The following is a 288,358-nucleotide window of genomic DNA, read 5'->3' on the forward strand; positions in this document are numbered from 1 at the left end:
TTTCATCACAGCGACATAGAAACCTCCAGGACAGAGAGGTACAGGTGGTTCAAATCCAATCATGGGCTTAACACTACAGTATACATATTATTAATAAAATAACCACAATAATACTGTGCTAGGAATAAATAAAAAACAAGAATAAGAGTCTATAGTTCAGCTAACAGCTCTGAGCCTGGCATTGCATTGAGCTTCAAGCTAAAATAAACGTGCAAATATTTCCATAATGATATTACTAACTGGCTGACTAGCAGGTATGTTTACAATATTCATCATCTTAGTTTAGGCTGGGTTTTAGCATGCTTACATTTTATATTTAGCACTAAACAGAGAACATCTGAGTTCAGTCTTCAAGATACTTGGTGATAAACCAAACTCATGGACAAATGCCATTTACAGATTTTTTTTTTTTAATCACGGCAACTCTATATGAAAAGTTAGTTGATCAGTAGGATTCAAACTCAGTGAAGATCTAAAGACAACTTATTTTGAATGCAGTCCAGACGTTATTGAGATATTTCCACCTGGACTAAAGTGATGGACCATCTGAAAGAGTCATGCTGCTAAAAATCTATTTAAGAGTTAACTGTTGTTTGATAGCGTTCAGCATACATTACATATTCTAGCCCCTAACCTGATCAGAAGTTAGTATTGGTTTACAATTGATTCATTAACCTCTCTGTGGTGAGACTGTGATTGCTTTACTCTTTCAGGGTGTTGCGTGGTACCACAGTTTCCCACTCACCATTTTCAGTTCCATAGGTGTGATCCACATGATGCTTTGTTCCCCTTTCGCGGTGCCATTTACCCTTATGACTGACCGAGTTCGCAAAGCCACACAAGTCAGACTCAAACCCGCACATCTCTAAAATGTGGTTAAAACAGGAAAAGCTGTTGTCATCAGTGGTTTATTTTGAATTTCTGTTGACATCAGGTAGTGCTGGGTCTGAGTTCGCTTACGCCGATCGCTGCAGGCCCCCTCCCTAACTGCAATGTCATCAATGGCGATGAATCCTCGGCTGTTGGTGTTTCTATGGCCGGTGAACACAATCTGTGGAAGAAGGAATAAAATCATGTAAGACAAAGAAAAAAAAGGAATCTAGGTATAATCTAAATTAAAGTTAGAAATGCTAATAAAGAAGATTAAATAAATACATGTGCATATTTGAGCCCATTTGATACACTCGACAGTAATAGCTAACTTAATATATAGGGAAATATGCAATAGCTGTCAGCATATACTGTAAAAATCAATAAGTTACAAGAGGTTTGAGCTAAAATAACTGTGCCACCAATATATGGTATGTCCACATGAGAGATTTGGAAAGTACAATTTGTGATAGTTCTGCTGGATACCAATACTAGTGTCGTTGTGCATACATGAAGAAGTTCTTTTGTCAATATTTACCCGTGCTACATCATTCATGCTGATGGTAACTTGTGCATTGATCCACTCAGGATTCTGAGTCCCCCTCCGAGTCCAGACCGACACCTCAGAGGATTTCTAGAACAAAGCAAGGCATTGTCTGTTTAGCTTTGAGGTAAAGTCGCTAAAAGCAACATCAGCAACAGAAGATTTGTAGTAGTATAAATTGGGCTACACACTGTCTGAACCAACAGATCCAGAGTGGACACAGAAGGCCCGAGCATGTAATACCAGAATCCAACACAAAAGTTTGATGCAAGATTGACAACAGGAACAGAGATGACGGCTCGCTCTTTGTCCTTGGAACTGGATCCATTTACCAGCAAAAATGCACCTTGGTAGACAAAGACAACACAGACGGGCTTTTATAACTCAGTGTAACTGAGTGTGGCACTGGATCATTGTTCTTCTGTCAGTGTACCAGCCAATACAAACAAACATTGTTTTTTTTTTTCTAAAACCAAAATAGGATTATTTAGCATTCATGATTTTTAACATTCAATAGTCAGTACCTTTATTATTTCCGTGAGTATGATCATACTGAGGTCCATCCCATGGTTGGCCCACTTGAAGGCCACTACCAAGTGTCCAATTGAAATCATCACTTTCTTCTTGTGCCCAGTTACAAAGACCTGTTGTACAAGATATAATTGTATATCTTAAAATACTTCATCTAAAACATTGCTAATAGGAAGCACTGGCTGCAGAAATATGTATTAAAACATGAAATGCTCCATCTCAAGGGGCTATTCTCTAAATAAAGTCAACAGCTGATAAAAAAGAAAATACATTTTTTTTCACATGTATACTGTAACTCCAATTTGACTGAGCTCTACTGAAACTCAGTGTCACCTTCTTCAAAGGTGCAATCCATGTTGGAGGCAGGAGCAGCAGTGGTCGTGGTGGCAGGGGCTGGGGTGGTCGTTGGGACGAGGTCATCACAAGATTTGTCCCTGATGATGTGGACGTCGTCGAGAGAAAAGCTTCCGGATCCTGTGCCGGTATAATTGGCTTGCAAAATAATCTGCAATGAATGACAGTTCATTGGAAGTTTATTTCTATAGCTCCTGTGCAGTATTTTCTCGCCATTCTCATGTTATTCTACCTGGTGAGGCCCTGGTGCGTTGTAATCCACCCTGTCTTTGATCCATGTCCTATTCATATGTCCATTCGTATTCCACAGAGGCCGCAGTCCTGCAGTCTCATTCACAAACACTGTGAGCATAATGGGTGAGGGCCCTGAAAGTACCACAATTAATCATCATCAAAGGACTGAAGTTTGCAGGCTTTAAGAAATTGCCACACACATGGAATTCACATAAATAATTCACTTTTTCTTTTTGACCAGGCACTTTTTATGAAAGTAGCTAAGACTTCTTTTCTGAAGAACCATTCCAACTTTACCTCGTCATCAACCCAAAACAACTCACGTTTCACATTTTGCATTTTCTGAAACAAAAACTGCCTGGCTTCGTCATATAACGGACAATGAAACACAAAATGCAGTTCATCCTCAATTACATTTAAATTACATAATGTGCATAGTCTTTCATCCTCAGGTACTGAGTTAAACCTACCAACGTCTACTGCTGGTATTTTGTTGTGTTATGAGCCTGTACTGTCTGCACTGTATGTGCTGTACTCTCACATGCATTTACAGCAAATGTCTCACTATGATCTACAGCCTTTGTTAACACAAGAGTTACAATCTGTGTAACATTAATGACGTCAAGAACATGTTTGCGTTTCAATGAAATATACGTTTTTACCAACAAATCAGGCATAGTGGGAGAGCAGTGACAATAATGTACTCACTATCTAATAGCCACCCTTCAACGTAGTGCCACAGCTCAAGACAGGCTCGGTCCACAGCTGCCATCGACTCACTCTCCAGTCGGGCAGATTCTGTTTTCTTGATGGGCCTGAAAAAAACAAAGTGGCCTAAAGACAGAAAAATTTCCACCTGAATCATTTTCCAGCTGTTTCAGCGTTCAATGCTGTACTTACAGGTACAGGAGACTTTACTGATCCCCGAAGGGCAATTCAGTTTCTACAATCCACTGTGACCATACACATACAATCAATCACACACAGCCTAACACACATAGCAGGGGTAGCTTGATGGAACGTAGGAATGTACAAATATAGCTCATCTATGTATATATATATATATATATATATATATATATATATATATATATATATATATATATATATATATATATATATATATATATATATATATATATACTGTATATAAAACTCTTAACACACGAGGTAATTAGTGTGAATGCTGAAAGGAAATGCTTTTTCTAGTTGTCAATAAAGTGCAATACTAGAAGAATGCGGAGAGCAGAGTAAATAATTGTGTTCTTTACCAACATAGATTTCGTGAAGTGTATAATGTCAGGATGAATACATTGCTGGGAAGTGGTGTGTAAAGTGTTTGGTGCCTCACCTAAACTAGAATCTGTGGAGTGGTCACCCACTGGCTTATAAGATCCCTGACTGGCGCCTGAAAGCCAGTCCCAGTCCACTCCGTCCTCTGTCGGAGGACTGTTGACCCAGCCACACATGTCCATCTCAAAGTCACAGAAACCTGCAAGGAGCAACACAGATGCCCACTGTACTCCCAATAACAAACATTCATTTTCATCTTTCATGACTTTTATTTTATTTTCCAAGTTGACGGGGGTCACTAACCTGTCGGGGGACAGGCACCGTTCAGGACAAAGAGGTCATCGATAGCTATATCCCTCCTCGGTCCGTCCCCAACTGTTGCTTCAAAAATCACCTGTCAGTCAGAATGACAAATTGATTTGATATCCTAAGCTATTTCCACACAACTTTCCATGTCTTATGAGGAAGCTTGGGCAAGAATTTCTTAAAATTTGAAGTATCTACTAAAAACCTTTATGTGTATACCACTAGTCGAGAATGTTATAACACCTCTCATCCCAAACCAGTTTGTCTGGAGAGTCTGCAGACTTAAGTGATCACCTGAAGTCACAATATTTTCTACTGGTGTAGCTCTGATAAAGTCTGGGGGTTTGTTTTGCAATTCTTAAATTATTCATTCAAAAAGCATTTTCTGATTACATCCCACTATGTAGGTATTAGTCCTACCTGATACGGGGTATCAGGGCTTAGAAGTGTCACTCTTCCGTGTCTCCAGTGCTTCCCCTGATCTCCACTTCTGTTCCAGAGCTTCTGGGTGTTTCTGTGGCTGCCACGACTGTGCAGGTGAACAGTCAGTTCACCCACTCCGCTTCCCTCCATGTAGTACCAGAACATCAGACATTCCCCATCAGCAGGGGTCGGGTCCATCGTCGCAGTCATCATTGCACCTCTGGACCCAACAGGATGTCTCCACAACTGCGCACTCAAGTAATAACCTACACATAAGGCGTACAGTAGTTACGCACATGCTGACTTATATGTGATTGTATTTAACTTTTATTTAGTCCTGACATAGCAGCGGTACATTAGCCAGATGAGATCTCATGGAGTTGCAAACCTTGCTCTGTCCCCAGAGTGTGATCTGAGATGGGACCGGAGGAGTTGGCCGGTTGGGACGTCCCCGTGATCCGGCTCCAGCTGAAGTTTGAAGAAGGCTGGTGCTGCAGACCGCAGAGCGAGCCCTGGAAGGTGCACTCTCTCTCAGGAGGGCAAGAACCATTTCCCTTGGCGGACACGACTATGTCATCAATGGCTATGGTCCCCTGTGTGCCACCCACGACAGCTTCTATGATAAACTAGAGAATAGCTTGAATTAATTGAAAAGGCAGTGGTTTCAAGATAGGAAAGAGTTTGACTGTGACATGAACTTGGAAGTTAATTGGACATAATATCACAACTAAAAAACACATTTAAGCCACAGGGATGAGGTAACTATAATAGTGAGAAAGAGAAATAACGAGATAAATTTGTGATTTGGGGGGAAACATGACTTGATGTGTTTATAGTCTTTTCCATTTTCATATAAAACTGATCTCCATGGTCCTCTAAATACAATGCACAAGGTGATGTTGTCATACGCACAAAAAAGAACAATAAGAATACCTGTATTGGTTTTTCACTGTTGAAGGTAAGATCAGCAAATCGCCATTTGTTTCCCTGGGTGCCACTCCTCATCCACACAACTGTTTCTCCTTCACCTGGATGCTTTACCATAAATTTCAATGAACCTGGTGATAAGACACATAAACAGAACTTGATGAACATTATAAGCTCAGAAGGTGCTGAGGATTCAGAATGACTGTAGTGATCTAAGGACAATGCCAGAAATAATATCTTCCTTTAACATCCATATTGATTTAGTTTTGTCTGAGAGTGCAACTTTGTAGATTTAGGCACGTACCAATGCTGTTGCCAAATATGTGGTACCAGAAGCTCACACATGTGACTTGACCTGCAGGTTGAGGGATGCTCATGAGTCTTGCTGTTGATGAAATGTTCCGGTTGTTGCGAGTGTCTATTAACATGAAGTAACCTGTAGAGAGAGAGAGAAAAAAAACTTTCAAACCGTGCAACTTTTAAACTCATGTAGTAAGGGATGAGTATGCAGCACTGGCTGCATTATTACATAACCTATGACTTTTCTTACAGCAGCCCTGAGTGTTTTATCATTAATTAATACAGTTCATGTTGTACACACATGGTTTAAAAATATCAAGTCGCCACAAAGTAGTTGCTGAAAACATTTTTTTGTTATCTGTCCATAAGATATTTACCTTTGCCAACCAGGCCTTCATATGACTCACGAATCCGTTTCCAAAAGGTGCTGGCAGTGTAATCATGATACCATGAACAGGTGTCGCTCTCAAAATCACATGAGAGTTGGTCTGATCCTGAGGGGACATCTCCCTCCCTGCAGCTATCGAAGCTGATATCATCCAACATCATGTATTTGGGTCCATAGTATGGAGGGTCAAATGAAAACAGCAGCTGTATAAAGAGAAGTGCTTTACTCCACATTTGCTCTGACAAAATAAATCATTGTTTTATCATTTATTACTTTAATCCCTGAAGGAGCAGGTTACTGTGACAAGATGAAAACATTTTCTTGAGAAGTACAGGTGCAGCGATTGCATGTTACTGAAGTTAAAGGACACACTGGGCTCCCGAAGAAATGTGGTGTGATCTTCTGATAATACCAAGTAGAGATATAAAACCTAAATTATTTTATTGAACACCCAGGCGGAAATTAGGTGTCATAGAAGCTCATGAAACCAGATACAGATACAATAAAATTTTTAGGTACAATAAGTGAAACCTTGAAAGTGAGTCCAGTATCAAGCCATTATATGTTTATTAAATTGTAGCATGCATGACTTCTTAAACATTTTAGATTGCTCTGTCTGCATATGGCCTAAAGGCATACAGGATATCTTACTGACCTTGTATCCTCCTGGCTGATTACCAATGCGGACCTTGGCTTTCTCCCATGCATCACTGCTGCTTTCAGAAATCACCAGCAAATTTGTTGTATCCCAGCCTCTGAGAATCTGTACTTTAAGACTCTGGCGATCATATTTATGGTACCAGAAGCTGAAACACATTAAGAGTCCAATCACAGAAACAGCAGACAGCTAGCAAAGCATATTTGTCATGTCAGGTTCCAGTAAAATCACTGATATGCTCCATTAATCGAGCACATGCACCATCTAACTGTAAAATACATAAGTTACAAAGACTCATTCTTCTGAATACCTCATCTGGCAACCCAGAGCAGTTGCCTTCTCAACAGGATACTCCAACACAGCCTCAATCACAGTACTGCTATTTCCTGCGCACATGAAATGACCTGTATCCAGCAGACAAACATCCAACATTATCAATGAACACTAGAATTTAAAATGCCACTGCATGTGTTTAAAGTGAATAATGAACAAGGAAATGGCATGAACTGATCAGGACCGGTTAACGATTACCCTCAGGGGTTCCTGTGGTATGGTCATGTCCAGGAACTAAGGTTATGTTTGCCATCTCCCAACTCCAGTGGATGGAGCCGTCACTGTTGTCTTTCCAACCACAGGTGTGATGCTCAAAGTTACACGAGCCTGAAGGAGAGAAACAGGAAAAAAAAAATTGAAAACAGAAAATTCAACCAAAAAAAGATATATAATACACTGTGAGAACATAAAAGCATACCTCCTGTTCATGGACATGGGCTGTCTTTCATTGACAGCCTATGTCCAGATAGAAAGACTGTCAATAAGAGAACTTAAATAAAATCACCTGTAGACAGAATTCCAGTTTTATTTTTCATTTTTCAGTTTATTATAAACAAAATAATATCTAATATTTTGAATGATTTGTTCACAAGTGCATGTGTCATTTTGCATGCACTTTGGGTTCCTTGCAGCTTCATAATTTGTTTAATTGAAAAAATGATGACCCTAACCCCAGAAAAAAGGATGAATTTCAGATAAGGATAGATTCTAAAAGTGGAAAACTTTTGCACACTGGTTGTCAGGAAGGTGTGTTGTGAAGCAGCATCAGACTAGTAGAGAAACTCCCACACACTTTCTCACTTGAAACATTTATTAAGCCAACGTCAATGACCTTTCTCAAGTCTTCAATGATGCCTTGACAAAGGTCTGTGACCGAAATGATGGCTTAATAAATGTTTCAAGTGAGAAGAAAGTGTGGGAGTTTCTCTACTAGATAAGGATAGATTAAAAGGTGCTGAGCAAAGTCAAGAATGAATGCATAGAACGTTGATAAAGGATGAACCAACATATATCTACTCTAAACAAGAGGACCTACAGAAAAGTTGAAATTAGGAATTAGTTTGACAATGTTTTACCACAAAACTCCTCATCAGAGCCATCTTCACAATCCTCCTTAAAATCACAGACAAGTCGCGCAGGAAGACACCCTCCAGATGTGCAGTTGAACTCCCCATCAGGACAAGAGGAAACGATGACCAACAATACTATAAAGACATTACAGAGATTAAAAGAAGAGAACTTAAGAAAGAAATGTGCCCATCTGTTTGAGTTGCACTACAGTTTTTCTGTTTTCTGTTTTTATTCATCTCAGAGCTGCCACACATTGTAAATCCAACAGTTAAATACACATTTTCATGCAATATAGACATTGCAAAACGTTTCACTGTGGAGTTTATGAGTGACAAGTCTGGTGACTTCTCTTTACTGGACCAGTATGCATATAAAAAAAATGTACATGACCTGAAGATATAAATGACACAGAGATGTGCAAGATATTCAGCTCTGGTGACCCTTACCTGACAAAACAAATAATTGCTTCATGTCTGGAGAATCATGACATGAAATCCAGAGAGAGGGTAAAATCCTTAAAGCATGACTGATTAACAGTATGTGCCTGAATTATTGAAGAGCAACTTCTATTACAACAATTCAGCTAAGGCTGTGAATTCTTATCACTCAACCCCAGCTTAAAGTCCAGGGTGTACTCAGTAAACTGCATTACATTTCCGTTGCTTGTCTTTATGGCTCTGACTCTGAGTGCGTGCAGCACTTGTTTTAAGCAGAGCTTTAGATTACAAGAATGACCTAATGTCATAAAGGTGATACAGTAGATCCTGATTTTTATAGTCTCCTGTTGTACAGACAATCATTTCTTCAAACTGTGAGGTGATGGAAAATGTTAATGTGGGTCAACTTTGACATCTGCAAAGATTTGAGGATAGCGTCCAGTGAAGTTAAACATGAACCTTTTACCTTGATGGATCCAGTGAATTTGGCAGAAACGTGTGAATGTGAACAACAGTACATGTTGCGAAGGCCAAACTGGCTCTTATCTGACCTTCCAGCTGGGTGGCAAAAATACAATATAACTTAGAAAAGTCCATGTTTCAACTTCACTAGTGATGTCAGCAATAATAATTTGAATACTGATAATGATAATGTTGATAATGATATTGGTGTGACTCTGAGATTTACCTTGACCCAAAAAACATCAAACCAGTATGACTGTGCTTTAAGAGCTTGGGAAGACAAATACAGTAACTGTACATTATTACTTTAGACTTTATTCTTCTTTTATTCCAATTATTTATTGTTTAATTGTACAATGAAACGTATAACAGTCTAACTGATATAACTCCATCCTACAGTACGACCATTCCTTTCCTCGAATTCAGTCGTCTGGAGCGGCTGTAAACTGTTGACGGTGTCAGGTCTTTCAGGTGTGCGGCCTATAAAATTAGTGATGGTAGTATTCTGACAGTAAAGGACAAAACGCCTGAGCAAAGGTTTGTGTCTCTGGGAGTGATGGGGGTGGGGTTGGGGGGGTCACAAAGAGTGCATGTGTGCACATGCACACACACATACAGACTTTTGAGCTGTTGTTACTGCAGGAGGGGGGGGGGGGGGGGGGGGGGGCAGCAACACTGACACTGACTGTTGTAAATTTTAATCTTCTCACAGCTTTCCAGTATCGACAGAGATGAAAAGGTGCTATGCTGATTATATCCTCACCATTATGTTTTATGTTTTTATCCTCCACCAAAACGTACCTTGATATCGACCAGAAGACAACTCATTGGCGATTCAAGCTAGTCTCAATCTCAATCTAATCTGGCCTTTTCTTCTTTTTTTGGGGGGGTATTTGTGATTCTAGTATGCAGTTGATTGCAAAGTTTGTTTTACAATATGTAGTTGGTCTCCTCCTCCTTCTCCCAGTTGTAGTCTACTTGTTCAGAGGGAAAGGGGCAATGTTACTCGTGTTTTTTCACCTTTGTGTTGGTGCATTTTTATTTGATATCTTTGTGCATTAGGCTTTGGCGTAGAGGTGTGGTAGTGAGGTTTAATTATAACATCTTACATGTATTTCATCATTTATTATCACTGTGCCAAATTGTCTGAAGAACATTTCCATTAGTGACACTAGCAGTGAAGTATAAGAGCAGTATAACAAAAGTGTACCAATCCCACTTGTCCTACTTAAAAGTTGCAATGTTAATATTTCAGCACAGTCACACCAAAAAGGAGAATAACCAAAGAGGAAGTGAGAATACAAAATGCTATGATACATGTTAAGGAAGAGTTGGAGAACAAACCTCAACATCTGAATGCCTCTCCCCCAAAACAGGATATTGTGTTGCTACACTCAGGATGCACACAATGTTCTCTTCATCAGCAACAATGCAATATCACTCTGGTCTATTAAAATCACAAGTAATTTAAACTTATCACAAAATGTTTCTAGTACACAGACAATGTGAATTCATCACTTAATCAGCCTATGTCTGAGATTTTAGGTTATTATTGCCACTGTTCTATTATAGTTTTTCATCTATGTGTAGGTCATTTTGAAATATACTTAAGTGCTCTACAAGAATCACAGAGGTTAAGTGTAAAATAAAAATATAAAAAGGGGCAATTATTGAGAAATAAATACATATAAACTTGAAAAAGGAGAACATTTCTGAAGAAAATCAGTCCATGCATGCTGACAAGGCAACACTCATCAACTTATTGCTGACTTCTTCCTTGGAAGTTGCTTAATTTGAGGCCACCAACTCCATTTTGCGTTGAATCATTTTTTATTTTGATTTTCAGTCAGTGGAAGAAATCATGGATGTGTCTTTGGGGATGGATGCTGGTCTGCACCACCACCCAGAATCTGATGAGTCATGTTTAAGACAAGTCTCTTGTAAATCTCTTTTCCCTTTTCCCCAGGACAGGAAGTAAATGGGGCCACACTTTCTGGAGTGTGACATCCGTGCGAGCAAAAGAGTGAGTGTATGTTGACCATACTTCCCTCCAAACCCCCACCCCTTTTTTTTTTTTTACCAGTAGCAAAATGCTGAAATCTGCCAATCTGAAACATGACACTCAATGAAAAGGAAAAAAAAAGTGATAGTGTCAGTACTATTAAGATTCCCTCCTTTTCATGGTCACGCTCATAAGTCCTCTGCTTGCAATGCATGGACAATGCCTGCTGCTGTGAGACTTATCAGAAGAATGCTGACCCCAAGGATAACGCTTGTAGCCTTTGTGCTCTTCATCCTTACATTTCAATGTTCTGCAGCAAATGGTAAAGTATGAACTCCAGGTTTCTTATGTTGCATATTCTATATCTTAAACCTTTGTTCTTTAGGATTAATAATCTGTATTTGCTTTAGTGCACATTTGTTATATTGGAATACATGCAAATTCAAACTGTGACATTCATAACTACTACTGCAAATAATACTGATGGCCTTATATATTGTTCTTATGCACTTATGCAATTTATTCTAAAGAAAAAAAGAAGTACAAATCTGGGCTACACAATAGACTGACACAACTGCAGTGGTAGACTGTATCAATTGCTATTTCAAGGATGCTGTGAGTGCAGCTCTAGTCTGCCAAAGTTGAACAGGAACTGTTTTTGGAACAGAGAAGCTCAAGTAGAAAACAACAAAGACAAATGAAACAACTGTGTCTCTCAAAAGTAGACATGCTCAATAGAAATAAACAACACATTTAATTTTTTTTTGTCATCAATCAAGTAGTAAAAGTAGTGATAAAAGGATTCATAGACAGAACATGAGGCTACCTGTGTTTCAAGGTAAATTTGCAATATGTTTCAAATTCACCTATGCATGTGATGGGCTGTTCATAATATAATGTGTGGAACATGAGTTATTTATTTTTTTCATTTATCTGCAGATGGCGCATTCTCACTCACTAACAAGGCCACTGGCTTTTGTTTGCTGAAAAAACTGACCCGCTGCCTTGACGTGCGCTGGACGACTGGTAACCGGCTTTATACTGTTACAACCAAAAAATGCCTGGGAGCACAGGGCAAAAGTGTCGGGAGTGAAGTGAGCCTCTACGACTGTGACGACAGGAGCGATCTCCAAAAGTGGGAATGCAGGAATGGGACCTTGCTCGCCCTGAAAGGCCAAGAGCTTTACATTGAAGTCAGATCCGATGAAACGATCGCTCTCTCCAGAACCACTGGGCCAAATAACCAGCTCACAATCACTGGGACATCCAGCGGTGCTTGCTCAAGAACATATAGAGGTACGGTATGAAACCTTTGGAGGCACCAGATATGTAGCAAACAGGACCCAGGAGCACTCTCCTTCTAAACTAGCATGTATGATTTTGGCAACTAAGATGTAGAGATTTTAAAATGTCAGGCAACAACATCCTCCATCCCAGGTTTTGACTGTGCAACGTTTAGTGTGTCAATTGGCAATTTTGGGGAAAAAATATTCATTTGTGTCATTTTGGTTTAATAAAATGAATTTTGATCAACTCTTTTCCCTTTTTAGAACTTTATACCATCGAGGGAAATGCGTTTGGCAAGCCGTGCATGTTTCCCTTCATGTACAAAGACCGGTGGTTTGGAGACTGCACTGCGTTTGACTCCTCACAAAAGCGTCTTTGGTGTGCAATCGAAACAAAATATGAACGTGAACAGTGGGGATACTGCCCAACTACAAGTGAGTACTGCATCTAGGGTTGAAATATCACTACAGTGAATAGGCAGTGATTGAATCTTGTTATTGTTATTAGTTAAATTTGATCTCAGAGCACACTTTAGTTTAGATTAAAAGTTGAATGAATAGAAGCCTAGCCCTAGTTTAGTCAAGATGTTATATGTATGCAAAGCACAGCACAATTTTTAAGTCACAGTAATGAGTTAAACTGATTGAACGAACAACTCATTTCCCATATTTCTATATTCATGAACAGCAAGAGACAACTGGCCGAAAAACCTGGTAACAGGAGCATATTACCAACTCAACACACAGTCCCTTCTGACTTGGCCTCAGGCGGAGACCAGCTGCAAACAGCAGGGCGCCTCGCTGGTCAGCATCTCCGATCCCAATGAGCGGGCTTACATCTCAGGTAAGGTGCCACCACCCAGTGGATTCTTGTTTTACCTTTCATAATACATGGGCTCATATAAATGTATATGCATCGCTTTGGTGCATATACGCTTTGATAAAAAGAAAAAAAAATGTTGTGTAAGTGTTGTTAATTGAATCCACTCTGACAAAGATAATTATGCCAAAGATGTACTCTAAAGGCTGGGGCATTTTCATGAAAATATTTTGTAAAAAAAAAAAATTTAAATGTGGGGAAATGAATGCCAGTTAATTTTTGCTCCCATCAAGTCATTTGATCAGGCGAGAATATAGTGCAAGAGCTTTTAAAGACCTCATGCAAACCTTTGAGACTGCAGCTATTTCATGCAGAAGAGCTCCACAACTTCACAGCAAACACACACACTGGTGTTTCCTTAAATAGTCCAAGGATCATTGAGACACAGGACAGATTGTGCAATCCACTTTGTTCACGAGTGATATGAGGCCTCTGTACTTTGGCTCCAAATCTGAAGGTCTCATTGAACAGATCACCCTGAATTCATTTAATATCACTTTCCCAGGAGTTACTATATAAAGCAACTCCTGGGAAAGTTTGCCAATGCATATATGCATTGATAAATGCTTGTTTTGTTTTGATAAATTCAAGGGACATGATTAAATTTGTTGCCATTTGTTCTCTGTACAATACATTGCTTCCTCTGTGTTTTGATTAACTTCATTCAAATGTCTCTGTGACTGTTGGACTGTGATTTCTGTTTTTTTTGTGTGGATATTTTTATTAAGCAAGGAAAAAAGGAACAGTGTGAAAGAGGAACAAGTTCTTTACTCTTTCCTTTTCTCTTTTTATGTCCCTCTCAACCACTCAAACACACATAAACACGCAGCACTACTAGGACCAGGGAAGCAAAAACTTTGGATTGGGCTGGTTCTGGACCCAGAACATGGCTGGCAGTGGTCTAACGGCAAGCCTTTCCGTTATCTGAGATGGGGCACTGGTAAGTCGCCACTCCCGTAAAAGGAAGCCAAATGCACTGCTATGGTTCCCCTCAGCTCTGACCCCCCAAAAATAATCTATCAATCCATGCTCAGATATGAGTAGTGTGAAACTCTCCCTCTGGAACTTGAAACCTTCAAACCTGGTAATTTATACCAGAAGACCTCATTTTAGCTTTGGCAAGTGAAAGAGTCATTGCTACACTGCCAAACAGGAACAGTAGAAATGTATTTTTCAACAACAAAGGCACATTTTATTACATTAAAACTGTTGTGATATGATGTATCCACAAGTCAAGAATGAATCTGAAGTTAATGTTGACATTTTTCTTTGCATTTTTTTGTTTTGAAGGAAACCCACTTCCTAATCCAGGACACAACTGTGCATTTCTTGACTCTGTTGGGCAGCACACATGGCAAAGTTCATCCTGCGTGAAGAAAATGGGCTACATCTGCTTCAAGGAGGGGGCCCCGCCAGCTCCCCCACAGAGTACAGAGATATATTCTATTCTCCTTTTTGTTTATCTGACTCACTCACTGTTTCATTCTGTCATCCAGTCACTTATACTGTATATTTGTTCATTTCATCATCAGTTGAGCAAGGATTTTGTCCAAGCCCGTGGATTCCCTACAATGGTCACTGCTTCCACCTTCAGCGTGTCCCTCAGACATGGGCAAATGCTCAGAAAGAGTGTCGCAAAGAACATGGGGACCTGGCGACCATCCACAATGTGGAAGACCAAAGTTTTGTCATCTCGCAACTTGGATACGGTACGTGATGCATGAAGGCATTCAACCCTCACCAACACTTGAAACACAAGTGGTTTTCATTTTGCTCTAGACTGACTACTTTTTTCCAATATCATGTACTCTTCACTGTCTATGCTGCAGCACCCACTGATGAGCTTTGGATTGGACTGAATGACAGAAAGACAGAGGGGCTGTTCGACTGGAGTGACCACTCTACTGTCAGCTTCACCAGTTGGGAGTATGGGAAACCTACTCTGACCACTGATGAAGAAGACTGTGTCCTCATCAAGGGGGAGGTAAGGAGCTTTATGTCGGTATAATGGTGCATAGAAATCCTTCTTTGAGACATAAATGTGTATATCTGGACAAGAGGTGTCACAAAAACCCTCATGCAGCTAATTCTGAAATGAAGTACTGACCAATAAAAGACAGAGAGCAACGCAAAAAATCATTTGTACACAATCAGTGGTATAAGCATGCTTTTTCCATGCAGATTCTCAGTTTCAGTAAGCTTTCGCCACAATATAAAATGTTTTTTTTTAAATAATACATCCACAAAATTCAATGGCTTTTATGGTGCTTTTTTCTTTCAGAATGGGAACTGGGCAGATCGCTTGTGTGATGAGAAACACGGCTTCATCTGTATGAAGCAGGGTGAAACTGATCGTCCTGCAGAAGAGGTAGAACTGGACCCAGGCTGCAAAGCGGTGAGTGAAGATTACATTTCATCCTTTTTGAACAACTGGCTAATTAAGGTGTGGGGTTAAAACTCACTAAATAAAATTGGAAAAGTAACTGGTTCATTCACGTTAGAGTCATCTCATGTGGATCCAAGAAACCAAATCATTTCGTTTTTTTCTTCTTTGTTTAAAATAGGATGGATGGTCAACATTTTCACGCATTCACTGGGTTTTTCATAATTTCTTACAGGGTTGGAGAAGACATGGCTCCTACTGCTACTTTGTAGGAACTGAGACAAAGACTTTTGATGAAGCAAAAGATCACTGCAAGAGCTCAGAATCCTACTTAGCTGACGTTTCAAATGGGTACAAAAATAATATGTTTTTACAAATCACGTTTTGTTAACTCTAACACTGCTTTTCTGAGAAAGAAATATAATCAAATGCATATATATAATTTCAGGGTGGATAATGCATTTCTTGTCAGCTTGGTGGGCTTGAGACCGGAAAAGTATTTCTGGATAGGCCTCTCTAACATGAAAAACATCGATCAGTTTATGTGGACCAACTCAGACTCAGTGAGGTTTACTCACTGGAACGCTGAAATGCCAGGTACATACAGATATAAAGTTCAATCTTTAGATAGTTGGGACAAACAACGGTGTGTCACAATGTACATTTAACGTATTTTCCCTTCTTCAACTCAAGGCTACCAACAAGGCTGTGTTGCCATAACAACTGGGATATTGGCCGGACTCTGGGATCTGCTGCCCTGCACCAATCAGGAGAAATACATCTGCAAACACCTGGCAGAGGGGGCAGTTATAACTGTCCCACCGCCGACTCAAACTCCCCCTGCATGTGCGGATGGGTGGACTCGTGTGGGAACGAGAAACGTCTGCACGAAGGTACAACAAGAGGTCAACCTCGGTTACGGGCAATTAAAACATGTTACATGCTAATAACTAAAGGAGGTATTTGAGCTGCAATCACCCTAACCCTGACACTAACTCTAACCTATTTAAGTAACGCATTCATACTAAATGTGTAAAATTTCAGGAGCAGATAAATGGTGCTGGTGATGGAGGGGTGGCTTCTTGAACACTATTTCAAAATAATATATTCCTTTTATTTTTCCTTCTTGTCACGTTATTTCTTGGGGTGTGTATGCCTTTATCAGGATAGGATAGTAGATATTGCCAGGAAATGAGAGACAGACATGCAGTACAGGATCAACACAGATACAGGAAAAGTGCATTTGCAACCTAGAACCTGAACAATAAGATTTAAAATGGTGCACATATCACCTCACATAAAGTTGTATAAAATAGTAATTATGAGATAGAGAGATAGTGTTTTCATATGAAAACATCTTACCAATGTGCTTTGATTACAAATGACTTTGATTGATAAGCTGTCAGAGCCACAGTTATGGTTTTGGTTCACTCTTTACTCTGCAGGTCTTGTTCAGCCAGAGCAGGTCGCTGAAAAAAAAAAAGTAACAGTAATAAAAGAACAGTAGCACACTACCTGACAGACACAGTGACTAGTTCATAAACAGATAGGGATAGAGTAGAAAGTAAGTTATTATTGGACCATTGAGTTTTAATTATAATGCTGCTCCATAACTGTTGGATAAACATATTTGCCTTAAACTTTAAACATTATAAGAGATCAGGACTATATTCTCAAGTCAGGTTAATTTTTGTTTTAAATGAAACTAATTCAAATTATTTGCAAATCTTCTCATGTCCAGTGAACTAAAGTCCAGCACACAACTCTTCTCTGTCAAGTTTTTTACAGGTCCCCGTGCAGATGAGAAAACCTGGTATGAGGCCCGGGATTACTGTAGAGCCATTGGAGGAGATCTGCTCAGCATCCACGGCTCTGCTGAACTACACTACGTGGGACGGTATGAGACTGCTAAATACAATTTCAACTTAAAATAGAACACAACAGCACTGATATCTATAACATTAATCCAGCAATTAAATGTCACACACATCAGCTCCAACATCTCCGCTTGAACCTTCCCTCAAGAGCGCTGAAAATTACGTATCCTGCTTTACACAGAAGCCACAAGAGAGACGACCACACAAAAAATGAGTTAAAGTTTTGTCTTTAAGAATACTGCCTGATCAAATGGCCTATGTCTATATACATATTTGCACTGCAGGCATGGAAAAGGCTGGATTGGGCTTCATGTTCCTGATCCAAGCACGGGTTATGCATGGAGTGATGGCTCCCCGGTTAGTTGTTCTACTTTGTACAACTCATTTGATTTGAACCAAAAATGTATCTATCTCTTTTTAATATGCATGCTTTCACTATAAAATGATGTATATCTTTTCACAGTTTAACTTTCAACACTGGGAGGAAGGCGAGCCAAACAATTTTAATAACGCAGAATCTTGTGTGGAATACAAAATGTATCACTGGGGTGAGAGCGGGTCCTGGAACGACGTGAACTGTGAGAGTTACAATGACTGGCTGTGCCAGATCCGTGCAGGTACAGTGGAGAAAATGTGCTGATTATTTATCTTGATTCTCCTCTGAAACAAAGTATGAAGATAAATTACTGAGGAGAGGTTATTTTTAACCATTATGCAGGAAAACGTGATAGGCTCTAGTTTAGTTCCACCATCAGTGTTAGGGGAGTGCCTCACATGTTGCAACACTTCTCACAAGTGCATCCCAAACAAAAGGTCACAGGATCTCATTATTCCTTCTATAGGGAGAAGAAAGGGAATCCTAATCCCAACAACACATGACAACTGATATTTTTCTCAACATTCAAACTGTTTAGTGCAGTAAAAAAAAGAGAGAGCACAATCCAGAAACATCGACCCACAGACATAAATACAGAGAGGAAAGTGTTTTCTGTGTTACCATTGTTTCAACTCAAACTGAAGTTTTGTTTGTGACCTTACAGGAGTGACTCCACACCCACCTCCAAATACCACCACAGTGGGTAAGTTGACATTGTTTACCTACACCCACCCACGGTGTAGTGGTGGCTGTACGTCTTTGCTAATCTGCTGGAAATATGATCCCAATCCCCCCATCCTGAGTGACAGCATTACAGCCAAGTATTGTTCAAGAAAATTATTATATGAGAGTGAAGATGTTCTTTATCCATTTGGAAAATTATCATCTTATTGCGTAAGACATTTGTGTTAAATTGTAGCACAATTAGTGCATGTAACTTCTAGAGTTGACATTTGTGCCAAATTTGAATGGATAACATGAAGAGTTCCTGAAAAATGAATTTCACAAGACAAATGTGTTTTGTGAGTTTACAGTCACCTTTGCTTTGACCTTTGTGCAATCAGCACATCTTTAAGAATATGTATATTTATGCCAAATCTAAAGAAACCCCCTCAAGACCTCGTAAGAGATCCGGTCCCAGGTGGACAGACAACCCAAAATCATAATGCCTCCCTTGGGTGTCACTGGCATGATGGCATAACATTTCTATGTAGTCTAACATGTCATTATACAGACTCTATGTGAACTGTAAAAAAAGAATAATTGTCAAAGAAAGAAATATATAATGTGTCTTAAACTTTTGCAGATTATAATACCACTGCAGATGGCTGGCTTGTGTGGAGAGGAAATCAGTATTACATTAACAGAGTGTCACAACCCATGGAAGAAGCTCGTGACATCTGTAAGAGGATGCATGGAGACTTGGTATCGGTCAATAGTAAAGATGAAAATGTGTTCATATGGAAACAGGTAGGTATTTCTTGGTGTGGAAAAAAACTATTAACACGTTCAAATTGGCACAAATTCAATTTACTAGGTAATGAAAGTCTTTAACTTGTGTGTATTCATCCATATGTGTGCTCTGACAGATTTCCAGAAGCTATGGGCAGTTTTATATAGGTTTGTCAGTGGATCTTGATGGATCATTTTGGTGAGTATTATTGGATATATAGAAATACAAAAAAAAAAAAAGTTTCTTAAACTGAGATATATTTAGCATGTGAATATTTTCCACATATAAAATATATAATGTGGTAAACAGACTGCATATTCTCAGGTGTTAAGGTTTGAGGTGAAGTATACAGCTTATTTTATTTTTAGTAGTGTTGTGACGTTCACGAACGAACCGATTCTATTGAACGGCTCATTAACATGAATGATGGGAACCGAGTCACAGCTGGGAACCGTTCTTTTTTTTTTCTTCTTTTACATCACTGTGTGTTCATAACAGTCAATTGAAGCTGCTCCACCGGCCACGTAAGTGGCGTGCATCTGCGCGGGCATCGTTGTTTTGCATAGCTGGTCTATTTTATTTCCTCAATGCGTCCTCCTCCGCCCCGTTTACGTATCACGTCGCGGCTGTTCCCAGTGTACTTCCCCTGGTACATGGGGAGGAGTGCAGACCAGCTGCAGGACACAGTGCTTATTAGATGATGCCACCTGAGTTGTGCACCCTGCCTTCACATGAGTGCTCCAGTAAAAAAAACAAAAAAAACATCTGAGGACCCTGGAGAGCAGATCAGCTGCAGCGGTCTTAATATTTACAATGAATCCATTTCAGACTTTAAAATCTAGTCCATACATATCAAATGAGGTTATTAATATTTTTGAAATAATTTAAACTCACGATATTGGTGGGATATCTAATTTTGTATTATTTTGTTCCAAGTCTCACCCCATCATACCTTTCAGTGATTAACTTAATAACTATAAAAAATCAGTCAAATGAGACAGTTTTTTAAACGGCTCTTTGAAAGGAACGGCTCACCAAGATCCGGCTCCCCTCAAAGAGCCATAAATCCCATCTCTAATTTTTAGGAAGGTAGATAGATATAATTGCAGGTGTCTGTCTTCTCATTAAATCAATTGATGACTCACTCAATGATCAACCAACTCACTCATTTGACTAACAGACTTCATTAAGCCTTTATGAACTGTTTTCCTTAATTTAAGAAGACTTGTTGTCATTGGCATCAGTTTATTTACAATATGCAAAACACACAACAAGGCAACAACGAGACAAAAAACAGGTCCATTGTCACATGATAGTTGTTATATGATTACATAATTAATCTTAACTGTGTGTGTTTTAAGGTGGATGGATGGCACTTCATTATCACTGCAAAGATGGGATGAAAATCAACCTAAAACTGATGCTTATGATGAGAACTGCGTTACTATGGGTTATTATATGGGTGAGTAATCTAAAAATATACATGTTAAAAGAATGAACGTGGAGTGTAAAATTGTAAAATAAGTTTCCTTTGCTACGGGGGAAATGTTACTCATTGCATCTCTGCTGTTTTCATAGGTTTCTGGCAGACTTGTAACTGTGGCCAAGAACATTCCTTCATTTGTAAGCGAGGACCCTCAACACCTGCCAACACAACTGCAGCACCCACACCTGCACCTAAAGGTGGCTGCCCACCCATGTGGACCAAATTCGACTCAAAGGTTAGATATCACAAGTAGCTTGTAAGAATTTTCAAGCATTGTATCCCATTGTATATGTCCTCTTTCAAATATCTGAGGGTTGATGGCAACGATTTTAGGGATACAACGTAGACTTAAGCGTTAAGTAAAAAAATAAAAAGAGTCAAGAACAAATGTCATTTAAGCTAACGAAACAAAGATAATCTTTTATTGTGAATTGAAAAATCATTATTCTATTTCTTATCAACAGTGTTATAGCATCAATACTGCCCGCAAGACAACATGGGAAGAAGCACGCAGACAATGCATGACCATAGGAGGAAATTTAGTTTCTATTCCTTCAAGACGTGTGCAAGGTTTGTCCATTGTCCAGGTTTTTTTAAATGTATTTTTAAATGATAGCCATGAGAGGGAGCAGTCATTCTTAACCTGCCAAGAGTTGCAAAAATATTATTTGGGGAAAAAATTGTCAGGGAAAAAAAAATAGAAAGTGGATCCCCAATTACATGTATTGTATTGTCTGTCAAACTGACTAAAATCTGTGGTGGTGTTTAGGATTTCAGGATTTCATTGTCTTATTTGTCTTGTTAGAAATGATCATGTTATCATTCTATTATGTATTGGAAATTATTTCAAAATAATGCACAAAAATTTGAATTACTTAATTTCTAAATCTGAAATTTTCAGCATTTTTGATCACCAAAATGGGTGAAGCAGCAACTACAGACCTGTGGATAGGTTTAAATGGTATAAAACAAGACGGATATTACTGGACTGATGGAAAACCAAGGCGATATACCAACTGGGGCTATTCTGTAAGTACACTGATTTGTTTAGGTCCCTACTAGAAATAACATCTGAAATATAATTTATGCTAATATATGATTTTAAAAATTTGTTTTGGCCTTTAGAAAAGTCAACATCGTCCTGGGACATTTTATCAAAGATGGAATGAGGTAACACTTCCAAGATTTAGTTGAGAGTGAAATTAAATTTTACTCTGATTCATCAGTTTTTAATTGAATGTCTTGGTGATATCCTAACCACTCCTCTGTCCTTAACCAGGAAGACTGTGTTGTGATGAACAGCAATCCTAGTCTTGGCATTGGTAAATGGTTGATTAAGAATTGCAATGACACCAATGGATTCGTCTGTCTTCAAAATCTTGGTGAGTTCATCAATCTTATGTTTAAGAAATGATCTGATGAATCATGTAATATCATGTTTAAGTCCAGTATGTCTTAGTTCCAAGGTGCAATTTAAGTACAGCACTATTCTTCCAAAATAATTGAAGAAATTAGAGTGGGGACTGCATGACATGGTTTGGAAAATTGTTAGAATAACACAGAAATTGTAAATAAGGCTAAATTGTACATACAGTACAATAATTATGTACTGCAATGATTAGAAAAATCATTCTCACCTTTGATTTTTGTCTTGTTCTCAACAGACCCTAATAGACAGAGTCAACCAGAACCAACAGTTCCTAATGTCTATGTAGCTCTGGGAAATGACAGCATCAAGGCTGTGACTCAAAATCTAACTTGGGCTGATGCCAAGAGACACTGTGAAGGTGATAAAGCCAATCTTGCCAGTCTGCGAAATGAATGGACACAGGCCTACATTGAGCTGCTGGCTATGAATCTTAAAGCTCCTGTGTGGATTGGACTGAATAAACAGCAGGTACAAGGCTACAAACAACTGAAATTGCTGTACTTTAGAAAGAAAGTATGAGTAATTTAACTTATTCAATTGACAATTTACCAGACTTAATAGCTTCATGACATACAATGTGGAACCCCCACAAGGCAACTGATTTTAATACAACAATGTAATTCTGTACATTTGTTTAACCAATCAGTTACATTTTAACAAGGCTGCATAAATGTCGATGAATTATAATAATTTGACCTATCCTCACTTTCAGACTGGGGGTTATTTTAGATACATTGATGGCTGGCACCTGAACTTTGCCAGCTGGGGTACAGACGAACCTAGCAGGGACAGACCTTGTGTCTATCTGGATGTGGATGGAAAATGGAAGACTGCTCTCTGCAATCAGACCATGAACAGTGTTTGCATGCAGTCCACAGGTACGAATGTTGGTAGGCAATGTGAATGAATACAGTCCATCTGTCTTAAAGTGTCAAACTTGAAAAGCTCCATTGAATATTTAGCAGTAATGCTGAACTATAACTGTATGTTGAGATTATATGCTAAGTGTATCATCCATGATATTGAACAGAGCTAGGCAGGATGATGATTAGGAGTAAATAAAATTCACTGCATTGAATGTCAGACGGTAATCTTTTTAATGGCCATTCTCATCTTCACATTCTCCGTCACTCATAGATGTGGCACCAACAGAGTCATCCACCTACCCAGGAGTTTGCCCTGGAGAGTCAAGTGGCGAGTATGGGCAGACCTATACCTGGATGCCATATAAGGGCTATTGCTATATGTTTGTCACAGATGAAGTTGAATGGCCAAATGCAGCCAGCAGCTGTGCAATGCATGGTAAGAGACACACACATTCACACATTATATGTGTAGACTGAGTGTATAATATGTAGTTTAATGTCAGCACATGGACAACACCTAGCAATATGTGCTTGGTAACTGTTAGAACTAAAATACTGTTTTTTTTTGTCATTAAGGTGGATCCCTGGCTACCATTGTAGATCCTGACGAACAACAATTCCTCCAAAGCAATATGGAAATGTTTAAAGACAGCCATAGCTCATTCTGGATCGGCCTGTATAAAACTCATAAAGGTATGACATTATTGAAACTATTTAATTTATTTTTTTGTGAAACTGTATTTACCAGTTTTAACAAAACATTTAAACAACTCAATTGTAGTATCAATTCCATGTTGATAGGATAAAGGGAAGCATTGATTGTGACTCAGATTTATTGTTTTTGTACTGTTTCCCTCTTCTATTTTTACCTTGACAGGACTACCATAGCAAACCAAGGCTACACAATGATTATAAAAGTATTATTTAACAAAGTATCAAAGTGAAAATAGTAACACCTTGAATTTCTGTTGGGCTTTAGGCACATGGATGTGGCTGGACAAAACAGTCATTGACTACACAAACTGGGCTGAAGAAGAGCCTCGTTCTGACTTCGGAGCCATCTCAACTGAAGATGGGTTTTGGAAGTCAGGACGAAGATGGCACGATAGACCATACATCTGTAAAACAGCTAAAGGTAAGATTGTTATACCCATATATTTTAAATATAATCTTTTTATAAGCATTTCTCAAGACATGTAGATTGATCAATAGTTTTCTGTTAAGTTATGTTTTTGTTGAGATATAAATAACAGCATGTGCAAGAGGAGATGCATAAAAATGAAGAAGATCAGTTCAAAGTCAATTATATAGCTTGATCCACCATAACAATAACACCCAGCTATTGATTATGTTCTGGGTTATTCTACAGGTTACTTGATATGTTGACCATGTAGAGTAGATTTATTTTCATGGGTAGACCATAGACTGTAAAAAGAATGGACGTAGCGTCCGTGACGTCACCCATTGGTTTTGGGGAGTCGTTTTTGTGACTCAAATATGGCGGCCTGGACAGCGCCATGTTGGATTGGCCGGCCGAGAACCGCCGAGAACCCGCCCACTGGCCTCGAAGCAGCTGTCCACGGAGCTGCTCGGGCCTGTCACTCAACATTTCCGCGCCCTAATTGGCCAGAGTTTTAACCTAATAACAGTAAAACGGTAGAGTTTAAAAAAAATTCACCCCCCTCAGAGTGTGTGCGGGGGTAGAAACTATCGATTGAGAAAAAAAAACGTTCTGACACCAGGCTTTTAACATGTTTACTGAGGATGTAAAATCGGCGATTTTAACATGGGGGTCTATGGGGAATGCTCCCTTCTGACACCAGCCCCCAGAGGAAGCCGGGGGGATTGCAGTTTTTTGAACGCGGAAGTGAGCTTCACTTCTCAGATCCACAACTGCCCCCTTGGGGTAGACCTGGGAATGACAGGGCAACCTTTGATGCAGGGATGATCGTGGGGAAAATGCAAGTTTATGCAATTTATTTTATTAATAATTCTTCCCTTCTTCACCAGTGATAGTCAAAGATGCAGATTCAAAGTCTGGTAAGTTACACCTATTTAATATGTGTTATATTAGAATGTTTAAATGGTTTAAAAGGTACTTTCATCTTTATGATAATTTAACCTAGACTAAATTTGTGTATTGAATTGTTTGTACTCATCACTACTTGGTTAATCTGTGCAGAACCACAAGAAGGTCAGGATCCTCGGAGCCGTGTCCACACGAGTTTGGTCGTGGTGCTGATCATTGCCATCATTTCTTCGCTGACAGTTTTGGCATTCTACCTGTACAAAAAGTCCCCCATTCCCTTACCCACATTTGACAATCCACTCTACTTTGACAGTGAACGGTCTAAGCCTGATGTGGTTGACACCAATAAACTGATAGAGAATGCAGAGGTAGAAAATCCTGAGCCCATTATAACTCTGTGATTTATTAAGTGTCAGAAACAAGTGGGATGTACATGATACTGTATCTAAGACTGATGTATGTATGACCTTTTATTCATGTTTCTGCTTTTTTTTGTACTACAGACAGTTTATATTCAGTTATTTAACAGTATGTCACTAAGTGTGAGTTTCAATGGAGTTGGCAATGTCTGACCTCATGGAACAGAACAATTTAGGCTCTAGGATGTCTCAATGGGAATGATTGGTTTATGTGTTGTTTTTTTTCTTTTTAATCTATGATTGAATGTATAGTATTGTTAATTGTTATGCTTACACCCACTAGATCTGTTACTTGCTTATACCCTTGAAACTGCCTGTTACTGTTAAATGAATATTAAACCTAGCACAACACAAGAAATATTAATTTAGTGGATTATTCTTTAATAAATGAGAATTTGCTCATCTAGTACAAAATGTACTTAAAAGGGTTAGGCCTTACTGTGCGTTCACACCAAAAGCTTCCAAAGCGTCAAAACGCCGAAGTCAATTCATTTTCAATGAGAGCCAGGCGACACTGAGCGTCCAAAGCGTCAACAGGCGTCGCCGCGCTTCCAAAGCGTCCAAAGCGTCACCAGACAAGAAGTTGAGCCATGGTTAACTTTAGGGTAATTAGCTATGACCTGGTTCGGCGGCAACCTGTCAGAATAGAGATGTCCGTCGGCTGCCTTTTTTTCCCTTTTTTTTGTATTTCGACTCCCCAATGACCAGCGCGATCAAACTTTGACGCCAGTCACGTGACGAGCGGCCAAAGCGGCTGAAAATATTTGCCGTTTTGGGGGCTGTCTTGTCTGACGCCCACCCTCGAACGTTTTTGACGCTTTGGAAGCTTTTGGTGTGAACGCACAGTAACCCCAATTTGAATCTGGCTCATGGTCCTTGGCTCCATCTTCTCCCTTCCCCTGTTGATGACTCTCCTGACTTTTTACCTGTGGCTCTTATAATAAAGGCAAAAAGCCTCAAATATCTTAAAACATATTAACTGCTTTATGGTTGCATGCTTTTGCCAAACAGTCATGTTGCAGTTAACATCAGTGTCTATCCAGACTCATATGAAAGCCTGCAGCTACATGACATCACCAGTTTTTCCACTGTGGAAAAAAATGTCAATGATTGCTAGTTATTAACTACAGTGGGTACAGAAAGTATTCAGACCACCTTTAATTTTCACCATTTGTTATGCTGCAGCTTTATATTAAAGTGGAAATTAATTAAAAAAAGAAAAACTGAAATATCACCTGAAGTTTTCAGACTCTTTGTTGTGACACTCATGTAGGTCATTCAGGTGCTGTCAATTTCTTTTATACATCTTTGAGATGGTTCTACACCTTCATTTGAGTCCAGCTGTGTTGAATTCCAGTAGTTTGGACATGATTTGGAAGGTACACACCTGCCTAAATAAGGCCTTTCAGCTCATTTGCATATCAGATCAAAATGAGATCCATGAGTTCGAAGGAACTGCCTGAAGAGCTTAGTGACAGAATTGTAGCCAAGCAAAGATCTAGACAAGTGGAGTCTGAAGGGGAAGGAAGAGCAGAGCTGCCTGAACAACTGCCAAATATCCGTGATTGGATTGGGGTGGAGGTTGCTGTTGGGGAGGAGGTTACTGACAGAGGTGAAGAACAGGCATTTGTTCCCCCTCCAGTTGTTGCCATAGGAGTAGTGATTTTTACCACGCTACTTCCAATTCCAAAGAGAAAGAGGGGCCAGACAAGAAATAGGTCCAAACCTCCCTCTTATCACCTAACCAGTGATGAACATTTTTCATACATTGCTTCAAAAAACACACCAAAGATGGCCAAAAGCACAAAAAAACAACGTGCTGCTACACGCTGCACTGTGACTCTCCCACTCCTCACGAGCTCCACACTGACAAGCTACCGGCAACACAGAGCCTCTGTCGGCCCTTTCAAAGTAAAAAGCTGCTGTCTGACGTTTAATAGCAGCGGGACGGGTTGTGAAAATAGATGCGGTGGTGCGGGGCGGGATCAAAATACCACGAGTTGAAAAAAAAACCCGACCCGCGCGTCATGCATGCCCGCTTGTCTGATGTGTGTGGACGACAATATCAGAGAGTGAGCACTATGCGGAGATGAATGAACAGAACTATATAGCAAGTTTTTTTTTTTTTTTAAGCTGACGTAATTGCAGTGGGAGTTCCCCAGGGGTGTGTGCTTTCTCCTGTCCTCTTCACACTCTACACTTCGGACTGTACAACAATCCATGACACAAACAGAACAATAACATTTGCTGATGATACAACAGTGGTGGGGCTAATTCAAAATGGTGACGAGACAGCATACAGGGACGAGGTCCACAATCTGATAGTTTGGTGCACCAACAACAACTTGGCACTAAACCCCAACAAAACAAAAGAAATGATTGTGGACTTCAGGAGGAGGAGGGCAGAACCAGCACCTCTGTACCTCAAGGGTGTGGAGGTCGAGAGGGTCGGTGAATACAGGTTCCTGGGCACACACATGTCACAGGACCTCTCATGGGCTACCAACACCACTGCCCTCGTGAAGAAGGCTCAGCAGCGGCTCTATTTCCTGAGGAAAGTCCACCTCTCGAAAGAGCTGCTGCTGTCCTTCTACCGCTGCTCTGTGAGCATCCTCTGCCATGGCATCCTTGTGTGGTTCTGGAGCTGCACGAAAGCCGAGAGAAGGGCGCTACAGAGGGTAATAAAGACGGAACAGTCCATCACCAACACACAACTCCCCGCCCTCGAAGACATCTACAGGTCTCGTTGCCTACAACGGGCAAATAACATAATAAAAGACTCATCACATCCAGGAAACCACCACTTCACACTTTTGCCGTCTGGAAAGCGCTACAGATGCCTGAAGAGTCGCACATCAAGACTCCAGAACAGTTTTTATTCTTGTGCCATTAAAGAACTAAATAGCAGCCTCAAGAACAGATAGGCAACAATGGGTTGTGCAATGCGGGCAATATGCAATATCTCTTTTTTTTGTGGACTAATGTTCCCATATGCTTTTATATTAATATTTCATGATGTTTTTATAGGTTTTATATTTTGTATTTATTCTGTCTTGTGTGTGTTGTGTGGTATCACAGCGGGGAAGCAATGTGAATTTCGTTGGAATTCTTTTTTCAAATGACAATAAAGGCAATCTAATCTAATCTATTCACCACTGCTGCAGCATAGGACTTGCACTTCCTGTTCCCCACCATGTGATTACGCAAATCCTCTTAGGAAATGTAGTCAATTGTTCGTACTGTGCAAGTTCGGAAAGTTGGCATTAATGAAACTGCTGGGAGTGCAAGCATCAGCATTCCAAAAAGGTGTGACAATATGATGTGTAAGACGTGTCTGTACTACTTAAATCCTCTTCTTTCTGCAAGCATTCACACAAGGCTCGAATTCTCTGCAAACAACACATGGATAAGGTCTGGCTAAAGAATGGCTTTTAGGAATTCCAGAAATTTGCTAAAAAGCAAGATCCCTTTTGCAACCTTGTTCCTCCTCATCCAAACATTACAATGTGTGACGTTAGATGGTACAGTATTCTATCTTTTCGTTTTCACCTTTTTGTAATATTTTACATGTAGATCTTATATGTTCTGTGCATTATGTATATTACATAGTACACCTTGACTATGTAATTTACCATGTGTCAGTGTGTTACATGAGTTACAATGTTTTTGTAAATTTATTACAATATTGGTTGTGTAATAAAAGAACCTTTTTTGCTGATTAATATTATGTTTATTCTAGAGCTGCAACAATTAATCGATTAATCGAACAATAATCGATGATTAAATTAAATGTCAACTAATCGAATAATTGTTTTGAGTAGTTAGTCCAAATTCTCTAATTTCACCTTCTTAAATATGAATATTTCTGGTTTCTTTGTTCCTTTTTGCTAATGAGTAATGAATAATATTATCACAATAACACTGTATCTCTTTGGTTTGTGGACAAAACAAGACATTTGAGGACATTATCTTGTGGTTTGGGAAACACTGATTGACAGATTAATCGATAATGAAAATAATCGTTAGTTGCATCCCTAGTTTATTCTGCGAATAACTGTGATTGTCAATATAATATAAAATGAAGTCAACCTATTAAGAGTCTTTTGCTTCTCTTACAATCAGAACTGTTTACTGATCACAACAACAAACTTTCTTTGCAGATTCATCATTTTCTCTACAGGCCACAGGTTATTGTTTGGTTAAAGTACATAATTTTTGCCTTGATATTCGCTGGACAAGTGGTGACCGACTTATGGTTCCCTGGAAGGGCAATAAGTGCCTGGGAGTCCAGGGGAAGAGCGTTGGGAGTGAAATCAGCCTCTACGATTGTGACGAAAACAGTGAACTGCAAAAGTGGGAATGCAAGAATGAGACGGCGCTCGCTCTCAAAGGCCAAGAGCTTTACATTGAGCTCACAGCAGACAACACAGCAGTTCTCTCCAAAACAGTGGGACCTAATAACCACCTAACAATCTCAGGGTCATCTAGTGGTGCTTGCACAAGAACAAACAGAGGTATAGTAACTAACTCATAGTAATCTCTACAGAACTTTAAGTACAAAGCTATAACAGTGAAGACGAGAAATATACAGAAAAATAACAAAGATTTACAGTACATGACAGCGTCAGCTAGCAGGAAGTTACTAGTGTTTATGCATGAAATGTATTATACAATCTTCAGGTAAATCATTTGAGAAAAAGGTAACAGATTTATTTGAAATGTTTCCTTCCATATTTTCACACTTTGATCATAAGTTGTGAGGTGATGATGACGCACTCATTCCTCTAAAATGTTTAATGTTCAAAAATGTTGTATTACTAAAAAGTTAACTTAATATGCTAATAATAAAGATTATCCATTTTAATGTGTTGTCCTTGTTTGGGTCTTTCAGAACTTTATACCATTGGAGGAAATGCAAATGGTAGGATCTGCATGTTTCCCTACATGTACAAAGACAAGTGGTACAAAGACTGCACTACATTTGACACCCCAGACAAGCGTCTTTGGTGTGCCGTTGAAACTAAATTTGAACATGGTCTCTGGGGCTACTGCCCAGTTAACAGTGAGTATTGCCTGTGAACAATAAAGTTGTATTATACAACAGTGATAGTTTTCATTTTACACTTCTGTGAAGGTTTTCAGGATACTGAGCCCCCATACTGTGTAGCAGGGCAGGCATACATTTGCCACCTGAAGTTAGATAAGTGACATTCCTGAAATGCATTTCCCTGTACTTCACAGCCAAAGAAGGCTGGAACAGAGACATCACAACGGCAGCATATTACCAGTTCAACCTCCAGTCAGCTCTGACATGGCACCAGGCAGAGGCCAGCTGCAAACAGCAGAGTGCCTCCCTGCTCAGTATCACAGACCTCCACCAGAAGTCGTATGTCTCAGGTAAGGGAGCAGTGACTGTATTTTAAATGAATGTAATAGGGAAAGCATGAAGAATAGCTATGGGAGTGATCTATCCTGTAATATCTGAGGTCTACTTAAAAACAAACAAACATCAATTTCATTAAAATGACAGGTGTCATGTCATGATTATGACAGTGTCTTATAAACACATATTCAAGTAAAGTGTTGCCAAAAAGAGTTTTCTGTGTAATTTAATATATTTGTACTTTTAATGACAAAATTAAGGAATTAACACATTTCTGGTATAACAGTAAGGAAATAAGCCCTATTCATTACAGTAGATATCAACTTTTATTTTCCCTATTTTTTTTAATACACACTCGTAGCACTACTGGGACATCAGGGTAAACTTTGGATTGGAATGACCCTGGATCCAGAACATGGCTGGCAGTGGTCTAATGGGAAGCCGTACCGTTATTTGGATTGGGACTCAGGTAGGTTTTTCCTTCCACTTAAGCCCTTTTTATTTTTACTTTGATAATGCTGTAACTCACATCTTTATTCTGTTCCATCTGTTTTTCTACCTTATGCACACCACGTTGTTTTCTAGTTAACAAATTTATATTGAATTGAATAAAATGATGACTCCTTGACAGTTTCAAGGAAAGGATTTTTTCAACAAGACAACGACAACACACAAAGGGCCCTAGTCTCGTAGACCGAGCGAAGTCTAAGTGCAGCGCAGCTTCGCCACGCCAACGGGCCGTGGACCAGGTCCTTTTCGCAAGATTGGTGGGCCGCGCAGTCAGACTTAGACCAGCGTAAACCCTCCCCTCGTCCCTCCCACCGGCGCAAACGGCAAAGAGGGAGGAGAGAGGGCGGGAGGGAGACAGGAGGAGGAGAGAAAGGCGTGGAGTGGGTTTGACACAGCCGAGTCAGATCTTCACCAATCAAATGAGCTCCTCTCCTCACCTTTAACTGCGCGGCGGGTGATGCGCGCTGCAAGTTTGTCATTTTATACTTGGACATTGTCGGAGGAAACAGCGACGCCAGAGGCCGAACCTCTCCCCGGAGGAAACAGCTGTGCGGTCCGGAGGTCCGAGCTCAGAGTGACCAATAATGAGTTTACTAATATACTTAACCAGGATTGATCTGATACACTGAGAACCGGTGCTCAGTGTAAGAAACAACAACTAATAAACTAATAAAGAAACTCACAGTTATTCAAACCCTGTGTAAGCAAGATGAAGGTGTAGCCTACACTAATCACAACATAAACAAACACCATGCGGAATGAAATCAGCGTAAAGGACGCGCTCTCTCTCTCTCTCTCTCTCTGTCCGTCTCTTTTTTTCTGTGATAGAGAGTACTGTAGTAGGCTATATACTGACTATCTGATACCGAGGCTGTGGTGGACTAAGAGAGATGATGATTTCTGTTTTGTTTTTCATTACGGCTGCGTGATGCGGTCGCTCGCTCTAATGAATTAATAAGTAAATAAATAAATAAAGCGATCATCACAAGGGCAGAGTGGTATCTCAACACGGCAGCGACATGCAGTCATCCACCCTCAGTCCTGCTTGGGACATCCACAGCTGCTTTTCAGTGCCAGTTCGTCCCTGCTGTGTTAATTCAGGTGGAGTTTCCTTTACGCGCCGACAGCCTTTGATCTCTGCTTTGATCTGACGTCAGATGTGACGGGACAATCTATATAGATATAAATTCACTGTTGATTCCATTAGTTGCATTAAATAGTGGTTATTGTGGATATTTATTGCATTGAAATGTGTCTGGAACTGTGGAGATCTGCCTGTGAGGTCTTGGTGACGTGTGTGCACTGCAGGTCAGTCAGTCAAACTTCCACTGCACCTGCTGCGCTCCGCCCTGCGCTGAGAGTAGACCTGGTTGGAGGTGGCGAGCTTTCAGCGCAACCTCGGCGAGACATTTTCGCACAAAACTTCCACTGCACCAAGCTGAATCTGTGACGCCTCCCCCTGCTGCGCGGCCACGCCTATCTCAGCGCAGCGCGATCTGCCAATCTTCCAATCTGACTTTGCGCTAGGCTGCGCTGGTCGAAACTTGCATTAGACCAGCTGCGCTACCTTGCGCCACCTGCGCTGCGCCAGCAAACTAGGGCCCAAAGTGTCAATAAAGAAGAAAAATGTTGGGCTTGCCCTCTGACTTGAGCCTGAATATATCTTCTGCTTTTTAAGTATTTTAAAACAGCAGATATAGCAGTAAAAGCCCTAGAATCATCTGTAAAGGTTGGAAAAACATTTCTCAACAGATTCCAGCAAGACTAGTCTCATCCATGGCCAGGATGGAGGAGGATCATACTGTCATCAAAGTGAAAGGCCTCCATTAAAATATAATCAATATAAAAGAGCAGAATCTCACAAATATGACTGAATGAAATGAATTACCAAAAACTAAATTGTATCAAAATATACCGTAAAATTACTTACAGTTTTAGTTGCAGTGACTCAGTTTTTTTCATTCTTTTGTTTCTATTTTTCCTTTCTCTAATTCTTTTTGTGGTTTTGCCTGTTGCCTATGTTGATATACCAGTAACTTTGCTTTGTATCTTGCAATTCTTATTAATGCCTGCAAGTTCATTATTTAATGTCATTATATGAGTCATAATATACAATTCTTTGTCCAATTTGTTGAAATAGTACAGATGAAGTAGTGGAATCTGTGCCGTCAAGTCAAGCTCAACCATCTCCATGTCTTGTTTTAGGACACCCACATCCAAATCCAGGACAAAACTGTGCAATTCTGGATAGTGCTGTACAGTACTCCTGGCAAAGTTCAGTGTGCACAAAGAAACTGGGCTACATCTGCTACAGTGCTGGAGCTGTGGCTCCTCCTGTTCAAAGTAAATACCTGTTCTGCTCTGTATATCACTATTGTGTCCTCAGTTGATTTTAATGTCATCTGTCACTCACGCCTTGAATTCACATCTACTTTTTCCTGAGCAGCTGAGGAAGGATTTTGTGCAAGCCCTTGGATTCCCTACAATGGTCACTGCTTCCACCTTAATCGCACCCAGAAAACATGGTCTGATGCTCAGAAAATGTGCCGCAAGGAAGGAGGGGACTTAGTCAGCATCCGCAATGTGGAGGACCAGAGTTTTGTTATCTCTCAACTTGGATATGGTATGTGAAGACAATAGAAAATAATGCAGTTTGAAACAAGTCTTTACAACAAACAACACACCTCTGATCTCTGGTGCCACCCTGAGGCAAAACATTATATAACCTAATTGTTATTTACACATTTACTAGTGACTGGTTCAGCTACTGGACTGCTGTATGTTGGGCTGACACAGATCCTGATGGTTTTTGTATATCAAAATGACAACATATATCAACATGCATGACCTTTGCTGTATGCATGTACCTCTGCTCTTTCTATTTTAGTCCTCCAGCATCATATGGTTCATATTTTTGCACTACAACATACCGGTAGTCAACCATGATTTTTTTCTTTTGTAGAGTAGTGAAACTTACAAAAGTACTTGTGAATGTTACACACAGACCTATGGCCAAGCAGTGGTGACCTACAACAGACACACAGTCAGTGAGCAAATACCTCACACCAAATGAACACAGATGATTGACTGAGATTAATGTTTTTCTGTCCTCGTCTGCAGCGTCCACTGATGAGCTTTGGATTGGGCTGAATGACAAGAGGACAGAAGGGCTGTTTGACTGGAGTGACCACTCTACTGTCAGCTTCACCAGCTGGGTGTTTGGAAGACCGAGTGTGTTCACATATCAAGAAGACTGTGTTCTCATCAAGGGAGAGGTAAAGTGCATCATGTGGGTAATACCCACTGGGTATATGGTGCATAAACTTGAGAAGTTGAGACGTTTGTATCTATGAGTAATCCCTTACTTCCCTGCATTCTGTGCCCAACTATGTGGCAACTTTGTGGGCCAGGCCCTTTCCTCTTTCAACACGATTAAAAGGCCATGGAATCAGCTGAATGTGCCAAACATAAGTCAAGTGTGAGGACCTCACCCAGTGTTGTGGACGAATAGGAATCAACTCTAGCAGCCAGGCCGCAAAATCGAGAATCTTGCTTCAAGAAAACCATACAACATTATTTTACCAATGCTTTGGGAACAAGATACTTAACACAAAAATCACAAAAATGTGTGACAGTTGGGTCTGCACATTTCTGGCCAAATAACCTACTGTTCACGTTTATTTCCTGGATAATACATTGGAACAAATTGCACACTATAAGCTTTCTGTTTGATGCAATTCAGTACACTGTGGTTTGCCTGAGTATCAGTGTTCAGTTTCCACACAGATTAACATTTTATGATATGTTTCCACTTGCAGAATGGGAACTGGGCTGACCATGCGTGTGAGGAGAAACATGGCTTCATTTGTATGAAGGCAGGTGACTCTGAACGTTCTGGAGATGAAGTGGAGCAGAATGCAGGCTGCAAACCTGTGCGTGAGCTTTCCTTCTCCTAATGTATGAAAATATGTCTGTCTCTGGTTTAAGTGCTTGAATACATGTGCTTCTTGGCTTTGTTAAAGTTTTGAGTGGTACTGCACTAATGAATGATGCAATACACTGGGCTGAAGTTTTTATTCAATTTCAAAATGTATATTGACAAACAGTAAAGTTTTTTTTTGCAATATATCTATTGATATCAATAAGCAACCATCTCTAATCCCTTAAGATACAGCACAATATGCTGTTTAACTTGCTACACCATAATGATGAAATGTACTAACATATGACAACAAACTAATTACATTTTCCCAAATTATTTTCCAAAAATCCAGGGTTGGAAAAGGTACGGCTCCTATTGCTACTTTGTGGGGACAGCAACAAAGACGTTTGATGAAGCAAAAGACGACTGCAAGAGTTCAAATTCCTACTTGGCAGATGTTTCAACTGGGTAAGAACTTTTGTTTCGACTGCACGAGGATACTAGATTTTGGCGGTTCAGATGTAACTGCACATCATTCACCAATATGAGAAATTTGCCATCTTATTTGTGTTCCAGGGTGGACAATGCATTTCTAGTCAGCTTGGTAGGGATGAGACCGGAGAAATACTTCTGGTTAGGGCTCTCAAACCAGAAAAACATTGATGAATTTGTGTGGACCAACACAGACACGGTGAGGTTTACTCACTGGAATGCTCTGATGCCAGGTACAGGGAAAAAAGTATTTCCACTACAAGACATGTTCAGAAGTGGCTTCACCAATGACAATTTGTTTCTTCCCTTGACAACATAAGGTCACCAGCAGGGCTGTGTTGCCATGACAACAGGTTTTTTTGCTGGTCTCTGGGATGTGCTGTCTTGCACCAATAAGGAGAAGTACATTTGCAAACACCTGGCAGAGGGGGCAGTCATAACCCCCGTCCCACCAACGGTTCCTCAACTAAACTGTGCAGAGGGCTGGACTCCAAAAGCATCAGGAAGCATCTGCTTTAAGGTAGGATCCAATGCAGCTTAACATTCACCTGATTTACTTCATCCTAACAAACGACAAACATAACACAAAATTTCAACATTGTCACTGATCATTATCACTATGGTGGTACTAATGCTGCTAAATTGGGAGAGTACCAAATAGGGATGCAAATTATCGATTCATTCATTAACTGTTAGGTGATGGACGTTATCGATCAATTAACGACTAACTGATAAGCAGCGATTTTCCTGAGAACCCTAACTTAAGCTGAACATTCCTTATAAAGGGCTCTACACTGTTAGTTTACTTTAGGAGCACAGCACAATGAAAAAGGTTAAGTAACACGTTATTTAACCTTTAAATAATGTTGAGGGTCCAATGTGACCCATTTTTACATTTGAGAACAGTAAAAACACCCTTGAAACATTTTTCCTCTGACTTTAAATTGACTTCCAATCTGACCAATCATGGGCCATACATTTAAATATTTAAACTTTTTTGTTTTGTTTTTTAAATCAACAGACACAAGCCGTAACTATACATACAGATGAAATGGTCTTTCCTGCCACTACACTATGATGATATTACTACAGTACTTAAATCACAGTAGCATAAACTGATTTGTTGAACTCCGCCTGATGTAAACATTAATAAAACTCAGTAACCAATCACACAGGCAGTTCCATATTGTCCCTGTGTGATGTTCAGGGGCAGGTCAAGAAAGTCTGAGGCCAGAGAGCTTTGAGGTTGAGGTTTATAATAATGAAATGCACCGTGAGACTGTGACAGGTCTGTACGTCTCTTGACCACATGTCTGTTGTGGCTGTTCAGCTGCTTTTTTTTTATTTTAATTTAGCTCCGGTAGCGACCCGGTTGAAATACAGGAGGACACGTTGTACCGGCGCGGATGCTGTGTATTTATCAAAGCTTGGTCACCGTGCTGAGGCACCGGGTCGGTTTGAGCTGCGTTCATGAAGTTATAGGCTATATTAAAACTCTGCGTTTTAGCAATCGTACATGCTTGAGGCCTGTAAACAACAGGTAACAGTGTTGTTGTCTCTTTTCACCTCCCATCTCCCTTGTGTGATCAGTGCATTGTGCACACGTTTAAACAGAGATCCCGCTACATTATGTCGGCTTTGCTATTTTACATTTCACAGAAAAACTCCAATTGAAAAGGATCGAATAACTGCAATTCATTTAATTTAATCGATTAATTGTTTACATCCCTAGTACCAAACCTTCAGTCACAGATGGATTTCTTGCCTTGTGTTTCAGATTTTTAGATACAAATCTTCGAACAAGAGAACCTGGTATGAGGCCAGAGATTACTGCAGGGCCATTGGAGGGGACCTGCTCAGCATCCACAGTGCTGCTGAGCTTAAACTACCAGGATGGAGGTACCTGATGACCTGCTCTCTTAAAAGAGACTGTTCTCATTCTTCCCAGATAGCCTACTCTAAATTCATTCAGGTTGTCAAAATAAATATAAGGTCACAAGTATGGTCATGTTCATGAATGGAATGGAAAATTAAATTCAAAGGGTTAAAAATAATTATAAAACTGGCTGCAGCAAAATGTCAAAGGTCGGTTATTGTACAGGAAAGCACTTAAACTGAACTTCAACTGACAATTATGAATTGTATTTCTTACACTGGTTTCATATTAAATCATTATGTTTGTCAATATTAGCCATGGGACAGTCTGGATTGGACTCCGTGCTCCTGATCCAGGCACTGGTTACGTATGGAGCGATGGATCCCCTGTGAGTCTCCTCTTGTTACTGTGGTTGAATTACGCAGGTACAGTTTATGTGTCTTCCATACATTGTCATGACATTTATCATTTTCTTTTGTTTACAGGTAAATTTTCAACACTGGGAAGATGGAGAACCAAACAATAAAAATAATGTTGAATCATGCGTTGAATTCGATACGTATGGGTGGCGTGGTTCTGGGTCTTGGAATGATGTGCAGTGTGAGAAGTGCCTTGGATGGATTTGTCAGATCCGTGCAGGTAAAGTCTGGTTCTGGTCATTAAGTTACATAAGGTATACACAATCACCCCAAATGCTCAAAATCTTATCTCCTGTTTGTGTCCTTACAGGAGAGACTCTAAAGCCACCTCCAGACCCTGTTGCTCCTGGTGCGTGAGCTACTGTATAGATGTATGAAACCTGACTGAGGAATCCTGTATTGTTACATTTTAAGCATTTTTGATATCTAAAACATAACTGCTCTGTGCTCCTTTTTTGGCCCATCCATAGGGATGGGAATCGAGAACTGGTTCCAGTTGAGAACCGGCTCAAATTAGTTCAATCCATCGATATCATTTGCCTTTATGTTTAACGATTCCTTTATCTATGCCGTGCTCATCAAAACAATGACGTCACGCTCGTGCGAGAGGCGATCGGCGCAAGCGACACTATCACCGTTTCCCATTAATAACAAAACACACCCGGCACTCTCACGATGCATGTCGTCATACGGGATTGACTGGCCCACCCGCCTTTGACTTTTTGCATTGCACATTAGCTGCATGCCTTTAAATTTAACCTGCTATGAGACTCCAAGCTGAAAACTGAAAAAATTAAAAAATAACACGTACTGTATACTGAAGTTTTATAATGTATTTCTAACATGTTTACAGTCTACAACAGGACCTCAGACGGATGGCTAGAATGGCATGGGAATCAGTATTATGTTAATACTCCTTCCTCATCCATGGAAAACGCTCGTTCCTTCTGCAAACAAAGGCATGGGGACTTGGTGACTATCAACAGTGAAGCCGAAAGTCTCTTTTTATGGCAACAGGTGAGCAGTGACACATTTACCGCTAGGAGTGGGGGAAATTTCCGATTCTTAGATGCATCACGATTCGACGTGGATGAATCTGAATCAATACACAAACGTCCAAATTTCGATTATTTAAATCTGTTAAAGCGGAAGTAAGCAGGATTTCTCCCGTGGCTCTGCTACATTTTTATTATTAATTAAAAAGCTCCGGAATAATTGTGATCGTTAACTACATGACTTGTAACTTGTTACAAGTGAGAACGGAGGCTCTCTGCCTTCCACCTGGCGTCTCACAGCTGAAAACCAACCTTGCAACATCAGTGTAGTACCTGGCCGCCACCCCGGTGTCCCAGCTCTCGTCTCTGCGCATCGCAACACAAACATGCTCCGTAACCCGTAATCTTTTGTTCATGACGGTTGAGACGACACACGCGCCGTAACATCGTATGTGTTATATAACGTTTTCCACTGCTCCATTTATTGATTTTTCGCCGGCTTCGTTGTAAACAGATGCACATGGGAGAGAGGAGCGTAACCAAAACAGCGGAAAAGCAGGCAGGCGCATGGACAGGTCGCGCATAAACGGTAAATGGGCTATATTGCGTTAATTGTAGAATGCGGAAAATCACGTATAATAAGCGGACTTGGCAACTCGCTCCCTCAGTATTTTGGCGGCTATGTTGTTCTGCTGGGTATTCGCGAATACCCGGAAGATGTCGTAGTATGGTCCCGCCCACAACTCAGTGGAATATGATTGGCTAAGACACCTGTCAATCTCAAATTCATGCCCACATTGACTTGCATTACACGGGCCTTCGGTCACAGCCACCGAAGGTCCTGCAGGGGGAGTTGATGATTTACTGCCCAGATACCGTTGGAAGAAAAATTGTGATTGGTCCATTTCCCGTTCCATTATATTAAAGCAGATATCAGCTTCACGGCCGTTTCGGCTAATGCTGCGTTCAAGGCAGGCTTTTGAAACCGTAAGTTACAGCTTCAAGTCACAACTACGACTTGGTAGCGTTCCAGGTAACCCGTAGCTCGTGTTTTTACCATCCTGTTGTCTGTGAAAGTTCCCTATAACGGCCACTCGTAACTTCCGACCCGTGAACTCGTACCAGATCGAACTGGTATGACTTCACAGGAAGGAAAAACACAAAGTACGAGTTTCTTTGAACGCACCATGAGTTAGCAGCCCCCGCCCTTGTCAGGCATCAATTGGTCCTCGTGCTACGTCACCACATTCACGCGCATCCCTTGGCTGCACACACAGCCCTTCATGCCGTTCTCTCTCCTCATTGGATAACACTTGTATCCCACAAGGAAAATTTTCTCCTCGGGTTACAGCAGAGCAGAGTGACGGAGAGACTCGTGTTTAGGCTGAAATACTTCATGTAAGTGATTGCTGACGGAAAATAGGACTATTTAGGACTTATATTAACAAAAACATTCCACTGATATCTGCTTTAACCCATTGTTTCCCAAGAAATATTAGTCCAACTTTATAACAATGATCTAGAAAATATTACTTGTGTGTTACTCACTGTATAAAATTAATAAATAAAATAAAATAAAATAAAATAAAATAAAATAAAATAAAATAAAATAAATAAATATATAGTAGTACAAAAATTATTTCAATATTTTTTCTTGGGCCTTCACTGAATACCTTGAAGGCCCAGAGGGTTCCCCTCTGCCGTATACCGTGGTAAAATGTGGAGGAAGTTTGACGGTATCAAAATTTGGATACCGCCCAAGCCTACTCTACGATTATTAGGCTGCGACTCGTCTGGGACGACAAAATCGTGCAGTGTAAGTCCGCCTTTACACACTTTTACACATGTATTGTTTCCTGCTTCATGATGTTTTATCACCTGTATTGCACTATGGATATGAATAAAAAAAAAATAAAAAAAACTACATAAACAACAGAAACTATGACTTACTCTCTGTTTGCAGATGTACGGTGTCGGTGACAGTGGGTCTTACTGGATAGGCCTGACTTTAGATCTCGATGGAACATATCAGTGAGTACCAAACACAGTCAAATTTATTACATGCATCTCAATTTATCGTTGAATTATTGTTATTGTTGAACTTCTGTTTTCTGGATCTGAGAAAAGTATGTTCTCAATCTGCTCCACATTTAAAGAATCAGTGGCTCAAAGGTAAAACTGCAAGTTGCACTATTTCCACAATCACCCTTTACTCCCTTTACTGAATTGAATCAGTATGTCATTATGCTATAATATTTTTGTAGTTGTTTCTTACAAAATTACAGTTTTGCTTGTTACTTAAAGGTGGGTGGATGGTTCTCAAGTGGTATTTCAAAAGTGGGAAGTAGGTCAGCCTGATTTCAGAAACTTCGATGAGAACTGTGCTGCCATGCAAGAATTGAATGGTGAGTGAATTACAATATAATCTACTTTACATCCAAATGATATATTTAACATAATTTCAGATTTCAGTACCGAGTTACTTAGTGACAATTATAATTGCTCAGCCTCTCATTTGTCAAAAACACAAGAAGATAAAAAAAAAATTACATGCAGATGCTATTCCTATTAATTCCCTACACTTACTGTACAGTAAGCATCCTGATTCAAACAATTAAAGAAATATTCTAGAAAGAGAAAAGAAAATCAAAAAATGGGTTTGATTCTGTGAATGTTGATCATGTACGTTGATTTTTATATCTTGCGTTGGTTCACAGGCTTCTGGCATGATTATAATTGTGGGTATAGTCACCGGTTTATTTGCAAACGTAGTGGATCCCCTCCAGCTAACACCACTGTAGCACCCACAGTGCCTCCTAAAGGTGGCTGCCCAGCTAACTGGAAAACATTTAACTCCAAGGTCAGAGGTGATTTTTTAACCATACAAATTACTTTTTAGGATACAAGAATAACACCAACGCAAATACAGTATTTTAATCTTTTAAAAAGGGTACAACTTGTAATGCTCTTTAGAGATATCACATTAGTTGTTTCGTCATGTTGAATTTAGATATATAGGCTGTGTTTAAAAATACAATGTTTGAGTAGATGTATTTGGTAGATTTGCAACACCTTAAATATACAAATTTCCATTTTTAGTGTTACCTCATTGTTAAAGAACAGAAATTAACATGGGATGGAGCGAGGAATCAATGCAAAGAAATGGGTGGAAACTTGGCCTCTATTTTCTCAAGACATGAGCAAGGTTTGTTTCACATAATTTTTTTTCTTAGACTCACAAATTTCTTCAAGCCCTCAACTTTTACTCAGATTTTTTGGTAAATTGACCATATTCACAGCGTTAACATCTTTCATTATGTCACCACTTGGGGTGGGTACGTTAGCTGGCACCTTCATAATATAAATATTTTTTTAACCGGCTTTAGCTGCAACTGTTAACGGTAACGTGAATGTTGATATGACACCCTTGCTAATGTAATGTAAGATAGAAAAGCAGTAAAACTAGATAGTCAACGCACACCAGAGATACAAGCTTGTATTTTTAGCCGATATCAGATGTTGTGATGAACACTGGAACGTTAAATAGCTCAACAGTTGTTATGTGACGGCGTTGAGTCTTCCCACCCCAAGTGATGATGTTTAGCAAAGATGGTGACGCTGTGAATATGGCTAATTGAGCATCTGCATTGTGACTGAGACACAATGGTAGATAGTTAAGAGGCTCATGTTTCAATAATTAGTTTATCACTGAACTGTTTTATTGGGAAGAATGTAAAACATTCCAATGACTAATGATTATACTACTGTATATAAATCTCAATCTACAAATCTAAAGCTCTGCTACAAACTCTACAAGTGCTGTTCACTAAACAAGATTAACCTGGTTTGAATAAGCCAAACCCAACATCGCTATTGACTGCCAGATCTCTGTTCTTTCTTGTGAGGCCAACTGTGTCTGTTACTAGTTTCTGTTATCTAGTTTATAATAGACAGAGATGTTATGAAGACAGATCCACCTCACTGAGATACCATAGTGTGTTTAATTGGAGGGAAATAAACCCTCATGCGAAAAAATCTTTGTTCAAATTTTCAGTATTTTTGGTGAATCAGATGGCTGATGCACCTACTCCTGATCTGTGGATTGGTCTTCATGACTTATATGACGATGGAATTTACTGGACTGATGGGCGACAGGCGTCATATTCCAACTTGGATCTTAGTGTAAGTGGACACAGTCTGAAATGTGTTTGAAAATGTGAAGAAGTAGATTGTGCAGCACTCCTGATAATTCATGTTTGCGTGTGTGTGTGCGTGTAGAAATGTAACCAATGTTTGTTATCTGAATTTTAGACACGCTGCTTTAATGTACTATTTAAAGGTTGGGTCTGGAGTTTTGTGCCCAAAAATAAACGCTCAACTTATACAAATAAAATCCTTCTTAATCATCACCTATGGGCTTCTAGTCCTGTGTGGTGGTGACTGTGTCTGCAGTGCCCCCTCCCCCTGCCTGTATTTTGGTCTTTTGCTTTGTTTTGTTGTGCACAGGAATGTTTCTGGGTGGAGAGTGGGACAGTTGGTGTTTGGATTAGCTCATCAGAAGATATTAAAGACAGCAAAAATGTTGCCCATTTAAAATCAATGTTTAAAAAGAACATACTTGAAAAGTACAAACTTGAAAATGCTGAGAACAACAGAGGTTTGGGGAAATACCTTGGTGTCTGTAGATGAGGATGGATATTGGTTGTGTAATGTAGGAAACTAAAAATGTATTTCTGGCAACGAAAATTGAGATTTCAACCTGTTTTGTTTTTGAGTTTTGTAGGTTTATGGATAGTTATAGGATTGTCGGTGGGGGACATATTGTGTACGATGTACAGTATATGTATGTATGTATGTATGTATGTATGTATGTATGTATGCATGTATGCATGTATGTATGCATGTATGTGGCTTTCTCATTAGACTGTTTATGGTTTTGTAATGAAATGGGAAACAAGGGTTCGGCAGCTATAAGCTTTGCTTCAGCCGAAACCCTTTTCAACCAGCTATATTTTGTTATTACCTTGAATTTTGTAAAAAAAAAAAAAAAAAAAAACATGCTGTGATCAAAATAAACAAACTTAAAGGAAAAGTTCACCAAAAAATGAAATTCAGTCATTAGTGACTCACCCTCATTCTGATGAATACTCGGGAGTACGAACCGCCCTCCCAGGTCTCCAGATGCACAACTACTATTCGTCAGCATGAGGGTGAGTCACTAATGACTTTAATTTTTTTGGAGAACTATTCCTTGAAGAGATTTGGGTAAAGTTCAAATTAATTTATGTACACATTTGTGCACTATGCTTGAAGTGCAAAATCAACTGATTACTATGACAACTTAAGTGCATTAGTTTTTAATCTCTGTGTTTACATTGCAGAATAGATATCATAAACCAGTGGTAAGAAACTGCTTATTTTTTCATTACTTGCAAAATTACACTAAACCTTTTGCATTTTAGTTATTTGTTTTCTCTGGGTTTACTTAACAGGATATATATGATGATGATTTGAGACTAACGGTAAGAAGTTAAACGGCTGAAGGCAACTCTGCTTCTTTTTACACTTTTTACACTCTTTCTACACTCGTTTCCCCTTCCCTGCCCCCCAGACTCTGTATCTGCACTCGCTAACCAATGCTCTGCTCACTCACACAGTCTCAAAGTAAAGATGATCATGCCTCTCAACCATGTTAAACTGCATTAGTTAGCTACTACCTGCATTCAGCGGGATGAAGCAGCAGTACATCTAATATCTGCCTACAGTACCATCTCCTATGTGTTCGCGTTTCTGCAGTTTGAGCAGAGTAAAAAGCTAAATATTCATCAACAACCTCACTCTTTTATTGCTCTGACTAACAGTAACTACGGCCGGAGTTCACGTCAGTCGGGTGATCTGCAAGTTACTGTTACTCAGTGGTAGCTTAACTGGCAACCCGGAGGCTGAAATGCCACTGACGCTGTGATTTGGAGAGAGTGCTGGGTGGCGCCACATGCCAAAATATAAATTCAAAACATAAACATGATTTGTAATTTTTTAATGCGAATATTCTTGCTGTACTACTGTTGTCATTCAGATCAGTATGTTACATTAAAGCAGAAGTACTGTAAGCGATCCGGTCATTTTGGCTAACTTCGTTAGTTAGCAGCCCCCGCCCTCGTCATGGATCTATTGGTCCTTGTCCCTACGTCACCACATTCAGGCGCATCCCATGGCTGCACACACAGCCCTTCATGCCGTTCTCTCTCCTCATTGGATAAAGGTTGTAGGATACAAGGAAGTATACACAACGTTTTCTCCTCGGCTTACAGCAGAGCAGAGTGACTGACAGACCCGTGTTTCGGACCAAACACTCTATGTAAGTGATTGCCGTCGGAAGATAACTATTTAACTCATTGAGTGCCAACCACGTAATTTCTCGTTTTTCGTTCCCATGCGTTGAGTGCCAACAACGTAATTTTACGTTTTTTGCTTTTTTTTTAAATTATGAAAATAGACACTTTAATACACATTATATGTAAATTTGGGGACTCTACGACGAGGAGAACTGAAATAGATGACGATCAAAGTCACATGACAGCTCATGATGTGGAAGTTTTTATCATAACTCGGCTTCTGCAAACGAGTTCTGCATGCAGATGCAGCGCAGATGCAGCGCAGCTGCTCTGCTTTCACCCGCGCTGCTGCTCCAGCTGCTCGAGCTGCTCGGAGCAGAAACAGGAAGCTCTCAGCCGACAGTCCACCCGGTCTTCAGCTGGAGCAACACCGTGTCCTCCCCAAAGTCCTCCCGCGGTAAAATCTGATGGTCTCTGGGCCAAAGCAGACCGGCATCACCGACCCGTACCACAGAAGGACCGCGACCACCGGCGGGACCGGTCTTCCCGAGCCGCGGTGGCCGACAGACCCTCACGTTCCGCGGGGAGAAGCTGTGACACGGCACGGTGCGTCTGTGTTATTGTTGTTTAGTGGCGCCCCCCCCCGCCCCCGCTGGTGGTTTTGTGAATAGAACAACCATTGTTGTATATATTTATCTTATACGAGCCCTTTGATCCAGAAATGCGAGTGTGAGAAGAGCGACAGACACAAACAGCGCACCTTTCATAAAAGACGCTCTATCTCCTTTTCTAGAAAAAAAGGAGGGATTTTGGTGAAACCCAGCCATGTTTAGCTTGACTTTTCTCAGGAACGGAGGCACGTAGAAACAAACGGTTTGTGGCCACTTGAAGCATTAATTTAAACCTTTCAATTGAGCCACAGTATGTGTTGGTGGCAATAATATAGAATACACTGTGGCTCTACATAAAAAGTCAAAAATGGTCTAAATTGCCGGTACACTTGACTAAAACTTTGGAAAGGAGCGCGGCACTCAATGAGTTAAGACGTATATTAACACAAATATTCCGCTTACTTCTGCTTAAACATTATTCATGAGTCTCTGCGACATATTAGGATATTTTACGACTGTTTGCTTTAAATTTCTTACATATAGTCCTTTCAACTTCTGCGATCAGACTTTTTTTTTTCTTTAGACAAAATAATACTAATAATAATTACAGAAGTTGTGACTGAGGACCCTACAGCGTGGCAATACAATTGCATGAATGATACAAGTACAGCACATGCATTGCAGTGTTTCCCACATATTCATTCATTCGTGGCGGCCCGCCACAAAAGAATTACGTCCGCCATGAATAGATTTTTCTTTTTCTTTTCTTTTTTCTGGCAATGCAATCTCGTTCCGTTCATTCATCTCTGCATAGCGCTGTTCCTTATTTGGCATTCTCACACACACACACAGAAGCGCGCATGCATGACAGCAGTGCGCAGGAAACTTGTACGGCCCGATCGAACCCCCCCCCCCCCTTCATAGGACATACCTGAGCAGTATTATGATGCTGTTTTATCTCCTGGACCCAAACAATCTCTTTACCCACTGTTTTCTCTCCACTCCCCAGGACAACAAATGCGTTGTAATCAGTACCAACCTTGACCTTGATATTGGAAAATGGACATTTCAACACTGCAATGACACCAATGGTTTTGTCTGTCTTCGAAATCTCAGTGAGTTCATCTATGATGTGCCTCTGTATCTGCAACCAACAAAATGCACTTATGGTTACAGTCTGTGCCGTTACTGCTAGTTTCTCTCTTCCTCCCCCTAAATATATGTACCTATAATCTATCTAAGACGATGTATACAAATGATTGACAATCATCATGTACAATACATGTAGCTTCAGGGTAACATTTTCTAATTGTATACAGCAGCAGTTGTTAATTTGCAGAGAGATTTTTCAGTGTTCAATTCAATATTTTGCAGTGATTGTTTTAATTTCCCCCCGAAACAGATCCATCTCTCCCAGACTCCCCTCAACCAACAGTTACTACTGACTATGTCACACGACTGAATGACTCTATCAAGGTTGTTACTCAACCAATGACCTGGAATGAAGCCAATAAGCACTGTGAAGATGATGGTGCCAAACTGGCTAGTCTGCGAAATGAGTGGGCACAGGTCTATGTTGAACTGATGGCTCGGAATCTGAACACTTCTTTCTGGATTGGACTGAACAGAAATATGGTAAAGTCATGACAATGACAAATAACACAGCTAAAGCAGGTTTTTTGAACCACTGTTCACTTACTGAGGGGTATCATGAAAAGACATTTGTCAGGGTTTTCCATTGCTTTGCATGTCATCATTGGTCTGATTGGTTTGAGGACAATCCAATTGCGTACAGAGGCATTTTGATCTATGTCCATTGGTCATGCCTCTTGGAAGTTGGAGGTGAATACACCTTATCCAGACCCTTACTCAATCTCAAATGAGAATGAGATGTGGCCTGGCGTTAGCCGGGCTAGACAGCTATTGCAGTAGTGAAAAAATCTTGCCCTCACTGGTGATAAATAGTTTTCAAATACTGATCTTCTGATAGCACTGAACAAATTGGTTATAACAAGGAGCAGGAATGTCATGTGAGATGTGGTATGCACCCTCACCATTCAAGATTAATAGCAAGCCATTCATACCTTTTCAGTAAAACCTGATAATATCAACCTGATAGTTTCCCTACAGGAAAACCATAGAAAACAGGGTCATCTTAATCACCTCAGAAGAAAGGATTCCTATAATTAAGCTAACTTCACTGTGATCAATCCCTCACTTTCAGACCGGTGGTTATTTCATATATACTGATGGCTGGCGAATGAGACTTTCTTTCTGGGGTCCAAATGAACCAAGCACGGACAGACCTTGTGTCTATGTGGACGTGGATGCAAAATGGAAGACTGCTAACTGCGATCAGACCATCAGCAGTGTTTGTATGAAGTCAACAGGTATGGCCAATAACTATCTTTAAAGGTTGAATATGGAGAATTACCAGAATACCGCCATCTATTGATCAAGATAGGCAACAACAGTAACAGAAAAATAACCCTAACCCTAATTCCTGCAGTTGTAGTCAGACCGTTGCTAAGTAAAACACACTTGCTAGGTACGCCAAGGAGAACTATGCAGGATATTTACCTTATGTTTCATTTTTACCTTCATTAGCTTCAGACTAATTGTGATGTTAGATAAATGACTTGTAGCTTGTTACAGGGAGAGTGGAGGCTCCTTCCACACTGTGGCTGGAAACCAAACCTGCATGATCAGAGCCTCGGACCAGGTGTCACAGCTCTCGTCTCGGTGGGGGAAAAGAAGCTAAGCTTGTCTCAGTGGCACCACGAGTCCATGACACAAACGCCCTGTAAACCATAATCTCTTGTTTATGACAGCTATACAAATACACGCATCGTAACATGTGATAATCCATCGATCGATTAAAAAGGCTTTGTTGAAAACAACGACCGTGAGGAGGCTCAGGAAAACAGCAGAAAAGTGAGCCACAATGTCGGCTACTGGCAGGTACGATGTAAACAGAAATAATAATAATAATAATAATAATGATAATAATAATAAATTGTATTTATAGAGCGCTTTTCACCTGAAGAACAAGTCTCAAAGCGCTTACAATAAAAATTTGAAATAAAATAGAAAATAAAAATAAAATTAAATCATTGTCGAATCTGTCAAAAAAATTTAAATAATTAATTCAGACTAAATATAATTTCATATACTTTCATTCTGCACCCCTCTAAACACCCCGTGGGTGTATTATTTTTGAAAAAATATAGCTTTTAATAAAGATTCTCCATATTCAACCTTTAATGAGCATGTTTAAACTTGAATCATATTAGTCTTTAAATATTAGGATACATCCTCTTATGTCTGGAACACCTTTTTAACATCAGATCATTTTAAAGGTAGAGTCTGGAGTTTTGTCCGTTGCAGTTTGTAAACAAATTATTCACACTGGGCTCCTCCTCTCGGGCTCAACTGTGTAGCCTCCTGCACCTGACAGCAGCAGTTGACACAGAGACAGAGAGAGAGAGAAAGAAGGGCGAGTGCACAGCGCAGTAAAAGCTAAACTATATACGGCCTGATCAGTGCGTCAACTTCAACAGATCTCTGACTCAAATGACGTTAAATCTTAATAAACAACATGGAATTATGGGGATTTGTTCTGTAAATGAATATATACATATTATTATTTTATTTTAAACATTTTTAAAACGTTTTTTTTTTATGAGAGGTACCGGATCTGCCCAAATAAGTACCGGAACACAGAGAGGCCAAAATTAAGAGGTGCTGGATCTTGTTCTGGCAGGATCCGGCTCAAATTAACCCCTGGTTATGCCGTTGTGGTGAGCTGGGAAGCGGGTGTTAGCGGTCGATGCTAACCGCTACCGCTAGCCGAAGTTAGCATCGAGCTAGCTCACCTTGTAACCACAGACTGTATGTCACCAGTCGAGGCTTTAGTTGTCAGTGACGGTCGGGAATCGGTCCGCGGCTCCAGCGCTTCACTCAGACGGCATTTCTTTTTCTTCGCGGTCCTGACTGCTGCTGCTGAGAGAGAGAGAGAGAGAGAAAGAGAGAGAGAGCAGCATCAGAGACAGCAAGGCTGGAGAGAAAACAGACTCTCTCGCTCTCCACCGAGAAACTTCCACGTGCACAACAAAACAAAGCAGAAGACCAAAATGCAGGCAGGGGGAGGGGGCGCTGCTGCTGACAGCCACCACCACACAGGACTATGAAGACAGATTTCATTTGTATAAGTCTGATGTTTATTTTTGGGCACAAAACTCCAGACTCAACCTTTAAAAACACTTAAAAGTACAGAATTTTAATCAATTATTCCCTCTCTAATTCACAGATGTGCCACCAACTGAATCAAGTGATTATCCAGGAGTTTGCCCTAATGACCCAGATAAATTACACTTTACAGCCAGTCAATTTTTCTGGCTACCATTTAAGGGCAACTGTTACATATTTATCACAGACAGCACAGGGTGGCCAGGTGCAGCGGCTAACTGTGCAAGATATGGTAAGTGTTTTCTTGTGAAAGATATTTTTAGGTAATAAAATGTCTATACTGTAGCTTTCACTAAAGAGTACCATTTTGTTTTCTGAAGGTGGATCCCTACTCAGCATTGAGGATCCCTCAGAGCAAGAATTCATCCAAAACAATGCAATGACATATCAAGACAGCCAGTCCTCTTTCTGGATCGGCATGTATAAAACTCGCAAAGGTACTCTTTCTATTGACTGCTTAATATTCAGCTACAGGATAATACTATACACATGGCAAACCAATAGATTGAGATTGATTGAGATTGAGATTCAATAGGTTACAGTACAAACATCAGGATACTTCTGCGCAGTCAATAGGAATATTCAATAAGATAAATGAAAAAAACAAACAAAAATAATATACTAAATATAATCTGTTAACAAAAGAAACAGCACAAGAAAAAAACATCTATGTGTCTCCAGGGGTGTGGTTGTGGTTGGACAACACTGTTGTGGACTACACTAATTGGGGTCAAGGACAAGATGAACCTACTTCCAACGACTATGGAGCGATTAGTGCTTCAGATGGGACATGGATGGTGGGAGATCAGTGGTTCAGCAAACCATACATCTGCAAAACACCAAAAGGTATTAGCCTTTCATGGACTTATGATGTTGTCTATTCACAAAGCCATTTTTGTCTTAATGTTGTAGGTTCCCTGAAGTTAAATGAAACGTCACAATTCACCTTTGCAGTTGCACAATTAACATCACTATTTTAGAGGTTGTCACATTCAATGTGGATGCTGTGCTGACTCTACAAGGACATTGACAAACAAGCAGTTCTCACACCGAACATTTCCACCTTTTGCTCCCATCTGTAAAGTTGGAATACTGTGTACTTCATTCAATGACATTTTTTTTATTATTATTTTTTTTTAATTTGATCACATTTTCCTTCCTTTTATATAGTTTTACCAGAGCCATTACCATCAAAGAGTAAGTAACTAATTTAATTCTCTCAATATTGTGAATACAGTATATATTTTTCAACTGACTCTCACCTACTTTTTAAAACAGTCACAGTGGTTGGACCCAATCCTGATGGCAGAAGCCACAAAATGTTGATAGTTGTGCTGGTCTTTGCTGGGATTGCCATGGTGGCAGTGATTGCCTTTTTCCTCTCCAAGAAGTCTCGTCGTCACCTAACCATCCCTGGCAGAATAACCACCTTAGACAACCCACTGTTCTTCAGCAATGACCAGTCCCCACCTGATGTGGTTGACATTAGTGAAGAGGAAGAGGATGCAAAGAATGAGCCTGTTCCAACTCTGTGATTTAATTAAATCAGGCTGTTTCCTAATGGAAGCAGCCATTGGTCGGAAATTACAACCTGAGGCCGTTTGTGGTATGTCATCCTCTCTCTCCCCCTGACTTTCCTTTCTCACTCTCCACTGTCTATTAATAATTAACAGTAAAATATTCCAATTTTTAGTACAAAAATATAATCATTCAGAACAAGGGGCATTCATGATGTGTTCAAGCCACAAAAAAGATTAGAAAATTTAGACATTCTTGATCGCAAACAGAAACAAAACAGCTTCCTTTCTGTGAATATTGCACTATACTGTACTTTCCTCAGTCAAGTTCAAATAAAAGTAAAAGTAAAAATAAGAATTTCAAACAGCCAACTATGTCCTCTCCCTAGAAGCAGTGAAATTAAATATAGCCTACTTATCTTCTGTCTTTACACAGTATAATGAGTCACTGAAGTCACATTACGGTAACTTTAAATTCATAAACATAAGATACAAGGAGGAACACTACTTGAAATGATTAGCTATAGTATGGGATAACTGGTTGTTACACTGATGAGACCAATGTGGGTGTTAATAAAGAACAGAGAGACAAGCTACCACTAACAAAACATTAAAAATCTGTCTGGTTTATGTTCTGTATCTAATAAAGGCAACTACTTGAAAGGGTTCACTTCCTGTTTCACATCCACAGAGCTACAGTAGGAATGCAGTGTGTTTTAAGACGAAAAAGCCAAATGAACAAATATCAGCATTTACGCCAAGTTCTTGAATTAAAAAAAAGCCCTAAGTTCACATACACTACTCACAAAAAGTTAGGGATATTTGTCAAGAATATCCCTATAAAAAGTTCATGCTACAGTGATATTCTATCATGAAAGCAGGACTTTTAAGTAGAAGGATGCAATGGTCAAAATTTGAACATGGTGGAGAGGAGAGGGAGAGAGAAGAGGACTGTATACAAATTGTCATTGAACCAGAACATTAACCACTAAATCAGACGGTGCTTGTGATTTTTGTGGTTAATCACCTTGTTAGAAAACAGCATGTTATTCAAGTACTAAAACATTGAACAATTGGACATGTTCAAAAGTTTAGAGACGGTTAAATTCACCTGTAAATGTTGTAGTGGATTTTAGGTGCATTCTGAAACATCCCTAACTTTTTGTGAGTAGTGTATGTCAAACTCAAGGCCCGCCAGCCAAATCCAGCTGGCGATGTAATTATCTTTGGCCCGCAGGATAATATCTACAGTAGAGACAATTAGAGCTGGCCCGCCGGTATGTTGCACGTACCACTAATACACTACAAATCCCACAATGCACTTCCAGTGCGTTGGCACGTCTATTGCGGGGCCGTGAGCGCAAGTCCTTGCCCCAGCAGCCCCACTTGTTCATTAGCACCACAACCTGATCCTCTATTGTTGTTTGAGAGAACGATCAACAATGGGGTTTTTTCTTGCTGTTAAGAAACACACTCGCTACAGCTGTTTAGTGCAGCCAAACACGAGACTGAAGAGAGGAACAGCAGAGGCTCCTCTGACAGCCCCTCTGTGGAGCTGTTAGGTGAGCTACAGGTGAACCGGCTGGAGAGAGTAGCCGTCCTTTTTTTTTTCTTTTTTAAGCAGCGCTGTTGTTACAGATGAAGCACATGCAGATGTCCCTGTACGTTTGTCGTCTAAATGTCTGTCACTGGACTGCTGCAGAAGTGGCACAAACTGAAAGTCCTCCTGTGTAACTTATTGCTGCAAAATGACTGATATGACTGAAGGCACGTGAAAGTCTGCACGTGTGGGCAAGAACTAATAAAATAAAATATGATAGAACCAATTGGTCTGGTCAGTTCTTGCTATTGGTTAACAGTTAATCATGTGCATTCATAATTAGAAATTACTATGGAAAGCTGCAGAAAGAGCCATAAGAAATGAATGTAACTGATTTTTTTTTTAAATTTAATGATTAATATTGTTTTATATGCAATAACGTGCAGGCTTTGTTAGTATTGGGATCAATAAGTGCAATAAGGTCATTTAAATAAGTTCGGATAAACATTGAACCAGTCTGGCCCTCGACCAATTTTTTAAATTTTGGCCCACGGTGTATTTGGGTTTGACATCCCTGCCCTAGCTGTTTGTGTAAGTAAAAAGTTTTAAAAAGATGAAAAAACTCTGAGACTGACTTTCAACAACAACTCACACCACTCTTAAATCCTTTGTGAGTAATGCAGGAATAAAGTGTTCTGCTATAAAGACAGATCAATGAAACGGGATAACTTGTACAGCTTTTGTGTTCTTCATGCAAATGCTCCAATGCTTGGCTTTCAATCAGTTTCCCAACTATTCATTTTGCAGCTTTTCATGATATTTTTTTATAGTTAATGTTTACTGTTACTCTGTGATAACAAAGAAAAGAGAAAGTTTGTTTTACTATATGCAGTTCACATTTTGCAGACGAGATGCTTTTTTATTCTGTAAAAAACTAGTTTTCCAACTAATATGAAATCAATTTAAACAACAGAAACTAACACCAGATTGTGAACAAATGACTTCCTGTATTCTTCAGCAATAAAGACTCAAAAACCCCAAATTTTGTCTGCCAGTTATTTCTTTAAACTGTTGACAAAAAAGTAATGAGTGCCTCGGGGCCAAGGGGAAGAATGTTGGGAGAGAAATAAGCCTCAGCAATAGCTTCACTGCTATACTACAGAGACTCCAAAATGACTACACACATCAAGGGTCTCAGCTGTTTTGAATAAATATGCTTTTGCATAATTTTGGTGTTTTTCTTTATTGGTATTAATCATTAATATCTTCCAATATTAATCAACAGCTCCACTTATATACAGTACAGAGACACCAAAATCACTACACACACCAAGGGTCTCCTCATGGTCATACTCAGTGGCAGCCTTAGACATCTGGGGGCCCGTTTCAATATTTCATATGAGGCCCTACCCTGTTAAACATAAAATTATTTGCCAGCTATGTGCCCATGTGTCGCTGATGCTTTAAACCCTGAAAGGACGCAGTAAACGCACTATCCATGCATCCCAGGTACGCACAACACATTAAGTGTTAAAATCACTATCAGGGCAATAAAAGAGGGCATAGCAGAAAAAACGAGGACTGAATTTTCATCAAAAAGCAAAATCATTATTTTTTCGAACATGAACAGGAATCTTAACACAATCAAAACTACAGGCTTTAACAATATTCTTAATTTAAATTGGCAACAAAAGTAATGAGAGCAAAGTGCTCCGCGTTATTTCAGCACCACGACCACGGACAAGGAAAGGACGAGATATGCGGACAGACAGACGTCTACAGGCGCTGATGCTGTCGGTGCTGCGGTGCTGGAGCAGCAGACAGACAGCTGTCTCCTCCATTATTCAAATCTGTAAATAAGCTGCCAATAATATCACATTTTAGTTGTGCTCTCGCTGTGTTTTATTTCTCTGTTAAGTTAGGACGTACTCATAGATCGCCTGTTTGGAGGCGTTTTAACCCGAGGAAAGAGGAGGAAAGTGATTGACAGACGTCAATCATCAGGTTGCGCAACTGGGCGCACGTCAGGAGGAAAGCAGGAAAAACAAAAGGACATTAGAAACGCTAAGAGAAAATGAATAATACTGGGAGATGGAAAACGAGCCTCTATTGATAGTTTGCGGGCCGTTTTCAAAGGTAAGCCTACGTTGTTATTGATATTTCCTGCCGTATTATTAATTAGGAGCGATTGCTGTCGCGGTGTGGCATGATACGCGCATCAGTGGTTGTAGAGCAGATCAGGGGTCGAGTGTGTGACCTAGGGTTGGGCATCGTTTAGATTTTAGCGATTCCGATTCTCTATTTCGATTCCGGTTCTAAACGATTCTCGATTCCGATTCTTTGAGGTGCAGGTCAACAGGTCACAACTTATTTCACACAGGATATTTTTTTATTTGACAAACTCTTCACACAGGCCATTTTTGCATGCATGCTTGGACTTCAAACATACATCTTACACAGCTTGTAAGACCTCCAAAAAGCCTCCAAAAATAGATTTTGCCAACTATGGTATTCAATTAAAAGGGAGGGAACTTGGCAAGCAGTCTAACACACAAAGAGCTGCAGAACAGGTGACTGTATATGCAACAAAATAAAACAAACACTGGAGCAGTCATGATGACAAATCAAAAACAGTTTTTGTTTAAAGCAGATATCAGTGGAATGTTTTTGTTAATATAAGTCCTAAATAGTCCTATTTTCCGTCAGCAATCACTTACATGAAGTATTTCAGCCTAAACACGAGTCTCTCCGTCACTCTGCTCTGCTGTAACCCGAGGAGAAAATTTTCCTTGTGGGATACAAGTGTTATCCAATGAGGAGAGAGAACGGCATGAAGGGCTGTGTGTGCAGCCAAGGGATGCGCGTGAATGTGGTGACGTAGCACGAGGACCAATTGATGCCTGACAAGGGCGGGGGCTGCTAACTCATGGTGCGTTCAAAGAAACTCGTACTTTGTGTTTTTCCTTCCTGTGAAGTCATACCAGTTCGATCTGGTACGAGTTCACGGGTCGGAAGTTACGAGTGGCCGTTATAGGGAACTTTCACAGACAACAGGATGGTAAAAACACGAGCTACGGGTTACCTGGAACGCTACCAAGTCGTAGTTGTGACTTGAAGCTGTAACTTACGGTTTCAAAAGCCTGCCTTGAACGCAGCATTAGCCGAAACGGCCGTGAAGCTGATATCTGCTTTAAGAAGATAATCATGTCTGCCTTCTCAGGCTGAGGAGGTCTGTACACTAGTGACGCGCGGTGCCGGTCAAGAAATGTTTACTTTATTTGCGGTGCGGGGCGCGGTGGGGCGGGTTATTAAAAAAAAGTGATGATGAAGTCCAGAGTGTGTTATCAGGGGCGCGCTGATGTTGACGGGAAAGCCGGCGGAGGTGTGAGGTAACCGGGTGAGACGGCGGCTGGGCGCATCAGCAGAGCGGGGTTGGTGAGAGCAGAGAGCAGACTGGGGAGAGAGAGAGAGGCGGCGGCCGCGGCTGCTGCACTCGCGCTGCACTGTGACTCTCCCACTCCTCACGAGCTCCACACTGACAAGCTAGCGGCAACACAGCGCCTCTGTCTGCCCTTTCAAAGTAAAAAGCCGCTGTCTGACGTTTAATAGCGGCGGGGATTCTTTGTGAAAATAGATGCGGTGGTGCGGGGCGGGTCAAATTACTTCAAACTAGTGCGAGCGGAGTAAAACAAACAAACTAGTGCGGACATTTAGGAACCGATAAAAAGGATCGAAATTCAAACGGCTTCTTAACGATTCCGGAACCGGACGTTAGGAACCGGTTCCTATTTGGAACCGTTTTTCGGTGCCCAACCCTAGTGTGACCGCACGGTGGACAGAGCTGTTTGTGTGTGTGGTGGATGTAGGCCTGTTTGTGTGCGTATAATAAGGTGAAACTTTAGGATAAGGAGTAACTTTTTTATTTGATGGCTGGCAGCTGGGGGTCCCCCCCGGTGGCGGGGGCCCGTTTCAATTGAAACGGTTGAAACATAGGTAAGGCCGCTTATGGTCATACTACAACAGCTGTTTTGGAAAAACCTCTGGTTAGCCGTTCATGGAATTTAAAGCAGAAGTAAGCGATATATTTGTGTTAGTATAAGTCTTAAATAGTTATATCTTCCGACAGCAATCACTTACATAGAGTGTTTGGACCGAAACACGGGTCTGTCAGTCACTCTGCTCTGCTCTGAGCCGAGGAGAAAACTTTTCTCGTATCCTACAGTTTTTATCCAATGAGGAGAGAGAACGGCATGCAGGGCTGTGTGTGCAGCCAAGGGATGCGCGTGAATGTGGTGACGTAGCAGGGACGAGGACTGTTATGGTGCGTTCAAGGCAGCCCGTAACTCGTGTTTTTCCAACCTGTGAAGTCATACCAGTTCGATCTGGTACGAGTTCACGGGTCGGAAGTTACGAGTGGCCGTTATAGTGCACTTTCACAGGTAAAACAGGTTGGAAAAAAACGAGTGGGTTGCCTGGAACGCTACAAAATCGTAAGTTGTGACATGAAGCTGTAATTTACGGTTTAAAAAGCCTGCCTGGAACGCAGCTTTAGCCAAAACGACCGGATCGCTTACTTCTGCTTTAATGCAGGACCCAGAGTTTATACCAGCTAACAATATTTTCAGAGCAGTCGTTAAAGAAAGAAGGGCAGGGAAGGACAAAAACAACACACCACCCCCCGATCTCACCTGAAGACCAGCGCATCTTAAAATATTCTGCAGCGCTGAGTCCAGACAATCCGAAAGGCTTACTGAACATGGTCTGGTATGATATTCAGTTGCACTTTGGACGCAGGGGCAAGAGGGGAATCGAGATCTCAAACCTGACTCATTCATCCTTAAATGTGACGACAATGGAGCAAAATATTTCACCATGACGTTCAACGAAGAAACAAAAAAATCATATAGACCTAATGGAGAGAGACAGAGAAAACCAGAGGGCGCTATGGAGCAAGGAAATGTACTCTGCCTGGTAGCGTCGCTCGAAAAATACCTAAAGAAAATTCTGGCTGATGCAAAGGCCCTGTACTATCTGCAGCCAAGGAGGGTAACAGTGGCAACAAACAGCTTCTGGTATACCGCCGTTCCCCTGGGAGTAAACCAGCTGTCACAGATGTTAGCCAGGATGTGCAAGGTGGCAGAGACACACACGTTGGTTGCACAATAAATTGCATCATTCAGATAAATGTAAATGATACAAAGTAGCAGACAGAAGTTGTGACATGTTGATCACTTGAGATACTCAGCCACAGTTTTATGTTGGTTCTTGAAGGAATATGTTGTGTAAGTTTTGAAGTTAAATATGTGGCAAAGCTGTTAAAAACACAGACACAGAAAGTGACAATTTTGCACTTCTTCTATAATGTGTGTGGCAGGTGCCATGTTTAAAGCACTTTTGTTAAAGGTCAGTACTCAGTATATGACAAAGTTTCCTGAAATCTTACAGTATGTTTGGCTGTGACATGTTTATAAAAGCACTATGTTGAATGTCAGCATGACAATTTTGTTAAATTTGTGTTTGTACTGCATTGAAACTTGTGACAGTCACTCATGTACCCATGAGGAATGTTGTTCAAGTAACAGATGATATCTGTGGGAAAAAAAAAAAAAAATTCAAAGTAACTTTATGTGTAATGGCGTAATAACTCGGTATCGGTTCGTACTCAAATGCAAGTACTCATGGGGCACCAAGTGGTGCAGGAGGTTAAGCAGGCACCCCATGTGTTGAGGCTACAGTCCTCACTACAGGCGGCCCCGGTTCGAATCTCGCATCAGGTGGCCCTTTCCTGCATGTCATTCCCCCTCTCTCTACCTCCCATCAACTGTACTATCTAATAAAAGTAGGGCTGCCCCCAAATAGTCGACCAAGCACTGGTCGACCAAAAAATCATTAGCCGACCAAAATTTCATTGGTCGATTGGTCGCAAGAAAAAAACAACAACATTTGGAGCCGTGTCTTGTCAAAATTAAGTCAAAATCAATGACTGAACTGTATATGAAAGGCTATGGGGCTTTTATTTTGAAGGGCCAGATACAGGAAGTCATGACGTGACACTTTTTGTTGTTGTTGTTGTTTTTTTTACACGGCACAGCAGTCTCTCTCGTATCACTGCTGTTTTCAACCTTAGCGGGTGCTGTCTGAGCCCCGGCCCCGTGACTCCCGTCCCACAGCGCTCACCGGCGGTCAGTCTCGTAGTGTCACGGAGCGGATCCATGGTAGTCCCCGCTGCAGTTAGAGACCCCCCCCCACCAGTCACACAGCCTGAGCTCAGTAACCTTTTACCCTCCTCATATACTGTGTTTATTGGTGATAAACGGGCATAGCTACACCCGACCGGCTTGTTGATTCTCGGACCCAACACGGCCGGAGTAGAGCATTAATTAATTAATTCTCAACCTGACCGCGGGCAAAAAAAAAGGAAAAAGAAAGCCAGGGGCAACACTGGTATTGAGACAGTTAACTGTTAATCAACTTAATCAACTTCATAAGCTGGGTGATGTGTGTGTTTGTATGCGTGCGCTACTGTGGCGGAACATGACCAACGCGGCGTTGGGGGGGGGGGTATGAAAAGGCCAAAAAATATACTTTAAAAAAAATGCAAGCACTCGTACACTACTGATTTTTGGGAAAAAAAGTGGTATCGGTGCACTCTTAATATAAATACTGTTGGTGGGTTGGTCATTATATGACTCATGCAAAATCAGCAAAAAAAAGAAAAAGAAAAAGTCTTACTAGACTTACTGTAAATGACTAAGTGCATTTGTGCATTTCATAGAATTTCTCCTCGTTTCTATTCTCTGTCCTTCATTTACCCATGCAAAATGCTATTCACCCATGCAAAACACAATAAAGTGAGATTTAATAGTTCCAAAAGAACACACATTGCTGGGCTGGTTGGTTCCTACGAGGCAGGCCCAAGAGGTATCTGCACATCTGTACAATATTGCAACTTGTAACACCTCTAGCAACTTCTAGCATCATTCTTCTAGCGTACTCTGTGATGTCAAGCAATGCTATCAGTTAATATATCAACAGATATTGGTTTGGAGAGTCAGGACCAGTGGCGTGCACAGACTTTTTGAAGGGCAGGGGCGAAAAGGAAAAAAAGGGGCACCTAATAGCGCGTCCTCGCCACTGAAGAGGGCACTTTAGCACGCGTTTTGGCTTCCCTGAAGACACTTTAACACGTGTTTTAGCTCCCAAGAGGCCACTTTAGCACATGTTTTGGCTCCTAAACGTGGCTCCTAGAGGGCACTTTCAGGGCTGCCAAGTTTCAGAAAATGACAAGAGTGAGACTGTAGCGACATGGTGCGTTTGGCCGGCGACCACAGGTCGGCGGCGAAAAAAATTTGGCCTTTTTAAACGTTGATTTGGCCTGTTTTATAATATCAATACCTTAAGACTAAAAAACATCGATGTGGCCTGTTTTAACACGTGTTTTGGCTCCCAAGAGGGCACTTTAGCACACGTTTTGGCTTCCAAGGGCACTTTAACATGTGTTTTGGCTTCCAAGAGGGCACTTTAACATGTGTTTTGGCTCCTAGAGGGCACTTTAGCACACGTTTTGGCTACCATGAGGGCACTTTAGCACACGTTTTGGCTCCTAGAGGGCACTTAAGCACGCGTTTTGGCTCCCAAGAGGGCACTTAAGCACGCGTTTCAGCTCCTAGAGGGCACTTTAGCACGCATTGTGGCTCCTAGAGGGCTCTTTAGCACACGTTTTGGCTCCTAGAGGGCACTTTAGCACACGTTTTGGCTCATAGAGGGCACTTAAGCACACGTTTTGGCCCCCATGAGGGCACTTGAGCACACATTTTAGCTCCTAGAGGGCACTTTAACACACGTTTTACCCCCCATGAGGACACTTTAGCACGTGTTTTGGCTTCCAAGAGGGCACTTTAACGCGCGTTTTGGCTCCCAGGGGGCACTTTAGCACGCGTTTTGCAACAATTGGGCCACGAGGGGGGGCGAACGCCCCCCCTGCCCCCCCCCCTGTGCACGCCACTGGTCAGGACCCTGCACCTTCTGGATTTGTTTGCATGATTTGATTGCCTCTGTGTTGTTGACTGTTTTTCCTCTAGTAGCAGTAAAGACTATAGCAAATGTGTATTGGGTTCTGAAGTGTTGCCATTGAATTATGAGTTTAAAATTGTACAGAAAATGGCAATAGTCCATAGAAACCTTAATCCAACAATTAAGCACAAAGCATACAAAAACGGAGACTTCATTGACAGTTATTCTTAAGTCTGTGTCAATCCTCAGACAAATCACAGGACCAGATTGTCAGCATAAGGATGACTTCCTTTTTGCAAATATTGCACAAGCCTTTATCTAACTAACTACAATTCTCAACAGCAAAAGCTTTTTTTCTTGAAACCATCTCAAAAATACTTTGCAGAGCCAACTGAAACTTAAATCACTTCTCTTTTTGTCATTTCATATGGTGGGAAAGTCATGCCCCGGATTTAACTGTCTGAACCTCTATATAAGCACTGCTTTCTCTTTGAGTTTCACTTGTATGATATTTTGATAACCTTTATTGAACGTTAAGAATATTGTCGTGGAAATTTTTAGCGGTTTGCTGTTGGTGAATAATGAAATAGAGACTTCTGCCAGCCGACAAGTTTTGATTTCCTTGCAAGGAAAGGTCAGTCCTCACCCAAGTGGTGATGGTAAAGGAAAGACCCCGAGAATGGGGAGACCTAAACATTTATACCTGAGTAACGCCCCCTAAGGTATGTTCCACATCCCTTTGTCTGCTGCAGGTATCGGCACTGACCCCCAATGGTGTGTTTCACACCTGGGGCATCCTGCAGGGTTTTGTGTCTAGGTGGGAAGTTAAGAAGTCTAGACATTAAAATACACAAATGGTTAAGAACAAAAGGAGACCTGATACCTTGGGGGAAAAGCAGGGTGTAGGGACATCTCAAGTGATTGAAACATAGAAATATTGAAATGTTCCATTACACTAGCTGGAATCACTACTTGCTATGCTATGCATTTGATTTAGTAAGTGCCATTTTATGTGCAAGTCCCTATTCTGGGTGTGGAAATTCATCATCTCAGTGCCCTCAAGTAGTCCAAAATGAAATAAATGATCAAGACAAGTAAGTGTCTGAAACCTAGATTCACTTGTCACCATTGAGTTAACTCTTTGGGTAGAATTACATAGAGTCACTTGGTAAAATGGCTTTACTGAGAATCCAGATTAAAAGTGAGACATTAAAGTATTGACCACTGCTGCAGCATAGTACTTGCACTTCCTGTTTCCCAGCATGTGATGACGCAAATCTTATTAAGAAATGTAGTCAAGTGTTTGTACTGTGCAAGTTCTTTGGTAAGGAAAGTTGGCATTAATGAAACTGCTGGAGTGCAAACATCAGCATTCCAAATTATTCAGAAAAAGGTGTGACAATATGATGTGTAAGACGTGTCTGTACTACTTAAATCCTCTTCTTTCTGCAAGCATTCACACAAAGCTCGAATTCTCTGCAAACAACACATGGATAAGGTCTGGCTAAAGAATGGCTTTTAGGAATTACAGAAAAATGCTAAAAAGCAAGATCACTTTTGCAACCCTGTTGCTCCTCATCCAAACATTACAATGTTTGACATTAGATGGTACAGTATTCTATCTTTTCATTTTCATCTTTTTGTAATATTTTACATGTAGATCGTATGTACATTATGTATATTACATAGTACATTTTATTACCATGTGTCAGTGTGTTACATGTGCTACAATGTTTTTGTAAATGTATTACAATTTATTTTTAATTACAATATTGGTTGTGTAATATAAGAACCCTATTTTGCTAATTAATATTATGTTTATTCTAGAGCTGCAGCAATTAACTGATTAATCTGCAACTATTTTGATAATCGAATAATCGGTTTGAGTAGTTTGTTTGTTTTTTAAGAAAAAAAAGTCCAAATTCTCATCAGAACTGTTTACTGATCACAACAACAAACTTTCTTTGCAGAGTCATCATTTTCTCTAGTTAACAAGGCCACAGGTTATTGTTTGGTTAAAGTACATAATTTTTGCCTTGATATTCGCTGGACAAGTGGTGACCGACTTATGGTTCCCTGGAAGGGCAATAAGTGCCTGGGAGTCCAGGGGAAGAGCGTTGGGAGTGAAATCAGCCTCTACGATTGTGACGAAAACAGTGAACTGCAAAAGTGGGAATGCAAGAATGAGACGGCGCTCGCTCTCAAAGGCCAAGAGCTTTACATTGAGCTCACAGCAGACAACACAGCAGTTCTCTCCAAAACAGTGGGACCTAATAACCACCTGACAATCTCAGGGTCATCTAGTGGTGCTTGCACAAGAACAAACAGAGGTATAGTAACTAACTCATAGTAATCTCTACAGAACTTTAAGTACAAAGCTATAACAGTGAAGACGAGAAATATACAGAAAAATAACAGAGAATTACAGTACATGACAGCGTCAGCTAGCAGGAAGTTACTAGTGTTTATGCATGAAATGTATTATACAATCTTCAGGTAAATCATTTGAGAAAAAGGTAACAGATTTATTTGAAATGTTTCCTTCCATATTTTCACGCTTCGATCATAAGTTGTGTGGTGATGATTTTAATGTGTTGTCCTTGTTTGGGTCTTTCAGAACTTTATACCATTGGAGGAAATGCAAATGGTAGGATCTGCATGTTTCCCTTCATGTACAAAGACACTTGGTACGGAGAGTGCACTACATTTGACACCCCAGACAAGCGTCTTTGGTGTGCCGTTGAAACTAAATTTGAACATGGTCTCTGGGGCTACTGCCCAGTTAACAGTGAGTATTGCCTGTGAACAATAAAGTTGTATTATACAACAGTGATAGTTTTCATTTTACACTTGTGTGAAGGTTTTCATGATACTGAGCCCCCAGGGCAGGCATACATTTGCAACCTGAAGTTACATAAGTGACATTCCTGAAATGCATTTCCCTGTACTTCACAGCCAAAGAAGGCTGGAACAGAGACATCACAACGGGAGCATATTACCAGTTCAACCTCCAGTCAGCTCTGACATGGCACCAGGCAGAGGCCAGCTGCAAACAGCAGAGTGCCTCCCTGCTCAGTATCACAGACCTCCACCAGAAGTCTTATGTCTCAGGTAAGGGAGCAGTGACTCTATTTTAAATGAATGTAATAGGGAAAGCATGAAGAATAGCTATGGGAGTGCAGTGTTTCCCATACATAGACCAGTGTGTGGCGCAGCGCCACACAATCAAGACCAAGCGCCACAAATTGATTCCGTTCTCTTTCTCTCAACGCAATATCATTCCATTCCGTTTATCACACACAGCCACAAACACGGGCATGATAGTGCGATCAACAAACCGTCGTCGTCGCCACCATCACCCCCCCCCCCCCCTCCACCCTCCCCTCTCCCCTCTATAATGAGCTAAAAAAAACATTAAAAATTTGAATATTATTTGAATATTTAACATAGGATGGGTTAGAAATTTGAATCTGATTTGGGGGTAAGATTGACAGCCCTATTAGATATCAACTTTAATTTTCCATGCTTTTTTAATACAAACTCGTAGCACTACTGGGACATCAGGGTAAACTTTGGATTGGAATGACCCTGGATCCAGAACATGGCTGGCAGTGGTCTAATGGGAAGCCGTACCGTTATTTGGATTGGGACTCAGGTAGGTTTTTCCTTCCACTTAAGCCCTTTTTATTTTTACTTTGATAATGCTGCAACTCACATCTTTATTCTGTTCCATCTGTTTTTCTACCTTATGCACACCACGTTGTTTTCCAGTTAACAAATGTATATTGAATTGAATAAAATGATGACTCCTTGACAGTTTCAAGGAAAGGATTTCTCCAACTAGACAATGACAATGCATGAAATGTCAATAAAGAAGAAGAAAAAAAGTTGAGCTTGCCCTCTGACTTGAGCCTGACCATATCTACCGCTTTTAAAGTATTTTATTGCCTGTTGATCAATATTGATGTACCAGTAACTTATATTGCAATTCTTATTAATGCCCACAAGTTCAATATTTAATGTCATTATATAAGTCATAATATACAATTTTTTGTACAATTTGTTGAAATAGTACAGATGAAGTAGTGGAATCTGTGCCGTCATGCCAAGCTTAACCATTGTCTTGTTTTAGGACACCCACTTCCAAATCCAGGACAAAACTGTGCAATTCTGGATAGTGCTGTACAGTACTCCTGGCAAAGTTCAGTGTGCACAAAGAAACTGGGCTACATCTGCTACAGTGCTGGAGCTGTGGCTCCTCCTGTTCAAAGTAAGTATATCACTATTGTGTCTTCAGTTGATTTTAATGTCATCTGTCACTCACGCCTTGAATTCACATCTACTTTTTCCTGAGCAGCTGAGGAAGGATTTTGTGCAAGCCCTTGGATTCCCTACAATGGTCACTGCTTCCACCTTAATCGCACCCAGAAAACATGGTCTGATGCTCAGAAAATGTGCCGCAAGGAAGGAGGGGACTTAGTCAGCATCCGCAATGTGGAGGACCAGAGTTTTGTTATCTCTCAACTTGGATATGGTATGTGAAGACAATAGAAAATAGTGCAGTTTGAAACAAGTCTTTACAACAAAAAACACACCTCTGATCTCTGGTGCCACCCTGAGGCAAAACATTATATAACCTAATTGTTATTTACACATCAAGTGACTGGTTCAGCTACTGGACTGCTGGATGTTGGGCTGACACAGATCCTGATGGTTTTTGAAAATGACAACATATATCAACATGCATGACCTTTGCTGTATGCATGTACCTCTGCTCTTTCTATTTTAGTCCTCCAGCATCATATGGTTCATATTTTTGCACTACAACATACTGGTAGTCAACCATGATTTTTTTCTTTTGTAGAGTAGTGAAACTTACAAAAGTACTTGTGAATGTTACACACAGACCTATGGCCAAGCAGTGGTGACCTACAACAGACACACAGTCAGTGAGCAAATACCTCACACCAAATGAACACAGATGATTGACTGAGATTAATGTTTTTCTGTCCTCGTCTGCAGCGTCCACTGATGAGCTTTGGATTGGGCTGAATGACAAAAAGACAGAAGGGCTGTTTGACTGGAGTGACCACTCTACTGTCAGCTTCACCAGCTGGGTGTTTGGAAGACCGAGTGTGTTCACATATCAAGAAGACTGTGTTCTCATCAAGGGAGAGGTAAAGTGCATCATGTGGGTATATGGTGCAAGTTAAGAAGTTTGTATCCAGGGTTCAAAATTAGCGGTCGCCAATCGCCATTGGCAACTAACTTTGATGCTTTGGCGAGTAAAGGAAGCCGGCTGACTGGCCACTCTGGCGAGTGAAAAAAATCCAACTACTTCGTTGTTGTTACTGTTCCTCCCGACCCGGCTGTGACGCTTGGGTTGTGAGCCGTGTCGTGCAGATCTTAAAGCTCACAACATGCCGTATAGCAATGATTTGTGACCGATTACAACGCTCGCGGCGCACGTGTGTATTCCTCTCTCTTCAGTCTGGTGTTTGGCTGCACTTTCAATAAGAAAAGTTCCATATGAGTGCGATCAGCAGAGACAGAGCACAATGGATGTGGCATTGATCAGATATCGCAGCGCACATGTTTATTTAACGGCAAAAAAAAACATCGCTCCAATTTTTAAAAATTTTTTTTGCCGTTAAATAAACATGTGCGCTGCAATATCTGATCAATGCCACATCCATTGTGCTCTGTCTCTGCTGATCGCGCTCATATGGAACTTTTCTTATTGAAAGTGCAGCCAAACACCAGACTGAAGAGAGAGGAACAACAGAGCTCCTCTGACAGCTCCTCTATGGAGCTGCAGGAGGGCTGCAACGTCTTTTTTTTCTTTTCTTTTTTTTTTATTGCAGCGCCGTTATTACAGGTGATGCACATCTATGTCCGTGTAGGCTACATTTATTGTCTGATCTTCCTTCATGGTGCACAGTGTCAGTCCTCCTGTGAACTTTTAGCTACTAAATAATATGACTGAAGGCAGTGGAAGTCTGCACATGTCGACACGCCCCCATGAGTTGACGACATAAGGAGCGAATAGCTATATATAAATAACTGATAGTATTATTCGGTCAAGTTCTTGTTATAGGTTAATGGTTAAACGGTTAACCATGTGCATCCCTAAAATAAACCTTTTAGGGAAAAAAGGCAAACTTGACTCCTTTATTCCACACAAAAATATGCTAATAGCTATGATATGTGTTAAAAAGTGTGTATTATAACAGTTCAACACAATGAAAAATATACAAAACAGCTATACATAATTTTTGGCCAGTAAAAAATCTTTCTGGCCAGTAGATTTTTAAAGCTTACTAGCCAGTTGGCCAGTGAGCAAAAATGTTAAGTTTGAACCCTGTTTGTATCTATGAGTAATCCCTTACTTCCCTGCATTCTGTGCCCAACTATGTGGCAACTTTGTGGGCCAGGCCCTTTCCTCTTTCAACACGATTAAAAGGCCATGGAATTAGCTGCCAAACATGAGTCAAGTGTGAGGACCTCACCCGGTGTTGTGGACGAATAGGAATCAACTCTAGCAGCCAGGCCGCAAAATCGAGAATCTTGCTTCAAGAAAACCATACAACATTATTTTACCAGTGCTTTGGGAACAAGATACTCAACAATCACAAAAATGTGCAGGGTTTCCTTTTAACAACAAAGAGCTGCCGCCTTAAAAACTAATGTCTTAAAAAATATAAGCCGCCGCCGATTCCATTCGCTCGCACCCCCCCCCCGACAGGACAGACACCACCTTAACTAACACATTTTCTGGGGGAAACACTGATGTGTGACTGTTGGGTCTGCACATTTCTGGCCAAATAACCTACTGTTCACGTTTATTTCCTGGATAATACATTGGAACAAATTGCACACTATAAGCTTTCTGTTTGATGCAATTCAGTACACTGTGGTTTGCCTGAGTATCAGTGTTCAGTTTCCACACAGATTAACATTTTATGTTATGTTTCTACTTGCAGAATGGGAACTGGGCTGACCATGCGTGTGAGGAGAAACATGGCTTCATTTGTATGAAGGCAGGTGACTCTGAACGTTCTGGAGATGAAGTGGAGCAGAATGCAGGCTGCAAACCTGTGCGTGAGCTTTCCTAAAAATATGTCTGTCTTGAATACATTCTGATTCTTGGCTTTGTTAAAGTTTTGAGTGGTACTGCACCAATATAATATTGAATGATGCAATACGCTGGGCTGAAGTTTTTATTCAATTCCAAAATTTATATTGACAAACAGTAAGGTTTTTTTTTGCAATATATCTATTGATATCAATAAGCAACCATCTCTAATCCCTTAAAATACAGCACATTATGCTGTTTAACTTGCTACTCCATAATCATAAAACGTACTATGACAACAAACTAATTACATTTTCCCAAATTATTTTCCAAAAATCCAGGGTTGGAAAAGGTACGGCTCCTATTGCTACTTTGTGGGGACAGCAACAAAGACGTTTGATGAAGCAAAAGACGACTGCAAGAGTTCAAATTCCTACTTGGCAGATGTTTCAACTGGGTAAGAACTTTTGTTTCGACTGCACGAGGATACTAGATTTTGGCGGTTCAGATGTAACTGCACATCATTCACCAATATGAGAAATTTGCCATCTTATTTGTGTTCCAGGGTGGACAATGCATTTCTAGTCAGCTTGGTAGGGATGAGACCGGAGAAATACTTCTGGTTAGGGCTCTCAAACCAGAAAAACATTGATGAATTTGTGTGGACCAACACAGACACAGTGAGGTTTACTCACTGGAATGCTCTGATGCCAGGTACAGGAAAAAAAAGTCTTTCCACTACAAGACATGTTCAGAAGTGGCTTCACCAATGACAATTTAAGTTTCTTCCCTTGACAACATAAGGTCACCAACAGGGCTGTGTTGCTATGACAACGGGTTTTTTTGCTGGTCTCTGGGATGTGCTGCCTTGCACCAATAAGGAGAAGTACATTTGCAAACACCTGGCAGAGGGGGCAGTCATAACCCCCGTCCCACCAACGGTTCCTCAACTAAACTGTGCAGAGGGCTGGACTCCAAAAGCATCAGGAAGCATCTGCTTTAAGGTAGGATCCAATGCAGCTTAACACAAGCGATACACACATTCACCTGATTTACCTCATATCCCAACAAATGACAAACATAACACAAAATGTCAACATTGTCACACTGATCATTGTCACTATGGTGGTACTAATGCTGCTAAAGTGTGCATTAAGGAAGAGTACCACCAAACCTTCAGTTTCAGATGGATTTCTTGCCTTGTGTTTCAGATTTTTCGATACACACCTTCGAACAAGAGAACCTGGTATGAGGCCAGAGATTACTGCAGGGCCATTGGAGGGGACCTGCTCAGCATCCACAGTGCTGCTGAGCTTAAACTATCAAGATGGAGGTACCTGATGACCTGCTCTCTTAAAAGAGACTGTTCTCATTCTTCCCAGATAGCCTACTCTAAATTCATTCAGGTTGTCAAAATAAATATAAGGTCATATGGTCATGTTCATGAATGGAATGGAAAATTAAATTCAAAGGGTTAAAAATATTTATAAAACTGGCTGCAGCAAAATGTCAAAGGTCGGTTATTGTACAGGAAAGCACTTAAACTGAACTTCAACGGACAACTATGAATTGTATTTCTTACACCGGTTTCATATTAAATCATTAATACATGTTTGTCAATATTAGCTATGGAACAGTCTGGATTGGACTCAGTGCTCCTGATCCAGGCACTGGTTACGTATGGAGCGATGGATCCCCTGTGAGTCTCCTCTTGTTACTGTGGTTGAATTACGCAGGTACAGTTTGTGTCTTCAATACATTGTCATGACATTTATCATTTTCTTTTGTTTACAGGTAAATTTTCAACACTGGGAAGATGGAGAACCAAACAATAAAAATAATGTTGAATCTTGTGTTGAATTCAATACGTATGGGTGGGATCATTCTGGGTCTTGGAATGATGTGCAGTGTGATAAGTACATTGGATGGATTTGTCAGATCCGTGCAGGTAAAGTCTGGTCATTAAGTTACATAAGGTACACACAATCACCCCAAATGCTCAAAATCTTATCTCCTGTTTGTGTCCTTACAGGAAAGACTCTAAAGCCACCTCCAGACCCTGTCGTTCCTGGTGCGTGAGCTACTGCATAGATATATGAAACCTAACTGAGGAATCCTGCATTGCTACATGATATTTTAAGCATTTTGAATTTTGCTGTATAAGTGATATACAATTTATCTATTTATTTAACAGGGACAGTCATACCAGAGTTAGCTAATTTTCATTTGTAGTACAATCTAAAACATAAATGCTCTGTGCTCCTTTTGGCCCATTCCAAAAGATGTTCTGTAGTGTCTGATCTACAGTATGCAAGATTTATAATACAGCCATTCATCTGTATAAAGCAGGGGTGTAACGGTACACACAAGTCACGGTTTGGTACGCACCTCGTTTCCGCCGTCACGCTTCGATACAACAGATACTAATTGATGTAAAACTAAAAACCATCTTCTGTTATAAAAGAAAAAAAAAGAATAAAAGATAAAACAAGTGAATTAGGAGTGTTATAATACCATTTATTAATTCTAGAGGAAAAAAACTTGCACTTGACAACTGGCAACTATTATAAAAAAACAAACAAGAAACTAATAGCAATGTTGGTTTACAGAGCTAATTTAGGCTAGATGCCAGTGGCTTTGGTGATGTTTCTGGTCATGTCTGTGTTCATATCAAGAGGCAGTTTAAAAGCAGCGGGGATAAGTTGTTACACACAATTTGTCTTTTTCCTTGGACCAGTGATTGACATATCGGGGTGATGCCGTCTTATATGCATTTGATGCGTTTCAAGTGACGCACCACACATCTGCGAAATATCGCAGACGGCCTTTGTCCGGTCGACCAGTTGTGAACCGTCACCGATGAAGCCACACGGGTGATATAAATGAGGCTTCTCCAACTTCACACTCTCATCACTTCTCTTCTTCATCTGTTATAACAGTTGCTGGCAGCTTTTAGACTCGTTACCGCCACCTGGATTGGAGTGAGGGCTCAACTGTAAATATTCACTCAGACGTATTCGTCGTGTGACTGTGTGCACCGACCGTGACCCCCGCACCATGACAGCATGGAACGAATACAAATACCGTTACACCCCTAGTATAAAATGATACCACAACACTATCCTGTCAAATGAATGAAAACTGCTGTCACAGTTTGTATTCTATAATACAATACAATGAAATACAACATGCAATTTACTGGAAATCAAGTATGATGGCTTGGCAACATTGTCATGCTGAAGCTGCAGCTGTTACAGTACATCTTTGTTGGGTGGGTGGGCCTTTGACTTTTAGCATTGTACATTAGCTGCATGCCTTTAAATTTAACCTGCTGAGACCCCAAGCTGAAAACAACTGAAAAAATTAAAAAATAACATATACTGTATTTCTAACATATTTACAGCCCACAACAGGACCTCAGACGGATGGCTAGAATGGAATGGGAATCAGTATTTTATTAATACTGATAGGATGGCCATGGAAAGCGCTCGTTCCTTCTGCAAACAAAGGCATGGGGACTTGGTGACTATCAACAGTGAAGCCGAAAGAGTCTTTTTATGGCAACAGGTGAGCAGTGACACATACTGCATAGTTTGCATGGTATTTCACTGCATAAACAACAAAAACATATGACTTACTTAAGCATAATCTGCCCTCTATGTTTGCAGACATCCAGGCATGGGTCTTACTGGATAGGCCTGACTGTAGATCTCGATGGAACATATCAGTGAGTACCAAACACAGTCACATTTATTACATTTATCTAAATTTATTGTTGAATTATTGTTATTGTTGAACTTCTGTTTTCTGGATCTGAGAAAAGTATGTTCTCAATCTACTCCACATTTTAAGAATCAGTGACTCAAAAGGTAAAACTGCAGGTTGCACTATTCCCATAATGACCCTTTACTCCCTTTACTGAATTGAATCAGTATGTCATTATGTGAATTATCTTTTTGTAGTTGTTTGTTACAAAATTTCAGTTTTGCTTGTTACTTTAAAGGTGGGTGGATGGTTCTCAAGTGGTGTTTCAAAGGTGGGAAGAAGGTCAGCCTGATTTCAGAAACTTCGATGAGAACTGTGCTGTTATGTTACAATCGAATGGTGAGTGAATTACAATAATCTACTTTACATCCAAATTATATATCTAACATAATTTAAGATTTCAGTACCGACTGAATTGGTGAAAATTATGCTTGCTCAGCCTCTCATTTTTCAATAGAACAAAGAGATAAAAAAAAGAAATTACATCAGGGTTTTTCCTGGCCAAAATTTCGGCTGAGGCGGCAGCGGGGGGGGGGGGGGGTAGAATATTTGCTACTACCACCAAGATCTATATATATATAGCCGTGGTATAATGACCATATACCACGGCCTGTCGTGATATATTGCTTAAATATTGCGGAGAGTTGTGCGTACGCACAGCTTGATCAGTGTTTCCCACTGACAGAAGGAAAAAAAAAAGTGTGTTTACGTGCGGTGCGCCCACACGCGAGAGAGGCGGCAGGTTGAGAGGCTGACTGGCGGAGATGAGAGTTGGTGAAACGCTAGCATGGTTATTAAAAATTTGGGACCGGCAGTAAATTGGGAGTCGGCTTTTACGGGTAGAAGTCCTGTCACCAATCTGCAAAGGACACCACCGCGTCTCCTTCTCTCTCTCTTCACGCTTAGCACAACGTCTGAACGGAGCGGAGCCCCGATGAGCCCCGCCCCCGCGGGCACACAAGCAGCGCGTCAACGTCACCTTGCGGCCCGGCCCGGAGTTTAAATCAAACGCACCCCTTCTGCTGCGGTCGAGTTGAGAACGTCTCTGGTTGAAAACAGCGCCACTGAGCTTTCATTGATTTTCAATCAAGATTCAGGCGCGCGGCCGCCTCAAAATTTATAATGCAGAAAAAACCCTGCATATCGCTGGGGGCGGCACAAAATAAGGTGGAGGCGGCCGCCACGCAATTTTGAACGCAGGAAAAACCCTGTACATGTAGATGCTATTCCTATTAATTCCCTACACTTACTGTAAGCATCCTAATTCAAACAATTAAAGAAATCGTCTACAAATTATTATTAAATATGAACAGGAATAGAGAAAAAAATCTAAAATGGAGATTGATTCTGTGAGTTTTGTCATATATGTTGATTTTTATATCTTGGGTTGGTTCACAGGCTTCTGGCATGATTATAATTGTGGACACGAGCACGGGTCCATTTGCAAACGTAGTGGATCCCCTCCAGCTAACACCACTGTAGCACCCACAGTGCCTCCTAAAGGTGGCTGCCCAGCTAACTGGAAAAAATGTAACTCCAAGGTCAGAGGTCATTTTTTAATCATACAAATTACTTGTTTTAAGATACAAGAATAAAACCAACACAAATATTTTAATCTTTTTAAAAAAGGTACAACTTGTAATGCTCTTTAGAGATATCACATGAGCTGTTTTGTCATGTTAAATTTAGATACATAGGCTGGACTTAAAAATACAATGTTTGAGACAGATGTATTTGGTAGATTTGCAACACCTTAAATATACAAATTTCTATTTTTAGTGTTACCTCATTGTTAAAGAACAGAAATTAACATGGGATGGAGCAAGGACACAATGCAAAGAAATGGGTGGAAACTTGGCCTCTATTTCCTCAAGACATGAACAAGGTTTGTTTCACGTAATTTTTTTTCTTAGACTCACAAATTTCTTCAAGCCCTCAACTTTTACTCAGATTTTTTTTGTGAATTGACCAAATTCACGGCATCGCCATCTTATGTCACCACTCGGGGTGGGTACTTTGGCGGCGTCTTCATAATATAAAAAAATATGTTAGCCGGCATCTGCTAACCCTTGCTAATGCAATGTAAGATAGAAAAGCACTAAAACTGTTCTGATAGTCAACGCATACCCAAGATACATCATGTTATTCATATCACGTTATTCATATCAGATGTTGTGATGAACACCGGAACGTTGAATAGCTCAACAGTTGTTATGTGACGGCGTTGAGTCTTCCCACCCTGAGTGATGACGTTTAGCAAAGATGGTGACGCTGTGAATATGGCTAATTGAACATCTGCATTGTGACTGAGACACAATTGTAGATAGTTGAGAGGCTCATGTTTCAATAATTAGTTTATCACTTAACTATTTTATTGGGAAAAATGTAAAACATTCCAATGACTAATGATTATACTACATATGATTATACTATATACATCTCAATCTACAAATCTAAAGCTCTGCTACAACCTCTACAAGGGCTGTTCACGAAACAAGATTAACCTGGTTTGAATAAGCCAAACCCAAAATCGCTATTGACTGCCAGATCTCTGTTCTTTCTTGTGAGGCCAGCTGTGTCTGTTACTAGTTTCTGTTATCTAGTTTATAATAGACAGAGATGTTATGAAGACAGATCCACCTCACTGAGATACCATAGTGTGTTCTTTCAGTAACAATTGGAGGGAAATAAACCCTCATGCAAATAAATCTTTGTTCAAATTTTCAGTGTTTTTGGTGAATCAGATGGCTGATGCACCTACTACTGATCTGTGGATTGGTCTTCATGACTTATATGACGATGGATATTACTGGACTGATGGGCGACCAAAGTCATATATCAACTTGGATTTTAATGTAAGTGGACACAGTCTGAAATGTGTTTGACAATGTGAAGAAGTAGATTGTGCAGCACTCCTGATGATTTGTGTGTGTGTGTGTGTGTGTGTGTGTGTGTGTGTGTGTGTGTGTGTGTGTGTGTGTGTGTGTGTGTGTGTGTGTGTGTGTGTGTGTGTGTGTGTGTGTGTGTGTGTGTGTGTGTGTAGAAATGTAACCAATGTTTGTTATCTCAATTTTAGAGACGCCGCCTAAATGTACTATTTAATCGACATCCAGATATTTGGGTAAAGTTCAAATTAATTTTACTCAAGGCACAGCTGTACACAATTGTGCACTATGCTTTAAGTGCAAAATAAACTGACTATGATAACTTAAGTGCATTAGTTTGTAATCTCTGTGTTTACATTGCAGCATAGACATCCTATACTAATGGTAAGAAACTGCTTATTTTTTCATGACTTGTGAAATTACACTAAACTTTTTGCATTTTAGTTATTTGTTTTCTCTGGGTTTACTTAGCAGGATATGAGGTTTCGTTCAATGATGGAAAGACCAACGGTAAGAAGTTAAACTGCTGAAGGCAACTCTGCTTCGTTTTACACTTAACTTCTGCGATCAGACATTTTTTATTACACTCAAAATCTTGAGACAAAAAAAAATATATATTAATAATAATTACAGAAGTTGTGACTGAGGACCCTACAGTATGGCAATACAATTGCGTGAATGATACAAGTACAGCACATGCATTGCATTTAGTGTGTATGAGCTTATTTATCTATCTGATGAATGGTGAATCTATCCATTCATTATAATAGTACCATGTAGGTGCGCTCACTTGACAGGGTGATAGCTCTCAGTGAGTTAAAAAAAAAAACCTGTCTATTCAAAAACATCTACTTTCAGTTTGTAGGGCTTCTTCCTCATAGTCAAGGTATTTTTAAATCTTAATAAATCTTTAAATCTTTCTTCAGATGTTTTGTTTTTTCCTAAATTCAGATTATATTTGCTGGCACTGTGATATTGGTATTAGGTAGTCTTCATGAAATGTCCATAATAATCACATTCTTATAAGTGGGCTAGCAATCATTTTCAGTCATTTTCCTGATTTCAAAAAACAAGGACATACCTGAGCAGTATTATGATGCAGTTTTAATTCCTGGACCCAAACAATCTCTTTACCCACTGTTTTCTCTCCACTCCCCAGGACAACAAATGTGTTGTAATCAGTACCAACCTTGACCTTGGTATTGGAAAATGGACATTTCAACACTGCAATGACACCAATGGTTTTGTCTGTCTTCGAAATCTCAGTGAGTTCATCTATGATGTGCCTCTGTATCTGCAACCAACAAAATGCACTTATGGTTACAGTCTGTGCCATTACTGCTAGTTTCTATCTTCCTCCCCCTAAATATACCTATACCTATAATCTATCTAAGACGATGTATACAAATGATTGACAGTCATCACGTACAATACATGTAGTTTCAGGGTAACATTTTCTAATTGTATACAGCAGCAGTTGTTAATTTGCAGAGAGATTTTTCAGTGTTCAATTCAATATTTTGCAGTGATTGTTTTAATTTCCCCCCGAAACAGATCCATCTCTCCCAGACTCCCCTGAACCAACAGTTACTACTGACTATGTCACACGACTGAATGACTCTATCAAGGTTGTTACTCAACCAATGACCTGGAATGAAGCCAATAAGCACTGTGAAGATGATGGTGCCAAACTGGCTAGTCTGCGAAATGAGTGGGCACAGGTCTATGTTGAACTGATGGCTCGGAATCTGAACACTTCTTTCTGGATTGGACTGAACAAAAATCTGGTAAAGTCACGACAATGACAAATAACACAGCTAAAGCAGGTTTTTTAAACCACTGTTCACTTACTGAGGGGTTGAAATTTTGTATATCATGAAAAGACATTTGTCAGGGTATTGCATTGCTTTGCATGTCATCATTTGTCTGATTGGTTTGAGGACAATCCAATTGGAAGTTGGAGGTGAATACACCTTATCCAGACCCTTACTCAATCTCGAATGAGAATGAGATGTGGCCTGGCCTTAGCCGGGCTAGACAGCTATTGCAGTAGTGAAAAAATCTTGCCCTCACTGGTGATAAATAGTTTTCAAATACTGATCTTCTGATAGCACTGAACAATTTGGTTATAACAAGGAGCAGGAATGTCATGTGAGATGTGGTATGCACCCTCACCATTCAAGATTAATAGCAAACCATTCATACCTTTTCAGTAAAACCTGACAATATCAACCTGATAGTTTTCCTACAGGAAAACCAAAGAAAAAAGGGTCATCTTAATATGATCACCCTGGAAGAAAGGGTTGTTATAATTAAGCTAATTTCACTCTGATCAATCTCTCGCTCTCAGACCGGTGGTTATTTCAGATATATTGATGGCTGGCGATTGCGACTTTCTTTCTGGGGTCCAAATGAACCAAGCACGGACAGACCTTGTGTCTACGCGGATGTGGATGGAAAATGGAAGACTGCTAACTGCAATCAGACCATCAGCAGCGTTTGTATGAAGTCAATAGGTATGGCCAATAACAATCTTTATGGAGCATGTTTAAACTTGAGTCGTATAAGTCTTCAAACATTAGGATTAGGGCTGTCATAGTTCACGCTATAATCACGATTTTTTATCGCGGCCCATTTTATCCTCTACTGTCCCACTTCAGTCCAGTAATGGTAAAGCACCTTCAAGTTGGTTGCCAACCGCCAATTAACTCCGTAGAAGAAGCAAAATGTAAAATATCCATAGATCTGTAATCTATTGATGCATAGGACGCTCCCATCCCCTGGTTATTTCTGCAGCTGGATTTGCATGGGCCAGCCATTTCTGAGGAAATTCTGAGATTAATCGCGGTTAAAAATTTTAATCATTTGACAGCACTAATTAGCATACCTCCTGTGTTTATGTCTGTAACTCCTTTTTAACAGCAAATCATTTTAAACACACTTAACAGTACAGAATTTTAATCAATTATTCCCTCTCTAATTTACAGATGTGCCACCAACTGAATCAAGTGCTTATCCAGGAGTTTGCCCTGATGACCCAGATAAATTACACATTGTGGACAGTAGTTTTTTCTGGCGACCATTTAAGGGCAACTGTTACATATTTATCACAGAGGAAATAAGGTGGGCAGATGCAGCGGCTAACTGTGCAAGATTTGGTAAGTGTTTTCTTGTGAAAGATATTTTGGGGTAATTATATGTCTATACTGTAGCTTTCACTAAAGAGTACCATTTTGTTTTCTGAAGGTGGATCCCTACTCAGCATTGAGGATCCCTCAGAGCAAGAATTCATCCAAAGTAATGCAATGACATTTCAAGACAGCCACTCCTCTTTCTGGATCGGCATGTATAAAACTCACAAAGGTACTCTTTCTATTGACTGCTTTTATATGTAAAGAAATTTTCAGCTTCAGGATAATACTATACACATGGCAAACCAATAGATTGAAGATTATTTTGGGCTAAAATTCCATGTTTTAAACTTATATGTCAAATTTTTTTTTCACAATTTCTTTCAATAGTTGACAAAGAGTGGTCACTTCTTTTAGGTTACAGTACAAACATCAGGATACTTCTGCACAGTCAATATGAATATTCAATAAGATAAAAGAAAAAAACAAAAAACAAATACTAGCCTAAATATAATCTGTTAACAAAAGAAACAGCACAAGAAAAAAAACATCTATGTGTCTCCAGGGGTGTGGTTGTGGTTGGACAACACTGTCGTGGACTACACTAATTGGGGTCAAGGACAAGGTGAACCTACTTCCAACGACTATGGAGCGATGAGTACTTCAGATGGGACATGGAGGGCAGGGAGACAGTGGTTCCAAAGACCATACATCTGCAAAACACCAAAAGGTATTAGCCTTACGGACTTAACAAAGCCATTTTTGTCATCATGCCGGTTACTTAATGTTGTACTACTACTATTTTAGAGGTTGTCACAATCAATGTGGATGCTGTGCTGACTCTACAATGATACTGACAAATAAGCAAATCTCACACCCAACGTTTCCACCTTTTGCTCCCATCTGTAAAGTTGGAATGCTGTGTACTTCATTCAATTACATTTTTTGATTTTTTTTTTTTTAATTTGATCACATTTTCCTTCCTTTTATATAGTTTTACCAGAGCCATTACCATCAAAGCGTAAGTAACTCATTTAATTCTCTCAATATTGTGAATACAGTATACATTTTTCAACTGACTCTCACCTACTTTTTAAAACAGTCACAGTGGTTGGACCCAATCCTGATGGAAGAAGCCACAAAATGTTGATAGTTGTGCTGGTCTTTGCTGGGATTGCCATGGTGGCAGTGATTGCCTTTTTCCTCTCCAAGAAATCTCGTCGTCACCTAACCATCCCTGGCAAAATAACCACCTTTGACAACCCACTGTTCTTCAGCAATGACCAGTCCCCACCTGATGTGGTTGACATTAGTGAAGAGGAAGAGGATGCAAAGAATGAGCCTGTTCCAACTCTGTGATTTAATTAAATCAGACTGTTTCCTAATGGAAGCAGCCATTGGTCGGAAATTACAACCTGAGGCCGTTTGTGGTATGTCATCGTCTCTCTCCCCCTGACTTTCCTTTCTCTCTCCACTGTCTATTAATAATTAAAAGTAAAATATCCCAATTTTTAGTACAAAAATATAATCATTCAGAATCAGGGGTATTCATGAAGTAGATGTGTTTAAGCCACAAAAATGATTAGAAAATTGTAGACATTCTTGATAATCACAAACAGAAACAAAACAGCTTCCTTTCTGTGAATATTGCACTATACTTTCCTCAGTGACGTTAAAATAAAAGTAAAAGTAAAAATACTAATTTCAAACAGCCAACTATGTCCTCTCCCTAGAAGCAGTGAAATTAAATATACTTATCTTCTGTCTTTACATGTAATGAGTCACTGAAGTCACATTAACTTTAAATTCATAAACATAAGATACAAGGAGGAACACTACTTGAAATGAATATAATGGAATAACTGGTTGTTACACTGATTGAGACCAATGTGGGTGTTAATAAAGAACAGAGAGACAAGCTACCACTAACAAAACATCAGAAATCTGTCTGGTTTATGTTTGGTATCTAATAAGGCAACTACTTGAAAGGGTACTTACTGGGGGATGATATTAACACTTCCTGGTTCACATCCACAGAGCTAGGAATGCAGCGTGTTTTAAGATGAAACAAGTGAACAAATATCAGCATTTAAGTTTTTTTTGTTTGTTTTTTTAAATCCCCTAGTTGTTCGTGTTAAGTAAAAAGTTTTAAAAAGATGAAAAAAACTCTGAGACTTTCAACAATAATTCACACCGTTCTTAAATCCTTTGTGAGTAATGCAGGAATAAAGTGTTATGCTAAGACAGATCAAAGAAACGCTAACAACGGGGATAACTTGTACAGCTTTTGTGTTCTTCATGCAAATGCTCCAATGCTTGGCTTTCAATCAGTTTTCCAATTATTCATTTTGCAGCTTTTCATGATATTTTATGAATAAATGTTTACTGTTACTCTGTGTATAAGATTGCTCTTTAACATGTGTCAGTGTGATAACAAATGTTGTGTAACTGAATGAAATGAAATGAATACTGAGAAGAGTTTGTTTTGCAGTTTACATTTTGCGTACAAGATGCTCATTAGAACTTTTTTTGACAGTCGGTAGTTTTTTTATTGTGTATAACTAGTGTTGTTTTACATCTAATACAAAATCCTGTATTCTTAAGCAATAAAGACTCAAAAACCCATAATTTTGTCTGCCAGTTATTTCTTGAAACTGGTGACTTTACTTTACTTTATTTGTTTATCTAGTCGGGACAGTGCATATTAATGGACAGTGAGTGCATAAAGGAATAAGTGCCTGGGGGCCAAGGGGAAGAATGTTAGGAGTGAAATAAGCCTCAGCAAGTCTGACGAAAAAGAGGGAATTCAAAAATGAAACGACAGCGGTCATTCTCATGCATTTGCATTGACCTCCTTGCAGATAACACAGCAGTCCTCTCCAAAATAATAGGGCCTAATCACCTGACAATCTCTGGTATCCAGTGGTGCCTGCACAATATACAGTTTTAACTGTTGTTTTGAGGAACTACTCACCACAGCCGGACAGTAAGCAGTGTGGTAGAAGTTGAAGATATAAACAAGAAACTAAAACGATGATATTCAAATGTTAGTTAGAACTTTTTAGGTTAGAATTACACTATGACAGAGGTTGTGCAGGTTAGACCAAAACATTCACAGGGTATATTCACATCAAAAAGCATCAATATTATCATAATCTATGCATTCGTACTGTAAAGCCTTTAGAAACTATCTAAGAGGTCGTCATCTTTCATCACACAATCAACAGGCAAGCATCCATCTTGAGCCACACACAAACCGCACATAGAGCACATATTGAAAAGTCAAAAAGGATTAGCCTATAGACTGCAAAAGGTGTTAAGGCCCCTCCAGGGCTTAATTTGTGCCGGATCCTGCCGGAACAAGATCCGGCACCTCGCCGAGTGGATCCGGGACCTCCTCTGTCAATCAAATAGGCCTACGTGCAGTGGCGGCCTTAGACATCTGGGGGCCCGTTTCAATATTTCATATGAGGCCCTACCCTGTTAAACAAAATTATTTGCCAGCTATGTGCCCATGTGTCGCTGATGCTTTCAACCCTGAAAGGACGCAGTAAACGCACTATCCATGCATCCCAGGTACGCACAACACATTAAGTGTTAAAATCACTATCAGGGCAAGAAACCAGGACTTCGCAGAAAAAACGAGGACTGAAGTTGGTTTTCATCAAAAAGCAAAATCATTATGTAGCCTACATTTTCAGACAAACTACAGGCTTTAACAATATTCTGAATTTAAATTGGCAACAAAAGTAATGAGAGCAAAGTGCTCCGCGTTATTTCAGCACCACGGACAAGGAAAGGACGAGACATGCGGACAGACAGACGTCTACAGGCGCTGATCCTGTCGGTGCTGCGGTGCTGGAGCAGCAGACAGACAGCTGTCTCCTCCATTATTACAATCTGTAAATAAGCTGCCAATAATATCACATTTTAGTTGTGCTCTCGCTGTGTTTTATTTCTCTGTTAAGTTAGGACGTACTCATAGATCGCCTGTTTGGAGGCATTTTAACCCGAGGAAAAAAAGGAAAGAGGAGGAAAGTGATTGACAGACGTCAATCATCAGGTTACGCAACTGGGCGCACGTCAGGAGGAAAGCAGGAAAAACACACACTAAGAGAAAAGGAATAATACTGGGAGAAGGAAAACGATGGTCTATTGATAGTTTGCGGGCCGTTTTCAAAGGTAAGCCTACGTTGTTATTGATATTTCCTGCCGTATTATTAATTAGGAGCGATTAGTGTGCAAAGAGAGAGGCCACTTTGTCATTTCTTATTACAAGTGTAACAAGGACCTGTAAGTACACCAAAATACACTATGTATTTACAATGTAAGTACATGTTATTACATACGGTTACATAGGTAATAATTAATTAGGTAGATACACAGGAACAAGGAACCCTTAAAATAAAGTGTTACCTTGCATTTTTATAATCTTTGTTCAAGTCTTTATTTTATATACCAAAGGTTTATTGCATTTTTATAATCTTTGTTCACGTCTTTATTCTATATAAGCAACAGTTTATTGCATTTGTATAATCTTTGTTCAATGTAGGTCAGAAGGAGGGTCTATTGCCTTTTGTCTTTATATAAGCACAGTATTGCCTTTTTAGTCTATTGTCTTTTTGTTTTATTCAATAGTTCACACTGAAGATTAAATGCATTTTAACAAAAACATGGTTGCTCATTTCAACTTCTTCAAAAAATAAGTTATTTTTCCTTAAATAGCCTAATAGCCGGTATTCAGTTATCTATACGAACAATTAAAAGCCGGCCGGGTCAGAACAAACAAACAAACAAACAAACAAAACTCTTCCAACTTTGTGGACTGTCTGTGAAGACTGACGGGAGTGAAGCCGACCTCATCCTCTGCCTGCCGGTGGGACAAATTGCACTGTCGGATCTGGGTCTCCGTGTCCGGAACCCGTTCGGGATGACTTGAATGGTGCTGAAGCGCTATGGCGCAACGGACACAGAGACCCAGGTCGGACAGCGCAGCCAGGGGAACAGCACATGAGGAAGATGATGAACTCAGATAAAAGCCATAGCGACTCTGAATTTCACCGCATCGGGGTCATTTTTCAGGTGTGTTAAAAGTCATTTAAGCGCCGCACGTCTCGCCTCCTGTGCGCTCCTCCCCTCTGTCCCCCCCCCCCCCCCCCCCCCCCCGGAACAGCACCCTCTCAGTGTTCCGGGACCTACACATGGACAAATTAAGCACTGGGCCCCTCTCATGATGAATAAACAGACATCTGTGCTCCTGGCTGCGACTGTAGGCTACATAAAAAACAGCTCCAGACCGCTCCAGACACAGAGGTTAATATAATATATCCACACCACCAACAGCAGCACCACAGTTAGGTGTTAACTTACTGTACATAGGCCTACTCATATAACCAGGAGAAACGGTTATAGGTAACCAGCTAGCCTAGCACAGCCACACAGATACAGAAAAGAACAGACACATACGGTAAATTAAATCTGACTCACATCATTAGACATCGAAGACAATCGTCTTTTCCTGGATGAGGCGGGGTGTTGCTCCTTGATAGTTTAATGTGGTAATCCTGGTGCGTCTGTTGTTGTTGTCGTGTTGCTCATTCAGCTGCTGACAAATCTCCACCAGCTCTATGATTAGCAACAGAGGGGAAACGCTAATGCTAATATTAGCGTTAAAGCTAGCATCATCCCCTTTAGCATTTTCATGAATTGTTGACTTTGTTGTGTTTGTTGACAGCAATACAGTTTTGCTCAGAGTCACTTCTCCACAGATATTTTCGTCGAAATTTTGATAGTTTTCGTATGCGAGTTAGTCTCAATCAACCTACACAAACTTGGCCTTCCTTCCTTTGTTAGCTGTCCATTTGTCCACCAAATGTCGCGCGGAGTTTCCATGAGCTCGCGCGCACTGTGTCGAACACCCACGCCACGCGGCCAAAAGAAATGGATACATATATTTTTGTGTCTGTATGTGTGTCTCTGTGGATTTGTCCTTAATCGCCTACCAACGCCCAAGACTTGCATTCACTTTAGGCAATTGTTTGAATGGTGATCTTACATTTTCCCCCACTAGGCTATATGATAATTATTTTTCACATCACAAATGTTCACAGCAAGTGTTCTTCTTGCGAATTATTGTTGACACTGGCTGTCATTTTTGGGTCATTGTCATGCTACAGAATAAAGTTGGGACCAATCAGGCCTTTCAGATGGTATTGCATATGTATAATGGATAAGAGTCAAAACATCCGAACTGCCTCAAACTTTTGCACAGTAGCCTACTGTATATCATGTTACTTTATGAATTCATTTTGACAGGACTTTTGTTTAGTAGGCTAGACTTTCCCATCATAAAATGAAATGTCACTTAACATAATCTTTCTTTACCATTTTAATGATGTTCAACAATAGAATGCATACTTGTTAAAATTAACTTCTGAATGCTGTACAAAACAAAAATAACCAAAACAAATAAAACTGAAAGGAACTCGCAATCATACACAGTAGGTCAAGTTCTACCAGACAGTGCAACAGGCTCTCTGGTTCTCCTTACATTTACTAACAAGGCAATTATGAAGTATGTACAAATGCATAGAGATTGTATTCAAGCAATATATTTTTATCACAAGAAGATGCATAGAGTATCCAGCATATAGCACATGGTCAGTGTCACCAAAACATAATTCATGCTTTCAGACAGAGCAAATGCAGGTTGATAAATATGCTTGAACACCATTTTAAAAAGTAGGAAGCAAAGTATGACTTCCCTTTATAATCAAGTAGAAAAATAGTTTGACTTTCAGTACCAATGTTTAAAATAAACCGTCGGCTTCTGAAGATATGTATTGGATTTTAAATACATGTGGGCAGAGTAAGATGTGACACTGAAACACACAAGTGAGTCATTCCCCACAGTTATCTCACCATTTGATTTGACCAAAAAAAGAAAAAATCCCTTTATGTGACTTTGTGGAAACAGAAATCATAAAAGACCAAGCCATCAGCAGATGCTGACAGTGATTTTATGTTGACAATATGAGTAAATTACCTGATAATCTGTTTCGGGCTGCAATTTATTTTCACATTGACATCTGCCATCCACTTTCTTAATTTATCAGTTCATCATTGAATGTATAAAATGTCAATAATGAAAATATCAGTTTCTTAGAGGCAAAGGTGATATCTCCAGATTCCTTGTTTTATACAACTAACAGTCCAAAACAAAGACAGACAATAAAAAATGCAGCAAATCCTCTGTTGAGAAGCTAAAACCAGACATTCATTTTTGTCAGAAAAAAACAATAATTTTAATAATTGCAGATTTTTATACCACTTTTCAATCCGACAGGATAAAGACTATTTTCCTTGTATTGTTGTTGTTTAGGGGAAATACCCCCCCTTTTTTTTAAATCTCAAGTTTGGACCTTTTTGTTTCTCACGACTTGTCATCACATTCAAATTTAATTTTCATTAGGAGATAAGGAGAAACGCTGTAACAGGACAATTCAGAAAACAATACCAAACATCACCAACGTGCAGATCTAATGTTTGAATATCTTTCGGGTATTGGGTTTGGGCTCTTCAAAACAAGATATTTGATGTCACTTCGGGCTGAGGGAACTATCAATTTCTCAGTTTTCAGACATTTTACTGACAAAACGATCAATCAAGAAAACAACTGGCAGAATACTGATAATGAAAATAATTGTTAATGCAGCCCAGAGTGAACTGATGCAGTATAATCTTGAAGAATGTTTGTGCAAAAATAGACCAGACACAGCCATGTGAAATAAATGAAAATGAATCAGAAAAACGTTCACCTACAGGTGTTAAAACTCCTTTTTAGTAAAGAATAATAAAGTGACAGAGTGAGTGCATGTGGCAGAGGGTGAAGATGGCAAACAGTATGAGGGGGGACCTCCTCTACAAAGATGACACACTCTGCCCTGTCTATTAGTGCATTATAACTTGAGCAGCATAGAACCATGCACCAACCCACGGCAGAAACAACAGTCACGAATGTATATAAGAATCTCTGTGCCATTGTCTTGCATCTCTGTCTCTATCTCTGCCTCGATCCCTATCTCTGTCACGCTCCCTGTCCTTGTGTCTTTCTCTGTCACAGTCTCTGTCTCTCTCTCTGTCTCTGCCATGGTGATGGTGGTGGTAGTTGTGATGATTGTGTACAGGATAGTGATCCGTGTGGTGTGTCCGTGGTTGCATATGCTGGTGGTGCCTGTGCTGCCGATTGCGTTCGTTGTGCTCCTGCTCATAGTCTTCTTCGACGTGTGGCTGGCTGTTACCACGATGATGCTGACGGTGGTGATGGTGATGATGGTGGTTGCTGCTGTTATGATGGTGATGGTTATGGCCCCGGTGGTTATAGCGAACCTCCTCCTCGTCTTCTTCTACCAGATCCTCCACTAGTTCCTCCTCCCTCTCCTCTGGCAGATGCCTCCGGGGGAGTCTCTGGCTGTAATCCCTACTTGACTGTATTTCCATGCCGCCGGATGTTTGGCTGTGCTGGACTTGGCTGTGGTGCTCCATCCGACGGTGGTGGTGGTGATGGTGGTGGTGATGGGTGTGCTGGGGTCTCTTTGGTTCAGTCCTCAGGAGCCGCTCTTCCTCCTCTCTTTGGCCGTCCTCAGCCTTCTGCTCCTGAGCCTGGGCTGTAGGGGGTTCCTCGTCTAGGTGGTTCTCCTGGGAACCCTTCCTCTTCGGAGCTGCTGACTTTTTGTTCTTCTGCTCATCCTGTAACAAAAAAACAACAACATAATGTCACCTTACTAATTTGACTAGTCACAAAATATATGTGCTATACAGTACACAGAGGTTTTTGTTAAAGCAAAAAAATACCAAACATCACCAACGTGCAGATCTAATGTTTGAATATCTTTCAGGTATTGGGTTTGGACTCTTCAAAACAAGATATTTGATGTCACTTCGGCCTGAGGGAACTATCAATTTTTCAGTTTTCAGACATTTTACTGACAAAACGATCAATCAAGAAAACAACTGGCAGAACTGGTAATGCAGCCCAGAGTGAACTGATGCAGTATAATCTTGAAGAATGTTTGAACAAAAATAGACCACACAGCCATGTGAAATAAATGAAAATGAATCAGAAAAACGTTCACCTACAGGTGTTAAAACTCCTTTTAGTAAAGAATAATAAAGTGACAGAGTGAGTGCATGTGGCAGAGGGTGAAGAGCATGTCTTCAAATTCAGGCATCTACACTTGTGTTTTCACAGACACACAGACAGCTGCCTCCATGTAGCTGTATTGGCAGTCACACTAGAGGCAATTTGAATATTGTTGGATGGAAATTGTCGATGGAAATACTTTTGAACAGTCAATGCAGCCTTGTGTATCTGCTCTCACAAAGGCTCAGGCTTCCCTGCACCTACTGTTTATTTTGAGTATTTTCACTTTATCATGCATAGTTTTTAAGTGTTTTTAATGTATTTATTTTATGAGATTGCTACATTATACCAGAGTATGAAATAAAATATAATGATTGAATGTACAACTTAGCTATTTGTGGATTTTAACAAGGCGATGGATCATTTTCAACCAACAACAAGGAAAGGGGAACAATAGTTTTTACTGAACATTCAATCAGGCTCTATGAAAAATGATCGTGAGATCAGTTTGACAGTCAGATCTTTGGTCTGACATATTTCCCACTATTCTTTAACAGTTCGGTCAACAACTACACAATGTGCAGAGTTCAGTTTTACCAATATATATATATCAGACACATTTTTACATCAACAGCAACTTCTTGCACTAATTCTGACCAATTTCTGTCACCATGTAGTGCATGGTAAAGAAGTCTAAGAAATCTTAGATATAATATCTTTAAATTGTAACTTTACCATTTTGCAGCAAGTTGCCAAATCATTAAATTGAAAATGTGTGACATTCCAGTAAGGGGCTTTCTGCTTTTTGGGTTGTTTGTAGTCAGTCAGATGTTTAACAATGGACCATACAAGTTCTTTCTACCTAACTTCTAAAGAAGGTGCTGCTGTAACCACTCTCCTTCACTGCTGTTGCATGGTGAAAATGCAGCTATAGCAGAATTTGAAGGTGTCTCACTCACCAGAGGTAGACCTATCTCATTTCAGCAACTTTCCAGTGGAGTAGGATGAGGAGAAATGAAATGAAAATGTTAGATGAAAAACAAATGGACACAGATAAAGATGCAGCACACTGTGAAGTTTCTGTTGTTGCATTACTATTCCTACTAAAATGGAAATTACAATGCATTCAGCAGACACCCTGTATGGATGAGATGAGAGGGATGAGATGAGATGAAAGTATGAAATCTTTGAAAATGATATCATACTCTGCTACTTTAATTTTTCTGTAGTGTTTTTTTCACCATCTGTGTCTGATGTACCGTTATTCCTGAAGGATTGGTGGGCAGTGTATTCTGGGCCAGCTGGGCCACCATCGCATTGGTAGGCTCCATTTCTGGTGGATGAGTAGCTCTCCAGTAGGACTCCAGGTAATCAGCAATGTGCTCACAGGCGTCTGTTAGCTGGTTTTCATCTAAGATGACATCAAACATTTCCTACAGAAAAAACAAAAAATTATAACAATAACTGAATAACCTTGATCATCTGAAAACATGGCTCCAACATTTTACTTTTATTTTATTTTATTTCATTTTTCATACTGACATCCACAAGCTGCTAAACTCCCAAACGTGACTGTAAAGTAGTCAGGGGAATAGAATAGAAGTCAAGGCCCGCCATCATAGTTCTACCTTATACCAAACTCTTTTGCATTGTCATTTATTAACAGATTCACAACTTCAGCTACTGAAACAAAGTTAAACGTATACCTCGGGACAAAAACAGACATGATGTAATGTATGACACAATATCAGCCAGTGCATTTATTTATTTCATTTACCACCACATCAATTCCACACAATGGCCACTAGATGGCACTCACCGGCGGACACTGAGCGAGTTTATCTGCTGCCACCAGCTGCACATTGAGGTGTTTGGTCTGAGACTTCCCTCTTGTCTTGATCAGTCTGGTCAACACCTACACAACATGAGAGAACAGAGGGAGGAGATCGAAGAAGCAGAAACAGAAATTTGTTAACTGCAAATGCAGATATTATCGAGATCATCAAGGCTTTCAGATACACATGCTATAGAAATTACTGAAAGAACTGAGGGGAAGTCGGTCGAAATGAGGGTGCTGATCTCTTTTGGGAAAACATACTTTATCTAACTAAAGGCACTCTCTGGTGAAGTTTACCTTTGGTGAGGAGATCTTGACATAGACCAGGATTGGAGCAAGGGAGGTCTTGGACACCTGGAGAGGGTGGTTGATTGTGTCTGCATCTAGAACCACCAGCTGCAGGCTGCGGGCGAGCTCAAAAATACGCTCCACCTCCCCCTGGATCTGGGCTGCAAAAGCAGAAAAAACATGATGTTGACACCTGAGGTAGAGGAAAGCTGTCAGTCATACAATGTTAACTTTGTGATTTGCATCAAAAATAACCCAGGTAACTTAGATAATTGACCTACTGTTTTTAATAGTAGTTTTATGTATTAATCATGATCATTCATTTGCAATTGCAATGTAAATGTAATGTAAAGTGATATCATAATGTTCTTTTTAAACTTTTCTGTATTAGCATGAGAGTGTCTGAAAATTTTGTTTGTTTTTTCAATCCGTTAAGCTGAAGCTGGAAATGAATGATCAAGTAAAACGTTTAGAAAGTTCATTCTTGATCTTGGAAACAGTAACTGAGTGAATGATCTCATCACAAGGTCCAATTATGTACCTCTCTGAAAGTTTATCATATCAACCATATCATACATATATAGATGCAGGAGGATGTGGTGATATGGTTTGTTCAACAAAAATTACAAACTGGTTTTGTACGTAACATTTTATCCGTGTTTCTATGTAAGAATCAAAAAGGAAAAAGTTTGTCATATTCATGTTTCTGATGAACATACAAAGCAAAGAGCACACAGACCTGTCATCAAGTGGTGTATTTGTATGTTCCTGAGTAACTAATCCATCAAGATAACTAGGATGTACAGTACAGTATTACACTCATGGGAGGAGTAATTCAGAGTTTGACCGCTAGAGGGAGAGCAAGAAAGCAGGGCATGGAGAAGGCTATGACTTTAGGACTTTTCAGACTCTCAAATAACAGCAAATGACATGTCACATTTTTGTAAACCCACTAAAAAATAATCTTGATCTAAATTCAGTCAATTTTTATCTGTTGTTGAGAGGCTGCTGGTGCTGATATGAGGTAATGGAAGGAAGTAAGGAAGGAAGGTGGAGGTGGGGCGTTAAAACACACATGGGCTACCAGTGCTTTCAGTCATACATACCGGCAGCATCTGGGATGAGAGAGCAATGAGAAAGACAAGAGTAGAGAAAACCAAGTAAATCTTATCCCCTTTCTGTTCTACTCTTATTCTTTCTTCCTCTAATCAAAGGGAGCGTTAAGACGAGCCTACTGTACAATGTCACTGGGACAAAGACACTCTGTTTTCATGAATGAGTGTTCATGCGTGCAGTGAATATACAAAGAAAATAATATAAAAATAGACTGCACAGTATTTCACTAAAATAAAGAAAAAGTGCAGGTCTGACACATTAATCCCACACCTGGGTCAGACAGTATCACTGACGTGTTTTAACCTAATTAGAGTTCCAAGTGGGGAAGGTTTGCCACAGGGGACAAAACAATGAATGCCAGAGGGCTAACACAATTATGAGAAGTTATTTTAAAAATCAATTTGGTGTTACTGCTGCAACCAATACAATCTGAGCTGTCCTGATGCAGTAAACCCCAACCATCTGGCTCTACAGATGGATAAAAGAAGGAGATGATTTGTAATGACCAGTAATGGCGGTTTGGGATGATAAAGCCATTTACTGCACCTAAACAGGAGCGGGTGTTGGACCGGTCCATTAAGGCCTTTTTGCCAGGGTTGTTGAGGATGGACCTTTTAGCCAGAGAGATGTCTGCTGTCACCCGTGTGATAGTAATTCTGGAGGGGAGACAAAGCAACAAGAACGATTACACAGTTGTGATTTTCATCATGTTTTATTTCTGCATGAAAAAAGGGAATAATCAAATCAGAACTTACCTGCCTTCAAATCGATGTTTCAAATAGTCAAATAGTGCTTTTTGCATCATATCTGTCACCTTGGATTGCACAGAAAACATTGATTTTAGACAAAACTCCCCTTTATTCAGGTTCGACAGAAAATAACATTCTCAGCTTTCATAGCATTTCAGACAGTGTGAGGCAAACTCACCTCTAAGCCCTTCAGTGACGGTCCCATTAGAACCACAGGACGCATTGTAGGCACTACATCATACATAGCCACCTGCTCCCCCTACAGCAGCAAAAACAACAACCATTCATTGTATTCGCAAGCAACATAATCACTAAAGCTTTCATTTGACAACCTCAGTACTCCCCCATTCACAGTGTTTGGATCAATTACCTTTTCTACTTGGTATCCCTGACAATATTATTGTGATTAAATGAATACCAGACACATGAGCTTTTAGCATAAAAAGAAGTATTGACATTAATTTACTCCTTTGGTCCCTAACAAATGAACAAATACATAAACATAGAAATGACAGAGAATAAATTGGTTATTTCTATTAATTTAACCGTTGATTAATCAAATCCGTCAAACATTTGCTGGCTCTGTCTTGTCGTATATGTCGTATATGTGTATATATACACACAGTACCTTCTGCACCTTTTCTGCAATTTGAATTAATCCTTAAGTGCAGTGCTGTTCATTTATTGAAATGTTTTATTAAGGTTCATTGATCCACTGAATATCTGTAGATTTTTTCGAATGACAAAAATAACATTTGTTTACAGTCCTTTGTGCTTTAGATAAATTCATAAAAAGGTGGTTTAATTTTACTGAGACACATCACATGATAAGATTAAACATCTACAGCTCAGGAAATTAGTTCAATATAACGTTTCATTATCTTAACTTTTTCACAAACTGGACTCTACATACTTTACATGAAAAATATTAAGAAACAACAGGATGTAAGAGAAAGTCAACAAAGCAATAAACATTCATTCACTTACCGGTTTCTTTTTCACCTGCTGATTGGCTGTTCATAGAGAATGATAAGAGAGATATTCATGTTAACTCACAGATTATTAAAACTAACATCAAATGATCTTTTTTACACATTTTAGTGCACACTGGCCTTGTGATGGAGGAGTGTATTTCTTTGAGTTCATATCTTGAGTTGCTTGAGATGCAGCTTTGCTGAAATGAGAGAAAAATCCAGAATTAGCTCACGTTTCATTTTCTCCGTCGAAAACAGAGCTTTTCTTACACTCCAATTTCTAACGCTTGAGTCAAGATGAAAAGGGAGCACTTTATGTCTATTCAATAAAAGATTTTGTGCTTTGAGTATATCTGTATCTTCTTATGAAACACAGCCATATAAAGCTTAGAGAGTAAATCCCTTCAAGTGATTCAGCACATACAGTCGCCACCAAAGCCAAATTTCCAAGATCCCCTAGATGTGTTTCTGTCAGCCTAACTAGGTCAAGTCAAAATCTGGCAGTGTGTAGTGGATCTTCTTCTCTGCTGGGCTGATTAGAGTAAAAAACAAAACACTGAGCAACCAAAGGATTCCTACTTTTAGATTTTCTGTCTCTAACAAGTTCCACTGATGTCTCTTGGTTTTACAACATGGTGAAATTAACAGAAATCTTACAAGACAATGAAAATATATTCAAATATACCAAAATTGTTATCATTTTTCTTATCTTATTTTTCTTATCATTTATTAAAACAGTCAGTTTGGTTTCAGAATAGCAGATTGTCATGCCGTACAGATTCCTATGCCACTTTCTGATTGCCTCTTGGATGAGAGGTGAAACGTCTTCCTAGACAAATAACTAAGTCCAGTTGCTTTCGATTTAACCTCCTTTGAAATACTATGACCTGGACAAATGAGAATATGCACCGGCCCACTTTCTGATTGGACAAGATCTCAATAATTTCCATTGGATGCCTGGGTGCCATTGGTGGATGATCTCTGAGGCTCTAGGCTGTGGAGGATGTGTGTGGGATTGCAATACAACACCATTTTACATTTGAATCCCTAATTAAATCTAATTAGCTTCCTCTTCCCACATCAGCGTGTAACCAAAGCTTAAATAACTCAAACTAAAATATTTAATTTTGATTATCAATCACCTTCTGTTGACTGCAAACACAGAAATATTACAGGCCCGATTAGCAGCCTAATTACTGGGAGTAATGCGACGCTGATAAACTTAAAACTCTGCATATTTCATTCGCTTTAACGTAGCTAATTTATTTAGTTTTCGTCTTTGATAATTTCATATCTTGCTTCTCTCCACAGAAGAATTCCTGGTGTGAGCTTCACAACACTGATTTCACCGTTCTGGTCAAAATGTTGTTTGACTAATCTCCGGATGTTTTCAAAGAGCATCAGCTGAATGTTAGATAATCCACTGCATGTCACTTAGTGATGATGTTTTGTTTGTACTGTGCCAGTTATTATTATTATTAGCATGACAGGATAAGGCAACACACTGCAGCAGGTTTGTGTGCTGGTGTAAAACTCCTCCTGTTCTGAATCCAGAGGAAAGAGCAGCATGATGTACGTACTTGGCTAAAGCCTTGGCAGCTTTCCTCGCCTGGACTTCTCTTCTGATGAGAATGGTTTCCAGATTGACTGGACTGGGGATGAAGCCCACAACACCATCCTCCTTCACAGGCCGCCCGAGCCACCACTCATTGTTAAATTTCTGGAAATTAAAAAACAAACAGAAAGTGTGAATGGAATAATTTCACTCTGATAATCCACCTGCACTTTGTTACAGATTGTATTTGCATGTGTTTGATTGCAACCTCTTTGACATGTAGGAAGTCTCTGGCTTCAAAGGTGACAGCGTGACCCGGCACGGGGACGTTGTCGTCGTCTGCTGGAGTGTATGAGAAGTTGCAACGCACTGCGAATGCCACAGGTTTGTACTGGGGACACAGGGCAGGTGTTCAAAACAGGTGTTCAAAACATGTTATGCATCATAATCCATACATCACACAAGAACTTCTTTTTTTTAAATTCTCTCTCTTTTCTTTAAGACTTATTTTGAAATGTATTACAGCGTTGGCAACACACACACAGGAACATACAGTCAGAGGGATGAGCACAGGTGTAAAAATTGTCTTCAGTTTCAGGGTCGTGGTTTTGAACTTGCTCACATGACTTGAAATAATAAATATAGTATACATTTTTTTTTTCTTTTCAAACTCTATTTTTTTTATAGTTGTAGTATCCACCTTTTTCCGAACGTGAAAAACGTAAGCCGGTTTTGCTCTTCCGGTGGAATTTTATGTTTACGGTAGTCGCGGTAAATGCATTGATTTTTTTTTTTTTCAAAGAAAATCTGTAAAACGCATGGATCATCACGGCAGCTTTTAACAATGGATATCACACAAATTGACATCCGTATTAAAAGCCAGTGTTAATTTGGGGCGGTGTTTAGCTCACTTGGTAGAGCTGCCACCCCATGTTGAGGCTACAATCTCTCCACTGTGCTATCAATTAAAGGCAATAAAAAGCCCCCAAAAATAGGCCTATACATTTAAAAAAAAAAAAACGCGTTAATAGATCCATGCATTTACCGCAACTATGACAACGACTGAAAACCATGGAAACGTAAACAATTATGTTTATTCCACTGGAAATGCAAAACCGGCTTCCGGTTTTGACCATAGATGACGTTCGTAAATTTGTGGATATACTCTTAAAATATTTTTGTACGAAAATGTACAGAATGTCTCTCTCTTTCTCTTATATTTGGATATTTTTCTACCTTGTTTACCTTCTTGTTGTACTGAATGCTACTGTTACAACCAAATCTCCCATGTGTGGGATCATTAATAGTCTTATGTCTTGTGTTTTTACTAATACCTTTCCCTGCAATGATGAGTCAAACATGTCTGCTGTGAAAGAAAAAGCCAACTGCATCTTCCTGTTTCTGCACAGTAACCTCTGTCTGCACGCTTCCTCCTGATTGAATGCCGGTTGGAGCTGTAATCCTATCAGAGTCAAATGTCAGCGGCATGCCGATCAAGCTGCTAATTACTCCACTTTGGAAAGATGAGGCTGTGGGAGAGGCTGTGGGGTCAGCAGGCGTTCGGCCGAGTGTGTTTGCCGCCTTAATTACAAAGCACCAGTGGGAGCACATTAAATCTGTGGGGGAGGATTTAATTCAATATTCAGTGGGACGTGTATCAGCAGGCGCGGTTGGTGGTTCGGTATGAGTTGAGATAGTCTGAAGTCTTTTGTGTGTAATGGTCTTCATGGTTATTACATCGACAGAAAACAGAAGAGGAACCCCCCCACCCGCCGCCCACCACCCCACCGACCCCACTATAGAGTAAGAAGCTAAAATCGATTTGAGGTGAACTTACTTTCACACTTCCACCTCTCTTATTTTTATTCATTTCCTCTATTTCATTTTTCGCTTGGACCACTATATATTGTAACTATAGTGGAACTATGAATTTCATCTAATTTCATTTCAAGAAGAAGATGCACTTTTCTTTGACCTGGTCTATGCTGTTATTCTGTCTTACTTATTTCACAGTCTGAAAAATCTAAAAGCAAAACAAATTAAGTGTAAAACAACATCTGCTTAATTAATTAACACGTGACGTACCAGATCATTGGGCATATCAGCAAGAGTGAACATTTTTCGTTCAAGGGATGTCAAGGATAAAGACAACAATGACTCATTTTAAACAGCAAATTATTGCTCCGCTAATCCCATGTCCTGGTGTCTGTGCTCCCTGTCTGTGATGTAATCGTGTCCTTGAGAGCAGCTTCTCTGAAAAATGAGTGCGTGTGTGTGTGTGTGTGAGGGCAGAGGTGGTTTGGGTCGGGTCGGGTCGGCCTGGGGTAGGTTGGGTTGAAATCAAGGTGCAACAGTGAGAAAGTACCTTGGCCTTCTCCAGCTGCACCTGGGCGTTTCTTTCCTCAACGACATCCGAATCCTTATGCTCTCCCTGCAGGTGAGACACAGGGTAATGACAGTTTTTAGACACTTACACTGGATATGGATTGCATCGTATTGTAGAATGATTCAGCAGTGTTGTCTTTTTGCACTTCTCTCTAATGATCAATGCATTGGGTTGGGATCACAACAATCAAACCTTGATTAAGCTCTAATAAAGCAAGTATCAGAATATATGTCACAGAATGAGATTTGCACGAACAATTACAAGATTTCAAAACCAAAGTAGAGTCTGAAATGATGAGACTAATGCATTTAGATTCTGATATAGCTCCAGACAGCACAGGCTAGACAAGAAAGTAGTTTTCTTATTAATTATTTAAAAGAGCTCTCCAGCAATTTAGTACTGCACTGCCATAAAGTATGGAGAGACTTGAAAGATACAGATAAAAATAGATGTGAAAAATGAAAGCAGCTGAGAGTGGGCCGCCTTGACTTGCATCCATACTATGAATTAACCCCAGACACTGGACTCTGCGCTGTCCAAAATAAAGCTTGTTAGTGATCCAAGTTAAATCCTCCCGGCCTGATAAACATCCACATCTTTCAAACTCCAGCCCACAGTTTCTTTGTGGAGTTTGCCAAGACAATTTATAAGACTCACATGATGACATTTTTTCTCAGACTTGACAGAGTTTGTCCAGAGCCACAGAAAAAAAAAACATTACACAACTGTTTCACAGCTGCGTGTTAGTTCATATATGGTGTGCTCCTTTCAATCACAGAAACAAACTGTTTTTGTTGTTAAAGTTGTGATTATTGAATAAACAATGATAAACAGTTTTAGTGACTGTATATTTACATGGAAAGGGTCGTAACTTGATGGGAACATGATACCAGCGCCTGGACACTTCACCATTAAGCTAATACACTGATAACATCTGGACACGTCTCCTCATTTTCTGCTCCCTTTTCCCAGAACCCCCATCTCCCTCCCTCTCTCTAACTGTCAAGAGGTGCTGCAGCAGATCCCTCCTGGGACGCTCAGGTTTATGTGCCATGTGTCCCAGAGATTAGATTGTCCCCTCAAAGACATGGTAATTAATGCCCTCTGTGCCTCCCCACCAACACCCACGTCAATCTGGCACTCAAGATACACACTTGCATCCCAAAGTCACAAATCAGCTCTTTGTTGTCGACAGTCTGCTCAGTCTGACGCATTGTAACAACACAGGGATCTGGAGTCCTTGGTGTGTCAAAGTCAATATTCCCACATCTAATCTCAAACTGTTTCCACAAATGGTGAAATTTAATTTAATTCTGTGCATGCTGATGACATTGAAATAATAGCTTCAATATGTCATTGTAGCCTATCTCATAAGTTTGCTTATCCTTCCCAGTGTTTGTTCTACTTTATAGTAACTGACACGTCTTGTGTCCAAAGGGTCTTATATTCTTCTCTTAGATGCACGCATTGGACAATCTGTATGAACAATTTAGTGGTTCACTGCTGAGGTTTGAACAACAGTTGCACAATTCGTTTACTGAGGCTTTAAAAATGATTCCTTCTGTATTGTTTTTAGTTTTCAGTGAGACATTATAGTACCACAAACGTGCTCAGAAGGGATGTAATGACTTTAACAATATTTAAGCCAAACCATTTCTTTGCCCAAATGGTAGATTTACAATCACATGTCTGGAGCTTGGCCAATATCTGAAATTTAATATTACAACACAGTCCAGCCTTAAAATCTCCATGCATAATATTATTGCAGGAGTAATTTCTGAAACAATACATGATTGAACTGTTTATCAAATTTCAGGTAAACAATTCTGCCACGAAAAAGCTGTTCAGCAGGCGAGACTTTACAAGACTGAAAAAAAGAAAAGCAATATTGTGAATGATATCACATATGACAGGAAATACTGCAATATCCAATATTATCAGATATCAGCCCACGTCTGAGGTTTTGTGCTAATGTAAGCCAGTGACTACGCTTTACTGCAGCTGACATAGATCTGCTTAAAAAAAAAAAAAAACACAATAAAAAACGACACTTTCCAATGCTGATGTTAGTTGAAAGTGACAAAGACATGAAGCAAGTTGAAGCATTTCCACTGTAAGTCTGTTCTCTGTTGTGGAGAGTGAAAAATAACAGACCCACAACTACTGCACAGCGATGAGATGCACTGAAATAGAAATTGCGCTGATAAACTGATAAAAGTATGCACATTACCCACCATCAATCTATGTCAGCATAGAAATGAAAAAAATAAACATATTTCATATTATTTAAAGCAAGAACAAACAATACAATAAATCCATGTAGTGTTGCAATAGCGCTACTGTACCAACAATGGACCATAAACTACAACATACAGTATGGTGGGTCTGCTATTAGTCGCTTGTGTTAAGTATACAAACCCACTTTAATCTGCTCCAGTGTTTCAGCTGTTCTACAGGCTGTTCTAGCTACAGTGTGTCAGTGGGTTAAACCTACACACAGGTACAGTAGGACTCAGGACATGAACTCCAACCCGGACCCTTTTAAACCAAAACATGATTTAAAATATTTCCTGGATTGGATGCAGGCAATGTAGGAGCCACTGTTGCATGTTCATTAAAGAGGGGAGTGTGTATGATTGTCAGTCTAGTCTGTGTTCACTGTTCAAACCTCATGCTCAACCAGCAGATAACAATTTCCCTTTGGTTCTCCTTTACCCGCCGCCCACTCTTACTCCCGCTGTTATTCCAAATGAGTGCACACTGCGCTGCCTGACACGAGTGAGACTTTGACAATGATGGATTATGCAGCATGTGATTACTATAGGCCAGTAGTTATGATGGAACTATCTTCAACTCCAACAGACTCAGCTTTAATAGCTTGTGTTATGAAATTAAGTGAGAAGACTGAAGGGGAGTGGGGGAAGGGGGAGGGGGGTGGGAGTGAAGTGAGAGAGAAAAAGAGACTGTATGAAGAGAGGGAAGCAAGGTGACACGTTGAATGAAGAAAGAGAGGAAAAGACAAAACAAGAAACAAGACAGAATGTGAAGATGTAATGGCAGCGCAAATTTGATGCAAAGTTCAGTAGAAAATGTTTGCATGAAACACAAATTAATTCTGTTTCCTGCTGTTCTGATTTTCCAATTGATTTCTGAGGTAAACACACACACAAAACTGGTACATCCACCGTTTCCCAGCTCACTGTTAAACTCTGCACAGTGAATAATGGTGGAGTGTACGGGTGAACCAGTGGTTAAATGTGCGAATGATGCGAGGCAAAGAATTTACTTGTTTCCTGTCTGAACAAACCAGCTGTGTGTTGTCTGTATGGACTCACTACTGTAGTAGGAACTGTTGGATGTTTATACAGTACGTCAGTCTGTGGACACATTTTAAGATGAATAAAGACACAGTCATAAAACTTTAGAGATGTGCAGCTGAGATCCAATTAGAGATGGAGATCAAACATGGGTGTGGTCCTGTGTCCTCATATAATAATGTAGTAGCCTAGGTCTGAGCTAATGTCAATGTCAATGCTGACATGCCATTATGTACTGTTATGAATTCAATTGGATTTTCAGCACTAAACACAAACTACAGCTGAGAGAAATGTAATTAGCTTTGCAGGATGGATGCAAAAATCTACATACTTATGGCTTGATTACAAATAGAAAACCCACACTGACCTTGGATACAAATAAGACCTCAAATAATGGATGAGGACATGATGTATTAACAAGGTGGGACAGTGCTGGTAATTAGTGGAAACAGAAAAGCACAAATCTGCAGCCGAGACAGTGTCAAGACAGAATTCAACATGATGAGGAGGGACTCAGGAGAGGAAGAGGAAGTAAATCTCCCCGGGGCAGAATTATGCCCAGGCATGGATTTTTGTTTACCCATGCCTGGTGTAGACATCTGTTCGCTCAGCACCCGCCTCTCCTGCTAGCCAATGTCACCCAGCCAATAGTACAAAACGCCCCCGCTGAATTATTAAACAATGCTGAGCTCACTACTGCAGGTGACTTAGAGATGCCGACTGTCAGGGAAGCAAAAAATTAAGGAGTGACATGAATCATTGATAGGATTTTTAATAAAGGAAAAAGTCACGCCTTATAGTGTACACAATGGAAATGGCAACACCTGTCACATTATTAATAGCGTAGTGATGAGCTACTTTCCAATATAAATCAAGATCAGCATTGTTATTTTGTCACTATAGAGCTGAAAAAAATAGTCAAATTGTTGATAAGTCACTTGACATAAAGTTAATAATTATCTGGCTCTAGTCTTTTAAATCCATCTAACAGGGATAGGGATAGCTAAGTTAAATCTTTTCAGTTTTGAGTTTATGGTTGGAAATTAGAAGCACTTTGAGTATAATTGATTATGGGTGCAGTCTATTAATTTCTGTCCTTTTACTGAAATGATATAGTCAAGATTATAAATCAGTGGAATACTTGATGGATTAATTGGCACTGAAAAAATAGGGGTCCGCTATGAAAATAATCATTAATTGCAGCCATGTTTGTGGACACTGCCTTTTTTTCTTGATCAATAATATCTTATATTGCTGACCTGTAAAGCATTTTCTATCGTTTATATCCACATCAGGCCATTTCCCTTACTAATGTCCTTGGCTCCTCTTAGTTGAAATTCCTTTTTCCTTCCTTTTTTTTTTTACAGACTCACACTCTACTCTACTCCTTCATTCATCCCTCTATCTCTTCACTTTGCTCTCTTTGCTGATCTTCCCGTCCCTCCCTGGTGGAGAGCCATCCCAGTCCATTAGTGTGATTACGTGGGTTTAGAAGTGGGCAAAGGAAGGTGGAGGACAAGGATGATTTGAACAAGTGAAGCTGTGTTCTCTCGTGTGCTACCTGAAGGTGACTCCTCTCCCACTCAAAAGCGTTTACACAGCTCTTTAGGCGTGCGTCAGAGGAGTAGGAAAGGAGCATCTGATTGGGGAGATGGACTCCATCCCTAAACTGGAATAATCAGAGCCATCGAGTCACCAGGAGCCAGCTGGCTGGCCTGGAGCGCTGCGATCCCCCAGAGGACAAACTGAACTCTGGGCTAGGCCTTAAAGGACCCGTGTGTAGGACTCGGGTCTGTTAGCAGAAAGTTAACATTCATAACTAACTATGTTTTCATTATTGTATAATCAGCTGAACTAGAGAAAGAATCATGTGTGTTTTGTGAGGACTTTATATCTAAATAGGGAGCAGGCACTGAAAAATCCTACACTAATTCTTTAAATAAAGGCTCTGACACAAAGTTCAAATAAAAGACATTTAGAGCAGAAAATAATTTTTCATATTTACCTCTTTATCGTTTGATTTGTTTTAGCACGTGAGAAAAATCAATCTGTTTGGGGCGGTGTTTAGCTCACTTGGTAGAGCTGCCGCCCCATGTTGAGGCTACAGTCCTAACTGCAGGTGGCCCCGGTTCGAATCCCGCATCGGACAGCCCTTTCCTGCATGTCATTCCCCCTCTCTGCCTCCCCATTTCCTGTCTCTCTCTCTACTGTACTGTTTATTAAAGGCAATAAAAAGTCCAAAAAATATACTTAAAAAAAAAATCTATCTGTTCTGATTTCTTGGGATTGAATTTATAAGAACATACGTAAACACAGTAGAATAACAGCTATGTAGATTTTATGTGAACCACGGTTATAAGGAGTAGCTGCACAAAAAACAATAACAACAAAAAGTTAACAAAAACTGAAGCAAAGTTAACTTTCCCTCATGAGCTTCAGACCCAAGAAAATTACTCTGGGACAATCTAAGAAACAACCTCTGTCGCAGAGAACAGAAGCACAAACCCATGTTCAAATACTTTCTGTGACCTTGATGTAAAACACTTAGGGGACCCTCACATTACACTCACACCTCCCAAAACACTCACTCAGTTTAGTCTCAGTAGACACAGACCTCACTGTATCTACTGTATGAGAGGGAAGCTGTTGTGTGCTGCTGTTTATCCTTAAAGGGATATATATATAAATAGTTCAACATTTTGACAAATTGGCCCATTGCCATAATCCCTATAGTCATAGCAGTAGGTTCATTACCTTTAATTGTGGGTGCAAGCTATTTTTAGAACGGCGGAGCAGAGCCGAGCAGGCAAAGGCAGAGACCGCTTGCCGGAAAACTGCCCCCGACAGGAACACGCATCAGCGGTTTTGCATGAATTTACCTCGAAAACAACTCCCTCTCGTGACATTCCGTTATTATTTCATAGCGTGGTGAATGTGCAGGTCACAACTTGTCCACAAGAGTGTTTTGGAGTTGTTGGATTGTGTATTTGATGAGTTTGATGAGGGCAACTAAGAAATCCTATGAACCTCCGTAGCGTAGTTCTGAGCAGCTCGTGGATCAGGGCTCGTCTCGGCCGTTCTAAAATAGCTTGCACCGACAATTAAAGGTAACAAACCTAGTGCTATGACTATAGGGATTATAGCAATGGGCCACTTTGCCAAAATGTTGAACTATCCCTTTAAGTGGTTTAAAGCAAGTCACTTCTGTTGAAGAGAAAAAAAGAAGAAAGAAAAAGAGAAAAAATGGTGTATGAATTGATAATCCATCCATCCATCCTCTCCAGACAAAACACCTCAAGCTTATAGCACAATTAGAAATCCAATATCCTCTGCAGTATAGATACTAGTAGTATACTATACACTTGTGTGTCACTGAAGATACCATTCCTGCTGCACAATCTCTCCACCAAATGGGGAGTCGTTTCCATGGCAACCATTGAGAGAAATATGCCACGTAAGCATAAATGACTCCCACTGATGAAAATAGTTCAATTTATATGCTGTGATCCTTGGAGAAATACACATAAGAGGTAGATCTCCAGCTCTAAGTCTTTAACTCTGTGTGTTTAGCGAAATCCGTTACATCCTCATGGACTAACTAAAAAAAAAACACACACACACACTGTAATGGAGCAGTACGTCTGAATCAGCGGGAGATGCAGTGAAGGGCTACTGAACTGACAGTTAGACCTCCATAGGGAACGTGAGCATAATTAGGTCAGCTTGGCAGCGTTCAACATCACTACTGCTGCTGCTGCTTGAAGATGTCAAACATCTAACACCAAACTGTCATTCAAGTCCATTACATGCACATAAATGAATGAACACACTGAACGACCTGTGTTTACTCATTCATAAAGGGACAGATACATGTACACATACACGTACGCATGTCATAAATAAGTATTTTGAGGGGATGCAGAGGAACAGGGAGGTAGAAGGTCTAAAAATACAGTAGCAGTCGATTGTTCATAACCTGCATGGTGCACACACCTTTCTCGTACAGCTCAGACTGATCCAGCATCAGTAAACATCAGAGTCCACATGGAAACATCAGTTGTCACTGCAAAAACTCAAAGTCTTACCAAGAATATTTGTCTTATTTCTAGTCAAATCAAATCTCATTATACTTAAAATAAGACTCATCACATTAAAAAGTAGCTTGTTTTTAGACACTTTTTACTTCTTTCAAGCATATTTTCACTTAAAGCAGAAGCAAACGGAATGTTTGTGTTAATATAAGTCTTAAGTAGTTATATCTTCCGACGGCAATCACTTATACAGAGTGTTTGGTCCGAAACACGGGTCTGTCAGTCACTCTGCTCTGCTGTAAGCCGAGGAGAAAACTTTTATTTTATTTCCTTGTATCCTACAACCTTTATCCAATGAGGAGAGAGAACGGCATGAAGGGCTGTGTGTGCAGCCAAGGGTTGCGCGTGAATGTGGTGACGTAGGGACGAGGACCAATAGATCCATGACGAGGGCGGGGACTGCTAACTCCATCGGCTGACAAGAAGTTAGCCAAAACGACCGGATCGCTTACTTCTGCTTTAAAATAATCTGATAGTGGGGCAAGTTTTTCTTTCTTATTACAAGCACAAAAAAACTTGCTTTCACTGGCAGATTTTTCTACTTATTCCAAGTGAAGTGAGTTCTTATTTTAAGTGGAAAGAGATTAGTTTTGACAAGAAATGAGACAGACGTTCTTGAAAAGACGTTGCAGTGTAGCTCCCCTGTGAGTGGCAGAGTGGGATTCAGACCACATGGGGTGTCTGCTTGCTTTAGTAGGCAGTGTTGCTCTGATTGTTTGCAATGGGAGATGCACCTTGTTGGCTGCTCCTGCCTCTGTTCAACCAGATCTGTGATGCCTTCACCAGGATCTGTTGTGACCAAGGGAAAAAGACCCTCAACGCCAGATGCTTCCTGCGCTGTGCGAGTTGTGTCATGGCTGACATCACTGAACCGCTGCACAGAATATGTGCAAACTCTGGATTTACAGGAGAAAAAAGGTGTCAGGCAGATCAGACGCCAGAGTGCAGATAACACACCAGCCTGCCTCCAACTGTCAGTGCCACATGCTGTCGAAATGTGACATCTTTCACAAGCTACAACTCACTGCTGGATGTGTTCGATGTGCATCTGAATTTGAGTGTGACGATTGGTAGCAAAACTTCTCTCTACTGTAGAGGTTCATGGTACATCTGCTGGTTTTGATTGATAAACTATTGAAACAATGTCATCTTGCCTGATGAGTCAAAGATAGTTCATGAGAAACGATCCAAAGCTGTAATATTATTCACGTGTTGTATGCCAGGCTATTGTAGCTGATCTGCAGATACATTATGGGGCAGGAGACTAATAGGCTTCATTAAAACCTTGCTAGGGAGCTTCACAGATAAAGCCATGCATCACAAAGGAGGGAAAAACATTGTCTGCTTCCCAAACACCCTTTACAACAGTTAATTGTTGTCTGTGGAGCAGGTCTCTGATCTAATTGTGACTAATTTCCTGTCGTTCCTCCAATGAGCTTCTGGCACTTAGCCCAGGTGTTTGAAAATTCACCTATATATTCAGTATGTTGAGTCTATCTGTACCTGAGAAACACCTGATAACTCCAAATCCTTATATTTAGCTACTGCTGCTCTATTTATTTGTGCTATGTTAACCCTGTTGATGACTTCTTCGCTACTCTGTCTCCGGTCATTATCAGCCTGTTCATTTGCATGCACTGTGGGTTCCAGCTCTGTTTTCTCCAGGCTCTGTCTAATCAGTTGCTTTGCATCATCTGTCTGAAGGAGGCTGGCTCCCTGCCCTCTGCCTGATGCTACCATACACCAGATATGGCCACACTGGCACCGCCACCTTTACTTTGGCACAAGCCTCCGTCTCTGGAGTTAAGGGCTGCATCACGGCCCTTTTGATCTACAATTATAGATCTAAAGAGACAGAAAATCTGTGCTGCACTAAATGTAATTTATGCCTATACAATATGTTAATATGGGTTTGAGGTTTATTACCGGTGTTTCCAGTTTGTGGTTACAAATTAAAGACAGAGTTTAAAAGTGGAAACTACTTCAATTAATTGTCTATTAGCTAAGCCCCACCTCCACTTAGTTACTGTTTCTGCAGATCAAGGTTTCGGTTCTTACGCATATGATTACTTTAACATGTACCAATCAAAATTATGAAATATTTATAAAACAACAATTGTCATGATTTCAGATACTACTGGACAAAGCCAGACTTTTTATTTATAGCAAACAGACATGGACTTTGTCAGATGAAGCGATTGCTACAGTTTTTATTGAGTGTCATCATGTAGCTAATTTACTAACACTATAGCTTCGGGAGCTGGCCAGCTTTTTAATGTGTCAAGAAGATGACACCCATGAAAGAGGTCTTACATATACACTACACTAACTGAAATGCCCAGCGGCCTCCAATCTTTGGACCATTATCCATCTTGAGCTACATTAACTGCATAAACTGAAAGACAATAAAATATGTGCAATGTGTAAAAGTGTTATCAATTAAGTAAAACAATCAAATATGCAGCTCTATATTTGAATGTAAAAAAAAAGGGTGATGAACATGTTATGGAAATTAAATTGGCGCATTAATAAGAGCTGATAAACACACAGTTTCATTAAATTCTTGTACTTATATTTTGTGTTTTTGGGTGAAAAACACTGTCATAACCGGTAGGAAAGTTCAATGATGGAGAAGCACAGAAGTGTTGGTATGATTAGATGGTTCCTGTTTGCAGGAGGAGTTCAGGAACTTTTCAGTTGTTTGTAATTAATTTCTTGTGGCGTTCCTACAAGAGTCACATGACCTCTACTAATCCCATATCAGTTTACAGGTAATGACCGCTCATTCATGGTGTTTATCTTCTCTCCTCTAGAGAGAGTCTGCACATTTAAAATAACGTGAAAAAGACTTGTCTGAAGGAAAAGCTGAAGCAAAGACTAAATTGGAAAAAATCATTACAGGGGAAAAGCAATGTGTATGTGGGCTCCCTCGCTCTCTCTCCCTCTCTCTCTCTCTCTCTCCGGGTCATGATTGTCTCTGAGTAAGGAGATTAAGATAGCATGCGTCAATCCAGGATTTAGAGAGAGAGAGACAAATGCAAACTCCTCACAGACAGCCAACACTGCTGTTTGGACTGCATGTGCTCAGGCTCCCAGACAGTCATCACATAGAGATACAATAGCTGCATTAATATCATACACACGACTTAATTCCTGGCTCGCTTGGCTTGTGTAAAAGATATGTTTCATCTATAGTTATAGAGATGGCAAGTCTTGCCGCTCTTCTGTGCTGCACAGCTTTGTGATGCAACATGATTAGAGTTGGTGTAAGGACGGGTTTGTGTGCGTGTGTGTAGGGGGATTATAAAAAAGCATTTTGCCAACCGTTCCTGTTATGATCATTTCTCACACTTTGCACCGAGGCACTTATGAAACCACAACTATGACTCCAACTATCATCTCTGTAACTGTTCTGCAAAATGAAAAATGTTGAGCACATAGATGCTCAGCTTAAACCCAAGAGTGTTAGAAGAAAAACTTAAATAAATAAAGCATAAAGGCAGAAACAGGAACAGTTTCAATGAGTAAACTTTCCAGACATCCTCCTCCTTATTGCTCCACTTCCTGCCCGGAAGAGGAGCAGGTATCTGGATGTCATGCCCCAGTAACAGCTACTAAGAGGCTTTTCCTATTCTGAGTAACAAGTAGTGGGCCAGCACTAACCAGCAAACTGAAATCCAAGGCAGTGGGCCATCCCCCGGTCTGCCCGAGTTACAGTTTGTGTCTCTCATGTGTGATCGTTACATTCTCTTAAGTTACAGTGGCCCGTGTTGTGTGTTAGCATGTCGGCTATGTACACAGATCCAAAACAACGTTGACATTCATTTAGAGTTGAACTTTTGGACACCTGGTGAATTTAGCCACAACGTTCGCTCTCTTTATGTTGTTTTGGGTCTAAACCAAGCTGCTAAAAGCTCCACTAGTAAGGTGATACTTTGTCTGCTTCTTAGCGTACAGTAGACTTTTAATGTGAAAACTGCTGAGTGCAACAAAATAAGAACAGCAAGTTATACCCTTTACAGTGTATTGGTCTTAAAGCTTATAGTTCCCCAACTTGAGACACCACTATCTCTACCTGCAGCCACAGTTCTTACCTGCTTTGAATGACACACAATAAATATTAATAATGCAAATAATAGAAAGTGTCATTACATCTGGTAACTGATATAACTTATAATTTCCAGATACCATCTTTGTTTGGATTAAGAAATAAGACCTGCAAAAAAAAAAAAAAACCTTTTTTGTTGTTTGTTGTGCAACAGACAAAACATGTTTTCATCCAGGTGGTTAGTAGAGTCTTTAAGGATTCTGGAAAACCTCACAGAACAGCAGTGAGAGCTGTTAAACAAGCCTCTGGGTTTTTCAGAGACTGACAGGGGGATGCTTAGCTCGGTGACTTGAATGTAATGTTAATGCAGGAGAGGTATAAGAGGCTGGTTTTCCTCAGTCTCCCTGCATGTGGTATTACTGCCGGCTTTTCCACATTTAAGTAATATGCTTTTTCAGCAAATAACGAGACTGGTGGGTCACAAGAATACCACAACTACAGTATATCATGACTGCTCTGCTCATATAAGAAACGATATTTCATAGGAGAACCCCTTCAACATTCACCTTTTCTGCTGTAATAATGCAAAACTTGAGTGAAAATAAGCCCCAAAGTGCAGAGTTTCATTTCCTGTTGCTTGAACACATCATCAGCACAAGTTGACACTCAGAGTCAGGAGTGAAAGAAGCAGAAAAGAGAAGAGATTTAATCCATCTGATCTTTACAGGCCATGGGGTTATGCAACTCTCTCCGAAGCCTGTGGTTTTTCAATTGGACACATGGCGATGATGATACATGCATGTTGTGGATATGCATCTCTATCTGCCCTGCGCATTGTGACTGTTGCAATGAGCGCAATGATGTGGAAAGTAAAGGCCTCACACACGGATTAACGCCCAGTGCAACAGATGGTGCATTCTCCTGCCCTTCCTGCAAAGCGCACACGCGCAAACACACACACGCACACACATACACATACACACAGAGAGACGGAAAATAACAAACAATCTTTCTCATTTTTTACCTTTTTCTTGGGTGGCATGGTGACTGGAGTTGTCCACTGGTGTTATCCCGCGGCTCTAACGACCAGTTCAAGTTATCGTTCACTTGGCTCCAGTCGAGGGGACATGGACAAGTGTGCCATGAGACTGAGTTCACCTCTGAGGCAGGTGGATGTGTCCCGAGGAAGCCGTAAACAAAACAAAACAAAACAAAACCACCTCCGTCCTTCGTGCGTAAAGGCGCGATATCTCCCCCCAAAAAAGAAACCGCGACGCACAGCGCAGCGCAGCGCCGGAGACACGGATGAGTTGCGTGAGGGGTTTCACTTAAGTCTGTATTATTGTGGGTTGAGAGTTGTTACCCTCTCCCGAGCCCCGGGGGTATTAACGGCTTATTTCTCGGTGCGGCATCTGTTGCGCCGCACACCGCTCACTCTGACCTCAAGCCGCAGAGAGAAGGTGTCCGAGCCCGTCTGAGCTGCCCGCGCCTGCTTCACTATAACGCAAAGTGGAGAGAGGAGCGTCTCATTAATGTTGTTGACCACAGTTGGTTGGCTCCATCCTCTGCGCGTGTGATGCCTGATTAGTGAGCGCGCGCATCCAAACAACTTCCCGGGGTTTTGGCTGCACACGTGGGAGCATTATAATGGCCTGGCTCCAAAATAGAAAGATGAAATTAAAAAAAAAAAAAAAAAAAAAAAAAAACTCGCAGTGCGTAATTCCTTTGTGTGGCCGATTTACGACACAACAGAAACTACAACTACAGACTAAAACCCCGTGATCATCACCCACACAGCTTAATCATCATATCCTCTCACGCCATTGGTTCAGTGTCATTATGTCACTACTTTAAACTTCTACTACTTGCCAAGGATGAGCAACACACAGAGGCTCGCCGCGGATTTTCTTCTGGTGTCCTCAAGTTACACCAGGCTGTGTGGATCTCTGATAACATGTATAATATAAATTGGATGGATTTCTATACATTAAAGTGTACAGCATTTGATTGACAGCAGCTGGGGCAGCTATAAAACTATACCAAAAACCATTACTGACATCTGGCCACGCATATAGCTCTCTGGGTCAATGAGAACACCTGGATCAAGTCCTCTGGGATGTATATCCCCGATGCAACAATTGTTTTATACCAAGTGTCTACTCATCCTTAGTTTTTAGGCTAAAATGAAACCAAAAATTAGAATTCCTTTCAACTATAATTGCTCTACATTAGAAAAGCAAAGTCCTGACAGAAAATATGACTGAGCAGAGTTGATGAAATGTATTATATTAAAAAAAAACTGTTTAAAAGTGTCAGACATAGGAAGTACAGTATCTGTGTGGCAATAGTCAGAACTAGGGGTAAGAGGAGAACATGTGTTGTTTTAGCTGGGGTGAACCAACGTATGCAAACGCTGCTGACAGTGATGATTAACACTAAAAAGGGGGATATCCCGAATAAGAGTAGTTACACACTTTTACTTTACTTAAGCTTTACATGCAGGACCTTTTTCACTGTGGTTTTGCTAAAAATAAAGAACGTGAGCGCTCCCTCCCTTAAGCCACTGCTTAATGGTAAGCAATGCGGCCCGGTCCATTTGTCACTGTGGCCTGTAACCCAGACAGGCCAGTGCAGCGGACATCAGCAGATGGGGCCACGGTGAAGTACCAGAATCAGCAGGGAGAGCTTTGGGAGCTGTGGGACACACATGAGAGTGTTACATAAGTGAGAATGGAGGAGAAAATGCAGGGGAGTCAGCTGTGCCAGGCTGTGACAGCGTGGAGGAGAGAGTGGTGTGACACTGACCTCTGGGTCACACTCACATCTGGACCGACACTACACACACACACACACACACACACACACACACACACACACACACACACACACACACACACACACACACACACACACACACACACACACACACACACACACACACACACACACACACACACACACACACACACACACACACATCACCATCCTCATCGATATGTAACTGCTTTAGAAGGAAAAGACAAACCTCTTCTCACACAGTCCCAACATTTAGCCCATGACCTGCAATTGAACCTGACTCAGGAGGACGTTAGTAAATCTTCTCCATGACACCTCAAATCTCCTCCAGCGGGAGCCAACTGTCCTCAAGTGCCAGCAAAACACTCAGAGCAAGTCCATGCTTACTTTGACTCCCTCTAAGCTCAACAAGATGTTACGTAAGGCAGCCGGATCATTGCTGCGGTGCTGGAGAGGCCACTCACAGAAATACACCAAGAAAACTGAAATATTCTCAGAGATCCAGATCCATCGAACCACTGACACATTCACACAAACTTGCTGCACAGAGAGAGTTTTAAATACAGAGCCAGGGAAGAAGCTGTGGTGTCTTCATCCTCTGAACACAAATAAGTCTGACCAACACTGACTCTTGAGGAATCCATCTACTATAAGGTCCGTAGGAAGCTTTTGAACATATAAGCATGACCTTCATCAGCCGATGGAATTGGTCCAATTCTTATATAAATCTAGATTTTGCGTCCATACTGGTGTCTGTAAGAAAAGCAAAAACAAAAAAATGTGCTGTGTGAACATCTGAACAAACTCTACATAGTGATGAAAATCATGCAATGAGATCGAGAATGCCACCACAAACAATCGTTATCAATAACAATAAAAACAGTTCAGCAATGTGGCGAAGAGAATTTGGGTAAAAACAATATGAAACATGAGATGACTTGGACTTTCTGTTCCTAAAGTGTAATAGAGAAAATATGTGATTTTAAAGGACAAAAACAAAATAAGAGTCATCGTCACCACTTGATGCAGAAACAAACTGCTCACTTTGTTGAGCATGAAATTCTTCTCTGTCTAAAGCAGCTGACAGAGTAACTCTACTCAAGGCCCGCTTACTTGTTTGTTGAGGTCATTTCAACAGTGTCACACTGGCTTCATCAGCAGATCGTGCTCACTCACTTGTTGTGGAACTGAAGATGGCAAAAGCCTTTAGTCAATATTGATAAGAAATCCCAGAGAAGCATGGGGTGTTGTAGCAAACTCAGTCTGATGATGAAGACTGTGAATGTAGTTGAGAGCTCCAGAACAAACAAGTAAGTGAACCATGAATTTAGATCTTTTTCTTTTAAAACTCAGATTTATGTTACTCATGTCCAGCCACGAATACACACACAACCCTCTGTCTCACGCCCAAACGTGTTCATGCTCTCACACATACATAAACAAACATCTGTCCCTAAGCCGCTTACAACCAGTGTGTGTGTATATGTATATATTTATATGTATGTGTGTGTGTGTGTGTCTGTGCTGTCAAGCTGGGGCCAGCGGTGCAGGACAGCGCTGCTGGGCCAGAGAAAGATGGCACACATGATCTCAGGCAAAGCTCCAGACCTCGGGCTCCACACAGTTAGAAACCACACACATCTGCCCTGACCTAAAAAAAAAAACACTCATTACCGGTAGGAAGTGGATGAAACTCAAAAGTTATCATCACTTTCATTCATCCGAGGTCATTAAAGCTCAGCACACGCTCGTCCCACCCACTCCACGCTCACTGATGACAGGATTATCATCACTTTTTTGATGTGAATCTTTCTGGTGACTGGTCTTTTTTTTTTTTTTTTTTTACTTTTGGCAAGATGGTGTCATGCAGCCTGGAGAAAAGGACGGAGAGCCTTGTGACAGTCGCGGCCACACATCTGTAGGACACATTAGGGCAGATGTGCAAAGGAGCCATGAAAGACAATGGTTTAATCTGCTCTGTTTCCCATCTGGAATTAAGCCTATAATAAAACTCCTGCTCCTTCTTTGGTTCAAAACAGAGCAACTGCATTTGGGACGAGCATGAGAACAAACTCCAGCAGGCTGAAATTCCTTAATACGTATTTATATACCATATACATAGCATTCATTTTTCAAAAATACAGCACACCAAAAATAATTTTCCAAGCAGATAAGACTGGCAGAAATGAGAAAGCACTCGAAGTGAACTCTATATCCATCATAATCCACACCCTCCCCCCACCTACCACCCACAGAGGCAGTACTCACCCAGGAGACATTTTTGTTCTTGGGTACTTTTGACATGGCTTGGAGGCGAAGAGGTCCAGGGCCCAGCTCTCACTACAGCGTCCTCACACACACACACACACACACACCCAGATGGCAGTCCACCTTCAGCAGCAGCAGCCCGCTCAGAGATGGAGACACACTTGTCATTTGATGTCCTCCATTACCAACTACCCTCACCAGAATCGCCCGTCGCCCTGGAGCGTCGCCCTCAAATCACATCTTGGCTAAACATGCTCCACAACTGACTCAAGGAGGAGGAGGAGGAGTGGGAGTGAGTGAGAGAAACAAAGATAGGATAACTAAAAAAAAAAAAAAGCCCATCAGAGGCAGAAATAGAAGGTGCAGGAAAGTTTGCTCAGTCCTCCATCTGAATCCTCCTCTTCGTCCACCTTGTCAGTGGCTGTCTGCTCTCCTCAGATTCATAAACCCTGCATGGATATGCAACCAAACATCTGGCTGACGATGCTCCTCCTCCATGATGCCAGAGGCTGGGGCCAGCAAACGGCCAATCCTGCCCTCCTAACATCTGGGAGAGGAGAGACGGAGAGGGGACGGCTGGAGGAAGAGAAGTGGATGGGAAAGAAGAAGGGAGGAATACCATGATCCAGAGGAGAGGAGAGAGGGATGGGAGAGAAAGAGGCAAAGAGTGATGAACAGAGAGTTATGTTTCAGGATTTAAGGAGTGGGCGGCGAGTGAGACTGGAGAGGGCCAGTCATGACAGGCCAGCGCAGATTGGAGGGCAGGTTACTGATCCCTAACATGAGATTAGATTTGAAAAAAAAATCATGTCACATTGATTTGGTTGTTGTGGAATACAGTACTGCCATTTCAGAAGAAAGGCCGCGACAGATGACATGGACAATGTAATTTTGTATTTCAACTGTGATTGTTTTTCTTGCATGTGTATTTTTTGATTGCAGTCAAGCCGCTGGTTGGAGAAGAGAAGAGAAGAGAAGAGAAGAGAAGAGAAGAGAAGAGAAGAGAAGAGAAGAGAAGAGAAGAGAAGAGAAGAGAAGAGAAGAGAAGAGAAGAGAAGAGAAGAGAAGAGAAGAGAAGAGAAGAGAAGAGAAGGTTTGACAGAATCGGATCTTGGTGGTTTCATAGATCTTTCTGCCAATCCCAAATCCCAAACTCAGCTCTGACAAGCTGTAGTTGCGAGTCTCTCTAATAGGGCTGCAACTCAGTGTTTCTCATGTTACAGGAACAGTTCAGTGTTTTGGGAAACGTCTTGGATTGATACTGTTCTGAAGGCAATAAACCCATGAAGCCCAGTTCTCTCCACTTGCTCCTCTGAAGTGGGACGACCGCACGGCGCACACCAATGGAAATGCAAAATCTACAGGTTGTTGTCATTGATCTGAATCTTGGTGTCTTCACAGTGAAGCAGCACAGACACTGCACAGAGATAATGGGCAGAAATAATGCACAGTGGGTAACTCACTTTAACAGTAGAGAGAAGGATGAGAGGATAATGAGAAACTGTGATGACTAACTCTTTCACAGCAGCGTGAGTTACACAAAACAGTTTGTTTATTCTATGTGGTTTTGGAAGAAAAACATCCAATGAACGCTTTAAAACACAAAAGCTGTCACAGAGCCCTCTGCACTCAGCTTCAACATGTGACCAAATGGAAATCCTTTAGCTATGGTTGCTTATTCATGTTATGCTATGATCAGTTGTCATTTTTTTCCTGTCTGATTAAAGAAACACATTCTCGCTGCAGTTTAATTGCTTCTATAAATTCAAATTACTCTCCAACAAACAGACTTCGGTTTAATTGCTTTTATCCTATAGTGATGGCAGCAAATATGACACAATCAAAATGCCTATTCACTTCAAGATTTGCTATATCATCAGGTTTATAGGTAGTTCATATAGAAATATAAATAAATAAGTATCTAGCTGAGGCAGCGAGCAGCAGCCTTGAAGAACTTCCCTGGTCCTACACAGATGCTCGTGTGTGATCTACAATCCCATCGCCCTGGGTTGGAGCAGGAAATAGCAGTGTGAGCACCTCGTGTGGAAACAAGTCAATACGGACCGCCGCTTGCAGCATGTTAACCAAATCCACAGGATTTTGATTCAGTGTTATAATCAATGTCCACCCTTGCTCTGCATGGATCTGCGGTTCTTACAGATTCAGCTCGACAGAAGTCGGCTACAGGAGGGAAAGAAATTCACAAGTACCTCTGCAATATAAAAAATTCAAGAGAACACGTTTGATGCTGCTTCCTGCGCACGAAGTGAACCTGGAGGCAGAAATACAGCACTGAATCCAAGTGACCAAAAAAAAAAAATGCACTGCAACAAAATCCAGAGGAACCAAAGGTATGAACTGGATTACTGAAAAGTACTTCCTGTAAATGGATAAACAGCTAGTTGTGGTCAAACCATGAGGAAGTCAACTTATTTTTTAGTGCTTTATCATCTTCACTCCACCTGTTATCAGACTTTATAGCATTTAAAAACTACTAGGTGTCAGTGAAAGTGCATAAAAACCAATCTCAGTTGTCACTGACTGGCTGATGTAAACGGTCCATTTCAACTTCAATCATGTTTTTTTAACAGAGGCAGAAAACTAACCTATTAAAACAAATGATCAGGTTGAAAGCAGGAGACTGTGTCGTTTCGTTGTTGCGTCTTACACCTCTCTGTCTCATAAAGCTTTAAATTTGCTGCTAAGACGTGTTACAAAGTCATTCTGCTTTCAGGGTCACTGTCAGTACCCTGAGCCGCGTGAGTCGTTACATTTATTCATGTTGATTTTGTTCAAAGCTGCATACATATAACACCATCACATCGGATTGAGGAGAAGCCACTGAGAAGCTCCACGACACCCACTTTGAAATGACTCTTCTTGACACAAGTGCCACAACCTCAGTGGTGCATAAGGTGCAACACAGCCTAAGTGTAAGGAAGGTGAGAAGCCATGGCGAGATACTGAGATACCGGAGAGCTGAGGCAGCATTCGCTAAAGTGACTCACAAAAGATGCTTCAGTCAGGAAGTTAATCATTTTGAATTTAGCCACAAAATGAACAAACACCTAAAACATCTGAGAAATATAACAGCTCTAAATGTTTCTAGGCTGGAGGTGAGTCACTATCAGACATGCAGCGAAGCAAACAGAAACAACAAGCCAAATATGCATAGCCTCTATTCCATGCAGGTATTAAAATGCAGAGGTGCACAGATACTGAATGTTTTTATTCCAATTTTGAAGCAAACGGGAGAGACGGGAGTCGGGTCGGGTTAAGAAGTTTTTTTTTCTTGCTGAAGTGTCTGATCAGATTTATATAATGGAGATAACTGATCCCCCGCCCTTCACCTGTTGGCCGAGCCGCCCTGACACTCAGCATTATAAAAGCAGCAGCAACTAAGCAGAGAACAGTAAGATGTCTTAAGCTCCTGCATAGAGCCAGGCGAGCACTTAAGGTAATCCAACTGTGTTCTCTGCCAACAAAGGCCACACCTGGAGGAACGACCTGAAAATGGAAATTTAACGTGGTTTGTGCTGAAAAAAAACTTGAGATCAATGTAATGTAATTGATGAATTGTGCAAAACTGATGATTATTGATACATAAAACCTACTGATTTACATGCAAAGTCCTTTTAAACAAAGCTATGTCTGTAGTTTGCTCCTTACTGTTTCATTCGAGTAGTTTTAAGAAGCATGATGAAATGAAACTTTGCTGCATTTCAAAATAAAGAAGCAAATCTGGAAAAAAAAAAAAAAAACACAAAAGAAGACTAATTGTCTTTGTTTATTTTCTGATTTTTTAATCTAACTGGTCGTCTTGTGATGTCCAGATTTATTCTCCAGCCACTGTCCTAAAACAAGTGGCGGCTTGCTGTGATTGATTCATCTTTTTTAATCTCATTGATGACAATGTGCAGTTGGCAACGCAACAAATAAAGTATTGCAGCAAATGGAGTGAAAGAAACGGATGAGTAATGTACTCACACCACATTAGGGAGAAAGGTATTGACCATTTATCTAAAGCTTTTCAGGCCTGACTACATCTAAACAACAAATTTTTATAGATTTTTCTTTTTTACTTCTTTATATTTTACACCCATTTGCTCAGCTCAGGGTTTTTCAGTTGCACTAAACTGGTGTAAGCACATACAATCAATGGCTATACACTGAATGTGGGCACCAGGTCTCACTTCTTGATGTCTCACAGCTTTTAGCCGTCTGTGGTTTTATTTATTTTTTTATTAACATTCTCTAAGCTTCTTTCCTGGCTTGTTGCTGAGGTGGGCACACATTGCATGCAGCAGTACAGTATGTGGTAATCTGTGAGGCTCTGCGCTGACAGCCTATTGAGTGCCGAGGGCTGACAGTAAGCCTATTTCATGTAGGAATGTGGCTACGATATGGGTCCTCTGCAGTCAGCGCCATCACACAATGCACAGCTCAGAGACTGTATGGTATCAGCTGCAAAAGGACTTAACAGAGGTTGGAGGTAGACACACACACACACAGAGAAGGGGGGGAGAAAAAAAACCCCCAACAATGAATGAATATAGTGATGAAGCAGCAAAACCCAGTGGAAGAAAGTGACAGAGAGGAGAGAAAGGGAAGGAAGAGAGAGGGACGACAACAAGGAGAAACAGGTGGAGGAGAGGAGTGAGGCCGGCGTCCTCCCTGTTCATCTCTGTCATTGAGAGGACAGTAAAACCTGGCCTGTAATGAGATAACTGCACCTGTCAGTCCTCCCCTGCTCCCTCTCCTCCTCCTCCTCCCCCTCCTCCCCCCTCAGTCAGTCAGTCAGCTCGGCTCAGCCAGGACAGACGACGTGAAGGAGAGCAGCTCTTCTGAGCAGCTGTCATGTATTTAAAAATCACTTCATCCTCACCGTGTTTCTGTGAATCGCTCACTTCACTTTACTCGCTGATGAAATCAAACTGTTGCCTCACAGTGAGAGAGAAAGAGAGAGAGAGAAGGAGGGAGGGAAGAGGGAAGAGGGAAGAGGGAAGGGGGGGTCGACAAACCAGAGCTGAGACCGTCCAGCACCAGTTATTGGCTTTTAGGTAATGTTTTTATGAAGTCCTGTGCTGGGATCAATACAGCAAGCTCTTTTGAAACTGCCACTGTCTGCTCAGTTTATGAACTGCAACTCACACGGACGGACCGTCACTGAGGAGTGAAGCTCAGCAGCAAAAATAAAATAAAATAAAATAAATAAAAACAGGTTGTAGGAGTCACACACTCGCTGCTGCTGCTTGTGTTGTTGTGCATGATGCCGCAAACACTTGGACGTATAGACGAAGATGAATCGTCAGCAGTATTTGTGGAAGTGCACGGAGACATAGAGACACTACAACAATCTGCACTGACTCATGTATCATATGATTAATTTAGGATGCCCCCCCCCCCCCCTCCCCCCCCTCCCCACCTCCCCTCTCTGTCTGTCTCTCTGCCACAAAACACCTCCACTGTTGCTATGGGATCAAACAAGATAAGAGACGGATGCTGCGATGGTCACTTACATAGGTGGACTGCACTCTCCGCCAGTGTCCCAGCCCACAGCAATACATCAAGACATCCAGTTGGGGGGAGAGGAGAGGACAGGCCGACAGAGCCTCCGGGGTGGGGGGTTGGGGTAGGTGGGGGTGGGTGGGTGGGTGGGGGTGAAGGGTGGGTGGGTTGTTTCAGGACAGGCTCACACACAGGATCTTCATGGCACAGGTCACCCACCTGCTCTCCAGCGGTTCAGGAGGGGAAGAGAAGAAAGAAAGAGAAAGAATCCAGCCTCCTAACGTCCACAGGTTGTCGCAAGGGGGGAGGAGGATCGCCACCTGGGTCTCTGGGTGGTCGGCCCCCTCCCTCCCTTCCTCCCTCCTTCCCTTAAGTTCTTGTCCTCAGTTGAGTCCAGGTGACCCTGACGCCAAACGTCTCACAGCATCTTCAAAGTCCTGTGTCTCTGTGGAGAGTCCAAATCCAACGACCGTCCCGACTCTGAGACCCTGATGTGCCCGCTGACAGTGAGGGTCGGATTTCTTGTCTCAAGGTGTGTGTGTGCTCACCTCATCTCAGAAGGACAGGTGGTTCATCTGCCATCATGTGTTTATTTACCCTCCCACTTCCACATCTCAAACAAACCTCCCGTCCAGCCTCCTCCAGCTTAAACCCCCCGAATAATCTTGCTACAAAAACTAAATGTCATTTTCTTCCCTCTGTGTGTTGTTTCTGTAGCCTGTCAGATTTATCCAATCAGAGCTCTCGCATCACTCCACATCCGTCTTGCCCGCATCCCTGTCTGGTCTGGTCCTCCCCTCCTATGAGCCCACCCTGGGAGTCCAGATTCGGAGGATTTTTTTTGGGTTCTCTCTCTGTGATTCCTCTTGTCTTCTTCCTCCAAAATCCCAGTCTCTATAGCTCCTCCTCCTCCTCCTCTTCCTCCTCCTCCTCCTCCAGTATCTCTCCCTCTCTCCTCCACCACGCTGCTTCCCTCCTCTCTCAAGGATCCTTCCTCATCAGGGGCGTTCCTGCTTACCTGAGTCACTCTTTGTACCTCCTGTTGTCACTGTGCATGCTCGTGTGTGTGTGTGTGTGTCAGTGTGTGTCAGTGTGTGTGGAGGCTGCAGCTGAAGCTCACCGCTCTCCCTCTCTCTCTGTTGCCATGCTAGAGCAGGTAACATTCGGCTAGCGCAGGAGACACACAGCCTGAATTCAAATGCGCCTCCAGCCTCTCAGATTTACAAAGCCTCCACCCCTCCTCAACAGCAAAGCCCCCCCACCCACCCGTCATCTCTCTATCTGTCCTCTCTTTCTTTTTTTTCTCTCATTCTATCTCATTCTCCTCATCTCGTCCCCCCCCCCCCCCCCCCCCCCCCCCAATGTCTGCTCGCTCTCCCCCCGCTGTTGCTTCCTTTTGTGTCATTTCTCCTCTCTTGCTGTCGCGCTCTCTCGTTTTTCATGTTACCTTGAGAGTGGGCTGAGGCAGCACTGGGGGATAAGTCTGATTTTTGTTTAACGCCGCAAAAAAAAAAAAAAGCTGCTTTTTAAAGCCATTTCTATCTATAATTGAGTCAAAGTGACAAGCGAGGAAAATCTGCCCCTGCAGTGATAATATTTCAACCTGTTTCTGAGAGTAACCAACTGTTTCTGAAAGTTACTTCAGACATGTGGCTGTCATCTTTTTTTAAACTGAATTTTTAATCTTTTTTGAAATACAAAACTACGAGTCTATACTGTAGCTCTTTGGGCAGCTGTGTGAGATTCCTCTTGATGTCATTAGGAACATGCTAACATACCCACAATAACAAATGGGCAAAATGTTTATCATGTTGAACATATTAGACTAGTATGTTAACATGCAAACATTTGATTAAAGAGAAAAGTACAGTTAAGGATAAATCAGATCATGATAAACCCAGCACAACATTTTGACCTTGTAAGATGAAAGTCTTTAGGATACATCCTCTGGGAATCTCACATTTCTGGACCAAATTTGGTTGCGATGGACGTTGAGATATTTCTCTGGATGGCTGAAAACTTTGCTGCTAACAGCACCAGAATAAAATACAGGCCATCACCACAGTCAGAAGTCGTCCTCTGGGGACCATGAATGTCAGTGCAAGATTTTGCTGCAATCCATCCAATAGTTGTTGAGATATTTTAGTGTGGGCTGACCGACTGACCGACTGACAGAGAGAAAATGCTATAGCTCAACACCACTGGCATTGCAAATACAGTAGACCAGTGTTTTTCAACCTTGGGGTCGGGACCCCATGTGAGGTCACCTGGAATTCAAATGGGGTCGCCTGAAATGTCCAGTAATTGATAAAAAAAAAAAAAAAAATTACTAATAAAAATACTTTTTAAACAAATTATTATTCTTTTAAAATTATGATTAAAAACACCGCACACAATCCTAAACAACTGTATTCTATACTTTCACTTTCTCTAATTTATATCGAGTTCAAATAAAATGCAGCATATAGAAATATCTGAGCTGGCGCATCTTGATTGACAGGGTCACCAGAAATTTGTGACGTCAGAATGGGTCACGAGCCAGAAAAGGTTGGGAACCACTGCAGTAGATGGTGGTCATGAAAGCTCATCACACTGCAAACTAACATTAAGGGGAAATCCTGAATGCACATAAACATGTTCAATCCCCATTAGGTACAATGTTTGGTTTGTGGCTAGTATGAGCAGCACAATAAAAAGACAAAATAAACTTGTCTCTTTCTCACTCATCAGAAAAAAACCTTAAGACTCAATGATGGACAAAACGACTTGATGAAGTGGGATATTTTCAGTGCAGATGCCTAATACGAACGATAAAAGTGAATGAATAAATGCAAAGCTTCTCTTTGCACGCATTAAAGGTTCATTAGACGCCAGAAAAAGAAGTTGTGAAAGCCTGTGCCTTGGAGAGCTCTTTAGAGTTGAACGTGGGTCTTACAGAGTCAGATAAAGAGGAATGGATGCAGGCTGTTGCTTCTTCCTTTGATCATTCACATCATTCACTCGGTACCATGGGAATATAAAAAGTGCTCTGCAGCCTGCCAACATGACGTACTGTAAAAATGGCCACAATAACCCAAGCTGCACTAATGCTTCCTTGCAGATTATAGTATGAATCATTAAGGAGGAGGATCATGGCTATGGGGAAATAAAGGAAAGTTAATTTTAGTTCATATTCTGCTACATGAAAGCAGTGCAGCCCTGGTCGCTCACTATGAATTACAGCTGCTTATCTAATGTCCTGTCACTTGCTGTGTATGTCATTAATAATGCCTTTAACAAATCTTCCCTCTCTGTGGTAATGCATTTCGAGCAGATATAAATTTCTACCCGACATGCAACACATTTATCACGACAGTGTAGCAGGATGCTTGCTGCTATTCTTCTAATTCCTTCATCTTTTTCCTTTCCTTTGCTTTTTTTTTTTTTGGAGAGACAGGAGCTGCCACTTTGGCAATTCTTTTTAACGGTTTGTCCTGCAGCCCCGGCTCATCCATCATACGGACACAGACCAAGTGCTCCATAGGGTATAATTCTGTCAGACTTGTCCTGGTGGAGAACCGTTGATTACAGTACATACCAGCATCTCTCTGTGGTGTGTCTGTGGCATTGTGCATTGATGCACTCGCACACATACGGCAAGGTTACAATCCAGTGAGTTATATGCCCCCGAAAACGCATAAACCACCATGGTGCCTGCGCCACAGGCAGGGGAAAAAAAAAGAGTCTGAGATGCTAATTTGCAACAGCCAAGGACAAGGCGAGGGAAATTAAAATCTGCAACACAGAGAGAATCTGTTTATCTGCTGGATCTGTGGCGGAGGCAAACATATGCTGAGGTACAAAACTGGAACGGAAATCACAAGACTGTGTCGTACGCTGTCTTCAGTAAACGCAGATGAGAAGGGAGACTGGTGTGGTTTTACAGATTGACTAACATTATCAGAAAAACATAAGGACAGCTGTAAAATGTCATCTCTTTTGTACCAAATGTGAACTTGGCATAATAGGAGAACAGGGAAAAAAAACCTGTGAGTGAATAGGATGTTTCCATAGAGGTGGCATCTTCCTGGCAGGGTTTTGGGACCACTTGACCTCTCAGAGGGAAAGATCACGGTTAATCAATGAAACATTACTCTGAGTAATCACCTTTATCCAATGAAGAAACATTTCTACACAGTTAACAAAAAGCTCATCCACAGGGTGTGAAGGGTGATTGAACGGTTTGAGACGTTTGAGAATGATACTAATTCTGTGCTGTGACCTTTTCAGTCACCAGATACACCGACAGGCCAAATCCATTCAAACACCTTTTACAAGAACATGTTATTGCAATAACAACAACAGTATGTGCAACAGGGAAGTGTTCAATTCACTAAGCACTTTAGGACCTTATGAAATCAGGCAGCATGCAATGACATCAGCACTGAGCACTTCATCTAGCACTAGTAGCACTTTAGCACCTTGCACTTTAACATTTTACCAACTCCTTAACAATGTGGAAGATGTATGCCCTATATTCAATAATTGTATTGCCTTTTTTATGTCCTTCCTTATCAACATTTATCTTATTGTTGCCTTTTTTTCTATGAACACCAACCTACCAGTGGGACTGGAGACAGAAATTAGCCTTGGCTGCAATCTCATGTTCAATGTTCATTAAAATGTATGTCCTTTTGTTGTTTTTTTAGTACAGCATGGTATGGAAGAAGTTATAAGGGATCATGTGCACATCTCAGGACTGTTGCTGGTTGTAGAAAAATCCATGAAATACCACACACACTGTTATTTTTTGCCTGAGAAGGATCCGTTGGTCAAGAACTATGCTCCTTAATATTAATAATAAAAAAAGGCAGCTGTGAATTTAGTGTGTGGGCTCTCTTTGTTTTGTATTACTGGGAGAATCTGTGCCAAAGCACTGAAGCTACTCTGGAGGTTTGTGTCCCGAGAATACTCTGTAAGTTTTCCTTTTTGTTATATTATTAGTATCAGTCCTGTGTGGTATGAGTGTATGATTAACTGCTCTATGGCATTAATTATATCGGAGGTCTTCAAAGTGTGGGAAAATAAGCCCCCGTCCACTCAGAGAACAGCTTGAAATAGTTAATGAGTCAGCAAACAAAATTCCCCCTGACAAATCAAGCAGCTACAGACAGAGAAACTTAAATATGTATTGTACTGTATGTTGTGTTTGTGGCCACCTTGTGAACATAAAAACATATATTTTCCTCTGAGCTCCACTTTCATCTCTACAGAAACATCTTGTTCTTCAGCTGCTAAATGCTTCAGTGTGTTTGGTGCCAGGCAGGTGACACACGCTCCGTTCACTCATTAACCACACTCTGTTAAGTGTTTATAAAGTGTAAGTAAATGATTCACAAACTATTTAGATGAACATTTTTTCATAGGCTCACACATGCAATGATTTAGACACATGTAAATAAATGTTTTGTAATAGATAAACTTATTAATTCAGAGTTTCTGTCTAATCATACTCATTATAACTGTGCTTGTAAACTGCTTCACTGATTAGAATCAGTGGAGGAAGGAAGTTATTTGAATGAATTGAGTAGTATTTAACTAATGCTTAATATTGTGCTGAAACTATATTGTGTTACCAATTATTGATAAATGGTGCTGTAATGTAAATTCAAAATGTTAATACCAGTGTTAAAACAAAGTAGCTTTATTACGTTTGTTGGAAATGGTTCAAAAACGTTTTCCATCAATCTTTGTCTTATGCCAATAAATGTGGTACTAAAAAAAGAAAAGAAAAAGAAAAATGTAGCAGGAACACCTCAAATTAAAGTATCAATAAATACATTTGGATTCAAATATGGCACAGAAAAATAAAAGCAGTTGGCTTATTATTGTACACTCCAGCCTCCACGCTTGCTTAGTTTGAAGTCCAGAATCATTTTTACACTTTCATTTGGATGAATGGCCTTTCAATTCGTTCGCTGTTCCTCGGCGTCATTACCAGCACCGTGGCGTGTTTTCCTTGGTGCTGCTCCCTACACGTAAACATACCAACTGTTCAAGCACCCGCAACCAAAGCAAATCTTCCCTTACCAACAGGATGCGCCCACACCTCCTCAAAACATGCTCTGCCTCCTGAAAATCTTCAGCTTGGTCAGGAATGTGAAGTAGACGAACGTCAAGCTCACCAGCACATTTTTCAGAGGGTATAACACAGGTGTCACGTAACCAAACACAATTATCAAAGCGACACGAATGATAAAGAAAGGAAAGTCCTGCAGAATAAATCCAGCGAAGCACAATAAAGGGTTCTGAGGGTTGATGACCACACGTATAGTGGACAGGAAACAGAGAATATATACAGGGAACACCCAGGCTGAGTAGAAGACCGACGGCTCTCCTGCGACTCTCAACATCTCCACAGTGTCCAGCCAGAACAGAAAGCTATTCACAAACACCTCTGACCTCAGATCTTTCCTCCACAGGAAGCCCAGACGCCCCGAGTCGGACCAAGGGCGCGAGGATGAGGAGTACAGGTAAGCAGTGCTTGGTGCTCGTGAGCTGGGAGTTGAGCGAACGGGTGAGCCGGGAGTTGAGCGAACGGGTGAGCCGGCAGAGTCCTGCCATCTGCCCGAGGTGCTGCCATTTCTGGCCTCGGGAGGAACCGGGGTCGAGCCGTTCTGGCTCTCGTCGGGGTGCAGCTGGCCTGATACAGTGGTCACCGGCTCCAGGTGGGTGAGGACGGGGCCTGAGATGTCAAGGTCAGGCTCCAAGCTGTCTGCTGCAAATGACAAGAGCGCACACAACTCCAGCTGTTAGACTCCCTGCTGTCTCTGGTAGATTATGGTAAAGACCACTGGTCATTTTATCTATAATGTCGCTTTGATAAAATTCTGGGATGCACCACTCTAACACACAAATACTAAAATTCTACTTCCAATGGTATTTATTGAGCTGTGTTGGGCTCTTCCTGGACGATATGGGGTTAATCTGAATATAACTGATACTCGTAGAACAGATACTGTATGATTCAGGATTCAACTTGCATCTGAAATTACAATTTTGCAGAAAAATCTGTCCACATTTCAACAACCTGCGTCTTTAGACGGTTGTATTAGATCAGGAATGTCTCGCTTTAGATTTCTTGCAGATCTAAAGCTCGACTTGTTGCTGAAGTCTTTGTGATGTCTTTGTTACTCTTTTAAAACTATAATTCTCACTGCCTGGATACAAATACTCCAGAAAAAATGAAAGTGAAATGTTTCCTTCAAGTGGTGTCAGTTTGTTGCTTGCAGAGCTTTTGGGGATTGATTTCCTGAGCAGTTATCCTGCAGTAGTGCTGTAGGTGAGGGCATCCATTGCTGCGCTCCAGGTTTGCTTTGATTAAATGCTACCTTAAGGATATTCAACATGTAAGCAGCATAATATTAAAAAAGGTATTAAAACCAGATTCCCTCTGTAAGACGTGACCTACAAAACCAGCAAAAATGTGTATCACCTATAGTAGCTCAATCATCATTCCAGTTGTACATGGGATAGAGAGACAGATATTTTAACTTGTTATAACAAGAAAAACACTTTGAGACTGAGGCAGCTTAATGAAATCTATTAGTTACAAAATATCTCTACCAGTTCATCACGCACAATATGAAACCAACATCAAACCTTACATTCTCCAAGAAGAGTGCAGGGGCGAAGCCTCTCTGTTATATCCACACAGATGAGGGAGAAAAGCACCAAGGACACGGGCAACTCAGTGAAATGGTCCAACCTGAGCCCTCGGTCCACCTGCACCTACAGTGTGAGGACAACAGTGGAAAAATAAAATAAAAATAAAAAAACTAAGAAAGAAAGACACTTAAGAATTATGAGGGAAGAGGCAGAGAGAAATGAAACTGAAATCCTTCATTATAACATTTGGCAGGACTGAGACACAGGAGCTGCTGCATTCCAGGTTTTATGGCGCTATCCCATTTTATCACCCCATAATAATGGACATTAAGATGCTGCTGAATGCCCTTAACACAGGATTGAGAAATATTAGATGTCAAACAAGCCTTTGACATCAGATCCACTTCATTCATGACACTGCTTGTCATAGAATAAAATGGTTAAGGACACATTATTGGCTATGTGTAAAAATTCCTGTGTTTTAGTGTGGAGGGTGGTATTAAAGATTGGGTTAACGGCCAACCTGTTATGTTCAGTGTAGGTTACTGAGTAGCCACAGACAGAGTACAGTCTCGTGACGGCCGGGGCGCATAGTTCCCCTGCCCTTTGCTTTTAATTATGAGGTGCCAAAGTTTTCTTCAGTACATGATGAGAAAATCCTTGGATGCACAGTCGATAAGTAAATCTCAAGTGAAACTGATGACAGGCGGCGCTTTTCTTTCTCTGTGGTGCAGCGTGCCATGTCGACCACCACTCAGTGAATAATTACACCGCTCCAAACACAGTCTCTCACACGAGGGGGCCAATAAAACGAGCTTGTGCCACAAATGGACTGTTTACGACAAATATGCTTCTTCAAGGACCCCACCGGAGCATGACAGAACAACACGTCAACAGGTGCTCCTCAGTGACAACGAGATCAGTCACGATGACGTTACCTTGGAGCTGGCGATTAAAATAGCAAAGCATGGTAATGTACACAGGATGAGATAAGCCAGCGTTGTCGGTCTCCTGGAAAAAAAAGACAAGCAAAATAAGTTGTGTTAGTGTAATTGATGTTTTTTCAAAGTGCAGAGCTCAACAAGCTGTAGTTCATCATGTCACTGTCATAATTACACTGCTGGTACAGTGGAGGAAAACAATATTTATAGCCATTTCCATATCATGCTTTTTTAATATTTGTAGTCATTCATGTTTACGCACAGCCTTCATCTGTCATCTATAGTTACCAGAAACTCTGTAGCTTTGTACCTTTGGCTGGACATCATCTACGCCCACTCAATTTTTGGATAAACATTAAAACATAATGGAACAAACAGTAGCACAAGTAGAGAAGAGTCATAAAGGCAGTAATCTCAGTTTTAAAGCCATATCTACCTAAAGCGTGCCAACATTGGCCACAATAACCAACTGGTCATACCAGACTGAGTTTACAGAAGCAGTGAAACCCCAATTGAGAACTTAGAGTAACTGTTTGTATTTATAAAACAATTTAGTCTTGATTTAAAACGTTGGATACAAAATAAATAGTTCATAACTTGACTCTTTAAGTTATGATGCTTGATGTTTGTTGATAATAATTGTGAATTTAGACTTAATTTACATATGTTTCAAAACATTTTTACACTGTAGTGTTACTACGTGTTTTCCCACACTTATGTTTTCTTTCTCAGGCAATTTGGCAAATTTCACTGTGTCAATCATACAGTGTTTTAACTTGCTCATCATGTAACTGACGTACTCACCACTGTGTGATCTCTGTGATGAACCTCTTCCGCCTCATGATCATATACTTGAGGGGGACCCACACCAGCAGGGTCACAGAAGTCACATAGGCGATGGAGGCCGCCACCACGAGCCAGTACGCCGTTAGATCCCGTTCCCTCACGTCACGTATGAGGCCGGCGAACCTCTCCATGATCACGAAGATGGGTACGACGAGAGCCGCAAACTGCAGCCCCTCGTACAGGATGAACTTGACCGTCTTCCCTGAGGGCATGGTCCCTGGACACCGGTTGCTGCTCTGAACTTGGAGCTAGAGACTTTGACAATCATCTCCCACAAGTGAGGCAGCCGAGCCGTTGGACTCTGCACACTCACATTGCTTACACTGCACTGGAGGCTGTATTCTTTTATTGCTGAGGCAATGAGGTGGTCATGCTCACCTTTTTATGGGCCCACAAAGAACAGCTTTTCCTATAATTTCAAGGAGAAAGTAACATTGAACCTGTACATGTTCTGGAGAAAGGACATGATAACACTGAGACACAAGTCTGTTTTAACAAGTTTTTTTGTAGATGAGCAAAATAACAATTTCTTAAATTTACATGTCTAACTTTGTTTAACGCTGGTGTTAAGAACGCAACAAAAAAACTGAATCAAATTGATTAAAAATGTAGCATGAGATCAAACAATTCAAGTAATTCCCTACCACTTTTAAAATCACGTGCTCAGTGACTTCAAATCTCCTGTTGTGGCAACACTTTCTTCAGCATCTAGACTTGTTAGTTCTCACGTTCACAGATCTCCATCTAGTGGCCCGGTAGAAAATCTGGTTTTATGTATAGCAGGGTTGCATTTTCATGTGAAATACTGATTCTGTGCAGGTTTTAAATAGAGTATGTAGTGAATTCACACTGGAGCAGTGAGAAAATACAGTAGAAAAGTCAACTAAATATGGATGATTTTAGATTACAGCGGTCAGAGGAAAAATCAAAGGTTGCAAATGGTAGTTAAAATAAAAAGAGAAAAACATTTTTGAAGTTTCTTTTGTGAGTTGTAATGATGAAGGTAACTTTCTGAAGCTCGCACAGATGAAGTTTTGTTTTTGACTATCTGCTAAAACAGCATGACAAATAATATTCACTTGATAACTTAATATCCATGAAAAAATAACAGCTCACTGTCTGAAATTTACCTTGAAAACACATTTCACAGCTAAAAATGTATGTATTCCAAAGACAACAACGAGCCCATATGTTATTCTGTACATTTGGCCTGGTTTTATTGTGAATATCAATTAATAAGTATGGTTAAAAGAATACATACAAACAGCAGGGTACAAGTTTAGACAGAACCTTTTACAATAATGTTGGTTTAAAACTTAAAAACAGGCAGCATCTCAATCCTGTACAATAAAGTTACACCGGGGCTGCAGTCCAACACTGTGGTGCAACAGGATGTTACATTTGGATGTAACATGGATGACGTGTGATGACTAACCGGCACCTGGTCTCGTGGTCCCAGAATAGCAGCTAATTGATATTTTCGGCCCTCTTTGATCCAACTCATTAACACTATTTCTCTCTAGCGTTTAGTTGAAGGCAGCAGAAAAAGGGATTCCTTACATTTGAATCAACTATATTAGTGCTAGAAAAAAAAAATCAACTTCTAGAGAATAAAACGGCCTCTTGTAAAAGTCCCAGATACCGAGCTTAAGTTGGGGGTTGTTTCATTTTCTTAGAGGTTGCAGAGGGACGACAAGAAGCAGTGCATTTGAAAACAGAGAGTTATTGAGAGAAATTTAAATAAAACAAATTTGCGACTCTGCAATCAGAGCATGTGGTTAAACACTTATAAAAAAAACTGTTTCGTGATTCCTTCATTTACCATCGTTCAATATTTAATCAGCTTTTTATGCCCCAGTTTTTGTGAAAATGAAGGCCAAAGAAATTAGTTGTAAGAAGGCGCGAGTTGATCTTTCGCCCTCAGGGTGGCGCTGTGACTCATGGAGACTTTGGTAAAGAGATGTTTACAAATCCTGACAGTTAGCGAAGCCTGATTTCAGTCCTGCTTCAGGTAGAGTCTGTTTTAGTGTTAGAGAGCTCTGAGAAAAGGACAACTTTGAAATGCATATGGAAGGGGTATGTGTGTATGTGTGTGTGGGGAGGGAGGGAGGTTTGATCAGTTTTCACATTACCATTTGACCCTACAGTACAACAAGCATGTATCAAACACAGAGAGAAACGTCCATGTTCGTATGTCAGCCATTTAAATATACAACTACGTTAGGCAGAATATCACATACTCCGCTTTTCTCTGAATACATACATCCTGCACTGCTTCTTCATTTAAAATAGCTTAACAATAATCAAAACATAAATTAAAGTGTACTACAAAAACAAACAAAACATTGTATTCATTTTTCAACACTGACTAAAGAGATGCTTTAAAGACACTGGGGGCAGTTCAGAGAATTCACCCCTTGAGTAGCCAAGTCTGTGGTACCAGTCTGTTAGTACAGCTCCTGAATGGAGACGGAGCTGGTCTTACATCCCCCCACGAGGATGAAGAACTGCTCGAATTGAAAAAGGCAAACTCTGCAGTTTGAAGAGAGGAGTCATTTAAAGAAACAGAAAATCTTATCCTGTGTTTTTTTTTTTTCTCCAGGCGTGAGTTATTTATTTATTTATTTTTTTGCCCCACTTTGTTCTCTTTGGCTTTTACACCTTTTAATTTCAACATGACTGCAGAGTTCACCTTTAAGGCTTCACCGAAAAACACCTGGAGCTGTGTTAACATTCATCCCACCCATCATGAGGTCATCATGTGGCTTCGCTACTAGTTCAGTACAGTATATACACAAGAGTCATGTGCATGCTTGAATTGCTCTTGTTTCTTTTCCCTCCATTAAAACAAAGTGGCTTCAGTTTTCAGTACTTCTAAAAGTTGACAACATATACAGAATGTAGTAGCCTAACGTTTTCAGCGCTGCTAAACGTCCGTTTTCTGATATTTATATATATATATAAAAAAAAGAAAGGTAAAATCTAAGTCAACATCGCTTTTCTGTGACGTGATTAGCACTGCAGATGCCTAAAGTGAGTGAAAAGGCTGTTGCGCTTGGATCTATCTCAATGTTAGTGTGTGAGCAAAGGTAAATTATCACGTGCGGCCGGAGGTGTGTGTGCAACGAGAGCTGTATTGGAGTATACGTCAACAACTGTACACCTGCCTGTAGTGTGTTAAGAGTATTGTGTTTGTGTTGCTCCAGTGTGAGTGTTGGGGACAAAGTAAAAAAAAAAATGCCCGTGTGTTTTTCACACTTGATCAAATAGTAATTGCATATGTAACATGTTGTTAGGTGAAATGTTTACAGTTACACTAGTTATCTAAAAGCAATTTGATTATGCTCCATTTAACAAGCCTGTCATTTCTGAATCATTTCTTAGAAAGTTTCTTGGAAAGAAAAGCACTGATAAAACTACTGTAAAAAATGGGTGCATGTGATTCATTCAAATTAGTTGCTAGAGTAACCTAAAGAAGTGGAGCAATAATGTGTAATTGGTTGACAAGCTCGCAAACATTTCAGCATACCATATACAGTATGAAGAATAAACATTTTGTTTTATTTAAGTTAAAATAGACTTTTTATTTCAAAGATGTTCCTCTGGATTTTATCAGTTGAAAAAAATACTAACAGAACTCAATACATTTTCTTTAAAACTATTACAAAATTATGTTTTTCTTTCCAGGAAACTCAGGTCTTGTTGATAAAAATGGACAATGCATAAACTGCTATATTAGATCTAGTTTAAGAAGTGATCAGGCTTGAGTAATGACCGAAATCTACTAAGTGCAACTGCAGATGAAAGTGCAACTAAAAACTACATTTCTGCACACGTAAAAATCACGTCAACACATGATCAAGAAAAGCGAAAACGCGAACTAATCCTAAAAGAACGGGCTCTTCAATTTATGATCACTTCTTGAACCTGAAGTGAGAAGTGTAACTGTAGAATTACTACGTGTGTATTTGCCAGATAACATAACATGACGCATGTCAAGGTTAGTCTAATTGTATTTTTCCATCCATCTGATGTTTTGTGATAAAACAAGTCATGAAATAGAATAAAAGAAATTATCCAAGACCACTATTTGATCAGGTTTGGTGCATGTGTGTGTTGCATGGGGATAACAGTGAGCCAAGAGGAAGGGGGGGCCCTATAGCAAGGCTTTCTCTGAGTAGTGGGCATCTGCGGAAGGTGCTATGCTCGGGCCAGAGTGAGTGTTGTAGTTTGGAGTCTGTGTCATGCCTGTGGGAGTCGTGCCTGGGGCGGGGCCGGGGGCTGGGTTCTGGTAGGACTGAACGTCTGCTGGGGCCATGCTGCCTGGAGCTGCAGTGTAGACTGGCGGCTGGCCCATGTACATATGAACGTCACTGTGGAGGAGAGTGAAGCAACATGACTTACAACGCTACAGCAAGATGGAGTCATTAATGTATAATCATTAAAAACTGCAGCGTAACGTCCGGGGCTTAAACTAACAATTACAGGCCGGTCATCGATGAAGGTCGGTGACACTAAGGGGAATTAACCTGTAGCTTCATTTGCATGCTTGGTTCGACCTAATTTAGATTTCTGTTCTTTATACTTTAGTGTACCAGGACACCAAGACGTGTGTGAACTCACCTGGGAGCTGGCTGGCCAGGTATGGGGGCTCCAGCTGGGAGCTGCTCCATGGGAACAGTATATCCCTGCACTGCAGTACCGCTCATCGCATATGAACCTGATGCAGGCTGGCCAGGGTAGACCTGTGGTCAGAAACATGCACAAAGCTCCTACTGAGTTATATAAATACATACACATATATATATATATATATATATATATATATATATATATATAGATAGATCGTTGTATCTGCATTTCATACTGAGATAAACAGATAATACATTGATGGCATTTCAGATACACTGTAAAATGAAGTACCTAATGTGTGGGGCTCAAATCTTTTCTGCTGTGCAGCCCAGACACAAACGGGTCACAGTGTCACAATAACAAGCTGACAATACCTGTTGTGCTGCATTGGCAGGCTGCTGCATGTAGTACTGTTGGCTCTGCAGCTTGGCGTACATGGCGTAGACCGGATCTTCATTCATCAGCTTTGCGTACAAAGACAGAGCTTCCATCACCTTCACGTTCAGCTCTGACAGCTCCGAGTGCTTCCTGATCATAGAAACCAAGAAAATACACACAAACTATTTGATTTCTGTAATGAGGCTACATAATATGTAGATATTTTATTTTATCCTTGCACATCAATTAAGAGGTTGCATCTATTGTAATTTCTGCACCTGTCAATATCCTCCAACTTCTGGTCAATGAGAGGTCCCATTTGATTACAGGCACCTGATCCCAAAAAATAAATAAAATCAATATTTGTTATTATCATCATTATTAACCTTTACAAAAAAAACGACATTGATTAAAAAAAAAAAAAGTAAACTAAATCAATTTACAATAACAAATGAATGTCACCTTCAAGCTGTAGTAGCTCAACACTGTCTGACTGGTTGTCTGTGGGATCTGCACTCTGGATCATCTGCAGTAGCTGGTCCATTTTGTCCTGAAAAATAAAGTTTCTGTAGTGAGACTCTTCCAGGAGCTGTAATGAGCTAATTTTCAACAAAACTACATCAAAGTTTAAAGGAAGAGAGAGAGGGAAAGGGGGGGGAATTGGTTCACTAATTAATATCTCTAAATAGAAAACATTGTCTCTGTAAAGCCATTGTTCCGACTTTGTTGTGACTCATTTTTGAGAGGGTGACACATGAAATGTTGCATGTTGACACAAAACTCTTTGTTGATACAACTTTATTGATATAACAGTGACATTTTCAATGAGGCCGAGTTAGTGCACACTGGAGGGAACTCACCTCGTCTATATATACAGGCTCCTGTTCGGGCTCTATGGTCTCCACCTGGATGTCCTCACTGAACTGTACTGTCTTCTTCTCTGTCTTCACTGCACGTGTCCAAGCAACAGTGGAGGTGGCACCAGAAAAACAACGCAACAGTACCAATCAGAAAAACATGCGCAAGAAGTCAGGATGCGGTGGGTCGATCGTCCGTTACTAACACTAGTTCAGATATCAGATGACAGTAAATCTGATATAAGCTAGTGGGAATTTTCTTGACATGTAAAAACTACTCGATGATAAAAACAGAAAACATGTTGTCTGGGAGGAGGAAGAAAGCCAGACAGCAGAATGCATTGGTGCATGCAGTGTGAGCGCTTTAAGGGAATACACATTTACAGAAGCAAAAGAATATGATGAAGCAATAGAAGCTGTAGAAGGAGCAAGCGATAATAAGAAAAGTGTGGCAAAGCATCAAACATCTGTTTGTAATGAAGACGCATGACTCCCAGCAGAGAGGAGACAGTATAGACTAGAGGTTTACGCCCTGGGCTAAACATGTCTGTGGCTCACAGCACAATCTACTGTGAATGAACACAGTAAAGACTTGAATGAATGAGCTGAATTGAACAAAAAAAAGGAGCATGCATGACTTTACAAGTAAATGCCCATAACAAAGCAGCATTTGAATGGCACATTCAGATTTACAGATTCAATATGCCTGACAATCAAATTTGTTGCATCATTATCTGAAATGGTACAAGCTGCATAAAGCTCTTAAATAAGAGGAAGTATGTCTAAAAGCTATCAGAACAATTCTTGTATGGCTTCCCAGAAGTACAGGCAGGGTTTGTGTGAAGTGTGTGTTATAACCCATGTATCATATTGTGTTTATGACAACAATAACTCGATTGCTTTGTCTTTGTAATTGCACTTTGTTCTTAGTATTGTTTCACCAGCGGTGTGTAAGTGATGAAAGTATTTTCCCCTCTGGGATCAATAAAGCAATACTGCTAATGGACTAAATGGGATATGAAGTACTAGCAATGACATAAATGGATAAGCGATGTATTCACTCCGTGTATGTGTGTGCGTGTGTGTGTGTGTTTACACTCACTCATCTCAGGCTCTGCAGTGAGGTCAGCAGTGACAAAGTTAGAGGGGAACAGCCCCACTCCTTGGTATGTTTCCCCTTTCCACCAGTTGGGGTCACTGCACAAAACAAACACAAACAACAAAACCATTTTTTCAACCTGGATTTAACCCTTTCGGTATTTGCTAAATCCGTCTTTGCTGTGCTCGTATTTTGTCTGCATGTGTAAAGGTTCACCTATCGTCCAGGATAGTGATGATCTCTCCCGACTTGAAGGTGAGCTCATTGTCCTCTGCAGCCTCGAAGTCATAGATGGCGCGGACCTTCCTGCCGTCCGACTTGTGTGAGGAGAGCAGGGTGGAGGTGCTCGGGTACAGGCTCGACAGGGACGTCTGTGGCTGCTGACGTTGCTCCTTCAGTGACAGCTCGATAGCTGCAAACAAAAAAGAGACGGAATGGTGCGTCTGCATTTTTTTTTACCCTCAAAAGCTTTTAACCCTTACTGAACAGCTGCAGTCCATCAATCCAGTGCGAGCTGTGATGCAACGCCAGTAAAGACATGAAGGTGTCAGCGTGCATGTTTCACTTGTCCATTCTTCTGATAAGCAGCTAGGAGCCTACTTACCTTTGGCCAAGTCTTCTTCTTCTTTTTTGTTTGTTGAGGTGGATGGATCCTTTGCCACTAAAGCAGGGCTGGCTTTTGCCTGCTCTGCAGCCTGTGGAAAAAAACAAAACAAAAAAAAACATCATATACTTTACAGCCCGTCGTTTTAAATCACTGCCTGAAAAACAGCCATCAGTCATTTAAAAATGTAACAGACTGTTATGAGAATCGGTACCGGAAAATATTGTAATGGCACCGCTTCTCATCACAGCTGTACCGTTCAATAAAGTCCTCGTCACGTAATGAAAGCACATCAAAGTCGGCACCTCGTAGAATTTGCGCTGTGCCTCAGTTTCATTCGTTTTTTATTTAGCCTACAGAGTTTCACACAAAACTTTGTGATAGCTGTAGGAGACTCTCCATGTTTTTCCTTCTGCCATAGTAAAAGGGGAACATTTACATTTTTTCAGACAAGATAGTCTCATGAACTATTCAATTTTTTTTTCATTGAATGACTATTCCATTATTCGAAAATAATTTCCCCTCCTTAAAACATAAAATACTCTTAAAGGAAGGAAATAAATATTTAAAATTCAGGATTTTGACTTTTTTTTTATAGACCAAACAACTTTAATTACCACACATACACACAAAAAGAACAGGAAACAGAGTATCTGTACCGTATTGATTCAAATGTGAAAGGTACCCATCCCTAATGGTAAATGGGCAGCACTTTTCTAGTCTTATCAACCACTTAAATCACTTTATGCTACAAGCCACAGTCTTCCTCCTGAGCCACAACTGACCCACTACTCATTAACCGAGTCTCAATATCTCTCTCGTCTTTACCGCCAGTCCACCTGGTAGCAACAAACACAGATTGAAATGTACAACAGACAGTCTGCAGGTACTGTATACTGTACCTGGGATCCCACCGCAGGGAAGGTCACGCCCTGCTCACGTAGATTCTTGATCATGGCTGAGATCAGGCTGAGCTGTGGATCGTTGCGGAAGTCCTCTGCCCACTCCACCATGAGGGCTTTCAGCTTCTCACAGACTTTGGGATGACCCTGGAGACACATAAAAAAAAAAGCATGTTATGGGAACAAGTGTGTTGCATGGCTTAATTTCAGGTAATCACAGGTTAATCCGAGAATGACAACGTACCTTGTTTAAGACATTACTGACTTCACTGGCAAACTCTCTGGAGCAAACCTCCAAGTGAAATATCTTCCCACAGTTTGAGACACAAGCACCAAGGAGCTGCAAGGACAGAGACAAGGGTACAGGATATATTCGTGACAACAGGCGACAAACGTGTAGCAAATACTAAGATGCAACAAGACGCCTCCATTAACTGAACAATCACATTTACACCAAACATGGCTGCTTGTTTCCGGTCTGCTTACAGTTAGTGCCTGCATGGCCACATGAGGATCCTTGTGGTTCACTCTTCTCATTATAGAGCGGAGACATTCTTTAGGCCTGCAACACAAGGGTGGAAATCAAAGGTTTGGGGAAATTAATTGCTTGGCCACAGACCAATGTCGCTGTAGACATTTTTTTTACCCCAAGTATGAATATTTATCTTCAGTTTCTCCTTGTGTCCCTGAGTTCAACCTCCTAACATGGTCATTGCATTTTGAAGGAATGAAGAAATCCTAAAGAAAAGCTGATAGATGTGTTCGAGGGCAGCAGACTGTTAACTCACCCAGTGCGCGACTGTCCTATCTTATCACATATGTCCAGAATGAGGCCCCAGTCCTCAGCTGTGTTCATCTCACTGGTCGCTTTCTCTGCAGGGAAAAAAAACAGAAGGAGGACAGAACTTCAGGATTTTAAAAGCACATATTTGGAAACGGAGAAAAAGAGAAGAAGAGGAATGAGCCTCTTAAGATCAGAAATAATAAATCTTCTTGAAACAAAAAGTGGTTGCAACAAGTTCCTGTGTATCATATTTTGGTACACAGACGACCTTTGTTGTACCTGTGCAAACAACAGCGTTATTATGCATCCTTACAAATGAGAATAAATGAAATAGAGATACAAAGGAATGACAAAATAATAGAGGCCCCTTATAATTCAATAGTACTCCAGTAAATGTCAGTCTAATGAAGCTCATATTGTTGTCTGAGGTATTGATTTAGTTTATTTGAGTGTCACTTGTGTCGAGGTAAAAATAATCTAATTCCACAGTGGTGAGAGTTTCTTTTCATCAATGCACAGTTAATAATCAGATCCTTAATACAACAGTCTCACACAAGTCAAAGTCCTGCATTTAAAGTTCTTCTTGAAAACAGTGATATTAGCATCACAAAAATGTAAAATATAGGCTATTTGTTCTGCAGGAAAATGCTTCCTTTGACTGATACATGATTCTGTCTGACATTAATAATGACACATTCATGTTCAAGCTTTTTCAAGGTAAAGCTGACAGCTGATTTATTTAGTCCAGCACCTCCCAGTCCAGGGGTCCAGTCTTTCCAAAGTGTTGTCCACAAATCCGTTTTCAGCTTTGAGCTGCTTTTAAGTGACCCATTACACAATATTGGGCTTTGTTGTTCCTCAAACTCCTATTTAAATGAATGTGTCTCAATAGGACTCTTTTTGGTGATTAAAAAAAAAAGCATTACAGAACATCATGAAAACTGAAACATTTTACACTAAACCACTGGAGTCATCTTTACAGTTTTTCTAAATTGCTAAAACACTAAACCCTATTGTCTGAACCAAATGCTCAGTGCCCTGAATCCATTTATTGAATTGGTCACCCTTTTGGCAGAACCTTAAGCACTTTTCACCTAGTTAGACACAACTTGCAAACAAATTCTCACCCACTAAAACACATTTTGCACTGTGATGCACTTGTGTTGCATAATGGTAAGCACAGGTAGCAAAAATGAAACTCAATGAAAGCACACAAGTGTCTAAACTTTAACACAGCAACTCAAAACTGATCACACTTGTGAAGAATATAAGCCAGTTCAGGGAGCTCTGTTTGTTGAAGTTTCACTATGGATAGAAACAACCTGAGAGGCAGAGGCATGAGCCAGCTGAGGAGGCTTAGATGAATAATTGCACAGTGGATACTGTATGCACTTTTGTAGTTGAAATGTGATTCTTGTTTATATATTTTTTATTTTTTATTTTCGAACTGGGGGCGACTGCAGTGAGGACTGTAGCCTCTACATATGGGATGTCTGCTCGACCTACTACACCCCTATATTTTTATTTTTTACTAAAAGTGCTAAACAGGATTTTTGTTTTGCTTTGCACAATGCATTTTCCTGTGAGCAATGAAAACTAGTTCTACAGCTTTATGATCTGATCTGAATGTATTTGAAAAGGATGGAAGGTTTGAAATGTGTCTTAGCAATTGAGAAAAACTGCAAAAATGTGTGGTGTTTGATGCGCTTAAAATATTTTTAAATGTAAAAACCTGAAAACTACCTAGCACTCCCTACCAATACATGTGTAGTAGTTGAAGATGTAAACTTCCCATAGGATCAAAACCACTGTAGCCATTCATTCAATAACTGGGTGTATCAGACCAATATTAACAATGCTGTAAATCAATAAGCAGGGCAAGGTTGTTATGCTCAATATTTCCTGCATAAATATTCATATAGACGTTGCAATATCAGATTGCAAACACCAAAATACAGGTGTGGTATATTTATCAAACACATAACTAAACAGAAAATGACCATTAACGCTGAAATAACACCAGACAGACTAAACACACCAATTATAAGCTTTAGCAAATTAGCATTTAGCCCCTTTGAGGGCTGTATCAATGTGCAGCGAGGTGTTTGTGTGTACTTTGCCCACCCCCGTGTCTCTGTAACATGCTAATGAAGTGGTTAACCACTCGACCCAGAACAAAGAGAGGAAGGGAAACACATCGTAGTTGTTTGGTTTTTCACACACCAGCCCGCATCCTCTTTCACTTCCCAAATGTCTGTGAGATGTCAGGCTTATCATTACTGTGATAAGTCAACAAACAATGGGACACAACAGTGAGGTCCTGATGAGGAGGCTGATGGTTAGCGAGCCAGCTAACTAGCTTCAATTAGCTGATGACAACAACATCTGCGGGCACAACACGCCAATTAGACTCGACAGAAGATAACAATTACTTAAATAAGCCTTGAAAAATAATATAAAAACAAACACACAAATGGCTTTAAGGCTCATCTTGTCAAATATTTAACTTTGTGAACGTTTTTTATCAGGGATTGAGGATGCTAACTGCTGCTAGCTGCTGTTGCTAGCCAACTGAGCTCACTGGCTAGCCACGAGCTAATCACAACAAACACGGGAAAAACACAGTCACAGCAACAGTATTAGTTCACATATCCTAAGAATAATGATTTAAAAAAATACACTACAAAGGCAGCCATGTAACACCAACAACAGTGTGTATCCTGGGGCTAAGTGAGGAGGCTGTACACAAACAACAAAGCTACCATAGCTAGCCTGCTACAGATAATAAATATTAGCCCCCCAGTTGTTGATTTACTCACCAACATCTTGGTCAAATGGGTTCGTCGCGAAGAGAGGCATTGCTGGTGTGTCGACAACAACAGATTCCGCCTTTCTCCTGTTATTTCTTTGTCCCTCTGCTTTATTTCATACAGTAATAAAAACGCATAGTAACGACAGCAGCTTCATGAATGGATGTCTGACTCCCCACACAGTCACAGTCAGTCACTCCTTCAGCTTCAAGCGTAGTGTGTTAAATTACACCATCGGCTGTAAATTATCACTCACGCCTTGTTAATTAACTGTACAGCAGAGATAAAAGTGAACCATCAGCTGCAAATTGCCCTTGCCGAAAAAAAATAACATGTCATCGTCAGGTGATGGAGATCATGTGACGTTATCTCATCGCTGAGACCGAAAAAAAAAAAGTTGGGGTGGGTGTTTCTCTGCTTTCCCCCTCATCTGGACCGGGTCAGAACAGGAAACAGGAAAACTGGTCAAATCTGGACTAGATTATAGATCATCAAAGAGAAACTGAAGACTAACTCTTTTTTTTTTTTAATCTGTGAAACCTTTATTCTGTTTATGACAATTAAGAATCCACTTCTGTGTAGCCCCTACAGTGATGTTTCCATATGTCCTCTATAAGGGGATATATCACAATGAATATTCCCATCCCCTGCATGGATATGTGAGTATCAGTCTATGGTATCAGTCTGTAATATGTCATCATATAGGCTACCTACCCACAAGTGCACCTCAGTAAGTTAGAATATCATGGAAAAGTTTATTTATGTCAATAATTCAATTAAAAAAACTGAAACTAAAACATTACACAGATCCATTACACACAGAATAAAACATTTCATGTCTTTCTTAATTGAATTGCTTTTAATTGTAATGATTATGGCTCACTCATTTAATGAAAAGGCCTACCTAAAATTCAGTAGCCTCAAAAAAATATTGAATATTACAAAAGACCAATTATTTAAAAAAAATAATTAAAAAAATGCATTTTTAATACGGAAATGCTAACCTTCTGAAAAAGTATGTCCATCTATATGCTATTTCACTTGAACAACTGGAAATTGACTTTTCCATGATATTCAAATTTATTAAGATGTAGGCTACCTGTATAGCATGCTGTGAGTAGTTATATTTAATGTATAATTTTAAAATTACATGTTTTATATAGCCTAATGTTCCTTCTGATTAGTGCCACATAGGGCTCCTGCTCTGATTGGCTGTCTGTAGCTACAAAAGTGATTATTGATCTGAAGGTCATCAGTTTAATCCCCATATTGGCTGAGATCACCCCAGAACAATTCATGAATTAGGAAGTCCTCTGATTTCTCTGCAGTTTATCAACTATTCCACTGATATTTCTCCCCCATTCATCTGAAGTCTCTGGGAAGCACAATCTGACACACACATAAACACAGTCACCATGGCGACCTCTGAGGGCACAGGTGATTCCCATGTTGACAGAGATCACACCCCAGCAGTGCCCCCTGGGGTGAAGTGCTCTTTCTTCTTTCTTGTTGAATAAACAACTGCATGTAGTGTTTATGACATGAAATCATTGACTCCACAAACAGTTTATTTCCCATTTTATTGTGATAAGTGTCCTGGCCTGATCCATAGGAACTTGGTAATTTAATTAAGGCCTAATAATAAGCCTTGAGCCAGATTACAAACTGCTACTCAGTTCTTAAACATAATATGAATTTGCAGAAGTCAATCATATAACAATAACAACTGATTATGCAAATAATAAGCATGTAACATATTTCACATATTGTATTTGGCATAATGAATAAATCATTGTATAATGGCTACATTACAAAACATTTACATATTGTTAATGAATGCCTCATACTGTATAAAACTCATAATGGCAGTCTAAAGTCTAAAAAAATATTCTTCATAAAACAGCAGCGCTGCTCACACAGAACATCCATTATCACAAAAGTGACACTGATATTTCAGTTTGCAGAAAGATGAAATTTAAACTAGGTTTATCTCAATTTATTATCAGAGTTTGCAGTCGTTTGCTGATGGTGAGTGGATATTCACCATTTTTGTGGGAGCTTATTTCAGAGCACAGTTCTCAATCTGTGATGTATTTGACAGTATAAAAATAGTTCTACTCTATTAACAACATTATCCTTTGATATAGATTCTTTTGTGAGTCTAAGGATTGATAAGGCAGTTGAGAAAAAAAATGATATGAAAATCAATCCCAACCATTATTTACAGATACACCTGTACAACAGTGGCTGTACCAAATCTTGACTCAGTATAGCCTAAATAAATGACGACATTCGCATATTTCCTTCAGTACCAATACGAAATCAATACCATAGTGGGCTGGCTCTGTGCTTGTTCTGTCTTCTGCACCTTACTGTGTTGTAAAGTGCCATTAAGACAAAGATCAGTCCAAGTCTCGGTGAAGCTGATCTGGGCTGGCTTTATCCGAGGCCTCTATTCATCTAGAGCGCCTCCTCATGTCCTTCATTGTCCTCGCATCTTCAACCTCAACTTCAGGCGCTAGACCTCTCCTCCAAAGACAGCTCATACTGTCTTAGATGGATGCTATAAAACTGGAAGTGTTACTGCAAAGAGAAGAACAGACATGTATCACATAAAATTGATTTTAACATGTTGATTAATCTACAGTTCTAGAAACACAACTACTGTAAATATGGTAATTTTGGCCCAAAAACAACAATACAGTATCTACACGTCCATGGCAACTGAGGACTGTGTAATACAACTAAAAGCTCCAGAACAAGTGAGTAAGTGGTCTTTGAGCTGACCATGTTTTGCTGCTATTGCTGCAGCCAATCCCATTTACCATATAGCTTACGAGTACTAATGAGAGCACCAGACATGCATTAATAAGTTGCAGAAAATAGTCCCCAATCCATGCACTGTTGAGTCCTATTTGAGTAACATTTGCTGAAGACAACAAGTGTCACAGACTGGGTGTGAAAGTCTGAAGATATTGGGAGACAAACTAATCTCTAGGCAATTGAATCAAGTCAACTGGACTCAGTTTTTGTCTTGAAGACGTTTCGCTAGTCTGACTAGCCAGTCTAGTCTACACGAACTGATGAAGCCTCTTGGATAAGGGGCGAAACGTCTTCAAACCAAAAACTAAGTCCAGTTGCCTTGATTCATTTGCCATGACCTGGACAAATGAGAATTTGCACAGACGAGACAAACTAAGAAACTGTTTCGTCCATATAAACCGGAGCTTTCAAAATTCAAAAAAGAGATGTGATATATAGATGGTACTGACAGTCAGAGGCACGTTCACAGATGAAACCGATGCGGTCAGTGCAGTAGAAATCATTCCAATTGGCATTATGGATCAGACCAGCGCAGTCCTCGCCCTGTTCATGACCATGGGTCCAGTTATCGGGTTGACCGGGTTTCCACTTCCTGATTGCCACAACACAACAATAACATGTGAAAGATGAGACGTCATAAAAAGAGTGCTTGCTAGTTACATTCACAGAAGCGTGTTGTTGTGAACATAATAAAGAAATTGAACCCACTTGAACACAGGTAAGGTGCCATCCACCCACTTCCAGACATTTTCCTCTTCCCTATCAGTCAGGCCCAGCCAGAAATAACCCCTCCCAGCGATTGCATTTCTCACAAATTGCTATGGACAGAACAGCAATGGTTATTTCACAGGATGTTTAGTTCAGAAAAAAAAGTGTGTGTTTTTCTCAGTCAGTGACGATAAAGATAACGTCTGGGTCCGATTTTATTCACCTGTTCCTCGTTGTCATTGATAATGAGCATATGAGATGACACGTTGGAACAAAATAGCTTCGCCTCATCAAAGTTGAGTCTCTGAGACCCAGACGAGAGGTAATAGCAGCTGTCTCCAAACTTTCTGAACTCATTTGGGCAACCTGGAACAGTTAATGGCCAAAAAGTCAGAAAGTCAATTCACTGAAGAAGCCAATTTTCACCGAAAAAGTGTCAAGATATATTATTTATGATGAGCAACATATCAGTTTTCAATCTTGCAATCTTTTTACCCACCAGGCGCTGCGGTCGGGGCGACGGAGGGCTGGACCTGCCGAGAAACGGTCCCTGGTTCCTCTGCTGTCTTGGGAGGCACAGGTGGTTTGGGAGGTTCAGGGGCCTGAGTGGGCTGAAGTGGCTTTACGAATATAGGAGGAGCAGGTAGCCCCGGTAGCCCTGGAGGACCCGGGGGGCCGATGGGTCCAACGGGACCACGAGGCCCGTCGAGCCCTGCAGGCCCGCCTGCTCCTCTGGGTCCCTGTGGCCCTTGTGGTCCCAGCATTCCCGGTGGCCCATCCCTACCAGGAAGTCCCGGAGCGCCAGGGTCGCCTTTATCACCGGGGTTTCCAGGTCGACCTCCGGACCCTCTGGATCCTTTGGCCCCGGGAACTCCCCGAGCACCGGGTGCACCCTTTGGACCTGTTGCGCCTGGTGGTCCAGCAGCACCTTTCTCTCCTTTGGGTCCCACCAATCCCAGCATCCCTTTGTCTCCTTTATCACCCTTCTGTCCCGACTGGCCCACTGGTCCCTGAGGACCCCTGTCACCCCGGGGGCCCCTTGGACCCGGTGGACCTGAAATATAACCATCAGAAATTAAATCCCAAACAGAAATAAAGAGGTTTAGTGTTAAAGTTAAAGCAGAAGTAAGCCATCCAGTCGTTTTGGCTAACAGTAGTCATAGTCATGGATCTATTGGTCCTCATCCCTACGTCACCACATTCACGCGCATCCCTTGGCTGCACACATGCCGTTCTCTCTCCTCATTGGATAAAGCTTGTAGGATACAAGGAAGTATACAAGAAGTTTTCTCCTCGGCAGGGCTTACAGCAGAGCAGAGTGACTGACAGACCCGTGTTTCTGACCAAACACTCTATGTAAGTGATTGCTGTCGGAAGATATAACTTATATTAACACAAATATTCCGCTTACTTCTGCTTTAAATGTTGGCTTAAGCAGCAGCAGAAATGTGAACATTAACTTCTCTCAAGTCATTGTCAATACAACACTTTATTAATGTTTAATGTTAAATTCAACTTGTGTAATTGTTTAATCTGAATTTTACAACTGTGTTTATTTATTCATGTTACCTATTCGCTGTATTATCCACTGTATTTATTGTATTCAGTGTATATTTTGTCCTATTTCAAAGCCTGACCAAGGACAAAGACTGCAAATTAGCTGAAGCTAGATGTCTTGTACGCATTGCATTTTCCATTTTCTGTGGCAATGTTGTATTGTCCCTGTTATAAGTAAACATTACAATAAAATAAATAAAATAATAACAACAGATTAGTGGGGGATTTTTGCTTCTTTCAGGATGAACACCACGTAGTGTAGACCTTGAGTTCTTACCCTGCAGGATGGTGAAGTTGGTGATGAGCTGCGAGTGTTTGCTGTCCACCACCTTCATCTCCTCCATCACCATGGACAGGTTGTTGACCTCTTTGTCCAACCTGGCTGCCAGATCATCCTGCTGGGCACGCAGCTCTTTGTTCTCCGCCTGGGCATCTGTCACGCTGATGTTCAGCCCGACTAACATGTCTGAATGCTGCATCACCGTCTCAGCACAGGACCGCAGGCCGTTCAGGTCAGAGCTGATGGCGCCAAGGAGCTGCGTGGCAAAGCTCACGTTTCCAGTCACACGGTCCATGTCATTCTCATGTCTGTCTAATCGTGCCTCTATCTCATCAAATTTAGATGAGGTGATGTTATCGTGGTCTCGCTGGTGGTCCATCAGCTCACGCATGCTTTGGTCGTGTCCCTCAGTGACGGTTGAGATGTTCTGGATTTGACTAGCTAGCGTGCTGAGCTGAGCCCCCAAGTCGTCAAGAGCTTCTCCATTGGACCGAGCCAGAGCCGAGTTGTTTGCTGCCAAAACCTGGAGATTCTGGACCTTTTCCTTGAGCCACTCTGTGTCAGCCCGGTTCTGCCTGGCTGTCTGCTGCAGACCCTGGTAATCATTCTTAATTTTCTGCACCGCCTGGCCCGCGTCTTCCACTGTCTTCTGCAGCGTGGTGAGCAGATTGCGCTGCTGGGACTGTGTGATGTTTAGCGCGCTGACACCAACCTGAGTCTGGCTCTGCACTTTGGCCTGGCCCTGTATCTCTGACTGGAGCCGTGCAGTGTCCGTCTGGAGGTTGTCAATCATGCCACTGTAGGAGGTCAAGGACTGGTTGAGCCCCCGCAGTGAGGCAGCATTGCCCTCTAGAAAACTCTGCAGGGACACGTGGCCATTTTGCATGTCATCTCCAGTGATCTGAAGATCATCTAAGACCTCTCTGTTCCTGGTTGACCTGAGAGCAATGTCATTCAGTTGGTTCTGTAATGCCTCCAGATCGGACTTGAACGTCTTGATTTCACTTGTGGCGTTGACTGACTTCTTTCCTGCCTGATCATCTGAAAGTGTTACACATAAAAACATAAATGTAATAAATAAAACAGTCCATATTTTATTATATCTAATCTTGTGTTATAGAGACTTACCTAGTTTCTTTAAATCTGTCTCCACAGCATTGATCTTGCCTCCGTAATTCTGCATGCCCTCTGTGACATTATCCATTCTCTGCACGACTGACAAAAGAGGAAACTGTGTAAGACAGTGTAATGTAAATAGAAACAAAAAGTACATAAACTTGTGAAAAAGCAATGAGCCAAGTTAAACATACAATGTCATGATGCCATTTGGTGAGGGGAACTATTGTACAACCATCACAGACACTAACACAGGAAGCGCATTCAAGTGCATAAAAGCCAGATGGGCTGAGTACTTCTGATAAACAATGCTGAGAGTATTTAAACAGCTTCAACTCTGTAAAGATCTGAAAACTGCTTTCACCACTTGTACAAAGATTGGAGCTTGAATTCAGTCAAGCTGGTTTTGAACAGCAGAGGGTGCTGTTGCATTCGTCCCCCTCAGGTGAACAATACCAATTCCGAGCACAGGATGCTGAACAGAGTGTGGCATTTTCCTATGATTTTTTTTTTTTTGTAACTGGGCAACTGCGCATCTGTTGATCGATACACATCTCAGTTGTCCGAGTACATTCACTAGTTCCACTTCACGGGTATAAACAATGTTAAACGCATGATGAATACCAAAACCAGCACACTGGTTCCACTTTCTCTTTCTTCCCTCACATCTGCAGCAGGAGTCTATCTCTTCTCCTCCATGGTTTGTTTTCCTGTCGGTATGTGGGCGTCGAAAAAAAAAAAAAACTGCACTGGAAAACATCCCAGTTTTTCACTGTTATCATTCCAGAAGTGACAAAAACATGGAACAATAACATGCACTTGGGACAAACAAAAACACATGGGGCCAGTTTCAAAGAACCATAGGTCAACTCCTGGGAGCTGGAGTATGCAGCTTGGGTCTACAACGTCCTCATTTGTTTCGTCCAGCTATCATTGATGACAGGTAGGATAATGTGTGATATATTCCCTAATTACCTGCCAAGTATCCGTCTTCCCTGATTTCTGACAGAGCTTCTAATTCCCCCTGCTAATCTTTCCATCCCCCCACAGCCCTGCATTGGAAAAGCATTATAAGTTACATAAGGCTGCTAATTTGAGTAAGGCTTATTGAGCTGCCTATTGTGACCCTAGTTATGAGACATATTTAGGCAGTTACCCAACGTCAGATCCAGTAGATTAATGCTGATCCATGCCCCGGGCGCAGACAGTTCGCGACACAACAAGAAACACAAACAACAGTTTGAGCTTCACACCAAAGAGGGTGATTTGAGAGGTCAAGATAAAGAAACTACACTCTGAATTAGTGTAGTAAACTGTATTTTTGTGTGCTGAACCACAGTAAATGCAGTGCATAAAGGGCAGAAACAGAAACACACTGCCTGCACTGGCGTCCTGCAAACACAAACTCTTCTGGACACTTGCAGCTATTTGTGAGTTAACCTGTGGTTCATGAGACAACAAATTGCTACCAAGCCATAAAATCTCTTCTGGGTTGTTAAGGCTGAGTAGTTGCTGCGTGGTCATCTGGTAGACATTACAGCCAAACCATCAAAATCACATGGTCTTCACATTAACACAGACCCAAAGCTGAAAACCTCAAAATATACTGACAGAACTTGCAAGGCAACATTTAAATTTGCACCCAAACTTGTAAATATCTTGAATAAAGTCATTCTCTACTGGGTGAATGTGCTTTTTGTTTGTTGATGGAGGTACAAGGTTTGCCAAGTCAGAGTGTGCAGCAAGCTGGATTTACATATTTCTGCCAAAAGATAATTGAACAGCTTTTCTGTGATTGATTTGGGCCGAAATGTGTAAGACAGGACAATAACCAAAGTGCATTCCACAGTGATGACTCCTGAAATAACTTGAAATCCTTTTTGTTTCTATTCAATATCACATACTTGGTTCAATCAGGCAAAAACAGCAACAATGTGCTGTAAATGCTGCATTTCCTCAACGGATGACTAAACTCAGTGATATATCAATTAAAGTGGTAAATCTTTAGCTGAATACATTATTCCATCTTGTTGCCACTGATTTGACCATCTGACTTTCAGCAGACCTTTCGAGGGAGAGAGACTGAACATGGGATGCAGAGGACAGAGGAAAAGAGGAAATCCTGTTCATATTTTACTATGTATCTGTGCTGAATATCAGAGCATCAAAACTTGAGTTGGAGGAGACAGTGGCTATGTCATCAGATGACCACTTTACTGTATAAGTTGGTCCCTGCCTCCCACTTAAAACCTTTTTCTTAGGGACAATAGAAGACTAATATACAAATTAAACATTTAACTGTGTGGCCTTTGAGGAACCTGTGGATACTAAGAAGCTGTTAAAAGTTTCATGTGGTGAATTTATTTTTTCTACAAAGCAATTAAACCAGTGAGAGAACAGCATCACCACGGAGCCAAAGCCTGACACAGCTTATTGCTCTGTGCTGTAGAGCTGCATTGTTATCCAAAAGATATTAAAAACACACAAGTGAGTGGGTGACGCCTTCCTTCATTACCATAAACACAGACACTGTAGTCTATTTTGACTCAGCAACAATGTCCTGCTGCCGGAGATGCTCAAAAGGGCATCAAATGTGTATTAAGCTGAGCTGGGCTTGAAATATTCCACAGCTAACATTGTTGTTCTTCATTTCAGAGGGAACTTTGCTAAATACTTTAGCACCCAACTGTTTCAGGAAATCACTTTATTGTATATCATTAACTAGATTACTGTGTTTTTCAAAGATTTATGTCCTTGGTATGAAAGAATGGGTTTGAAGCTGAGAGGCTGGGGAGGTCAGGACGCACTGAGGGACTGACATACTCGTGGGTTTGGGGCTTTTCATGAGATTTGTCAACAACTAGATGATAGAAATTACACAACAATCCAGTCTAGAAGAGTATAAATGTCTTATTCTGTACAGTATTTTTTCACTTCAGCTCTGACTTACCTTTGTATCCGAGGACAGCCACCGCTATGGTGAGCAGGGCACACAGCACATACAGGAGTGCAATAGCCGCCCTCAGTGCCCAGTCATTTTTACACTTTGTGCACTCTGTACCCTCCTGGATTCCTGTAACACACAACAGACTCTGCGTCACACATTATTGTACACATAATGCGCAGCACAATGTTGTCGATGCAGTAGTAACTCAGACACTCGAGAAGCACAACAGGGAGTTCATAAAAATGATCCAAAGGTTTTCATTCAAAACCGAAATCCTACGGGACGTTTTTTCATTTCATAACTAAGTTTAGTACGCCGTGACTAAAGTAGGACACACTGTGCCTTTCTCCAGCCAAGTATATATTGAAAACACTTGTTCTCATGAATAGGCAAGAAGACTCACTATGAAACACTGCACATGTGTTATCCATACGACAGAAGAGCCAAAACAAAACACTGCCATTCCCCTTCTGTGTCATTCCTCATTGCCATCCGACCTAAAACTACGCTGCTGTGGAATATTTTGGTCTTTCACATCACAGATGTTCACTGGTCCAGTCCAAAACCATGTGATACAATACTAAACATTATATCACAGGCAGGATGTTTACTTGACTTCATTACAACTGACCAAACGGCCTCGGGCAAGCAGAGCGAGGGGGCAGCTGGTGTACGTTCACAACAGGCAATAAAAGGTCTTTCTAGACGGAACAAACTTTAAGTCAGATTATATAAGACGACCTGTAACACTGTACCAGACAGGGGGGGTTATTAGATAACTGGTTTCAGCCTGAGCTTAAGTAAAACAATATATACCATGGTTTATTACAACTTTGGTTTTATTTTTACTTGGTTTTGAAAAGGACTTGCTGGGATCTCAAAGTTTGCAGACGTTACTAAAAATAAGCCCAAAGGGGCGGGAAACACTAGAGTTTTGTGCAATATTACGTTAAGATTATTCTGAGCCACTGAGCTGAGTTTCTCTTTTGACAGACGTTTAATAAGTTGTAAATAATGTCGTTCTCTACAATCTCTATAATCGCCATGATCCGGTCAAAACATGCCCCATGGCATTATGGGTAGGTCTAGTGTTTCCACTGGAGCAAGCCATAAAAATCCCCCCCCACTGGTCTGACATCTTCATATGACTTCCTCCTCCTCCAGCGGCTATCGGAGGCCTGGCTCTGTCCCTTTAACGTATGTCACCCGTGATGCGGTGGCTCCATCCCTCTCGGTCGGGGGTGGGCCCGGACCACCAGAGGGGTACTGGAGGTTTGGCCTCTCGGCTTTGGACCCACACATCTGTACAAACATCACATCTGACCACCTCAAAGGAGGCCCAGCCGCGGACGCAGACATGGATATGCAGGCCACTGTTGTCCTTATGTGTACTGAGGGCCTCATGTTGGGAGCCTGTGTGGAGAGCTCCATCAGAGACCACCCCCCACCCCCCCCCCTCACTGGCCCTGACCTCATGCTGCTTAAAGGACAACATCACACCATGTAAACAAGCAGCTGACCGTCTGCAGGTTCTGGGTCAAGAGCGGGGCAGCGGTGGTATTTTTCTGTGTTCATTAGAATTTCAAATACTTTCTCACAGTCCGAGTCCTTTAATAAAACTTTTCATCATTCTAGATGTTGTAATAATTAAACTTTGCAGAAACCCACTGCCCCTGAACAAATTCCTCTCGAGTGCAATACCTTTGTTTACTATAATCACACATCACCACCATGGCTAATACAGGATCAGCATCTATACTGTACACTGAAACCGTAGCCCCTGGAGCAATTCACTAGAGACTGGATAAAACACTTATGTCCATCTGATCTAAATGAAATCTCAGACATAATGAGAATAACTTATAAGAAACAGAATGGAAGAGTCAGAGTGGATGAGGCACAGAGCCATTGATTGATTTTTTTAGAAAATTACTTGCACTCAGTTTAACAGAAGCATTTCCCAAAGGACAGAGACAGATGTTGAGAGAACAAAAAAACCTTATAGACATAAACAGTGCATACATATTAAAGGAGTACACACACACACACAAACACACACACACACACACACACACACACACACACACACACACACACACACACACACACACACACACACACACACACACACACACACACACACACACACACACACACACACACACACACACACACACACACACACACACACAGTATATGTGGTATATGTGTGGTAGCAATTACTCTATCTTTTTCTTTCATCAGCATCACTGAAACATTTGTCCTCAGTCATTAATCTGCTTTTCTAGACTGTTTTTATAACAACTCATTTTAAAGCTGGCCTGGTTATTGATTACATCTACGGTACACTGCTGTGTCAGCTTGTTGTTACATACTTGCTATATTGTTACTGGTTACTGAGCTCTAAAGGGGCTGCACCTTTATTTAAGTAGGCAACTAACATAGTTAATTACACTAACACAACATTCACTTGGTGATAAAGGTAGGAATAGTCAAGGCAAGTCTGTTTACAGTCCAGTTTAAGGTGTAGTAGACAAAGTAAAAGCAATCATGTGTGACAACTTATAAAAACTGAAAGGCTAAATAAAATGAGTTTGAAGGCAGGATTTCAAGTTGCAATAGATGGAGAAGACCTGACAAACTGTACTTGTACAAAATGTTCCACAGTGAGGGGGCAGCTATGGAAACTGCACAGTCACACTTGGGACTCTGACCTGGAACGTGGTTGTTCAAACTATTTGCTCAATATGGGAAAAAAAAGGGTAAAATCATAACCAAAGATGAAAGTGCTTTAACTGTCAGGACTGTAATCTAAATGCACATGTGGTCTCTGCACTAACTTCAAAGTTTAAGACGGTTACGTGCATACTGTGTTGCATATCCTGGCCAGGACATGTCAGAGACCCAGACTGTCATGTTCCCTAATAAATGACACTTCCACTGAATGAACATGGAAATTCGTTCTGAGCAGAGCTGCCAGTAAACGATGTCCAGGGTCGCAACATTTTCCCAGTTCTTGTCACCGGAGTTTTCTTTTCCCGTCCAAGGGATTGTACTTAAACAACTGTTCTGTCAGCGATGTGGTACACGGCGAAGACAAAGAGAAAACACTTCCACGGTATTCTGTTACATATAGGATCCAGAAAGAAAATACAACTACCGGGTTTCTGAAGCCATGGGCCTTCTTATTCATGTGGGCCAAGATGCTTTGATACATTGTTTTGTCAAATTCACATCCACAGGGGGTGTTAAAGGGATAGTTCAACATTTTGGCAAATTGGCCCATTGTCATAATCCCTATAGTTTTAGGAGTAGGTTTGTTACCTTTAATTTGTCGGTGCAAGCTATTTTAAGAACGGCAGAGCAGAGCGGCGAGCTGCTCAGAGCTACGCTTTGTAGGCTAATGGTATTTTTTTGGTTTCCCAATCAAACTCATCAAATACACAATCCAACAACTCCAAAACGCTCTGGTGGACAAGTTGTGACGTGCACATTCACCACGCTATTAGATAATAACAGAATGTTACGAGACAGAGTTGTTTTAGAGGGAAATTCATGCAAAACCGCTGATGCCAGTTCCCGTCGGGGGCAGTTTTTTGGCAAGCAGTCTCTGCATTTGCCTAGAAAACAACTCCTATTCCTAAGACTATAGGGAGTAAGACAATGGGCCAATTTGCCAAAATGTTGAACTATCCCTTTAAGGTACGTATGTGAAGGTAATTAGAGGTGAAAATACAATATGATGTGAATGAACTCATACTGCCTATTATCCTATGTACTGATGATGATAATCCAAGGACACTACAGCAAAAACAATCAGATGTGGACAGTCTTTTCGAAGTGGTAATGTAATCATGACCCATACACACAAACACTATGTACCTCATTAGTCAGTAAGTGTGTCATGTTTCTTACCCACAGGACCGTTGTGACCTCTTGCTGTCTACACATAGACTACCGCAGTACATAAACATGCTGACACATTCATGTCATGAGCTGAAACCAAACACATTGCTAAACCAAACGGCCCAGTGCAGAAACATGGGAGCACTGTGGCTGCTGAGCGTCGAGAAGCTGGACCGCAGCCAGGACGTCCCAATCTACAGGCTGGAGTCCTGCCATATGATCCCCAAGAGGTCCATAAATGCCAGAAAAGCCTAGAAAGAGCAGAGGTATGGTGGGGGGGATACTGTGTCTTACATATTATTACTGTCAAGTGACGACCGTGTGCCTCCAGTTTTGGCATGTTTATGTTTTTTATATACTCATTCATTGTCTGAGATTATGGACCAAACTAAAATAAATAGCCTATGTATTTTCCAAAAATCCATGAGCATTCATCTCAAAAGTGTTTTTTTTCTAGGCCAGGGATTACATTGTCAAGTCTACACCATGCTCTCACACACTGCGCCAGTTACTGGATAGATTACATTGACATTTGAGGTTTTGACTGAAATGTCTCAACAAGTACTGGATGAGCTGGCGTGACATTTAGCTCAGACATTCATGTCTCCTTCAGGATGAATTGTGGTAACTTTATTGACCCCTCAATATTTCCTCTTGCTCCTTCAGTTGTGTTATAGTTTAATTTTCCCAATAGGCTACTTTGCTTATGACCAAAGATACATTAAACTAATGACTTTGCCTCCAGCCTTAAATGTGATTTGTGTTTTATGACAAATTGCAAATGCTTCTATGAGATGGTCAGTAAACATGATCCCTGTTAAGCATTGCCAATTTGAGGATGTTAGCATGCTGAGGTTAGCATTTATTCGTGCATCTCTCTATCCAGCCAGATCCATCACAACAGAAGCTCCTAAGTTACCTATATTGGTACTACTTTCACTAATAAATAGTTGTAGTTAGTTGTGGCTTAGCTTTATTGTTGTTAATTGGTTCACTAGAGGTAGAAAGGAAAGAGAAAGAGGAAAGAGAGAGAAGAGAGAAAGATGGGGGGAGTCCAGTGTGGTGTCTGCAGAACAGCTGTATTTCATTTGGACTCTGACTCAGTCAAAAAGAAAAAAAAAATCTCAACACTTACTCCCTTATTCCATGTACCTGCCATTAGACGTGCCTGCATGCCCCGTCTCACTCCTGGCTGGCAGTGGAAATTTCCATGGCAACACAAAGAAAGCCTGTAGTACAGACCAGAGCCTTTTTGTGTGAAGACCCTTTGTGCAGAGTGTTAATACTATGTTATATACAGTAACTGGGTGGCTACCACAGGAATCCTTTCACTTCACAGGTTTCCATTTTGCGTTATACGGAGGCAGAGTAGCTACGGTCGAGAGGCAGCAGCCACACTGACAGGCCGGGGCCTCTCCACCTGGATGCAGCCTGACAGATTACACTTCTGCCAAATGCTGCATTTCTGTCTCGCATTTCCAGGGTGAACACACGTATTCTGTGGTTATATTACTGTGTGGTATCCGTCTACAAACGCACAAACTGTCCAAACTACAATTACATCTACTTGTGGTTCAAGTTAGAGTTTATAATTCCCACAACCAGCCTTGTGCTGAAACTGAAACAATCTGGCTTAAAAAAACAAATTGCACACAAGCAGACACAAAAATGTGCACAAAAGAAAAATTCAACAACTGAGGATGGACACCTCTGTAGAAAAAAAAGGTTTAAACATTTTTTTTTTCTTAATTTGCATCATCACATTCATAACGGTTCAAACTAGAACCACTTCACATTTGTTTCCGTGGAGTTTCAGCATCTTATACAGTAATACTTCACAAGCATTTTGGCATGTGTACCCTTAACATGATGCAATGTCTACTTGTGATGCCTCATCACAGGTTATTTCCTTCCCTGGAACTCAGGTTGTGAGCTGCTCAACCAAAGAGTGTTTTTTTCCTTCATGGATTTGTAAATTTGACCGATGATCTGACGCCTAAAGAGGCGACAGTGTTCTGCATTTTCCATGAAAAGAGCCTAAATCAAGAGAAAAGTAGAGAAACCACCTCTGCACCTTGAGCTAAATGCTAATACCAGCATGCTAATATCATCATTCACAATAATGCCAACATGCCTTAAATGTTTATGCAAAATTTTGCTGTAATCCATCCAACAATGGGGGATCAACTTAAAGGGACAATGAGTTTCTGGTTATAAAAAAGTCTCACATTAATGTGGATGAATCTACGCTACCCACACTTGTTAATGGCTCCATTTTCGATAAATATATCGTTTTGTCTCTATCGTTATTTTGTTATTTTAATTAATGGTGGAAATGCTGGGTGAGCTGACCAGCATTTCCTTACTTTCGGTTTCGCGGACGCTGCCCGGTGGGTCATGATAATAACGCTGCCGAATCACCGTTTATGGTCGGAACTACGACGGTATCTGATTGTCTTCGAACCTCTGACTTTTATTCTTGATGAATGAAAACATTCTTGGCAAGACGTCCGTCTTGCACCGGTCCAAGAATTTCACCCTGCGCGCGGAGGCTCATGGTAAATGTAGTATGAAAACACGTTTTCACGCTTTCCAAAACTCCTCGTTGTCCCTTTAACCCACACAAATGGCCAGAGTTTAGTTTGGTCACTTTTTGTTAACAGTCCATTTTACACTTGAATTTAGGTAAATAAAGTGACTTAACAGATAAATGTTGTTGTCTCCTCCATTCCATTGTGATGTGGACAGATAAGACTGATGTATTGGTGTTTACACAAGTGGTGCTATACTGACTTCATTCTTGAGACAGGGTTGAACCTTTAACTGGGCTAAGAGGGTGTACTGGGGTCGCTGTGTCCCCCTCTGGCCCTTACAGCTACCCCAGCATTAACAGTCGCCAACTGGAATGTTAACAAGTAAACACTCTCCAACAGGGGAAGTTACCTCTGAGACAAATTAGTGAGACATTAGTTTGCATGAATTGCTGAGCTAGCTTAGCATGCCTATGTTTTCTTTTTTTTTTACTCTCTGCTTACAAGTTTATGACACTTTAAATTGGGCCCTGGTCCTCCTGAACATCTGGACCTTGTTAGAGCAGAGCCAAATCAAAGGACGCATGCAAACATTTGATACATCATCCCTTTACGCCAAGCATCATAAGAAAGAAAGGGGCAAAGTTGGCAAAGAGTTATTTTGGGTGTTTTTATAAGAAACTCTCTCAGCGGTGCTCACTTCCTTCTCATGATAAGTAAGGGGATCGGTGGTTTACAGCCAGCTCTGTAAATGAAGGTAAAAAAACATGTGGATGGCTGCATGTCTGAACAGGATGAGATGACCTTGTTACACATATGCACGCATACACACAAATGCACACACATGCATTGCCTAAAGCTGACAAAGCCTTTGAAGGCCTTGGCCAATATACACAATATGGTATATACAATGTGGACAGACACACATCTTTGGAAAACATCTTCTGAGCACATGAACATTCCTCAGGTCTTGTCCTGAGCATGTTTGCTGAAAACTTACTGGTATTTCATATTTTGATACTTGACATTGTGCTTTTTGAGAGTGCAGTGGAACAAATACTCCCTGACACACACACAGCCATGACTGAGGCATCATGTGATTGATTTGGAGGAAAGAGAGACATCTGATCATCAAATAGCATCTGTTGCATCATCTTCGATATGCATTTTCATTTAAGTATAAATTTGAGATGTTAGGATCTGAAATAGTTTTCATACCCTGACTATTTAAAGTTATGGGATTGCAATCCTTCTTTTCGCCATATGCCGCTGAGGACATTTATAAACATAAAAATATTTCTCTGCAGTTTATATTATGTAACTGCAGGTCCATCATGTACTCTGGCATGTGTACAGACAAAGTTCCACGGAGGCTGCGCTGCACACTTGTAAACAATGAAAAGTAGTATATCCGCTGCAAGAACCCAAAGTGGAAAACTGGGAAAAGTGTAATCCTTCCATGGAACAGAGCGCAGCGCGGAGGGAAAACTTTACAGGGCATTTCTCGTTAGCTGAGCAGGCACAAACGGAGTCTGATTGGTAGAGAAAACAGTTTGATGGCTTATTAAAAAAAGGAGATTCAGCTCCAATGAAGCAGTGAACATGTTAAGTTAATTAGAGCAGGTTTTGTCATCCCATCTGTGCTTAGTTAGAGGAAGACAGACCATGTATGACAAATGGGTCATATATCGTAATCCCGGGGGGACAGACTCTTAAGCACCAAAGTGTGCCTCGTAAACAGAGCTGGGCCACTGTATTGGGGATCAGGGAAGAAATCCAAACTATTTACTTTGATGTAGATCCACTGTGATCTGGCAAACAGAAGTGGTGTTGGCAGACAAGAGTTAATAGTATTATCATTATTGTTATAATTATTATCGCTGTACTGAGAATTAGCATTTCCACAGAAAGCTGTAAAATGCAACTCAAATAGCACCTGCATATATGCATCATTAAAAGTGAGTGTTTTTAAATCAGGAGCATGTCAGTCCACTTATGCACACACACTCACCACTTGTAAATATATGATCAGGTATTTCAGCTCTACAATTACTTCTCTCATGCACACTTGTCCTTTAAAACAAACACACACCCCTGCTGTAAAGATTAGTGCAGTAATAAGTAAATAGGCCCAAAGCAGCGGCCGTGATAATTCAATGTTTTCTTGCGATGAGAGGGGACCACTCAACCTAAATATGCCATGGCTGCCCTAAACATGGTCTAAAATATCCACTCCAGCTTGAAAATGTATTGCCACACAATTGACTGCAAACACTGGTCCAACATTGTTGTAAAATCATACAGCTCCTTCTCCTCAGGGGCTAAAAAACAAACTGGTGCACCAAAGATTTTAGAAAAAATTACACATCCACATTGAAATCCAACCAGTTCTTAGTCCTATATACTATTCGTACTAATTCACAGTACATATGCCACTTTCCAATGCAATCTTTTTCAGTCCATGTGCATCTAGATTATAACAACTACATTTCTCAATTACGACCGTTCACATGCATACATTTGGAAAAACATGGAAACCATAAACTGAAGTTTATTGGCCTGGGTGGAGAACATGAGACCCCCTGGTTCCTCCGGCTCATGTTCCAGTGTTGTTGGCATTTTGAAATGAGGTCATTCAAGTAAAACAGGACCATGTGACCCACAGAGAGAGATAGAGAGAGAGAGAGAGGAAGAAGAGGGGGTTGGTCATTGATCCTCACTCTGACCATGTCAATCACGCAGCCCGACCATCTATTATCTCGGCTTGACAATGTACGTTGGCATGTTCTTCAGCTCTGACGGTGTGTGTAGGTGTGTGTAGGTGCCCAGCTATGCAGCAAACAAAACCCACACTCAGTCAAGGTTGACCTCACCAGTTGACCTCTGAGGTTTGTTCTGGAGGCAATAAATTCAGAAATAATCATTACAAAGCAGAAATATAGAGGCAGCAGAGGCAGAGTTAAACAAGACCCATGCAACAGATGATGGTAGTCATGTGGGAGTGGAGATTACAGTATTCAGCATCAAAAACTACCCTGAAAGTGGTATATTTTAATTTTGTTTGTATCACATCAAATCTTAATACGCATTATCTTAAGGAACTTACTTTATTAGACAGAGAGCGAGCGGTCACTGCATGAATAACTTACTAGTTAGTCATTAACATCATGAATATAATGAAATGTAACAAGATCTATTACAGGACAGATTTGAAATCCTCTGTATGTAGTACAGTAATATACAGGTATATCTAAACCTATATACTATATCTAAAGTGAGGTGACAGTTTCCATCTACAACCTGGATTCATCCATAGATGTCGTCCCAGTGTGACACCAATGTATCATCAACTAAGGACAGAAACTAAATCAACATATTGACAGTCACAAAAGAGCAGTTATACAAAAAAATACCTACAGCTAAGACTGTAGTCTAAACGTGCAGTCTGCCAGATATGACATTGGCACAGGCTGCGGCCACCGCGATGACGAAACCCATATTAGATATAAAACTGTCTATGACTGGTTTAAATCATTCACAGCATTAGGCAAAGTGTACAAGAGGGTCTGGTAAAAGAAGAACTTACAGGATGTTGTATTTTTGGACAGAGACCTCCATGAAGCACCGAGCTGCATCTCTGAGCTCACCACTTCTCAAGGACTGACTTTTGTCCAGCTAATGTTCTTGTTACGAGGAGAAATGTGTGACGCCCTGTTTGTGAAAAGTGGATTACATAAGTGTGACCAATACCAAACAAGTCTTACCAAAACTGCAACCACGTTGTTGTGGCCGTTTTATTCCTAATGGCACTCACACTGAACCTATCTGGGACATCTGAATATCAACAAGCCTGGTTCTTCCGGCTCTCGACCCGACCACAACAACACGAGCACAAATAAACCGAGTCACATTTTGTCATGCGGGTTAAGAACATTTCATTGCACACTCATGTGAGCCCAAAACCGCTGCTCTGGTGCCGAGTCTAACGCTGGAACCAGCTCCACACACCATCTGTGCAGTGGGGTTTTTGTGTGGTCACGGCTGCTGGGTGGCCCGCCGTGAAAGCACTTAGGATCCTGAATCAACAACAATCATCACCCGGCCCCATGTTCATCAGCCCGAGTCCTTGCTGCTCTCGATCACCACTGCACTGCATTTTCAAGCCTCATCGCCCAGTCGAGCCAATAAAACCACACAGTGTGGATCCGACTGGCCGTCCAACCAATTTCGACTACCCACAGAGAAGATGGCACCTGACTCTCAGGCGAGTTGCGTAATTTTTTATTAAACACATAATCCATAAACGTCATATTCAAAGTGCTCAAGTTACCAAAAAAAAGATGATTTTTTCCCACTTATTTCTGACGTCATCTAGTCAAATCAAACCAGAGATTTTTTTTATTGCTACCCTGTTAAATAGCTATAAAGGAAACTCTGCTCTCAAGTATTGAATGACCAGCTTGGTTCAAGGCCACTGAATCTGCCTCCGCATCTGATTTTGCAGTCAGTCTGATGGGTCTGTTGTCCTGCGTCCATGACAGCTATTTCCTCAGTCGGAACAACTACGCATGTTACAATTTTAAGAATGGAGACATCGGAGACAAGGCCACAGCAGGTCATTGTGTATCAGTGAACAGATGCAGCCGCTTGAAAATCAACACATCTCTATTTGGTGTTGACTAATAATGACATCGAACTGCCACAATGTCAAAATGAAGAATGGAGTTTAAGAAAATGGTAATTCAGCCACAAGTATAACCACCAGAAAGTCTTAGTGAGTCAGAGCAAATACTGTTGAATACACACACACACACACACACACACACACACACACACACACACACACACACACACACACACACACACACACACACACACACACACACACACACACACACACACACACACACACACACACACACACACACACACACACACACACACACACACACACACACACACAATTTATCTGGAAAGACAAGTGAAACTCCATCCATTCACCTCCACTGCATTGGAGTAGTGTCAGAAATCTAAGGAGTGGAAATCTCAATATCTGTCCAACACCATCTGTCTACATGACAATATATTTAAAGACGTGAGAGACAAACTCTTGTGTCAGGTGAACTAACACTGACCTGCTGCGTAAAAGCACCAAACGCTGAAGTTAATCCTGAAAACATAGAGAATCTCCAGACAGATCGTTTGTTTCTTTTGCAGCAGATGTCTAATTTGAAATGCTCAGTGAAACGCAGAGTCAGTGGAAAAAAAAAAAACTCTACATGGCTTCCTTCCTTGCACAACATGCAGACATTTTTCAATATCTCCAAAAAATACAAGAACTAAAGCATAAACAAAAAAACACTGAGTGGTGTGTATGTAATCAAAGCCAGAGCGACCAACGCGCCACAGCCAGGTCTGCAGGTTTGATAGAGGAGAAACACCGTGACTCACAGCAGAACAAAGACAAACACACATTTCTCAGACTAGTTTTTCTGCAGTTTTTCAAGGAGAGGAAGCTGCGAGGTTGATGTTGGCGCTCTCTGGAGCAAAAAGTCATCCATTATGTGTTAACACTGATGCACAGCCATATGCAGAACTTCTTCACCCAGCCCGTCTCAGACTGTTGACAGAAATTGGAGTCAGACACACACATCCAATCCTGCGTGTGTTCTTTTTGTGCCCGAGCCAAAACCTGCTGCGAAGAGAGAGCTTGACAAACATCCATTATGTGAGAGAAGACGGCCTATCAGATGACATGTCGGTTGCAGCCGTGTCGTTAACGCTGCCTTGCGTTATCCCCCGGAGACACGTAGAAGGAGCGGTGTGAAGGAGTTTGATGAGTTGGTTAGGCCTATTTCGGTCAACACATCTATGGTTATATATAAACCACTTACTGACAGAAGCTCCTCTGCAACTCTAAAGCTGTCAGGCTTTATATCTGGAATCTGTTTACACTGACATATTGAGTTAATAGGAGCTAAATCAATAGTAACTGTGATGCAACATCTTAACTGGAGGCGTCCAATATCCCCCTGCTTGCCAGATAAGATGGAAGTCAAGGCAGCTGGAACACATTTTACAAATTGAGCCTTGAAATAGTTAAGTCAGGCTCCAGAGGTGTCTTTATAGTGATGTTCCATATTCTGTCCAATCATATATAACCACATCCACTCTCTCACTATGTGCATCCTTGCTGCATCGAGCACATGTAACTTCCTATCTGGCTCCTGTTGGGTTGAAGGAATCCAACATGCATTGCAAGTCTGCAACATACAAACTCTAATCTGTTGTATAAAACTGACACTAGCGGAGATGCAATAGGATTTAAGATCGAGAACTGAGGCAACTTGACTTGACTTGACCCAAACAGTCAGTACAGAACTCAAGAAAGATTCAACTGTACAAATGATTCCTGAGACCACCAACTTAACAACGACCAATCACACTTGTTTTTATTCCCCCTTTGAACGTGAACCTGTTTTCTGGTCCACTAACAGACAAGAGAGCAGCAGATTCTCAAGGCCAATGACATCCCAACTCTCAACAATATAAGGAATTGATGGAAACACATTAGGACAGGACAGGATAGGAAAGGTGTAGCCTTTATTGTCTCCCCTTTCTCTTAGGCGTCTGAGTAAACACCGGCGTCACAGCACCCAGCAACCCATCCAGATGTGCATGTATCAAACTACAATTAAAATACAGTATAATAACAATTAGCCTATGTTTCATTACATGTTCCCTCTGACAGCTCCATATTCCCCTAATAAAAGTCATAGTCTTACATATTGCACAGTTCCCTATGACACTCAGGGAACAAACCTCTTAGTGCCATGGAGTGTAGAGGGAATGAGAGAAAATGTCCCGACATGTTTGTACATAAAGGGTACAAACTTACGGGAGTGATACCCAAAGTCAGACAAATGCCTGACAGTTTTACCTGTACGATTATAATCAGTGGGGATCAGGGCTAAAACAGTTCTGCTATTATTTGACAGCTAAGGATCAAATAAAATACTGAAAAACAAAAGGGTTAAAAACACAGTCAGCCTGGTGTTTTCCATCTGAAGCACTTGCTCCCTGTTGTTCCTGTATCTTATTTTCATTTTACGATTTCAGCTGATGTGAAGACATTCCCTTCACTGATGCTGCACCAGGCTTCATTTGTTTACACCGTCTGCGTCTGGATCTGAGTCATTATCAGCAGCTCGGAGTCAAGACTTGAACATAAAACTGCTCCACAGACAGTGCAGGCGTCTGTTGAGCCGACCTGCAGCTGAACGGTGGTGGGACGCCTGTCTGTCCCACCACTAACGCTCTAAGCAGAAATCCTCACGGCCCCCGCTGGGACACAGTGATTTGTGCCTCGTCTGGGACGCATTCCCGCCTGTCTGCCCATTGGCCGATCCAGGATTGACCCACCTTCCCTCTGACCAGTCACAGACACTGGCCCTTTAAACCTCGCTGGTCTGGAGTAAAACCAACAACCAGAGGTGCTCTGTGTTGTTTTATCTGTCTTTGTCTCCCCTTTTGTTGCCCCTGTTAACTTTGTAATCCCTCAAAGTTTTCTCCCTCTCTCCTCCTCCTCCTCCGACTCACTCCGCACTTTATTGAAAACACGAGCGAGTAATCTTTCATTAGGACAACAGAACACGCACTGCATGCATGCACGGCCTGGAGGGGGTTGTAAGTAACAGGCAGGCATTCTGAAAACATTCTTTTCTGGTAATAAAGTCCCTGTAAATTAAAACCACTTGCTGTTTTGCTCCCAAAATAAGTCGGGCAAGGAATGCGACTCCTCAGCTGAAAATAAAACTGTTGACAAATGTTCCTCTCTTGAATCAGACAAAGAAATAAAATCAGATTAATATGAGCAGGCGCAAACAACTAAGCACTGAGGAACATGACAATACAGAAAAACTAGAAATAAATAATAGGATGTTTGTAAAATCATTTCCACTTTTCCATCCCCCTCTCCCCTCTCTCTCATTCTCTCTCTCTCCTTGGCACATTGCTGACACAGCACAGCCCAGTCATGGACCCTGAAGGCCCACAATGCCTGTTCCCTCTCCCTCTCCACCTCCCACTCCCACTCCCTCTCTCTCTCTTGGAGTATATAGACTTGCACTGAATAAACTTCCAGTATGGACACAGGAAGCGGCTCAGCAACTTCTCAGGTTTGGACCCACTCTCACTGGGATAATAGACCCCTTGTGGAAAGCAGATGTCAAAGTGAGTCATGGAGCTAATTTCTCTCCTCACTGAAGACGTGTGAGAAGTAAAACAACACACGCACGTCTGTGGAGAAACCAAGTCAGGAGTTTGACATTGTATAAAACATTTGTGTTTCAGATCATCAACATCATCAATACTTGAGTATCTCTGCTTCTGCTGTGTATTCAGGATACCACCATAGATGTGATACGGTATACACAGCATGTCTAAGTTAAGGTGATAGTAATGGGTAAATGCTAATTCCTCTCAACGCCACCGCTGCATTCCGTTATATTGACCTTTGACCTGAGCCATAGTTTGAATCATTTGCACGTGAATCGGCTGCAGTCTCAAGCTAAACCGTCTCTGCTAGCAGTTAGCACTCTGGTGGAGCCGTCATGTTATTTCTTGAGCTCATTTTATATGCCAAATGCAGTTAGGCCTTTAAGAGAAAAATAAATCCCTTAAAGGTAGGACCGTGATTAATCTATTATTATTAAAGTGATAGTTCAACATTTTTGGCAAATTGGCCTATTGCCGTAATCCTTACAGTCATAGGAGTAGGTTCATTATTTAATTGTTGGTGCAAGCTGTTTTTAGATCGGCGGGGCAGAGACGTGAGCTGTTTTGAAAGGCGAAAGTACCGAGCGCCTCCGTTGCTTTTGCTGAGAAACTCGCGTCTCTGCCCCGCCAATCTAAAAACAGCTTGCACTAACAATTAAAGGTAATGAACCTACATACTGGGAAGGAGTTAAGGAAAGCCTGAAGTATATTTTTGAGCTTAAGGAGCCTTTGCAGGTACATCATTGGTTAGGTATTTTTTTAAAAGGAAAGATAAGAGCAAAGGACATTTATTTTTTCAATATATTAAGAGTAACTGCCATGAAGCAGGTGACCAAAGCATGGAAACAATCAAATACACCCAAATTAAGAGCATGGGTAGCAACAACGGAACAATGTCTAGAGATGGAAAGATTAACTTTTATAAATAGGGAACAAATACATATTTGGAATAAGTTATACAGTAAAGAAAGGCTGACAAAAACAGTGGAAATATTCAATCAAATTAAGGAGATGAACTAAATGGTCCCCACCCCAACACTGATGTTCACATGCATACATACACACACAGACACATGAACACGTACACATGCACCACTACTTATTTTCTCATTAGTTGATGTTAGTTATTATTAACTTACTTATTTATCTTTATCTTTTTTGTTTGCTTGTTTGTTTGTTTGTATTCTATTTTTGAGATTCACATTTGGGAAGCATCAGTTTGCATATATGTTTGTTGATCTTATTGTTTGTTTATTTTATTGTTTGTTATTTACTTTGGAATATATACTTGGAAAAAAAAATGCAAGGTACAATTAAGAAAATGAAATGATTATGATTATGTTTGTGAAGGTGAGAAACCTTGCAATAAAGTATTAATAAAAAAAAAAGAACCTACTCCTAAAGCTATAGGGATTATGGCAAGAGGCCAATTTACCAAAATTTTTAACTATCCCTTCACTCTACTATTTTAATTGATTGTCCGCCCCTTTACAAAACTTTAGATAACTCCATCCCTTCGTTAGCACTGCTGCCCATTCACATGGCGCAAATCCGAGTATTTAAGCAACACTCCAGTATCAAACCCTCTTTTGACAGCTGTAGTTTGGGTACAAGTGTTTTAATGGATGCCATTGGCAACCACCGTCCTTCCTTGGCACAAAACAAATGTCAGAATAAGCACAGACATTTCTTCAACTGCTCCTGCAGCATGAACACGTTCTCCATGGTTCATCCACACACATTTTGCTGATGTTTTGACATGTTTTCAAAACCCACAGGTCGTGAGCTTTTCATTCTGAGAGAATTAATTTCCAGTGCATGCGAGCCCTAGTGACTGCTCGAATACAGATGTTGCCCAGCTGTGTATACAACACAGATATATATTCTTCTGAATTAAACTTTTACAAAACATGATGCATCAGCACAGACGCACAGATTCAAGTGTTAGGGGCAGTAAGACGTGCACATGTGCAACCTGATCGTGATGATACACAAAGTGGACTCCCACCGCAACACTCACACTTCCTGACATATGGCTGCCGAGCACTGACACGACACACATCCTCTAAAACACCTCTTAAACCAGAGGGACCACCGTGACCATTTCAACCCCACAGCACTGAAACTCCATCTCTGGTCTCTCACAGAAGCAGAAAGAGAATCATCAGGAAACACTGATTCATCACACAGAAGTTATGGTTCTCCACTGCAACTCTCTCAAAGAGAGAAATGCAAGGGGAAGTTAATGGCGTCCACACTGTCTAGGGGTGCTGGTGCAGACGGAGTACAATAGCACAATACAGAAAATAAAGGTTTTCACATGAATATATGAAGTTTGTTGCTGCATGTGATCGAGACAAACCAAGAGACAGACACAGAGAGTCAAACAAGTCACATAACTTCTTGTAGCATAAACTTCTCTAGTGAGGACTGCAGGTCCATAGTTTCAGGATTATTGTTTATGAATGGATCAATGAACCTGGTTACACACACAGTGCAACAAATCTGATGATGCCTGCTGTGTTTTTAACAACCACCCTGCTTTAACACTACACAAGCAGTTCAAACCTCAAAGGACAATGAACCGAATCTGTCTATTATCATATCAGATGACAAAATTGCTTAATTGTATGTCCTAACCTTAACTGTAAAAGACACCAAACTCAAGCGTGTTTTGGATGGAGACCAATCAACAGCCTGATCACTTACACTAAAGTACTATCGGTTTGTTTGGATAAAGATGTAAAACTTCACAGACTTTGAGAGCAAATACAACCACTGCTAGATTTTGCGTATTTTTTACTTTTGTGCTTGGTGGAAATGGCTGCGGCTGCGAAGTCAGGAGATCTGTTTAAACTCAAGGAATGTGTAAATGTAAGAGTTCTGAATGTGCTTCACTCAGCTGAGGAGTTACCAACATCTGGCTGCTGGGTATCGCCTGATGTGGGGGTGAGATTATGAACCTGTCTGGACATTTCTGTGCTTCTGTGGTTTTCACCAGTTCTGGGAACCTGATACATTCAGGATATTAGAAGAAAACGAAATGAGCAGAACCTTTTTGAGACTAATTTTTTTTGGTTTCAGACCAAAGTTATCTAGATGCTGATAAGGTTGCAAAGTCAGCTGACTGGTCAGGAACACCCAGGATGCTGTGGTTTCTCTCAGCACCGTACCCCACCGCTGTTATAACACAGGAATCAAAATGAAAGCGGCAGCCAAAACTAAGTTTGTTTCTGGGAAATGAGGTGTGGCCTCCTTTTAACCTTGGGGATTATTGTGTGTGGGTTGCAGCCAAGAAAAATACTGACTTTAAAGAAAATGTACTACATAAAATAATGTGGATACATGTGTCACACAGGGGATATAAAGCAGTGAGGCTGCTGGAAGTCAAGAAGTCACTGATACTCACCAAACCTCTTATAACCAAAGGACTGCACCTCCTCCTCATCAGCAAAGTCGTCTAGAGGAAAAACAGGGAAATAAATGCATTAGTTATAAATTAATGATAAAATCAATCTTGAAACTGGCTATACTGCACCCAAATTAAACAGTCAAATCAGAGACTGGGGCATTACCTCATGTGATTACATAAGTATCTGAGCATATAAATAATCAAAATTATGTCTGATAGTTTGTTCAGTGTTCAGAGGATTTGATCCACATGTGAAGACTAATGGGTAATAGTAATAATAGTAACAGGCTGTTGAAAACTCCAGTCAAAAGGGTTGAAACTGGACCTCTTCCTGTCTCTTGTTTTCTCGTTTTCTACCTAAACCAGTGCTCCTGAGGTCAAGAATGAACTTTCACAATCAGGTCCAACCCTGTTGGTCTTCTATTTGGAGGTTGTTTTCTCACTGTAATATCTATTGTTCTTGCATGGCCACAATAAAACAAAACATGCTCTTTGTGCAGAGCTTGATTTTTTTTTTTTTAAAGGAGGAAAAAAAACACCCCCAGGTCTCGTTCAGTTTAGCTCAGCTCTTTCTCTTTGACTCTGTGGGATTACTCCAATGTCCCATGGCCTGACGGGCCCTGAGTGTTGTCTCCTTTCAAGCAGCGTTCATGTCTGTGGGAAAGTTACTTTGCCAACTTCAAAGACTTTTTTCTGCGTCGTCATCATGCATGGCCAGTAAAAATAAAGAAAGGCCACATGTCCCAAAGAAAGATCTCCAGAGAAAAGGGATCTCATCTTATCTACAACGATAAAAGCAGTGAGGTGTGGCAAAGTGAGAACCATGGCTGCCCATCAGGTCGGGTTAAGACAGGGTATTAAGACAGTAGGTGGCTGCTGGGGTCGCGTCTTTAGAGCGTTGTTCTGCTTATCTCTCTGTCTGGGAACGCTCCGAAATGATACTTCCACGGGCTTAAACCTGTAATAAATAAGAGTGAGCTTTGAGCAGACCACTCCTGACACAGAGCAGATGAGTTAGGAGGTGACAAGAAGAAGCTAAAAAAACATCTTATTTCAGGAATTTGTCTTTCCCAATACTCTGTTTCCTGTTTGTGCCTCCAACCTACATGATTGTGTCTCATTACCACAGTAATGTTACTGTAAGTATGCCTGGCTTTCCAAGAGTCTTCCGTGGATATTGACTTCATCATATTTTACCCACAGGGCTGGAAACTGAGTGGCTCTGAAAACAGATATACGAGTCAAACTCTGGGTAATTTGGATTTCAGGATGAGCTCTATGGGGCCAAGATACTAAAGAAGGGTTTCGAAACATCACAGGAATAGATCCAAGGAATTTGGTGGTCAAGAAATCTTGATAATAAATTGAATTTGTTTGAATATGTCAACATACAGGCCTCGAGTCGTGTCATTGAATTCCAGTTACTGAGCTTTTATTGATTAATCATCGAAACATTTTCACTTTCTGAATGATGCTTTCCTGCAGCCTGTAACGTGTTAAGAGTTGGTCCTTTGTTGTGGCTCTTTGCCCACAGTCAAAATCACAGGAACAACATTGGGAAGCCACTGAAGCATCATAGGAATAACATAGAAAAGAAAACGTCCATACAGGAGCTTTCAGTCACATTTCATGGCCTTCATCCGTGGGTGAGAAGAGTCCATCCACTGATGAAGGCCTGCAGTTCCAGAAAAAGGAAGTAAGTGGACATTGAGGTCAGATTTATTTTTGCCAAGCTGCTGTTTCCAGAAAAAAACAATGAACATCTAAGCTCAACAACTTCTAGGTGTATTTATCTTTCACTGGCAATCAAGCAAACACACAACAAAGAACTCATGGCCCTATCATCTATTTGGGAACTTCATATATTTGCAGGTGCAGGCTGCTTCTGCCTGCAAACCACCAGGTAAACAAACCTGAAGTGTCTGCAGTCAGTGACACCCAAATCTTGTAAACCAAACAGCTGAAGAAGAAGTAAGCTTGTTCTAAATGAAGCAAAGAAGTTAAAGTCCTTCTCTGCACAGCTCTAATGGAGTTAACACCAATTAATCCAGATCATAACAGTGGTTATGTTCAGTCCCTTTCCACAGTAACGACACAGGATGTGGCACATAGCACTTTAAACACAGATTTAAGTGTGAGATCATAGGATTAGTGTTCGGACATGAACCACACGGTGGCAGAAGCCGTGTAATGTTTATCTTGTGTGGACCAAGTCGTCGGCGTGTTGTTGACCCGCTGTGGCTGAGAGCTGGGAGTGCAGCACGCACCATGTAAACCCAGCAACGTCCAAAAACATCTGCATGTGAATCGCATCTGGGCAACCACACAAAGCCCAATAAAGCCCTTTATTGTAAATCATGAGCCGTGACCAGCATTACTCATGCACTTTTTTTTTTGTTCTCCGGGGTTTCGTTACAGTGCGCTGAAAAGCAGCAAAGTCAGTGCATCAGGGTCCCCAGGACGCGCGCACGGAGTGTTACCACAATAAAGGAGTTGATGTAGGCAGCGACATTAAACTCTGACTCAGTGTTTCCCTGTGAACTTTTGATTCACTGCAGCCAAGACAAAAGGAAAAGCGATCAGTGTTAAACGCAGGAAAAAAAAAATCAAATCCTCACTACAGACTAGGTGTAGATGAGGTTCCCGTGTCTTGGCTATGCTAAGAATAGTTCTGTGAGTGTAGGTTAGTGTTTGATGTGCAGGAGCGGCCAGATGCAAAACAATCCCCAAACACAGCGCCTTAATTGAAACCAGATGTCAGACGCGAGTTGTACTATAGCCCACGCATTCCTCCTCGCGTCTTGGAGAGAAAGAGCGCAGGAAGGTGACAACAAGGAAAGAGTGAGAGGAAAAAGTTGCCCAAAGCAGAGATAATAGATAGCAGAGATAATAGATACCCGTGGTCTCTCTGTGACTCTACATGAGCCTACCTTTCATTGTGGTTCACAGGACTCTACAAGTCGTCAGACTGTTGTTTGAAGTCACATCCACAGCATCGCAATGGCATTTGCCCCCAGAATCTCCCCTTGAGCGCCACAGCAGCACAGCGCCTTGGATCTGCGAGTATCCCACTATCCCCTGTTGTTGCAGCTCAACAGCAGCCTGTTAATAATGATAATGGAAATGAAATAAAAAAAGTTTTTAAAGTCCCATCCGCAGCTCTCAAGGCTGCAGAGTCGACCTCCTTCAGCGCAGGTATAGCGGCAGTGCTGCGCCTCAGATGCACCAGTGAACTCTGCTCAAAGTGAGGGAAAGTCACAAAGTTGGAGGAGTTGGAGGAGCTGCTGCCGGTTGATGTGGAGCTTCTGGAGGATGAGGAGATGCTGAGGTGACGGTGGATCCTGGTCCGGCTCAGCGGTGTGGAGGCACCAAGAGCAGCAGCAGCAGCAGCAGCAGCGACCCGACAAAGTAAAAAAAAAAAAAAAAAAAAAAGAAGTGCAGGAATCCTAACGTGAGAGGAAGTGGTGCACTAGTAGGGCTGCACCGAGAAACCACGTGCTCCACATCTGAGCGCACCGTCTGCACCCCTGGTTCTCTCACTACGTGTGTGTGTGTGTGTGTGTGTGTGTGTGTGTGTGTGTGTGATCACTATTGCACACAATAACTCTGAATGAACACCAAGAACAGCTGTGTCACATCAGGCAGTATAAGCCCATGTGGAGCAGCTCACAGGCTTCACTATCAACAGGTTTTTAGCGACTTCTGCAACGTGGGAGTTTGTGGATGTCAAAATAAAAGCAGTCATGCTTTGTGTTTTGAAATTAAACTTTCACTCTCCAAGATTAGCACCACTATTCAACAAAGCACGATTAATGTTGATTACCTTCATTAAAAAAATTTACACTCAATTAATTAGTTAATTTGTTCCCTCTTTTGCAGATTACATTTTTATTTTGAACCATTGGTGGGTTAAAAAAGAAGAAGCTATGATTGCAGAAAAAGTGTAAATGAATGTGTGGGCTACTGAAATGTTTGTGTGACTTGCTCTTGCAAACTGGTACTTTTATTTTGAAATGTATCATTCAGATTGGCTCAGTGATCATCACTGTTAGTTAACAAGAAAGGAAATTATTCATGTAGGCACAGATAAGAAGACAATTAAACTACAAGTCAAACATTTATTCTCAACATGTGCTGTTAGTGAAGCATGAGTTTCCTACCCATGATGCACTTCACAGACAACTTGTCTCTCCAGAAACTGACTCATTTTAATTGGAGCTTCCATTGCAGCTTCATTACTGTATTTTTGATTGAGGAGATGCATGCTACATATTCCTTCCCTTGAGCCTTACACACACACACACACACACACACACACACACACACACACACACACACACACACACACACACACACACACACACACACACACACACACACACACACACACACACACACACACACACACACACACACTGCTCCCGTTCCCTCAAACAAAACCCGACACAGCTCTGGGAACAGCGTTTAACTGCTTCATTCATTACATCTCACTCCTGTGAAGCCGTTTATCCTCTGCACCTGTTTATCTCTTCACTCCAGGCTTTGATCAGACCAACAAAACCTGACACAGGACCACATCATGAGCTGGTTACATGGACCTGCTTTATGAAGCTCTTTTTAAAGCCCAACTTGAAGAGATGGTAGAACATCAAAACGACTTTATCTCAGCCTGCTTCTTTTTTTTTTTTTTTTGTGACTTAACATTTTGAGCACATGCAACCTCGAACCTTTTTATCACCAACTGTTTTATGTTCAGGGACCGAGGGGAGATCATGAGGGGAGAGAAGGTTTCTCCCTGCAGTGTTATAGGAACCAGGTGCTGAAGGTGTCAGTGAGGATGCAGAGCAGACTGAAGCACTGGCTGGTTTTGATTATTATCCACGGAGGACCCTATTTTCTGGGTCACAGCATGCGAAGAGGGCACATTTTTGAGGGAGATGGGGCACCGGTGAGGAGATGGGGACAGAGGAACCCTTTCACCCCATGTTCCCCACATTCCAGCAGGAGTGGAGATACGGAACAGCCTCCAGCTGAGAGGAATGTTTTCACTTTACTAAAAATATCCACATTCACATCTGGCTATAGAATCTAATAATAGCTGGTGGTAATATAAACACAATAGACTGAAATTTCACAAACATGAACATGGGCAGGTCGCATGTTGACAATAGCTTAAAGTGTTACAGAAGGATGCAGCTAGAGCTCATGTGAGATCAACACGTGGCCCAGGTCCAGCAAAAACAAGCTCTCTCTTCTCGCACTGGAGACTTACAACAAATACTGCACTGAGAAAACATCCATAATCAATCAAATTTCAGAAAATATATACATTGGGCGTGCAGCTTAGAGGAGATGATAGAGCTTCTGTGCATGTTTGGGTGCAGCCTTGTGTGGGTGTGTTGCATTAAGGATCTCCTACTGAGGGATAAATCAGGAGGCGGAAGCAGTTCACTCAGCATCCAACCTACCACGGCTTCTAGACATGTTTATCTATGCAAACAATTTCAAAACATGTTGCATATGCACTTCTGTCTTCATCAGTATTAGCATTAAATACTTTTCCTTGAATAAATCACACTGTTCAGTCATAACTGCGAAGGTCTTGATCTTACCCTGTTAAAAATAAAATGTGTAATGATTTAACGCTATAAAAATAAAATGTAATTTAATTAACATAAAAAACAAGTGTTTTTATTGTTGTGGCTGACTGGTGCCTGCAGTTATATAATTTGTAAACTCAATTTGAGGATTAAAAGTTATTGTCCACAGCTTCATGCTTTGTTTCACTCAGTATACAGAAAAAACAAAAGAAAGCACAGATTAGTCACAATATTAAAACCAATCACCTGTTTAATGTTACAGCTGGTCAGTGCACGTCTTTCATTTGTTTTTAATGACAGTTTTGGGCCAAAAAAATAATTTTATCACAAGAAAACACTTCTCTGCAGTTCATGTGAAGGACACCGGGACAGCATTTCAATCCTGTGGAAGCCTTTTGTTTTTTTAACTAATGATTATGTGTCTGATCTAAACTGAGCACAAACAGATCGTTGTCACTGGCCAAGTGCTGAGTGACATTCGTGGTCGCCCTCTGTCTCTGTCTCTGATATGACTAAGCAAGCTCTTACGCAAACACACACACCTCTACTCTGGCAGCGAGTCCAGCGCTGGATTAAGGGGCATCAACATCAAGTAAAGACAGTAATAGGATGAAGCTCGGGTGGAAAGAGCACAAATAGACCTGGTCAAGTCAAGATAACTTCAAGAGCGCCGTCCACACTGAGCACTTTGTTTATTCCTGCCGGTGGAGTCGCAGCTTCACTCATCTGCTGGTAAGTTTCTTTGTTGTCATGGTAACTATGATGGATTTTTTTTCATCATAATATTGCTTTTCATATGTGTTTGTCTTAATATTCCCTTCCAGTGTGATGCATTTTTGAATAAATATTTGCCCCTCTGGAAATAACTGATAATCAATTTCTTAGCATATAAATTACACATTTCATCTAAAATTATTCATTTTAGGTTTTACTTTATTAGAAGATGCTGTTTTTGTTGATTTTAACTTATTTTAAATTCAGAATTGTACAGTTGTGTCTAGGTTCAAGACATTAAAGGCATTAAATTCACCTTCTTTATTATTGTAAACACTGTTATAAATCCCTGTTAGACATGTTGTGAGTGGTGTATAATGGAGCTGATTGTCTACGCAACTTAAACCCATTATGAAATAAGTCAAACGAGTACATCCCTGTTTACTGTAAATCCCTGCCGGACATTAACTTGTGTAACTGCTCGTGTGGTTAAACTGGAGCAGTGTCTCCAGTGCTGACTGGTGAACAAACAACAACGTAAATAAACAAAGATGTCAGGATCTTCTCAAGGTTTTCATGTGTGCAAGGGGTTTTTGTGTGTGTGTGTGTGTGTGTGTGTGTGTGTGTTAGTCGAAGGCGCGCAGCCTCCCGACACAGCAGATGGCCCAGACATAAACAAAGCCTGCCAAGTTTTGAAGCCGAGGTGAAGCCTGTGATGCATCTTATTAGATGTCTCACCCCCTACGGCTCACCTACTGATGTCCTAAAGAAAAAATAACAAGAGTAAAACTGTCATCAGAAATAAAGCGTGTACAGAAGTAGGAAAGAGAGGAGTTTTTAAGTGTGGACAGACAAAGCATATATAACAATAAGATTCAGTCACACATGATGAAAGTAGGTGGGGAGGTAAACACTATATCTATATCTCTACTGATCTCCTGTTCTCCAGGAATCTGTTTTAAAATTCAGATATAGGTGATATAGTTTCTGTTGCATCTTTATCAGACCAACTAAAACCATCAGTCCTCTGTCTAAGTTCCTGTCGGACACAGAGGGGACAGATCAGTGTGCGGCACCACCAAGTGGCAGACCTACTTATGACCACGCACAGTTTTGTTGATGTTTAATCATCCTCAAACTCAAATCCTATTATCTCTCTGGATCAGATTAGATAGCAGCTGTTGTTTTAGTTTCCCATTTAACACTCAAGTTCATACGCTGTACGTGTGTGCGCAGATACTTACCATTGTGACAGGACCACTCTTGTCGTTTCCTTTCAGACTTTCCTCGGCAGGTTTTTCTTTCTTCACGTCTAACACTGAGCTCAAAAATGAAGCTCCTGCTTGGTTTGGCTGTTCTGGTGGTGACACTGGGCGTCCTCAACTCCGCTCCCGAGGACCAACCCAAAGACGTCTCGGAGGACACCTTAGAAAGTGAGATGGCACATTTATCTTATCTTAGTTTCTTTTCAGTCAATATCAACACATATGCCAGGCTGCTGCATACATGTACAGGTGCATCTCAATAACTAGAATATCATGGAAAAATGTATTTATGTCAGTAATTCAATTCAAAAAGTGATTACACAGATCCATTACACACAGAATTAAACATTTCATGTCTTTCTTTCTTTAATTTCTTTAAATGTAATGGTTATGGCTTACATGAAGACCTAAAATTCAGTATCTCAAAAAATTTGAATATTACAAAAAATACCAATTAAAAAAACATTTTTAATATGTAAATGTTGGCCTTCTGAAAAGTATGTCCATCTATATGCACCCAATACTTTGTTGGGGCTATTTGAACTACTGGAAATTGACTTTTCTAATTCATAGATATTCTAATTTATTGAGATGCACCTGTATGTATGATAGTAAATGTATACTGTTTTGATTGTGTTGCTGGATTCGGTTTAGATGTTAAGATAAAAATAACATTGAAATATTTTTTTTAATTTGTTATCGAGTCAACAAACTTTTGCTACTTTGACTGTAAAAAACTATGTTGTTGCATAAGTGTAAATAAAAGTCACCTCACCCAGGTTTGTCCTCTCCCTCTGTCTTCTCTCCAGGGTTGTCTGTGGATGGGGAGAAGCTGGTGGATGAGGAGGTGAGGAGAGCGCTGTTCGGGGTGAAGCAGATGAAGGAGGTGATGTGGAGGAACGAGCAGAAACACGAGCACCTCATGAAGTCTCTGAGACACAGCAGCGACAAGAAGCAGGTAGGAGTGACTCTCACCTTTCCTTAAACAGACACAGAGATGAAAAACACAGGGGGCAGGAAAAACACATGATGACATGTTCCTCTTCCTGCCACCAGGGGGCAGCCCAGCTGGCCAAGGAGGTGACGGAGAAGCTGGAGGAGGCAGAAGAGCAGTGTAAAGACTCCCTGCAGTCTGAGTGGGAGAAGTGCAGACCCTGCCTGGAGGATGCATGTAAATCTTTCTACACCTCCACTTGCCGTAGGGGGTTTGCAACTTTCCACGCAAAGGTATGAAAACAGCAGCGTCGACCTCAGCTGTTCTCTCTCTCTCTCACCTCCAACCTGCTGCAAAGAAAACTTCCCTTAACTTCTGTCTGTGTTATCAATCCCGTGTTCTCTGAGGTGTTAAATCAGTCACATAAGACATTTGTCAGACACGTGACACAGGCACAGTTAATTATTCAACATGATTACACCTTTATAAATGTTAAAGGGATAGTTCACCCAAAATTCAAATTTCACTCATTATCTACTCACCCTCATGTCGACTAAGGGCTGGGAGAAGTTTCAGAGTCCTGTGTACATGTAGTGCTGCACGGAGCCCCGCTGTAACTCAGAGAAGGCACGGAGGACTCAGAAAATTCTCCCAGCCCTTAGTCGACATGAGGGTGAGTAGATAATGAGTGAAATTTGAAGGAGTGTAAAAAATAAACCACCTTCCTATATTGCAGGTGGAAAATTTCTTCCGTAAAGTGTCGAGGCGCTTCGGTCCCCGTGAACCTCCCATGGACACGGGAGACATCCTGGTGAACCAGGGCGCTGAGACCTCCGACACAGAGATCGTCCGCATGGAGGACTCCTTCAACCGCCTGATGACCAAAGTGGGCACAGTGGTGAACCGCAGCGTGGCCCTGGTGTCCAGGATGAGCAGCAGGCTGGACAAAGTCCTGCAGGTGGCCTTCCTCAACGACACCGACGCCCTGATGATGGAGGAGGAGGAGAGCGCCGCCGACCCCTTCTACCCAGGACGGGACTCCGGCTTCCTGCAGGGCGTGGGCCTGGAGGAGGTGCTGGACTCCTTCTTTGACTTTGGAAAGAGCGTGGTGGAGGAATTTGGAGCCGTGGTGACCCAAGTGTTTGATGACCTCCATGAGGCGGTGGAGGAAGAGAAGAAGAGAGGTATAATACAGGGGCCCAGATGTGTCAGAAATATACTAAGATGACAGCTTTCCTGTGCTATAGCTAAGTGTGATTGGATGAATGAAAACCCTCCAGTCGGTAACTTTGGAGAACTTACATTACTGGACAAACTGATGGATTAATCAATTTGTCCAATAATGTAGCCTAAAACAGGAAATAAAGGAGCTGGCTTAAGTTCAGGAAGTAGTGGAGCTGAAATCTTTATTGTCCCCATATGAAGTTGTTAAGTATGAATACAAAAATACAATTAACACATAGATGTCATGAATAAGAGAAGATAATTCACAGTTGATTAAGATATTTAAGATGGAATGATCTCAGAAATCGATTGGATTTGGATATAGGCTTAATGCACAGCTCCACTACTTCCTGAATTTAAAAAAGATCCTTTATTTCCTGTCTTACATTATTGATACTGATTAATCCAGGTGTGTCTGACCATTGTTATGACTACTGAGGTACTGAGTCAGACACACCTGGATTAATCAGTATCGATAATGTAAGACAGGAAATAAAGGATCTGGCTTAAGTTCAGGTATTAATGGAGCTGTGCATAAAGCCTATTGGACGGCCTTAGCCCTCCGAATACACCAGACCTACCTGATAGACCTGACTGAGATCATTTAGATTTACACCAATGATCTTTCAGCACTGTTTAACAACATTTCTCAGCGAGCGAAAACAGGCTGAGATTGCCGAACATACAAATCATAGCAAATGTAAGTATTGACTCAACAAATGATGAGTAGCCTAAAACATTTTCATGAGTGAACTCTCAATATGAAAAGTCCTCAGCTTCCTTAAATAACAAATTTACAAATTCTATCGGTCAGGATGACAGATTAAAAGTTGCACCAGAACATCATTTAAATGTGACAATGTTTTCTCTTTGGTGCAGAGAGGAAAAGTTTCCCTCGTTTCCTGCAGAACCGCAGGCTGTGCAGAGACCTTCGCAAACAGACCTCAGAGTGCTGGCAGCTGCAGAGCCAGTGTGAAGTCTGCCAGGGAGCGCTGCTCACAGGTGGAGCACCACCACCGCCACCACCCACTCTCACACCGCTGATCATCATCTCAGACTATATCTTCTTCACGCAGCTCATCTGATCCATCCTCTCTCTCTCTCTCTCTCTCTGCTGTTTCCCCCAGAATGCCCCAGTGTCCGTGAGCTGCACGTGGAGCTGGACGAGGTCTCCCAGCTGGTGGACGTGTCCAAAGAGCAGTACGACGAGATCCTGTCCATCGTCCAGCGCCACACTGATGAAACGGTCAACTGGCTCAGTAACATGGCTGCTGAGTTCAGCTGGGTGGCTCAGGCTGTGGACAACGACAGCTCTCTTGAGAATATCTTCCGTATCACCATGGTGAGCAGGAGGAAGAACAGGACAGAGATTAGTGATCATACATTATTATCAGCAATCAATTAATAAGGCTATGGCTTTAAAAGAGACATATTATGCCCCATTTCCACAAATTAAAATAGTTCCCAGGTGTCTTGAAGACATGTCTGTGACATGCTTTGGTCAAAATACCCCAGGATCAAATATCACAGCTCTTTTCATCCTCTCAAAACAGCCCTGTTCAGAACAGTGCCTGTGAACCACAGCTTGCCCCGCCCCTTCTAGCGGTCCCAGGTAGGGGTGGTATTATGCAAATTCGAAACCTAGTTGCATGACTGGAAGACAACTGAGGGAACGGCTCGTAAAACCATGTGGATTTCAACCTAGGGAGCCTGCAAATTACAGATTTTTTTTTTTTGTCAATTCTCATATTTTGGGGGCCGGAAGGCAAGACAAACATGCAAATATATGTTGAAGAGCTTTCAAAAAAAAAGTGATATTTCCATAATATTGTAAACCTTAACCCTAACCCTAACCCCTTTAACACTGGAAAACTGATCAGACTGGACTGACGGTGGCCTAGGAAAGTCAGCAAAACACCAAGACAAAAACCTTTCTTATGTTATAACTACCAAAATAATTTCACTACTTCGGCTGATTGAAATCTGAGCTAAGATGTGTGCTTTACCTATCAATAATAAATAACAAATACACAAAAGCCTGCCACAAAAGTGGTCAGGTTGAAGAAGAAAAAATAATCTCACAATACCTTCTCTAACTCTCCAGGTGGCGCCAAAGAGCCACGATGAACAGAACATGTCTGTGACTGGGACCAAAGTGCAGGTGAACATCATGAACTCTCCCCCACTCACCCTCTCTGTCCCCGGGGAGCTGGAGCTGCAGGACCCGGCCTTCATCCAATACGTGGCCCAGGAGGCTCTGGACAAGTACAAGGAGATGGTCAGGTGAGACGTTCAATGTCTCCTATGTCAGTAATAACAAGTGTCACCATTGTATCTTTTCTTCTCTGACTGTAGATCTTTTTCTTTCTTAAGTGCTTGTAGTTTTCAGATTTTTCCCTATATACTATATATTCAGTGTAAGATATAAACAAACATGTGCACTCTCTGTCTTTACAGGTTTGAGGACGAATAAATCGACAGTGCTTCTCCTTCTCTGAGCTCCTACCAGCTCCTACCAGCTCCTTTTCTTGTGAACAGAACTAGATTGTGTTCCTGTGGAGTAGGCATGATCTTGTTGACATGTAAATGTATTAAGTTGAACGCTGCCATTAACTACTGTTCATTGAATGTACAAAGAAGTCAAAGCACTTCTTACCTGTTGCCCAAATGGTGTAAATAAATAAAAACAAATACAAAAACCCAAAGAAACAGTGGGACTCGGTTCAAAAACGCTGGAAAAATGAAACGTGTTTCACCGACAGGAGTCTTGAATGATTCATGCTGAAGCTCGACTCTGCTGCTTTGTAGCTCAGCCAGAAAACAGAGATGTCAGAATCTCTGTCTTTTGCCAAGAAAAAAAAAAGAAAAAAGACACTTGAGGGAAACCTTTGAGTAAAACTTTTATTTTTTCTGTACAAAATCATTATTAGTTACCATTCTCAGTAATGTCATTATTATCTCCCCACTAGTTCAAGTCCCCGTCTTTAGGAACAATCAGACATTAGGTTCTCGTGAGTGACGCACAGAAAGGAAATACATTAAAAAAAGAGAGAGAAAAGTTCACATCTTTGTCCAATTCTTGAGCTTTCTTGCTGAATTACATCTTCTCAGATCATCATCACACACATCTGGACACTTTTCGCCATGTTACAGGACTTTTATATTCTCAATCTCTATAAAAAGCACTAAAGCCCCTTCTGGACCACAGTGTGTGCAAGGTGTTTATTTTTCACTGCGCCGTCTAGTTACTTTTATCCAGGAGTGATCCAACATATCTCCACCACGGGGAATTGAAATTATAAAAAAAACCATAAAGGGACTTTCACACATCCGCAAATACCATTTGAGACGTTCAGGTAAACATCAGTTGATGGATTTGCATAGTTGCTTTTACAAATGAAGAGATTTGTTTGTTTTTTTTGCGTTGGTGTTGGCTTTGGATAAAACTTTCCCTCCAGCAGACACGGGACTAAGGACACTGGTGTTTAGTCAAAGCTTGGTGGGATCTAACTGAGAAGAGGAAGAAATACTACAGCTGCAGATCTAACGGTTCCCTGTACCATCAAAAAAAACCAGGATGACTCATCTACTGCAGCGTTAAAAACCGTGCAGATGTGTGTGCGATATAAGGAGAACTACGTTAGAGTCCACGTACAGCAGAGTTGTGCGACAAAAGAAAAGACAAGATGTTAACTTCAGATTCAATTTCACAGCTGAAGTGTCCATTTCAAAACATTTATAAAATGTTAAAACTGTTTTGCACCTGTAAAATATCAAAATACCTCTTTATGATTTCAAGTCCCCAATTTAAATGAAAAAAAAAAGTACAAGCATAATAAACTGATGTGATTTCCCATTCAAGTGACTGTGTTAAAAAATAATCATGCAAAAATCACTTTCATATTCTCATTCGTCCTCCTGATCACACCTGCGAAAAATACTTTTTCTTTTTTTTAACACATACCGTATGTACATCTGGTTCGATCTCTCAGTACATTCTTGCATCCACGCACTTCACCTGTTTACCTTGCTCCACTTCACCCTCCTCCATCAACGCTTTACAGTCACAGCACATACTCACAACTCAACCACAGTTGTTGGTCACTTTAAAAAAAAAAGAAAAAAAACGTACTCTTCGACCTACATGTTCAAACCAAACTCATGTACATATAAAAGATCTCGACTCCAATATCAAAGAACTGTGTTTGTAAAATAAAATAAAATAAAATAAGAAGAGGGGAATTGGAGCAGATGGGGGATATTTATCATTTTAAAAAAAGTAAAAAAAAAAAAAGTTGAATTAGGAGATAATCCCTCTCTTATTGATCACAGTGTTGTGGCCAGTCCGTATGGATTATTCTGATTAGCAGGGTTCCCAGAGCTCAACGTACCAGCATCAATCTGCACGCTCGGACAACCTTCCCCAACATTTGGTCCCCGGTTAAACACAAGGGACAAACCTCTACTTCAGAAAACACCTTTTGTTTTTCCTTGCATGTGCAAGTATGCCAGTGTGGGGTGTGGACTAGTTTGTGAAACCTCTTTTCTCTGCAGCTTCGGCAAAGCGTCCGCGCCTTCGCTGAACTTCTCTCGTCGTCCCAAGTTTTGATCTCCGCTGATGTACCTTCTCTGTAGTGCCAGAGTTCGCCGCCCCCCAGATGCCCCCAGACTAGAGGTTGTCCCCCGGCTGGTACTGTGGCTCTGTAGCCGTGAAGTAGTCTTCCAAGAAGGACTGGATGTACTCGAACGTGGGCCTCTCATCCGGGTCCTTCTTCCAGCACTGCCTCATCAACTCATGCAGAGAGTCTGGGCAGCCCTGGGGGCACGGCATGCGGTAACCTCTTTCCACCTGCTCCAGTACCTCTCGATTCACCATGCCTGAAAAACAAAATGACAACCAAACAAATAAAGATTTGACATGCTACTAAAATAATAAAATAAAATGCCACTTAAAAAGAAATTCATGGTTTGTCTCTTGTTGGGTTGGTTTTCATTTGTTTTAATATAATCACATCAGTGTCACTCTGCCCTCGGTCGGTCATCCAAGCTTATTTGCGTTGGATTTGTACCAAAGTTTTGAGGTGAAAAAGGGAAATGGTAAAAAAGTTTTAATTAGAAAACTACCCAGTGTGCAGCCTGAGGCAGCAGAAAATGTTTGCATCATGCAGTCGACTGTGGGAGAGTGTGCCCACGCAAACCATCGTGTCAAAGGAGAAATAAAAAAATAAAAAATCTCATAAAAACTCAACAGCCTTTGTGAAAGTTGGGTCATTATTTCCTGTTAGACTTGTTGACAATTTCTTGGTTTTAACACGTACAGCGAAAAAAAACAAAAAAAAAACATTGTTAGTGTTTTGTCGAAATGAGAAATGGGATCAGAAAGTGAAATGTCAGAGTGTTGGAGCACAGCTGTTTGGATGCGATGCTCAAATCTCCATAGGTAACGGCTCTGTGCACAAAAGACTGTTTGTATCTGATGCAGGGATTTCAGACAAAAACCAAGCAGCGCTGCGGCCGCTTCCTGCCCCGCTGGAGCAGCAGAGACGCAGATTCCTTCCCAAGGCAGGAAGACAGGGATCCTGAACCCTGTGACACCGCACAGAAACGACTCCGCGGGGAGCTTAACTGCAGCTAAAAGAGGTTACGACACCGAGTCACAGTCGTGGTCACAGCCGCATCCTCCTCTCCTCCTTCAACCCCCTCCCACCCCCACCCCCCTCGTCTCTCTGTGGGAGAGTGGGGATCAGATTATCTCACACTCGGAGAGAGGAAAGGCCCGCAGCAACTGCTGAAACCAGGATATGGTGGCGGCGGTACGGCAGATGTCGAGGTGTTAGCGTGATTTATGTCGCGAGTCTGAAATCCTCAGCTCTAATAACATGCCTGTCATATATGAGAGTGTGTGTAGGTATCTAAATATACATATATATGTAGAGAGAGACTAAAATAGAATCAGATGATGCGTTCCCATGCAGATGCTTAGTATACCTGCCTCCCACTGCTGCTTCCACGCTATCAAGCAAAGCAACAGAAACAGCTCCTCAAAAAGACTGCAGCACGGCGGGACCAGAGCCACAAATGTCGAGTGAGTCATATAACAATTTTGAGACGGGGGAAGGAGAGAGAGAGGGGACGTTCAGCCTCTGTGGTGAATTAATTAGACCGAATGGTTTGCGCTGAAACCAAGATGGCCACAGGAGCCAGATGGCCCTCTACAAGAGATGGTGGTTAAGTCTGCCATATGGCACACGCTGTAATCAGTGCCAGTCAAACCCTGTCAACACCAGGCCTGCTGCAGTACCGCTCACACACAGCAGGGGGCAGACGTGACGAGGCAGCCGATGGGGAGGGTGGGGTGGTAGGGGAGGAGAGGAGAGGAGGGGCGGGGGGTACTTTCCCCACGTACTGTTAAGTCATTAGACATCTGCGTTGACTCATATCATCTATATGCAGCTCTATTCTGATCTGCCTGTGTGAGAAAAAGCCTCTGAAATAGAAACAGCACGTTGGAATAAACCTGATGCTGAAACGAATGAATGAATGAATGAATGAATGAATGAATTCCTGTGAGGAAAAACCTGACAGCAGCACATTCATGGTCTTTTTTGGGGGGGAGGGGGGGCAATTTATTCTGGACAGTGGAAAAATGTAAAAATCACATGATGCGATCAGCTCAGGGATGTGTCGCTCTCCTCATCCTCACCTGGGTACGGTACTCTGCCCTTCGTCACCAGCTCCGTCAGTAGTATACCAAACGACCAGACGTCTGATTTGATGGTGAAGCGGCCGTAGAGGGCAGCTTCAGGGGCCGTCCACTTGATGGGGAATTTAGCACCTGGTAAAGAAACAGGGAACAATCGAACAGGATGGACTGAGTTTGAAATCAAAATCAAAATAATCAGGATTATTTCATGATGGATTTATTTGATAAACATTTAATCAAATTAATCAGGTGTAAAAGGTTTTGTTTGTAAAATGAGCAACAAATTATCTTAAACCAAAAACTGTTTTGACTTCTTCCTTCAAAATAATTATTGCCGATTAATTTTCTCCTGATTTGAACGGTTATTCAACAAATCATTTCAGCTTCAGAGTCAAACTTTATGGCCTGTAACAGAAATGTGTCATCATATACATCATATCCAATAAAGGATCAAATATTAGTTCCTGAAAGGGAAAAAAAAACCTTGGTGATACCGCAGTAATAACTAATTACTAATAACTAATTCTAATGTTTTTGATCAATCAGCATTTTGGTCTAGAAAAACAAAAAACAAAACAATGAATAGTGAAAAATGTCCTTATAATCCCAACTGCAATTGATACCCTCATCAGCCTATAAACACATTCAATTTACCATCCATAGCATCCAATGAGTGATAATCAATCAATCAATGAATTGATTAAGCTAAAGCCATCAGTGCTGTAACGGTGCTAAGAGTTGAATTCAAGGTACAGGGTAGGAATTAAGTATTCAGAATAACTTTGTGGTTTATTTCTAGCATGTGCAGTAAAGGCATCCAGCTCTCAACACACACACACACACACGCACCTTGTCTGGCAGTGTACTCGTTGTCCTCGATGAGTCGGGCCAGGCCAAAGTCGGCGATTTTACACACCAGGTTATCAGCCACCAGGATGTTGGCAGCTCTCAGGTCCCTGTGGATGTAGTTCATCCTCTCGATGAAGGCCATGCCGTCTGCAATCTGGGGACCGGATTGAACAGGACAGATAAAGACAGAGAACAGCATCAGGACGCCGCGACCACGTCAAACTGCTCGCGAGAATAGAAATAGAAGAATAGAAAATGTATTTGTCTGATGATAATACACAAGAAAAAAAGTATGCCAGATGAATAATAAGAAAACACATTGATACTTAAGAAAATGACCAGTGGCAAATAATTATCGGGGCACTGAAATTCCTCTACTGTTGATTGCAGTTGGAATTAATGGATTTTTAATAGATTTTTTGAGAGGTCCTTCATTCCCGTTATATCTGACCCAGATTTTATTAAAAGATGAAAACACAAAGTGACCAAAAAAAAAAAAAAAAAAAAAAATTATCAGCACCTGCGACAACACAAACAACTGGATAATAAATCTCTGACACATCATCCAGCACCTCTTCACACTGGCTGTCAACTCCCTCAGAGGCGTCTCAGGGTTTCAGGCCGCCTCAGTCTAATTCTCAAACACTTTTCCACTCGGCTGAGTGAGGAGCGGGGAGCGGGGAGCGGGGTGGGGGGAGGAGGGGGGGGGGGGGGGGGGGGCGGTGTGTGGAGAGGTGAATTAAGAGCAGATCACAGTGGGTGAGTGAACTAGGGAGCTTAAGTGGCCTCTGATGAGCAGTGTTTAAGTGCTACAGGCAGTTAAGTGGTGGGAAACGAGGGGAAGCACATAGACCGGTGAAAAGGGGAGGGAGGGGAAGGTAGAGATGTCAGGTTGGATATTAAAAAAATATGAGAGGCAGATGGAGAACAAAATGAAACCCTTATTCACAGACAACTGAGTATTTGCCTCTCAGCACACACCTACACACACTTGTCCACATGGAACTCATTGTTTTATTGCTGAAGTGTGATAATCCTGCCCTCACACTGTTTGGTTAAAAACAGGCCGAGTCTGTGTTCATATTCAGATACTTTTTGCGTTTGGTTCCTACCTGTGAGGCCATGTCCACCAGCTGAGGCAGCTTCAGATATTTACCATCTCCCTCCTTCAGGAAGTCCAGTAAACTACCTGTCAAGAGATAACGAGACCACTGTCAGGCAGAGTCAGAGCATCCAAGATAAACAAAGCATCAACTGCACTCGGAGGCAACACGACTGTTGGCAAAGCTCTCCGGAGGCTTTCTTCAGGCTTTACTGGCTCCTTCTACTTTAAATAACAGTTAACTTATTAGTTTCAACTGTTAAAGTGTACTCATTTATAATAGTGCAGGGTACAATTAGTTAATTAAAGGGGAATTGTGCAAGTCTGGTCGCTTTTCAGCTGTTTTGCTAACACTCCTCCTGGCCATGTGCATTTGTTTACAACAAAGCCAGCGAGAAATCAATCAATAGAGCGCTACATAACGTCATATCATATACAATGTTAAAACGTGTATATTTGTATAGTCTTGTCTGTCATAAACAAGAGATTACGGGTTATGGGGTGCGTTTGTGATCTTGCAAGGTTGTTTTTCAGCCAAGAGCTAGGTGGAAGGCAGAGAGCCTCCATTCTCCCTCTTAACAAGTTACGTCATTTATTTAACCATCACAATTACTCCAAAGCTGTTTAATTAAAAGGTAGCATAACTAAGCTAAAAATCCTGCATAGTTCCTCTTTAACAGCTCTCTTCTCAGTGGTTTCATTCAAACCTGGTGCATTTTTACAGTCTTTTTCCTCCAGAAGTCTCACATTTATTCCTCTATGTCATTATCTTGTCTAAATGATGCCGTGCAGCTCCATGTAACATCTTAGTGTGAGGCTGTCAAACAACTTTAAATGAAAGCTGGCTCATTTCACACTGCTGAGAACATGGGGCTGCGTTAATCTGTTGGCTAATTAACAGAAGCACTTGAAGTGGGCGTTAAAACGGATTAGGATTTATTGTGTTTTACATCCGAACAGCCCAGTGGGACTTTTTTGGGGGGAAAACATCAAGAAGACCCTCTGAGGTCAGATTCCTGTCTGTGGAAAGTCAGAAGAACATGACCTCGACATCCAGGATGGCTGCACCACACATCAACAGAAGGTAAAACTGCAGTAAAACACTGTTTATTTGCACTGATTTCTGTGGCTCATTAACATCTGGGCATGTTGCCATGGTATTAATCTAGCAAACAATAACAACCAACAACCACACAAACAGCTGAGGTCAGGTTTAAGAAGGCAGTTCCTGGCGCAGCGTCATCCCACTCTGAGAACATCTACATCAGGTATTCTGTGGTTACATTTAATGTTTGAAGACCTATAGAGAGACTCAGCTTGGAAGAAAATAAAAATAATAAAAGTCTGGTGTGTTTTCTACTTTTCAGTGAAGGTGAACAGGAAGTTTCAAGTCACCACATCAAACCTGTGATGAATGTGAAAACAGTCCCCTTGGTTTCAAAAGCTGAACGTACATCGTTCTGCACAGTGAAGCTCAAACAACGAAGTGAAAGAGCAAGAAGCAAAAAAAAATGTTCAAGTGGAGGGGGGCTTTAAGGGAACAACAACAGTGCAGAACCAAACTCTTTTTCAGTGGGTTTATTCACAACTGATTTTGTGTGTGTGCGTCCTCACCTTTGCCCATATACTCAGTAACGATGTAGATGGGCTCCTCCGACACCACGGCGTAAAGAGGCACCAGTTTGTCGTGTCGGAGCTTCTTCATGATCTGAGCCTCCTGCAGGAAGGCCTCCGGAGACATGGTGCCCGGCTTCAGGGTCTTGATCGCCACCTTGGTCGTCCCGTTCCACGTGCCTGAATGAAAAACACACAAACGAACTCTGGGTTTGTTATGTGAACCTCGGTCCGCACCAGCTGCCTGATTGTACGCCACAAGTTTGAGCTGAAAAGGCTCCCGTAGTTTGCTCCTGCAGCCGCGCTTCATTTGCAAAATCTGTTATTTGCATTGTGTGGTTAATACAAACGATATAAAATTAAATGACCAGCGCTACAAATAACCCTTGTCCTTGTGTACTGCGTTAGATGTGTCTCTGTTGTTAAAGTTTAGCGTTACGTTTCATCTTTAATGAAAAAAAAACGCAGACTGTACTAGCTGAAAAATTAAACCATGTATCATGTCTGCTTCTGGTGCACAGCCTTGGTCCACACCAGTTTGTGTAAAAACACCCGAAAACTTCTCAACGATTCTGGTGGAACTGAAATGTTTCTATTCTCAATGCCCAACTCTAGTGTTAAATTGTTACGATTAATAAAAGTGACATTATCTGGCCTCTGTATAGTTACAGGATCAGATGTGAAATGCCAACATTTGAGATTTTCATGTGGGAAAAAGTTTGGGAACCACTGATAAAGTCATTTCCAGTTTTCCACTTTGTAAAAGACTTTTCTCTCCCTGCTTTCAAGTGACCGACATGTGAATTCCAAAACCAACCAGTCAGTGATCACTGGCAGCGCTGCCTTGTGTAGAGAGCAGAGAGAGAGCGAGAGAGAACATGACAGCCACTTCCTGGTTGAGAGCCACTTACTCACGCCCTGCTTACATACAATGAGCTGAGGCAGGAGATCTGCTGCTTCCGTCACAAGGCCTGACCTTCATGAAAGAATCATACTGAACAAACTGCACGGACACACACTCACACGCCGGGAGATGAAAGTAGGGCAGTGATTACATCTAATGATAATATGAGGTGGACAGCGATAGGGGATACAGTGCCACAAGCGGACATTATTATTTATTTAAAAAATACAAACAGCACGTGAGCAGAGTAGAGGATTTTCGGTGTGGAGAGCAGTAAAAAAAAAAAAACCCATCAAGAACAAACAGAGCAGGGAGAGACGGAGAGGGATTCCTGGGATTGCACAGCGGAGGCTTGCAGGTCGAGGCTCGCTCCAGGCCACGCTTAATGAAAGACTGGCTGATGAAAGAAGAGTCGTGTTCGCTGAAAAGGGCCCCCGCCTCGCAACCAGGCTGGAGAACTGAAGCGTAGGAGGTGACCTGTGATTACTGAGCTGTGTGTGTGTGTGTCTGTGTGTGTGAGAGAGAGAAACCAACATCAATCAGTAATCAGCATTTACATCAGTATGTGGGCCACTGTGGCAGTGAGGCGAGCTCTTTACTGAGGTCACTTCCACTCCATTTTGTCCTAATGTGAGTCATTCTACAAACTAACCCGCTTCTCAGGCGGTCAATACATCCGGATCTTTATTTATTTTATTTTTTTGCATTCAATTTACAGTAGTTATAAATTATGCACAGCGGATATTTTGTTTTTCCTATGTAAGCACTAATGGCCATGTATGTATATGTATGTATGTATGCTTTATGATCCTGCTCTATGCCATGGTTTTACTCTTTAACACTAACGCACACATGAATTAGTAAACACCACCAGGGCTACAGTGTTGATATGTTTGTGTTGTTAACATAGGATACTAGATGGTGCATGTATGTAGTATGTAGAGTGGATGCTGCGGACTAAACCCTGTGTATCCCGACAGGACCCGTCCTGCAGCCGTTCATCCCTCAACAGCTGCCGGAGAGTTTCTACCTACATCAGCAACAACATCAGGCCTCTGTACACTACTACACTACACTCTACGCTCACATGACTCGAGCCGTGTCCTCGTAACGGAGGCTTTTTGACGGATTTGACGGCGCTTAAACTCTCTTTCCTCCTCAGTTTGGACAGGGTGGGTCACACAGGAGCCCCTGACCCCTTTCACGGCCTGGTCACATGGTTTATTTCAGCAGAACTGCCACAATCAGTGGATCCTAAAGCTATAAGTATTTCATTCCTTTTCTTTTTTTTTTTTATGCTTTCACATTTCGCTTCTGCCTCTTCAATATGGGGATTCAATTCAATTTCTTTCTCCTCTATGACGTTTAAATTAAAAAGCGTGAAGCAATTTAAATATTTAAGCTTTAAATCTCTCGATTTTCTGACATTTTATAGATGGAGCCACTACTTTTTTTTCATTACCAATAAATCTTTTTAATATCCTTTAGATTAATTAACTTCAGCTCAAAGCGCATTCAAGGAAAATAACGCAGTGTTGCCATGGGGACCACGTGCAAGCAGTCTTGATGGTGCTGACCTTTGAGGGCCCAGCTGTGTTCTACCATGTAATTTCATCCAACCTTCTTCTAATGAAGTATAAAAAGGCTCCACATTAAAAGATGCAGCGTGGTTTGCAGCCATTCATTAGACAGGAATGAACAGTACACACACGCATATATATATATATATATATATATATATATATACACACACACACACACACACACACACACACACTCTGCTCTTCCTTAACTGCATTGACACGTTATCCAGTTGGTGTAAGACTGCAACTATTCTTGATGTCATGCTGACATCGAGAATAGTTGCTGAAACAGCTAAACTGAGGCCAAAAGTGGATATAAAGCGTGTGTTCAGAGGCCCAGAGGTTCTTTCTAAAGCACTTTACCAGACCATATGTGTGTGTGTTTAATATTGTGTGTACAGTTATTGGTCTCTTACCCATCCAGACTTCTCCGAAGCAGCCCTGGCCCAGTTTGACCTCCAGTCGGAGGGACTCTCGTGGGATTTCCCAGGCGTCCTTAGCCAGTCCCTGAGTCTGAGGCTTCACAGTGGGACACACAGACGTCAGCCTGTAGCACAGACCATCAGCATGCTCTGCGTAGAAAAAGACACATGGAGAAGGAGGAAGAGCTTTAAGTTGAGGCCGATCACTGCTCCGTCTCTTATTTCATATGAGCAGCCTGTTAAACTAAAACTCGGTATGAGTCACGTTAAGTGCACACACACGCATAGTTCAGGAACAGGAAGCCGAGCCACTCTATAGCGAGAGGAGACTGCAGATGTGATGAATTAAATATTATGCTGCCACATGACAACTGTAGCACAGTGAAGCAAACACACCGAGCTGCTGACCCATGCATGAGTCTGTCCTCTTAGAATTAAAATTAATTTTCTAACTCTAGAAGAGAATTTCTATTATTTCTCCTCAGTGATGTGACATGTGCTGGATTTAACAATGTCACTGAAGTTTCAGTAAAGAGCATAAAGATCAAGGTGCAGTTGGTGCCATCAAAGCCTCGTCACACAGAGTCAGACGAGAGTTGACAGCTGCTGCATTAACCATCTTGGGAAACGTCACTTGACTTCTGCACACAGAAAAAAACCCCATCCCATTATAACTGTGACGCTTTACGGGTCATATACATACTGCATATGCTACCGACTGCTCCTGCACGACTTTTCAATTATTCTCGACTTCTGTTTGGACTTCAAAAGGCTATACTTAGATGGATATGAAGGAGAGAAGAGCTTTGGATGTAGCACCAGCACTGCAGTGGGTGAATTACATGAATTATGTGGAGACCAGAAATTAAATGTTAAAGGAGTCACATGACAAACATCCTCTTGTTTATGGATTCTGCTTCTAGCCTCTCTCTAGGTATTCCTGTGCAGTTTTCAATAAACAGTTTGTCCTGCATGTGTTTACATCATCCAGGCGCCTTCTTGTGACACACCACAGGGGGATTTTTAGCAAGAGCTGTCTGCCTCTACATGTAATACAGATTACAGTAGGCTTAAAGCTGCTTTTTTTTCTTTTCTGACTTCTTTTTTTTTTTTTTTTTTTAATTCACGGCTCTTTTGGCTTAAATCTTACATGGTTTTGCTTTTTTTTGGCACTTGGTCATGAGCAGTGACCGTGTCAGTTAAGACACGGCTTGCAACAGAAGAGCAGAAAGGAGAAAATCCTCTGTTAAACATATTCAATAACACGTCCCAGCAGCAGATCTGCAGCTGAATAATGCATCCTCCTCTGCCAGCGCTCAACTCGTTGGCTGAAATATCAAATGAAACAAGAGCAAGGAGGAGGGAACTTCTTGTTCTGCAGAAAGCCTTCGAAAACACAGATCAAACCCCTGCTGTAAACATCAATTTGTCTAAATGCTAGCTACCCTGCATGCGGATGTGCTTGTGTACCTGTGTAGTGTTTCACCAGCTTCTGAAGCGTCTCAAACTGGGCACGAGTGGTGATGTAATAACCACCGTTGTCCAGCTTTCGGATCTTGTAGTGCTTGACGTTGTCTCCCTTCACCTCGTCCCAGTCGCGGATAGAAAGTGAGTAGGCCCCTTTAAAAAAAGACACAGTAACTTCAAACAAACTCAAAAAACAACTTTGGTTTATATAAATTCATATGGCATGTGAATAACATAGATTGACCTGGACCCTGGCATGCAATAGCACACATAAAAAAAACATTTTCTCATATTAGAGCTACAGAATCACCATTATTATTATTATCCTCATGTGTTGCTATCAAATAATTAATCCCCTCACCTTTGGTCGTCTCACTCTCTCGTGCCAAGAAAGTGCCCCGCTGGTTCCCTGGAAGCAATAACAAACGCTCAGCGTCTTTGCGGCCCATTTTACCAAAGTACCATCTGTCAAAAGAAGAGACAGTCACACAGTCAGTCACAGATGGAGCCATCGCCGTCACACGCTGAACAACAAGTAGAACAAGATTTTCTTATTTGTGTAGTGAGAATATGATGGCTGGAAACTTTGTGTGTTTTTTTTGTTTAATATGAAGAACTCTCATGATGCTGCCAAGATAAACATCAGAGGATATAAAATATATTGGATGTTCGTCGGCTGACATTAAACATCCGGCATTTTTATGAGGATCTTATGTGGTTACCTTCAAACCACTAAATAGCTTCAAATCTTATTCAGTATAATTTCAGTTTAATTCAGACCATACTCTTCTCATCAAGGCTTATTGCTCTCTTTGCTCCAGAGATCCATAAAAAAAGTTCATCACGATCACAATGAATAAATAAGCAAAAAAAAAAAAAAAAAAAACACCACAAAACAAGAGCTCATGGCTGTAAACAATGTCAGAATCTAGCTTTTCTCTTCTAAAAGGAAACACTGTCTATTTCCAGATATCCCTACAGGCCCTGTCATGTTGGAAACAAGCTGAACTGTCTCACCTCACGGGCATATTTTGTTTTCCAGACGAATGTGCGAAGGCCCCAGAAATCCTATCCCTGTCAATAACTGGTACTCAACTGTTTCAGACTTGAGGCAAAGTTAACTTGAGGGATCACACAGTGTTTTCTTTTTTGATGAGTACTGTGTGTTGTATTAGTAAAATGTCCATCAGCCAATCAGAAACCAGGTCAAAACTGTCTAAAAGCAGCACAGTCCCGTAACATTTCTGTCACACCGGTTGAACAGCAATGGGCACGCCACCGGCTCTCATCAACAATAACAGGGCTCCATTGTTTTTAGACTCGTTGCCATGTGTGTGTATGTCTGTGTGTGTTGGGTTAGTCACAGTGTGTGACCGCCCAGCCGCATCACGTCGTCTTAATCAGAGGACGGTGAGAAACAGGAAAGGAATGAAAGAGCAGGGGATACAATTATTGGAAGAAATGAAAAGGTTAGAGGACGACAAGAGAAAGGAACAGGATGCAGTCGGAGAAAAGGGCAGCGAGTTCTTACTCTTCAGCCTGGATGGAGTCGGCGGGAGCCACGTAGTTACTGGGGATGTAACCTTTCTGTCCGGTGTTGATGGAGCGAGCCTCCCACCAGTCGCCTTCCCTAAAGAGAGAGGTTGATTAGTAATCACAAGCACATAAAAGCCAAACCGACAAAACACACCACTTCTGAAAAGATGGTTTTAAAAAAAAAGTACAAAAGTACACAAGGATAAAGATTTGTTCACTGTTCAACCACATCAGGAGTCTGAGTCATCATTTTGGGGGGTGGGGTTTATAAACCATGTCAAGCAGTCCGCAAAGTGTTTCATAAGTAAAAGACACTGTTGGTACTGATGAATCAGTGTGTGTGTGTAATCCTCCCTTTTCATTGAAATACTGGACAACTTTAGAGGCAGCAGGTTTAAAGGGATAGTTCAACATTTTGGCAAATTGGCCCACTGCCACAATCCCTATAGTTTTGGGAGTAGGTTCATTACCTTTATATGTCGGTGCAAGCTATTTTTTAAGAACGGCGGAGCGAACGAGTCGAACACAAGTTGTGACCTGCACATTCACCACGCTATGAGATAATAACAGAACGATACGAGACTGAGTTGTTTTCGAGGTAAATTCACGCAAAACCGCTGATGTGTGTTCCCGTCGGGGGCAATTTTTTAGCAAGCAGTCTCTGCATTTACCTCGAAAACAACTCAGCATTTTGGAGTTGTTGGATTGTGTATTTGATGAGTTTGATGAGGGAAACTAAGAAATCCCATTAGCCTCCGTAGCGTAGCTCTGAGCAGCTCGCGGCTCTGCTCTGCCGCTTTAAAAATAGCTTGCACCGTCAAATAAAAGTAATGAACCTACTCCTGAGACTATAAGGATTATGGCAATGGGGCAAATTTGCCAAAATGTTGAACTATCCCTTTAAAACTGTCTCTGAAGGATCTGGGATCAGAGTCTCTCTGGAGTTGGCATCTTCTCCTTGTGCCAGTTTCCTCCCATAGTTCACAGACATGCAGGTTAATTGGCGTCTCCTCAACCGCCAACACCAGTGAATGTGAGTGTGAATGTCAGTCCCGTGATAGGCCACCTGTCCAGGACACACCCTGTCTGCTGGATCGGCTCCCATGTGGCTCATTTCAATTAAACCATCTGAGCTGTTCAGACGAGAGATGGTTCATGTTGATAACTCACAGATTTCTGGCCTGAGCACAACAGCCAGAGGAACCGCTGTTTACATTGTGACCAAAGCGTTTGGTCAACGTTATCTAATGTGTTTTTAACGTCTAATCTTAATCTAATCTTAATAAAGCAGCAGAATAATAAATACAATCTATCCCCCCGGAAACGTAGCAGAGCTCAATCAGCAGAAAGTGGAAAAGCTCACAGTAAGAAGTAGCTCAAAACATAACATTAACATAACACCACTTCTGTCAGGTACCCAATCAAAAGGAAAAATATACTGTAAATCTGCTTGAATAGCTGGCACAGCATTACACAGAAATTACCGACTTCATACTGTGCTGGAAAATGTTTTGTGCTCCATTTCCACTTCCACAGTTCCTGGTGTGCTCTACAGGAGATATGTGGTTTTACATTCGGAGGAGGAGGAGGAGGAGGAACTGAGGTGAAGGGGGAATCTGTCTTCTGGCATTTCTTTCTTTTTTCTTTTTTAAAACAGAGCAAATGTGTCCTCCTCCCATCTCTCTCCTGCAAGCAGATGGTAGCTTCATTCCTACAAAATGCAACGTGAACACGCCAGGCAGTAGCTGAAGTCGGGACATGATGGATGAGGGGAGGAGGGTTTGTGGAGCACTTGGAGCTCTGCCTAATTTCACACCTGTTTACACCTGGGACACAAGATGACGCTCTGCCAGTCGGCACCAAGAAATGAGTGGGAAAGGAGAACTTTATTATAATTTCCTGACATTTCCTTTTTTTAACAGAACATCACTGAAGTTACTGCACTCTGTGGATAAAAGGATCCCAAAATTTGGATAAAGTGACATTGATCCCACATGATTCTGGCTTTGATTTCTATAACAACAGTTATTGTTAAATGGACAATAAATAAATAAATAAATAAATAAATAAATGAATGAAGTAATTATTATTAGTAATTATATATAAGGAAAAAAAAGAACATTGATGTAAAACTGGTAACTCTTTCCTATTTCCATTCTGTTAATAACTATGAATATAGATTCTGCAAATATTGAAAACACATGCATCTTTAGCGATTTAATAAATCCTGGAAAAGTGGTTCACTTCACGGTTTCCAAAATATTCTACTCTGAACTGGAGGACTGATTTGTGGCGGGAGAAAAACCATGGGAACGAAACAGATGGCCCATTAGAGGAACCCATTAACCCAGACAGATTTCAGCCTTAATATCAGACCTGAATACAATGTGGGATTAAACACACGCACACACTCGGATGGAAGGTCACTGCACAAACACATCCACGCAGCTGGAGTTGGGCAGCGTAAAAAAAAAGCAAAATGCACTCACGTGTTGTTGATAATCTGGAAGCGATCCCCTTTTTTGAACGACAGATCATCCGACGTCCTCGCTTCGTAGTCGTACAGCGCCACGAAAAATGTCACACCACCTGAAAGTCAAAGAAGGTCAACCTTAGGGGTGCAAACATAAGACAGCTCTGTAAAAACACATGTGATTCCTTGACTCAACACAACGACAACATCCTCATTTTGTTTCTCCTATTTATATATTATATCTTGCATCAAAATACAAGTCTGTATCACAGAGGACTGACTGTGTTTCTCTTGATGTCTCATTTGCTGCATGAAAAATACGAGCAGCTCAACCAGCATGGATTTATTTCAAGAACACATCTGGGAAAACTATTTTTTCCTCCGTGAATCTCAACCTCAGTGGTGTCGCTTCGAATCAGCGGATGAACCCGGTGTGTGTATCACTGAGTGCACCCATTGGTCTGGAGCGACGGAGCACACAGGGACAATAGCACTGGGATCATGTGTTTATCTTGAGGAGGAAATTGAACGGGCCGGATTAGATCTTGCAGGAGCCCCTCTGTGGGATTATCCTCCTTTAAAGAGTGAGACAGGGACTGATGGATGGATGAGTGTGTGTGTGTTTAGTGGAAACATCACTTGTGTGTGTTGTGCACATTCGCTGCATGATTTTCCCATCCAATCTGTGATGATAGTAACAACCTGGACTTGTATGAGATTAGTTTTCCTGTCACTACGGATCACAGCTTCATCTTTGAAAATCCTGAAACATCAAAAGTCAGACTCCTGTGTGAAATAAGAAGCTCCGCCTTTAACCCGGCACAAAGCACAACACAGGTTTCTTTGCTAAGTTTCAGACCAACACGTTTTAAAAGTGAGGTGTGGTCAGGCACGCTGTCTGCACACTGTAATCTCGAGGCGGCAGGAAGTGAAGCACGACTGACCTGCAAAAGCGAAGTGGTGCAGTGTTTCTCTGTTATTTTAAGAGCAATTTGTCAAGACAGTAGCATGCACCTACATAGAGGTGCACACACTCTGCCTGTTATGCACAAGAGGAGAAATGTGGCTGTATGTTGAGATCAGTCAGGGGGAAAGTTACAACTCAGCCTCAGACAGTCGGAGGCTCTTGCACGAGGCTCTGCAGAGAAGCTCCTTTCTCTTACTACCTGCTAAATCCTGCACCGTTTTCCATTCATCACCTCAATTTGTCCAGTTCCATCATATGTATTAAAGATTTACTCATACTTGTCGTCCAACAACATTAAATATTTGCACTTGGTGCTGTTAATGCAACCAGGCGCTGGTGTGTCCTTCTCTTTAAAGAGAATGGGAGACACCACAGCGATTGGTTAATTAGACGTTACACCCAAAACACTCGCAACATGAATAATTAAGAGATTATATACAAACACTTTGAACCATGTGCCTGGAGCATCTAAATTATTGGATCATTAAAACGGAGCCACATTTAAAAAGGTGCAAAACTGAGGTCACTGTATTCAGTATGTGCGTGCATGTGAGTAATTGTGTCCTGTGGCTCAGGAGACGCCATGCCTGCTGCACTGCTTCCCATATCACACATCTATTTTGGGTTTCTGGTCGACCTTGATGTTTTCGCTGACTTATTTCAAATGTCTAATTTACATAACATCTGCTGCTCATAACGTCCTGCGCATAACAAAAGGTTCAGTTGAGTTTATTCTATAGCTGTAAACTCATTTGCACACAGAGGCAGAAACTAATCTCAGATGTATTTGGTTCTATTTAGATGATTAAATTCATATCTCTGCGCTTGTGTTTCTTCTTTCATGGGGCTTTGGGACTCAAACTTGTATGAATTTATTTGAATAATAAAAAGGAGTTTCATTCATGTTGAGAAACTTCCAAAGCCCGGACTCACTGTTCCTCTGTGTTCCCCTTTAAAAACCTCCGATTCTCTCATCAGACTGACCTGTGATGACGCCGGGGAAGGGGCTGCTCACGGCCACTGAGGTGAAGGAGGTGGAGGCGCCGCCGAAGGGCGTCATGATCGAAGACGCCCCGCCAAAGGGCGTGAGGGAGGCGGCGTGGCTGTTGTAGCTGTTGTTGTGTGTCTTCATAGCCGGAGAATGACCCATCAGGGTGGGGTCGGGCCCGTAGTGGCCCAGGTGGGCGTTAACCGGCGTGGCATTTGTGTTGTCGGGTCGATACTTCAGCGCCGGTCCCTTGTCTTCTTTACTCCTGACACAACCCATCGTCAAGCCTGCAAGACAGAAGAGGATCCACTTCAACAACCTGGTTGTACTCGTACGTCTACTGACACACATACAGTATCTGAGACTGTCGGTGCATGACGTGAGCTGCCAGTGACTAATATGTGACTCTGTGTTGTGAATCGGTACAAAACTACATCAACTATAAAAGAAACCTATTATAACACTTTATAATAAGTACACACTATTAAGCATTAGTTAAGCATGAATAAATACTGAATTCTTCATATAACGCATGAATACTCGTTAGTATGTAGTTTATAAATACAGTTAGTGCTTGCTTATTAATGATATTAACTACATGCTAATGAGTATTCATGTGTTATAAATGATGAATTCAGTATTTAATGCTTAACTAATGCTTAATAGTGTGTACTTATTGTAAACTGTTACCCAAATATTCTGTGGAAAAACACAATGCATATGTAATAGGTCTCCTGGCTTAAAACTACATGTAGTGTTGCCCCAATAGGAACTATATAGACAGAGACAAACTTTCTTGAACCAATTCAATTAGACAGTAAGACGAAAATCAGCAAGATGAGGTTTAAATACAGTCGATTTAAATAATCTCATTTGTAAAACATGGCCATGGAGATTATTGGATCCTGCTAAAATTCAACATGATGCTACACAAAAATGTCAACCAACCAACCAACTTACAGACATCACAGTAGTGTTGAAGGACACACACTGAACAACTGTTAGACCGGGCCAAGATAAGTGATGTGTTCAGTCAGTCTCCTCCGTACTTGCATAGAATAACAATGCTTCAATGACAGTCAGTGGTTGGAGTGTATGTGTGCATGAGTGTTAGAGGTGGGAACTAGCCCATGATGATGCAACAATATTCAATACGTAGCAAAACAATAATCTATGACAAGTAACAACATCTTTAAAGGGACTACGAGGAGTTTCCGAAAGCAAAGTGTTTTCACACTACATTTCCCATGAGCCTCCGTGCGCACGGTGAAATTCTTGGGCCGGCACAAGACGGAAGAAAGCATTTGCCAAGAATGTTTTCATTAAAATGAAAGTCAGAGGTTCGAAGACGATCAGATATCGCCGTAGTTCCGACCATAAACAGCGATTCAGCAGAGTTATTCCAATGACCCGCCGGGCAGCGTCTGGGAAACCGAAACTAGGAAATGCTGGGCGAGCCGACCACTACATAATAATATCAAAATAACTATAAAGACAAAACAATATATTTATTAAAAACAGACCCATTAACAAGTGGGTAACGTAGATTCATCCACATTAATATGAGACTCTTTTATAACCAAAAGCAAACTCATCAGGGTCTCTTTAACTGATGATGATGAAGAAGAGGAACCCTTACAAAAAGGTTCAATGCAGTATTTATATGACGAGGTCAAAGAACTTGTGACAACCTGTCCATGTGCACTTGTGTCATCGTTTCAGTGTAAAACAGCCATGTCACACGAGTTTATCAGCCGCACCAGAATGAATAGGAACTAAACAAAACAGTAACTGGCAACAGAAACTACAACTATGCCCGATCTCATGCTTGGTCATGAGACGGAGATTGTGTCAGAATTTGCAGAGAAATAATTATGATATTGTTCATACTAGCCTGGAGCTTTTTGGAGGGTCTTGGCATAACTGCAAAACCCAGACAAACAAAGACCAAAAGCCAAACCGGTGACCTCACGCGACCTCACATGACTCACAAGTCCCAACAACAGCTCGTCAAGCCGGCCGAGGTAGAAACTGGATCGTATTTCAGCCTATGGCCATGTCAACTCTCCCCTGTGATCACACTATCACTGACACAGTTTTGAGCGGGACGAAAAGCCCTGCGGCGTCAAGAGTTGGTGCTTTCCCTCATGAGCTGCCTGATAAATGAAAACCCTGTGTGTGTGTGTGTGTGTGTGTGTGTGTTGTCATGAGCTCACAGTGTCATCTACAGTGGCTGCTCTTTACTCATTGTTCTGTCACCTCTGGCCTCGGTGTCAAGCACCTCCGTGCCTGTGTGTGTGTGTGTGTGTGTGTCTGTACACTGACTGTACACAATAAAACAAGCTGCCACTGCAAAATCAGATGAACGCCGATCGGTGACTCACATCCTGGCATGTGTAAAAGAAAATTACAACACAGTTTCAGTTCAAACGTCCGTCAGTGACAGGTTGCACACGGGTGTTTGCACCTCTGAATAACTGAATAACAGTGGTGTGTGTGTGTGTGTGTGTGCTCCTGTCATTGGTGGATCGACAGCCACACACACACACACAAAAAGAAAAGCAAAGCAAAACAAAGACAGGGAGGAGAAGAGGAGTTGACAGCCTCTATGCTCTAGTGGCCCACACAGCAGCTCTGCTTACAGTGTCAATAACTAACAGGATACCACCGCTGCACTGGAGCTTCAGTCTAGTTCCTCAGTGTTGCTTTGGATTGAAGCCTTTGGCGGATGAGTAAATGTAAAAGTATCAATGATACAACTCAATATCATATCAACACTTAATTGATAATGATGACAATAATCTTAAGTTACAGCCCTAAACCATATTTTATATTTTTTTCATCTTGCAGCTCTTTAAATCAATATTAATAAGTTGCATCTCTGGGTCAATAGACACATTCAGAAGCTAATAGACCAGTGGTTCCCACACTTCTCCATGCCAAGGCCTCTGAATAGCACAAGCTTCAGGCCAGGACTCATTCTCCAAACTCCTTGTCAATACTACAACAAAAGACAATTTCTCATTATATTTTCTAATATTCAATAATATAACATTTACGCTTGCAACAGTTTGGTCTTCTCCTTCTCAAAAGTGTTTATTTCTGTAGCAGCAGTTGGCTACATGCTAGCAAATGAGCTATTTCAGAGACAGAGCAGCTCGGTGACGGGCGCAGGCACCAGGCCAACACCAGTTTACAACATGATGAATGATGTTTGACTGCAGGCCATTGAAAGAGGAACATGGCAAATGTGAAATACATTTTATAACAATGCTCATAAAATAAAAGTTGTATTCGTTTTCTTTTTTTTTAAGTTGAATTTTCCTTCAACATCCTTCCTGCTTAGCGTCCACTTTGAGAACCACGACTACACAACGACAACTTGCGGCCTCATTTGTTACGTTTCTATTCCTACTCATACTGTTCTTGAATCTACTACCTCTTTCATTTCTACTGTCTGTCTTGCTGCGACAATCCTGTCACTTTGATGTGACAAGTTTAAGATTTGAGCAGAAAATTTTATCTGCTTCTCTTCCACAACCAGAACCAACGATATATATAAAAAATCATAATCCAAAAGAAGCGAGGTGACTTCCTTCTCTCTATGAATTGCTGAGGTTTTATTGATTTGATTTTTTTCCACCAAACTGAAAATAAAATCAACTCCTCCGGTGAGGAAAACAATTCATTACTGTCGACCGTCTGTGTGGCCTCGGCTGGTGAAGGGCAGAACTACAACTAAACCTAATGAGGGTCAACAATCAATCTATAGATCTACTTATTTCAGATGGATGGTGAATCGAAGTCCTGGCGTGAACAAACGGTATCGACTGAAAGCCGAAGCTGAAGCAGCAGAAACAGGCGGTAAGATGAATGATGGTGAGAGCAGGATGAATGGAGATGGATCATTTTGAAGAACAAAGGACGAGTTTAAAGAGCAGTAAGGACAGAGTGAGACAGACCGGTGCTGAACATCGTCTCACAGTCGATCACTGTTTGTCTTTTTGAGTTAAGCTCTGTGATTAGAAGGGCAGCATCTTGCCAGTGTCTAAATACCAGATACCAATTGTACAAAGTGGATGAAATTATATGAAAACTAGGGATGCACCAGAAAAATGTCATCAGAAAATAGTGATGGGAGTGGCCAATGTTTATCTGTTATGTGACATATTGTCCTGACTCAGAGGAGAAGCCGGTGCTTTTTCCTCTTTTTGGGGGGACATGACTCTGCCGAGATGCCAGAGGGAGCGCATGCATGTTCAATTTGCCAGACGGACCCCCCCCTGGAACTCCAAAAGCATTTTGATAGCTCTGAAAATTCTCCAAACCCTTCCTTAGCATGACGGTGAGTAGAAAATTGGTGAATAATCGATTTTGGGTGAAGTATCCCTTTAAGGTGAGTGAAAATGTCATTTTTTTTGTGAGTATGAAAGATTTCTTGGTTTCCTTTACACAAAAGAGCAACAAACAACAGAAAAAAAACATTGGTAGGCTACCAGCATCGGCCAAATTGTTATTTTAAACATCTGTATCGGCCCAGGATTTCATAATCGTTTCATCCCTAATGAAATGCAAGCCAACTAATGCATTACATTCTCAGTACTACAACTAGTCCAGTTCGACATATTAAAGCACAGTCCTCCTCCACATTCAGAGGAGCCATAAGCAGCATGTGTGCAGGGAAACTCTTCAGCTGCTGGGAGTGATGTGGTTCAGATAAAACTACAACAATATAGTCCAGTTAAGTTTCTTTCCTTCTCTTGAGTACTACACACAATTAATCCCTGGTTTACTTCAGTTGAACAGAAACAACAACATGAGTGTTTGTGTTTGTGAAATCTGAAACAAACCACTGCAGGTTTAGGTCTGCGAGACGCATGCACAGATTTTTTTTTTGCACATGTCCAGAGGTAAAGGACACATGAGAGAAATTTCACATACAACGAAAGTGAAACAAAAGAAAGATGCAGGTCAAAAATCTCAGCGATAATTAAAAAGAAAACTGCAAGAAAAAATAAAATGATTAGAAATGTGGGCGTACTAGTTTTTTCAGGGGTATTATGAAGCTCTACAAAACAATACGTTTATCATATTCTCTATTTAGAAATACCAAAATTTGGTGCTTTATCAAGAAAACAATCATTAGATCCATCAGTAATAGAAATACCTGTTTTGCTGCTGCACTGACATGTAGTCGGACCTTCCTGATGCTCATCGCATCATGCTCTGTGTTTACAAACTAAACCATGAAATGAAAACATCACAGCGTCCTGAACCTCCCACAACATCAGAGGAGAAGCCAACGTAAACACATCCGTTACCTTTGACCTTTTTCCTGTCGCACGTCAACCAGTGCGTGTTTCCAAACGTCCAGAACACTTAGCGCCTGACCCTTAAGCTAATGCTACGGCAAACTGACGGCTGACCTGAAAGAAAACACGGTGTAAGAGTGTCAATGTAGACTAAGTAGGGTATCAATGGTTCAAATCCTCTGCTGTGCCCTGGCAGTAAACACCGCTGACCGGGGCTAATCCTGAAGAAACCAGACTGTACCAACAGATGCTGTTACAACCAGCTGCTGACTCAGGTTTAGTCTGACGGTAAATGTAGAGTGTCTGCTTTAAAGGTGAAGCCAACCATCATAGTTAACCACAATAAATATGGGGAGTGATAACTAGCAGCTGATTGAAGCACTTTGTTGAGTCTGTGATGTAATTTTAAGGAAATCTTTAAGAAAGAAGAAAAAAAAGGAAGGAAAAACGAATCCCTTTCCTTAATAATTGGCAACTTTTCCATTTTACACTATTACACACCCGGAGGATTTGCTCCTAAAATGTCCATGAATAGATCACAAGCCTCAGCGAGCCCACAGGGTTGGCACATGATTTGGCTTGTCAGACTCGTTCAGCGCCCACAAAGTTCCCCTTTGGATCCCCCTCTTCTACTTCTTCTTTGGCACAAAATAGAAAATATGGCCTACAGGAAATCTGGAATTAATCTAGGGGATATCGTTTTAAAATGTGATTTAATGCTAGCTCAAAACAGACAGCCTTAATATTAAGGACCGGGACGGTTTTGTTTTTAATTATATGATTCACTTTTCTTGCTGCTTCACAAAAAGCTCGTTCTTCAAGGGATAAAGGAGAGGAGTTGGGTCTAACATTTGGATGCTGCTCATATTCAACTGTAAAAACCACGTCTATACCTGATCCTAAGAAAACACCTATTTTTTCAACCCTCCATCCATATTCTAGTGGTTATCTCCAAATAAATTCATGGGGGGAGATTTTAAACGACAAAACATTTTTATGTAACAAGCTTTCGCACCACCCGTGAAGAAACCCCCGGCGCTCCCTGGCTAATACCACAGAGAAAAGCCTTTTGCTTTCCCTTTTCATTCAGCCCCATCTACCTTTTGTTACGGACAAAGAAAGTACCTTGTGATGCTCCCCCCACCGCCTCACAATGCCCTCAACTATACGATCCCATACACATGCTAACACTGAGCAACACAAATGCTAATAAGGGCACAGACACATACTGTCCTACAGCAGCACAGCCAAAAGCTCCAACCATCAAACCAAGTGGTCCAATTAAATATTCAAAAACCACCAGATGCTTCTACACACAGGGATGGACTCACAACCACAGCTGGGACGAATGGACAGTTAAAGCGCTGCAGCAAACTAAATAAAACCATTGTAATATTCAACATATATGGGTGATTGAACCAAAAATGCTTCACTGGACACATTTATAGCGTAGAGGTTCACCACACCATCCCTGTCCTGGTTTGTATACGGAGCTGCTATCAAGTCCTTCAGTGTGATTTATAACAGTCTGAGATGACACGTAAGGAAAAATCTTCCGTGAAATACATTACACTGAGAAACAAGACAGGGAATATTTGTGGCCGGGGGAATTTATAAACCCCCCAGTGTTTGTTTCTCCTGTGACAAATTTACCAAAACTAATGACGGCTCAAATCGACTTCACAGCAAATTAAATTACAGGCAGATTATTGTATCCTCTCTCGGATGGTTTCCTAAATGAGGCTGTTACATCCACAACGAGATTAGCTGGAAGAAATGTGCCATTCTTCTGGCGGCTCCTAAAGGAACCCAGTAAATACCAACCGGGGCCCCTGCAGAGAGGTCGGGTCGAGGATCTGTAGCCAGACCCAAGAGGTCGGCGAAACAGTTTGACATAGTTTTTACTCGACTACAAAAGCAAAACTGTATCAAATCATCTCTGGATCCGACTGAAACGTTAAACTGTCTTGACAATCTGGCGTAGAAATGAAAGTAAATTCATGAGTGGGTGCTTTCCTTCCAGGCGTACAGTACAGGAGCACACAAAAGGCGCTGGTATGTGTGCACACAAAATACTGGATCCAGACCCTGTCCAAGGACATGTGACATGCAAGGCCATGTGCCAGACTGCCAGTGATGCCGTGTCAGATTAAGGAGACAGACTGCTGCTTCCCACAGGGCTGAATACAAACAATGCTGGAGAGTGGCAGGAGGAAAAAAAAACCTTGGCTGTAGCTCGCATGCAGGCGACGTTCAGGAAAAACAATCTCCTCAGCGCTCCACGTTATCATGCCAAGCGGTTGGCGGCGGCGCTGCACTTATTTGTAAGGAGAGGAGTTTACAGGCTCGACACTGTACAAGAATCAGCAGGTTTATGTGTACAACTCGGTTGTACAGTTATAATTAGAGATCTATACATGCGTGTACCGACAAAACAACACCTTTAACAGAAGGAAAACTGTAGGACAAAGTTGATTAAACTTCCAAGAATCCAAGAGGAACAGTTGCAAGTGACGAAACCAGAGGAAATATGAGAAAATGCCACAGAAAAGTGTGGCAGCACAACAACAATGTATATAAAGTATCTCTGATGAACACTCTTCCATCAGAGTCTCTTCTATATTTAGCATCGATGTCAGCCAAGTTTTGTGTTATTATTTGAGGTTATTTTTAATCGAGGAAATTCCAGAGTTTCCACTCTCATGAATCGTCCGAGTGGACTTCTGATGGCGAGGGTACAGTAGGAGATACAGTAAAAAAAGAAAATGCTTTCTTGAAAAGGTTTGTGTGACACATGCACTCCCACAACATGAAGTGTGACGCAGCTCTGAGCTCCCGCTGCCGTTCTGACTAATCAGATAAGATGAAACTGTGGCGAGATCTGGGAGAGGCCCTTCGACCTTTGAGCCTCTGCCTTGCGTAACCTTTGCAGTCACTTGGGACACAATGGTGACGCATACTGGTAGGGCCCGACCGATATGGATTTTTTGGGGCCGATGCCGATTACGATTATTAGGGGGAAAAAAACCCGATAACCGATTAATCGGCCGATTATTATTTTTTTTTTAATTAAGTTTTAAAATTGTATTACTATAATAATATATCTATATATATTATATAATATATAAATTAGGGCTGCCTGGTCGACCAAAAAATCATTAGCCGACTAAAATTTCATTGGTCGATTGGTTGCATGAAAAAAAAAAAACATTTGAAGCCCTGTCTTGTCAAAATGAAGTCAAAATCAATATGGGCTTTTATTTTGAAGGGCCAAATACAGGAAGTCATGACACGTGATACTTTTTTGTTGTTGTTTTTTTTACACGGCACGGCGTCTCTCTCTCCCTCTCTCTCTCTCTTTTCAATTAAAAGCGATCAGCGGTTGCTGCCGTGCCCGGCACCGTGTCAAAGCGCTCACCGGCGGTCAGTCTCACGGAGCAGAGACATGATAGTCCCCGCTGCAGTCAGAGTCCCGCACCGCTCCACGCCGCCGCGGACCCCCGCCCCACCCGTCACACAGCCTCAGCTCAGTCACTCCCTCCCTCATCTACTGTGTTTATTGGTGATAAATGAGCATACTGCCGTGCCGGTATATAACGGTAAAACCCGACCCCGACCGGCTTGTTGAATCTCGGACCCAACACGGCCGGAGACGAGCATTAATTAATTAATTCACAACCCGACCGCGGTAAAAAAAAAAATTAAAAAAAAGGGAAACAGAAAGCCAGTGGCAACACTGGTTTTGAGACAGATCAGTCACTCTGCTGTGTGCTGTGACTGAGGTGGTAGTGGATGGAGTTTGTCATGAGGTCGGCGCCGGTGCGGGGGAATCTTTTCAAAGTAAAACCAAGTTTTATTCCCTGCATTTTATTCCTGAAAATATCGGCGACAATCGCCGAGTTTTGGCCGATTACCGATTAGTTTCAAACGGGCTATAATCGGCCGATTTAATCGGCTCGCCGATAAATCGGTCGGGCCCTACATACTGGTCTTTTTACAGGATGTATACTCAGAAACTAAAAGCACAGGAATAGAGGTTTTTTTCTCCTCCTAATAAAATAAGTGGGGATGAGAATGAAACATCACCAACGAAAATGTGTCTGTTTGAGAAGCTGTTTGAAGTTACTGTTTTTAAGAAAAAGTTCCTTGGCTGCTCGATGAAATTCAGCTTTTGACAAGTTTGCCTTCTTTTGTCTGAGAGTAACGTCCATCCAGATTTTAGAGTGAAGGCAACATATCTGCACTAATCAAGTGGCTCCATTGATTGTATCTCATGTAGGACTGACACATTCAGTCGACTGATTGGTGAGTTGATAAGACAATCGACAGGAAAATAACCAGCAACCGTTCTGACCATCAACAGGAAATGGTATAAAAATGATAATCATCAGATGTTCTCTAGCTGCAGCCTCTGAAATGAGACGATCTGCTGAGCTTTGGACAAAACATAAAGACTTAAACAAGTCACTGTGGCCTCTGAGACGCAACAGTGGGCATGTTTTACTATAGATTTACAATTAATCAACAGATGTAATCAATATGGAAAATAATTGTTAGTCTCAGTTCTAATTTCATCGTTGTCCCACCAGCAGCTGAAGCAACACAGACTCTCACATCCTTTACACGCAGGAGGACTATATTTGGTCTGAACACCCACTAAGGTTCTTGAACCTCCGACCGTATCCTCCATCGCAGTGAGATGTGGTCAGGGCTGCGACCACACCCAGCTGTGTTGTTGCGTGATACTCCACTGGCGCACGCCGTTGCTGTTAAAACAGGGGGGGAGGAAGAAGCACGCCGGCATGGAGGAGCAAATTATTATAGACGGGCTTCGGAAATTTTAATGAAGTCTAGAAATCCATGTTTAATTTTCCAGTGACATGAACCAGAGAAAAGCTGCGAATCAAGTCTCATGTTTGAGAAGCTGAAAATCACATTTTCTTCTTGAGAAATTAGTTAAACAGTTCAAACACGACTACAGCGTTGTCACTTTGTTTTCCATTGATCATCAGCACATCATAAAGGCTGCGAATGAGTGTCAGCAAGCATCTCGAGTGTTTTCGACATGGCTTGTGCGATGACTTCCAGCAAACTGCTCATGCTTTGAAAGATCAATCCTGGTGCAGAAGCCTGAAAAAGTTGAGGGACTGACTGGCTCTGTAAACACTCACTGGCCCACAATCGCCATCACAGAGAGAGATGATGATGAAGGTACCAGGGGCTGGAAAACCATTACTGAAGCGTAACTCAGTAATTGCCCTGGCACACTCTCTGAGGCGCAGCTCGGTCTTATCTTCAGGGCAGCCTGCCATCTCTGCCAATCACAGCGAGTGGAGGAGGAGGGAGGAGTGGGGGGGGGAGGCCGGCGGAGGGGGAACTTCCTTCCGCATCCATTCATGCCATTGAGGCCACCTGCTGTGCCTGTCAAAGGCTGGAGGGAGGGCTGGGATAGAGAAAGAGCCGTCGTTGGGAGCTATAAAACAAGAAGAGCTCTTCTTGTTCTCTGTGCCCACACGTCGCTCCGACTGTGTGGAAATCTGAAATCTGAGAAATCGGAAATACACAATGTTTGTTCATTTTTCCCAATGTTTTGTTGAGTGTGTCGCGTTGAGAGTTTGGCCTTTTTTTCCTGCTGTGGATCGACAGCTCACTCAGCAGCCTTGAAAACAGTCAAACTGTAACGATACTGTAAGAGTCCTAATCGTGCAGTGAGGACACTCGACGGGTATGCAAGGATCCTTCATGCCTCCAGTTAAACTCAAGTCCCTGAACCCCGGCCAACACCACCTGTTAGTGCTCCTCACTCCTCCGCCAAACAGCCCTCGCCATTCCAGCTGTGTGTGTCTGTGTGTGTGTGTGTGTGAAGGAGACACGACTGTCCAGCCAACTGGGGCTGTTCTAACAGAGGGATTACCATGGAGGAGGATTACTGTGGCACCGGAGTATATAAGCACACCAACAGACACATGCACAGTCAGGGACACTGTATAAACACACACAAACACACACAGACTGTAACACAACATTACAACAGTGCTCCTGTATTTTAAGCCCTGGAATAAAACACAATTACTTGAAATTAGTGCAGTTTGCAGTTGCACCATCACAATAAAAGCATGCAAGTTGCAAACTGTCGACAAAAAGCTGTGACGTGATTTAAACTCTGCTGTAATATAATATGTCCTGCAATAAAGGCCCACTACAGCTGAGGCCTACAGCAGCTGATTGTGTGTGTGTGCAGTTGACTGGGTGAGGCAGACTGACTGAAAGCAAGAGGTTAAATTTAGTTATGTGAATGAAATCAAACACAAATCTGACCTGAAGCTACAAAACAAAACAAAAAAGTGAGAGGTCTTGTTTCTCCTGTGTATTTTACAGACTAAAACTGATCCAGTGCAGCTCAGTGCCTGGTCCAGGATCAGGACTGGGACGTTTGGTCTGAGTCTTTCCTCATTGTTGTCTTCTGGTCTTGGATTGTGCAAAAGCAAAAAAAAAAAAGAGACCAGGATCAGGGTCAACGACGACCCAGGCTTTAGACTTTAGTAACACACCGAGGAAACTCTCCTCTTCCTAACTTTCTCTTAGTGTCACAGCAGCAGCAGCAGCACCAGGCCCACCAGGCTGCCTCCACTTCCAGAGACAAAATGTGACTTTTCCTTTTTCTCCTCCTCCTGCTGCTCCTCTCTGCCCCAGCAGCACTTCTTACCTTGAAAGCGACCTCAGCAGTGTTGTACTTCGGCTACATGCGTCCTGTGGGTCTTTTCCCCTGCACGTTTTTGTAATTTCACGTCGACAAATCCAAACAAAAACAAAAAAAAGAAAAGAAAAAATGAGTGGGGGGGAAAGAAAACAGCAGGCACAAGCAGTCTCTCTCTCTCTCTCTGTGTCTAACGTGGAGCCTCAGTCTTCCCTCTGTCCCATACCGATTAACTACTTCACCAGCCCAAAGTCCTCCGCTGGGATCCTCTCTGCTCTTTAAGACCGAGGACACGCCGCCAGCTGACAAAGACCGACGCTTTAATATGGCGGGGCCACGGCCACGGCCACGCAAAAACTGTTAAAATATCCAAAAATCACCGCCCGCTGATAGGTCGGGGTTGCCCCTGAAAGACACACAACAATAGCCGGACGAGGACCGAGGAGCCGACGAGGCCAAAGAAGGAATCATGCTGCGTTCAGGCGCACAGATTAAACTCGGACTTTCGGCTTTCCCACCGTCAATTAGTCGCAAAACACTCAATTAACACACGATTTAAAGCTCGTTTTAAACAACTTAATGCCACACCATGAATCTTGTCACTTAGTGGCACCGTTTTCCTTTCATAAAGCGCTGGAAAAGGGTAAATAAAAGTCTAGACCGAGTCTGCATAGCAGGAAATTGTGATTTCTGTGTTTTGTTAATGATATTTTGACCCCTTTGATTTAACCTCTGAGTTTGTGAAGGGGCCCCTAAGCCCCAGTTTATTTATTAATTATTAATAACACAGAGACATATCACCATAAATAATAGCCTAACGTATTTACTGTTTGTTGCTGCAGTTAACATAGCATCATCAATTAATCTGCCCAATAGCCTAGTATTGAATGATTAAATACAAAATAACAAAACTCCTCTGTCCCAGAGTCAAAACCAAAGTAATAAAGTTACTAGTTTTGTTTGGTCATTGATATGAAGTTCAATTTGCAACCGTGTAGAAAAGGAGGCAATCGACATCGTTAGAGAAATTAGAAATAGGATAGGCTATTGAATGTTCAGCGCTCATACCGGCTTGAAGTATATTTTCCGATTACACTTGAACGTCTCGTCATCTCGTATTGAGAGGTTTTCCCGTGTGCCCAATATGGCCGACATCCCTGTCTCTGATAGAGGTGAAAATCCACCGTCTGACTCCGTAACAAACACACAAACCAGCCGCACTTTCTCTGAACCACTAAACCAAGTCATTAAACATATTTTTTCTTTGAGTTGTTTCATTCACTCTCACTCACCAACACCAACATTGGCCTGTTGTTTGTTCTTTGAACCTCATTCACAATGTGCAGGGATCTGGCGCCCTCTAGGTTTCATGAATGGGCTCACGTAGGCTTTACTACTTCAGACTGAAGTTGAAGGACTGAGTGTTCAGATAAAAGACTCCTGTGTCACATATTGTAAAACAGTCTGTAGTTTACACATGATGAATAACAGATTTAACTTCCCATGGATTCAGTCCTATAGGATGAATTTAACAGGTCCTGTGTCTATTTTGGATAGTTAATTGATAGACCATAGGCCTAATAGAAGACCAGGATAAGACTTTTCTATGTCTTGTGATTTTTGAAATGTGATATTAGAAAAAGAAATCAGGTAGACCAGGTCTAAAGCTGCATGTTAAGAGACACAATACAGAGATTTTTTTTTAAGTGATTGTAAAGTGATTTGCTGACCCCTACTGACACTGACTGAGGCACTGCAAGCTTCGCCTGGGGGAGAGAAGAAAAGCTGCCCCTGAAGGGAGGGCGGCACGCACACACACACACACACACACACACACACACACACACACACACACACACACACACACACACACACACACACACACACACACACACACACACACCACGGTCTAGTCTTTGTTTGGTATAAAAGCACCAGCTCTTACTTCGTTGTCCTCTTCAGTGAATGAAACTTAATTGTTCAAGTGTCAGGTAGAGTCTTACTCCACATAGGTACAGTAGACAAACATCCATTCTCAGATAAAATTGTAGCCTATGTGCTGGTGTCTGTAGATTATGAAGGGCTGATAAAACATGATTGAAAGGTCTCGTAGGGTAATGGATCATTGTATATCTGTTGGGTTAGTGGGGGTTATCAGGGAGAAGGAGTTGTGGTGTGTCTATCTGTGGTTCCTGGCCTGGGGGTTGGGCGTCCACAAGGGGTCACAAGATCAACCTGAGAGTGTTGCAAGATTATGGAAGATTTTATATTCTCATATAAAGACATAAAACCAAGAAATAAAGTGATTCACTATGTTGTAATTGAGATGACTGAATATGTCTTTTGTCCACACCCTCTCTGCGTATATGACTCTTTGAGCAGGATGACAGGATGTGTCTACGTGCACATACGTACAAAGACTGAAGCCACCATTTACATAGGAACATGACGTCCATGAAATATATAGGTATATGGAAGAAACCGTACATTTCCAAAACAAAGCATTAAATACCTTTTTTTTTTTAAATGTGTGTGTGTGTGTGTGTGTATTTTTTGTACAGCACTATTCTTTCTGTTTGATTCGTTTTCATTTAAGATATGCTGTACAAATTCATATTCATTTGTCAGATATTTGCCTTTTTATCTAAACTATATTGATCTTTTACTTCTTCAGGGGTCTCCTCAATAAAACTATAAGAATTAAATTATTCTCTTCTGCTCAGCAGGGATGTCAAACTCAATTTAGTTCAGGGGCCACAAACAGCACAATTTAATCTCAAGTGGGCCGGACCAGTAAAATAATAGCATAATAACCTTTAAATATATTTTAAAAATTGAGATTTCCCTCTGTTTTAGTACATTAATAAGATGTTTACAGTTACTGAACTATCCTTTTACAAAACATATTATGAACCACCTGAAATTTATTGATAAAAAGATGTGCAATTTCAAATTTTCACACTTGACAAATTCATCCTGAGGGCCAGATTGGACCCTCTGCAGGGCCGGTCCTGGCCCACGGGCCGCATGTTTGACACCCCTGTCTTAGAGATATAATACAGTACAACAATCAATGACAAGGAGAGTCAATGGGTTTAAAAAAACTTGTAGCCAGTGGCTTTTATGAATGAATCTTAAACCCCAAATTGCATAGCCAACCATATCTCCAACCAGTTTGATTTTCACCTCATACCATCTTAATACTTATACAAGATACATTGTTCAATTTTGGCTTTAATAGGCCATATTTTAGGCTATATTATATGCATTTTATGCATAGGCTATATTTTTGAAGACAGTTCCCTGTTCATTGCCAGCTGTTTCAGACCGTGCTTGTTTACATCGTGACAACCAAATGTAGGTAGGGTTTACTCATCTTTTCCTTCTCCCTGGTGTGTGGACTGTGACGGTGAATGAGCCTCAGCGGGGCTCGCATGTTTCCCTGCTCTCCTCATGATGGCGCCGTTTGCTCAGCCTTACCGATGCTGCTGCTGCGCCTCTTATCTGTTGCACTGGGCCTGATATTAGTAGTCTGCTCCAGTTCAAACATATGGGCTTTAAGTTGAGCTCTTCATAGCAATCGCGCCCCGCGAAGACGGAGAGGAGGATGGGATATAGACCCCCCCCTCCGGTGACAGCCTCTGTTCGTCATACTGCGTCAGAGTAAACAAAACGCTGACGCGAGTCTCTCTCCTCTTTGGCAAACTCTTCAATTGGCTGCTTGAGCTATAGGTGTGATTCAGAGCAAAACCAGAAAGGTGCGCTGACCTCCACTTGCTGATCTCAAATCAGGCCTCACACACAGGCCCCCTCCTCCAAATTAAAAGTCTCCTATAACTTTGCTGTAAGACATTTTACATGCCATCAAAATGAATGTGAAGTTTTTGTTATACACTGTGACTGTAGGCTATTATTCGCTTACAATAGATAGGAGATTACAGAGGGTTGACTCAGCCCAGTAGTTCAAGTAGAGAAAGAAGTAGGCCCGACTTCCTCTTCTTGGGGTTAATTGGTTCATATAAGCTACAAGTATTTTCTCGGAATTTTTCGTTTGAAGGTATCAATCAGCGCATTATAGTGATCCAGACAATTTGAGAACAATGTTGGGGAAATGGGTGAATCGTTCATAAAGCCACGTAGGCTGATGGCTCTCTGAACCGGCATCCTGCGTCACCAGCCTGCGTTCAAATCAGATTACGTGCCTCGTTTGTTTCAACAATCTAAAGGACAGGCCGCAGACTTAGCGCTGTCGTTGCATTGGCCATTAGAGCCACCACCACCACCACCACCACCACCTCTTAACCCCCCCGCCCTCTCTCAAACCTCCCCGCGATGATATCCACCGAGCAATTATTGGAAATGATTAGGAAAAGTGACTGTAAAGTCAGAAAGCCGCAATCTGAGCTGATTCATTTCAACACCGGACAGCTCCTGACTCCCAGGAGGCCTTGAACTTGGTCAGCGGAAGCCTGATCCACCACCAACCCCCCCCTCCCACCAAAACCACCCCGGTCACATGAAACCACCACCAGCGAAGACGATCACTTCCCAGTTTAGTCATAATCATAAAAGCCTAATTGGACTTATTGATGACGTGTGGGGGCAGTGTCGGTCACGGTGACGGAAAGTAATTGATTTGTATTGGTCCTGCGTGAAGTTCAAGAATTCGTGTGTGTGCATTCACAACTATTTCTTTTCTTTTCTTTCTTTCCTTTTTAAAGAAGAAAGTTTGGAAGTAAACTTCCATCATAGGTGGGGGTGGGGTGGGGTGGGGTGGGGGGTGAGTCTGACAGATACATCGATGAGGAAGGAACTGTACTATTATATTCCGGGAGGAAGACTTGATGACGTCTATAGCATCCTTAATGTGACTTATTGGAGGGAGGAGGAGGAGGAGGAGGGAGGAGGAGGGGGGGCATGGCTTACGATACATGGATAAAAATCCAAGGCAATCACAGCACAGGACAAAAGTTTAGAGCAACGATATGTAGGTAGACGAACATACAGCGGCGCCTTCCCACCGAGTTTTTTTGTTTGCCAGCGCGACCGGCCGAGTCTTATTAATTGTGCATAAAAGTGAGCTCGGCTGCACTGAGGGGAACATAAGGAGACGACGGAGGCGCTTCAGCCAGGAAAGAAGTGCCGTGAGAAAGATACCGTCTCTCTCTCTCTCTTTCTCTCTCTCTCTCTTTCATACACGCACACACACACACTACCACAGCCGCGCCCGGATCACATCCTACAGCACAGCGCTCTCCCTGCTCTCCTGCTATAGGTATGTGCTTTATCTGCGGATTGACTGAGAGCGAGATAAAGTAATGGAAATTATTCTTCTTTTTTTTAACCCCCCTTTCCTCTACACTGCATGGAGATCTGGTGTTTTTTTTGTTTTTTTTAATGACTTTGGCGCTGCATGCAAAAGGACTCTATGTGAATGCCACATTAAACTTTTACCAAACGGAAGGAATAAAACAGACCAATATTTTCTCTTTTTTTTCTCCCCTTGGTTGTTGTTGCTTTGAACAAACGGACGCTGCGTCTATCCAGTTTATTTAAAGAAGTTTATATTATTCGCTCCAGCTTTACCCTCCTCTTCTAGTTTGTAATAAGAGAAGTGGCAGAGCATGTGGATTTGATAGAACAAAGAGTGAGCATGGTGTTTCTGTAGGAGTGACTAACCTGTTTAATGTTTTTTTTTGTTTTCTTTTTTGTTTTCATTTTCTAACAGCATGGCCAGTTCGAGTAAAGCGACTTTAATCTTGCTCATCTACGGAATCTTAATGCACTACAGCGTCTTCTGCACACCTATCGGACTAAGTTACCCTAAGATTAGGTAGGTGTTTGCTGCTTCATGCAGCTTTATAACCTCATTGTTGTTTTTTATCTGCATCTGAAACTGTTTTTGTTCAATGATTGAATGGTTCAATCATTGCGTTGTGATTGACTATGAAGTTACTGCATTTGTACATTATGTTTCGAATAACTGTGCGTAATTGCGCACGGACCCTGCGCGCAATTTTAAAATCAGGGAGTTGAGAAGGAATAACAAAAAGGGGGAAATATTATAACGCAAAGATGATAAAAATGCATATCTGGTGTTGTGGAAAATGGTTATGGAGATTGCGTGGAAGTGTCTGTCCGGTGGGACGGTTCACAGAACTCCCCTTATTAAAAATGAGAGTGCAGTCAATGCAATGGATAGCCCTGGGGATGACGGTGGACTGGCGTCACCAAGGAGAGGCGAGGCAACACGAATAGGAGAGCTCTATGCGTTTAAGATTTATTCTTCTTTTTCTGAGAAAAGCATATCCATAATTTGGGCGTGGTTCTGTCTTATTGATTCTAGTTTGTTTTTTTTCTTCTCCTCCTCTACTGATTGCAGCACTCTTGATAAAAATGTTGGCTCCAGGTCTACGCTAAACATGCTGGTTTTCACACCCATTGTTTCCATCTCTAAATAATTAATGAGTCTGTAGCCTGCGTTCAGAGCAGAAGCACCAGGTTGGAATTAAGAACATATTTCCCCGATTAAATAATGAATTTAAATATAGAAAAAATAAACTATGCGCATTTGACACATTTTAAAACATTATTATTATTATCATTAATGCTTAATATATAAATATATATTTTAAAAAATCGTTTTCTGCTTTTATCTATAAACACCCTCAGGATTTCGTTTTCTTTGCCCGGTCTCTAAAGCTTTTTAACCTCCCACTGATTTTTAGCAGCAGATGCAGACATTCTTTCACTCCTGCGTCCCACTTGTGCACAGATCAGATTTGTGATGAATGCTGCTCCTCTTCTGCAGACTTGAAAACGACGCCTTCGATGAGGATGGGAATTCATTATCCGACATGGGATTTGATAGCGACCAGATTGCTATACGAAGCCCACCATCCCTAAACGACGACGATTACACTCTATACTACCCACCGGAGAAGAGGTAAACGTGCTCCCACCTCCACCACCTCCACCACCTCCACAGCTTTAGAGCCTTTACAGAATTGAATCCCATTCTGATTCTGACTTTTTTGCGCTAATGTTTGCTTGCTTTGTTTTTTTCCCAGAGTTCCTCATGTTATTTGTTCTGTGTTATTTTCATACCGAGTAGCCTAAAATGTTGATTCAAATACTGTCTAGGATATGTATAAATATTTAAAAAAGGGTCGGCACATAACGGAAGGATGCAGCCTGTGTGTAAAAAAAAAAAAAAAAAAAGGCTCTGAGGCTGCGATTAAATGCACCTGATGTGATATTGGAGCTGAGGGGTGGGTGGGGACATTTTAGGCTACTTCTGATCATTTTTGTCTGCGCTTTTTTTTTAGTCACTGATGATCTATGTGTTTTTTGGCGTTTTATCATCTCAGACCAGAAAGGCATGCTGAGGAAGAATTAGATAGAGCCTTGAGGGAGATCCTGGGTCAGTTAACAGCGAGACATTATCTGCATTCTCTGATGACAATTCGTGCAGGGTAAGGGCATTTCTTATAAGCGTTCACCTGCAGCCATCTTTTCTTTTCTTTTTTTAATATATATTTTTATTTCTATTGTTCATCCGCTGCACAAGTTCAGGCTTCTGCATCACTGTCATTTTATGTGCGTGTTTGTTTCATTTGTATCTCTTCATGTTAAAAAAAAAACTACGTGTAGACATTTTCATTACACCTTCTTGTGTTGTGTTTCTTTGTTGTGGCGTGGCACTGCGTTCATGATTAACGAATGAGGGTCAGTTTCCTGAGACTAAAATACACTGCGATTTATTTACTATATATAATCAATCGATAAATTGATTTTTTGTTGTTGTTATTGTTTGCCGGGGCACTGTTGAAAAATCCTGCGTCACATTATGCAATGGGCTCTGAATGAATTATTTATAACTTTTCCAAAACGCTTAAATCACTGTTTCTTTTACACTGTCTTTGCTTGCCGCCTTGATTTCAAACGAAAAAAACGGGATGAAAGGCCCATAGATCCATTATTAATGGGTGCAGGCAACTTTGAATTGTGGCAAGAAGAAGAAGAAGATGACGAAGAAGAGATTATCAAAGGAGATGTGAAATAAGAAAGAGCAGGGATCTGTTGAGAGGAGGAAGTGTGCAGCTTTATCTCATGTTTTAAATCGTGTTTTTTTGTTTGTTTGTTTGTTGTTTTTGCAGTGAAGAGAACAGCATGGAGGACGAGACAGAGCCCTTATCCAAAAGACATTCAGATGGGATCTTCACCGACAGCTACAGTCGCTATAGAAAGCAGAAGGCCGTGAAGAAATACCTGGCAGCGGTTCTGGGACGAAGGTACAGACAGAGAGTTAGGAACAAAGGACGTCGACTGGCCTATTTGTAGCGTTGTTCAAGCGCCCAAACTGAACCTCCTGTGTATATACATCCAGTCGTTAAATCAAAGTCATTCAGATATATCTGACCAACCAGTGGATTGCGCCTGTGTTCTTTCAACATGTATTTATGTATGAAGTAAAGCCATTAAAATGAATATTTTAATAATAATATCGTTTTTTTTTCTTTTTGTACAAAAGCACTTGATACCGCACAGTTATACTTTGTGGACCAATATTTTATTTTCATGTTCAGATGTTGAAAACAAAACAAAATGACTAAAAAAAAAAAAAAAAAAAGAGAGAGAGAGAAAAAAAGAATTAGAAAAAAAAAGATAATTGTGCACCTTCAACGTTATGCGCTTGAAATCTTTAAAGGTCATCTACATATGCAGAAAATAAATAGATTTTAAAAAGACAATCAAAGTATTGAATGTTATACTTATTTTTGTAACCAACGTTCTATTTTTTTAGTGTTGTTTGTTTTCCAAAACAGGCCCAAAGAAGCAGTGAGCATGCTATGTGAGGCATATCCGGCTTATGATAGATGTTGCCCTTGTCCACCCTTCTCCACGCTCCCTTAATGGGAGCTCTGTGGGTTTGTATGGCTTGCTGCCCCCCTCCAAGGGAATTCAGATGGCTTTTGTTGTACAGCCTCTCATTTGGTGGATAACTGATTGACTTACACACTCATTCATGTAACTGGTGGTGGTGGTAAAAAAAAAAAAAAACAATGGAGGAAAAAAAAAAATCTAAATCCAACCCTTCTTTTTAAAAAAGAAATTTCATTGCAGGCTTTTTTGCAAGGGCATCAAAGATAAAGGAAGCACTCAAGTTGCTGTTCACAGTATGCGGCACTACACTGCTTGCTCACTTGCCTCAAAGTCATCCACTGTAGGAGATCAATCGTGCTCGACAGGACTGTGTAAAGAATGTCCCATAATGTGTGTGTTTTGTACAGTATCGAAACGACACAGTGCACATACTCATCATCATCATCATCATCATCATCATCATCTCAATGTTGTCTGTGTTCAGTCAACAGAACTATCTGGAAGAATGTGCTTCAACTGCTGATTGTATTTTTGGGCAGCACTACTCAAGAGAGGACCCAGAACATGTAGGAAGCTAGAGATGAAGCATCTTTTTTTTCTTTCAAAAAAAAAAAGAAAAGAAAAGAGGAAAGGTAGCATCTAGGGATATTTAATTCATATTTCTTATTGATTGGTGCATGTGGAAACTGACACCTTGCTGATTTTTTGCCTAGAAACTGCATGCCATCATGCTTTTTTTGTGCTATCTGGGAGGTGGGCTGTGTTAAGCCTGTTTGAGATGGACTGGATATATGAAGAAGGAGGGCTAGAGCTGGTGGAAACTGGTACTGCACTGACTTGTTGAATTTTTTTGTTACCTCCCCTGCTGCTCGCATTGTGGATATCATAAGGCAAGACACTGGAATCCCTTTTTAAACAATGGCTTTATTTCTATAGCACTCATTGAAAACTTAAATTACAAAGTGCTTTTCCTTTGGTTCGTTTATTCGCTTATTGCCTTCGTCCTGGTATAGCGTTTTTTGAAAAGATTCTTTTGCTTCTAGATGGCCGTGGTGAATTGTTATGATATGATATGACATGCAGTGCTGTGATTCAGTGGTTAAAGACGAAGCTGATCTGTGTTAGGTGTCTTACTGGTTGGTAGTGTGTGGTGGCAAAGACACGAGCAGAGTGTGAGGTGAGAGAAAGAGAGAGAGAGAGAGAGGTATGCATGGAGGAGAAGATGAAGAAAGAGACAAGTGTGTCTGTGTGTGTGAGGAAGAGAAGGAGAGAGAAAGCAAAGTAGGCTGTTGCATTAGAGACAGATTACAGCGGCCAGGAGCTAGAGAGAGAGGTCGTCACACCTGAAACAAATGGAGGGAGCTCCTCTGCTGCTGCTGCTGCTGCTGCTGCTGCCGTCGCCTCACCTCACCTGCCAGAGTTAGATCAGGGTCAATGAGTCTGATGGGAAAAAAATCAGACGTTGAATTCCATTCACTTTGGTGTCAGCTGAAGCAAAGATGTGAGTGAAGCCGGACGAGGCCATTCAGAGCCCCCCCTCTTACCCCCCCACCCCCCGCCTCCCCTCTCCCCTCTCGCACTACAGCAGAGGTGAATGAAAAAACCCAGCCCTCCAGCAGAGGGGTCTTCCCACCGATTTTTATTAGAGAGATATCTCATGTATTTATTCAATATTATGCAAATGCAGCTTTGTGCACTCCCTGCAATCCAATCAGTGGTGTGTGCCCCCCCCCACCAACCCCCCCACACACCCCAACAGGAACTATCAATACACTCTTTCTTCAATTTGACTTTAACCTACAGGCTTTGTGTGAATGTGAATGTGTGTATGTGTGTGTGTGTGTGTGTGTGTATGTGTGTGTGTGGATGGTGGGATATTGGTGCCCATTTATGTTTATGTATGAATGAGTGTATGTTTGTTTGTGTGAATGAGCTGACTGACTGATTGCGCACGTGGAGATGGAAACAGCTTTTGGCTTTGGTGCCTTGCTTCGACGTGAGAAAAACATAAAACCTAAAAAAAAAATTAAAAAAAGAAGAAATCGCCACAAGTGACAGATGGCAATTTTAGTGGCCCTACAATGCTGCAGTCCATTAGCTTACATTAAAACTTCCTTTTACTCTGTTTAATTGCTCGGCTTAGTCTGCCCCAACAGTAGTAGAATTAGGCTTTCTTTTTAAAGCATGGCCAATGAGTTATTGAGTAAACATTAAATAGAAAAGAGAAAAAAGTATAGGATGTATATGTTGATGGAGCAGGCAGTGTGTGTGTATGTGTGTGTGTGTGCATGAGTTTGGGGTGTTCATTGTCTGTGAGAGTTGTGAACAATGACCAGTGTTTGTTACTGTTGATTATACAGTGTGGTTGATTCCTTTGATATTGGTCCATAATTTATTAATCCGAAAACAGCACCGACATATTATTTACCACTATGTGCATCACTATCTAGAATAAAAAAAGGGGTTCAGAAGAAGAAAAAGAGACTTTGTTCAGATCATAGAAAATGCCTGTTGTTGATATTTCTGAAAGCGCCAAACGCCTTACTTCAATGTTTAATCTCTTATCTATCTGAAAAACAATGTGTTTTAAAAGTGAACATTAGTACAAGTGACATCGTTATACACACAGGAGTCCTTATATGGGGTTTTACGTTCTTCAATGTTATGAAAGTGTTGTAAGATTTGTATGAATAAATTTTTGTAAACAACATTTTCTAATCAATGTCTAATCTTTGAAACACGTCATATTTTTTTTTAAAAAGGTGGTGGTGCATGTGTTGTGGAAAAACCAAAGACAGAGACAGAGAGCGGAGACACACATCCTGATTGCAGGCCTTTGTTGTGCAACTTACATCAGAGTCGAGCTTAAAGTTGAGTTCACATCATCACCGGGAGGGTGGGGGGGGGCATATTTGTCTGGGCAGAGGTCCTCTCCTGAAACAAACACAAACCTCAAGTCATATTATGGCAAATAAAGTGAAACATCCTTCAGCAATCACAGCGCCAGCTCTGCTCTTCTCCACTGGGCAAAGTCCCATCAAGTTAAATTTATCTTTCCAAAGCCAAATCAACAGATATGAGGCAGCAAATCTGAGAAAACCAACCCCCCTTCCCCCCCAAAACTCCCCCTCCTCCCAGCGCCAGGCACTTTGAAGATCTGGTCTCTAACCTGTCAGCAAGAGACAGTTTGAGCGCATCATAAACAAAAGGCGAAGTGAGGTGTATCTGGTGTATTTCATTTATCAACCCCTGTCACATAATGACATTTACAGGGTGGTTTTAAGGATTTCAGCCGGGAGTTTATCAAATGAAAACGGAGCAAATCTGCTTGAATAAAATAAATGCACCTATAATTGAGACTGAGGAATCACCATCCACCATCTCCGAGGAGCTCGTCAAAGAAAAAGCTTCGACCCTGGACTGAACAGCAGAGATCCCTTCCTCCTGGAGCAGCCTCTCTGTCTCTCTCCCCACTCCATCCCCGGCCTTGGAAGTGCAGCTGTGTCCCACGGGAGAGGAGGATGGGTGTGGCAAAAGAGTGTGTCTATGTATGTGTATGTGTGTGTGTGTGTGTGTGTGTGTGATCTGATCTTCATCAGCCAGCAGGAGTGTGTCTGTGTGTGTGTGTGTGTGTGTGAGTGAGTGCACATGCACCAGAGCTCGACTAACCCAATCAGAGAAATGTTGCATGGCAACGGTCCACAAAGGGACACGGTTATGTATACGCATGTGTCAAGTGTATTTGTATGTGTGGAAAGGGAGTGAGAGAGAGTGTGTGTGTGCGTGTTTGTGTGTGTGTCTTTGGCTATTTGTTTGCTCTACTCATGCAGACCTTGAGCAGGCTCTTGCATTGGGATGGGGTCCGACATGACATCTTTGTGTGTGTGCACACACACACACACTATAGAATAGACCTAGTACAGATAGTCGCTCATAGATGCTGTAATAACGCCAACAGTCACTGACACAGGTGGAAAACATGATTAATGAAAATCCAACAAAACTAATTAACACATGACACTGCCAAACACTCACATACTGACACACACACACACACACACACACACATCTTTGTTTCTTCCCTGAGGCCAAGTGATTCATGGGAGTTGCCCTGTTGCTGTGAAAAGACCGACAGATTGTCAGGTGTCGCCATCAGAGTCCGACCTGAGCGAGACAGGACGTCCACATTCTTTATTTATCCCCCACCCCCCTCCTTACTTTTCCTCCTCCTCAGCTGTCAACACCAAAAGCCGCCTTAGTCCTCCTGACAGGCAAAAGATTCCTAAATTCCTCCTGTGACATTTTCTGCTTTTTTTTTTTTTTACAAGACAAAAGCAACACATGTAAAAAAACAAAAACAAAAAGTGTATTCATAAATAAATTAGATGAGATATTCACACATCAACACGCCCACAAGTGGATATTGAAACAAATGCTCCAATTTGTTTGCGCAGCATTACACTATACATGAGGGGCCATCCACAGCCAACTTGTATATAATATACATTAATGCCTGAATCAATAAGACAACGCTCCTCCCTGCATTATCGCTCCTCTGTGGCACGCATCACTCCACTCCTTATCTCCCCATTAGCGTCTTCGAGCTGTTTTTCAATTGATCCTGAATTTTTCAAGAGAGTTGGTGTGGGGGCTTGTTTTGATGGCAGTTTCTTGGAGGGAAAATTGGAAGATCTCCTAAATTTAGAGCTGAGGGAGAAAAGAAAGAAAGAAAGAAAAACAGCCTGGCTCTCTGAACAGAGTTTAAAATCATACACAGCTTTTGATCATCTTCCCTCTGCCCTGCTCTGTTCCTGTACACACGTCTTAATCATGGATAACGTGTCAGAGGGGGAGGGGGAGGTTGTGTTCAGGGCTTTTCCTGTGGGGATACCCATACATCCTCCCCCAGCACCATGGCCACACCCAGTTCTCTTTGTCACCAAGGATCTGATGAGAGCGTGAAGCCAGAAGTGTGTATATGCATGTATAATACAGATTTATTGCTTGTGTGATTAACATTTCTGCCTTTCCTCCAATTATGTGTGTGTGTGTGTGTGTGTGTGTGTGTGTGTGTGTGTGTTTATTTACCTTCAACACAAACACTGCCCGCTCCTCCTCCTCCTCCTCCTCCCTTGCGTGTCAGGGTTAAGACCACAGTGCTCACAGGAGAGGCCCAGACATAGCAGTGATGCAATCGCACATACCTCTTTGCATTTCACCTCATGAATCAGTCATCAAGTTTGAGGAGGAGGAGGAGGAGGAGGAGGAGGAGGAGGAGGGAGGCGGCCATGGTGGTGGTCATGACTGCAATGAAACCCTTGACTGTGGCAGCCCTGAAGTCACCCCCCCTCCCACACACACACATACACACACATACACACACACACACACTTAAATTTCATCTTGTGGTGGGCTCTGTCACATCTACCATTAAGCAGGAGGCACTCTCCGGTGAACAGCATCCCCTGTGGGAGCAGGGGGAGGAGGGGAGGGGGGGCAGAGGAGACAGGGAGGAGGAAAATAGGGGATGTGGGCGAGGGTTTGCAGACATGGACCACTGATCAAGAGTTGCTTCTTCCTTAGAGGGAAACACTTTACCTGAGCTGCTTGAGTAACCATGGGTAACCAGGGCTATCCATCATATATATTATGAGGCTATATGACCAGGGAGGAAAATGACCACCTTAAATGTTACTCTCTCAGCCTCTGTATGAGCCCTGTCCAAGTTAAAACACCACATGCAACTTAAGAAAACCAACAATATAAGATTAGTCTTTGTTCATCCTGAAGGAAGATTTTGTTCCAAGATGTTTAAATGTGGATTTAGCCAAACAAACGTGATAGAATAAAAACTACATGCACTAAACTAGAAAATGCCTCTTCCAAGGACAATATGTGCGAGCGCTGAGAACAGAATGAGACCGCTGAAGCAATGTTAAAGAAGCTGAAGATGAAAAGCAGAACTTTTAGGCTCAAAGATGAAGGGTTGAAAACAGTAGGAAAATCAGCTCCCATCTCCTGAAGTGCGCTGCTTTGAAGACTTTAAATGTAACAGTGGAGGAGCTGGGAGCTGAAGTCCATTCATGATGTTGAAACAGCCAAATTATTTACCACCAAAGGTGGAAGCGGGCATAAAATGGCTTAAAGATGTGAGAGAAGAAGTTGTTTGAATGGGATGATATTTCCCCCAAAACAAAAAATGAGACAGAGAGAGTAAAAGAGATCGGCCCAGTGGAGCAGGCGGCGTTCAATATATCTGCTGTTGTATTTACTGCTGCGCTGTCCAGTCTGAACTATAATCTCGCTCATTAACATCTTCCGTCTGTCCATGTGTAGCCTACTTAAAGGGACAACGAGGAGTTTTGGAAAAGCGAAGCGTTTTCACACTACATTTATGAGCCTCCGCGTGCACCGTGAAATTCTTTTGACCGGCGCAAGACGGACTCATGTTTTCATTCATCAAGAATTAAAGTCAGAGGTTGTGGGTAGCGGAGATTCATCCACATTAACGTGAGACTTTTTTATAACCGAATAGAAACTCCTCGTTGTCCCTTTAACCACCAACTGTGACCTGCTTAAAACTGTATTAAAACCCTCAATGAGAAGTATTGATAATAAGTAGCTGAAGGAATCACTAAAGATGAACAGCAGAGCAACATAAGCTTTGATTTGTAGCTCTGTCCACCTGATGAGTGTTAAGACTGATATTCGCTCTCCTTTTAACTCAGTTTTGTTCTCCACCAACCACCTGAGGGAAAAATCAGCCAGTCCCTTTCTAAAACCTTCTATCCCCAATTTGAATCATTAGTTTGTGCAGAAAGAAAAAAACAACAAGCTGCTGCAGTTTGAAACATCGCTCATGAGCCTCAAATGATCTAGTATTTAAGTGGAGGCTGCAGGACCAAAACAACTGGCTGAAAGATACTAAAGTATTCTGTGGAGCTGAGAAAATGCAGGGTTGGAGGATAACTCTTTATGGGTTTGTCAGTGCTGATAAGCCCTTCCACATTACATCTAATTACTCAATCTTAGGGGTAGGTTAATTACCTTTAATTGTCGATGCATGTTGTTTTGAGATCCGTGGGGCAGAGACGCAAGCTGCTCAGCAAACACAATGGAGGTGACCAGTACTTTCACCTTTCCCTCATCAATCTCATCAAATACACAATCCAACAACTCCAAAACGCTCTCGTGGACAAGTTGTGACCTGCACATTCACCACGCTATGAAATAATAATGTAACATTACAAGACAGAGTTGTTTTTGAGGTAAATGCGTAGCCGCAACTACATTCCCAGACACGGCTGCTGGGCGGAGTGATTTCAAAAGAGCAAGTAGTTCCGAGTATTTGCTTCATGTGTCGTAATGTTACATAATTATATATTATTATTCATAGCGTGGTGAATGTGCAGATCACAACTTCTCCACAAGAGCATTTTGGAGTTGTTGGATTGTGTATTTGATGAGTTTGATGAGGGAAACATGGAAATACCATGCGCCTCCATTGTGTTCACTGAGCACCTTGCGTCTCTGCCCCGCCAATCTGAAGGCAACATGCACTGATAATTAAAGGTAAAGAACCTACTCCTAAAACTATAGGGATTATGGCAATGAGCGAATTTGCCAAAAAGTTGAACTATCCCTTTAAACCTTAGTCAGTCATTAGCTGGATGACAGGATGCCCACAGAAAAGACTCTTAAGCAACATCGGTGACACCATCTGAATTGTCCTGGTGGCAAATCCGATCTAAGTGCAAACTCAAACATGAGCATTAAGGAAAGTTTGCAGACACAGCCCCTGGTTAAATAATTCCATTATGGCCAAGGACCTTGAACCCTAATTTGTTAGCACACATTTTTAACAGGCTTATTCTTAGGACTCCTATTCCCTCTATATCCAGTGGTACTTGACTGGGAAAAAAAAAACTGAGCTTGAGATTCAGTGCTGTTTAATATCAAACACGTTTTGTTACAGCTGCCTTCTCCCATTGTGGTTCTCCGAAAGACATGAACAGAGAACAGCTTCTCAAAATTTCTGTCGATAACAATGGCAGCGGGGGTGTGCACCAGCAGGTGGGCCTGCTGGCTTTTGAACTTCCTGGAGTGTGGTGACTTGACTTCATAAAGAAGTTGTATGAATCTCCAAAGTCAGCCACTGAGGATATAGTTTTTCTTTCTTTTTTTGGAGAGTGTGTCACGGACTAGATTAGCCACACTTCACACACACTGACCCTCCAGAGTTCAGTGTGAGGTGAACAAACGAACACCTTGCAGCTTTACTTTGTCTTTTATTTTGTCTGTATAGCTCAAACACACATGGAGCTGGTTCTGTATTGGGGCGAGGCTGTGCAAACACTGAATAATGTATCACCGCCGGAGCAGTTAGGTGTGAAAACTCAGTGTGAGATTAGCGAGAAGAAACATGCTAATGCTCTTTTCATTCTCCTCGCCGTCTCCCTCACCTGCCTCCGAATGAAGGAGAGAAGGAAGCCTATTACTCCTTCCCCCCGCAGATATCCACTGTTGCATGTCTTTCCACATCATTCACCCTCGCACTTCTCTAAAGTTGTGACAGATTTCCTGAATGAGAAGAGTGTTAATGAATGGAGAACATTGACAGTAGAGAGAGAGAGATGCTTGTCAGGTTCAGGCTTCATGGGTTATATATATATATATATATATGAGAGTTAAATTCATACGCTGACACACAGCTTGTGGTTATGTTACCTTGCTTCTTTGCTTTTAATGAACACATCATAAGTGTGTGTCTGCTAGGTGTGTGTGTGTGTGTGGTGGTGAATGCAAAATAATACTGGCAAAAGAGTGTATGACACATGGTGGTGTACAGTGTTCAACACTCAAACACAACAAGTGCTGACTGAATTAAAAGTTGCATGAGAACAGAGGCACCTCTGGTTTACACAGCATCACGACTGACGTTGTCTTTTGTACATAATGGGAACAGTTTCTTGTTTTGATATTATTGCGTCAGCTTTGTAAAATGCATCTTCTACCTTCTTGCAAACTACTTACGCTTTCAAGCTTTCCTACTCCTAGAGATTGCTTTATCCCACACCTTGCACGCACGCCGAAAGGGTAAGCGTTCGCTTAGAGAGGCGGCACAGCACAAAGCCCGCCAAAGCTTTCCCCGTCTTTTCATACATATTCAATACAACAACAAAAAAAGGTGCTGCCTGTCACAGCGCAACACGTAACTCTTTGGGAATTATCTGTGGCAACTCTATAAAAAAGTGAGGCTGTGTGATGAGGGGAGAAGTGTGAGTGGGAAACGTGGGAGATGAGGCAACCAACCAGGCTCTTCATTCACACCTGTGAGCGACATCCTGAGCTCCCTGGGGTTCAGCATCCGGATGGCAGAGTAGAGAAGCAGCCTCTGCCTGTGTCTCCCCGCTATTTCCCTTTCCTCCCCCCTCCTCCTTCCCTTCTGTTGGAGGACTCCCCTCCTACATGGCGCTTCCCATCAGGGATCCTTTGTTACACTGACTGACAAAGCTCCTGAAGCTGTATTTCATTTAAATGTGATGTTTTTACTCCTCTCTCTCTCTATCTGACCCATACCACAAACTAAACTATACCATATGACCTTTGCTGAGCCCAAATTGAGATGGTCAGACACTGCGTTTCCAGGGAACCTAACATTTTTTTTTGTGTTACACTGAAATCTAGAGCTTCAAACATTTAACATTTTTCCATTTGTTGTTGAAAACTATTTATTCTAACTGGTCTGACAGTAAAAGCATGTATGGATGAATTCATGTAGGTAGTAGGATCTTATTTACTCTTAAAGTATCACTCAAATTAGTTGTGACATATGGCTCTGAAAAAATAATCTCCTTTTTTGACAACCTGGACATACCCAGTAACAGTCCTGACAGCTGTAGGCGTAACAGACTGCATGGTAACTACATTGTGTTATTACAGTTCATTTAAAAGTTGAACTGTTTCCATTCGGGGGTTGTGTCTGGAGACGGATGTTATCTGTAAGGAATCGGATCTTATAATAAATTATAATATTATATGACAACACTATAATAAACACACAATTAGCAGTTTACTTACTCCGTGGTGGCCTAAAGAGGTAATATTTATTAGGGTTTACAATGATTTTACTGTGTATTTATATCCTTATTGTTTATAAAAAACGGACTAAATGTTTTCAGTTGAGGGCCTATGGAGCACTCACTATTTGCCTCATCAGCAACTATAATGTGTTACATAGCTCTATACATCTATAGACTTGTTTCAAATTGCACATGGAGGCATAGATATATATCTCCTGGAGGTATGATTAGCAGTGATGTGGACACTACCAGACAGGTAAAGATAATGCACTTACATCTGTATCACATCAGATCACAAGCGCTTGGCAAGGCTGCAGACATTCTTATTTCCTCAGACACGGTCATTGAGGCGCTGTGTTAATTTCTGCCTCTCTGTTATTTATAGTCTCAGTGGAACGGCTCATGCCTGTTTGTTTTGGGGTTTGGCAGCTGCTGTCAGTCCGTTGACATCACTTCACTGCCACTGTGTGATTACTGAGAAATGCAGTGAAAACAACACGGAAATGCTAAGCACCAATGATGCCTCCAAATAAAAACAAACAGTGCAGATACGTGCTGCTAATTTCACTGACTGACACAAATGATGAGGACAAAGCACCTGACCAGCACTTAAATACATGTTGTGCAGATTTAAGATGCTGTACAAATGTACACAACAATAAAGATGGGCTTATTTGATGTAAAACCTAAGGATATTAAGTGATGAGAATCAGTATTATCTTGTGCTTCGTTAAGCAATTAAAGAAGCTTCCCTGTTGCATAAAATCTAACAACAAACAAAACAAGAGCAAGCAGAAAGAGAACGCATTGCCATGGACAAAAGTCTAGGAGGACACAGACATTAACTTGCACAAAGTCTGCTGCCTCAGTTTTTATGATGGCAATTTGCATATACTCCAGAATGTTATGCAAAGTGATCGGATGACGTGGTTGTTGTGAGAAGGCTTCAGGGCGCCCAAAAAAGTCCAGCAAGCGCCAGGACCGTCTCCTAAAGTTGATTCAGCTGTAGGATCGGGGCACCACCAGTTCAGAGCTTAATGCTCATTAGATTGGCAGCAGGAAGGTGTGAGTGCTTCTGCACGATGCAGAGTGAGGCGAAGACACTTGGAGGATGGCCGGGTGTCAAAAAGGGGCAGCAAAGAAGCAACTTCTTTTCAGGAAAAACCAAACACAGACTGTGCTAAAGTCGTTTTCTCTGATCAATCCCCTTTCCCATTGTTTGGGGTATCTGGAAAAAGCTTGTCTGGAGAAGAAAAGGTGAGCACTCCCATGAGTCCTGTGTCAGGCCAACTGTAAAGCATCCTGAGACCATTCATGTGTGGGGGGAGGGAGTGGGCTCCAAGAACATGGCCATGAATAAAGAAGGGTACCAAAACATTCTCTGAGAGCAACTTCTCCCAACCATCGAGGAAACTTGATGTAATTGTCACTAAAAGCATCTGACACTTATGAAATGCTTACAATTATACTTCAGTATACCATAATACCATCTGACAAAAATATCTTAAAACCAATACTTGGGTGATCTCAAAACTTTCGGTCTCGACAGTAGCCAGAGGAAAAACAAAACTGAACTTAAATGATACTTTCATCCACATTAAAACAAGTCTATAAACAGATTCCAATAATTAAGACATTTTGTATTGTCTCAAGAAAAAAAGGAATAAAGTTTGATAGATGACAAAAGCTCAAACACTTGTTAATGTTTACTATAAAGTTTTGCATCACTGCTTCGTGAGAAGAGAAAAAGATTTCAGGAAATAGAGCGATAATGCAAATGTTGCTGCCACAGCTGTTAAAAGTCTCCTAATGATCCAATTTAGCTCACTAGACTTAAGGTTTTCCATGGAGTGTAGCCGTGAGTGTAAACCACGCAGCTATACAGATGAGCTGCTGAAATGGTTCAGATGTTAATTTGATTGTTATTCATCCATGCAGCCATCTTTGATTATGAACAAAGATCTTAGTTTTAAGAGTTTGACAGTTAGGTTCTTGCAAAACACAGTCTAATGAAATACCTTGACGGAGAGCCTCGGCGGTGGGAAAAGTAAACAATTGCCATTGTGAATGTGTGAAATCATCACTGAGCAATCAAAGTCCCATCACTGCAGCTGTAGCATGAAATCAAATGAGGCATTGTGCTCTTGTAGCTACGGCTACACAATGAAAATACTCTAAATGCCATGTAGCTAGAATCTAGTCTGAAAAACAATTACAGATGTCAGCTACAGAAAAACAGCAGAAATTAATGAGTTGATTTATAATGATTGGATTTTGACTATTAATTGGTCTTGTTTCTATTTTTGATACATCTGTATTACTAATGATTTAATGAAAGTATCCAGTCCTTTTAAAATAAACTTTAAGATGCAAATTGATGACATCACATCTGTAATTAAGCTTCTCTTGCCAAAACTCCCTCTGATCCAGCCTCCAGGTCGTCTCCCTGATCCGCGCTTGATTGCACAGTAACTGGACGCTTGCTGAGAAACAGCTGTCACTCAGTCGACTCTCAGAGGTGTGCATCACAATGGCGCGTGGATCCAGAATATTCACCATCTGCTGCTGTTTTGCTGGACGTGTAGCGTAGGCCCGTATCACTTCCAATGTTTGGTGTAGGAGGTATCTAGTCACTCGCTGACAGCAGCTTGCGAGCATGTTCAGAGCCATATGGGGAAAGATTGACTGCCGCATGTTGGCGCCAAGCAAAAACATTGGTATTTAACTCTGAAAGTGTAAAAATCAGCATTCTGCCAGACAGATGTCAACTATCTGCTCATTTAACACCTCAACGTATAGTTCTGCAAAGCTACTGTGGAGTCGAATCACCTGTGAGTGAGGAGTTTGTTTGAATACGCACTGACTCAGTGTGACAGGACCATCCAGACTGGACAGTTCTGCAGAATCAGTGCATATGCTTGATGGTATCTTGAGATAGAATGGAAACATAATATATATTTTTTAATTTTAATATGAACTGTTTTATAATGGTGTTGCACATGGCAAACCACTGTGCACATGGCTGGTCAATGTGACCAATAGGAAGCTGCTGTATCTAACTGTAATAATATATTCATGGTGCAGAGTCTGACTTTCAATATCTTGTGTGTGGCAACTATGAAACGATTAAGTGAATTACCAGTGGTTTGTAAACCATTGGATGTATGATGTAAACACAGAAGAACATCTCGCAGCAAATCTTGCACATGCGCAGCCACTGGGAGCTACTGCTGCAACAAGGCTAAAAACAAAGATCAAATTAATTTTTCCTGAACAACTTTTTCATGTTGTGGCTTCAGGACACTTGGGTCAGTACGGATGCGCAGTATGGAGGTATTTGGATGTTTCATAGTGTGGGTTTTGGATGATTCAACTATCTGCCGCCGTTATATGATATATGATATATGCCGCCCCCCGGAACTCCAAAAGCGTTTTGATCACTCCGAAAGTTCTCCAAACCCTTCTTTGGCACGACGGTGAATAGAAAATTGGTGAATTTTCGATTTTGGGTGAAGGAGGATACCTTTTTAATTGACAGAAACTGAACTGCAGGCAGCTAAGTAAATGCCAAACTTTTGCAGGTTCCAGCTTCTCAAATATGAGGATTTGCAGCCATACCTAGTCATATATAATAGAAAACTGAATATTTTAGGGTTTTGAAATGTTGGTATAGGCAGTTGTTTGATATTTCATAGACTAAATAATTAATTTGTAGAATAATTCTTGATGTTTGGAAGTAAATGTTGCGACTGCAGCCGTGCTGACTCCGCAGCCACTTCAGTCTTTCAGGAGTAAACTTTGTTGGAATCAAAACCGCCGTCTCTTCAGTCAGAGCACGGCCAGACAGGAACAGGGAAAACAAAATGCAGCGCTCAGAAAAATGCCTTAGGTTCAAACGCAGGGGGTGGGGGTGTGGTGGGGGCGAGCAAGAGAGTATCGATCTTTGGTCGCAACAACTTCCTCTGTCAGCAAAATTCTATTTCTGGATCCACCGTAGCTCAGGAAGCCAACGAGACCTGATTTGTGGTGAATGACATTACATTACCTTGTCTCTCCTCCGGTCCCAGTGATCTATTTCTATCCAAGCACTCCAAACCATATTGTCATTTAAGTTAAATTTAGGTTCGATAGAGAGAGACTGATTTAGGCAAACCCCCCTCCTCCACTGTCATATTATTGTTGTGGTGGCTGCTCTGCATGCCGGTTAATTGCCTCGCCCCTTGGGTAAATTCCTACTCGGAGTAGTCTCGTCAACCCATGTGACACATTACCTGCCTAGCGTGAAGGAAACCTGAAGGTAATGAGCGACACTTTTCCTCATGTCAGCAGACATTCACCAGCAGTCTGATAGGGCGGAAAGTGGGAGTGCGGCACACACCCGAGACGACTATAGGACTTTTCACAAACAAAACTACTGCAAGAAAGTGTCAAAACCTCACTCCCAGAGCCGGTGGTGCATTGGCTTCTCCCATCAAGGAGGCGCGCAGAGAGGCTCATGGGGGTTTGTGAGCAGCGAGCAGTGGCAGTGACAGGTAAGTCTCGTGAGAGGAAGGGTCTCATGTTCATGCACTTGGATGCCGTGTTGTTTGTGTGTGTGGTGCACTTGGTGACGAGATAATTTGGACAACAAGCACGTCCTGGGTTACTGCTTTAACAAAGATGCTCAATTAACTCGAGTGTAAACATATCTAGCTCCGATGATGATGATGGGGGTGAGGGTTGGGGGGGGGGGTGTTTTTTACTCAGCCAACAAAAACTTGTCTTCGGAGAAAAGCTCTGAACGATCAATGAATCCTGATTAAATCTACAACGAGCGACGTGGAGGCCGCAGCAAATGAGACGCTGCTGCTGCTGTACCGGGCTGATGCTGATGCGGCGTGATTCATGACAATCCAGAGAGTCATTCATCCCCCATCAGGCAGTCATCGTTCCCAAACCTCTGGGTCAGCCCCCCCCCCCCAGCCTCCCCCTGTAATAAATATAGATGTTGACACACAGATTCTACCAGTCACGGGAGCAGACAATTCATGTTGTGGGTGGACTGAATCTGGCCCAGTGTCCGCACCTGACACCCTCCAATTATACGTAACAGATGCTTGGCGCGTGCACACACACACATTAATACTCTGCGGCACGGAATGAAATCTCCATATCTGACACTTGGCTTGCCCCCCCTCACCACATACCCCCTCCCCTCTCCGTCTTTCCCTTTTGTTCTCTGGGTGTATGTGACCAGATGTGTCCCTACTACAAATTTAATAAAGATGCGGCAATGCCACTGTGTGTGTTTGCCTGTGTGTGTGTGTGTGTGAGAGAGAGATAGACTTTGAGACTCTACGAGAAACAGTGCTCATGTAGGATGCATTTATAAAACGAAATGAGTGTTTGTGCAGTGTGTGTGTGTGTCTGGTGTGTGTGTTACACGTGCATGTACTGATCCTATAGATGAGGGTGGCCAAACCGCCTTATTAGCGAGCTTCATGTGTCAGTGGTTAATCCCTCAGTCTCTCGAGGGACGCCCCACCTCCTCCTCCTCCTCCCCCTCCTCCCCCCTGTCCTCCTGTCACCCCCTCATCACCACCTCCACAGATGGGTCCTTTTATTTCCCCACAGAATACTAATAATGGCCATTGAAGGATTCCAAAGGGGCTGGTTTACCCCCTTAACACCAGCCCCAGTGCAGAATGGTGTAATGATGCAAGTGGTGGCCGAGGGAGGGGAAGAGGGAGGGTCCTACGACTAAACCAACAACAGCTAAAGCAAACAAAGATCTTCTGCTGGGGATGCTTAAGTGCTTTCTTTTGAATTCATCAAGTGTTTATATGTTCAGTGTGGAAGTCACCAAAACATGGATGGATGGATGGATGGATGGGTTTCCTGAAGTAAAGCCTCCAATAAAGTTGTGAACAGGGGAAACTATTCACCTCCAGGTTTTATTGCAGAAACACAGCCTGCACAAAATCAGGAGGGAAATTAATGTGCTGTAATAAAAGAAAGGATATTAAAGAGTTTACTTATATGTCAGGTTGCCATATGGTGGGAAAATACAGCTCATATCATCAAACAGAGACGCAGCCAACTGCCACCAGAAAGGAATAAATGGGGGAAATGAGTGCGCTACTACAGCTTCTAATTATAGAAAAACATTATTGAATGTCTCAGTGATGCTGCAGTGGGTAGCAAACACAGCCTGGAGTCAAGTCACTTTGTCTGTGAGGCAGAGAAAGAGAAGGGGGTGGGAAGACAGAGAGGTAGAGACGCAGAGGGAGAGCTTTTAGACAGCTTCGGTGTCCCACTGTGAAATCGACAGATACTATCTCTCGGTTGGACAAAGCTATTTTCATGATTCGTGTAAAAACGCACAACACAAGCCGTAATTAAAGACACATAAACTCTCTCAGAAGAACATAAAAGAAACAAATGAGAGCTGACCTAAGAAACTTTGCACGCTGGCTGCTCCAGCTGGCAGGAATGAGCTTCAGAGCTACAACGCTGCCAACAGCTGCTTGATTTTTTTTCATGTCAAATTGGCACAAATTGTGTCGTAGGCAAAAATGATGAGTAGCTAACTCTCCTCCCCTCCGCTGTCTTCCCCCATCCCCCCTTACCCGTCTATGCATTAAAGTGAATAAAACAAAGGATTGAAACAAATCTTTTTCTCATGCATATCAGGTGGATTCAAGTCTTTAGGCTGTTGCACAAAAATGCCTGTTAATGTTTATTTATAAATTATAATATGAGCACGAGGTATATTCACACCGGTAAGCTAGGATGAGTGGGACTTCAGCCAGAAGTCTATTTTTAAGTGTCACTGTGGTCCCAGTGTAGATACCTCCAGAGTAGGAATCGATTCATAGTTCAGGGTTAGGTGTCTCCCCATTGGTCGTGCACTAGACAGTCTAATTGTCTCATCACAGGGTCTATTCCCTTTGTTCATACACGTCAGAACCATGTTTACACTTTTAAATCCATTTACATCCACTGTTTTAGTAAGTGACATCTTCATGTTGAGGTCACTAAAACTGGCAAAAAGTCAGAAATCTGGTGAGCAATGTCCTCATTGGAGGTTGTAGATGGATCAAGAAAAAATACGTAAATATGAAAAACTGCTGTTTGTTTCCCAATGTTCATCTGACAGCTAATACAGTATTTTTTCAAATCAGATCAGATAGCCCCTGACCCAAAGCAAAGGTTTTCAATGCGGTTCTGCAGATGTTGCGTTCACAAGGCCAAAACCAGATCCAAACACCTTCCAAACACTATCCTTGAGTCCAAATGGCCATTTTTGCCAAATCTGAAGAATCAACGTGTTACTGAGATGTTTTGTTCTCAAGGCCAAATCCATGTTTAGCGAGGTCACCTCAACATTGACCTCTGACTACCAAAATCTAAGCAGTTAATCCACAAGTCCTTGTGAATATTTGTGTCAAATTTGGGTACAAGCTTTGTCATTTCATTTTTTGCTTGCACTGATATTTGAACAGATTGGCTGTTGAATAAAGCTCTTTAAGCATCAGTGAGATACAGTCATCTTGTCTTTCGGATCTACTACTGTAGAACCCAACATCACTACCAAGAGAGGTTTCATTTTTTCACCTACTCACTCCTACACCACTAGCGTTTGGTCCACCCCTCCTAATGTCTCCTCCTGTTTCATAGTCATACCTTTCATAATGAACACTGAGGTGTAACAAAGATGCATCATGACGGCTGCGTAAACAGGAATATTGTTTCCAATTAGTCTCATCTGATTTTAGTGTATAAAACAGTATGTAGTTTAAAAGATGGTGTTTAAAGCAGAAGTAAGCGATCCGGTCATTTTGGCTAATGCTGCGTTCCAGGTAGGCTTTTGAAACAGCTTCAAGTCACAACTTACGACTTTGTAGCGTTTCAGGCAACCCACTCGTGTTTTTCCGACCTGTTTTACCTGTGAAAGTCACTATAACGGCCACTCGTAACTTCCGACCCGTGAACTCGTACCAGATTGAACTGGTACGACTTCACAGGTCGGAAAAACACGAGTTACGAGTTTCCTTGAACGCACCATAACAGTCCTCGTCCCTACCAAGGGGGCAGTTGTCGGTCTGAGAAGTGAAGCTCACTTCCGTGTTCAAAAAGCTGCAATCCCCTCGGCTGTCGCTGGGGGCTGGCTCCAGAAGGGAGCAACTCCAATCGAGCCCCATGTTAAAATAGCCGATTTTACAGCTTAAAAAAACATATTTACAGCCTGGTACATTTCATTTTTTTGGTCTCAACCGATAGTTTCTACCCCCGCACACACTCTGAGGGGGGTGAATTTTTTTTAAACTCTACCGTTTTACTGTTATTAGGTTTAAAGTTCTGGCCAATTAGGGCGCAGAACCGTTGAGTGACAGGTCCGGCGACCGCTGCTACGAGGCCAGTGGGCGGGCTCTCGGCCGGCCAACGGCCGCACCGCTCCAAATATGGCATGTAGAATCCAACATGGCGCGGCTCAAACCCCCGTAGTAGCGGCACAAAACAGACTCCCCCAAACCAATGGGTGACGTCACGGACGCTACGTCCATTCTTTTTACAGTCTATGGTCCCTACGTCACCACATTCACGGCGTCCCTTGGCTGCACACACAGCCCTGCATGCCGTTCTCTCTCCTCATTGGATAAAAACTGTAGGATACGATAAATGTTTTCTCCTGGGCTCAGAGCAGAGCAGAGTGACCCGTGTTTCCGTCCAAACACTCTATGTAAGTGATTGCTGTCGGAAGATATAACTATTTAAGACTTATATTAACACAAATATATCACTTACTTCTGCTTTAATTATATGGTTAAAGCATGAGTCAATCTTGTGTTTTGGACTTTTATATTGGTGTAACTCTTGAGGCCACCTTTTGGGACATTGTTTTGATTAGACTTGATGTTATACGCTATATATATATATAATGGTTTCTGTAAAGCACTTTGAGTGTCATGAAAAGCGCTAAATAAATCCTATTATTGTTATAGGACAAATACTTCACCTACACTGAACCAAAACGCCCCAGTGAGCAACAACTCATGTTACAAACTACTAACTTACTTAAAAGGAACTGTCCTGTCGCACATCATGTGGTGATCATGAAAACAGCATGATGGAAAAAAAAAACTAAGGATAACGGTGAAGATGAATAAAAGATTAACATGACAGTGGTGGAATATTTTTTATATAGTGTGGTTAAATCTGTCTGAAGAAACTGACTGCTGCGGAGGGAATCACTGATGAAATGGAAGGTTACTTTTAATTAAAATGATTATTAATAAGTCATAAGGAAAAATGTACAGCGATCAGTGGTGTCAAAATGCATGAATTCTTCAGCAGCACAGTTTTAGCCTCTTTGATCTGGTTGCCTTTTTTTAGAATCAATTTAAAGCTCGACTCATACGAGGCACCAAAATCTTGACTTTTGCTTCTTCAGTCTTAACAATTTCTTTTCAATCTGTCTTTCATAGATCCCTGAACTTTTTGGAAGTAAAATACTAAATTGCTGGATTGCCCCATTAAAATACTCTTTTTCTTTTTGTCTGACTTCTGCATTTAAAATTGTTTTTCTTTTTCCGTGTTACGGCTCTGGGATGCTGAACAACACTTAATATTTATTTTCATTGATGCTATGGCCTATAACCTTGTCAGTGATTGTATATGCAATTATCTTTTATGGCAACAGTATCTTCCCACAATACACAATGGAAAATAAACTACTTCACTCCTCCAACTCCTTGCTCCACTTCACTCTCACCTTCATTCACATGGTCGCTGCCGCAGCAACAAGAATCAGGAGCTTATTAGCCTGCAAGTCAGACATATCAACTTCTTCCAGCGGCTCACACCAGCTTTAAGCCTCGGAGCGGTGACCAGGAGTGTGTTTATGTATCGACTGACAACGATGAGCTCCAACGGCTGATGTTAGCCTCCCCCTTCCTTTGACAAGTTATGATAATGTGACCAAGGTTTGGCAAAATGTTCACCCCTGCAGGCTCTCCTTATTTTAATCTTTTGATTGTTAAGTGTTTTATTTTATATCATCTCCCCTGTTCTCAAGTCATCTCTGAACCCTGCGCTCCCATCCACTCATGTCTTCTCAGGTGAAGGTGACTTCCTATTCTTCATGAAAACGACGCCAGAGGCCTTTTGTGCTTATTGTTGACAATCAATAAATGACTCGTCTCTTCAAGGTCCAGTCTGTCCAGTTTTTCCCGGTGCATGTGACACACGGTCAAATTATTCAGCCTTGTTTGACTCACCGATGATCTAAGCCGTGACTTAACCCTCCTCCCGGTAAATTCTCTCAGGCTTGACAGAGGAGGCAGGGATGACCAACAGAAGCCTTATTAAAGCAAAGCCTTCACCTGGCTGAAGAGGCTGCTCTTGAATTCATTTCAGGACACTCATCTTCTTCCCTTCGGATATTTTCTAAGCCGAGGGGAGGTGTGCAGGCACTACACATCCCCCATCAGGTCTTCAGTCATGGCTGAACACAGTGTTCCTATAGAAATGTTCCATGAAGACCACTGGTTTGAGCTGAAGTTGAGCTGCTTGATGCTTTTTCTTCAGGGGGCTGTCAGCACTGACTCATACTGGCTGAGTATCCAGTATGTAGTAGTCCACCTGGTGGCCCAGAGAGGTTTTTAACAAGGTGAGGGCTACACAGGCAGCCTGCTTAGGTTCATGCAGTGTGGACCACAGTAATAACTGTTAAGGAAATATCACTTTTTGAAGCCTCTTTAACATATATTTGGGTGTTTGTCTTGCCTTCCGGCCCCCAAAATGTGAGAATTGACAAAAAAATCCGTAATTTGCAGGCTCCCTAGGTTGAAATCCATGTGGTTTTACGAGCTGTTCCCATGGTTGTCTGATAGTGATGTCATTAGTTTTTGAATTTGCATAATACCACCCCTACCTGTGAGTACCTGTAATGGTAAAGGGGGCGGGGGCGGGGTGAGCAGTGGCTCATTTGCATTTAAAGGGACAGGCACTTTCTGGGCAGGACTATTTTGAATAGATGAAAAGAGAACTGTTATTTTTTGTCCTTGGGGTATTTTGACCAAAGCATGTCACAGACATGTCTTAAAGACACCTGGGAACCATTTTAATTTGTGGAAAAGGGGCATAATATGTCTCTGGCTGCAGCCATCTATCCATGTTAGGTGTTTGAGGGTCAGGGTTAGATGCACCATCATGTCAAATGTCATCAGGTTATATTTTTGCTTTGCTGCTGATGACAGAACAGACAGGAATTTTACCTTGGCTGTAGATCTGCATCACCAAAGCACAAACATCGACTCCTCTTGACAAATTTGAACTGGATATTGTTTTTGGCACCTCTTTGATAATCGTCTCCCTCTGCCTTGCATTTTTAGTGACTAGCTGAAATTCTCTATCCCCCTATGGACATGTAAAAAAAAAAAAAAAAAAACTCCTACCCAACCCTGCCTGTGATGCTGCAAATGACACTTTCAGACATAGTGCTGTATGGTCATATTCAAACAGTCAGTTTGCATTATCACTTCAAGAATCAATATTTGCTCCTCTTCTCACTCATCTCCATGTCATCTCCTCTCCCTGTCCGGCCTCATGCTCTCTCTTTACTCTGAACATAACAGACACATAATTAGTAAGCTAGTGGTGTTTCATGAATAGATTACTAATAATTTCTGATCTGAATGACACTAATTACTACATCAATAAACAATGACTCATAGCAAGCCTCTAATATCTGACTAGTACTAATTCTCTCACCGCTCAAGTCTAATATTTCCGAGGCTGCCCGAAAACTAACAAATGTCACTGCTTCTCTTCCTCTTGCTCACTGTGCACATTAATCAAACAAACACCTGTGCTTTTTATCTTGAGCAACTGCCACTGTGCAAATACGCGATAAATTAAAGCTACTACACTCCCGTAAAAAGCGCTTCATCAATGATTGACATTTTTGCGCAGACTTCCCATGGGCTTTCTGAGAAATATCAAGACATTAACGTCACTTGAATACATTCGTGAGCAGCAGTGTTGTGCGAGATCAAACTTCACAGGAGCTAGATCAAAGTTTTGCTTACACACACACTCAAATTAACTAGGTCACATTCGTAGCTTACAATTTTGACTTCTGAACCACATTCATAGTCCCCCAAAAAAAAAAACTAGGTCACATTCATTTCTTCTGTTTGCTTTTTTGATGAACAAGCTATTTTTTGCAGTAATAACCTCCTCCTATCCATCCATCCTCTTGCCCCCGTCATTGTCACTTCTTCAGCTAAATGCCATACTACTAGAGAATCACAGATCACAGATTTGTTTTAATAAAAGTCTGGTCCACAGCAGTTGTATGTCAGCTGCTAGCTAGGCACCAGCAGAAGTGATCAGACGGCGTCTGTGCAAATGGGATAAAGTGGGTGCTGAAGCTGGGGGCCCTGCACATGTCCCCCGACATAGATCATAATTACAGGCCTGGATGAGGGCGTTCTCCTGGCAGGTGCTGCCATGAGCTGAACTCTGACTGATACCCCGTCCTGGTGTCTCTACATTTGACTCTGCTAGTCCACCATGTCAGAGGAAGTACGTAGCTTCCTCTCAGTCCTCCAAGGGCCAGAATGGAATAGAGTGGGACATTTGTCTGTATGAATATTAGATTTTCTCCTTCAGTCCAAAGCTAAATTATTGAATAGAATGCACTCTGGAAAACAGCCTTTGTGACGTGCTTCACAGATACCGAAAAGTCTATCCTTTTGGGTGCTTTTCTTTTTGTTTCGGTGTACAAAAGACCTCAGCGTGAGAGATGGAAAGCGTGGTGGAATTCCTCCCTGCTGGCTACAGCACAGTCCGACTCGTCTGTCTGCAGAAGCAACAGATGGCCATGGTCTTGGGTTGCTAGGAAACTGGTAATCAAATACTTTAATTCAGATTGATTTGGGAATCTGAGGTTTATTAAAAGCAGGATGAAGTCTTTTGTTATTCAGATGGCAAGATGTCTGATTTCTCCTCTTTATTTCCGTTGGTAAATATTTGATTGCCCTAAGAACTGGATATAGACTTGGCATTGTGCTGCAGACAGGCTGCGGTTGTGTGTGCAGACGGCTGTGAATGCAAATGATTGACAATGTCTGACAATCAGCCACACTAGTGTGACAGTTAGTGGCAGAAAGAGCTGAAAAATCCAACGTGTCAATACAGATTTAGACCTGAGGTGCTGTGGTGCTGTTTGGGCTCCTGGCATCGTTAGCTTGTGCGTGGGCGTGCTGTACCTAGTGTGCATGTTTATGTTGCCTGTGGTTTTACCTTTGTTGCATTCAGGACATCACACACACAAAATAAATTACAGCTGCTGCGCAGTAATGGTCGGGGCCGGGCAATTTTAGGCAAAGTTAGGCAATTTGAAAGTGAAAGTTTCAAAGCTGCAGCACATATGGTTGATTTGTTATGAATTTTCAAAGTTTTGAAATTTAGAGTCATGGTGTAACGCCATCATCATTGTCTTGTGTTTCCAATTGAAGACATCTGGCATTTTGATGTGTCATCGTCATCACCCGTGCTGGGGCTTGAACTCACAAACTCTGACATCAAGAATCAGCTCCCAACTCATTGAGCTACATTTGCTGGAAGTGAGTCCTGGTGTATAGCCTCATGGACTCTGGTAGTCACCAGCTAGGCAGTAGTTGTCAAGGCAGATTTCAAAAATAGTCAAAATGTTAGAAATACTGTTATCTAAACAAAAATCTTTTCATGCACTGTAGGCCCAATTTTCGATAAATCAAAAATGAAGATGAGATGATGGTGAAGATGAGCAATTGAGCAAAAATTGTGGGAGGAGATACGTAGGTTTAATTAATTTTGCAGTTCTTGAAAGTGATGGACTTCAGAATTTGTAATGAGTTTAAGTGGACCAAAGGTTTCTGCAGTACTGGGGCTACATTTCTGTAAAAGTTGCAAAACTGTAGCATGTACCGTTGATTTGGTAGTTTTTTTAATGTAAACGCTCATTGTGCCCCTGCCTGATTTAAAAGCATCAGACGCTTTACTTTGAAGCTGGCATTTGCAACTTCCCCCATATTTTTGATCCCTGCGGTGGTGAGAGGTCGCCAACAAAGACTGGTATGTTTTCTGTGCAGCAAGTTGTTTTACTTTTATCTACCATTAGAAATACAGGGAAGTTCATCAGTGAGCATGATTATGCTCAACTTAGACATTTTAAAGTGAGAATTTTGAAAAAATCTCCATCTATCAACTATCAGGGGTTCTGCTGTTATATTCTTACTCTTTCTGGTATGAAAATCCGGTCACGGGTGCTAATGTTAGCAAATGTTAGCAGGTGATTCTAACATGCTGCAGTAGAGTAACAGAGGTGAGGAGTATTGCCTATCCAGCTCTTTTAATAAATCCATGTTGTTGTCCCATTACGCACATCATCAATACACATCTCTGTCAAGCTGAGTATTGATGATGTCTGGATAGGAATTCAATCGACACAACCTTGGAAAGTTAAGTGATGCAATATACTGTAATCTTGCAATTACAACAGAGGCCGCAGTTCAGAAGAAGTTACTTAGTTTCACCTTCAAAAACAAATTTTTCAACAAGATACAAAGCAAGTTGCAGTGTCAACACGTAGAGTATTGTCTTTTAAATGTATATGCAACTTTAAAAAGTCCATTAAAAGCAAATAGTTGGTTGAAGTCAGAAAATAAAGGAGCTTTAAAATCTGGATTTTTTAAACAACTTCCAGGAAATAATTTAATGTTTTGTGTTCAGACTTTTCCAGGCGCTCAGCTCTGGCTCACTGTCGTTTTCTTGATAGGTGTAAGGATACAAAGCCAAGAAAACATGAGTTGAAGCAAATGCATAATTTTGGCAAGCGTCCGTTTCCAGACGCTTTGCACCGGAGTTTGTATTCGACAGCATATTTGTTGATTTGGCCAACACCGGTGCAGGAACAGTTCAGCCTCCTGTGATGCTGCAGTGCTGCAGCTTGTTCCTTCACTTAGTGGGACAGATCAGAGCTGATATAACATTTCCCTCGAGAGTTCATAAATAGATCCAAACAGAAGACAGACAAACCAAGAGGAAAAATATAGCCCCCAATTGTTGGTGTTGATGCTGATTGTTCAAAAAGGCGCATTTGATGTGTTATTTTCTCTTTATCTATAAATAAGCATGGGATGGTATTCCTCAGTGTTCTTTCTATTTCCTGTCAGTAAAGCAGACAGATGAATCATTTGGGAGGAGGGGGGAGAGGAGGTATACGTGAATACACAAGCAATTGCATATGCAAGTGTGTGTCTGTATACACACACATAGCAACGGTGTTTGCAGATATATGCCAAGACATGCACACAATCTGTATAATAACACCACATGCAGAGAAGCCTGATGTCACAGGTAGAAGTGAAACACTGAGCAGAGCGATCACAGACTGTAAACAGTCCCGTGGTCAATGCCATTCTGCCAGAGCAGCTGGAGCTTGCAGACAAACAAACATGGCTTCAATGGAAGTCAGTGAGAGTGAGTTAAGAAAATAAAGCGTCAGGCAGGCTTGTCTTCTCAGACCACATATACAACAACAGATTTATTTATTCACATGAATAGTATTTCCTGAAGAGAACCAGAGTGAAGTTATCCATGCAGCTCTGGCAGGCCTCCCCCTGTATCACTTCATCTTGGGGAGGGGGTCAAGCTTTCCAACATGGTCTGTCAGATACAGCTCCGATGTACGTGATTTGCCTGACTATAATATGATACAAGTGTTTCGCCCATACCATCATTGCAAAGTACAGACGTGTGTTTGGCACTGCTGACCTTTGAGCATGTTTGCTTGGCCGAACACAGTGCATCCAATACAGACAGTTAATTCTGTATTTTTGTCTTTGGAAGAATGAAAAAAAAGAAAAAAAAAAGACGTGGTCGGGTCGTCTGAGGCGTTGCACACATCTACCTGCCAGAGAGTTAGACAGCTGGGTCCACATGCGCTATATCCTTTAGAGAGGTGTGCCGTTGAAAAAAGAAGAGAGAAGCAGCTGAGCTGAATAACATGACAGTGTAAGACAAGGTTGGGCAACTTGATGATAGAGCGGGCCACGAAAAAAATCCCCACTACCAGGAGGGAGCCAGATTATGATCATGTCTTTCACCAGTAGAGTATCCGCATTACTCAATGATCCAATTATAGCGTTTGTTATTTAATGTAAAGACCAGAATATACAGGCAATGGACGTTTTTTCATACCAACATTTCTTTTCTTTTCTTTTTATATTGAAATGCATTTAACAATGTACTCCACAGTAGAGCTACTTTTCCAAGCTTTTGATTAACCAGATTTATATGTTCCAATCCTTGCCCGTGGTTAAGAGCTCTGGATATTAATCAAAACAACGAGATCAAAAATGCAAGTCGCTGACACGGGCTTCCCCTTAGAGATAGGAGCTCAGACATCTGGAGGGAGCTTGGAGTCGAGCTGCTGCTCCTTCATGTCATGAAAAGAGCTGGTTCGGGCATCCATCCAGTGGAGGATGTCCCCTGGGCTCCTCCCTCTGGGGGGCTCCTCCAGGCATCTCCAACTGGGAGGAGACTCAGCTCCCACTGGAGGGATTATACATCTGATCTGGGCTGGGGATGCCTTGGGATCGCTCAGGAGGAGCTGGAAAGCGCTGCTAGGGAAAGGGACGTCTGGGACCCTCTGTTTAATGGATGTCTGAATGGATCGACTCTACACATCACCACGAGGCCGGACAGAGAGACCATACCCATTCTTAGCTGTGTGTCTGTTTCAAAAGCTTTAGCCATCTCCACTGAACAACACTTAACAACCTCACTGGCATCGTAGCACCGACTCAAATTGGAATTAGGGCTGACCGATTAATCTTATTTTCATTGTCATCATTTTCAGTAAGACACAGGAGCTGTATGGTTAACATGCACACCTGAATATTTGCTAATTTATCGCAAGTCGTATCGCCATCGCACATTGAACATTTCGTTAATATCGTGCAGGCCTAGTTGGAATCCTTCATGACTGATTTTGTTTCCAGAGTACAAAGGTTTGCCTGTGTTTTCCGTAAAAAGATAAGTGGTTTTCAATCTTTCCTGGAGGACAAAGTTCTCTGGGTGCAGTTTTCTCTGGTGGACGCTCATTTTTGTTGGTCTTAATTGTAGGTTGCCACCAAAGAGTAACGGTGCGTTCACACTGGACGCAAAGCGAATTTTCGCCTCGCGTCACTCGCGCAAATTTGAGACAAGATGAGAGGTGCAAATAGTTGCTAGGATACAGGCCCCTCAGGTTTAGGAGGAGCGCAATATCGGCGCACAATATACTGAAATCACAGCTGGGATCAGGTTTTAATGTGGTCAAATGACCTGCTTCCTTCCAACACCTGCGAAACTAATAATTTATTGATCATTGGAAACTGACTTGCAGGCTGCACAGAGCGAGGACTGGGGCTTCAGTTCTCTTCCTCTGGTTTAGGAGCTGGAGTTTGAGAGATCTTTTTTTTTTTTTTTTTTTACTTCTACTCTCCCAAGAATAGATGCGAAAAAAGTTTTGTCTCAGGATGATTTCATTCTCATCTGAAACCATTAGACGGTATCGAAACCACATGTCAGATGTTTGCGTCTTCAGAGACGCTTCCCAGTGGCAACACGTCATCAACCTGGTGACACATCCAGTCCCCATTCATCCAATTTATGGACCAGTAATCCATGAGGCAGAGTTACAAACCGAAGTGAAACTTTGGAATAAAACATGTCCTCCAGATAAAACAGCTGAGAGCCTCTTTGTAAATAGAGGACAAAATCTCTCTTTCTCTAGTGTCTTTTACATGCGCAGGATGCCTCTTATGAGTCCAGCATTTATAAGCTATGGAATAAAAAAAAGGGGGAGATGTTCAAATACATTGCACTTTTTGTGAAGCTCACAGAGTGTTTCTCACTGTGCCTCCAGCCCTTTAAGAAAGAGAAATCTAATAAATAAAAAAGAAACCAAGTGAGATGAGGAGGCTGAAGGTCACAGAGCTGCAGGCATCTGGTGGCTGCTGGTATAAAGCAGCCTGGGCTGATGCTGACAGGCAGAGAAGTATAGTTTATACAGTAAATGCAGCATCAAATAGGAGAATATCAGCACATGTGCATCATACATATGGGTGTGGGCGACCATGGCCTTTATAAGTAAATATTTTATTTTTATTGTATTGTACAAGTGTTGTGATCTTACTCTCTGAGCCGAATTGCTAAAACTGATTGTTTTTCTATTATTTATGAAAACGTTTGGGCTTATTTCTTTCAAGCAGCTGTTGACAGATGTTTCTATGTGATGCAAAATGTTGCCCTGATTAAGAAAAAAGTGAATGAATTCATATGCTCAGAAGATGGATTCATCTCGGTTTATACATTTAGCAGATTATTGTTAGTCTCAAACAAAACCAGTGCAAGCTGCTGCCATAAGCTAATGTTATTGTCACCAGTGCACAGGTGGAGAGTGAATCCTCAGATGATTACAAACGTTGTCGTTTTCATACGTCCTTTGATGTCGAAGCACCATGGTGACGCCACTCCATATGAATATTACTGTTCTGTGGGCTGATATGAATATTGCTGTCAACTCAACTGTTAGGCGGAAAAACATCACATGCGGTGGCAGCTCACATCTACTGCTGGTTTGTTTGACATTACACAGTTTCAACTGATCAATATCAGTATTTGATATTTACGTTTAATATGTTTGATATTTTTACAATTCAAGAACGATGAGACTCACAATTCTGCCCAATTATCCTCCAGTGTTGGTGCCGGCATAAGTTCTTCATTAAACACAAGCGCTCATGTGACGCCTACAAATGTGTATGGTCACAAATGTTGAATTATTATATTTTATGTGTTTTCTGGGTGAAAAGATGAGCCAATTTAATATGTTTTCTAAAGAGAGTGTCAGAGTGTAGGTGTCTAATTCCACCACAAGAGGGAGTATCCCCGTGTTTGAGCGCTTGTTGTGGCTGCGTCGGACTGACGTTCTTCAGACAGCTACCAGCCTGCCATGGAGAACGCACGGAATGACTTCTGTCTCTTCTTTTCCTGTGAAAACAGGGCATTTTATCTTCTGTGACCAGGTGACTCAACCTGAGGCCTGTAACAGAATTTTGGAGGCACCGCTGGGATCAGCGTCATATGCGGGCGATGCTGATCCACTAACCCACGAACCCAAGGCAGACATCACAGGACCGGCGTGTTGGAGCGGCAGGTGTATGACTGAGGCAGCCACGGGACCACAGAGTGCGAGGGGATCCGCAGCTGGAGGAGTGCAGAACTGTTTGCTCAAGGTTACAGTACTGTGAAACACTGCTAACAAAAAGAATACAACATGGAGGACGTTGAAAGAAAAGAACTAGTGTGGAAGATAAAGAAAAGTCTTCACTCATTGACAGCAGAGGAACTCTATGAACTGGTACAAGCCATCACACCAGTACCTGACCTGGATCCTGTAAGTGCAGTTAAGGACAATGAGGAGAGTTGTGTTGACTACATATGTACTTACCTGAATTGTAAAACACTGCTAGATCTAGAGGACCTGGGACTTTCTCATTTGTTGTGTTTAAGAGATGCGATTGCTGACGTCATTGCTAGGCGAGTTACTGAAGTCAGCCCACCTGTAGAATCAGAGGATGAGGTTGTTAGACTGACATCATCACCCTTACAGATCACAGAAACTCAGCAGAGTAACACAGAAAGTAATTCCGCTGACACACTTACTAGTGAGTCTGCAAATCCACAATCAGCAGAGTATGGAGTGCTAATGGCTAACTATGAAGCTTTGGGCAAAAAGTTAACTGAGTTTAAAGCAACATCAGTTCAACATTCACCTACCTACATTACCAAGCAACTGCCACACTGTAGAGTAGAAAGCAGAGCCAATAGCTACCCTACAACAGATTCAACACACAGTAAACCTGATAGCATGGTTTCCCTAAGAGACCTGTCATTCCTTCAGCGCAGGGAATTCAAAGTTCACGGGGGTCAGGTCGGGGACAGTACATCAGACATCAGCTATCATGGACTGTGTAAGCAGATTGATGAGGGACTGATGGCGAAGTACACAGAGAGTGAAATCATCCAAGGTGTCCTCCGCATCATCAAACCAGGACAATTTAAGGACATGCTGATTAACAAGGACGACTTAACCCTCAGTGAACTCAGAAGTTTTGTGCGGTCACACCTGAGTGAAAAGAGTGGAAGTGAGTTATTTCAGGAGTTAATGAGCACAAAACAACATGAACAGGAGAGTCCTCAACAGTTTCTATATCGGATGATAGGACTGAAACAGAAAGTCATGTTCGCTTCCAGACAAGATAGCATGGACATTGAGTATGAGCCCCGCACAGTTCAGAATGTGTTTCTGCGTACAATCCATCAGGGTCTCCTCCCCAAGTACAGTGACATTCGAAATGAACTCAAGCCCCTCCTCTCTGACTATGCTGTATCAGATGAAGCGCTGATAAGACAGGTGAATAAAGTATCCAGTGAAGAGAGTGAGCGACAGCGACGACTGGGATATAATCCCCGCCAAAAGGTAACACATGCTCACACTGCTCAAATTGAGACTGATCAGGACACTGAAAAAACAACAGACTCTAAAACAAAGAATAAAAATAAAGTGATAGAGGAACTGAGTGCAAAGGTTGATGCTCTGACCAAAGTAGTGGAAGCTCTCACAGCCACAAAGACTGCAGAACAATCCTGTCCGTGTGCCCACACTCAACCAAAGCCCAGACCAACAGCAAGGAAATATGGTTGCCCTACTTGTGTTGAAAAAGGTACAGACTCATGTAATCACTGTTTCATCTGTGGTGATGCAGGGCACCGGGCAGCAGGATGTCTTAAAAGGTGGAAAGCAAAGAGTCCAGGTCAGCCCTCCGCTGATGTCCACACCCTAAGCAGCAACAACCGCCCATCCATCATAAAGGCAGAGCCACAACCAGGACAAAAGACTCAGGTACAAACCAACTGCGTCAGTCCCTCACTCACGAGCCAAGAGACTGAAGCCCATGAAAGAGTGGCTCAGCTAGTGGGAAGGAAATGCAACATCAAATGCTACATCAATAACTACGCAATGGACTGTCTACTGGACACTGGTGCCCAAGTGAGTATCCTGGACCGCCAGTGGGTAAAGACTTACCTTCCTGATCACAAGCTGCGTCCACTGGCTGAACTGGTGGGACAAAAGACTCTCAGTGTGCTTGCTGTCAACGGTGAGCCCTTGCCATATGATGGTTGGATGGGAGTGATGGTGAGTCTCCCAAACAACAGTGACCCAAACCTAGTGATACAAGTACCCTTCCTGGTGAGTAGCATGGCCTTAGACCGGCCCCTGATTGGCTTCAATGTAGTCGAGCAACTGATTCTGGGAACAAAAGATGGTGCTAATCTCATGCCCACGCTTGTGAGCCTCATCCGTGGTGCAATGAACCTGCAAGATGATAAAGCCACTACATTAGTCAACTTCATCCAGACAAAACTCACCAGTGATAGTGATGTAAATCAGAGTGTACTTAAAGTGGGACTATATGATGTAGTTATTCCAGCTGGTCAGGTTAAGCTTGTTAAGTGTAAAGTACCATCCACATTTGACACATCAAAGTCACTCGTGCTCTTTGAACCCAGTGAGAATAACCCCCAGTTGCAACAGCTTGATGTTGGTGACAGCCTAATGGAGATTTGTCATGAAAAAGCCCCTTATGTCAAAGTCCCCATAGGCAACCATACAAAACATGATGTAACTCTGTTCAGTAGAACTGTGCTAGGGAGCATTGAGTCAGTAGTTAAAATAGTGCAGACTGATGAGTTAGACCCAGCTACACCAAGTGTCACTCAGGTAGCTAATGCTGACGAGCCTCCCCAAACTCAGCAAGACAGGAGTAGTGAGAGGGTTAGTGTGGTGGAAAAGTGGGACCCACCAGTTGACATGAGCCACCTAAGTGAGAACCAGCAAGAGATTGTGAAGGAGATGTTACGAGAGGAGTCAGGAGCATTCGCACGAGACGACAATGACATGGGGTGTATAAAAAGCTTGGAGATGTCCATCACACTCAACGACAATACTCCCATTCAGAAATCATATGCCTCCATCCCAAAGCCCCTTTATAGGGAGGTAAAGGAGTATATTGAGGATCTTCTGGCAAAAGGGTGGGTTGTAAAATCTAAATCCCCTTACTCAGCACCTGTCGTCTGTGTGCGTAAGAAAGACGGAACGCTCAGACTCTGTATCGATTATCGTCTCCTTAACCAGCGCACTGTCCCAGATCGCCACCCCTTACCGAGAATCCAAGACCTCACAGACACTTTGGGTGGGTACAGTTGGTTTTCCATTTTAGATCAAGGGAAGGCGTATCACCAGGGGTTCATAGCCGAGGGATCGCGTCACCTCACAGCGTTCATTACCCCCTGGGGTCTATATGAGTGGGTACGCATACCCTTCGGGTTGACCAACGCGCCCGCTGCGTTTCAACGCAGCATGGAAGAAATGCTTGCCCCCCTTCGTGATGAGTGTTGTATCCCATATTTGGATGACATCCTGTGTTATGCCTGCACATTTGAGGAGCATGTGGAACGGCTGAGAAAGGTCCTGAGAGCCCTACAAGGTCACGGGGTCAAGCTCAGGCCCACAAAATGCGACCTGTTCAGACGAGAGGTCAGATATGTAGGTCGTTTGGTCTCGGCTGAGGGTGTGCGCATTGATCCGAAGGACTTGGAGGCAGTGTATGCTTTGAGGAAGGAAAAACCTGCTACTGTTGGAGATGTGAGGAGGATTGTTGGATTTTTGAGCTACTATCGTTCATATATTCAAGATTTCTCCAGACTGGCAAATCCCATCTATGAACTTTTGCAGCCAAAAAGAAACCAAGAGCAGTCTCAAGGGAGGTGTGGGGGACAGAAGGGTAAGGGTACACAGCTGCCGTCCAGGACCCCAGTCCAGTGGACTGAGACCCACCAAGAGACACTGTGTAAGCTGATTGATATGCTGGTTAACCCTCCTGTTCTCGCCTATCCAGATTTCGAGTTGCCGTTCGTGCTCCACACGGATGCTTCTGATAAAGGGCTGGGAGCCGTCCTTTACCAGAGCCAGCGTGGTAAACTCCGGGTGATTGGATACGGCTCGAGGACCCTCACACCGGCTGAAAAGAATTACAGACTCCACTCAGGAAAACTGGAGTTCCTTGCCCTTAAGTGGGCCGTCTGCGAGAAATTTAGGGACTATTTGTTCTATGCGCCCCATTTTACCATCTTCACCGACAATAATCCTTTAACGTATGTTATGCGGACTGCTAAGTTGAATGCTGTTGGGTTCCGGTGGGTGGGAGAACTGTCTGATTTTAGATTTGACATACGCTACAGACCCGGCAAATCAAATGTCGATGCAGACACACTGTCGAGAATTCCACTTGACATTAATACTTTTGTTTCTGAGTGTACAGAAGAGCTGCCTAGAGAGACGGTCACTGCCGCATGGGAAGGCTGCAAGGCAGGCAAGGAGGGTGACATCGCCTGGGTTGCTGCCCTGGCTCTGTCGCAAAGTGACCAGGCTGAGTCAAGCAGCAGAGAACCCCTGCAACCCATTGACCTCACTGAACTGCAAAAGGGGCAGAGAACAGACCCAGTGATAGGTGAGATCCTAAAAATGAAAGACTCAAACCAAACTCTCACACAAGACATGAAACGGAATGTGACAGGCATGGTCAGGAAAATGATGCATGAATGGAGCAGACTTCACGTTGAGGACGGAATATTGTATCGTAAAACAACAGAGAGACGCCAGCTAGTCTTGCCTGCTAGTTTTAAACCACTCGTCCTCAAACACTTACACGACGACATGGGACATGTCGGGGCTGAAAGGGTCCTTAGTTTGGCAAGGCAAAGGTTCTATTGGCCGTACATGAGGCGTGAGATCGAAGCTTATGTCACCAGACAGTGCCCATGTATCAAACAAAAGAAACCAGTGACTCAAATAAGAGCCCCAATGTCCAGCATCAGCACAAGCTCACCCATGGAGCTAGTTTCCATTGATTTTCTGCATTTAGAGCCTAGCAAGGGGGGCTACCAATACATTTTAGTAGTTGTAGACCACTTTACTAGATACGCTCAGGCCTACCCGACCCGCAATAAAGCTGGTAAAACAGCAGCAGAAAGGATTTTCAGTGACTATATCCCCAGATTCGGCTATCCCTCAAAGCTCCACCATGATCAGGGGCGCGAGTTTGAAAATGAACTCTTTCGAACTCTGCAACAGATGAGTGGGGTGGGACATTCACGCACAACCCCTTATCACCCACAGGGCAACCCGGCCGAGCGGTTTAACCGCACTGTGTTGCAAATGCTGCGGACCCTGGGTGAGAAGGAAAAGGAAAGATGGAAAGAGTATCTTCCCCAGATTGTTCATGCTTACAATAGCACACGTCATGAGGCAACCGGGTACTCACCTTTCTTTTTGCTTTTTGGTCGACACCCGCGTTTACCCATAGACCTGTTGTTCAGACTGACCACAGACAAGGAGCCTCAGACAACAAGGAGCTACGCTGAGAAGTGGGCGGAGCGTATGACAGAGGCATATCGGATAGCTTCAGAGAACAGCAAAAACTCAAGTGCACGTGGAAAAAAGTACTATGATAAACACACAAGAGGAGTAGTGCTGCAACCTGGAGACCGGGTGTTAGTGCGAAATCTGAGCGAAAGAGGTGGTCCTGGAAAATTGAGGGCATATTGGGAAAATGTTGTGTATGTTGTGACAGAACAAATCCGAGACCTTCCAGTCTACAAGGTGGTCTCAGAGAGGGACAGGAACAAGTCACGAGTCCTGCATCGTAACTTGTTACACCTCGTCAATGACTTACCTGTTGATCTGCCTGTAACAAAAGAGAAAGTGAAAACATCAGTAACCAGGAAGAACAGTAAAAAGTCTGTTGAACGAGAAAAAGAACGGCGACAGAGCAGTGAAACAAGTTCCGGTGATGATGATGATTCCACTTACTATGAACTAAGATACAACCTGAGAACTGGAAACAGTAAAAGTGTCATACCTACCTGTGAACCAACCTGTGTTTCCAAGAGGAATTCAGCTCCTGCTGAATCAAGTCGAACAGTCAGCTTTGGAAAACCTGTAAAAGACAGAGGATTAATACATGCAGACAAAACACCTGTAAAATCAACGAGAGAACAAAGAGAAACCGAACAAGAACAGTGTGATGAACAAAATGTCGATCCTGACAACAGTGCTGAAGAGGAGGAAAATGTGAGTGATGCAGAGTCGGAGGTCATCCAGGCACCTGGTACGGGGAGTGAAAGTGAAACTGTGCAGCCTGTTCCAGAGGAGACTGGTGCTGGACCCGGCCTGGCCCCTCAGTCAGATGAGCAGACACTCAGAAGGTCCACTAGAGATAGACGACCAGCCGCACTCTTCACCTATAACAGTCTAGGTCAGCCCTCACTTCGGGCACAACCATCAGTCAGTAGTGCAGACGTTTATGAGACACCACACATGACATTTTGGGGCATGCAGCCATACCCCCAGACACCTTACACTGTTCAGATGGCACACTGTACGGTACCCTACCTGTCACCGCCATATAATGCTTATTCAGGATTTTATAACATGCCTATCTACACTTATTAAGAGGTTGTTAAAGGGCAGCACTTTAAGTTTTGTCAATAAGAAGTGATATTTTGTAAATGAGTTAAAGGATAAGAGGAGTAAAATGCCAGGAGCCATTTTATTTTTTGTTGGGGAGTGTGTGACGCCTACAAATGTGTATGGTCACAAATGTTGAATTATTATATTTTATGTGTTTTCTGGGTGAAAAGATGAGCCAATTTAATATGTTTTCTAAAGAGAGTGTCAGAGTGTAGGTGTCTAATTCCACCACAAGAGGGAGTATCCCCGTGTTTGAGCGCTTGTTGTGGCTGCGTCGGACTGACGTTCTTCAGACAGCTACCAGCCTGCCATGGAGAACGCACGGAATGACTTCTGTCTCTTCTTTTCCTGTGAAAACAGGGCATTTTATCTTCTGTGACCAGGTGACTCAACCTGAGGCCTGTAACACTCATTATCATGTGAGACATTTGTACTTTTGTCGTATTAAGTGGTGGAGTCTCAGTCTGTACCATCTGACCTTGCTGGGCGTCTCTGTCTGAGCTGTAACACTGTCTCTTTCACACTAATTGCCTCAGGAGTGCAAATACAAATCGACACTTTCCCAAAAGATTGTTATGTTTGCTGGGGAAGACATTTATCGTTTGTGCTGCTCATTTTTTTCAGTCAGAATAAGTTTGTTAAACTGATCGCTCCATTTATGCATTATGTGATGCTGCTAAAATGTAAGGAACTACAAAAAAAAAAAAACCATCAGGGGCCTTCTTCTCGTCTTTTTCTTTGCCACACAAGTTTCCAGGATCCAGCCACTGAGATCCCAAAACACAAACATGGTTGAAAGACAAAATAATGGAAAACCGAAGTAACTAAAAGTGATGAAATTGAAGCTGTGCAGACTCGACAGGGGGCGCTGCGAAGGCTATGAGCTTGTTAAAATGTGATGGAGGTTGTGGCTGCTGTGTTGGTCCCACTGAAGGTCCTCCAGAGTCTCTGTGAGGAGCTGGGCCACAAGACGCTGTCAGAGCAGCTTCAGTGTCTCCATCTGTGTTTATTGCAGTGAAATGAATGATAAGGCAGAAAGTACTGAGGACAGATCCAGAATCAGCACCACTGCAGATTAAAATGATAAAATGGCTAAACAAAGACACGCTATTTAGAATTACATAAGAATCATGGATTTGTATATGAGATCATTGTTTTTGAAATGTGTGTTTGCATTATTATAGTTCATTGGGCTAATTGTTTTATTCTGAGCCAAATAGGCAAAAAAAATGTTTGTGAGTTTATCCTGTAAGCTTGTTACACCAGACCTCTGTGGTGTTTCTGACACTCTGTAAACTCCTTCCATGTTTGCTCATCTTCAGTTTCGCACTCTACTAACGCGGAGGCACACAATTTGAAATTTACAGACCTGCACCAAAACACACCGCTGAGCAGCCCCCCTGTCATGGTCTGTGGGGAATGAACCACACAAATGCGACACTCTACATGACTATTCCCTGTGAATGCGTTTGATTAATGCAACATCACTTCCCCCTGTTTAAAAAAATGTTTGTAATCCGATTACTGTTTTGATCAGTAACTTAAAAAAGAAACGTCCGCAGAGACAGGCTGTCAGCTTGAGGCTGGACACCCTATTAATTTAGACACACAGCTGTTTTATCTGCCCATCTGTTTCAGCTGGCACTGTTACGCTGACAGTGTTATGCTGTTTGAATCAGATTCATTGTTCTCTCCATGAGTCTTGGGACTTGCCATTAGTTCTTGTCAGCCAAGTGGTGTTTGCCTGAATGCATCCAGCGCTGGCAAAAGCAAACTTGTGGGATCTTTATCCATCCTCTTGTCATTTTTGTCTTTGAAGTATTTCAGCTACTGAGTATCACATCTAACAGGTCATTGAGGATATAGATGATTGAACAGCGAGAGAGAAAGTTGGGCTCCAGTTGCAGGATAGCATATGGTGCATGCTGTGTGGGGATTTGTGGCAGTGAATTGACATTTTCATTGCGCTCACAAAGGGGTTTTTCTTTTGTTCTGCGTTTCGTCGGCTCACCGTCAACGCTGCTGAAGTGGGACGAGAGGAACAATAGGGGGTGTGTCACTTCTGATCAAGACGACACGGTGCAATTTTGGCTCCGAGGGGCCACTGGGAGCTGAACTCAGGTCAGGTCATATGCACATGTTTTATTACTTTATCTCGTGTTTTACATGACATGCCGTCTGCACCCAGCTGTGCATTTCATCTGCCACTGACATTAGCAGTAGTGGGCTGCATTCATCTTTTATAAACCATTCTTGTTTTGGTCTGCAGGAGAGATTTTGAGGCGAACAACATCAGAACCTCACAGCTATCCATTCTTTCTATTACTGACTCATCTTCACATAGTTTCCCTGATTAATCTAGTTGAGAGTTGAGTTGATCTATAAATGTTGACATATTGTGAAATCCTCAGACCATATGGTATTGTTATCACTTAGCTTTTTTCAAAGCTAAAAAAAAAATCTTTCAGTTCATTTCACATAAGAGTAAAGTCACAAATTCTCACATTTAATTAGCTGAAGCAGAGATGACGAACAACTGATGATCAATATTGTTTCAGACAAAACCTGCAATGTTTGTTTGTCAGATGTAGCAGTATAGCCAATAGATGGAAAAACCTGCAAGATGCAAATTTCTGTCTCCCTCTTCTGCCAATGAAAGTCATTACACAAACCGATCCAATACACAGTCCCACTGTCTCTTTCTCTTCCAGGTGCTCTCTAATGAGAAAAAAACCCACAACGGACATTAATCCATCTTCGTATCCTGTGGCGTTAGCCGCTATAGCCATCTCCGTTTCCATCGCTACAGCTGCCTCTTCTGACATCATGTTTCCCTCGTCTATATGTAAACTGTAAGCATACCTGCAGGCTCAATGCAAGCACCTGACAGACAGCTGCATTAATTCATGGACCTCTATTATGTGTCCCCCGTGCAACACAGTGCAACATGCTGATGGTTTCTAGGCATCTATTTCACCTAGGAACCTTGGGCATGTTGCACTGTGTTGCACGGGGGACACATAACACAGGTCCATGAAATAATGCAGCTGCCTGTCAGGTGCTTGCTTTGAGCCTGCAAATGTGTTTACAAGGTTCATATGTACGGGAGATGTAAAACTCCAGCACTGTGCCACATGTAAAGGCCTTTAATGTAATGGATGCTCATATATAATGTAGAGTTTTCCCGTCTAATACATTAATCAACAAGTTGATGCAGCTCTACACCATGTAAAGACATAGCATTGCGTTTCATGGAGAAATAAGATAGGTTACATAAAACATACAGTATTTCTATATGGCAATTATTAATCATGATGGCATTACCACCATGTCTGTGATAAGCTATATTAATATTGGCGGATATCAGTCAGGCTGCTAGACTCAACAGCAGAGCTTAGACGTTTTCTAAAAACAACCACTTTCTCATTTACGACCTGGAAATTCAACAACCTCCTCTCGAGTCTTTCCGCTGTGCTTTTGTGTGTGTGTGTGTGTGTGTTTGGTTTGTTTTGCTCATTTTGTTTTTTGACTGGGGTGGGCCGAATAAAAGTCTGACAACCTGTCAATAGATGTGAATCACTGTATCATTGTGCGGTGCCAGCAGGTGTCCAAATAACAACAGATGGCAGACATGCATACCTCTTCAAAGCCGGATGACCAGCGAGAACAGCATGAGCCTGACTGGGTTCTGCTGCACAACACTGATTCACTGTAACGTTAGTCATCATTGGACTGGAAGAACAGCAAGAAGGCCGCAAACAATGTTTTTGGGGTTTTTTTCTTCCACATAATCACCGGCGACTAAATGAGAGGTTGACGGTTTTAACTTCCTGTCAGAGGATGAGCTCGCAGTTTTGCTTAAAACATCTGCATGTGTCTGCTAACAATGTACCCCGAACCGCTAAAAAGGAGCCGAGTATATTTATTTCCCTGTAGATTTGAAATCGTCTCATGCTCTAAAAGCCGTGTGCGTCAGTTTGCGGTGACGTTAATGTTGGGGTTATGTTACACTATCATCATCAACATCTTGCTGGAAGAAAAAGTTAGCCTGCCCAGAGCTGCTGATTAACTGCATTGTTATCAGCGAGTCGGAGCATGAAGACAGAGAGTGGACAGGATAACAAGGTCTGCTCTACTGAGAACCATGGTGATGATGATGGTAGGGGATGAATAGCGGCGAGAAAAGTCATTATCAGCAGCAACATTTAGATTTTTGCCTCATTTGCAACAGTTTCCCACCTCACATGCAGGAAACTATTCCTGCACAGAGACGCGGTGTTATTGAGTTCATGTGAATGTCTCTTTTTGATTGTGCATGTGTGATATATTTAGAGTATAACACCCCGTTTGCTCTCATCTCCTCTCTGCCGTCTCGGTTTGTGCTTTTGTGCATGCATTTCTCTCTGCACAATGTCCACATGTGTAGGCGTGTTAAGTCCCTGTATATTATTAACAGGAATCCAAGGGAGCAGGTCGATAAAGCCCCTGCCCACCAGTGTCCCCCCTGAAGCCCAACACGCCACGTCTCCCAGCTTCGGCCTCCTATAGTCATCTATGGTAATCACTGGGATCACATCACAGCAAATCCTTAATCATGCTGGGGGTGGTTCTAGGAAGCCGAGTACGCAGTCAGTGAACCGCTGACCTCTGTGGACTACCAACTTCTTTCATCTCGCAGTTTGTACTTTTTCTCCCCTCCACCCACCCCAACGAAAAGCCTAATTTAGCACACATCGTTCCTGTCACAGCGTCACGGAAATGAGTGAATTTCAAACAACTGGGCACTGATGTGAATGTGGATCCTTTAAAAGCTAAACAGAAGTTCTGTTCTTTTATTTTCCTTCACACGACAGAACAGAGGGTTTCTGTTGTACTACAGCCTGTCTGCACTGGAGGAAGGTGCAGCATGTTGTGTTTATACTGTAACTCAGAACTGTTTCAAAATATTTGTACATTTAGTTGCCAGCTGAGTCTTATTTTCAGCTTCTCTAAATAACGTTTTTCATTGAAAACAACTGTTTACAATATACAATAAATCATTAAAGATTAAACCAATGGTTTCTAGTGGAAAGGAAATATACATTAGTACTTTTAGACCAATGTCTATGGATATTCTCATTCATCCAGGTCATCGTTCTTTTCTGGGCAAATTGCATTGTAGGCAACTGGACTTGTATTTGTCTGGGAAGACGTTTTGCCTCTTATCCAAGGGGCTTCATCGATCATCAGATCAACCAAGATGGCGGCGCCCTGTACGGCAGCGGCAACTCCAGCTTGCTGCTCTGCACTTTGCACTTTTCACATTGTACTTTATTATCTCCCCACAACATCATAGGCCTCTGTCAGTATATTTGTGCTTTTATGTCATGTATGTGTGGTATGATGTTGGAATTTTTAAATGTTTTAATGTTTTTAAATTGCACATTTGGAGTTTGGGGAAACGTAATTTCGATCCCCTGTGTAACTGTCAGTTACATTGTGTGATTGACAATAAAGTTTACTGAACTGAACAGTTCGTACACAACAAGTCTCACTAGTCCGCACTAGACCAATACTAATACTACTAATACTGTATTATCATGCATAGTGGTATTTCTGCAATGTGGTGTTGTTTTGACTCAAGTAAAAGTTATTCTTTAACCACTGTTTTTTGCCTCAGGAATTTTTGTTAGAACAATTTCACCTCTGAATAAAATAATGTTTTTTTTTTCTTAAAAGGAAAAACTAGGTTTTTTCCTCTTGAATCATGAATCAAATTTTACTTTTTGTAAGAACAATGGGCTCCACAACCTAACTTTTACTTTTTTTTAACCACACTAGCTATACCTTGACAGTGAAATGCAAATTCCATATATCATCATGCATCAGATGGATATTCTTATTTCTGATACATTTAGTTTATTTGAAATGCATTGGGTTTTTCCTAAAGCATTGGTTCTGGTGTTTTTTTTTCTTAGGTAAAGGATCTGAGCACTTCTTCTTCTTCCTCCACCTCCGCCTGTTTGCTCATATTTGTTTGTGCACCTGCAGCCGTATTGACAAGTGAGAGTGTGTCCTCTGTATGAGACGAACATCTGTGCTGATGTAGAGATCCTATTAAGCTTCAGTAAGCCTGGTGGTGTGTCGTCACTCCAACCTCCATCTCCCCACTTAAGCTCCTGAGCTACAAATCCAGAGAACTCACTGTCTCTGCCACTTTGATCACACAAACTTAAAAAAAAGAAAAGAAACCTGACTTCCGATACAGACGAGAAAAGTGACAGAAAAATAAGAAACTCAAATACAGAGTCGCCTCATTATCTGTTGCATGTAGGCAATATAATCAGCAGCGAACTGTGAGGACAGCATCACGCAGGAGAATGTGAAACGAAGGTGATTGTAACCAATAACAGCTCCAAGCTCCTGATGTATGCAAAATAGAGAGATAGAAGATAATGAAAGATTAATGAGTAAATCTCTGCCCATGAATATTTGAGGAGGGGAAGTCTGTTTAATACATGATCACCCTGTGAAAGGCTTCCTGTACATGCCACCGCCTCATTCGCTGATTCAGAGAGGATGCTTATTAGATTTTCAAGCGGATGGCATTTTCTTTGCCCTACTCTCCAATGAGCCTCTTCCATAAATCATTTTCTATCACTATATATTTGGGGTTTTCTTCCTAGACACAATAAATAAAGAGGAGGAAAAAAACAAACGTCCTCATACCTTAGAAAAACAAAGGATGATAAATAACATTTCCTGGTGGCATTTCATGGCTTTCTCGCATTTGACAAATATATCGTTAATAAAAAATGTGCTGTAGTCATATCTGTCATCACAATGTGATAATAAGGGTTCAATCATAATTACAAAAGTATCCATTTCAACTGCACGTCCTCTTTCGACACACAATGCCATCATTTGACCATTTGCATCCCAAATTACTTTCACACTATTGATTCCTGGGCTTTGAGGGCCACACTTGACATAGCATAGCTCTGTAGCTCATAGCTCTAACTGCTTTTGTGACTGACACACAGAGGAGGATCAATGGATTAGTTTCCATGAGATGGGTGTTGCTGGTGGCCGTAGACGTGCCTGCACATGCTAAGAGTGGGATTACGGCGAGGCAGACAGGAGCTCTCGGGTCCGACAGGCGCCCGCCGGCTCAAGATGGTGACAAATGGAGAACGCTGCCAGCAGAGTGCACTCACATCTCCAACTCAATCACACTGAGTCAACACAGGAACTCGCGCTGTCAATCAGGCTCATCCATTTATGTAAACACGCGCAAATCGGCAGACATCAGCATACACAGTCACACTGATGCTTACCCACTTTTACATCATAGTTTCATACTCACCCTTCTTTCCTGGAGCTCTGTTGTTCTTGTGTGGGTGTGTGGTGCTGTGATTCTATTATCATATTAATTATGACGTTAGACTGTCAAAAAACAGGACAGGTCAAAATCTAGTCTGGGCCATCTAGGGTCAAATCCTGAAAACAGACAAGCTTTTAGTTGAATTTACTTTCTACCCAACTCGAACCTGGACTACCGGGACAAAGACTAAACCCAAAGCAGGCGATCAACTAATTATGTCAACATTCTCCATCTTGAAAAATAAATAAGTGTATAGCACACTCTTGGCTCCATATGTAAGAATCTTTTAATACATTCTCCATCTTGAATCCATGATAGTTTTTTTTTTTACTTCAACTCTAGAACAATAACAGATCTTAATAAATCTAACTCCCCTCGTTATGTGGAACTAGAGACATCACTAACTATGTTTAAAAAAAAAAAGTTACTACGGTATTACGGTCCACACAAATCTTATGTTGTCGCCATGTTGTTGTCAAACACCGGAAGCAGTCGGGGTGAAAGTGCGCTACCCCACACTTCAAACATAACTGTTTCCATCCCTTTCGAATCAACCAAAACCCAGCTTTAGCAAGCATATTTTAGTCTGTGCGAATCAGGGGATTTTTGTTCGAATTATGGCGTTTCCATCATCATTTTTCAATGCGATACTTCTAGATGTGCATCTAAACAGGCTGATGGAAACATGGTTTCTGATGTCTTCTCTCTTTCAGTTAGGTGTCTCTTATGTTTAGTAATGTTGGTACATGGATTAAAAGTAGTTTATTTGTTGTAATAGAGGTGAGGCGCAGTGTGTTGGAAGTGCTCCTCCACTTCCCTGCAGTTCCCTAAGCAGCCGGCTCAGTACTCTGCTGAACATGGTAGAAAAACCATCAGTCAGTCAGTCAGTCAGGGTCGTTTGTGATTGTGAGACTAGACCTGCTATTGTGCTCCAGCCAAAAAATCTCTATGATGGAGGATCTGCTCTATTCCTCACAGCAACAATCTCTATCAAACCTACACGGCGCCCAGACTTTGAGGAATATGATGAATGAGGGACACACGTTTTCCATTTTTCCATCACATCCGTTACCTTGTCAGAAAATGCCCGGATTATGTAATTACCCAATGATGCACGTAGACATATTTTATCCAAGCCGGTGGCGAGATGCGTCTCTGACAAAGCCTTAGGAGGGTGTTTCACCGTGAAAGATATTTATAGCAGAGGAGGGAGCCGTGTTTTTATGTTGCCTGTACAAGGGAAACCCAAAGCTATGAAGATGATGAATGGCTTTAATGAACATATTACATAAATGTAATATCAGAGGGAACACTGGGCGTAAATAACATTAAGCAAAATTTGATCTTCCACACACACACACACACACACACACACACACACACACACACACACACACACACACACACACACACACACACACACACATGAGCAGAAGATTTAACACACATACTGTAAATCTATGACTTCACACACACAAAATACCCATTTACCCACACAAATCTCACCACCCCGGCATAACAGCCCCTCTACGCACACACTTGTACATTCTCATTTACGACTTCTGTGTTCAACTTGATGATCACAGCGGCTGGGAAAGCACCAGTGACAGCAGATGTAAGCGGTGCAGAGTCTTTCCCCCTTCTTTGCATGTCATCAAAGTGGTGGTCGGGACTTCCGATTCCCCCGTCTCTATCAGAGTATGAATAATGCAGCAGTGCGGGGTTGCCTGCCTGACAGAATGACTTGATAAAAACAGCTGTGGGAGACCGTGGGAGACGTCACTACACTGAAAAAGGACTGCAGTAGCTAAATATAAGAGCTGCCAAAGTCCCAGTAGCTTCTTCTATTCAGACAAGCCAGAGAAGAGGACACAGAGAAAGTGTGACTGTGTTCATCTAAGAATCTGGCGCAGGCAACAATATTTGAAGGTATGTGCCGACGTGTTTGTGTGTATCCACCTCCATAGACCACAGACAGATGTGGTGCACCACTGGCAAGACATTCAGGAACAAAGACTGAGACTAGTTCTCTCCCACAATGAGGACAAAGATACTATCCCCATTTTGAGAGATGCAGAAAAAAAAAACCCAACAGCACATTTAGCTAGAAGTCAAATGAGTTATTAAACAGATGCATGTATAAATTTGCATAGTGATAGTCACTGCTGAAAAACACAGAGCCTGCTGTCTGTGGGATGGACGTGGTGATACTTCAGGCCAGCTGCTTTCGCACTTTAAAAGAGTTCAAAGTTCAGTTCATACAGAAGAAAATTAACTAGTTTACATTCATTGTTCATCATCAGTTGTGTCAGTCGCTAGTGACTAAGCCGCTGTTGTTTTTCCCAATAGAGCTTAATTCCACCATCCGTCACCAGCCTCAAATCTCTGCCACTTCCAAACAAAATGAATTATTGCACCACTGAGGAATCCCAGATAAGAGCTGATGTTGAGGATATACATAACTAGATAAACAATGTGTCATGATTTGCTGAAAGTGAATAAGCAAGGTGCAGTTGAGTACACTGTGGAAATACTAATAAATAAAAGAAAAAATAAATGAATAAATGGAAATACCTGGTGGGCAAATCAGGTTTTTCTCTGTATGCCTGAAAAACTACACGGTGAGTCTTCAGCAATAGATGATGTGTCTGTGTCATGCTGGGCTCTGTCTGATGTTCATGTTGATCATTTTAAGGCTGGGATTAGATTAAGTTGTTGTGTGTTCATACACACTGCTACAGGTGCAGTGGGTCTGTAGTTACTGCTCAAAGAGCCTACATGATAACAACAACCTATCATCAGGCAATTGATGCATTTTCTTGAAAAAAATACACACACATAAATTAGTAATTTGTCAGGTGGTTGGGGATCCTACTTTAGACACAATATTACTGCCAACTTCAGACTACCAGTTCCATTAATACTCAATGTGCTGCATCAATATTAGGTGCTTTAGTCCAGATGTTTGGCCCTCTGACCGAGTACCGTCTCATCCAATCTCTCTTTCTCGTCCTCCATCCCATAATGCACTCGTGTGTTACGTCATGCAACTGTAGCCTGATACAAAGATTCTCCTCGATCCTCTGTGGCTTCGCTCCTCATATGTACGAGCCTTTAATATTTGACACACATCATGTCACTATAGCTGCATTAAAGTTGCATATTTTTTTTGAATGGCTGACCCATTATGTAATAAGTTAAATTCATGCCTTACTTGAACTTGTACATTTCACACACATTTCTCCTGACGCAGGAATATTTAACTACTCAGTGGTGGAATTTAGCTTCATTATTTCTTGCTCTGAGATTAATTATTTAGTCATGTCACAGTGAATCATATCGCCTTTCAGTTGCACACTATGCATTTCACAACTCATGTCCAACGTAAGTGACTAACCAAAGAGTTTAAGGTTGCCTTAAGTATTTAAAAAAAAATCTACCTGGGCTCTAATTAAGGTTTTTCATCACTGCTGCCTTCAGCAAACACAAGTGACATTTCCCCTCATGGACGCCCTTGTCAGGCTCCGTACTTAAAGGGTGCAATGGCACAACTTGCTAATCACACTCCCTCAGAGGGAAGCTGCCGAAACCGAGAGCAGATAACTCCTTAAACGCCAGGAGCAAATTGTACTCACTTAAGTGTGACTCCTTTTCAATGGCAACAGTATTTCAGTCAATTAGCCACTCTGTTATCAGCAACACAGCCTGTGAGGAGCTTTAAAGCTGCACATTGACAGTGCAGCTGATAGCACATGACCTGCAGCTTTGTCAGGACAGACAATGGTGAAGTTCTGGTGTGTGTGTGTGTGTGTGTGTGTTCAGGCTTTACGTGTTCAGTGTCTTTATTTCGAGCGTAGAAGTCGATACGGTAACTGGAATGTGTTGAAAGCCAGACCATCTGTAATGCATGCTGCATATAATTGTCAGTTTTAATTAAGTAATGAGCTTCATAATATCATTCATGATTTTAAATGATTGCTTCTAAGAACAATTCACAGAGCACTGACTAATCATATTAAACTTATGTCTAACTCTACAGGGTTGACTCATGTGTCATTACAGGGAGATGATAGCATGTAGTAGGCAGCGTGGAGCATTACCAAGCAAAAAACCCACATAGCCTACAGCGTTTCTCCTAGAGACTGGTGAATTAAACAAACAAAAAACGTATAATGTGTGTGCATGCACGTGTATGTGTGTGTCTTTAATTGCTTTCCAAAAACATTAAATTGATTGTTTGATTTTCTTTTTATCCTCTGATAAATGAAACTAACATTGTTTTTAATACCTTAGCTAAAGTAATATCATTAGCGCACTGGTACTTTGGTTAAAAAGAGTCCAAAATAAACTTGAAACTAAGCCAAAAACACACCATCGACATATTCTCATGCATGTTAGCAAACATCTGCTTATTTACACATCAAACAGACAGAGGACAGCATTGTCATTCATTTGGATGAATGCAAGTCCAATATACTCTCTGCTTTTTGGCTCTATATTGATCTTAAGCCCCAACTCCTGAGGGAAATACCTGGCTCTTTAGCCGCTTCATGCTCCACTGTGTTCCCCAGCTAGTCTCTTACTTTGGTGCTGAGCCGGGAGCGAAGCCCTCTGCGGAGTCCAGGTGGATTTTGTGTTCATTTATCTAACTTTCTATGCATTACTTTTTCTATCTATCTATCTATCTATCTATCTATCTATCTATCTATCTATCTATCTATCTATCTATCTATCTATCTATCTATCTTCTAAGCTTCACAAATTAATCTGCCTCACTGTTTTTAGGTTGATTATCACGAGTCCTCTTCCTGTTTAGTGCTACACAAAGTGTGACTGTATTGTCATGTGCATCAATTTGGAAGTTTGAAGCCTCTTTGTGAGAAACCACCACTCACCCCCGCACACCCACACCCACCCACCTCCTCAAAGTGACATCATGCTAACGATCAGACGGAGGAGCGAGCACGTGAAAAATCAGTCACCCTCTTGAATAACACCAGGCATTTTGTAATGCATTAGACGGATGTGCAGTGAAAAGGCATTTACTCAAAGGTCAGCCCAAGTGTCACAAAGCCCACATTTCACTGAGCTACCTTGACTGAAATATCCTCAGCAGACTTTAATTGAAATCGTGAAGAACTTGATGAAACGAGCACAAAGGTGACCTATGCAGTCCTATTCTGGTCCTCTTACTTATTCAGAGAAAGGGCTGCTTATAAATAGCAGCACATCACAACCTGGCACCCTATTGTCATGGCAGCCACAATCAAAGATGGCCAGTTTGTAAAGTTAAAACAAAAGTATCTTAAATTGCCATGGTGATTCTAGCTTCATGACCATATAACTGTATATGAATAATAACCTGAGCATCAGGGAGACTTATTTCTGTGGGGAACAATGAATCACAGTTACGTTTTTCATGTTTTACTTACCAGCTTCTACGGTTTTTTTAACAGTAAAAACACAAATCTGTCGTGGCACACGTTCACTTCCTCTTTATTCAGGTGGCCAAATAAATAAGATGTCGTGAGGTTGGTGTTCAAGTGTGTGTGTATTTGCTTTGCATTTCCCTCCGAGGTGAAACACCTCTATGGGGAAATAATTAGTTGTAAAAAAAGATTACTTCAGGGCCTGTTCATGTCTCACATGGATCTCCATTACAATTGAATTCCAATACATGTAATTTATATTCATTTATCTCTGTGTATACAATCTTGGTTATGAGACAGGCTGCTCCAGTGCACCAGAGGTATAATAACCATACAACACTTATGAGGTACAGCCGGTGGCTTGTGTACAGTTAAGTGTCACTATATGACACAGAGAGGGAGTAAAGTTTGCCAATAAAGAGCGGCCGGTGACAGCAAATTAACATTTAAGGCCATGGTCAGACACAGAGAGCACTGTGTTGAATACAATAAAATAAAAGCACCTGCAATAGTGGAGGCAAGCTGCTTCACATACTGATGAGAAGATAAAATACAAGATGAGATACATTCAGGAACTTTAAGATCAATCAGCCGACAAAACACTTCAAAGCTTTTACCACACGAGACAGAATTTTACAACTCTTTGATTCATCAAAGCAGCAATGATGTTTCTCTACGTTGGACCAGAGTCCAAGGTAAACACTACAACTCCTGTTGCAAGGAACCAGAAGTGTTTCATTACACTCACTAGACGGGCTGACGTTGCATTCAGAGACTCACTGATCAAACCTTTTCATGCTTGATAACGGTGTTATGTAGAGGAAAACATCTTACAAACAGCCACTGAACTGCTGCTCTGAGGCCACAGGTGTTATTTAGCTTCATTACATGCTTCAGCAGGTCTCCATCTAAAAACGCTTCTCCTGTGCGTAGCCCCATGTTTTTATTCTTTTTAACTCCCAAACAAATGTAAACAGACCTGAGACCTGAAAAATAGCTTTAAGAAAATATATACTTCCAGAAATACTAAATTTATACGTAACGTTTGCTAGTCACAAAAGGCTCCGTCACTGTCAGCACTCTGGTGTTACTGTCCTATTAATCACATTGTCAATGAATCATCTTTAATGGGGAATATTGATGGCTGGTCACTGTTGATCTCTCTGTATCTGCATGCGTCCCAATTGCATTGTGGCAGGTCTATGTTATCGTTGCTGGATGAAACTGTGTGGGTGTGTGTTCGTTGCCATTTTACTATATTGGTAGTGTCCAAAAACTGGCACCCCACTATGCCCACAGGGGTCTGCTATGTTCTTCATGGGGACCAAACTGCTGGACCTCACAAGTTGAGTGGGGAGTTTGAAAGGTGTTTGAAGGTGTGAAGACCTGTCACCTGTTTTTGAAGAGCAGTGTTAAGGCACAGAGTGATAATAAGGCCAGGTTTACACGAAGACGGTGTGAACAGAAGACGCAAAAGTGGCGTCGCGTCTTCACTTTTTATTTTGCGTCTACACGGGCGTTCTCGGGAGGAAATCTGTGTGCATACGGAGACGCAAAAGTGTGTACAAATCCATTGCTAATGCACGCCAGACCACTAGGTGGTGCTGTCACAAACGCCGCGATGCCTACGCGCATCCGTAGAACCTTCCTTCTTCTCGTCACTGTGCCGGGAAATCAGTAAAGGAAAACATGGCTACAGCTAACAACAAGAAGAACTGTCCGATGAAGAGGTCGAGCTATTGCTCCAGACCACTCTCTCTGAAGGGTGGATGTAATCCGACATGTTTGTTTGTATCGTGACGTCAACACGCCAACTTGACGTCAACACGCCGACCTGACGTCAACACGCCGACTTGACGTGAGTAGTACAGCAGATCTGAGCCAGTTTTGCGTCTTGGCCTGTTTAGACGGAGACGCTGCGCTGGAGCGTATTCAACTTTTCCACTTTCAGGGGTGGTTTGAGATTTTTGCGTCTTCAAGCCCCAAAAACGCCGTCACCATATAAACGAAAGGCACTTCCGATAAACTATTTTATCGTCTTTACTCGCAAGCGTCTCCGTGTAAACGGCCCCTAAAATAGTTATCATGAAGGAGGAAATTAGCTGTAGAGGCCAAATACATTTTTGGTACCGGGCTGTAAACGTGTTTATTTCAGCTATGGAAGTCTATGGGGACTGACTCGCTTTTGAATCTCTCGGACTCAAGCAGCCACCCAAAGAAGTACAGTTTTGTGTTGCTTTCATTTGTCAGATGATGCAGTACGGTGGCCCTGAGAGTTCAGTACAAAGACAATAACACGCAAAATTCATTAAACAACTTAATCAGTTTAACAATATATGCACGAAACTCACAAGGAGGGCACAAAAAGTGTGTTTTTTTTTAAACTTACAGTGCATTGAGCTCTCAGGGCCACCGTACTGTGTGGTTTAACAATTAAGGTTAAAATTAGGGTTTCTGTAAAAGAGTTGTAGGGTTATAGCAGCATTTAGTTGTCATTGATTTAATGTTTTCCCCTGTAGCTCCTTACCCTTAACCTGACCATGACAGGTACCCACAAAGATAGCTATACAAATATGTGTGTAAATGTACTTGTGTGTGTGTGGTGGTTTCTTTGGGACGCCAGGTGTGCTACGCAATCTCACTTAAATGAATGAGGAGGCTACTGTCTGCGGTGTAGAGCTATTATTATCATTGTGAACAGTGCCTGCGGGTAACTTTGACCTCAACTCTGACAGAACTATAGAGGAGAGGACTGAACAGAGGACAAAAAAAAGACATAATGAATGGATATCCCAATATGTGACAGGAGGCTGCAGCATCAGAAGTCCTGGTTGTCGTGTTTTGGGTTACAAAACTGAATGACACGCTGTAAGGCAAACACTAGTTATTTATAAAGAGACTCTGACATTGTGTTGTACACTGTGTCACACAACACAACAGCCTGTTGTGAGTTATTGCTGAAGTATATACTGTGGGTTAAGTCAAAATGTAAAGCGTGTACATGTGAAATATGGTGACCCATTTACTTTGTTTCTACACAGGGTCAAGTACTTGCTGCAGTCAGATAACATGGTAAACAGTCTGGTCCTATTTCTGTAGTTGCATAATCTGCTCCACAATATATTGTGCAAAGCAGCAGACGACATTCCCTGAGTCATATTTTCTTCGGTTACATATTAATTCAATATTTGTATATTCATATTTCATAACGACGTATTCTCGGATGCAGTGAAAAGGCCCTCAAGTTGAATTTGTTCCAGTTCATTTGACGTGTTTGCTGTGCACTGAACTCTGCTGAGAGCGTGTGTGCGCTAAAGAGGCAGAAAGAAAAGAGAAAGGAGGAAAGAAAAGAAGAAGTCAATCATGAATCCAGCTGTCACATGAGACCGCTAATGTGTGGGGTTAGCCTCCTAACATCCGTACATGATGATTCACATGTTAACGCTCACCTGCGGGCAATCCCTCAGCTTTCTCTCCATTTCCACGGCCATCTCTCACTCTAATGTGCACCATTCGTTTTATTGCAAGCTCTCAATTATTCAGTAGCGTCAGCTGAATCCATATGTGCATGTGCATCCGTGTATGAGCGTATACCTTTGTGTATGATGCAAACTGTGTGTGTGTGTGTGTGTGTGGCAAACAAGAAATGAAAGAGAAAGTGTGAAATTGAATGGCAAGAGCACACAAGCGTGCCTTTTTCATTCTTGGCCATGCATTCACAGTTAAAAAATAAAACAAAAAAAAGAAGAAGTATTCCACTGTTGGATTTATTTTTTCTACGTGTATGAGAAACAAACTTGGTCCTCAACTGGCCCCTGTGCGTTGAAACACACCGCTGTAAAATCATGCCTTCTATTATAGCACCATGAAGATGTGCATTCTCTTCCCGTGGATTTCAAACAACTGACTCACATAGGTGGGAATATAAAGCGGCACACAGCACGCTGAGCCGGCAGCTGCTTCAAGGATTGAGAAGAGAGTTCCTGACCAGAAGATTACTAGTTTGAATCCCACAACCGATTAAGGGAAGTCTGGGAGGATAAGCGAAAGAGCGTTTTGTTTTTCTCTTCTTAACTCCCTTGTGCCCTTGAGAAAGTTATGTTACTCAGATGCAGAGGAGCCTGCTGTGTGTTCGGAAAACTTTGTGTGATTGTTCACTGTATCGATGTAAATCAAGGACACACAATTGTTTCTCCAAATATTAAAGTTGTGCTATTGAAATAAAATGACTCTGCAACACAGACTACTTCACTCTGTTTTGACTTTAGCACTAAAGAGCTAATAGTTATAACAATAGACAAAGTTTCTACTTGCTGGTGAACATCCGGCTGCTGATTTATCTCAGGATTTGGTGGAGACCAAAATCAGAGGTAAAAGGAAAGAAAATAAAGGACTCACATCCGTCAAATGGATGGACATTCAAATGATGAGATGAGTCTTTATTGTCTCCCTTGGGAGAAATTCATTTTGGACAGACCAGAGACTCCAGGCGCCACAAATATATAGACATAAACAATCAACATCTAAGAATACACACCTGCTCAACACAACACAACACACCACCATATCACCTCCCCAAAGCTCCACGCATGCCACACAATATTCAACAGTGTGAAAGACACATAACTGCTCTTAACTATTTAACTATCATTATAATACTATAGGTGTATACTCGAGAGGGAGCAGGTAGTTTAGAAATATCTTTCACCTTATTTCAGGTTCTTTTAGGATTTTCCAGGTAATGTTGCAAATCAGTGGGTAGAACTTCTTTGTGTTAATGTTGTAATTACCATTACTTGGAGACATAGTAATAAATTAGCCAAAGTCGTTCCCATCCAGTTTAGATGGATGGTATTATACTATAGCATTCCTCCAAGACTTTAATACTAAAACTTACCATATATACTGTATATATATTACATATATACTATGTTGTGAGATTGTATGACCTGCCTCGAGAAACAAAGACATTAGAAACTACTGAACACATGTTAAAGTTCCCATTTGCTCCAGTATAATCCCAGATCGGCTATTTATGGAACCAGCACAAGATTATTTTTGACTGAGAGACAAACTCAAACATCTGCATACATGTTCGTACATCACCTCTTAATACAGTCCGTGCAGTAGATCCTGAACGAGAGACATCTGGCTGATATGCTGAATGCACAGCCTTGTTCATATATTGTCAGCAAATGCTTCATCAATTATTTAGGCTCGGCGCTATTTATGGGCCAAATGCTCCATCTTCAAATATGCATGATGTGTCTATAAAGGATTTGATGTCTCCTCGGCTCTTTTTGAGTGGCAGTATCATGTGACAGCGGGCCACAATGGGCAAGAAAACACAAATAGTACAAGACAAGAGTGTGTCTGTGTGTCAGGGTTTATTTCAGGAGGAAGTATCTTAGGCTTGCGTGACCCGAGCACAGTGCGCTGATGGAGCCAGCGGTGCAGATGTGTGGTCTGTATAATGTTGTGAAAAAGTTGGAGTGCACAAAGAAAACCTGAGCCGAAGCCTCCGGGTGCATTATAACTGGAGGTTCAGCCCAGAGCGAGGGGATTATCTATGGAGATTAGAGTATAATCAGGAATGTGGGTACTTTAATATAGCAGCATAGTAAATTATATCAAGGGGGCAGAGCATGATGCATGTCTAGCTGTATTTTCTATTTTCTCATAAGACGAGGGGATTACAAATACCATATTATCATGAGGTTATTGTTTTCCTGTTAAAGCATTATCACACTTAACACTTATACAAATGGACTTCTGAGATTTACAGATTTTTGTTTTCATTCTCACTGTTGTGTACTTGTTATAAAGCCTGAAGTCATTATATAAACACATGTCTGTCTTTGTTTTTCACTTTACCTTCCATTACAGATTGGCACAACAACACCGTTCAACCCATTCCTCCTTTATGAAAGGATTGTTATATTTCTGCAGCTGCGGGTCCCTGGTGGTGCGCTGACATTTATTTCCCCACAAAACATGCCTTTTTGCTCTGTGACTTGTTTTTGCCCCGATTTCAAACAACAACATTTCAGTTTAGTTTGGATAACTTTTGTAAATGTGGCTTTATCAAAAGGTTAAGAGCAATGGTTTAATATCGCATCATGTGGTAAAGAACAAATGTAAGACATTAAAGCAGCCTATGAAGTTGTTTCATGTGAAGAACAGCTCATCTCTCCTCAAGCCGTTCGAGAGACGCTGTCATGCTGTTTGAATGTTCCTGCATGCCTTTAATATAGAACATTTCCCCTGTGATAAAACTCTATAAAACATGGAGAAAATATATGCCTCACAGGAAGTTATGCAGCTCGTGGCAACACCAAATGATGAGTATGTATATGAATATGAATATGAGAATGAGCTTGTATTCTCAACATGTAACTTACAACCATATCACAAAGAGGTAGGAAGACAAAAGGAGGAGACACAATTCAAAACTTCTTCTACTCTACCCTGACTTGACCATTACCAATGATTTGTGAAGTGATCTACTGCAAGCGTGGTGTTAAAAACACCACCGCGATGACCACTTATCACGACTTGTGATGCTAAAAATCAATCTAGCGTCTCCTGGATTTGCACTTTGCTGTAAAGCTTTTCTCACTTCCTCGGCAATAACTCCTTGCTGTGTGCCGTTATCTCACACCCACCTACGGTATTTATTAATATTTCCTCTGATTCCAACACGTACAGGGCACTCGCATGTGAGTGACAGAGGGAGATTATTAGTAATTTCGGTTGTTTTTCTTACATATAAATTCGTTTTCAACATGGATAAACTTAAAGCAGAAGTAAGCAATATTTTTGTGTTAATATAAGTCTTAAATAGTTATATCTTCCGACAGCAATCACTTACATAGAGTGTTTGGACCGAAACACGGGTCTGTCAGTCACTCTGCTCTGCTCTGAGCCAAGGAGAAAACTTTTCTCGTATCCTACAAGTTTTATCCAATGAGGAGAGAGAACGGCATGAAGGGCTGTGTGTGCAGCCAAGGGATGCGCGTGAATGTGGTGACTTAGGGACGAGGACCAATAGATCCATGACGAGGGCGGGGGCTGCTAACTCCATCGGCTGACAAGACGTTATGGTGCGTTCAAGGCAACCCGTAACTCGTGTTTTTCCGACCTGTGAAGTCGTAGCAGTTCGATCTGGTACGAGTTCACGGGTCGGAAGTTACGAGTGGCCGTTATAGTGCACTTTCACAGGTAAAACAGGTCGGAAAAACACGAGTGGGTTGCCTGGAACGCTACAAAGTCGTAAGTCGTGACTTGAAGCTGTAATTTACGGTTTCAAAAGCCTGCCTGGAACGCAGCATTAGACAAAACGACCGGATCGCTTACTTCTGCTTTAAAGTAAACTAAAACAGACATTAGGGCTGCACTGTCTTATTTTCATCGTCATCACGACATCAACATGCGCAATAAAGACACCATAATGGTTGCCTGAAATGGCATGAGTAAGTTTTATTTACAGGCGCACCAACAACAACAGTGGACTTCCTTCGGTCCCTCGGATACCGCGCCTGAGACGCGTCCACGCAGCATCAGTGGGCATATTTGTTCTGGCACGACTTGTTGTGTTTATTCGACTTATAATGTTTGGAGTTTATTTACAGCGCGTAAGCTCTCCATTCTTCTTCTTATCTGTTTTTGGTGTATTTGTGTGGCAGTGTTACAGCGCCACTACAGGTCTGGTGTGTGAACTACAGCGTATTGAGCTGTTTTCAGAAAGACACAGGAACAGTATAGTTAATATGCACACCTGAATATTTATCGCAAGTCATATCGTCATCGCACATCGGACACTTTGCTGATATCATGCAGCCCCAATAGACATAAATATTTCTTCATATGAGGAAAAATTTGTTCAAATATTTCAGGGACACAGTAGGAAGAAGTAATGGCTTCCATTTCATGTTTTCCTTCCTCACAGTAGGTGTTTGGGATGCTGAGGGATCATGAGTAATCCACAAGTCCATCTGAAATGCCTGACCAGGTTCCTCCACTCCCCATCCAGAGGCTCCATCTGTGGGCCCCATGGGCCAACTGCTGGCCTCTCTCACGCTCCCCTCAGCCCAAGCTGCCCAGCCAGCTTCCACCTCTCCTCCTCCTGCTTGCCTGACTTCCTGCATGCCTGCATCCGGAGGCTGGAAGTGCTGCTACGGACAGACATCAGCTCACTCCACAGAAAGCCCACACGAACACAGCCCCTGCAGCGCAAACATTTGGAGGACAACACGCACCTGTCTAACTGTGAGCACCTCGGAGCATGTCAATGACGGTGTGAGATGGGAAACGGAGGGAAAGGCAGAGTGTGTGTGTGTGTGTGTGTGCTGGAAATATGGGCTTCTGCTTCAAGCTGGTAATTGGGAAACGGAGGAAGCTCTTTTTTTTCAAGCTTTGCACCGATCACGCTACCATGTGAACATACTGTGGCATTGCATAAGGTTGTGTGCTCATTAAGGGCTAAAAATAAGCCCAAACCAGCAGCTTAAAAAAACATATTGCAACTGTACATGGCTTATTATTATTATAACAAATATGCTTTCTCTAAATATTCACTTTTCAAAGTTTGCAGCAAACAAAATAAAATCTAATGTAGGATGCAAAAAGGGGTTCAAGTTATCCAGCTTTTTTAAAAAAAAATTTTTTTTATTATTATTATTGACCCAATGAAGTGGTACAGGTGAATATAGTGGAAGAAGTGTTCATGTTTATTTGAAGTCAAGTCTCTGGTCACCTGAACAGTTTGGGTTCAGGGTTCACTGACTCTTAAGCTATGTTTAGGTCTCCACAAAATCTTGAAGGTTATAGTATCTGTCAATCTAAGCATTGATCTACCCAAGTATCTAAATATCTGTTTATCCTAGAATCCATCTATTCAAGTGTCCATCCATCCATCCATCCATACATCCTCCCATACATCCAAGCAGAAGAATATAAACATGTTTTTTTAGACTCCTCTTGATGTGTATTGACGAGATTCATAACTGACTTTCAGCTTGTTAAATGTTACCACCAATACAGTGACAAACTATTCAGCACGACTTCTCAGGGCTGGAGCCCGATAAGACAAATTACAGAGCTAAGATGAATCATCGAACTTGACGGTGACATTGCATTTCATCTACATAATCTTTCCTCTTTTCGCTTGGGACCTCCCGCTTGTTGACTGTCACGACTTTCTCATTCATCCCATATTTACATTTTATCTCACCTTGCAATTCAATCTCCGAGTTTTCTCCCCCTGAATTGGTTTTCACCCATGCAAAAACTGAATGCTTACCCTGAATTAAGCAGTAGCATTTGATTCCTCCCAACACACAACAAGTATCTTTGCAGTTGCACAGTTAAAAGACCTGTTTTACCCTTGTGTGTTTGGCCGGCTCATTGATTTTGAATGCGTTCTGACTGGCCACAGCAGAGGACGGCTCTGGCAAAGCAAAGTAGAGCCAGAACCTAAATCGATATGAAAATGATATCAGAGGTCCTGCCTGGTGATTTGTGGGCAGATTCTTGGCTGTGTGTCCACATCCTACAAGTGGAAATTTAAATTTTATTGCATGCGCTCGTCATTTAACGGGTTAACTCCTCATCAATGGTGATCCTTTTTTTGAGGGGGGTGTGGAAAGGGAGGGGACGGGATCAGCCTGTTTTAGATGTTTTAATAATTCATCAGTGACATGTCCCCAGGAAATGAGTCTTTTTTAATATATTCCTAATGGCCCACTTAAAGGTTATGTCTATCAGATGGCTCTAGCTGGAGACACTCTGGCATTTTAATCAGCAGAAAAGATGGTAGACTTTGGGTTTTTTTAATGGATTCCCATGTTCTATTGATTACATGAAAAATGTCCCTCTGTCTTGAGCGTGACTATGCAGAGCTGCTTCGAGTGAAGATGAATCGCACCAACAATCTGTTCAAGCATGGATCAGTCATAGGTGTGTACGCCATGAGCCATTCTGTTAACTAAATTATTACACCTAGCACGACGCTATTTGAAGCACCAAGTATAAACAAACATTTTGAATGAGATCTGTCATATAGCATCAAAACAATCACTGACAATATTTTGTGTATCATGTCCCTACAGTCTATTCTTGAAATAAAACATGCCACTTGCACCAAAATCAGAGTATTTTCGGAAGGTCCCAGTGTTGCTCTGCCGGAATATCGCGCGATTTGCGGAGCCGTGAACTGGGTGTCACTGGGAGCTTCCGCTACAAACAAGCTTGAAATATAGACTTATTTCATTTTTTTCGGAACAATTTCTCATGTTGGGGCTTCAATACAAGAGGGACATTACAGACGAGCACTATGGAGGTATTTGGATGTTTTTTGGCGTGTCTTTTTGGATGAAGAAAAGTGAGCCCTGTTTGCTACCGTCATATGGCAGTGCAGTGCTGCGCCGAGCCCCCCTGTAACTCCAAGAAGGCACGGAGGACTCTGAAATTTGAATTTTGGGTGAACTATCCCTTTAAAAAGAAAGACTAAAAAGAGAGTAAAAGAGAGAGAGAGGGAAAGAAAGAGAGAGAGCCAATATTGCTTGCTTAGCTGGGAGTGAACGCCAAGGAGAAAAGATACGTTTTTAGGAGTGTTTTAAAATGTTCAACAGACTGTGCAGCTCTAACACTAATGCGCTCAAAGCACTTGAATAAAGCCAGGAAAATATCATCATTCATGTTCAAAGGCAAAAGTGACCTGGATGCGTTTATTTCAGTTTAACTGCATATACAATATTCTTCTTCTTAGTTCATCAAAGTGCTTTCACTGCCTACTTCTAACCTCATGTGTGACCCACATAAAACCTGGTGTCAACGTCCTGCTTCTCCAACTGTCCAGACCACCTCGCATGCAGACCCCAACTACGACCTCTGCATGTTATTGCATCTGTCACACTGTTCTCTTTGCAATGTAAAAAACTCTATTTTAACCTCATTAAATCACATCATGACCCCACATGTCTCTATTCATGCCCCCCAAATGATAAAATGTTTGCCTGGTATAAAAACACCACATTTCTCCTTGTACCAGAGGCTTGTACTTTGCATAAATGTGTGTTAAACTTGTTTCAGTCTGTGGAAACAATGGATTTAAAGAGCTGTGGACACAGATGGAGCTCCCAGTAAATATAATTGATGCAGAAATTATGTTTCCCTATCTGATAAAACAAATTAGCTGTATACAAATGCATTTTCCAGGAGACAAATTTGCCACATGAGCTCCCACATATACTTGTACACAAGCATTCAGTTACACACACATTTTCTCACTCATACACCCACACACTCACACATATATATTTCAACATTGGAGCAACATCACTGTTCCAGAGGAATTCCCCTTTTTCTTTTTTCTTCTCCGCGGGTAATGCAGATTGCTTATCACGTATTTCCCATGATTCCCGACATCACCTCCATTACTGCGGCTGTCGTCATCATCACCCTGCGCTGTGTGAACTTAAGTGCCAAGAGTCTAAACTTCTCACCATCTCATTATTGTAGTTGAGTTTGTGAACTTTGTGCTCTGTGTCTGGAGGTGTTTTTTTTTCCCTGCTGTATCGAGCAAAGTCAACATGAATTTGTAATGTCCCCTGCACCCCCAGGACCGTGACAATGTCAGGCGTTTGATGCCGGGGTTGTGGCGAGATGAATCAAGGAGTGGTGGTGATGAAATATACATAAGGGCCTTGTAACAGGTGACCTCTGTGAGAAAGTGCACAAGAAAGCCCTGGAATCTGACAATCTCTGCATCCTGGGGATACTGTGTGTGACTTGCTTACACATGCCGAGGTCTTGACAAGCAAACATTTCATTTGCATCTTTGTTTGAAAAAAGATAGCACAGGCGGAAATGATAGTGTTTCATAATCTGGTTATTGTGGGGTCACTTGCTATATGCTGTTAGAAAGAGAGAAAATGAATGCACTAAATATTAAAGAGCAAATCCTTCTGTAGGGTGGAGTAGAAAGTTGAGATTCCCCGTCGACAAAGCACTGAGTAAGACCAGGGACAGATGAGGACTCAAGTGTTATTCAGCTCTTTCACCATCTGGTTCTACCAGACGGGTTAAAGCAGTGGCATATGGAGCAAGATGCGAGGATGACGCTGTATCTGAATTGTTAATGCTTACCCGCTCTGCCAACGTGTGTGCTAATGACACCACTTGGATGTTGGAGCACACTCTTTAAAAAGGCAGATTGACGAGTTAACCCGTGGAGCTCAAATTTGTTTTTGGATGTTGTCAGAAGCAGCTTCGCAAAAAAAACAACACAAAAAAAAATCTAATCATACGCCTCAAGAAAAATACAGGAAAAGCAATTTAGTGCAGGAAAATTCACGTGGGCAATGACACATCTGCAGAGGACCCATGTGTTTAAAAAAAAAAAAAAAAAAAAACAAAGAAAGAAAGAAAATAGCAGAGGTGAGGTTTAATCTACGCAATGGCATGTTGAAAGGTCAAGCATACTACTACTTCCTCTCCCATGAGCCGTGCTGACAGGGACAAAGCACCTCATCCCTCCACATAGTGACTAATCAATGGACCTCAGCCATTTCCCACCAGTGAAATGTTTCCACGCCTCTCTCCGTGACATACAGTATAAATATAATATGTACAACTGTTAATACTCCAATCCCACCTCCACCTTGTGCACATGAGCCGACAGGATGTATGTTACAGAGAAAACATAGAAATATGCGTCACCATGTGTGGAAATGTTCTGTTTACTTTTCCTCCTGCTGTTTCTTTAAGGCTGCAATAAAATGGTAAATACTGTTGATGCTCAATCTACAATAATTGTAATGATGTTGCTCTTTGGGTGCAGGTATCGTCTTCAATGCAAACTTAGTCGTTCCACTTTCTGTCATTACGTCCTCCTCACTTATTTCCTGAATCAAACCAATTTTGTTCTGTGTCCAATTGAGCAAATCCGAGCTCTGTTGGTGGGATTAAGAACGAGGGATATCATCTCACTACACCAGAAAATCAGCTACAGAGAAACTGTGACAAGACCAGATGAGATTTGTAGGTTGATGTGAATTAGCCTTTCAGAAATGAGAAGTCTTAAACCAACATGACGAACATTAAAGAGCGAAGAAGCGTCAAAGTCTGTCTGCAGGTCTTGGAGAGCACCACTGGGGTGTGGAGTCTGAAAGAAGTGAGTTTTCGCAGACCTCTGTAACTGATCTGCATGTCTGCTTGAGGGTAGCAGCTACAAATGTTAACACACCCAAACCTCTGACTGAACTCCTGGCAGTCAAACTGTATTGTGGGTAATGTAGGTGCCAGATTTTTAATGTAGGTGCCAGGATTTGTTGGTGCCAGGTGGTTATGTAGTTGCCAATGAACAAGGATGTGTGGAATAAATAATACGTGCTGTATTTGTTTGAGGTCTTGCAAATGTGGTGGTGAATATATTTCCTTCCTCTTCTTCGGTGTCTAAAATAAAGCAGTTTACATCTGTGTTTGTCTACTCAAAGTTTTCTCAGTGATTTGTTGGTGCCTTATTGCCCCCAACTAACATGAAACCAGCGTCATGTTGTGAACTGCTTCTCACACTTACATGTGTTACCTCAAGCAGATTCAGGATACAAATAAAATGGGGCCCATTCATTAAAGATACTGTTCCACAATGCTAATAATAGAGAAGAACTCGACAGCACGCACTGAAATCAACTGTTTCTGCCTATACCCTGATGCATTTCTGTGTTGAAATGAAAACAACATTGACAGGCTAGTGATCAACGTAAAATAACCTTCATTTCAAGACAGAACATAGCTAATATGAACATAATGTTAAATTGACGAATGATGTGAAAAACAAAAAGTGGAAATTCAGATTCTTATAATCATTCTCCTTATGGTTTATCTGTCATGTTCTGGAAAACTACATAAATGCAGAACTACTCCTTATAACCAGTAAACACTTGTTGAGTCACCAACATCGATCTCAACCCTGTAAATATATATTTATCTTTCTGTATGGAGAAGTAGAAACCTGTAAAATGACACCATTAAAATGGAAATGACGCAGTTGTCATATCTGTAGACTGAATGTCATCGTTGCAGAGCCCTGACTCACTAAATGGTAATAAGATGTTAAAGTATTATATTATTTCCTACCTAAAAATTCAGACTCTGTCTAACACTTAACGCCTGAGCTTGTTAATGCAAAGCTGCATCGTAAGTATGGATTACCTTGAATGATATTAGCATCACTTCCAGCTATTGTTATTCAGATGTGAACAGGGGGTCAGACTGAGGGGAGACGGAGCAGACGATATCCACCTTCTTTGCAAAATTGATGAAGGGCGCCCTTAAAGGAACAACACACAGGCGCTGTCACTGCAACGTACCACTCTGTAAATTTCTCCAAATTGCCCACAGGCAATCTGTGTGTATACTCTTTGACACTAGGCTAACCTGTTTTGAGAGGATGGCAATATTGAAACATTGGAGGAAGAGGAGGAGGAGGAGGAGAGGGGAGAGCAACAGACAAACACGATAGACAATTTTGTGAGTGTACCATGAGACAGCGAGGCAGACGTGTCTTCATTTAAAGGTTGTCTCAAGCACTGATTGTGTCTGGAAGGGCAGACCTGAACTCATGCTGGATAAAGGTTATGGTGGCTGCCTCCCTCCTGGGAGGAGCTGATAAAAGGGAAGTCTTGTTGGAGGTCTCAGGGCCAGTAGAATCATGACTGTAGGCAGTGGGATCCCGCTAACTGTGTTGACGACATGATGGAGGGCTTTTTCCATTTCCCATCTGTCCCTGAGAGCAACAGCCTCTGTTTTTATTACCTGGCAGAGCCACGTTCGAGCCAACACTGTAACTCACAGCATTCAGCTTTCACACCATATGTGTGCTTCCATGGAAACATGTTATACCTCATATACAGTATGTTGATAATAGTGTTTAAATAATGAAGGTAATGTAATGTGTTGTTTGTGCAATATGTATTAATGAACTCCAATATCCACCAATATCATGTTTATAGGGAAGACCTGGAATACCTAATGTAATCAGATAGAAGGCTCAACTACTCATATGTTAGTTAAATTGACACTGCCAGAGTGGTAGAAGTTTAACTAATTCAACTACACTGCATGTTCTCAAATACTAAAAACAATCTCTGTTCTAAACATAAGTTTTGACACAACCTTCATAAATGCAGAACCCATGATGGACCTGTAGCTTTAGTTTGCATTACACTGTGCATGTGTGTGTAAAAATGGAACAGGGATACTTTTTTTTTTTTAATTATATTTTATTTGAAGTTGTATATATATATATATATATATATATATATATATATATATATATATATATATATATATATATATATATATATATATATATATATATATATATTTGTATGCACATTGTAAAAGTGGCTTGTGTTATAATCATATTTCCATATATGAAATGGAGCACTTTCCTGTGAGGGAGAAATTAGGTATTTCTGATTTCTGACTCTCTCTTCTTATTTCATGGGAAAGGGCAAATATTTCCCAGAATGCATTGCTTACAACAGTGCAGTATACTGTTTCAGTTGGGAACTGTATGTTACTGTCAGATTCTGCCTATTTATTACCCTGCAGTATCATGACCATTGCACAGTCAAGTTGGTGTACATTTATGTATTGTGTGGTTTTAAATAGAATCTGGCCTTGTGAATAAAATGTCCTCACTGGTTGTTTGTCTTCTTCTTCTTTCTTTGAGTTGTGTCCTAGGCAACTGCTTTAATATTTAATAAAGTGTTATGTTTGATTCCAGCCTCTAAATGTTCATGGATTCAGTGCTTTTCTTTGGTATACATAAAAGTAAATTAAAAAAAAACATTTAGGTTTTATATAATTAATCAGTTAAAATGGGCCATTTTATATTGACATGGATAGTTATTAAGTGGTTGACTGAGAAATAATCAGCGGAATAATCAATCATTAAAACAATCATGCACTTATAATAATAATAAAATTTACATCAGTTCAGATGTGCACAGGGCAGTAATGCAACTCTGCTTCTCTACACCACATCTCCTCTCTCTCTCTCATGTGAAATGGCTGAAATAAGAAAAAAAAAAGAAACCTGTTGACGGAGGCAGCTCATTTCATCCTCGGAGATTTCTCTTGTTTTGCAGGAGAAGAAGTGAATTTCCGGATTCTTAATTTCAAGCTGTATGTTGAAGTTATTGGACTGACTTCATCATTCCTCTGTAGGCAACTGCCTTGGGAAACCGTTATATAGTGTTTAGTCTGTATCTGAGCTGGTGCCAGTGGGTTATATGTCAGAGTCCCCTGGAGAGCAAAGAGAAATACAGTCCTGGCTCGAATGTTGGTGGTTGACAATGTGAGGAATATAACACATCTATATGTAAGGCCTGGTGTTGTAAAAGCACTGCATATAACTTACTTACACTTCTTTTCTTCCAAAGTTTGATTGGAATATCATTCTTTAACACGCCCGAATGATCTCCAACAAAGAAATGAAAGACAGTAATGAAATGAAATCATCAGCATCCCTAAAGTCACTCATCTCATCTCCCGTCTTGCTGTTGGCGTTTTCATACCACTGGCTAATGTGACAGTTGCTCTGCTACAAGCTAAACACACAGTGAGTTCTCAGTGCTGCAAAGGTGTGAGACTGTGCACTGCAGCACTGGGAGTGTGACTCATTGCTGCACCCTCAGCCAACAGGCAGCCATGTTGGCACACCGGTCAGACCGAGTCCTCCTCAGGATAGTTGAGCTCGTACATCTGTCCATCCTGGAACCTGCTCCTCGGCTTGAGAGTTTGCACGTGCAGATGCCATCTCCAATCTAATCCAGCAGACTCATCAGCTACACTAATCAAATGAACATGATAATTCAGCACTAATGCCAGAGTAAACATGACAAAGGGCATGTTTCCATTAGCTAATTAATGGGCTTCCTCATTACTTTACTCATTTGCTAAATGAAAAAGAAGAGGTAATACATGTTTGGTTTCATATTAACACCACTCAGACATGTAGCCTCAAGCAAGAACAATATCATAATGTGAAGGAACCGTGGCACAGCATCACAGGACACTCTTAACACGATCATTAAAAGTACTGTTGCCATCCCATATTGCTTTAGGTCTGGGTTTGTCCAACTAAGTCTGTAACTTCCCAAACCCGACAACGGACATTCACAACTACTTTGCAGCTTTCTCACCTCCGCAGAGCAAGTCACAGTGCAAAGATCTCTCTCTCATTTTTACACAACTATTTTTGTCACTTTTCCTGTTTACACGCGAGTGCAACACTCCAACCTATGATGACCAGCTTTTCACCCTGCCTTTGCCACTCAGAACAACTATAACAACAACCCATGTCACATTATTATGTTACTCTGTGTGATACTTACATGCAGGGAAGTAAAAGAAAACACTAAGTGGTGAAAACTGTTTTAAAGGCAAACTTTTATGGAGTAAGACCACTTCCAAAAAGATGTGTCCATGATTCTAACCATTCGTATTTGTAATGATAAACATTTGTATGTCAATAAAAAAGTTGTACCCAAAATTCTGCCATGTGTCATACACATGAGTCTGAGAAATTGTTAGGGTTAGGATTGTTTTTATGTGAGTATGAATCTAAAAGCTGTGAGTGCAAAGTCTTGTGAATACAACTCTAATTTCTACGACTACGAAATCTTCACTGTGAACACGAATTCAAGTTTGTGGGTACGAGTAGAAAAAGACTTGAAGAGGAACTATGCAGGACTTTTAGCTTGACTATGCTCAAATTTTACTTGAATTAAAGAGCCTTAGAGTAACTGTGATGGTTAAACACAATTGCACCCCATAACCCATAATTTCTTGTTTATGACAGATAAGACTATACAAATATACACGCTGTAACATTGTATATGATATAGCTATGATGTATGTTAATATGTACCGCTCTATTTATTGATCTCTTGCCTGGTTCGTTGTAAACAAATGCACATGGCCGGGAGGATTATTAGCAAAACAACGGAAAAGTGACCAGACTTGCACAGTTCCGCCTTTAACGTGTGCATCACTTTCCACTGCTGGAGAAGTTCAATGTTGAGCTCATTTTTCTGTTAGCTATTAATGCTAACATTTATCTTATAGCTATAGCAAATATCTACATGTAGCTTCTTTAAGTGTGGCTCGTGTATGACAACTCAGCAACTCAAAAAGTCAAGGTTAAGTTAGAGATGAGAGTTATTGGCCGTCATATGCAGCAATATTAAGCACACTGCATGCCTCTAATCAGCATGGTACATGCTAGAGTGTGAAGGTCATCAGCTCCGAGCTCAGCATATTTGCCGGAAACCTGCACAACAAACAGGTTAGTGCACTACCAGCTACAGTATGAACGACTGACAAGAATCACTAACAGGATAACTTCAGGGCAGGAACCTCTGGGAGTTAAAGGCAATAGCCGCCAATGTGGCACACACGGTTTACTTCCAAGATCAGTCGCAGGGTGTATTACAGCAGCTACGCATTGAGCCCAGGAGAAAGCCGCTAGACGATATCAATATGTATCTAGGCTCTGTTGCTGGGATCAGACATGAAAAGGTCAAAGGAGTGTGCGCCATACTGATTTAGTCAGTGATGGATCGAAGAGACTGCACATCACACTGATTTTTTTTATGTGTGTGTGCTGCAGCAAATTCATCCTATAGAAACTAAACAGCAAATGCTGAAAGGGGTGAAAGGACCATGTGATGCTGCATAAAGACATATTTCAACTACATAATGACCAAGATGGGAAAGATAGATACCGTCACACAGGTCATTTTAAGCATTAAGTTTATTTTTATGTTTGACTCGGCTGCTAAATGAACTGAATTGAAGTGATATCAAATCTCTTGCATCCTACACACAGCTGTGAAACTGTTCACACTCTCATTTCTGTTCTGTCTTTTCTTTTAAAATCCTGACGCTTGATTTTCAGCAAACCTTGCTCACAATTCAATTTGGGCCTTAGGGAGCAGAACGAAGGTTCAAATGTTATTTTTTCCACATTTCTTACTTATCTGTATTCTATAGTGGATCCAGGAGTTGAGGGGAAGCTGGGCAGGCTGACCCTTTGTTTCCTCTCGACTCGCTTGTGGTCTTAAGGTGCAGTTTTTCATCTTTTTTAAAAAGAGGTTTCTTTTTCCATTTTGTCCATTTCAGGGTCTCTGGACACATCACTGATGCTGGCCGGCCTGATCATGTGCATGTTGCCTGCCTCTGGATGAGACTGTCTGCTTAAGACAGAGGAGGGGGAAATGTTGGGTTTCCAGGAGAGAGACAGAGAGAGAGAAGATGAATGTGGAAGATGTTATTATGCAGTGTCGGTATCTGTTCTTTTTTTTCCTCCCAGACTTCCTCAAGTGTTTCAGAGTGAACAAAGATCTGAAAACAGCTTAAAAGCAACAGCTTCGCTAGGTTGCTCATGGATTCATCCAGTTATTCATATCAACAAAGCATTTGTCAATTTCAAATTCTTATTAGATGTGTTCTACTAAGTATTCAGTTACAAATCTCCAAATCTAATTATGTTTTGCAATTAATCATGAGGCGTCGGCTCAGGGCTTATGATTACTTTTGCTCTACATAACCCCAAGCTCATATGATTGCAGCAAATATAACTCTACAACCATGGTTAATAACCCATGTGGACAGGGTTTTGGGCTGATTTTGGCAGTGCAGTACATACTGTTCTGGCTGACCTTGTCCCGGTCACTGGCACTACGTCCCAGTCAGTCCCACTTGGCACCAGATGACCAACTGTGGTCCAGAAGCCGGCGGCGGCTGCACAACCACTGCAGCCAAATCACGCAGGAGCCAAAAAGAAGCGAGGCAGGGCTTCTCCAATTAGGACCAGAAGTCTGTTTATTTATTTAGAAGTGCTCGTGTTGGGTTTTCTCATTAAAGCACAGTCGGGAAGGATGGAGGGAACAAGCCAACCAAAGGAGTGCAGCAAATCTGGCGATTTCACCATGACATGTTCACAGTCTGTGAACCCGTTGTTTAGGCTTGGCCTCGATGAAACCACGATCAGAGGACAGACAATAGTCAGATTTCTTGAAGTTGAAGTCATCAATTAATCATCATGATCACCAGCAGAACATCTGTCTTTGATAACCCACAGCAAGGACGTTTGAAAAGCAGCTTCAGGAAAAAAGAAAATATTTCTCCGCCTCAGGTCTGCCATGAACCAACACTGTTCCATCAACAATTAAAGTGTGTAAAGTCTAGCAGCAGATAGTTAGTCTGTTAACATTCAAACAGTTTACATGGTGTCGTGTTGTGTACTGCTTCTCAGAAAACGGCGGGAGAGCTTTGGTAAAAATGCAAGATTCAGGTGGGTAAGATGAAACATGTTTCTCTGGGACTGACAGATAAAAGATGGAAGAAATGTGTCTTCTGTTTAAATACATTAAGCTATTGCACATTATTTTTGGTTCAGTAAAAAGTCACATATAAGTACTGAGCTCAGGGTAGCTCAGCTGAAGCTAATGGGAATATGAAATGCATTTAAAATCTATCCTGATTGTGTTGCTATCAGAGCAACCAGGGTCATTATAGCATTCATTATCTGCAATGGAAATAAGATCCAATGTTGTTGGTGTTGAACCAGCGCCCAACCAACTGATCCCCCCCCCCCCCCAAATCTCTACAGAAACAGAAACACTGCACAACTGAGGCGGCAGACTCCTTTGGTATCATTAAACTCAACATTTTGAAGCAGTACTCGCAGCGGTTAAGACTTCACAGCAATCGCAATGGTTCTTTCTTCATACGTCAGGTGTGAAGGGATGAACATAGCTAAAATATTTATCACAGCAGCTCGACTGTCAGAATAACAGAACAGGTTGAGATCACACAGGTCTCTTTGATGACAATCTAAAACTATTAAGGCACCTGTGTCTTCACTATCAGAGACTTCAAGGGAAACTAAGAGACGTGGGAGTGAGACTGCAACCATGTACTACTCCACTTGATCTTCATTTTTATTGAAGTTTGAAGATGAGCTGATCAAAGACCCTGTAGCTTGAGTGTGAGTATATTAGCGTGCACACATATCTATATATATGTATGT

General features: G+C 41.5%; 10 protein-coding genes across 14 annotated transcripts; 5 read left to right on the forward strand and 5 right to left on the reverse strand.

The window, feature by feature from the left end:
* Positions 1-11,311: 11,311 nt before the first annotated feature.
* Positions 11,312-26,091, forward strand: LOC311000297 (macrophage mannose receptor 1-like; the record flags this gene model as incomplete). The annotated part of the gene is given in 32 exon segments (XM_083990975.1): positions 11,312-11,330; positions 11,333-11,455; positions 12,073-12,429; positions 12,684-12,854; positions 13,108-13,263; positions 14,129-14,239; positions 14,590-14,727; positions 14,832-15,008; positions 15,129-15,283; positions 15,581-15,694; positions 15,918-16,033; positions 16,131-16,279; positions 16,376-16,575; positions 17,461-17,579; positions 17,844-17,916; positions 18,023-18,176; positions 18,600-18,638; positions 19,242-19,405; positions 19,525-19,586; positions 20,750-20,850; positions 20,967-21,109; positions 21,339-21,444; positions 21,776-21,903; positions 22,000-22,044; positions 22,154-22,256; positions 22,539-22,771; positions 23,016-23,181; positions 23,441-23,605; positions 23,746-23,862; positions 24,149-24,304; positions 25,180-25,209; positions 25,352-26,091. Coding segments are annotated over 32 exon segments (4,338 nt in total). The 3' UTR covers positions 25,600-26,091.
* Positions 26,092-28,980: 2,889 nt separating this feature from the next.
* LOC311000389 (macrophage mannose receptor 1-like) lies at positions 28,981-54,389 on the forward strand. 3 transcript variants are annotated; one of them, XM_083991087.1, is made up of 32 exons: positions 28,981-29,138; positions 29,778-30,131; positions 30,509-30,679; positions 30,859-31,014; positions 31,362-31,469; positions 33,716-33,853; positions 33,954-34,133; positions 34,631-34,785; positions 35,329-35,442; positions 35,785-35,900; positions 36,009-36,157; positions 36,245-36,444; positions 37,702-37,823; positions 38,116-38,188; positions 38,286-38,439; positions 38,530-38,568; positions 39,073-39,236; positions 41,178-41,245; positions 41,519-41,619; positions 41,932-42,074; positions 42,314-42,419; positions 43,269-43,396; positions 44,596-44,616; positions 44,707-44,736; positions 47,170-47,275; positions 47,563-47,795; positions 48,385-48,550; positions 50,470-50,640; positions 50,729-50,845; positions 51,090-51,254; positions 51,579-51,604; positions 51,683-54,389. In XM_083991087.1, the coding sequence occupies exons 1-32, from the start codon at positions 29,042-29,044 to the stop codon at positions 51,941-51,943; spliced, it is 4,332 nt and encodes a 1,443-aa protein (XP_083847213.1). In that variant the 5' UTR covers positions 28,981-29,041; the 3' UTR covers positions 51,944-54,389. The 3 variants fall into 3 exon arrangements, with proteins under 3 accessions (XP_083847213.1, XP_083847212.1, XP_083847211.1); XM_083991086.1 differs by lacking the exons at positions 28,981-29,138; positions 29,778-30,131; positions 30,509-30,679; positions 30,859-31,014 and having other exon boundaries at positions 31,366-31,469; positions 33,957-34,133; positions 51,579-51,605; positions 51,687-54,389; XM_083991085.1 differs by lacking the exons at positions 28,981-29,138; positions 29,778-30,131; positions 30,509-30,679; positions 30,859-31,014 and having other exon boundaries at positions 31,366-31,469; positions 33,957-34,133.
* An 8,559-nt stretch (positions 54,390-62,948) lies between these two features.
* On the forward strand, positions 62,949-79,734 carry LOC311000388 (macrophage mannose receptor 1-like). Its single transcript, XM_083991084.1, has 33 exons — positions 62,949-63,086; positions 63,449-63,808; positions 64,096-64,266; positions 64,434-64,589; positions 65,026-65,133; positions 65,611-65,748; positions 65,833-66,012; positions 66,501-66,655; positions 68,462-68,575; positions 68,895-69,010; positions 69,119-69,267; positions 69,358-69,557; positions 69,765-69,886; positions 70,180-70,252; positions 70,348-70,501; positions 70,586-70,624; positions 71,957-72,120; positions 72,222-72,280; positions 72,557-72,657; positions 73,717-73,859; positions 74,098-74,203; positions 75,046-75,173; positions 75,395-75,439; positions 75,567-75,587; positions 75,678-75,713; positions 76,363-76,468; positions 76,758-76,990; positions 77,554-77,719; positions 78,191-78,361; positions 78,450-78,566; positions 78,900-79,064; positions 79,329-79,355; positions 79,437-79,734. Exons 1-33 carry the CDS (start codon positions 62,990-62,992, stop codon positions 79,691-79,693), a joined length of 4,377 nt encoding a protein of 1,458 aa, XP_083847210.1. The 5' UTR covers positions 62,949-62,989; the 3' UTR covers positions 79,694-79,734.
* A 6,610-nt stretch (positions 79,735-86,344) lies between these two features.
* On the reverse strand, positions 86,345-118,468 carry cacnb2b (calcium channel, voltage-dependent, beta 2b; the record flags this gene model as incomplete). The annotated part of the gene is made up of 13 exons (XM_083991666.1): positions 86,345-87,082; positions 88,736-88,909; positions 89,296-89,391; positions 89,611-89,762; positions 91,264-91,373; positions 91,473-91,531; positions 91,645-91,725; positions 92,454-92,479; positions 92,573-92,640; positions 94,021-94,160; positions 94,264-94,386; positions 96,361-96,426; positions 118,421-118,468. The coding sequence occupies 13 exons, from the start codon at positions 118,466-118,468 to the stop codon at positions 86,345-86,347; spliced, it is 1,881 nt and encodes a 626-aa protein (XP_083847792.1).
* Positions 118,469-124,501: 6,033 nt separating this feature from the next.
* Positions 124,502-128,055, reverse strand: tmem236 (transmembrane protein 236; the record flags this gene model as incomplete). Its single annotated transcript, XM_083992261.1, has 4 exons — positions 124,502-125,166; positions 126,056-126,179; positions 126,995-127,067; positions 127,802-128,055. 4 exons carry the CDS (start codon positions 128,053-128,055, stop codon positions 124,502-124,504), a joined length of 1,116 nt encoding a protein of 371 aa, XP_083848387.1.
* Positions 128,056-129,041: 986 nt separating this feature from the next.
* stam (signal transducing adaptor molecule (SH3 domain and ITAM motif) 1) lies at positions 129,042-140,255 on the reverse strand. The gene is made up of 14 exons (XM_083991531.1): positions 139,919-140,255; positions 137,104-137,188; positions 136,802-136,877; positions 136,560-136,655; positions 136,316-136,462; positions 135,414-135,504; positions 135,026-135,221; positions 134,813-134,907; positions 133,714-133,802; positions 133,316-133,403; positions 133,132-133,186; positions 132,850-133,003; positions 132,467-132,588; positions 129,042-132,216 (listed from the first exon to the last, which is right to left on the reverse strand). Exons 1-14 carry the CDS (start codon positions 139,956-139,958, stop codon positions 132,000-132,002), a joined length of 1,551 nt encoding a protein of 516 aa, XP_083847657.1. The 5' UTR covers positions 139,959-140,255; the 3' UTR covers positions 129,042-131,999.
* A 1,249-nt stretch (positions 140,256-141,504) lies between these two features.
* Positions 141,505-170,556, reverse strand: colec12 (collectin sub-family member 12). Its single transcript, XM_083991663.1, has 10 exons — positions 170,397-170,556; positions 167,464-167,514; positions 149,344-149,466; positions 146,406-146,492; positions 145,275-146,318; positions 143,940-144,494; positions 143,664-143,806; positions 143,441-143,550; positions 143,182-143,324; positions 141,505-142,492 (listed from the first exon to the last, which is right to left on the reverse strand). The coding sequence occupies exons 1-10, from the start codon at positions 170,401-170,403 to the stop codon at positions 142,473-142,475; spliced, it is 2,283 nt and encodes a 760-aa protein (XP_083847789.1). The 5' UTR covers positions 170,404-170,556; the 3' UTR covers positions 141,505-142,472.
* Positions 170,557-175,110: 4,554 nt separating this feature from the next.
* Positions 175,111-179,490, forward strand: clul1 (clusterin-like 1 (retinal); the record flags this gene model as incomplete). The annotated part of the gene is made up of 7 exons (XM_083992254.1): positions 175,111-175,213; positions 175,855-176,003; positions 176,102-176,272; positions 176,716-177,163; positions 178,083-178,205; positions 178,331-178,545; positions 179,308-179,490. 7 exons carry the CDS (start codon positions 175,111-175,113, stop codon positions 179,488-179,490), a joined length of 1,392 nt encoding a protein of 463 aa, XP_083848380.1.
* Positions 179,491-180,096: 606 nt separating this feature from the next.
* On the reverse strand, positions 180,097-210,265 carry yes1 (YES proto-oncogene 1, Src family tyrosine kinase). 2 transcript variants are annotated; one of them, XM_083991665.1, is made up of 13 exons: positions 210,047-210,265; positions 209,830-209,889; positions 197,808-198,098; positions 195,873-195,972; positions 193,379-193,477; positions 192,209-192,312; positions 191,851-192,000; positions 190,375-190,530; positions 187,472-187,651; positions 185,868-185,944; positions 184,756-184,909; positions 183,907-184,038; positions 180,097-182,081 (listed from the first exon to the last, which is right to left on the reverse strand). In XM_083991665.1, the coding sequence occupies exons 3-13, from the start codon at positions 198,088-198,090 to the stop codon at positions 181,873-181,875; spliced, it is 1,644 nt and encodes a 547-aa protein (XP_083847791.1). In that variant the 5' UTR covers positions 198,091-198,098; positions 209,830-209,889; positions 210,047-210,265; the 3' UTR covers positions 180,097-181,872. The 2 variants fall into 2 exon arrangements, with proteins under 2 accessions (XP_083847791.1, XP_083847790.1); XM_083991664.1 differs by having other exon boundaries at positions 209,830-210,265.
* Positions 210,266-215,549: 5,284 nt separating this feature from the next.
* Positions 215,550-218,163, forward strand: adcyap1b (adenylate cyclase activating polypeptide 1b; the record flags this gene model as incomplete). Of its 2 annotated transcripts, XM_083990796.1 has the most annotated exons (4): positions 215,550-215,653; positions 216,632-216,766; positions 217,191-217,295; positions 217,980-218,163. In XM_083990796.1, 4 exons carry the CDS (start codon positions 215,550-215,552, stop codon positions 218,161-218,163), a joined length of 528 nt encoding a protein of 175 aa, XP_083846922.1. The 2 variants fall into 2 exon arrangements, with proteins under 2 accessions (XP_083846922.1, XP_083846923.1); XM_083990797.1 differs by lacking the exon at positions 217,191-217,295.
* Between the last annotated feature and the right edge of the window lie 70,195 nt (positions 218,164-288,358).

The sequence above is a fragment of the Trachurus trachurus genome (genome assembly GCF_905171665.1).
Source record: "Trachurus trachurus genome assembly, chromosome: 17".
Taxonomy (NCBI): domain Eukaryota; kingdom Metazoa; phylum Chordata; class Actinopteri; order Carangiformes; family Carangidae; genus Trachurus; species Trachurus trachurus.

What these genes read in the sequence shown, in the direction of transcription:
- LOC311000389 (XM_083991087.1), top strand. Translation starts at nt 29,042, where the DNA reads ATGGCTTTTAGGAATTCCAGAAATTTGCTAAAAAGCAAGATCCCTTTT. An exon ending in ACAATGTGTGACGTTAGATG is followed by an intron (nt 29,139 to 29,777) that starts GTACAGTATTCT and finishes CTTTCTTTGCAG; the next exon opens with ATTCATCATTTTCTCTACAG. An exon ending in TGCCATGCAAGAATTGAATG is followed by an intron (nt 41,620 to 41,931) that starts GTGAGTGAATTA and finishes GTTGGTTCACAG; the next exon opens with GCTTCTGGCATGATTATAAT.
- LOC311000388 (XM_083991084.1), top strand. Translation starts at nt 62,990, where the DNA reads ATGGCTTTTAGGAATTACAGAAAAATGCTAAAAAGCAAGATCACTTTT. An exon ending in TGTGGCTCCTCCTGTTCAAA is followed by an intron (nt 65,749 to 65,832) that starts GTAAGTATATCA and finishes CTTTTTCCTGAG; the next exon opens with CAGCTGAGGAAGGATTTTGT. An exon ending in AGAATGCAGGCTGCAAACCT is followed by an intron (nt 68,576 to 68,894) that starts GTGCGTGAGCTT and finishes CCAAAAATCCAG; the next exon opens with GGTTGGAAAAGGTACGGCTC.
- yes1 (XM_083991665.1), bottom strand. Translation starts at nt 198,090, where the DNA reads ATGGGTTGTGTCAGGAGTAAAGAAGACAAGGGACCGGCGCTGAAGTAT. An exon ending in TACTGAGTATATGGGCAAAG is followed by an intron (nt 185,945 to 187,471) that starts GTGAGGACGCAC and finishes ATCTCTTGACAG; the next exon opens with GTAGTTTACTGGACTTCCTG. An exon ending in CGAGTACACTGCCAGACAAG is followed by an intron (nt 184,039 to 184,755) that starts GTGCGTGTGTGT and finishes TTTCTTTACCAG; the next exon opens with GTGCTAAATTCCCCATCAAG.
- colec12 (XM_083991663.1), bottom strand. An exon ending in GGCTGTCCTCGGATACAAAG is followed by an intron (nt 146,493 to 149,343) that starts GTAAGTCAGAGC and finishes CTCTTTTGTCAG; the next exon opens with TCGTGCAGAGAATGGATAAT. An exon ending in CTGTGAACGTGCCTCTGACT is followed by an intron (nt 142,493 to 143,181) that starts GTCAGTACCATC and finishes TTCTCTTTGCAG; the next exon opens with TAACACTTCCAGTTTTATAG.
- stam (XM_083991531.1), bottom strand. Translation starts at nt 139,958, where the DNA reads ATGCCTCTCTTCGCGACGAACCCATTTGACCAAGATGTTG. An exon ending in ATAGGACAGTCGCGCACTGG is followed by an intron (nt 136,878 to 137,103) that starts GTGAGTTAACAG and finishes CTTGTGTTGCAG; the next exon opens with GCCTAAAGAATGTCTCCGCT. An exon ending in CCTGGCCAGCCAGCTCCCAG is followed by an intron (nt 132,217 to 132,466) that starts GTGAGTTCACAC and finishes TCTCCTCCACAG; the next exon opens with TGACGTTCATATGTACATGG.